The sequence below is a fragment of the Furipterus horrens genome, unplaced genomic scaffold (assembly GCF_987537825.1).
Source record: "Furipterus horrens unplaced genomic scaffold, mFurHor1.1.pri manual_scaffold_3, whole genome shotgun sequence".
Taxonomy (NCBI): Eukaryota; Metazoa; Chordata; class Mammalia; order Chiroptera; family Furipteridae; genus Furipterus; species Furipterus horrens.
In genome coordinates, this window is record NW_028327173.1 from 156,500,343 (window position 1) to 156,788,700 (window position 288,358).

The following is a 288,358-nucleotide window of genomic DNA, read 5'->3' on the forward strand; positions in this document are numbered from 1 at the left end:
CTTATGACTCAAACCTTGTAATGTTCAAAACAGGGCAGAGTAACCCTTGGACTAAGCCTAAAGCAATATTGTTTCCCAAAACACTGTTTGCAAAGATAACAAGAAGTAGTTATGACTACTGGGTGTATGACTGCTGGACTAAAAATTTAAAACAATGTTCAGAACTAACATCACTATGCTATAGTATCTGCACCAATAGAAATGCTTGCTTCCTCCTACTGATGTAATTGTTCCCCTTCCTTTTCTCATAAATACCATTGCCTTTGTCTCCTAATCAGAACATTATTTGGGCTTCTTTTTGAATTATTTGTTTCCCAAATAGTTATTCTTATTGATCTCAATAAATGTAGGTTGTCTCTCTTGAAAGGCTTTTAGTTTTAGGTTAACACTCTTCACTCAAAAAAGACACACCCTTCCAAAGACATTTCAGGACAAATAATAACATTTACATAGCACCGTGTGGCTTGTGGAAAAGTTTCTCCTATACACAACTCTCATTTGATTATCATTTTACAGAAAAGAAAACAGACTTAAATATTATAGAATTCTCTGGTAAGTGCTGAATTCACCACCCCACTGTGTCCTGTTAAGTTCTAGATTTTGGTGGCAACCAGACTCCTCCATAGCCATGTGCTAAGGGGAAAAGGAATTTATTTCTTCTCCAAGCTATCTCAGAAGAATATATGACATTCCATATATATGAAATGTTCAGAAAAGGCAAATCTATAGGTTGGAAAGTAGATTCGTGGCTGCCTAGCCACGAAGGGAACAGGGAGTAAGAGCAATGGGCACCGGGATCTTTTCTGAGTGATGAAACTGTTCTAAAATCGGATCCTGGTGATGGTTGCACAACGCTGTAAATTTACTAAAAGTCCTTGAATTGTACACTTAAGATAGGTGAATTCTGTGCTATGTAAATTAGTCCTCAATAAAGCTATATTTTTAAAAGAATACATGAGAATCTAATAAAATGCCAAAGTACTGAAGGCGATTTTACCCTACCTCTCACTACAAGTGGCACTATTTATTTATGGTTCTCGTCCCTTTGATCAGCAAGGGCCAACAATTTCCGACAGCCCCAGGAGCTCAAGTTATAAACATGAAAGATTTACATACACTTACATTTCTAACTCCCAGCACTTGATTCCCATAAAGTGACCATCATTTCACCTTTTCTCAGCAAAGGGACTAATGTTAGGGGAAGTGTTAAGAAATGCCTGGGCTTAGCAACTCATTGGAAGAGAAAGAGAAGACCCTGGTAATAAAACGAAACAGGAAGTGACTATGGGCACCGGAGGAAATGTGGCCTCCAGGGAGGGGAGAGGACAGGCAAGTTGCCAGATGAAAAAAAAGAATTATGCAAATAATAGGTCCCTTCCCTGCCTCCTACCCACTTTCAGTTTCTATACTCTTCTCTAAACATTTTTCCAGGGTTTCCAAACAAAGAGTTCACAGTGGCTGCCTGAAGCTGGTTACTTCCCTCCAGAGGCTTCTATCCAACGAAGAAGAGCAGGATCACTGCAAAAGCCATAGCTAAATCTAGTGTACTAGGTTAGGCAAGGAGCCTTAATGTCTCCGTGGAGATAAGCGCAGCCAGGGAAATTCCAGCGCAAGCAAGTTCATGTCTGAGATTTGAACTTTACTTAGCAGTTTCTCAACTCAGCCCAAAGAGTTTCCGTTTCCCAGACACATTTTCGCAAATGCCTCTCCCTCTGGTAAAGCTGTTCAAATCTAAATCTATATTTAATTCAATATAAAGACCCAATGCTGGGGGCAGGGGAGGAAAGATGCACCAAGTACCAGCTGCAGCACTAGTCTTTGTCCTGCAGATTAGAGAGCTAGCCTCAAAGCAAACTTTGCAATTCAAGTCAAGCAGAATGCACCCTGCCCCCATTCAGCCTGTGCCCTGGGCCCCACCTTTAAGGGCCTGCTCAACTCCAGGGCCTAGTGACTTCATACCAATCAGGCTTGCCTGTGAATTAAATCCACACACATGTGGAAGGCCCACCATATGCCAGACTCACGCTAGACACAGAATATACAGAGATAAATCACACAAGCAACCTGGCTTCTCAAGCAGCTATAGGCTGGTATAAAGCAGTAGCTGATAAACTCACTATAAATAAAAGGAGGACAGCATGTATTATCTTGTAGCCCCAGCATCTAGCACAGGGCCTCACACAAACCAGTCTCAACAAAAGTAAGTTAAAAAATAACGGGTATCAGTTATTAATAACTATAAATGACTTTAGAAGGGATGGTGGAAAGAGTCATTAAGATATTTTCTAAGTCACTGGCAGAAGAACTGGGGTCCCTCAGCTGTCAGACCTGGCCAGGTCCACAATTTCTTTCCGATGGAGAAGTTTCCTGGATCCCTTGGCCCATCTCTAGGGCAGAGATACTCACACCAAACAGTAAGCAAATAAGCAGAAAATGTATAGCATAGCAACAAATGACCCATCCAACCCTTTTCACCACTTCCTTCTCTACTGCTTTGGTTCAACCTACTATCCTCTCACCCACATTACTGCAAAGCCTCCATCCCATCTGCCTTGGCACCCATCCCCACCTCCACTACTCTCACCCCACCCCCCACACCACACCAGCCTATTCTCAAAGCAGCAGCCAGAGTGATGCTTTCATTTTTTTAATTGAGTTTAGAGAAACACTGATTTGTAGTTCCACTTATTTATGCATTCACTGGATGATTCTTGTTTGAGGATCAAACCCGCATCCTTAGTGTATTGGGACAATGCTCTAACCAACTGAGCTACCTGGCCAGGGCCAGAGTGCTCCTTTTAATGTGTAACTTAGATTACATCACTCTTCTGCTCAAACTCCTCCAATGCTTCCCAACTCATTCAGAGAAAAAGCCAAAGTTCTTACAATGACCTTTAAGGCTCTAAGCTATCTGGTCCAAATACACACTGCTGCATTCTAAGCAGCAGCCATACTATAACTGGAACTTGTCAATCATGTTCCCACCCCAGGGCCTTTGCACCTCTTGCTGTTCCTTCGGCGTGAATATTCTTTACAGATATCTGCATGGCTCCTTCCTTCAACTCCTTCTCAGTGAGGTCTTCCATGGCCACACTATTTTAAATTGCAGCCACCTCCACCAGCCCTCCCTGTCTCCTTTTCCTTCTTAATTTTTTCATTTTGTTTATCATATAACATTATATTGTTTACTTACTGTCTCCACTGACTAAAATATAAGCTCCATGAGGGCATGGATTTTTATTTATTTACTAATGTATCAACAGAAAGATAGAAGCTGGAAAAACAGAAAAGAAAATTTAGATGAATGATAAATACTGTTGGGGAAACAAGGCAGGGAAGGGGAGGAGGGTTGCAATTTGATACAGAGAAGTCAGGAAGGTCTCATGGCGGAGACATTTGAGCAAAGACCCAAAGGCAGTGAGGAAGCCAGCTGCACAGCCAAGATCAGCTACATGATTTGTAGGGTCCAGTGAAAAGAGAAAATGTGGGGTCCTTGTTCACAAACTACTAAAATTTTCCAGGTGGCAACAGCAGAGCATTAAACCAAGTGCAGGGCTCTTGTAAACAGGGCGCTGTGCAACTGCACAGATCACACACCCATGAACGTGGCCTTGCATGCAGCTCTCAGGAAAAGTGTGTCCCAGACAGATGGAAGAGCAAGTGCAAAGCTGCCCGAGAAGGGACAGTGCTTTGGGAATAAGCGAAGAGACTGCATAAAAACATGAAGATTCCTGAGTCCCTTTTCTGAATATTCTGATCCAGTAGGTTCAAGGTCAGCTAGAATCCTTTCTTTTTAGTCTGTCCCAGGGCATTCTCTGATCCAGGGAAGTTTGAGGAACACGTTTATTTCCACATCTTGGGATGCACATTGCTGCTAGCCATTGAGTTCCACTTCAGATAAGCAGTTTCCACGTTGTTCCCCTAGCAACCAGGTCTCCATCTTTCCTTCTTGTCAGAGTCTTTGTTCTGGGAACCTCTTTATACCTAAAATACTACTGGCTCTCATCAGTGTCCCCCACTGAGACTGAGGTCCTATTTGGACTCCCAGCTCAGTGGCTGGGGAGCTGTCATCCACAGACAGGCTTCCCTGAGAGTTCCTGCTCTGCCTAGTGAGATTGTACAGATGAACTCTGCTCTTGCCAGACATGGTGTACTCGAGTTCAATGTTTGCCTGGATTCACTCTTAATTTCCCGGTGCACTACCTAAGGTCTCTAAATCTCCAACATCTCGTCACCTACTCCTTTAAACAACAGTTTAAATATATTGATGATCTTGGCAATTAATATTAGAAACTTATTCAGATTCCTTCTGCTCAGTCAGGGAAAGAGGAAAACCTCTCTGCCTTTTTAGCTTCTACCTAAACTTTCAATTTACAATGAGTAAATCTGCAGATATTAATTAAAGCAAGAACATCACTGTTACAGTATTATAACTTCCATTAGTTCTGCAAAATCAGTGGAAAAGTCTCTAAAAATTTCATCAATTTTATAGTTCAGGGCCCAAAGTAAATGATATATATGTAATAAACCAACAGTTCTCAACCAAGAGTGAGTTTCTTTCCAGGGAACAACTGGCAATGTCTGACTTGGGTGGGGGTACTATTGGCATCTATATGGAGATGTCAGATGTCCTGTCCTACAATGCACAGGACAACAAAGGATCATCCAGTCCCTAACATTAATAGTGCTGCAGTTGAGAAACCCTGTAACAGACTATTTGTGACTATAAATTCTAGTTCGTTATATTTGAGCTTAACATCTTAAAATCAAGTCTTTATAAAAACTAATGAAGAATGTGGTTTACACTTTAACAGAAAGGGGTCATAAGGTTATGAGTAATAGGATCTGTATTAGTGAAAAACAATAGTTAGATCTAAGGAGACCTGCAGTGAGCAGATGTTTAGAAGCTCTAAGCAAATCAGGTGAAACCACAGAGGGCAGTGGGTTGCAGAGAGACTGATATGAGTAGTGACCAGGGAACTACCACTTCTCTGAATATCATGAACTCCCAGGTGCAGTCATGCTGGCCTAGTAGGTAAGACCCATATAGACCAGACAGAAAAGACTTTCTTCAGTAACCAAGATGTTAAGAGAGCTCTTAATAACACTAGGATAAAAATATGGGTGGAAATCAGAAGTAATATCTAGAGAGAAGCAAATGTTTAATCACTGTGTGGATTCAAGCTGGTCTCAGTGAATAAGTATACTTGAAAATATCTTTACTTCTCATCTACCTTCTCATCTGTAAAAAGATTAATTACACCTATCTCAAAGCTTATGAGGAAAATCAAATTGAATTAGAACAAGATGGAACAGGACAAATGTAATGCCTGGCACATAGCAGGCATTCAGCAGAAGATAGCTACTGCTATTTGCCAACTCTTCTTTCCTCTGGCTTTGACCCAAACCAGGCCCTATTAATGCACATAAGAACTGTAGTTCTAAGCTCACACTGAGAAACTCCCAGGAAGGCAGAATGGGATGATCCATGGTACGATAATGTTAGCACATGCCTTCACAGCAAGATCCTTGCTCTCAAAATGTTTAAATGATAGAAGGATCTGTTAGGTAAACATATACCAGCTTGAATATGCAAAATAGCTTCCTAGTCTCTGTCCTTTGGTCAAGGGCCAGAGAGAGTCTCACTTTAAGAGATATAGAAAAGATCACCTTTCTTCCCATCATTATCTACGGTGCATCAGGAAAGAACATTGAAAACTGATACATAACTCAAATGCAAAAAGGCCATCACATAGCTCAGAGTTAATTACAAGTAATTTTAACGAAACAATATGTTCCCTCAGGTTTCCATGTTCTTCCCAGAGGGGTAATGCAATATGCCCAAGACAGACACACTTATAAATTTATAATAAACACAGCTCTCCAGCTCACCCAGACCACAGTTCTTGGCCGCTGCTTGGCGACAGGTGTCACATTCGCAGTTGCCAGTGAGCCGAGGGGTGTAATTTCACTTCTAAATAAAGAAGCATAATCGATAGAACCAGAGCATCCTGCGGGAACAACTACCATTCCTGACTCGTCACTGTGCTTGTTTACACAGAAAACAAAACTCTCTGCTCAAGTGCACACGTTAGTTCGGCTTTGAGTAAATATATACGTGTATGAACGGGTCTGAAAATCGGGTGAGCTCGGCTGCCGATGATGCCAAAGCCCTGGTCCTCTTTGGCTTTCCTCACGCGACAGATCGGTCGGAGTCTGGGCAGAGCACCTGGAACTCGATGCACCTACCTGGGGAGGGAGCCTTGGCGGCCCGCCCCTCTGGCTATAGGACCAGCTTTGGCGACCATAGCTGTCGCTGGCACCGCGCACGGAGCCAGCGCTTAGGGCCCAGCCACCCCGAAACAGATGGCTGCCTCCTCGACCCCCACTCCTTGCGTGCCCCGCCCCGAGAAGTTCTTGCCCCTCCTCCCTCCGACCCCCCCTCCCCAACCCACCACCACCACTGCAGCCAGTACGGGCCGCAGCGGCCAGCCCTGCTCACCGTGACCCCGTACTTGAGCGCGATGCCCTGCAGCGTGTCGCTCGCGCGGACCCGGTGCTCCACATGTCGCTCAAAGACGCCGGCGTTCACACTGGCGGTGCTGCCGTACGAGCGGGTCTTGGTGCGGGCCAGGCTCAGCGACAGCTCGGCCTCCTCCGGCTCGGAGCTCGAGCGCGAGCGTGGCGGCGGCGAGGGGGCTGAGGGCCGGGACGCGCGGAGGCCGCCTTCCCGCAGGCTCAGCGCCGGCGAGGATTCCGCCATGGGTCCTGCGGAGGCCGCCAGGTCGGAAAGCGGGCCAAGAGGGCGGTGCCTCCGCCTCTGCCGCCGCCCCTGCTTCCTCCTCACTGAGGCTGCGGATGGCTCTGCCGCGGGGGCGGCGGGCTGGAGGCGGCGGCGGGAAGCTGCAGGCCTGGCATGGCGGGTACCCCCCTTTCCTGCGTCCCGCCTTCCCCGGGCACACCTGCAAGGGGAAGGGCGAAACCAGCTTCCGCAGCGCCCAGCCGACTGCTGCACTGCACCCTGCCCACCCGGACCGGGAGGTCCTGCTCTGCAAAGAAACGGAGCTAAGAGCTGCCCATCCTTAGGTGTCCTCGGTCCCCGGTAGAACGCTGCGCCAGGCCGACACAGCCTATGTGGAGCCCTGCCCTGACCACAGCAAAACTCCAAAGCTTTGCTCTGGCCCCGTTTTTGATTCCCCAGTGGGCACCAGCCTTCTCAGACCTCAAAGCTCCCTCCATGCTAAGGATACTTCGCCCTCCCCACTTGATTACCTGGGTGCCTCTTAAGTCTACGTCGCAGAAAACATTAACTCTACGAAACACACACAGTCTTTCCAGGCCCATCTCAACAGCCTGGAGGGTCCAGTCCTTTCAACACTATACCAGGAGGGTAGTGCTTCTAAGTCCCGGTGGCCGACCTCAGACTAAGTTCCAGTTGTGGGTTTCACCCTTCATTGCACACCAGTACCAGTTTCAGTCCTGTGCTGCCTTGAAATTCTGACTAGCTATGGTCTAGTCTAAGCCCTGGCTGGTTTGGCTCAGTGGATTGAGCGTCGGCCTGCGAGCTAAGTGTCGCTGGTTCGATCTTCCAGTCAGGGCACATCAGAGAAGGAAAACTCTGACTCCAAAAAACCTCCGCTGCCTTGCGGCATACCTCTTCAGGGGAAAGGCTAAGGGAGTAAACCCCGACAGAAAATCCGGAGCCGGAGTCCCTAAGGCGGTTTGACGTTGTAGTCAACACCGGCAACTCCTGCGGCGCACCTGAAGCCAAGCTGTATTGACTCCGTCTTTCCCTTGGACCCTTCAGCTGCGAAGAGAGGGGGGGTCTGCTGCATGGGCAACAGCAGACCCTCCATATCACCCTGCCCAGGCTCTGTAGCTTCAGCTTCACTGGAGAGGACACTCCAGCGTCATCACAAGATGTCGATTCAACACGGGAGGAGACAGATACCGTGTCACTCCCGAGTTGGACTGCACAGCCATTCTCGGCGGTGCAGATAGACACTTAAGAAGCTACACCATCGTCTCTCGAGACGGACGGCTGCCGACGACGATGGTCTAGTCTCCTAGTTCACTGCTTAGAATTTACTATCTGCATCCATCTTTTTTTCTTATCGGTTTGGTTTCCTCTTTAATACCCTGAAATCATAACTCCCCAAAGTATTATCATTAAATCTACCAATGACCTTTTGTCTGTATTCTTCTTGAACCCCTCTCCCCAATCATTGAGCATGTGATAGTATTCTACACAGAGCAGGTGCACATGTACTAGAATCTAGTGCCCGGATTTCTGTTGTACGCGGGACAGCTCTCCAAGATGAGGTACCTGATAAGCAAGTTAGAAGACCAGAAATTTGATTCATTGGCTGAAGTTTCCGTATGTGTTGTGCTGGAGAGGCAAAGAACTTGGAACTCAGGAGACAAAGCATGGGAGAGGAACAAGTGGTCCCCACATCACCCTCCCACTCAAAAATTCTTTAGTGGCTCCCAGAGGACAACAACATTAACATAACTCTCACTGGTGTTCAAGCTATTCTTTCCATTTTTATTATCCACTCTATTGTCATTGCCAATCTGCAGCTCATCCTGTACACTCCATATACTCTTGCCACACAGCCATGTGAATGTGCCCTTTCTACCTTCATGCCTTGCACATGCTATACTCTCCACCTGTAATGCTACTCTTCCAATATCTCTATGTTTTTGTTTTTGTTTTTAATTTAAGGCTTATCTCGGTTGATACATCCTCCACGAGATAGTTCCTGATTCTTCTCATCTACCCCCTCCCCTCAACTGCCCAATTGTTACTTGTTTGTCCATTGAACCCCAAGGTGCTTTGTAACTATTGTTTAGCATTTAACTTGTGATTTGTGTCATGTACTTGTCTTATTGCCTCTATGCGTGCTTCTGAGAGGTGAAACTACATCTTACTCATCTTTTTAGCTCAGCAGTGCTAGCTCAGAAGCTTGAATAAAGCATCAAAAGTGGTTGAATTGAGGTGTAGTAAAAAGATCATAAAAACTAAATTAGCTTAATTAGCAAGAATCTTCCATGCATGAACTCTTGGGTGGTACCCAGAGTGCCCATCCCAGGACCTAAGAGAACCCCAGAGTTTCAATACATAGATGAGATCAGGTAATACTTCAAGAAAATAGAAGAAATTGCCTTCAAAGAGTTTATAATCTAGTGGTAAGAAGGCATATAATGTGTCTTCCAGTATAGAAAAGTTTACTGAAGAACCTGGGAGGTTTTATTTAAAGATTAAATAACTTGTTTAATGGTGTGTTATTAGGTGTTCTTTGGAAAGGGTTCCATGATCAATTAATTGGATAATGTCCAACATTGGGGCAAAGGTGTAATGGCCACTGTAGGGAGAAGGTATTTTAAGACTGAAGAACAAGGCATACAACTCCATAAAATATAACACATTTTGTTATAGGGTAATTTACTTACCAGAATGTAGGGTCAGAGCAGGCAGATGACCCAGCAGTTCTGCACAAATTATTCTCCTCTACCAGACCCCTATTACGGTATATTTTTAATAATATAATTCAAGTACTGATGATTGACAAGACAAAGGGACAAAGAACGCAGTATGCATGAGGGGCCATATCTCCTGGTGGTCTTATGATAGATGATGGTTTATAATCTACTCGATCACCAGTTTGATATTGATCTCGGTTGTTATTCCATTCTGGACCATATTAACAAAAATATTTATGACTACACTGTATGGAACACAGATACTATTAACTAGAGGATTTGGTATGCTTACATAGGACAGTAAGGGTATTTAAAGATCACAGCATGACCCAGGACACAAAGATAGAGCTGGTTTTTGTTCACAACATATATACAGGGAAATATTGCAAGCTTTATTTCCCTTTTGGAGATTCACAATGCATATGAGAATACTGAAAGCTTTAGAAGTCCTGCAGTAAAGTAATTACTAAATTTTGCTTGACACCATAATCCCCAAACTCATTTAACCATGGAATCCCTTTTTTCAACAGAATTTTGTTGGGGGTTTAGGGGCACAGGCCTAAATAAGGGACCAGGAAGATGACTTTGAAAAGTCAGAGATTACCAAAAGATAGAACAGTAGGTACCTAAATAAAGTAAGGGGTAGAAAAAGAGCCAAGTAGAAAAAAGTCTAGGTGATCATCACTTAATTCTTTTCTGACCAAAGCCTCTGTAAAAGTGAAGGAAAATTTCGCACCAAAAATGTATAGAGATTCAAAGACCATCTCATTTCTCTCTTATTAGGGCTAATATCTAAGCTGTCCTGGTTATTCTCAATTTCTTCAACCACATTAAATCCTGGGCAATAAAACACATCCAAAAGAGTTATATAAAATGCTGTGGAGACTTCTGGCCAATATGGAGGCATAGTTAGACATGCTTCACCTCCTTCCACAACCATAAGAAAAACTACATCTGCCTCAAAACAAAAAACACCAGAACTACCAGAAAGTCAAACTGAATGTAAGTCCAACAGACAAAGATATAAAGAAGTAATACTCATCCAGGCAGGTAGGAGGGGAAGACACAGAGAGCCAGGGTGGAGAGGACATGGTGGGGCTGGTGGAAAGTGCAGTCACACACAATATAAAAGCCTGGAGGGACACCTGGGGAGTAACCCCAGTCCCAGGCCAAACCACACAGCTTACTGTTTCAGGGCCAGGAAAATAAAGCCTCATTGCTTCTGACTGTGCAAGCGAGTGGGGTTGGGATGGTGGAAAAAACTGCCCATCTCTTAGGAGAGTCTGTTTAGAGGGCCCCACAGTCCTAGAATGTATGCAAACCCACCCACTCTGGGAACCATCACCAGGGCAACAGCTAGAGGGGCGCCAGTCACAAACAGAAAGCAGGTAAAGTGGCTGGAAATAGGGCGAGTGGCAAGCAAGCAGCATTGTTACCTCTCTGACCCCTCCTCCATATACAGCACCACAAAGCGATGAAACTGGTTGCTCTGCACTGACAAATACCTAAGGCTCCACACCTTACAATGTAGCAAATGCAGCAGCTCCACCTAATACACATAGGCAAATACAGGAGGCTGTTAAGTTGAGGAGACAGGGAAGTATGGCCCCAAAGAGGGAGCAGATCAAGCCTCCAGAGGGAAAACTGAGCAATGAGGAGATAGCCAACCTAACAGATGAAGAGTTCAAAACACTGGTGATAACAAAGCTCACAGAAATAATTGAGTATGGCAAATGCATAAGGGAAGAAGTGAAAGCTATACTATAAGTGAAATGAAGAAAAATCTACAAGAACCCAACCATGAAGGGAAGGAAGCCAGGGTTCAAATCAACAATTTGGAACACAAGGAAGAAATAAACAGTCACCCAATACATAATGAAGAAACAAGAATTGGAAAAAAACAAGGAGAAGCTTAGGAACCTCTGGGACAATTTTAAACGTGCCAACATCCGAATCATAGGGGTGCCAGAAGGAGAAGAGGAAGGGAAAGAAATTGAAAACTTAGTTGAAAAAATAATGAAGGAAAACTTCCCTAATTTGGCATAAATAGACATACAAGTCCAGGAAGCACAGAGAATCCCAAACAAACTAGGCTCAAAGAGGACCTCACAAAGACACATTATAATTAAAATGCTAAAGGTTAAAGATAAAGAGAAACTCAAAAGCAGCAAGAGAAAAGAAGGGAGTTAGTTACAAAGGAGTTCCCATAAGACTGTCAATCTCAGCTGATTTTTCAAAAGAAACTTTGCAGGCAAGAAGGAACTGGCAAGAAGTATTCAAAGTGAGGAAAACAAAGGAACTACAACCAAGATAACTCTATCCAGCAAAGCTATCATTTAGAATGGAAGGACAGATAAAGTGCTTTCCAGACAAGGTAAAGCTAAAGGAGTTCATCATCACCAAGTCATTATTATGTGAAATGTTAAAGGAACTTATTTAAGAAAAATAAGAATATAAAAACTATGAATAGTAAAATGACAAACTCACAACTATCAACAAATGAATCTAAAAAAAAAAACAAAAACAAACTAAGCAAATAATCAGAACAGGAACAGAACCATAGATATGGAGATCACATGGATGATTATCAGTGGGGAGGGGGAACAGGGAGAATGGGGAAAAGGTGCAGGGATCAAGAAACATACTGGTAGGTACAAAATAGACAGGGGAACATTAAGAATACAATGTATGAGGACTTTATATATGACAAAGGTGGCCCTCCAGATCTCTGGGGAACAGTCTTTGAAATACATGATGTCAGGACAATTCCTTATCCATTTGGTAGGATCTCTATACCCTACCATGCACGAACTTTAATTTCAGATAGATAACAGACTTAACTGTGAAAAATAAAATTTTAAATAAAGCTTTTAAAAGAATATATAGAAAAGTATTTTTATAATCTAAAGATAAGAAAGGACTTTTTTAGTAAGACAAAAAAAAAAAAAAAAAGGCTTTACTCATAAAAGAAAAGATTGATAAGCATAACATTGAAATTAAGAACTGCTGCTGCCCTGACCATGTGGCTCAGTCAGTTGGAGTGCTTTCCCATACACCAAAGCATTGCAGGTTTGATTCTCAGTCAGGGCACACACCTAGGCTGTGGGTTCAATCCCAGGTCAGGGCACATATGGAAGGTGATTGATCAATGTTTTTCACATATCTCACCTCTCTCCTCTGTCTGTCTCTCTCTCTTTAGTGAGCATATCCTTGGGTGGAGATTACAAAGAATTAAATTAAATTAGAGTAAGAAAAGATACGGGTGCCCCGGGGACCAAAAATATTTGAATAAAATGATTTGTCCCTCATTATCCAAACTCCAGTTAATTTTTATATGAAAATCAGGAACCAATAGATCCTGAAAACTAGGTATTCTTCAACATTTAAACTCTGGCTATCTGAACTGAGAAACTACATAGATTCTGGTAGCAAAGAATGTTTTATTTGCAACATATACAACTAACAAAGATTAATATCTAGAGTATTTAAGGGATTAATTTCTACATAACAGTAAGAAAAGACAAATAATCTAATGGCGTAAATAGAATGTTACAGAAGAAAATATCCTAGCGTAAACAAACACATGAAAAGATGCTTACCTTATTAATTATCAGAAAACTTCACAGTAAGACAACAAAGGGTAACCATGTTACACTTAAAAGCTTGGCAAAAGTTAAGTTTGGCAAGACCAGTTATCAGTGAAGATATGAATTGTATGCACTGTTGAGAGAGGTACAATTTGGTACAACCACTTTGAAAAATACTGCTATTATCTTGCAAAACTGTAGCTGTGCATTTCCTACAAGTCAGAAATTCTAATACCAGAAACTGTACATGCCCTGTTGAAAATCTCCTACCTATATATCAGGAAATGTGTGTGAGAATGTTCATTGCTGCCTTGTTCAGAAGAACAAAAACCTGGAAACAGAATAACAAAAAGCTGGAAATAACTATTCATTGACAGCAGAAGAGATAAGTAAATTATACTATACTTATATGATTATATATTTTAACAGCTTTATTGAGAAACAATTCACATACCATACAATTATCCATTTAAAGTGCATAATTCAATGTTTTTTGCATATTCATGTTACATTATTAGTCTTTTAATCATGATAAATTACATATAATATAAAATAAGTCACTTTAAACCATATTTAAGTATACAGTTTAGTGGTATTAATTATATTCACAAAGTTGTGCAGCCATCACCACTGTCTATTTCCAAAACATTTTCATCACTCCAAACAGAAACTGTGTAAACAGAAAGCAGCCACTATCCATTCCTGCCTCCCCCAGACCATGGTAGTTTCTAACCTACTCTCTGCCTCTATGAATCTGCCCATTCTAGATATTTCATAGAGTTAGAAACTTATAATATTTGTCCTTTTGTGGGTGGTTTATTCCACTTAGCTTAATTTCCTCGAGGTTCATCCATGTTGTAGCATGTATCAAAACATCATTTCTTTTATGGTTGAATAAAATTCCATTGTAGAGCTATATCACATTCTGTTTGTTCATTCATCTGGTGGTGGACACTTCGGCTGTTTCCATCTTTTGGCTATTGTAAACAATGCTGCAATAAACATTTATATGTAAGTATTTGTTCATGTTCTTGCTTTTAATTTCTTTGGGTATATAATTAAGAATGGAATTGCTGGGTCATAGGTAATTCTATGTTTAACTTCTTGAGGAACCACCAAACTGTTTTCTATAGCAACCACACCATTTTACATTCCCACTGGCAATGTACAGTGACTCCAACATCTTCACATCTGTGTAAATAGATATTTTTTCCCAGTCTATGACTTGCCTTTTCATTCTTTTAACAACATCTTTCTCTGAGCAAAAGTTTTCAACTTTAATAAAGTCCAACATCAATTTTTTTCTTTCATGGATCTGCTTTTGGTGATGTGTCTGAAAAGTCATCACCAAATGCAAAGTCACCTAGATTTTCTCCTGTTATCTTCAAGAAGTTTTATAGTTTTGTGTCTTGCAGTTATGTCTACAATTCATATATTTTTTTGTGAATGGTGAAAAGTTTGTGTTTAGATTTATTATTTTGCATATTCATGTTCAGTTGTTGCAATATAATTTGTTGAAAAGACCAGCTTTTCTCCATTAAATTGGCATGGCTTTGTTGTCAAAGATATATGAACTATATTTGTGTAAATCTATTTCTGGGCTCTCTATACTGTTTCACTGATTTATTATTTCACCAGTATCACATTGTCTTGATTACTGTAGCTTCATAGTAAGTCTTGAAGGTGGCTAGTGTAAGTCTTCTGACTTTGTTCTTCTCCTTCAGTATGGTAGTGGCTATTCTGGGTCTTTTGCTGATACATACAAACATTAAAATAATTTTGTTGATGTCTACAAAATAACTTCTTAGAATTTTGATTGGGATTGCATTGAATCTATAGGTCAAGTTGGGAAGAGTTTACGTCCTAACAATATTGAATTTCCTTACCCATGAACATGAAATATCTCTCCATTTATTTAGATCTTCTTTGATTTCCTTCATCAGAGTTTTGTTGTTTCCTTCATATAGATATTATACATATAATGAAGTATTTTTCTCTTTTTTTGTGCTAATGTAAATGGTGTTAGATTTTTTCAAATTCCAATCATAGAAAAGTAATCAACTTTTATATATTGACCTTGTGTCCTACAGCCTTGCTATGATCACCTATAGAAGCCTCACTCCAGGAGGTTTATTTAAATGATTCTTTGGAATTTTCTATATAGACAGTTATGCCATCTATGGATAGTTTCATACCTTCCTTCTCAATTTGTATATACCATCCCAACGCCAAGCCCCAGTTCTTATCTTATTGCATTAACTAGGACTTCTAGTACAATATTGAATACGAATGGCAGGAGGAGACATCCTTGCCTTGTTTCTGATCTTAGGAGGAAAGCATCTAGTTTCTCACCATTAGTATAATGTCAACTGTAGAGTTTTTACACATGTTCTTTATCATATGTAAAGTACTCTTCTATTTCTAGTTTGCTGGGAGGTTTTTACATTAATTAATGCTGTACTTTGTCAAATGCCTTTTCTGTACCTACTGATACGATCATATGATTTTTTCTTTAGCCTATTGATATGATAGATTACATTAGTGGATTTTTTGAATGTTGAACCAGCATTTTATATCTAGAACAAATACCACTTGTTTGCAATGTATAATTCTTTTTATACATCGTTGGGTTTGAATAATTTTGAGGACGTTTGCATCTATTTTTTTTTAATTTTTTTTAATGTTTTTTATTGATTATATTGTTACAACCGTTCCAATTTTCTTGCATCTATTTTTATGAGAGCTATTGGCTTGTAATTTTCCTTTATTGGTAATGCCTTTGTCTGGTTTTGGTATTAGGATAATGCTAGCCTCATAGAAGGAGGTAGGAAGTAGTCCTTCTGCTTCTGTTTTCTGGAAGAAATTACAACAAATTGGTACCACTTCTTAAATACTTGGTAAAATTCACCAGTGAAACTACCTGGGCCATAATAAAGCTCATAAAGATTAGGGCAGAAATAAAGTAAATGGAGTCTAGAAAACAATAGAGTAAATCAACAAAATGAAAAATTGGTTCTTTGGAAAGATCAACAAAATTGGCAAACCTTTAGCTAGACTGACCAAGAAAAAAAGAAAGAAGACTCAAATATCAAAATTGGGAATGAAAGAGGGGACAGTTCTACTGACCTTACAGAAATAAAAAGTATAATAAATTAATATCATGCACAAGTGTATGTCAACAAACTAGATAACTCAGATGAAATGGGTAAATTCTTAGAAAGGCATTAAAAAAATGAAACTGACTCAAGAGGAAATATAATCTAAATAGATGGAGAACAAGCAAAGAGATTGAATTAGTAATCTTTAAATTTCCAATAAAGAAAAGCCAAGGTCCAGAAGGCTTCCTTGGTAAGTTCTATATACTAAACATTTAAAGAATTAATACCAATTCTTCATAAATACTTCCAAGAAAAAAAAAAAAAAAGAAGAGGAGGGGAACACTTCCTAACTCATTCTGTTGATATAAGGCCAGTGTTACTCTGACATCAAAACCAGTCAAAGGCATTAAAAGAAAAGAGTAGACCACTATTTCTTATGAATATGGATACAAAATTTTTCAACAAAATACTGGCAAACCAAATCCAACAATATATATCAATAAAAAAAGGATTATATACCATGACCAACTGGGATATATCCCAGAAATGAATAGTTAATCTAACATCTGCAAATCAATGTAATATACCATATCAATAGAAAAAAGGGGAAAAAAAACCCACATGTTCATCTTAACAGACACAGGATAAGTCTTTGATGAAATCTAACACCCTTTCATGATAAAAGCACCAAGCAAAGTAGACAAGAACTTCCACAAACGAAACAGAAAGAAACTTCTACAAATTGATATAGGGTGTAACGTGAAAAAGAGAACAATTCACAGAATGGGAGAATATACATGCAAATCATGTGTCTGATAAAACATTTACAACCAGAACTATAAAAAATTTATAAATCAGTAATAAAAGACAAATAACCCAATTAAAACTTCGGTAAGGGATTTGAAAAGACATTTCTCTGTAGAAGATATAAAAATGGCCAAAAGGCACATGAAAAAATGATCAACATCGTAAGTTATTAGAGAAATGCATATCAAAATCACAATGAAATACCATTCCACATTCTCTGGGTGGCTATAATCTTTTTTTAAGACAGACACTAGCAAGTGCTGGCAAAGATATGGAGGAACTGGAACCCTCACACATTACTAGTAAAAATGTAAATCAGTACAGCTACTTTGGAAAACAGTTTGGCAATTCTTCAAAAGGCTAAACATAAAGTTATCATATCACCCAGCAACTCCACTCTTAGGTATATACCCAGGAGAAATGAAAATGTGTATCTATACAAAAACTTGTGCACAAATGTGCATAGCAGCATTGTACATAACAGCCAAAATGTCCATTAACTGACAAATAAGGAAAATGCAGTATATCCATACAGTAGAATGTTATATGGTAATAAAAAGAAAGAGGAATAAAGTACTGACATATGTTACAATATGGATGAACCTTGAAGACATTATGCTAAGTGAAAGAAAGCAGTCTTAAAGACCACATGTTTTATGATTCTGTCCCTATGAAAGGTCCAGAATAAGCAAATCCAGAGAAGAGAGAAAATAGATTAGTAGTTTCCAGGGGATGGGAGTGCACTGGGAAGGGGAAGTGACTGCTAATGTGTATGAGGTTTCTTTTTGGGATTTTGAAAATGTTCTAAAATTACATTGAGTGACAGTTACATAATAGTTGAAAAGGGTGAATTTGTGGTCTATAAAATATATCTCAATGAAGCTGCACTTAAAAATGTAAGTGCTCAGCTCCAACCATCACCAATTCATGACCAAGCTTGTTTCATGTACACCCATTTTCACACCGGATCATTCTAAAAGCAAATCCCAAACATTATTTCTTCCATAAAGGGTTGGTAGGTTTTTTTTTTGTTGTTGTTGTTACATTCAGTAGTATCCCTCCACAAGATAAGAACTTTTTAAAGTTAAAATAATACTTTAATAAAATCATATATCCTGTGTTCGCATTTTCCCCAATTGTCTCATAAATGTGGTATTTTAAACAGCTGCTTTGGACCCAGCCCATATGACTCGGTTGGGTGTTTTCCAGCAAACTGCAAGGTCAAGGGTTTTATTCCCATTCAGGGCTCATGCCTGGGCTGTGGGTTCAGTCTCCCTATCAGAGCACATGTAGAAGGCAACTGATCAACCAATCAACTAACTGATGTTACTCACAGCGATGTCTTTCTCCTTCTCTTCCCCTCTCTCTAGAATCAATAAAATAATTAAAAAAAAATAACCAGCTACTTTGTTTAGGACAAAATCTATATGCTATATTTGGTTATTTCTCTTAGGTTTCTATGTATCTGTAAGCTCTCCCTCTTTTATTTTTCCTGCAATTTATTTATTGTTTGTCTTACAGAGTTTCCCACATTCTGGATTTTGCTGATTGCATTACTGTGATGTCATTTAACATGATCACTATTATATGGTGGTTTGCTTTTAGATGCTTACTGCCAATTACACTATAAATATGACTTAATTCACAGTTCATCAACACCGCCACCAATGCTGTAGTGCATACTGTATTCTTTGTAGCATATTTGACACAAATTATCTAATGTAATCTGTGTAACAACCCTATATGGTAAGTATTACAATATTATACCCAGTCTAGAGATAAAAAAATTGGGCTTAGAGAGGTTAAATAAACTTGGTAACAGTCAAGTAGGCAGTAAATACCTGGGTTCAAACGCAGGTCTTTCTGATGTTAATACCCTTACCTCTATCTATTACATGATAATATTCCCATGTTTTGCCTGTGGGTTGTGGTTCTTGTGTGTTTTTATCAACTCTGGGAAATTGCCCTTCAATTCATCCAAAGAACTTACTTTCACATTTCATCTGTAACACTTGGGATGCTTTCAGCTTCAAGTAACAGAAAACTCCATCTCAGATTGACTCAACAATAAGGATATTTATTATCTCACATAACAAGAAATCCAGAAGTAGGGCAGACCAGGGCTAATTGACTTACTGACTCAAGAACAACATCACAGACCCGGGCTAATTCTATCGCTTTACTCTGCCATCATCAATGCGTTGGCTTTGTCCTGAGGCTAGATCCCCTAGTGGTTCTAAGATGGCCATTTCAGTTTCAGGTAACACAGCCACATGTAAAAACATCCAGTGGAGTCCATGGCATATTTCCCTGTATGTCTCCTTTTAAAAGCAAGAAAACATTTCCCAGAAGGCCTTCAGCAGATCTCTCCTAAGGTCTCCCTGGCCAGAATTGGGTCACATTCCCACCTCTAGCCTCTCACTGGCCAGTCAAAAAGGATCCTATTCTCCTTGCCCATGATGGGTTTAGGAGTATACTTCTGATATGGTAATAAGGTCACCTTCCTGATTGGGTGAACACCCATGAAGGCTTCCGTGAAGAAGAAAGAAGGTGGAATGAATGATGAGTATGAAGCAACAGTATCTACTACATGTTTCTAGTGAGATATGCTACATTTTCCATTGTGAAAAATAAAAATACTTCATTATAATAGTCACACAGAATTTTTTACTTTCTACCAAGTGATTTTTACTGTTGATGTATCAGCTTCCTTCTCTGTATGAAGAAGAGACTAGAGAAGATGATCTGTAAGGTCCGTTCCAGCTCTAGGAGTTCTGTTTCAAATTTACATTTTCATTTTTCAAAAAGCAAATTAAAAACTTAAACCTACAAGATACGGTCCAGAAATGATGATGGGTTTCAACTGATCATAGGCATGGCTGACATCCTTTTCTTGCTGAGAAATTTTTAGACATAGATTTAAAGAACTAAACAGACTGAAACTTGATATCTGTCCATTAAGTTTTAACATTAAAAATAGAAAGGTTAAGTGTTCTGCCTTCCTCAGTCACCCATTAACACTTACTAGCTTCTAGCCTTCCTGGTATAGACAGAGATTGATTAGAAGTTCTTTTCATAACCTTTTCTTTAGTTTGGTGTCAACCTCCTCCTGAAGCTTATACATGGCCCTAAAACTGTCAGATAGCTCTTATATCTCTGCTCTGGCTGACAACTATGACTTTGAAATAATTTTTGTGCCTGCTGGCTTTCACAGTCTTTATCTGAATAATGCTCTATTCATTTCATCACACACAGACATTTTACACTACTGAGTATATTTGCTATATCAAATCTTTACTACTCTTTCTTCTTATCTGAATAAAATCGCTGCCCTGGCTGGCATGGCTCAGTTGGTTGAGCATTGTCCCACAAAGCCAAAGGTTGGCAGTTCAATTCCCGGTCAGGGCACATGCCTGGGTTGCTGGCCAGGTTCCCGGCTGGGGTGAATGTAAGAAGCAACAGATCAATGTTCTCTCACACATCGATGTTTCTCTCTCTCTCTCTTTCTCCTTACCTTCCTCTCTAAAATAAGTAGATTAAAAAATTTTTTAAATGCTTTATTATTTTCAGTGTATGCCTACCTTCTATTTTCTCTGGGAAAACTGCCAACTTGATCTATAAGCAGTCCCATTATTTAACAGAAGGCTATGATTTGTGACAAATGCACAATATAAAGTCAAAGATATCATGTCTGTTACACAGGACATTTGGAATAACAACAGGAAAACATGGGAATGTGATGTAAGCTGGTTTGGTCACACCTCCATTTCATTTAACTCTTTCCAAGCTCAGATTTGTTGTTCTGGTGAGGAAGCCCAGGGTGCAGTCCATAACCACAGTTGAGAGTGGAAACCACACTGGTCTCTCCGTAAGCAGTGCCTGTGTGCCATTGTTCATCATGCTAGTTCCAAAAACCTTAGAGAATTCACTTTATTTTCTGATGCTGCCCACCTGCTGGGGAAGGCATGACCCTGTTTTGAAATGCAAAAATGAAGGACAGTGCTGTGGAGAAGGCCAGAGCACCTAGGGAGGAAGGAGAAAAGATAGGCTTAACGACCAGCTGGGTGACCTTGAATAAGTCATATCACCTCTCTGTGCCTTTTAGTACTCTGACTGGAGAAAACTCTTCACTCTGTACCTCACAGGTTATTGCAAAAAAATGAAACTGGCTATTTCCACAGGATGTTTTTTGCATGTGGCTGTGTTACCTGAAACTTGGAATAGGAAAGTATTTCACAAATGCAAAGTGTTGTTATTATTTTCAAATAGGGAATTTCCTCTGCAGCACTTTACTCTTTCCCACATGATTACTGCACAGGTTATGCAGATTATGATGCTGTTTCACCTCAGTGCACCCTTTGCCTATTTCAGGCAGAGATTCCACCAGCAATTTTGCTGGTATCCACCGTTTTTCTTCCACCACGTCCCTGAAATGAAAATCTCACCATAGTGTGAAATACTGCATAGTAGCTACTTACAAAACTCAACATACCTTAAACTGTCCAGATAAATGCTATAAGCAAGAGTTACATTAGAAGTATGCAGCAAGGGTTCAAAAAGGAGATCAGGTCTAATTAGAAAAAGTTTCTGGAAGGTTACCCTATTATGCCCTGTAGTTTAGTAATCAGTAATATCCATCTTTGCCCTTTGTCTCTGCATCCCACTTCCATACTTCAAAGACAAACCTTTGTAGCTCCCAAGAGCCTGGGCCTGGCAGAGAGGACATCCAGTGCATTGTCAGGGATGAAGTGAACCAGCTACACAGCTGACATAGCTGACAGTAGATTCGGTGGGTTTGTAACATTTATTTGGTGCATGGGTATTGATTTATTGATTTTTAGAGAGAGGGAAAGGGAGGGAGAGAGGGCAAGAAACATCAATGTGATTGAGAATATAGAGTGGTTGATCTCTGGCACACACCCGGACCGGGTCGGAACTGCAACCTAGTAGGTATGTGCCCTAACTGGAAATAGAACCATCTGCCCCTGGTTTACCGGAGACGCTCTAGCCAACTGAGCCATGCTGTCCAGGGATAGGCCCAGTTATCTTTAGCTCAGCATTATATGTAGGGCTTTCCAGGGAAAAAGTTTGCCTGGGGAAGGTCCTTGCAACTCCCAAGGAAGGAACCTTTATTGAGCATGTGCTAAGTGCCAGACACAGGCGCTTTCTCTTTCCTATTCACCTAGTGTTTGGTCCGCACGGTTCATGCTTTAAGCCTACTTTACAGATGAGGATACTGAGACTGTCAGAGGCTAAGTTGTTCAGCCTCACATCTAATGAAGCCACTACATGTGTGTGGGCTCTGAAACACCCTCGCGTACCAAACTTCAGATCTTCTCTGCTCACTTACCTCCCTAACCCTAAGCACGTACCCAGCGACTCCTCCTCCCTACGCTTGCGCCGCAGACCCTCGTAAATCCAGTAAAACCTAGGGCAAGCCTAGACTGCATGTGAGCCTGATTTCTAGCTGAACTGGGTCTTGACAGGCCTCCCACGTTAAGCTGTTTCACTCATCCAACAGCTCCCCACAAGAATGAAGAGTCCTTGCCACTCACTCAATCTGTAGCCCCTAGCTTCTGAAAAGAGCCTGCACAGCTTTTTCCCAAGGCTGAGGATCGCCTAGCCTGCAGAGGGCTGACAGGGTCAGGACGCAGATTCTGGGAGAAGACCCTTGCAGGGCTGGACCCGAGTAGGGGGCCCCGGGCGCCGGGGGACCGGGTATGGGGTCCCGCTTGCGCGCGGCCGCGGCGCGCCGCCGGAACTACGCTTCCCAGCCTGCTCCGCTGCCGCCGCGCGCCTGGGTGCCGCGCCCGCCCGCCGTCCGGGAGCCGCCTGTTGATTGCCGCGCTCGCCAGGCTACGGCGCCGCCCCTGCTCGTGGCCCCGCTACCTTGGGGCTGACGGACTGACGGCTCGCACCGCCGGCTACGGGATGGGCGCACGGACGGGTGAGCGCGCCGAGAGCTGGGTGGAGGATGGCCGGGGCCAGGCGCTGTCTGCAGCCCCGGTTCGCAGCGCGGGGGCAGCCGCTCCCTCTCTGTGGCTGGAGGATGCTCCGCGGCGTCGGCGCTCGGCTGGCAGGGCGCGGAAAGCGGGGCCACCTCGTGCCTCCTCCGCCCGGCGGGCTGCACGGGGCTGCGCAGAGCAGAGCGCTGCGTGGGGATGCGCGGGCGGGAGGCGCCTGCGGGGTGAGGGTTCCACGCCCTGCACTGCGGCTCCGCTGCTTCTGCAGCCCTCCGGGCCGCTGCGGGGAGGGCGCGGTCTCCTGTCCTCGCCGGGCTGCGGGGTTGGGTTTTTCCACACTGGGCTTTGTTCCCCACTTTCTCCTCTCCCGTGAACATTTGACAAGCTCCTGGAACGTAACTAATGACTCTCACTGCATCGTCAAAGCGGGCGACGGGGAAGGATGGGGAAGGGTGGACTCCGGCTGGCGTCTTTTTCTAAGATCCCGGGAGCTGTCAGCCGCAGGGCGTTTCAGCCTCCGAAGCAAGCAGCATCCAGAGAGCGGCCTGATGGAGGTCCTCAAGACCCTTATATTTTTCCTGGTTCAAGAAACGGTAGCGAGTGTTCCCTTGAATCTTCCTAAATTTATTTACCCTGTTGACTTGCAGAAATGAAGCTTGATTTTTGTAATGCCATCATAATAATATTAACAAGTCTTCTAATGGGAATTTTTACTTAAAGTATTCAGGGTGGGATTCAGGGTGAAACAGGCCAAATGCAAGTTAGCAGTGAAATGCTACGGTTTCATTTTGCCCGTTAAACATCCGAATCACAAGACACTTGGAAAAAGGATGAAAAGAACATCGGAGCAGGTGTTTTTAAGACGGGTTCCTGTCCTAGCTCTACGATTAAGAAGCTGAGGGACTTTGAGCAAGTCCCTTCACCTCTCTGAGCCTCTTCCATGTAAAAGGGAACGTTTGGGTAAATGATTTCTAAACCTCTGCTCTCCCCAAATTCTCGAATCAGGGAACTGAAGGCATGAGAGTGCTCTGTTCAACGCCATCATGACGAACCCGATGGTGACAGAGCAAGTGGCTTTACCCTGGTGAGGAGGAAAGATTTTTCCGGGCTTAGTAAATCTAATTTAAAAAACAATAAACGTGATTTCCTTTATCTACTCTCTTTAGTCTAACCAAATAAATATGCACTGCCACTTTTAATTTTTGTAGATTACTGTAAATTTGTAGGCAATGCGTTGTGTTTGATTTGCTGAGGGTGGAGTGATGAGATCAGCAGGTAAAGGGAGAAGCAAATGGCCCCCCAGGGCTGGGGGCAGTGGCCAGATGTGGGCAATATGGCTCTGGGGAGGAAGCCCCAGCAAGAGGTAACCAGAGAGCGTATACACTGAGGGAAGAGATGACTGGGTACTAATGGGTTTATTTGAATAATAAATACTAAACAGTAGAAGGAATGAGAGAACCAGAAAACCAGTGCAATGCAAACCCTAACATAACAGATTCAGACAGGGACTCAGCCACAGTAACAACACTTTGAGTGAGCCCTGACCAGTGTGGCTTAGTTGGATGGGCATTGTCCAGGTTCCCAGTTCAATTCCCAGTCAGGGCACCATGCTTGGGTTGCAGGTTCCCGCTCCAGCACACAGGAGAAGCAACCGGTTGATGTTTCCTTTCTCATATCAGTGTCTCTCTCGTTTTTTCTCCCTCTTTCCTTCACTCTAAAAATAAATAAATAAAATATTTTTTAAAATTTGAGTGTAAGGGTGGTGTAGAACAGGGTTTTCACATTATTTCAAAGTATCTCACCATAGATTATCTAGGAAATGTGTCCTTACAGTGAAGAGATGAGCAAGTTGTGTATTGCTTTAGCCTAGTGGTCAGGCTTACCAGTACCTAGAATGAGTGTCCTGCTGGGATGCAAGAAGAAAGTCAGAACTTCACCTATGGTGTGTTCCTGCCAGGAAGACTGGAGGAGGGGGAAGTATTGTAGATTAAAATACTCAAGTGATGTAACAACCAATTGGGGTGTGTGAACTTTTAACCTAGGTCAGAAAAAAATAGCTATAAAAGGTGATGTGGACACCATTGGGGAAAGTTGAATATGAATTGAATGTTAGACTAATATTATGGAATTACTTTTAATTTTCTTAGGTGCAGTAGTGGTACTGTGGTTATGTAGGGCGCTGTCCTTATTCTTTTGCGATGTGGGTATTGGAGGCAAAGTGTCATGACATCTGCAACTTTCAGCTGGTTCAGGAAATAAGTATAGGAGTAGGGGAGCAAGTGCAGAAATATAGCAAAGTGATGACATTTGGTGAATCAAAGACTGGTATACGGGTGCTTATTGTATTCTTTTACTTTTTTGTAGATTGAAATTTTTTAAGTTAAAAAATTGGGAGATAGCAATAAAATAAATAAGTAAACAAAGAGAAAGCAATGTAGAGGACTGGGTGGTTGGTGACAAACAACTGCAGTGAATCTGTGGGGAACTCACAGCTGGGTCAGGGAAAGTTCCCTTTTTTGGTTCATTTTGGCAACTATGAATCACTTTCTTAGGACACCCATCTCCTCATGCTAACCTCGAAGTACTAATAATTCCTAAACCTTGGAAATTCTAGCCCCACCCAAGAACCATCTTGAAAGCACTGTCCCTTTCCTCTCTGTATTCAAGGTCTGTGTAAATGCAGAAGGAAGTTCCAGGTGGTGGTTCTTTTTATTTTGAGTTAGGGAAGTGTTGGAAAAAGAACAGGGTCCAGCTTTTTGACAGAACAGAAGATATAGGGTTTCCTCTCATTTCCTTCATTTGTAAATCACATACAACCAAATGTTTCCTTATAGAGTATAAGTGGTTCAAAACGGCGGATTGCAGCCATGTGTAAAAGAGACTTCCTATTTCCAGACCAAGAAAACAGAAATAACTCTTAATAATGTTATATAGAACCTTTTGCCATAAGGATATTTTTGCTATATCTGAAATATATATGTATTTATATATATATATATATATATATATATATATATATATATATATATATATAATACTGCTTTTATGTGTTGTTCTCCTATTTTGACATCAAGACTACCCCATCTAGCCCCTGGCTGCTGTTGCTCAGTGGATTGAGTGTCGGCCTGCGAACCAAGGGTCGCTGGTTGGATTCCCAGTCAGGGCACATGACTAGGTTGCACGTCAGGTCCCCAGTTGGGGGCGCAAGTGAGAGGCAACCACACAGTGATGTTTCTCTCCCTCTCTTTCTCAAACTTCCTCCTCTCTCTAAAACTAAATAAATAAACAAAACAACAAATAAATAAATAATTAAAAAAAAAAAAGACTACCCCATCTCTTTTATGTATGTTGCCAGTATTCTGGATTCCTCTAGTGACAGCTGAATAGAGAGGGAATGAGAAGGTAAGCTCTAGGACTGTGGATAACACGGGTCCATGGAGCAGAGTACAAGGCTAGCCGTGCCAAACCTGAACATAAGGAGTAAGAAGCAAATCTGAGGCACCAGCCCTAAGGCAAAAAACAGGAGGCCGCTCATCAGAGTGGTTGGAGAGGTCTAGGGTCTAGTGAGCTGGGCTGCAGTTCAGCCAGTATATGCAAGGACAACCATCTCTGTTGCGTATTGCTGACAGACATTCTGTCTGGGCAGTGCCCATTCCATACCAGTTACTAAATATTTTATGTATCACCTTGGTAAGCATTTGTGAGTCACAATACCTCTAAGTTATAACAAAGCATTGGTCAAAATCTGGGATACAGATGCCAGAAAAAGAGGCAAGATAGAAGGGTCAAAAACTACATAAGCAGGCAGAAGCCAGGAGGGTACATGAGTCAAAAGATAAAAAGTAGGCAACCCATAGTGCCAGTCAGGAAGTGAAAAGCTCATAACTTCTTAAAGGCAAGGTGAGAAGAGATCACTACCACCAATAGGCAGTTAAAAACTAAAAAGACACATACCCCAGTGGAAGGCGAGGAGGTAGACAGAAACAGAGATTCCTGGGAAAACAGAATACGGCCAAAGGGAAAAGGCAGCAACAGGAAGTAGAACCTGACAAGAGAATTAGAAACCAGGGGTCAGTCTAGGCAGAGAGTAAGACTTCCATTCTAAGGAGCTTCTGCCCCAGCCAGGAAGTTTCTTGGCTACTTCTTGCCCAGCTGGAAACCAGTCTCATACTTTAGACAGCATATGTATGGTGGCTTGCTACACCTGGCAACACTGACTCATGGCTCTTACAGGATGCTGCTTCTCTATATTGAACAGATCATGACAGAGATAACAGGGGGAACAAATACCCCAAATAGGAGATTATCCCCAGACCAAGGACAAACAAGAAATGGCTTTGACTGAGGGTTTGCATGTGCTAGGCACTGAACCCAGTATGCACATTATCACATTTAGCATCACCACCACCTTCTGAGATCAGTGCTGTTTTTTTGCCCGTTTTACAGAGGAAGGAAAGAGGCTTGGAGAGGTGGTCACCCACTCATGGATCTGGAACCATTAGACTCAGGGCTGGTTGACTTCAGGGTTCATACTTTTCATCTTCTGTGTTCTGAACCTGGAGGGTCACTAGTGGGCACATAGTTTTAAAGGACACTCTTTTCAAACGCAGTTTGCGCTATGCCAACTTTTGCGTTGTAAGATTGGCAAGTTAAGAACAAATAGTCTCAGATACAGACTCTTCATTCTGGTAAGATCTGTTCCTCACTCCCTTTGGCTTGTTCCCTCCAATTGCCTTGTCACTTTTTTTTTTTTTTGCCTGAAAGTCCTCCTTATTCTAACCTATTCTCTGTCCTTTATCTTCTGCAAGAATTTTCTATAATATGACAAAAGCCATTTGGTTGTTTAAAAAAAGATTTGACTATACCATCTTCAAATAACCAGATTCCAAAATCCAGGCTATGTGTTGTGAACACATCTTTGTATTTACCCACAGGTAGAAAGGAATTAAATATAGAAGATCAAGTTTTATTGGAGGATATGTTGCTATGCTGATTTTATTCTTTATTTGTTTTAGAAAATGTAGATTTTGCTCTAATACAAGTTGGCTCTTGTAAAAATTATTATGAAATATTGAAGATATGTGATAAAGAATAACAACTTCTCACTCACTGACTACCCCCAGTTGGGACTGAATTATCACCGGTACAGCTGAAGCCGGAGTCCCCCTTTTCCAATCCAACCCCTCTCCTCTCCCCTCCCAGTGTGCTCGCTCCTCTCTGTGGTATCTTTCCTTAATAGGTATATACTCTGAAGCAGTTGGTAGGCTGTTTTGTCCATTTAAAAAACTTCACTAGGTTTTTACAAGTTTTTGTTTACTCTTTTGTAAAACTTACTCTCAGGTTTTGATAGGGCTGCTTGTTTCAGCTTTGGTTTTAAGTCCTTGTGTATAGGCAGGGCCAAAGTCTGGGCGCTTCGTGTTGTATCTGCTTTTCCTTTTTCATACCACAGTTGCACAAAGAAGGTAATGGAAAGAGAAGCAAAGAAAGCCACACTCCTTGATTTCCTTCTCAGGGCTTATAGCTTTGGGTAATATAAAGAGTTCTTTGAGGGCCTAAGTCATCCTTCCTTCAGCTCAGGTCCCTACTCTGGCTTTCCACGTTTCTGACTGGCTGGGTGTGTGTGCCCACCTGGACTCCTGAAGCCTTACTTGGCCTCGCTATATTCCAGTGTGCACATTAGTATCCTGTTGCCTGTTGAGCGCTTGCCATGGGACAGACACTCTTCCGGAGGTGAGGCTGTGCTTTGCAAACTTTCCACTGTGGCATCACTAACAGGAGAAGAGGACAAATGTAAACCCTTCTGGGCCTGGGCGGGGCTAAAGCAGGCCAGCCATGAGCCAGAAATCTGTGACTTGATTTTAAAAGCTACATGAATGCTGCATTCTTCTCCATAGTGTATCTGTATTTGTTACGAACAAAATAATAACTAGCTTCTCCCCAAATCTTCGACTCAAAGTTGTACTCCAGGAGGATGCACCTTTTATTATTTTCTCCTCTGGCTTTGAGATTCCCCTTGTACATTGACACAACACATGCAATTTGTTTAACCAGGTAATTACATAGTATTAACATGTTATTGTAACTACTTAGTTAATGCCTCTCTTACTGCTGAACCATGAGCTCAGTTGAAGCACAGGATATCTTCTGTTTTGTTTATTTTGATTGCCCCAGTAGTGTTTGGAAAACATGGGCTTTCAATAGATACTTGTTGAATGAGTATACAAACCTGAGCTAGAGGAGGAATATAAAGAATTTCCACATTGTCCCTGTCCTCTGAGAGTTTGTGGTGTAGTTGGAGAGAGAACCATATATGTCGTCGTCGGCGGCGGCAGCCATCCGTCTCGAGAGACGATGGTGTAGCTTCTTAAGAGTCTATCTGCACCGCCGAGAATGGTTGTGCAGTCCGACTCGGGAGTGACACGGTATCTGTCTCCTCCCGTGTTGAATCGACATCTTGCGATGACACTGGAGTGTCCTCTCCAGTGAAGCTGAAGCTACAGAGCCTGGGCAGGGTGATATGGAGGGTCTGCTGTTGCCCATGCAGCAGACCCCCCCCTCTCTTCGCAGCTGAAGGGTCCAAGGGAAAGACGGAGTCAATACAGCTTGGCTTCAGGTGCGCCGCAGGAGTTGCCGGTGTTGACTACAACGTCAAACCGCCTTAGGGACTCTGGCTCCAGATTTTCTGTCGGGGTTTACTCCCCTAGCCTTTCCCCTGAAGAGGTATGCTGCAAGGCAGCGGAGGTTTTTTGGAGTCAGAGTTTTCCTTCTCTGATGTGCCCTGACTGGAAGATCGAACCAGCGACACTTAGCTCGCAGGCTGACGCTCAATCCACTGAGCCAAACCAGCCAGGGGTGACCATATATGTAACATACATGAAAAGATAATGGGAGAGCAAGGGATGAACAGCAAATTGTTAACATAGGCCATTCAAATTGAGGGGGCAGAGCAACTTTTATGGGCTTAAGTAGCCTCAGATAATTCCATGACAGAGAGCAGAGGCAGTGGATATAGTAGGATGAGCTCTGGACCAGTGGGTCATTTCACTTCTCTGAGCTCATTTCCTTCATCTGACATTTGTTGCATAATATTTGTTGGATTCCTACTCTAGTTGAAGACCTATGCTGAGAGCCAGGATTATAACAGTGAATAAGATTGCTACAGTCCTCACCTTCACAGAGATTAGCAAGGAAGACAAAGATAAAATACGCAATTGCAATAAAGTCAAGGAAAGCTCTGATCAAGGGGTGTGCCATGGGGAGGGGGAGTGAGTCAGACTTTGTCTGGGATTCCTAAGGAGGCCTCTCTGCGGACTTGGAGCTTACGTTGAGGCTGGAAGATGAGTAGGACAGCAGTGCAACGAAGGAGGAGGGTCAGTAAGAGTGCTATGAGCAGAGGGAACAACATAAGGCATGATCCAGGAATTGGAAGGGGTCCAGGAGGCTGGAGCCAGGAGGAGATGGGGGTGGGGGGAATGCAGCGCAGGATGAGGCTGGTGAGGATGACAGAGGCCAGACAGTGAATATGAACTGTCCTCAAGGCAATGGGAAGCCGCTGGAGAATTTTAAGTAACTAGAACAGAGTTGTTTAAAAAGGTCACTTTGGTCATTTGTGTGGCGAATGGATTGAAGGGGTGAGGGGTGGAGTGGTGCAGCAGAGTGAAGTAGGTGGATTCTTAACAGATTTAGGTAAAGATAGGATTTGGCGACTGATGGCTAAAGAGGAGACAGGAAGAGAAGGTGTCAAGAATTGCTCCCTGAGCCCTGGCCAGGTTGGTTAAAGCGACATCCTGATACACCAAGGTTGCGGGTTCGATCCCCAGTCAGGGCACATATAAGAAGCAACTAATGAATACATAAATAAGTGGAACAACATATTGATGTTTCTCTCCCTGCCCCTCTAAAGTAAATAAATAAAAATTTGACAGAGAGAGATACTGGTCCCCTAGTTTCTGGGCCAGCTTAATTTTAGAGGAGGAGAAGCCGTTTGGAAGGAGAGGTGATGAGAGTACTTCTGACACCCGAGGAGCCTGAGGCAGCCAAGTAGAGATGTTGGTTCAGCAAATGGAAATATATAAATCTAGTCCAGAACAAAGATACAGATTTGGGGATCTTTGGGGTACGGATAAAAATTAAAAGTTTGGAGGAGATGAATTCCCCCAGGGAAAATGTGTAGTGTGAGAAAAGTTCTAAGACAGAACCATGCAGCCTGCCAATATTTAAGGCAGGGGAAGAGGAACTGTCAAAACAGATCAAGACAGAGAGAGAAGTAGGAGAAAAACCATCTTTGTTGCTGAACTGGATGATCTTTAAGGTCTCAGTCAGCTCCCACAGTCTGTGGTCATCACGGAGCTGGAATCTGAGCCAGGTCTCAAAAGCAGAGCACCTGGCTTATCCATTAGAAAAAAGAAGGGAATTCCAAGTAATATTACTATATCAGCCAAGGTCCCAATAAGAAACAGAGGACACACACAAACTGAATAATTGGAAGGAGTTTTAATAAAGAGGCTATTTACAAAGATGTAGGGAGGGTCTAAGGAATGCACTAAGGCAGAAATCTGTCCCTAGCCACAGAGAGACCCTTCAGCACCCCCAAGGACTGAAGTCAACAAGGAAGGTGCAGCTGTGTAGAGAAGGCTGCCTGATAGGAGATGCAGCTGCTGGATCCACCTCCCTCTCCTTTCCCCCTGCTCTCCAGTTTCCTGCTAGGGCCTCCTATTGGCGGAACAGAAGCCGTAGAGCAAGGGAGCCCACTGATGCAGTGTAAACTCATCATCTTCCTGGGGCACAGAGCAGGGTGGGGAGTGGATGTGAAGAGGCAAACAAGATATCCGGAACAATTACGTGGGAAAATGGAAGTATGTGGATAAGAGAATATATTCATTTCCTACTGCCGCTGTCACAGATTTGGTGGCTCAAAACAATACAAATTTATTATCTTACAGTTTTGGGAGTTAGAAGTCCAAAGCAGATTTCACTGGGCTAAAATCAATGCATTCCCTTTAGAAGCCTCTAGGGTAGAATCCACCTTGCCTTTTCCAGCTTCTTGAGCCCACACACATTTCTTGGCTCTCAGCCCATCCCTCCATCTTCAGAGCAATTGCATCACTCTTAACCTCTGCTTCTGTGGTCACATCTTTCTCTGACTCTTCTTTTTCCCTTTTTTCTCTTTTAAGAGCCCCTGTGATTAATTCGACCCACCCAGATAATCCAGGATAACTTCCCTATTTAAAAATCTTTGACTTAATTACACTGGTCCCTTTGCCAGGTGAAGTACATTCCCAGGTTCTGGAGATTGCATGTGGACATCTTTAGGGGGGCATTATTCTGCCTACCACATAGAGCGAATAAACCATTTTGACTAGATTGGAGGGCTGCCTACGAAAGGAACGAAAAAAGAAAATAGGAAGTGCAGATCAAAGCCCACATTACGGTAGCTTTGGTTGCTGGACTCTCTGAATTTTATTCTGTAGACAGTAGGGAGCCATTGGAAGCCCTTCACCAGCGTAGTGGCTTGTTAGCCGTGTTAAGAAAGATGATCTTACCATAGTGATCTGGGTGGCTTAGAGGGAAGAACAGAAACCTTTCAGGATGCAATTAGAGTAGTTCAGGCCCAGAGGAACAAAAGTCTAAAACCAGAGTGACAGGAAGGGATGATGTGGAAAGTACTGTGCAGTAAGATTCTACAAGAGGTGCTAACCAACTGGACCTGGAATGAAAGGGAGGAATCTGAGCTTTGGAAGTGACTGACTGGTGGATTAATGGTATGATCTTAGAAAATCAAGAGAGCAAATCTGTTTCAGGGGAAGGTGAGGAGTCGGATATAGTGGTAGAATCCTGGAAGAGAAATCCAAATAGAATCTTACCAACTCTGAGATACTATTGATTATAAACACATATTTTATGTACTACTAAGAAAAAATTAAAATATGATACATGCTTTCTTACATATATAATTTTTACTTTATTGAAAGAGCTGTTTCAGAATTACACACAGATGTTTGATGTCTTTTAATTGACATATAACAAACTGCACATATTTAAAGTATATACATTTTGATAAGTTTTGACCTATGCATGCACCTGTGAAGCTGTGACCGCAATCAAGGTAATGAACATATATGCACAACCCCCAAGTTTCTTCATGCTCCTTTGTAATCCCTCCCTCTGTCTCTCCCTACCTCTCTTTGATCCCTATACAGCTACTGATTTACTTTCTGTCAAAAGATCAGTTTACATTTTCTAGAATTTTAGATCAGTGGAATTACACCATGTACATTCTTTTTGGTCTGACTTCTTTCATTCAGTATAATTATTTTTAGGTTCATCCATGTCATCGTGTATATCAAGAGCTCATTTGTTTTTATTTCTGAGTAGTTTCCATTATGTGGACATACCACAATTTGTTTACCCATCTACCTACTAATGATTATTCAGGTTGTTTACAGTTTTTGGCTATTACAAATAAAGCTGCTATAAATATACATATATTTTTAAAATAACATTCCTATGCATACATAAAAAGGAAAAATGCAAGTGAAATGAATTGTTTGATATTCTTAAACTTCTTTATGTTTAGATTCCAACTTTTTGAATTACTTTTTGATTCATAGTCATCAGTGTCTGACGTTTTTAAGATTTTATTTATTTATTTTTAGAGAGAGGGAAAGGGAGGGAGAAGGAGACGGAGAGAAACATCAGTGTGTGGTTGCCTCTCACACGCCACCAGCTGGGGACCTGGCCTGCAACTCAGGCATGTGCCCTGACTGGGAATTGAAACAGTGACCCTTTGGTTCACAGGCTAGTGCTCAATCCACTGAACCACATCAGCCAGGACTGGCTTTTTTTGGCACAGTACCTCCTCTATGCCATCAAGAATGGTAATTTTATAAAAGTCATTGATACTGGCTCTTAAACAATTCTGTAATTATAGGGAGCTGGCTTAATCTGGACCTTCCTTTGGAAGTGTTTCTAAGTACACCTGAGTTGTCACCTCTCCCACTCCCTAGATTTTAAAATAGTCCCTGAGATTTTTTTCCAAATCCCTGACACCTGTTTTGCTAGTTTTGAAGCTGGTGCTTTTGATATTTATGCATATTTAGGCAGTGACAGGTACATCTTGACTGCTGCTGCATCAGTGGTTATTGTAGGACCATCAGTTATAAGACACATCTCAATTTCAGGTTGTTCACTGTGGGAAACTGCATCTTAAAATCCCTTAGGTAGCGTAGTTCAACCAATTCATTCGTTTGATGGCTAAGAGCCTGAAAGACTGACAGGATCCTTGACCAGAGTTACAGTGAATTGGCGGTAGCTGGACCAGAACAAAGTATATAAGATCCAGTTGGATACCTGAAGAATCTTGAAGCACCAATTCAAAAGAACTTATGCACCCCTGTGTTCATAGCAGCCCTGTTTACAATAGCTAAGTGCTGGAAACAACCTAAGTGCCCATCTGTAGATGAGTGGATCAAAAAACTGTGGTACATTTACACAATGGAATACTATGTAGCAGAAAGAAAGAAGGAACTCCTGCCATTTGCAACAACATGGATGGAACTAGGGAGAATTATGCTTAGTGAAATAAGCCAGGCAAAGAAAGAAAAATACCATATGATATCACCTAATACAGGAAACTAAAGAACAACACAAACAAAGGAACTAAATAGAACAAAGAGCAGAATAGCTGTCAATAGGGGGGAGGGGAGAGAAAGAGAAGGGGGATAAGTAAGGGAAGGATTTAGTCAAAGAACCTGTATAAATGACTCATGGACATGGACAACGGGGAGGGATATGATTGCGGGAGAGGGGGTGGGTTGGGTGGGGGAGAGAAATTGGAGGAAAAGGGGAAAACTGTAATTGAAAAACCAAAAATAAAAAGAAAAAAGAAAAAAAGATCCAGTTGGTTTCTCTGACTTTAGAGGGTTGGGTTTTCTTTTGTTTTTACTGGAATATAGCAATTGAAACTAAAAGAAGGTGGGCTGATGAAAAGGAGAGTTGCGTTGTATAAGGAAATGACACATAAATAGAAAACCACAAACTTGAATATGGTGAGCAGTTGAATTAATGAGGAGAAATGAACAACAGTCTTTTCCTGCCACCCATCTTTCATCCTTTTTGTTTGAATTACCTTATTAAAAAAAGAGCTTTTCAGATCATTTCTCTATTTTAAAAATTTGTAGTGGCTCCTTATCTCCCAACAGAATATAGCCCAGGTTCCCTGACAAGGCATGTAGTGAAGGCCCTTCACAGATGTCTTTCTTGTCTTTGGTTCTTTCCTCTCCCCTCTAGAAACGCCAAGCATTCACCACCACATCATGTACTCTCTTACCTTTGTGCCTCTGTTTATGCTGTTTCTTCTTCCACACAATCACCTTTCCCCACTCATGGCTACCTTATGACCTCTTCCTTTAAATCTCAAACTCAACCTCTTTTTCATAGTGTCGCCTCAAACCCTAGACCCCCTTATCCAATAATCATTTCCTCGTGTGTTTTAAACCTACTTTATACATAATTTATGTTATAACACTTACCAAGTGGTATTATCCAGCTTGTGTGTCTCACTGAGCTGTGATCTCCTTGTCCATCTTTGCATTCTTATTTTCTAGAACTCTGCCTGGGAGTTAGTGGGTATACAGCAAATATCAATTGCCTTGAAAGATCTGACTGATACTAATATCTCCTAAGGAGAAACAGAATCAGTTGAGCACATTGTTATTTCCTGAATGCAGTATTATCTTTCTAGGGAATACCTGTAAAATCCTCTGCAAAAAATGAAGGAATTGGGTGAAAATTTCATTGTGAGTGGAAGTTTAGGGGTGAGTGGTATAGAAAAAGGGTATTGAAAGGAGAATGGACTACGGATGTAAAGAATTAAGCAGGATGGCCCAGGAAACAAAAAGGAAATGAGACTAAAAAGAGAATGGGAGAGGAGGAAAGAAGAAAAGAGGAGAGGACGACCCCGCAGCCAGGATTTTAGAATCTTAGCTTAGTTGAATGGCAGAGGAGTTACTGGACAATGCTTTCTCACATGGACGTTCCAAACCCTCTTTCCTGAATGAACCCCATTTTGTATTCTTCACATCACTGTCTCTGAAAAGACACAAGTGTGCTTCTCACAGCTGCCTTACAATTAGTGCATTGTTCCTCCCTGTTTTCTGTGGAAAGCTGGAAGAGGCAGAGTAGTATGGTGGAAAAGCACTCACTACCCGGGAATCAGAAGGCCTGGCACATCCCAGTTCTGAAGCCTCAAGCAAGGTACTTAGCTACCCTTCATCTCAGAATCTTTATCTGGAAAATGGGTTATTGATGTCTGTCCAGGATTTCTTTCCAGATTGCTGTAAAGATCTAGTAAGTAAAATAACATATACGAGAACACTTTGTAAGTGGTCAGCTTGCAAATGAAGGTAATATTACATTTTTTGTTGAATTAATCATCCAATAGAGAGACTCCCACTGGCCTGTCTACTGTTAATAAGTCCTGTTTTACAGAAAAGAGGTAACGGTGTTTCTTTCTTAGTAGGAGTATTCTGAAGTCTCAGGAAGCTGGCCCGTTTAAATGTTCATGGCGCATGAGAAAGGCATATAAGAAACCATGGCACTCCCTTTTCAAAAAGAGTTGGAGAAATATAAGAACATTGATGAAGATGAGCTTCTTGGCAAACTCTCAGAAGAGGAACTGAAACACTTGGAAAATGTTCTTGATGACCTAGATCCCGAGGTTAGTGACCTGGAACTGAAACAGCGTGGCTAGTGATAGTCTGAAATAAATGACATGGTATGGTCCTTAAACAAAGCGTAGAAATCCCTTTGCTTCACATGCAAATTCTGTGTTCTTCCCTGATTGGTTCTGAGTCACTTATTTTTTACAAATTTATGGAGAACCTCAGTAACCACATCTTTAACAGGACATGGCAAATGTATTTCTCAAAAAACGGTTTAATGTAAATAGGGAAAAACCGATTCCATTGGTCGACAAAAGACTAGTCTGACTTGGGGGGAAATAAAGGAAAGAGAGAAAAGGAGCAGATCTTACCAAATTTCTTCTATGAGTCACACATTCTGCTGGGCACAAGAGCCCCTTAGGTAAATTGTACTATCGCCATTTCATAAACAAGGGGACAAACTAGGAGAAGTAACTTACCTAAGATTCTATACTAGTAAATATGAGGGATTTTATTTAAACCAGATCTTTAACCCCAATGGCAGATCTTTTTTCTATCTCATTTCTTTAAAATGTGTAAATAACTTGAAATCTTTAGTGATCCAACAACAATAGGTAGATTAGAAAAACCATAACCATAATATCAAGTACATTTAGGTGGAGCTTCTAATATTTTTATGAGCTTTTAAAAAGCTAAGTATTGGATTGGCTAAAAAGTTTGTTTAGTTTTTTCCATAAAATGAAAGACACGTTTTTCATTTTCACCAATAACTTTATTGATTTGGATATTTTGAGTATGTCAGCTATCTCCCACTATTGTCTTCTAGTGGGTAGAGGCCAGGGGTGCTGCTAAACATCTTTCAATGCATAAGACAGCCTCACAGCAAAGAATTATTTGGCTAAAATATCAGCACCAAGAAACTTCGCAAACCACTTTTGACATGTTCGATCAGTCAGAGCACCTTCTCCATATACTGCATAATCTTTTTTTCCATTTCAGTTGTGTTTTTATCTTTTTTGAAACAATAAAGCATACTACGCTGAAAATGTTGCATATCTTCTTCCATCTTCAGTATTAAAATGGCTGCACAAAAATTCATCAGTTTTGATAAGGTTTTTTTTAAGTGCATGCTTGTATGACAGCTGTCACAACACAATCTAACAAAATTTTTTCAAATGAAGTTAAAGAAAACTAAGCACTACTAGAGCTATCATATGGAAAAAATGTAATGGACTTTTTGGCCAACCCAATAATTTATTGTAGTGTTTGTTTAGCAAGCACTTTCTTCAGCCCTGCTAGTATTATCTTTAACTTAGAATCAGAGGCACCCAAAGTAATGATTTTACTGTAAATAAAAATGGTACTAAAAATTATTTCTATGGTATTCTCTTATGCCCAGGTATTTACTTTTAACAATATAATTATTCTATTCGTTTTATTTATTTATTTATTTATTTATTTATTTATTTATTTATTTATTTTTAAGTCCTCACCCAAGGACGTGCTTATTGATCTTAGACCGAAGAGAAGGGATGGAGAGCGAGGGAGAGAGACACTTATGTGAGAGAGAAACATCAATTGGTTGCCTCTTGTATGTCCCCTCACCAGGGACCAAGCCTGCAGCTTAGGCATGTGCCCTGGCTAGGGATTGAACCTGTGACCTTATGGTTCACAGGATGATGCTCTAACCAACTGAATCACACTGGCAAGGGCTGTTTGTATGTTTTCCACTTAAGGAAGGGATCTCTAAGCTTAATCAAGCAGTTATCAACATCTACCATCATCACTTAAGTGCTTGGATGTTTCCCTAGGAGAGGGGTTAGAAATAAGAGTGTAGCCATATTGGCTCTTTTGTAGAATCTCCATATGCCTGCCTTGGGTGCAGTTCTGGCCAAACCTAAGTGGTATCTGTGAAGCTGTGAAGAGTGGCTGGCCTTTTGCCATCACATCTTAGAAGGCAGCTGCAGAAGACCCAGAGGCTGCTTCAGTCTTCTGTGTTTTGCCCGCATTTGTGGGGAGCCCTCATCTCAGCACAGGATATGAGAACAAGTGGGGCATCAGATATGCCAGAGAACCCCACCCTCAGCTCACATCCACATTGCCGCACCTCTGTACCGGTATCCTCCATACTTCCCCCATATACAGCAGGGGGGCAGGGTGGTAACAAAGTATCATTTGGGCAGACACCTCCGTTCTTGCTCACACCTCTGTCTTACCAGAGTGCCATGCTACCAGCTGGATTCCGACAGAAAGACCAGACCCAGAAAGCAGCCACTGGCCCGTTTGACCGTGAGCATCTCCTCATGTATCTGGAGAAGGAGGCTTTGGAACAGAAAGACAGGGAAGACTTTGTGCCCTTCACTGGAGAAAAGAAAGGTAAGGATCACAGGCGGCACATCTTGGGGCAAAGGTACTCGTAATGTATTGTCATGAGAGATCAGTGAGGGAACTGACCTGGGAATGGGAAACAAGCCCATAAACTGGATCAGTATTAAAAAGAATGAAGGCTGATGGATACATGTCAATGTAGACATTTGTTCAGACCCATAGAATGTACACTACCAAGAGTACACTCTAATGTAAACTGTAAGCTTGGAATGATAATGATGTCAGGGTAGGTTCATTGATTGCAACAAATGGACCACTCTGCTGTGGGATATTGATGGAAAAGGAGGTTGTCAGTGTGGGGCCAGGGAGTATATGGGAACTCTCAGTACTCTCCTCTCTGAACCTAAAAACTGCTCCCAGCCCTGGCCACGTGGCTTAGTTGGTTGGAGCATCATTTCATACACCAAAAGGTTGCAGGTTCGATCCCCAGTCTGAGTGCATATGGGAGGCAACTGATCCATGTTTCTCTTCCACATCAGTCTCTCTCTTGCTCTCTCTCAAATCAAAAAACATATGTTAGGGTGAGGATTAAAAAATAATAATGATAATATAAAATTTTAAAACTGCTCCCCCAAATAAACTTTATTAACTAAATAAAAAGAATTATGGAGTCTAATTAAATGAATAAGCAATGAGTACCATCACATTCTAAGCAGAATGTGATGGTACTCAAATTAGTTCTGTTAAAAACAAAAACAAAAAAAACTTAACTTTCAAAGAACAAGTTTTGGAAGTCTGAAGTAGCATTGTTCCTGAAAGAGGATCCCATAAGCCTGAGTGGTTTATCTTAGCCCGGTGCTTTACCTGCTGCAGAAGTCAACTCGTGTCTAGGCATTGGCTCTGTTCCTCTAGATGCTGCCATTGGAGTTCAGTGCAGTTCATCATTCATTCATCCTGCACTTACCTCCTCTGTGCAGAGCCGAGTGCCAGGGGCTGTGACCACAGTGAGAAACACCCTGACCTGGGAAGGCTCTGAGGAGAAGTTCGGAGCTCTCTCCGTGCCAGGAGTGAGCTCAGAATCAAGATAGGAGAACCTTCCTCCTTAGCTCTCTACCCTGAGCCCCTTTGAAGGAAGAAGTGAATACCAGTCACCTGTCCAGATTTTTCAACTATAGACTTGGGCCCACAGGTATTAATGAAATCACTGATAACCTCATGGCAACCACAGTGTTTTTAAAACACAAATTGGATCATGTCACTTTCCTGCATAAAGCTCAAAATCCTTACTGTGGGCCTCACAGTCCTGGGAGAGTTCGCCCTGCCCACCTCTTGAGTACCTTCCCTCACATTCCTCAGCCCCAGTATCTTCATTCAGTTCCCCAAACCTGCCAAGTTGTTTTACCATCTTGGGTCCTCTTGTGGACTCTTCCCTCTGACCTACATCCCCATTTTTCACATTCTAAGTCTCATCATAAACATGACCTCTAGCTTTCCCTGATCTGTCTCAAACAGACCCCTTCTTTCTGCCTTGAGACTCATATATTACTTTCATGGCACTGTGACAGTGTTTCCCCTTTTATTCGTTTTGGGTTTTGTGTGTTTTCCACATTAGATTGAGATCCCCGCAGTGAGGCTGTGTCTCTCTCACATCCTGGCACAGAAACTGACGCAGGGGAGGGGGAGGCGCTCGATAAACATGGATTCGAATGAGTGCCATCTCCGAGCCTCTGCATCACGGCCGTGGGGGTGGGAACACAGCTCCCCCGCCAGCATGAGTCACAGCAATGCTGCCTCCTCATACATAGCATCTGGGCTCCCTCTGAACCATGTGTATTTGATGGATCACACACCATTGATAATGTCACTTTATTAAGAAAATAAAGTTGAACAGTGACAAACTGGGCAAATAAGCAAGGATTACTGCAGAAATATGGAGCTCTTCCTGTGGCAGTGTAGTTGCTATGGGGCTAATTTAATTGCAAAAGAAAAAATAAATTATAATGTCAAAATTCCAATAAAATGCCACTTAATATCTAATATTAGGGTAGTGACAGAATAATAAGAGGAAAGTTGTTGTCTTCCATTCTTGGAGTAGAGGTCTGAGGACCAGCTATGGTAAATGCTCTCTCGATCCAGGTTAATCAACAGATGGGTCACAGGAGCAGTCTGAGTAATAAATGGGGATACAAAGGGGTGTACAGCTATACATAGCTTAGGAAAAGCAACACAACTGAGCACAATGAGCAGAGAACAAGTTTTCCAAACAGAGCAGAGGGCTCGGGCTGAGGAGTCTGCAGGGCCCCAGGAGGCACCTGCGGATGCTCTAGAAGCAGTGGGAGGCTATCATGAGGGTCGCGGGAGAGGGGCTTCACAACCTCGGCTCTGAATGCCCTGGGCCCCAGGCCCTCAGTTCCCAGCTATAGTTAATCTCCACTGCAACTTTATTCACTGAGAACTTGTTGTTCGGTCGGACCCCAGAGAACGGATGTGCAGCAGCAGTTGTCCTGAATACTGAGTGAGAGCTGTGGGCTGCCTGTGCAACTTGTGTTTAGAGTAATCTTAAATAGTACCAGGAGTTAGGAACTTAGAAATACTATTTTGACTCTGGACCCAAGATCATCTGAGCCAAGACATAAAATGTTTCAGGCTACAGAGACTATGATTTTTTTTTTTTCCCTTTTCTATCCTCTGGCCATTCCCCTATTTTGTTTCCCAGTGTGTTTTCTTTCCTTCTTGGAAATATGGCAGCTTATATGATGGTCAAAGGTGGAGACCTATGGCCAGGATACCCTAGCCTGACCACAGAAGAGGGGCCTCTTGGGGTGCCCAGTTCCACCTGACCTCTGTTTCCTTATCCAACAATTTGAAGACCTGGTGAAACATCAGGAAATATGCAGCCCCTTTAACCATGCGTGCGTCCTGGAGAGTTTTCATGAGGGAGAGGTACCAGCTTTGAGTTTGATCCTTTCCTCTCCCATGAGGGTAGGGAAGGCCAGACTAGCCAAAGAGACCTGGAAGGAACTTGGGCCCCATTTGGCTGAAGCTGGAGCCAGCTGTCTGTTCTACCCAAGGTGACAAAGAGGAGAAGAATTGGAGGGCTGAGTCTTTAGGGAATTCTAAAGATCAAAATGAAGAAGACCAATTTCAGAGATCATGCCAAGAAGCAAGAGAGAAACCAAGAGTCCAAGCCAGGAGGAACTGGAAAGAGTATGAGCAGGTGGTCCTTGCTATGGTGGTCCTGGAGTGTCTTGGCTTCACCTTTATAAGCCCGTGTGGGATGTGGGTGTGCTGGCCTGGCTGGAAGTTAGGATCAGAAAATGTGCCATCCTCCCAGCAATGTGATTATTAGTTCAGAGGTTTGGGCAAGGTTGGGTGAGGGTGTTGTAGATATCAGCATATTCAGAAGTGAGTAGGGACAAAAGAAATGCAGTCCAACTGGCAGCATGAAGTGGGAGGTGGTAGCAGAGGATGCATTCATGGGGCGCGCAGAGTGCCTCCTGCTCAGACCTCCACATTCTGAATATGACAGCCCTGATATTCTTTTTTTAAATCAGGCTTACTTTGGTATGCTCTGGAGAGGTGGCTGTGTCCCCAGGTCACTGCCTGGTCAAGTGATCCTAGCTATAGCATCCTACTGGTCTACAGTCTCAGTGGGTAAGAGGAAAACTCTGGGTGATCGCCAGTTTGCCCCTCAGGAATCCCCAGGGCCATTTGGATGAATCTGGCCTGAATATTTACAGGGTCCAAGACAAGAACACAAATAGAAGCTCATGTGCCTTTTTTTTTTCACAATTATTTAAAAGTTAACAAACTATTAAAATATGTTCTATCCTCATACAAATATGTCTAGGCCAGTACTCTTGGACTTCCAAGAGTTCCACACAGGGATGTCTGACCTTCCCTGCTAGGACCTCAGGCACGTATGGTTGACACCTCAGCCTGCATATCCAAGCTTCATTCATACTTGCCCATAAACAGCCTCCCTGTGGCCTGAGGGTGTACATCCCAGCAGTGTGACCGGCTTTCAGGAGGGTGGGCTTGGAGAAGGGATTCATGCAGGCCCTGCAAGCTGGCTCAGGGCTCTTTAGGCAAAGAATTCCACTGTCTGGTCCCTTGGGTGTGGTCTAGCAGGCAGATTCTATTCGAGATGGGAATGTCCCTTTGTCCCATGACTCTTCCCTGGGTAGGGCAGAAGCAGTATGTGTGTGTGTGGTGGGGGGAATTGCTGCAGCCAAAGGAGACCAGAGTTGGGTCCTCTAAAGTATGGAGTCCATGGCAGGGCCCCCCTTGCTCAGGTCTAATGGCAGTGCTGCTAATGGATGGGAGGGAGGGAGGGAGGGAGGAGCCATTTCTCTCTGTGTTTAAGGACTGTAGACTCCTTGGCTCTTGGTGTTGCAGAATGCAGGATTCCTCCTCTGACCTTTCTTCCTTCTAATTGTGGGTTACTGATATTGATATTGGCATCATCCCAGCAATTAAGGACTCCCAGTTGGATGTGCAGTGGCTTAATGACTCAGATTTTCATGGCCAGGCTGCGCATTCTCTGGTAGGTCCACTTACCTTAAAATAAGGCAACAGCACACAATGGTTTTTGTTTTTCTTCTGATTTAAAGGGAGAGTCTTTATCCCCAAAGAAAAGCCGGTAGAAACTCGTAAAGAAGAAAAAGTGACCCTTGATCCAGAACTGGAAGAAGCTTTGGCCAGTGCCTCTGACACCGAACTCTACGATCTCGCAGGTTAGTCCTCAGCTCGGGGTCACTTTTCTGTTTGGCTCGGTGACCTTCAGGCTGGCACCCATGGCAGTTACCTTTAAGCTTCTTCATAGCTACTGATTTTATTGTAATACCTGGTTGACTTCAGCCTTTATGTAGTTGTAAGACTTGCTACAGGTGACTTAACCTCTCTGAGCAAACATTCTGCTGTATTTCAGCTGTAAACTGCCCCAATATAATACCCACCCTGCCAAACTCAAGAGTTTCTGTGAGAAATCCAAGAGCACAAAGATGAAGGAGTGCTGAGACCTTACACAATAAAATAACAGCCCTGCCCTGGCTGGTGTTGCCCAGGGGTTTGAGTGCTGGCCTGTGAACTGAAAGGTCACTGGTTCAATTCTCAGTCACGGCACATTCCTGGGTTGCAGACCAGGTCCCCGGATGGAGGTTTGTGAGAGGCAACTGATCGATGTATCTCTCGCATATTGATGTTTCTCTCCCTCTCTTTCCCTTCCTTCACTTCTCTCTAAAAATAAATAAATAAAATATTTAAAATAACAGCCCTTATGTTCTCTAAAGAGCTTTCACACTTGGCACTTTATCATCACAAAATTTCCATGAAGTTCTTGCTCTTCCCCAGTTGCTGTTCCATTTTGATCCCCACTAAGAGGTGTGTTAAACCTAATTATGGAACAGGAGTAATTTACTGTTATGTTCACTCAGTATAGTAAGTCCACTTTGAGCCCAATCTGCTTACTTTTTTCTAGTTTCCTAACAATAGGAACAATATAATAATGATTAGTATTATTATTTGAATTGATTAAACATGCACACAGAAAAAGCCCAAAAAGTACAAAAGAATATGTAATGAACGTCTCTCACCCTAATTACATAAACCCCCTCCCATTTCTTCTATATCCGTCAAGAAAGAGTCCATACATATACTACCAGCATTTTTGTGTATTAATGGGATGCACATTTTTCCAAATGGGATGAAAATGTGGATTGTTAGGGTCATTAGGTCATCACAAGAGAGAAGTACTTTAAAAAGCATTCTGCGGCTTTAGCAAGAATTCTCACATTTTTATTCCATTGGAAAACATATTATTATAATCTCTTTCCTCCCAGTAGAACCAACTATGCCTTATCCTAATAGCATGCAAACCATTCCAGCTACATTTTCATTCCTTCTGTGATATAAGTGGTCTATTAAATTCACACATTTGAACCCCTCTCAGAAGTCCCTGCAGCCATTGAGGCACCTGTGCCACACATTAGGAAGGTACTTAACAGTGACCAGTCTGCTTAGCCCTGTGGTTGTTGTGGAGGGATCACGCTATATGCTTCCTGTTCCTTCTGAGAGTCGCCTCTGGTCTGTACTGGAATTGCCCAAAGGGAGAATGCAGGGCTGGGGTTTCATTCCCAGGAAATGCCTAAGAAGGAAGAAAGATAAACCACCATGGGGGCGGGGGCGGTGGGGGGGCGGGTAATCCCAAAGGAAATGGGTTTTGTTCACTTTACTTGGCCTCCCTTCCTCAGCAAGTGCTTCCTCAGCACGCAGGAGGAAGCCCATGAGGGTGGGGGTAGCATCTTCTCTAGGGGGGCTGTCTCTGGAAGAGGAAGAGCAGGCCTTGAGTGGATGGGCTGCCAGCCTTTGAAGGAGTATCAGCACCTGCTGTGTTACTGCAGCAGACCCAGAGCAGAAAGACAGATGATGGTTCATGGAGGGAGCAGCAGCTGACCTCTAAGACAGCAGCTCCCCAGTGGTGGTATTACAGTGTGGTCACCACCCACACCAGTCTAGTTTTCAGCTCTGCTGGTCTGGAGATCTGATCTTGTCAGTGAACATAGCAGCAGTTAGATGGGGGCCAGGCAGTAAGGATTCATCCACTAGCTGGGTTCACAGGAAACAGATAAAACAAAAATTCAAACTTGGCAGTGGGAGCCAAATCATAATTAGAAGTTATTAGTGAGTATGGGGCCAAAGCAAGATATGTTTTTGGATGGTCTCAGTGGCCTGTGCTTGTGAAATAGGACATCTTCTCCCCCAGACCATGCCAGGAACACAGTGACAAATTCTTATTTACTTACTAGAATTTGTAAAGCACGTAGAACAGTGCCTGACACATAGGAAGTCATTTAATCTTTGTAGTAAAGTATAATTATCGTCCTAATTTATAGGTGGGAAAACTGAGGCTCAGAGGTGTTTAGCAACTTCTCAAGTCACACAGGTAGCACATGACAGGATTCAAACTTCGGCTGATTGCTCCTGGGTGCCCCTCTTTATCCCTAGACTTGCTGGCTCTAAACATTTGCTCTTCCTTGTGGTGTGTTGGCTGCCTCCCTCCTTCTAATGTGTAGATTACATGGTGCCACCTGTTAACAAATGATCTATTTAGGGATCTTTCGCCAGGTGGCAACCTGTAATTTTATTAGCAAAGGGAAAGCTGGGTGCACAGTTGCAGCTTCAGCCCTGGTGTGCATTCTCGAGACCCAGTGCTGTTTCTCGCATACTGTGCTGCCTCCTGGTGCAAGTTCCGTGCAATACAGGAGACTCAGAATCTCAGCATGCTTATCAAACCTTCTGTTGCTGGCATCTTTTATTTCCCACCTTAGGGTGCTCTAGATGGAGAAAGGACAACTTCTTTTGTTGAGGCTTACATTGAAAGAGATTTATGATCCTTCTGCTCTTTGCCTCTGAAAAAATACATGCCATCATCTATATGATGTTAGATCTCAAAATATTCTTAGACTAAGTCCTGCCCTCACATTTTATAGGTGAGAAAGCAAATTTTCAGTAATTTGGGGCTGTAATTGGACCACTGTCCCGCAGATCTTAAATGGTGTCACAGGTATAGATGTAGAAAGACCTGTGAAGATTTCCAGTGATCTTGGAAAGAAAGGTTTCATATATACATACATACATATGTGTGTGTGTGTGTGTATATATATTCATATATATACACACACTTAATATATATTCTTCATACACACACACACACATATATGTATGTGTATGTGTATATATATGAGGTCTGTCCACAAAAAGTCCAGCCATTGATAATGTAACAAGAACGGTTTGCACGATATTGACGTAACCTGGCAGCCACGGATAGTAGACTGGAATGCACATGTGAACAATGACTGACTTCACTGTACTAGTCAGTAGGGGCAGTAGATGCCATTGAGTGAGCATGTGTACTCTGTGGCCTTCGCATTCAAAATGACTGAGCAAGTAGAGTAATGAATCTGCATCAGATTCTGCGTTAAGCACGAACGCTCGTCCATGGAAACTATTCGTATGGTTCAGAAGGCCGCAGCTATGGGCAACTGGTGATTGGCAGCTTCATCACAGCAATGCAGCCGCTCATGCATCACCCAGGTGACTCAGCCCCACTACAGCCCAGATTTGGCGCCCTGCTACTCTCTGGCTTTTCCCAAAACTAAAATGACCTTTAAAAAGGGAGGAGATGTCAGACTGTCAATGAAATTCAGGAAAATACAACCGGGCAGCTGATGGTGATTGGGAGAACCATGTGAGGTTCCAAGGTGCCTACTTTGAAGGGGACTGAGGCCGTCATTGTACAATGTTTCTTGTATCTTCAATAAATGTCTCTATTTTTCATAGTATATGGCTGGATACTTTCTGGACAGACCTCTTATATACAAAGAATAATTATTTGTGTCATAAAGATAAGTCTCTGGATCTCCATTACCTTGCATAGTGTGCATATATATTGTCAGATCATGTACACCTGGACTTTGGTAATCAACCTGGCCCTGGACTTAGCCATTCCCAAAAGATATGTTGATGGACTGAAACTTTCCCAGAGGAAATGCTAATGAACTTAGCCCGATATGTTAACTAGACTGGTGTGGGAGGGAGAAAGCAATGAATATAAATAACCTACTGAATATGTCAGTAAGCAAACTCCTCCTTATCGAAAGGTGTATAAAAAAGGTTCCTGCAGAAGTGTTGGTGGCAATTCCTATGGGCCCATGAGGAGGACCAGGAATCACCCTCCCCTATTCCCTTGCTTCTACGGGCCCACGAGGAGGACCAGGAGGACCGGGAGCTACCCCCCACCCCCTCCGGCCGCCGTTTCCCTTGCTCCTACGGGCCGGGCTGTTGAGTCAGTCCGGGGAATTGCCTTTCCCCTTAACCCCCTACCACCTTCCTTTGTTCCTTCAATAAACCAGTTATCTGTTCCCACAGCAGTCTCTGGGCGATTTCTCAGAGCAGGGCTACCCTGACATATATAAGCTTATTTAACACTATACACGTACCACGTACAAGGGAATGGGGTCTGGAGAGTTATCTTTTACGATACCAAGAATTATTCTTCAGGGAGCAAATTAATAATATGGTATCCTAACATGCTTTCCCAAACTTAATGTTTATTCACTGATTTTCTTTGCTTTCAGCTGTTCTTGGAGTACACAATTTGCTTAATAATCCAAAGTTTGATGAAGAAACAGCCAACTCTAAAGGTGGCAAAGGACCTGTGAGAAGTAAGTTAATGTGGAATCTGTGGCTCTGTGACACTTGGGAGCCTCTAAGGCCTGCTGGGAGGAGAGAGGCCTGTTGACTGGGCCTCCTATTGAATCCACACGTCTGTTTTACAGGCTTTGAAGGTGGCTTTTGTCAGTTCACCAAGGATCACTGGGCTTGGGGCAGTCAGACCAGAAGAGAGTAGTTGATAATGGGAGCTCTGTCTGGCAGTGTAACTAGTAACAATTAGTTGTTTTATTCAAAACAAACTCTCGGTCCCTTCAGTCAAAAGATAAAATTGCTGATAGAAAGGTTGCATAGTCAGCACAGACTGCAAACTGAGTTTCATGTTCCTAAAGATGTTTTAATCAACTGTAGTATCTTAGATAAGTTCCCTTCTTTATTTGCTGTCTTTTTGTCTCCATAATGGATGCTTGTCATTAGAATTTGAATACCCACTTCCCTCAGGGAACATGAAAGACACATTGGCATGGATACACTGGCAGCAGAAAGTGCCAGACCACTGTCTTATAGTCAGTTTCCTGAAGAAGTATTGGTTCATTAGATGCTCCCACCTACTCAGCAGTCATTTCAAATGCAACTGTGTGTCAGGGGTCTTCTAGGCTTAAGTACAAAGATAAAAGGTGGTCACAGCCCAAGGGAACTTACCTACCTGTAGTAGGGATAGACCAACAATCAGTTAATTTTGATATCATGTGATCCAGTTGCTGTGAAAATTCACTGAAGATCACAGCTTATCTGAGATTAATAATGTTTTATTCTCTTTGATGGAAACTTGGGAGATGCTTTCTAGTCTGAGCAGCATATTTATAAATCATCATTTATACTGGGTACTTTACCCAGACAATGACCAATATTTCTTTTATTTATTTCTGGTTTCTTATGCATACAAGTGGACAATGTTCATCTTGTTAATTTCAACATCAGAGGGTAACATTCTGACAACATGTTTTCTATTAAAAGTCTGGTGCATAACCTTGGCTTTTACACATACACATATATATCATTAACTTTTTTAAAGATTTTGTTTATTTTTTAGAGACGTGGGGAGGGAGGGAGAAATAAAAAAGATGGAAACATGGATGTGCAAGAGATACATCAATTGGTTGCCTCTTGCACACTCCCAACTGAAGACCTGGCTTGCAACCCAGGCATGTGCCCTGACTGGGAATCTAACTGGTGACCTTTTGATTTGCGGGTTGATGTCCACCCCACTGAACCATACCAATCGAGGCAATATCATTAACTTTAAAAAAAAAAGTTTATTTTTACCCTGGTTGGGTGGCTCAGGTGGTTAGAGCATCATTCCATACACCAAAAGGTTTCAGGTTTGATCCCCAGTCAGGGTGAGTACAAGAGGCAACCAATCAATGTTTCTCTCTTTCTCCCTCTCCCCCCCACCCCCCGCTTTCTTTCCCTTTAAAATTAATAAACACATGCTCAGGTGAGGATTTTTTTTTTAAACGTCATTTTTTAGGGCAGTTTTAGGTTTACAACAAAATTGAGAGGAAATCATAGGAATATTTTATATATACCCCTGCCCCACTCTTGCACATGGATAGCTTCCCCCATTATCAACATCCTGCAACAGAGTCGTACATTTGTTACAATTGATGAACCTACATTGACACATCATTATCACCCAAAGTCTATAGTTTACGTTAGGGTTCATTCTTGATAGTGTACATTGTGTGGTTTGGGACAAATGTATAATGATACGTGTCCTCCATTATAGTATCATAGTTGTACTGCCCTAAAATTCCTCTGTGCTCTTCCTCTTCATCTCCCTCCCCTCTGACCCTTGGCAACCACTCATCTTTTTCTGTCTCCATAGTTTTGCCTTTCCCATAGGTCGTGTAGTTAGAGTAATGCAGTATGTAGCCTGTTCATACTGGCTTCTTTCACTTACTACTATGTGTTTACCCAGGCTGTGTATACCCTCCTCTTGTAGTTGAGCCTTGATTGCTGTTGGCATGTCCAAGATCAGCCACTGCCTGTGTTCCATCCAGGGTCACACAGCATAAGCTACAAAGTGATCTGCAGGCAGCTGCTACTTGAGCTGGGCTAGGAGGTGCCCAGGAGAGGGCAAGCTGTGAACCAAGCCTGGCTGCTGCTAGTGATAGGCTGGGAGTAACTTACCCAGAAGTACAGGGCTGAGTGAAGCCAGACGCTGTTTGAGAGAATTTAGGAAGATCTGAAGTATGAGCCAAGACGAGCCATTCATAAGGAAAAGCCACTGGAAACTGTGGATTAGTCTGCAAATTGGATAGGGCAGGGCCTCAGAAAATCAGCAGGGTGGGGCAAATAGTGTAAGTCACATTATTGGAGTCTCAGATATGGTGACCATGTGCCAGCTCTGTGGTTCTGTTTGGGGAGGGCTCAGAAAAGGAACAATGGCCTCTGCCAGCACTTTGGCCTGGGACAAGCCACCCCTCCAGCTCTCGCCCTGATGCCACACAGTTCCGTTTTTTCCCATGTTTCTTTTTTTTATTTTAAACTTTTTTAAAAGTGTATTTTATTGATTATGTTGTTATAGTAGTTCCAATTATTTTCCCCTTTGCTCCCCTCTACCCAGTACCCCCTTCCCTCCAGCAGTCCCATCCCCCTTAGTTCATGTCCCTGGGTCATGCATATAAGTTCTTTGGCTTCACCCTTTCCTATATTATTCTTAACTTCCCCCTGTCTATTTTGTACCAATTATGCTTCTTAATCCTGCACCATTTCCCCATCTCTTCCCCTTCCCCCTCCCAGCTGATAATCCTCCAAATGATCCCCATACCTATGATTCTGTTCCTATTCTGGTTTGCTTAGTTGAATTTTGTTTCTCTTTTTTAGATTCAGTTGTTGATAGTTGTGAGTTTGTTGTCATTTTAGTGTTTATAGTTTTGATATTCTTTTTCTTAAGTAAATCCCTTTGACATTTCATATAGTAACAGCTTGGTGATGATGAACTCCTTTAGCTTCACCTTGAATGGGAAGCACTTCATCTGTCCTTCCATTCCAAATGATAGCTTCGCTGGATAGAGTAATCTTGGTTGCAGGTTGCTTTTCATCACATTGAATACTGCCTGCCAGTCCCTTCCTGCCTGCAAAGTGTCCTCTGAGAAATCAGCTGATAGTCCTATAGGCACTGCTTTGTAGGCAACTCTCCGTCTCTCTCTTGCTGCCCGCAGGACTCTGTCTTTATCTTTCTTTCACCTTTGGCATCTCAATCATGATGCATCCTGGTGTGGTCCCCTCTGGGTCCAGTTCACCTGGGACCCTCTGTGCTTCCCGGACCTATATGCCCATCTCCTCCACAAAATTTGGGAAGTTTTCCTCATTTTTTTCAATTCTTGCTTCATCATTCTGCACTGGTTGACTGTTTTTTTCTTTCTTATGTTCCAAATCATTGATTTGAACCCCGGTTTCCTTCCCTTCACCATTGGTTTTGTGTGGATTTTCCTTCGTTTCACTTAGCATAGCCTTCACTTCTTCTCTTATGTGTTTGCCGTGCTCAAGCATATCTGTCAAGTCTGTGAGCGTCTTTCTCACCCGTGTTTTGAATTCTGCGTCTGTTAGGTTGTCTGTCTCCTCATCTGTTAGGTTGGCTATTTCCTCGTTGCTTAGTTCTCCCACTGGAACATTGATCCGTTTCCCCTTTTGGGCCATACTTGTCTGTCTCCTTATTCTGACAGGCTCCTGTGTTTGTTTGCCTCTGTGTCCCAGGTAGAGCTGTCACTCCTGTTATGTCATAAGGGGCGGAGCCTTAGGGCGACCTGTTTCACTACGTTGTAGTGCTGTATGTGGGGGAGGGATCCGAGAAGGAACAATGCCACCTTCCCATCACTCGCCCATTTTCCAGGCGCCTCTCCCACTTCCACACCAGACTGGTGCCCCTCTAGCTGCTGCCCTGGTCGTTGTTCCCCGAGTGGGTGGGTCTGCGGATGTTCTAGGACCATGGAGGCCCTTTAAACAAGCGAACTCTGCTGAGAGACCAGTAGTTTCTGCCTCTACCCCAACCCTCATTGGTTTGCACAGTCAGAAACAATGAGGCTTGATTTTCCCCAGTGCTGGTGAGGAGCTGGGAACGCTCCCCAGGTGTCTCTCCTGACTTTAAAACGTGTGACTGCACTTTCTGCCGGCCTGCCACTGCCACCAATGCTGCTGCCACCACACCATGTCCTCTCCGCCCTGGTTCCGCCTCTCCTACCTGTCTGGATGAGTATTTCTTCTTTATATCTTTGTTTGCTGGACTTCTATGAAGTTTGATTTTCTGGAAATCTGGTTGCTTCTAGTTTTGAGGCAGTTGTATTCCTTCTTAGTTGCGGAGAGAGACGCGGCGTGTCTGTCTACACCTCCATTTTGGCCGGAAGTCCCCATATGTTTCTGATACCTTTCAATCTGCTATCCTGGCACTGGAGCTCAGAGGGAGTTGGTCCAAGTAAGTCTGTATGTGGACCCTTTAAGAGGAAATGCCTGGGATTCCAGAAGTGTCTGTCTCCCACAGCCTCAGTCCCTGCTGGTTTTTATAGCCAGTAGTTATGGAGACTTATCTTCCTGGGACTGGCACCCTGGACTGGGGAGCCTGATGTGGGACTGGAATCCCTTGCTCCTGAGCTATTCCTCCTGATTTTTATCCATCACACGTGGGTGTGGGACCAGACCATTCTGTGTCTCTGCCCCACCTACCAGTCCCGATGTGGTTTCTTCAATTGTAGGACTTCCATGCAGCTCAATTTCTGATGGTTCTGAATGATGGTTGTTCTATAGTTTAGTTGTAATTTTTATGTGGTTGTGTGAGGAGGCAAGCCATGTTTATCTACACTGCCATCTTGAATAGAACTCAAAACTTTTAATTAATTTTAATGAAGTCCAGCCTGTCAGTTATTTCTTTCATGGGTCATTCTTTGATGTTATATTTAAAAATTCATCACCAAACCCCAAATCATCTAGGTTTTTGCTTGTGTTACCTTCTAGGAGTTTTATACTTTGGAATTTTACATTTAGGCCTGTGATCCATTTTGAGTGAATTTTTGTAAAAGTGTAAGGTCTTTGTTAGATGACTTTTTTTTGCACATGGATGGCCTGTTGTTCGATATTTTTCCCATTGTATTGCCTTTGTTCCTTTGTCAAAGATCAATTGACTAAATTTATGTGGATCTGTTTTGAGGTCCCGTTCTGTCTTGATTATTGTAGCTTTATCGTAAGTCTTGAGGTTGGGTAGTGTCAGTCCTCCACCTTTGTTCTTCTTTTGCAATATTGTATTGGCTAGTCTGGGTATTTTGCCTCTCCATATAAACTTCAGAATTAGTTTGTGGCTATCTACAAAGTAACTTGCTGGGACTTTAATTGGGGTTACATTGCTCTTCCCATACCGTCCTCAAAACTAACACTTCACAATCAGAAATCAGAGGAGAGTGGGGTATGACCAAAAAGCCAGGTTTATTAAGTGGGAAATGCAGAAATTCATTATTTCTTTTCTTGCATTGCAGATCCTGGGGTTAAGTTATTATAGCCTGAGCAGCAATAACTGCCCAGGGATTTTTTTTTTTTTTTTTAAGATTTGAATTTGCTGTAGGATCTCCTGCACTTTTAGCTCCATGCAATGTCAGCTACTGAGACTTCTTCTCAGAGCAATTGAGGAGAAACATCAATCTTTGAAACTGTAACTTGGTGCCATACCATTCCCATGCTTGCTTATTTGAGAATAATCTCACTGTCATTGAGAATAGAGTATTATTAGAATCAGTGTATATGAAAGAAAAGTCATTTTGGGGGAAACCATTGCTGATTTTGAGAGGAGAGCCTTTACATTTTCTTTTCAAAATTAAAACTTGTGTCTCAGATGTGGTCAAAGGTGAAAAGGTCAAGCCTATATTTGAGGAACCACCCAACCCCACAAATGTGGAAGTAAGTCTGCAGCAGATGAAAGCCAACGATCCTGGCCTCCAAGAAGTCAATCTCAACAACATTAAGGTATTTTATTATGACTGTTGTTGGTCATTTGATTTATCATGAGTTTAGAAAACTTAATGGAGATGACTGATTACCTGTTTGAAATCTTTTGAGTCACTAATTTTGAGGCAAGATATTAAAAAGAAGAAGCTGATTTATAAAAAGTGATTTTTACAATTCTTTGAAAACAACAACAGTAGTGTGTTAAACATAGTGTACTGGTTACCTATTGCTGAATAGCAAATTACTCCAAAACTTACAGACTTAAGAGAATAAACATTTATTATTTCACATAGCTTCTGATTTTCAGGAATCAGGGAGTGACTTAGCTGAGTAGTTGTGGCTCAGTGTTTCAAATGAAGCTGTAGTGAAGCTTTCAGCCAGGGCTGCAGTCATCTGAAAGGTTTGTCTGGGGCAGGAGGATCTACTTCCAAGATGGTGCACTTGTGCGACTGTTTATAGGAATCCTCAATTTCTTAGCACGTGGCCCAACCATAGGGCTGCCCAAGTGTCCTCACATTGTGACAGCTGGCTTCCCCCAAAGTGAGTGATCCAAGAAAAGGAGAATGGGCAGAAAGCCACAATGCATTTTATGACTTATTCTCTGAAGTCACACATTGTTGCTTCCACTTTATTCTGTTTGTCAGTAGGTCGTGTCACTCTCAAATGGAGGAGAGTGTGTGTGTGTGTCAGAGAGAGGGGCAGGGGGAGAACATTGTCTGACATTCATTTTGTTTATTATTCTTGGGCCAATTTCTAGCATTTAATACTAATAACTGGCTTTTATTAACCATTGACTATGTTCCAGGTTTTTTGCTAAATACTTAAAGTTCATTATCTCGTTTAACCCTTAGAGGGGCTTAAAGAGTTTAGGTTGCTCACAGTCACAGAACTAGTCTGCAGCACATGTCAACCTCTAGCTGTGCCACATATTGTCTCCCTCCCCAGGGGTCAGTACTGTGTTAAATGCTTTAGAAGAGGGAATAGGATTCATTTTGTCTATTCTGAAGCACTTATTATTAGGAGAAAAGAACTAAACAAGTAATTAAAACACGATGTGATAGGCTCCCAAACGTTATGGAATTGCAAATAAGAAAAACTGATCCTGCCTATGTGAGCCAATAAACAAAGAAGGTGATATTTTAGCTGGGTCTTAAAAGAAGAAAGGACAAAGAAATTTCCAGGCAAAGGCAAAAGCATATATAATGTTATGGAGGAGAGAAAGACCATGATATATTTTTTAAAATAACAAACAGTTCATTCTGGTTAGACTATAGAGAATGAGAGAGAAGAGGAGAATATTGTGTGTGCATAATTTCTTGGTTAGTAAACAGAAAGGCTATGCCAGAATGTCATGTTGGGTTACATTCCTTTACTGGACACTGTGTTGCTATTGGCTAGCGATGGCTTCGTTGCTGGAAGATGGGTGATAAATGTCTTTTAGAAAGAATATCTGTCATACAATTAGTCATCTAAATATATAAATTACTTAAAAACTATGGGTCCTTAACTTGGGGTAATGGTGCTGCTGATTGGTTTATAAGCTCTCTGTATCTTCCTCATCTTAGAACATTCCAATTCCAACCCTCAAGGAGTTTGCAAAAGCTCTGGAGACCAACACTCATGTAAAGAAGTTCAGCCTGGCTGCAACCCGCAGCAATGACCCTGTGGCAACTGTGAGTAAAATTCTTAGAAATATAACATGAAAAGACTAAATTCATTAAAAAAACTTTAATTTGTTTTATTAACAATTTTTAGTCTGGTGAATTTATTTTCTACACAGTTAATAAACAAAATTAGTTATAATGAGATAACAAAACAGAACCCAGTTGTTAGGCACTTTGAATTAAGTAGAATTTTGTAGTCATACACTTTTAAGAGAAAGAAACAGGATTAGATTAGGCATTTAGCTAAATAAATATTTGGATTTTGTTCTGGGCTTAGTACAAATTTTCTAAACATTTGCATCTGTAATAATGTTCTGTCACAATCAATAGATAGTATAAGACCCCAAACCCTACAGGAACTTGGCACATAAAAAAATATTAAAGTCACCCTGACCACTGTGGCTCAGTGGGTTGGGCATCGTCTGGCAAAATGAAAGGTACCCAGTTTGACTCCCCATCAGGGCACATGTCTAGGGTGCAGGTCCCTGCTCAGGGCACATAGTACAAGAGGAAACCAATTGGTGTTTCTCTTTCATATTGATATTTCTCTCCCTTTCTTTCTCCCTCCCTTGCCCTCTGTCTACAAAAATAAATAAATGCAATCTTTTAAAATAATAATAATAAAGTAACATGTCTTTTGGAAGACCTAAAAGACCATTAAAAATAGATAGTATGAAGGTTATGGTGCTGGCATATGGTAGATGTTTGAAAAGCACTTGCTAAATTGAAGAATGAGCACGCCCTCCAGCCTCTCAGCAATAAAGAATATTTCCACGATTACATAAGCACTTGTGTAAAAGAGGAACTAGGCTATAAAATTGATGTTTTCACCAGCAATTATTATATATCTAAATTTGTAAGTTGAAAGCAGTTTTGAATTTGAAACCTATCATCAAATTAGAAAAAAAGCACAGCTAGATCATTGGTAAGCTGAAATTAACAATTTAAGGATTCTTAAATATATGATTTTGCATAATCTCTGCCTTTTGGTAGATTTGTTTTCAATGAAACAAAAATATTCACAGTGCATTTTGTGTGTAAGTGACTAAAGGGGTGAATAAAGAAATGATTTGTCACTCCTATTTAATATATTATTTAGAGTAAAATGGCAGGGATGGGAATAGTTTATAATTCATTGTCAATATTACTAGTAAATAAGCCACTTTAGGTTAAAATAAGTTTAAAATAAAAGATTTTATTTATTTATTTTTAGAGAGAGATTTTATTTATTTATTTTTAGAGAGAGGAGAAGGGAGGTAGAAGGAGAGGGACAGAAACATCAATGTGTGGTTGCCTCCTGCATGCCCCCAACTGGGGACCTGGCCTGCAACCCGGGCATGTGCCCTGACTGGGAATCGAACCGGTGACCCTGTGGTTTGCAGGCCAGCACTCAATCCACTGAGCCACACCAACCAGTTTAAAAAAAAAACAAAAAAAACTTTCTAAGTGAACTAACTATATTCCAAATATAATAATCTTTTTGATACTGTTTTTAGTGCAAGACTATGTGTTGACTGCATACTGTGCAACAAGCACACCATACAGTTGTGAGGAAGAACTGCTGTCCTTCAGGGTGTGAAGGGAAAAGCCACTTTGGGCTTTATGCCAATATGGCCCAGCTCTCACCTGGATGCCCCCAGATCATTCCCCTTGCAGCAATGCCATTGCCAGGAAGGAACCTTTCTGTAGGTTGAAAATTGCTTCATTACCCCACAGACAACAGAGATCTTCAGACTGTGTTTAAGAGCTTCAAGACACTTTTCTGTGTAAGATTCAAAAGCTGATTCAACGAGGCACTGGAGGGGTCACTGTGAATATAGACAAACTTAAGTGTATCTGAGATTGCATTATCCCCATTTTACAGATGAGACAACTGAGGCTCAGAGAGGTTGAGTAATAGTTTAGATTACACAGCATGTGGTCAAGTCAGGAAGTGAATTTGAGTGATCTATGATCAAGTTTAGTTCACCATGTGCCAAGTACTTCCATATAACCACATCTATAGAAGTGAATATTAACAGAACTTGCCCTTACTGAATGCCAGTGTAAAGAAAATGCCCAAATATGTAAAAAATGCTCTTATTAACAAGGATGCTGCAGAAAAATCAAGAGTTTAGTATAGTACTGTCCAATAGAAATAAAATGACAGCCACAAATGTAAGCCACATATAATTTTAATTTTCTAGTACCACATTAAAAAAAGAAAAAGCAGTAAGTGAAGTTAATTTTAACTTTAATAATATATTTTATTTAATATATCCAAAATATTATTTCAAAATGTAAGTTGAAAATATGAGGTATTTTACCTTATTATTTTCATATACATCTTTGAAATCCAGTGTGTGTTTTACATTTACAGCATGTCTCAATCCAGACCAACCATTTTTCAAGGGCTGCATAGCCACATGTGTCTGGTGGCTATCATTTGGATGACACAGATTTAGACAGCGCAGGTAGCTCCAGTATTTTATAGTACTGAAAAGTACAGAAAGCAAAACTGTGACAGGACAGGGGACCTGGCCCCGAGTGGGTCTGCCTAGGACCAGCCGGTAGTGTGTGGGTTCTTGACTTTGTGTAGGAAAGGTTTCACAACACAAATCCAGGTGACTGGGACAGTATGTTTATTAAAGCTGGGGACAGTGAAACAAAGAAGGGCCTCGTGTAGGGGAAGCAACAGGAGAGCCTAGGCTGGGCTGCCTTAGCTCACTGGGAAGTCAGAGTAAAGGGGGCTTTGGGGACAGGTTCAGGGGATTAGCCTGGGATGAGCTGCTGCTGCTGCCCCATTTCTCCCCTGGTTGCAAGTCTCTGGGGACCCATAGGGTGTAGGAGATGCCATGCCTGTGGGGGAAGAAGTGAGAGAAGAAGACAGGAAAGGGAATGGCATGGGCTGCTCCCCAGAGGGAGAGAACACACTGGGTCCATTTTCTTGAGGCTTTTATCTCTTGCAGGTGGAAAAGGGGAGGTCTCAGGGGAGGGTCTCAGCAGAATATTCATCAGTTTTCCAGGTGTGCTCTTTCAAGGTCACAGTCTCCATTGATTGGTTAGTCCCAGGGCAGGGGGTCATTAGTCATTGCAATTGGTTCTGGTGTTGCCCACTTGGTGTTGCTGCTTTTCTGGGCCTGGGGCTGATGTTATCTCTAGGAAGATGACTTCTGTATCTGGCTGTAAATTGCTCAGCCAGTTTGTTCAGCTATCTGTCTCAGTTTCCCTGTTCTACTTGCCAAGGAATGTTACTACTTTCTACTCTCCTGCCTCAAAACCTTCTCTTTAAAAATGTATTTTTACTCTAATTATTTCTATAACATTTAAGAAATCTAGTCTTTGTTTTACTAATGTTATCATCCCCAGCATATGGAATAGATGCTCAAATATTTGCTGAACTGAAATGAACTTGGGCCTAAAGCCCAGGGTTATGTTTGGCTGGGTCTCCCCTCTTTTGTTCAGTATGAGAAAAGTGTTTTCTCAAGTTTAAAAGAAATTGGCAAGGTCTAGTTGCTTGCCAGGAAGCCCTGAAGCTTTTTATATATAAAGGCCTAATTGCTCTGACATCTTGTTATTCTAATATTGAAAGAAAATCCCAGAGCTTGAAGTGTCCATAAGGAAAGGCCTGATGCATTCCCTTCTGGTGCTCTAATTAAAATGTGTACATTTAATTCTAATTAAAACCTAGTGCTGAATAAGTGCACTTTAATTTACATGGTATATACAATAATGACAGTCCAAATCTTTGAACTTTCTTTTTAGTTCAAGCAAGTGCTTGGCTAATACACAGGATTATTTTTCTAGTCCAGTGGTTCTCAACTCAGGGCAGGTTGCCCTCCAGGAGACATTTGGCAGTGTCTGGAGAATTTTTGGTTGTCATTCTGGGAGGGGTACTGTTGACATTTAGTGGGTCTCAGAGACTGCTAAACCTTCTACACCCTACAACAAAAAATTCCCTGCCTCAAATGTCAATAGTACAGAACCTGAGAAACCCAAGTTGGATTCCTTCTCCTCTTTCTTCTTGTTTTTTTTTCCTCCAAAAAAAAAAAAAAAAGTAAATAGTTTAGAAGTTCCTCGTTCTGTTCTCCAGAGCAATTGCTGTCAGTTTGTTTTTCATTCTTCCAGTTGTTGTCTCTATGACCTTAATTAAAGTGTCTGTCAGTCCTGGCTGAATATTAGTCATCTGGAGAGCTTTTCAAAAATGCAGCTATTCAGGCCACCAGATTCTGATTTCATTCATCTGGGGTGGGGCCCAAGCATTGGCATATGTTTTAGGCTTCCAGGTCATTCTAATAAGCAGTCAGGGTAAAAAACACTGATGTACGTATGTTTTTATTTTTATTTACCATCTTAGATAATTTTTGATCCTCCATTAGAAAAGAGGAGGGCATTTCTGAACTCAATTTACCTTCCATCCCTCCTTTCTCTTCTATTACCGAATTGTAGTTATTCTATTATTTTCACACATTTGAGCATTATACATTTTATGTCATTATATTTTGCGTTTTATATATATAGATTGACTCCAGAATTTAGAACATCACTAGCATTTACAATTATCAGGCCGTATTAAAGATACACATATACAGTAGTACCTCGGTACTCATCAATTCATTCCAGAACTCGTGACAAGTGCCAAAACCTATGAGTGGTGAGCAAGCGACGAGTGATGAAGCATTTTCTCTTGCGGGGCATCATAGTGACTCGTACGAGTTCTAGCAAGTGTGACGAGTCCCGAGCAAATACCATGTGCTGAAACATTTTTTCTTGCCCCATGCAATGAGCCTTGGGTTTGACAAGGTCTAAGGCTGACGAGTACGGAGTTATGACTGTATTCAGTTTCCAAGGGCCTTGAAATCAAGTAACTAATGTTTATCTGATTCTTCTTTCCATGTAACTTACTTTTTCTTGCTAGAAACTTTTAGGACTCTTTTCCCTTGGAGTTCTGAAATGCCACTTATACTCTTTTTATTCATTCTTCTGAGCCTTAGTGGGTTCTTTCAGATAAAGACTTGTAGCTTTCTTCAACTCTGGGAAATTGTTTGCTATTACTTTATAGTTTCTTCCGTTCTCTTACCTTTTTTGTTGTTGTCCCTGTGAAACTCCTATTGGATGAATGCTGTCCTTCTCTTAACACTTCCTAACGTTAATCTCTAATAACACTGCTTTCATTCATGATGTTGGTTTTCCTAACATGTCTGGCCATCACAGGTTGCCCAGACATAGTTCTGAGTGGAGAACAAGTTTGATTTGTATAAACCAGGATCATTTCCTCTCAAGTTGTATAGATCTCATTCACCACATGACAGGCTGTGTATTTTATTAATTTTGATTCTGCCCTCCTCAAATATCAGCTCCCTAGGATAGAAATTTTTGTTTTCTCTATTGCTGGAACATAGTAGAACACCGATAAATAGTCTTTTTCTGAATGGGTGGATAGATGGACAGATGAATGAGTGCTTTTGTAAGCAGGCAGGTGAATTGACCAGCAACCTCCTCTGTAGTGAGTATATGAGGAGCTGGCAGGCAGCCAGGGGTCCCCCACAACTGCTGCAGTTAGGAGGGCTTCAGTCAGAGAGAAGAGATTTCAGTATATTTCATTCCTGGGCAACAGCTGCCTCTCCCCTCCTGTCATCCACGCTGTATCTGGTGATGGTCTGGAGGTGCCTCAGTTTCTGCACTGCGTCTCTCTCAGGTCCTAGCGCCCCCACTAGAGGCTCTTTCTAGGAGATTTTTCACTGATAGATGTGCCAGCAGGCACTCTTTTCCCAGGGAAGCCACAGAGAGGGATGGTGTGCTCCCCACCTGCCCTAGTTGTTCCATCTGTTCCTAAGACAGTGCTTGAATGAAACGGAACTTACTCTGGCAGCTTTGTGCTAATTTCTTCAGCAGTCTATTTTCTGTATTTTAGCAATTGCTCAAGATAATGGCCCTCTTTTTTGTTTTCTTGCACTGTGAGAGTTTCAGTTGCTTAAAAATTATATATTTTCCTCATGAAGTGGAAACTGGGAGTGAGGGGAACAAGCAGATGCATGTGTGCAGTCTGCGGGCTTGAACTAGGAGTCTCTGGGGGGTTGCCACTCTGAGTGATGACTTTGTTCCAAAGTTATCTTTGAGGGGTTCTGACTTCTGGATGACCTGAAATAATATGACTAAATTAGTAGTGTCTAAATGCTGGCCAGTGGTAAAGTTTTTTTTTTAGCCTAGTCATACTGTAAGACCAAAATAAAATAATTCTGAAATTACGTCCTTTGCACGTATTTCTTAACGTAAAAATGCCATTTCTCAAAAAAAAAAAAAAAAAAAAGCCAATAATGGTAACAGATGGCAGTGATTTTTTAAAGAATGTCCTTACTTAACAAAGCAAAGTTGGTAATTCTGTATCAGTATCTTTCTTTTTCTTTCTTTTTTTTTTTTTTTAAGTTTTACAGACATGTAAAATTCATATATTTGGGCTGCTAGGCTAAACAATTTTTGAGTTGTAAATTATTATCTTTGTTACTTGGAGGTGAAAGTATGATTTAACTAAATTTTCAGTACTATAAGAGATACTTATTTAATTTGGGGGTGGATAGTTCAGGAAATAACTCTTTAGAAATCCTGATGATTATTATTATTGTTATTTTGCATAATAAGGCTTTTGCAGATATGCTGAAAGTAAACAAGACCTTGAAAAGTCTAAACATAGAGTCCAATTTTATAACTGGAACTGGGATCCTGGCCCTGGTAGAGGCACTAAGAGAAAATGACACCTTGACAGAAATCAAGATTGACAACCAGGTAAGCTGACTCACAGTGTGCATGTGCAAGGAATGCCGTAATGGAGCGAGCTAAAAGACAAAGCTACATCACATTTGATGTTCTGGCTTTCCTATGAATTGTAACAGCTGGTGGCCGGTGGGGTAAGTGGGGAAAGCATGTTAATAATTAAGCAATGCACAGTGGGACAGCCTGAGACATAAAGAGCCAGCGAGCCTGCAGCCCTGGGCTAGTCAGGCACTTGAGGAGGAGGTGAGGTGGGGGTAGAGGTGTGACAGCTGCTTTGTCCAGCCATCATCATTGTTGCCTCTTAGGAATCAACTCATTCCTGTCCCAGCCTTACTGTTGCCTGTCACTGGGACTATGGCCACTCCCAGAGACAGACTTCTTGTCCCTGGATGGAGGTTGCCAGAGCTGAAAGAAAGAGCACACCAGGTTTTTGCAGTCTAGTGCCGGCCACTGAGCCCATTTAAAAGCATTCGGGCTCTGGAAGAGGGTCTGGGGTAGGTAGCATCAGGCCTCATGCACAGTGCAGTCACAATCTCAGCTCTGTTGCTACATTTCTTGGGTTCCCATCACCAGCCTAAGCAAGCTGCTTTTCCCTGGAGCAACCACTTCCTGTCCCCTAAATACCTCTTTCCCAGCATCCGCCTGCAGTGCCTCCAGACTTGTTCTGCTGGCTTCAGCTGACATCAAGTCTCAGTTCTCAGCATGACACTGTGCCCTGCCCCTTTGGCTACAGGGAAGTGTCTGCAGTGGAAATCGGTGAATCTGAGGGATCTAGACACTGTATAGTAGGAGGAAAGGGCCCTGGAATGTAACTAAAAGAGGAGAGAGCAAAGAAACTTTCACTGTGAGCAGTCCTCTGTGGGTTAGTGGGAGGGACAGTGGGGAAAGCACCAGCTGAGAGTGTCCCCTGATGTCTGGAAAATTGCCTGGTCTAGACCCTGAAAGATCTGAGAAAGCCTGAGGGTTCTACCCTGGCCTTTTACCTAAGCCTGGAGACCCAAAACAAGTCCCGTGGGCAGCTCTACTTTCGCTTTTTGCTAACCAGGACACAGGGACTGTTCGGTCTCTCCTCCTGAGGCTTGTCACCAGGGGAGCAGGGGAGCAGGGGAACCCAACCAGGAGACAGGCAGCCTTCCTCACTCTCCCCAGAAGGGATGAATCACCAGAACAGCTTTCCAGATGCAGAGGTGTGGAGGGGAGCACAGGGGGTTGACTATACACATTCAGGGGAAGCTAGATGCTGTGTATCTTGGTTTGTGTCCAGCTGCTAGTAAATTTATAAAAAGCTATCAGGGAGTGGGAGAGCAGGAAAACAAGTTAGAGAAAAATATGAAAAGGAAAAGAAATGTTGGCTCAGGGCTATTTATCGAATAGATTCGGGTTAGGAAGAAGTTGAGGGCTCTTAGTAAATATTCCCAGGAGATGTAAGACAGAAGTGGACACTTTATTCCACAGAATATTTAACTTTTAGTGTTGATTTAGGCCATAGTGAAACCTTATGTCTGAAATAATATAACAGATACTCTGTTTCTAGTTCCTTGTAAAATACTATCTAGTTAGGGTTGCCAGATAAAATATAGTTAAACTTGAATTCCAGATAAGCAATAATTAATTTTTAGTATACGTATGTCCCATAAAATATTTGGAACATACGTCTATATACTAAAACATTATTTGGTATTTATTGAGATTCAGATTTAACTGGGTATCCTGTAATTTTTTTTTTTTTTTTTTTGGTATCCTGTAATTTTATTTGCTAAATCTGACAACCTTATACATAGTTAATGAGCTGAAATCCTGAAAATGCAGAATAGAGCAGCTTTTTATAATGCATGTGAAGAAGATCCTGAAGTACAAAGTCTCAAATCCCCTCCCAGGCAGCCACCTCTTCACCCTTCTTTAGTCATCTAGGAATGGCTTTGTGTAATTGTTCAACTTCAGCCCCCCAATATGCCTCTGAAATGGTATCTCATTACTCATAAGGAGGAAGAGGATTAAGTCCTAGAACTGGAAAATTCTTTGCTTCTAAGAATGAGGTAATTCAGAGTCGAAACTTGATTTCCACCCAGAGTTTCGTTCATTGTCTCATAGATTGTCACAAGTCCTCCTCGGTTTCCTCATGTGTCTAACGAAGGGTTTGAAATAAACAAGTCTCTAAGACAGTTTCCTTAGACAGGGGCAGCAGCTGAGACCCATTCAGTATCATTGCAGCAGGCACCTGCACCAGAATGAAGGCCTGCTGAGAGCCTACCCTGTGTGCCCTGTGAGAAGAGCAAGTGGTGATGCATATTCATGACTAAATAAATTTGAGTAGGGAAAAGAGGTTATTTAAAGAAAAACAGAAGGTGGTCTTAAGAAACGTATGCTTAAACTTCTGTTTCTTTTTTCTTTGTATTTAGTGACTTAAAAAAAAGAAACATACTATCCCAATTATAAGAAATTTTGGTGCCCATTTGGTGCCCTGGGTTTATGTATCACAAAAGACCTCAAATCAAAAAAAGAAAAAAGATTCACACTGAGAAAGAAAGGTGCCCTAAGTTATATTACTTTCTCCCCTTCTGTTATATGCCCCCCAATATACTTTCCTTCAGCTCCTTTATATCACTATCAGCACGCCATCCTCCAATTTACCCAAGTGCAGGACTCCAGAAGCTTGAGGTTTGCGAGGGGAAGTAAAGAGACTGTTCTGTCCTCCCTCTCAGTCAGTGCACCATGAGCTCCTGCTGCCGTAGGATAGCACCACTTTGGTCCAGTCCAGGGTCATAAGCCAGAACTCTGGCAGCCCCGACCTTAGCTTGGGTCTTAATCCTTTATGCAGTTCCATTGTGTGAAAGTGTGTCATGACTTACTCGTGAAACTATGAGGTCAGTATCTCTTGCTTTTTGCTGCCTCTCCCTCCCATAGACCTGCATTGCTTAGGACGCTAATCTCTACCCTGTGCATTCCCAAACCTGTTGTTTTACTAGAAGTACCACATTCTGTTAATATCTTGGTTAGAGACTCATTTGACAGGTTGTTGGATGAAAAGAAATGTGAAGAGCAAAGAGTTAAGCCCTAGAACTTTCCTAGACACAAAACTTTCTCCATCAACTTTTCTCCTTTGTCTACTCCATACTTAAATCTTCTGAATTTCAAAGGTGTATTATTTTAAAATATAAAGCAATCCAATTGCATGATACTGGTACAGAAATAGACTGGCAGAGTAATTGAACCCAGAAACATTCAAGTATACCTGAGAATTTTGCAGCGAAACGTTATTTCAAATCACAGAGGGAAAAAATTAAGTAAAAGGTGGTGGGAAAATTTGCTAGCATTTTGGAACAAAATAAAGTTTGTACTCTATTTTAATTCTTATACTAAAACTCATTTCAGATGAAATAAAGATTTAACTATTACAATATGCAAAATCATAAAACAAGTGGAAAAATATCAGGAATAGAGACTTTCTAAACATGACATAAAATCTAGATTGATAAATTTGACCATATGAAAGGGAAATAAAGGTCTTTATAGTAGAAAGAAAGACAAACTGAGCAAAGTATTTTCAGCAAACCTGACAAAGGGCTAATTTCCTAATATATAAGAAATTTACGAATCAATTTTAAAAAAACCCAGGAACTGTAACCTGGGAGAGAGAAAAAAATAGGCAAATGACAGATTAGTAGTTTCAAAGAAGAGAAACACAAATGCATGAGAAAAGTAATTGTTCTTATTCATAATTTGAAAAAAGCAAATTAAAGCTATTAAATATATACAAGTGAAATATTAGTTTCACCTGTTGTATTGACAAAGATGAAAAGATTAGTAATACACTGTGCTGGTTAGGGTAGGGGAAACAGCAACTCTTAAATCCTATTAGCAGTTGTAAAAGTTGTCATAACCTTGAGGGTAAATTAGTAATATATCAAAAATTAAAACATGCTTACTTTTGGACCCAGCTAAAATTTGCCTTCCAGGCACACTTGCAGAAACGTGCCAGGGTATACAGTGTGCGCAAGAGAAGATCCCTGCAGCATGGTTTGGAATAGTAGAACTGGAAGGCAATGTAACACTCAGTCATTAGGACCTGGCTACATAAATTGTGATTCATTACTATAATGGAATGCTGTGCTGCTGTTGGATGAGGTAAACATACCTTTGCCTACATGAGAAGGTGTCATTAATGTTAAGTGAAAAATAAAAACATGTTTTCAGAACAATATGCTAGTAGAATCCATTTCTGTGAAAAGTGCAGACGTACATGAGATTACATAGACATGTGAATGAGTAGAAAAATGTTTAAAAGACTACATACTACATACTAAACTGGCTTTCTCTGTGGGGAATGGGAATATTAGGGGAAGGGAGCTTTTACATTTTATACACTGCTTTTGTTTTTTCTAAATAAGCCTTTACTTTTTACTCAAAAATATTTAATGTATATATTATGAAAAAATCTACTGTGTCCCTTAAATTTAAATTCTTATTTTTACATGTCACCATTTAAAAAAATCTACTTTTAATGTTTGTATTATTCTGTGTCTCAACTTAAAAGACAAATAAAATACTGCTTTTCAGAAATATAAAAACTTGGGGATTTTTCTGTAGCCCAATAATCCCTTTGGTGTTTGAGAATTCACCTGGCTAGGGTTCAGGGATCTCCTAGTGAGACTCTACTGAGAGAGAATGATCCATTGGTTGATAATCTTTAATTACTTTTGGAGATGGATACCAGAATAGAAAATTCATTAATTGTATTGATTGCTATAAGACAGTTTCACTATTTAAAAACAGCTATTTAAACCACAGATACTGGGGGTAAATTGCACACACTAAATATTAGTTTTGCTTTAATTTTACATCTGGAATCATCTTTTCTTTCATAAATAATTGGCTTAAACTTCTCAGGTTAGCATGCCAGGAGATTTATCTGTCTGTTGGGTTTTGCTCCTAGGCAAGGAGCAGAGGAGTATATGGAAGAAAATATCTCAAGCGACTTGCCCCATTCAGTTGGAGATATTTGCTTTTTTAGTCCAACAAGTAGCCGTGCATCTTCCTCTCACAAGTAACTGTTTCCTCTTTCTTCTTGTCATCCTATGTATGCATCTGCACCTGCAACCAGAGACAGCAGTTGGGGACAGCTGTAGAGATGGAAATTGCCCAGATGCTCGAGGAGAATTCAAGAATCCTCAAATTTGGATATCAGTTTACCAAGCAAGGGCCACGAACAAGGGTGGCAGCTGCCATCACAAAGAATAATGACCTGGGTAATGCAGCCAGAATACGTGCTGTTAGCAGTTAGAAACGCGTGATGATCATTCATTTCTCCACATCAGATAGAACATCTCTCCGTTCCACTGCCATTTAGTGCCAGCCCTTCATCAGAGGCACACTATTTCCTGGTCATGGGAATCCTCCTCATCTTCAGTGTTTAAGTTTTATTGTAGCATTGTCTCAAGAGCTGTTTGTTCTGTTTTCCAGACAGCCTGTGATTTTTGCTTCGTTTCCTTTATGTATTTGCTTCTCCTTTACTTATTTATTACATGTAATCACCCTCTGTTGTTATTACACCAGAAGATGGGTGGACATAATGACATGGAAATTCCCAGTTCACTTATGTTTGAGTCCTGACTGTACCTTGTACATGAGTTTAAATATGGTTACGTCTGACACTTTGGTAATTTATATGTGGGATGAATTAATGGAACTATGATATGAAGGTAAACTCAGTAGCTTTTCCAGTTAGTCTCTCCTTAATCTTTCCTGCTGTCTACTCTTTGCTGAGAATCTGTGGCTTTTCTTCTGTTAGAATGAGGTGGGGCATGTCCTAGTCAACCACAGTACAGAAGAATGGGGCAGATTGGGAAGGCTTGATCTGGGGACATCCCAGCCACCTGAAGCAGCATGGCAAAGGGACATCCAGGTGCAGATAGTCTATTTGGCAAGCAGTCAGCCAATAGCAAGCTTCAGTTACCAGTTTGAGGTTTAGGGCCAGAGTGCCAGACCTTGGACAGGGGAACTGGGCTCACTGTTCCACCAAGTGTAGTGCTGGCCATGGGGAGGATTCTGATAGTGGACAAGAAAGAAGCTTAAGATAGACGGGGACAGATAAAGGTTAGTGTCCAGTTCCCTGCCCACACATGCTTAGCCAAGACCCTGAGGCCTAACCAAGGTGCAGTGTGTGACATCTAGAGGCTGGCTAGGCATATGGCAGTTCTTGCCTTCAGGGTGCAGAGAGTGAGGCTGAGGAAGCATCCTAGCAAACAGGTCTTTGGGGAACGGTGGAAGCAGCAGTCAGAAAGCATCTAGGAAAAGCAGAGGGGGTCCATAGCCGAACAACTTGGAGACCAAAGTCAACAGACACAAGAGATTTGAAGTAAATGGAGAGACAATCCTGTGGGCTACACCTTTGGCTGAATTTTCTGCAGCCTAGGCAGGACTAGGCTGGACCATTTGAAGATGAGAGTTGGGGCAAGACCACAGCCAGGACACCATTTTGGCCAAATTTGGGAAGCCTTCCTCCTGCCTACCAGCAGAGCCTGCAGGTGGGGAAGTGAGATAGGGGAGAAGAGGGTTGCAGAAACTGGGAATGGGCAGCCAGGCAACTTCCAATCTCAGTTTGCTTGCCATCTGAATCACACCTTCCTTGGAGGCTTTCTTACGATATTTTATTTAAAACAAGTTTAGAAACTTTGAACTTCTGACAGCAGATCTTCTTGGTCTTCAAGCTATAATCAGAATTAATAGATTGTGAATGTGTTATCTTGGGGCATTAGTTAAAGCCAATTGGTTGCACAGAAGCTGAGAAGAGGGGCTGTGGGTAAATGACCAAGAAATTATTTAGAAGGTCATTGCATTGTGGATCAGTTCTGGACCTTCTCCATAGAAATGGGAAAGTTCTAACATTCAAATTCTGAACTTTCAGACATAGCTTTATGTAAATGCAAATCTCACAAGACACTTATTATTCTATCATTGAGAATGGTAATTCTGTGGGTAATTGAATATTGAAATTTAAGATAACTATATCTTCAAGTGTATGGCATTGTTTTTCTGTGTGATTAATGTTGTTTATCTGAAGTTTAAGTATTCCTTCACTTTGCCTTTTTAACCTTTATTTCTTTTTTACCTAGTTCGTAAAAAGCGAGTTGAAGGAGACCGAAGGTAAAGTTCTACAAGAGGTGAAGCTTCACCATGGCAGCCATTTAAAAGCGAACAAAAGCTCTTCTCCTTCCCCTTCGGGACTATTTTATCAAAGGTTGTTCATTTTCGTTAACCACACCACTAATAATTTAATGTGATTCTTTTTTAGCACTCCTTATTTATCTTGGATTTTTTAATATATACAGTTGTTTTATTTGCTCATGGCCACCTCTGGCACCTTGCACCTGTGGATATTTGCAGATCTTTAGTGGATGACAACAGTCGAAAATGATTTAACCACTTTCATATTGGGTTGTCTTACTTTGTTAACTTTTTTTAACCACTGAAAGGAATTTAGTATGTAAGTGTGTTTGTGACTGTGATTGTGATAGAGGCCTATCTCTGTTTACATGCATGGCTTTGAGTTAGGCTAAATACATCAGAAGTATTCTGCTGACCACATAAGAAGTTAGTATTGCCAATCTTCCACTGGATGAGAAAATGTGACCCAATTTAGCACAAAGTCTCTCTTAGTTCCAGAAATATCACTAAGTGCACATGCCCCCATTGATCAGAGATCAGTGGTGTCGTCTTCATAAAAACAAGACAGCATTATGATACTTCAACACAGCCTTACTAAATAAGTAAAATGATTATTAACCCACAAATATAGCTTCCAGCCAGACGCACAGATAGCAGAATGAACTGGCACACCTACCTTTACTGATTACTCAACATAAATTCAATTTTTAACATGACTCTCTGATGGGTAACTTTTCACAAAGCTGTTTTAAAGTTTTCCAGACATGATGGTATATTTTTAAATTTTAGTAAGAGGGAGGCTTTTAAAACAGTACACACCCAAATAAAACAATAGTAATTACACCTTAATCAAGGTTGTCTGATACACATGACTGCATTATGTTGGCAAATTTTAGAAGCATTTATTGCTTTCTCTTTAGTGTAGCAAGATTGCAAGATGAAATATGAACATTCAAGTTAATTATACAGATTTTTGTCTACGTGGCATGATCCATTCTGACATTTGCAAATGTCAGGGAAAAAGGTGAATTATCACTTACCCAGATGTTTGTCATCTCAAGAAGGAAAGCTTTGAAAGCACAGCTGAGATGATTGCATGACAGTAAGCACTAATCTTCTAACCCAGCACTGCAACTTGCCTTGCTGAACTAAGGAAACAAGCCTTTGATAACTCAGTGCCCCCGGCTGTAGTTGCTGGCACTCTGACTGGTAGTTTACTTCCTTCTCACCTGCCTCCCAGCTTATTCTCTTTTTCTTCTCTGTAATTCTGAGCCTTGTTAAGTGGCATCCGTTGTGCTGGTAACACCTGGAGCTAAAGTGGTTGCTGATTCTGGGAGAAGGTGGGTCCAATCCAGGATTTGTTTAATTGAGTGTTCCTGAGTTGCTTGAGAGCAGTAAAACCAGTTAATATAAAATAATTCATATATTATTCTAGTTAGTCTATAAAGCACATGGAAACCGTTTAGGACAGATAGCCTTTATAAAATTAGACATTTACCTGTATTTTAAGTACTCACATTGGTAGCTCTAAAATCCTTTAAAACATCCTATTTTCTTAAGAATATTTTACATTTTTTAAGGGAGTAATGAGCAGAACATGTTGAATTTTTAGAACCCCAGGAAGTCTTTAGTTTTTCACTACATCTCCCTATCTATATATAAAAAAAAAAAGTACAGTAACTATTATTTAATGGTTTTCAGTCTGATTTTTTCCTTCCCTTTTACTCACATAGGTGTGGAACGTTGGAGCCAACTTATACAGGCTTTCTGATTATTAGATTTTCAAGAATTTTGCAAACTGATTGTTAGACACAGCCATTATTAAAAAGTAAACAACATGCACTCACAATTAAATATGTTATATTAAAAACAAAAGTAGTACTCAAAAATACATTTTACTATTTTCTATGCTCTTAAAACTATTTGCATCTGCTGTATCTGTATGGCAGACATACTATGTAATGGCATGCTATTTACATCTCTTCTGAACTCAGAAGTTCAGTACTTCTTGTTGGTAGTTCGGAACTGGCCATGGTGGGAGTATTTATACCAAGGAAATTAGCAAATATTATAAATTAGGTCTTTCCCTTCCTCAGTTGCTGGTTTGTAAACATTTATCAGCGATGTGTACAACTTTTTTTTTTTTTTGGTATACATATGTTTTTGGTTACCATGTTGCCAAAGGGAAAAATATTTCTGTGTCTTTCTCCTATCATTTTAGATTTGTTGCAGATATGTTTTAAGTGCTGGGTCCCTGGCATGCCCCTTCAAGTATGGCTTTTTCCTTTCTTTTCTCATTCACTCTCTTTCTTATCTTTACCCCCAAAGAAATCTTGGATTCTACAGAGTGTCTTCTGCAGCCCCAAGGTACTGTAGACTGGGAGCTAAAGCAGTTTCTGACAATCTGTGGCAGAAAGCAAGAAAAAAAAAAATCAGAATTTGATAGTAACTGTGCTGCAGTTGTTGATAGTATTAAAGCAAGGTAATGGGGTATTATCAAGATTGAGCACTATTTTAGCTTTTAAAATAGTTGGATCACATAATAGAGTCTATGAAATGAAATATTTATTACTAATCATTTTATCTTAGTCGTCGTCGTCGGCAGCCGTCCGTCTCGAGAGACGATGGTGTAGCTTCTTAAGAGTTTATTTGCACCGCCGAGAATGGCTGTGCAGTCCGACTCGGGAGTGACACGGTATCTGTCTCCTCCCGTGTTGAATTGACATCTTGCGATGACGCTGGAGTGTCCTCTCCAGTGAAGCTGAAGCTACAGAGCCTGGGCAGGGTAATATGGAGGGTCTGCTGTTGCCCATGCAGCAGTCCCCCCCTCTCTTCGCAGCTGAAGGGTCCAAGGGAAAGACGGAGTCAATACAGCTTGGTTTCAGGTGCGCCGCAGGAGTTGCCGGTGTTGACTACAACGTCAAACCGCCTTAGGGACTCCGGCTCCGGATTTTCTGTCGGGGTTTACTCCCTTAGCCTTTCCCCTGAAGAGGTATGCCGCAAGGCAGCGGAGGTTTTTTGGAGTCAGAGTTTTCCTTCTCTGATATTTTATCTTAGTATTACATGCATTTTAAAAGTAGCCTGAAAGGTGACATTTTCATGAGTATTCACACATTAAAGATAACTCTTAGAAGATAAAGTTACATTTTTGGGAGCCTCTAAATCATTTCATTAACCTCTCTCCATCTGCCCAAAGTGTGCAAGTAGAAGCTCTTTCACGATCATGAGCGTAACTTATCCCTTGCCCTCCATCATGGTGGTGCATAATGTATATAAAATACTTTTATATGTACGCATTTTGCCAAATACTATGTTGAGATTTTGGCAACATCTGGGCAACTGATTGAAGGGAGATAATCTCTCCTCAGACCACCTCCTTCCCTCTTTTAGACTTGTTAGCCCACGTTAAGTGCATAATCACTCTCCTGGACCTGCAGGTTCATATCACAGCATGACTCCTAAAAGATGGCTTTTAGGAGACAAATTCTAGAAGTATGGAGATCAGATTACTAGCCCAGCACTGCGTCTCCCCATCTTATGGACGTGTGTAATGGAAGGTGTTTCAGCATCATCAGCATGATTATATCCATTCCTTTCATCTTGGTAGGGCCTAATGTAAATAAATGTAGTGTGTGTGTATGTGTGTATATCGCCAAATATTGAACTAATATCAAAGCAGTTATTTGGCTACATCTGGACAACTGATTGAAGGGGGATGCTCTCTCCCAAGCTCCATGTCCCTTGTCCTTTTTAGAGTTGCTGCAGACCCAGGTTAATGTGAAGGCCCTCCCTGGACTTTTAGGTCACCAACCACCAAATTTTACAGCATGTGTGGACAATAGCCTTAGGGAATAAATATTAGAAACCTTGAAATCATTCCATTGTTTCAGCACCAAATCTCTCCATCTGCCTGAAGTGTATAAGTAGAAGCTCTTTCGTCTTCATCAGCATGGTTCTGCCCCCTCCATCTGTGTAGGGTCTAGTATACGAGCATATATAAGTATTTTGTACATAAAGATCACCAGATACTGGAAGAAGCTCTTGGACTAAAACTGGACAACTGATTGAAGGGAGATGCTGTCTCCCAGTCCCTCTTACCTTACCCCTCTCAGTCTTGCCACAGGCCTGGGTTAGACGGAGAATCACTAATCTGGAGGGGCAAGTGCAGCTCACTCATCTGAGAGCTCACAGTTCATACACTAAACGCCCATCTCCATTTCAAAATTCAGAAATCCCAAATGCCTGTGTACCTCAAAACAATTTCCCTAAGGGAAGCCTGACACACCCGTTCAGAGCAACAGCAGCTTCTCTTCCAGACAGAAACATGGTCCCTGGCAAGGCACCAGCACTGGTGAAACCAGTGTGCTCTGAATGACTGCCATGAGAACGTTTCAGACACTCAAACTTGAAACCTGGTGTTAAGCATCAGTAGGCTTTATGTGGAAGATGGCCCTTTAAATTTACTAAAGAGTTTGCAGGTATTTCCTCTTCTTATGAATATGATGTCCTTAGCCCTCTCCCAGGCACTGTGAAGGAGACAGAGGAAGTAGAACAATTCTGGATTGATATAATTTGATATGTGTTGCTTGGGCTTTAAGGGTAGAGTGCCTTTTGCAAAGTGATACCATCTTTACTGCAAGTATTTATAGCATCAGCAGAAATGGGCAGGGGCAGTAAATTGTGAATACTGGGCTCTGGGGTATGTTACCTGTACTCTGTGGAACTGTTTCTGGAGTCAGGTTTTAAGTCATGATCCTGAAGCTTCCTTCTTCTCATATGCTAATCATTCAGTAATAGCTACTTTCATTTTAATGAGCAGAGCACTAACGTGAGATGTTTTAACTCTGCTTTCCCGTAGCAGTTTTTTTTCTTATTGCTCCTCATTTCAAATCTCCCCACAAAATACTGTACCATCTTCAAAACTAAAGGACGGAGACACATGCAGAGAGAAGGTGTGAGAAGGACGGAAGCCTATGGCTGAGGCCGCTGGATGGAAATCGCATGACCAGCCCCTCTCCCCCACAGGAAGCTAGAGAGAGGAAAGGACCCAGAACCCAGGATGGATTCATTGTTTCTTGCTGCCAGCTCTGGACTAGACTGGATTTTGGTTTGTGGTTCAAGAATTTGGTGAATTGAAGAGACTGAGTGAGTAGGAGAAGGAAGATGGAAATTAAAGGTTTTAATTTGCATAATGGCAGAAGTAAGCTCTGCTCAGCTTACCTCTTTCCCATCTGCCAGTAGCATCAATGATTGAACACTCAGTAGGTGGATGGAGGCAGAGTTCCAGGGTTTAAATTTGGAAACAGCCTCTGGGTACAGTTCTAGAAAGACTGTACATGTACCAGAGGTTATCCCAGTTTTGTGATGCATCATTGACTTGGGGGAGGGTGAAGGAGACTAGACATCTCTCTGGTATGGTCCATGGTATTCATTCTGAACACATTGGCTTTGCTAGTTGGTACTAACAGACTAGAGGCTGACTCCTAATCCCATCCCCAACACTTAGCAGGTGTATGATCATGGGCAACTCATTTAATTGCCTGCCAATTACAGACTATACAGGGGAAAGAGCACTGGATTTGGAGTCAAGAAACCTGGACACTTGGCTCCACACTTTCTTAGCTGAGTGACTTTGAGGCAAGCCACTTAGTCTCTCAAGTCTAAGGTTCTTCAGCTATATTATAGTGGGAATAATGTCTTCACTAACTACCTCAGAGTTGTGGTGAGAATATAATAAGATAGTGGGATGAAAATACTATACTGAAAAGGACTATACAAAAGTGGGAGATCATTTTTATTACCTATTCACTAATTTTTCCACTGCCTCTTGAATCTGTTTTATTTGCTTCTGACCAACAATTACATCTTCCACATTTTTCTGAGTACAGCGAATAGAAGCAGGAGTGTGATATAGGGACTGGTATTACTTTCACATAGACACGGGGAGGTATTTATGGGGGCAATGAGGGTTCTATACCAGTGATGTGGGTGGTAGGGCATTTCCTGAGTCACTTTGACAGTTCCTTGGGACATGGTCAGGACCCTTGGAGGGGGCCTAAGGCTGGACACAGGGGGCAGGAAACAGTGATTTGAGGGGAGGGTCTGGGCACTGCTGCCCTCATGTCCACTCTGTCTCCGCGCAGGGTAAGACAGGCTATGACCGGAGGTGTGACCTGAGGGCTAGGAGAAAAGACTGTCCTTAGGGCTCCAGCAGCTGTGAAACAGGCTGAGCTCTGAAAGGGAAGACTCACTTATGATATCAGCTCTTCTGGACAGCAGCAGCTGCCTTGTGATCACCAGCAACCTTAGCCCTGATCAGTATTCTTTTCTGCCAAGAAAGATCTTGAAACATGGCCTCACAGGACTTTTCATGAGTGCTTGGAGGCAACAGCTATCTCATCAACCTTTGTACCTTCAGTAGAATCTAGTAAGGTGCCTTGTACACGATGGGTGCTTAATAAACGTTGCTTAAATTGCATTGTCCTCCAGCTCCAAAAATAAAATAAAATTTGAAGCTCCATTTGCCACCATGTGGTATTTTTGGAAAACAATACCGATTTGGATATTAGCTATGTGTGAGTGTGGGCAAGACTTTCCACCTTATCTTGTCTTCATTTCATCTGGAGAATGAAGTGAGTGGATTACACGCTCAATAAGGTCCCTTGCAGCTCCTGAACACACCAATCCCGTGGTTCTAAACTATCCTTTGCAGTTCAGCTCTCTTCAGAAGGCTTTGTTCAGAGGAACAGGTCTCAGCTTCCCACAGTTAGTGGTCTGTTCATCTGCAGCCCTTTTTACTGCCTTCAGCATAGTTGTCGAGGAACAGCCTTTTCTGAAAGGATATTTTAAAATATATAGTGTTTTCTCCTCAGAGTTGGTGGTGGGAAAGGGGGAACACAAAGAAGGAAACCAAGCACAGTTAACAACATGTTTCTCATAGGTTTTTATTTAAAGTGTGTGTGTGTGTGTGTTTCTGAGGACATATTGATTGGATATCAGAGAAGCCAATCAGAAGTACACGTGCAATTGTTAGAAACTGGCCCAGGATTAAAAATTGCCCATGGATAATCTAAATGTGGATGGTTAGAAATTGGCCATATGATTAAATGAAATGGAAGAAAATGTCCATTTTAAGGAATTTTATTTTAATAGTAAATGTTGCCAGTGACAATCTTTTTAGTTAAGAAATTGTTCTTACCTAAAATTTTTATCTCTGCCACTTTTTTTTCAAAAAAATATACAACTCCACATAGAATATTTATATTTCAATTAAGCCTTTACCTTAATCCTGCTTCATCAGTTCAAGGGAAACAAATAAGCACTTTTCATTGCATTTAAAAATGTGAAATACTTGCATGCCACCAACTTGTAATATTTTACCATTTTAGATGCTATAATGTGTGACTTATGTGTACCTGTATTACTTTATAAACTGTTTTAACCTATATTGGCAACATTTATTTGGCTAAGCAGTTGTTGAAAAAAATCTACAGTTTAATTTTTTTATTTTGAAACTTATCAAAGGTAAACATTTATTGTATTTGTTAAGGAATTAATGACTAATTTACTTTTTAAATGTGAAATTGAAATTGTGAGGGAATTAAATGTGTGCTAAAGCAAAATGTATGAAGTGTGAAATACTTTTACCCTGATCCCTGTTGGCAGAAGTTGGTGCAATGTTTAACCCTTTGGAATTAGTCAGCCAGTCTTAATGCTAAAGTAAACATATACTGTCTTAATTAATCAAGAACTTTTTTCTTTGAAAGATATTATCTATTCATTTATGTCTGAAATGAAATTTTCAAGTGAAAATGTGTACAGAGCATTAGGAATGAATAAACTTTCCTTTTAAAATGAAAGTAAAGACTGATTTAATCTGGTTAATTTTTAGATACATTATCTCTTTAAAAGTAAATCATTGGCACCATGTTAGATGACTCCATTTGCAGAAAGAACTATAAATTGCCTCTATTATGAAGATAAGGAGTAGACAGATAACCAGAAGTAGCCAGAGGGAGAAATGAGAACTCATTATTAAAACAAAAATACACACATTTAGATAAACAATTAAAGTTTATCAGAATAAATGGGAGCAAGAATACAGATAACCCAAATGGGTTGTGTTTCACCTTGAATTTTTTATATGAACATTGGATTTACTTTTTTAAAAGCTCTTCTGTGATAATAATCATAAAGGTACATTGTAAAGGTTTGCCCTGGAAAAATAAGAAAACCTATGTTTCCTGTCCCCCTGCTGAACTCTGCTTAACTCTTTGTCACTTAAACTGATGACAAGGTCCAAGAAGGAGCATATAAGGCCTATTCTCATTTTTATTTTCTGTTTCACACCTTACCATGGATAAGGAAGTATAGTAATTATTGTATTTAAAGGATTCTCTTTCAGTCTATGGGGCCATAATGAATAGGAGTTACAAGTATCAACTTTGGGGTCATACTTGCCTTATTTGAATCTCATCTGTTAGTTATGTGAATTTCTGCAAATTACATAGCCTCAGTTTCTTCATCTGTAAAATAGGAATAATAGTCATACTTCACAAGAGTAATATTTTTAGGATTAATATGAACAGTGCTTGTCATATATTTTTGTGGAGATATCATTTTTATTTTATTTATGTTTTAAATTTTTATTTTATTTTATTTTTGTTCAATTGCAGTTGTCCCAATTTTTCTCCCATTGCTCTCCCCTGTCTCCTCACCCCTGCTCCCACAGCCAATCCCTATTCTAAATTCTAACCTAAATAAATATCTATGGATCTTAATGCCAACAAAATTCTCCAGTTTATGCTGACAATGTCAGAAATTTAAGCAGGACTGACTCTTACTAAATGTTGTGTTTCCTTCTGGCAGACAGGCTCTCTCCTCTGTCACTCCAGGAATTGACTATAAGCAAGATAGAGCTGACTCAGGAGTTACTCCTGACCCACCCTCTCATTCAGCTCTGGTCCTCATTGCTTCCCTAATGTTTCCACTTGTTTCTACTTGCTTTGCTTTCTGGGTGCCCTCCTTAAGACATGGAAGTCTGGCTTGGGCCTGCTGTAGGTTAGACTTGACTCTGCTATGGACCACCCTCTCTAAGTTTGATCATTTAGCCTTTTTTCTGTGCTATATGAAATGATGCCCCTCACCCTCTCTGTCCCAGCTACCGACCCACTTCCTTCCTGGGGAACTTGAGCTGATGCTCACAACCTCTAGCAAGTGTCCCACAAGTCTACAGGACCTCAGCAAAACTATAGATGTATATGTGCTTGAATGAGGTTGGGCTATGCTTAGGACCCAGCCAATCTAAGAAGGGAGGTGATGTAGGAAAATCAGGCAGGTGCGTGGCCCAAAAAGTGTGTGTGTTAGAGACTGTCTTTAAATCCTAGACCATTCTATTTATCGATCCTGAGCAAAATTTTAGAAAAGCATATTACCCACTTTAGTGGTTTATAAGCACACAGATTCACTTAAAATAAATGAAAGGAAACCATGAGAGTTTGGTCAAAAGAACAAATATATTTAGATTTTAGCATGACATTTAACAAAGTCTCAAAACATCCTTAAGAAATATGGGCTGCAACAGTGCAGTTAAATGGTCAAATGACTGGTTTAAGCAGTCTTTTTCGACTCTTGATCATAAGTAAATGCTGATGAATGGAAGAATTTCAACCGGAAGGGCTTAGTAGCCACTGGAGGGCTCTTTCTGTGAGGATTTTGGTCAGCAGTTTACCAGTCATTTAGATGTGATACTGATAAAATACCAGATGGGTCTCTAGCTGATTGGAAAGGACAAGGAATACTTTGACGGGCTTAAAATATCTGGACAGGCCAAAGTATAAGCCTGTATCTCAGATAAAAAATTAAATTCAGGTAACAATACAGTTGTTGACTTCTAATTTAAAAAAACTACAAAAGATAGAATGGGAAAAAATATGACAACTACCATCTATGTGGATAAAGGCTTTGGTGTTGACTGAAAGGTAACTGAATAAGCAATAGAACGTGCTTGCCTAAAAGCTAACTCTATCTGAGGCAATGTTAGAGAAAGTCTTTCTTGGCTATTTGGCCTGGGCTTTGGGCCTCAGCTTTTGGAATGCCTACTTCAATATTATTTCCATCATCCTTAAACTTTGGCATGTTTTAAGTATAAAGATTATTCTTATATGTTATGATTACACAAATATTCATATTCAGATCCAGGCAGGCATTCTAGATGCAATGTGAGTGAAAAATCTGATTTGTAAAAATTCTATAAAGTATAAATGTATAGTAATTTTTGAATAAATGAAATGCTATAATAATTACTGATTGTTAAAGGTTTATGTTCAAAATCAATTGAAAATAATTAAAAATTAAGAAGATAAACAGGGAAATAGGTTGACAGTTACTACAAATAGAATATATTAGCTAGATAACTTAGAAAAAATGTTATATTTTTTTAGTCAATAAATTTTACAAAAATTACCAATACAAAGAAGAATAAGCAGAGAAAACATCATAACTATTCGTTGTAGAAATGTTTGGTGTACCCTAGCATTTACAATTTAAAACCAGAATTTAGTTCTTATTTGATTCCATTTAGGACATGGATCTTGTTCATCTACTCACCTCAGCTGAAATTTGACTCTGTAGTGACTGTAGGAGAGTCTAACAGCTGACAGTGTTGGGAAATTATTGTTTCTGTACTTGTATATATTGTATATATTGTTAATATACAATATTAAACTTTATAATTTTAGCACTAACATTTTAAATAAGGATATTGAAATAATTTAAATTTTGACATAATACTTTAGGTTTATTTGTGTATCCTAGAAGTTAATTATTTGATAGTGATATTTGTTAGTAACTTGGCTTCAGCTGAAAATTTAAATTCTCAGCCCTTTGGAATTTGGCTGAAATGTATACTTAGTGCACTGCCAGTGGAGGCATAATAGGGTATGAAAATATGAGGCATGTCAAAATTAATTCTAACTGATGGCATTAGGGAAGTTTGAGTGAGAAACAGGCATTTTAGATAAACAATGAAATATATGATATGAGGCTTCTAATAGGCACCGGAGTGGTGGGAGGCGGTGATGGGGAAGGATATTTAAAGCCAGAGTTTGCTCAAATTCTTTTGTATATAACTGTATGTCCCAACCATGGTATTTGTCTTCTGATTCCTACCTCCCACTGCTTTAACTAACTCCAAACTCCCAGAATGAAATCCTTACCTCTTAGTTTCAAGTTTATGACTTCAGCTGAAGTTTTTCTCAGCTCTCCCATAAAATACATTTCTAAAAAATATATAAGTGTATCAAGGAAACTATTTCCTAAAGGAAACTTTTGATAACAAGAAAGTTGCTGCGGGTATTAATTTGCATATGATGATTCAGTGTGACATTGCTTTATGAGTTCCTCTAGCTGCAAGTTTAAAGATAACACTAATTAGGGCTTGTAACACATTAAGTAGAATTGCAGTGTTGTTTTATCAATCATTTTCATTTTAACCCAACCCTGAAAACTAACAGAACTGTATTCTGCCCCTTACTCAGATATCTTACCTAACAGTCTTAGATTTGTTCTCTTTAGTATGTTGAATTTACACTGTCTTCCATTACTTGAAGTGGAATTAAATGCATGGGGAAGTGGGGCCATACCTCTTCTATTTCAGAGGATTGCCTTTCACTGAATAGGCAATGCAGTATTCAGCTTTTGCTAGGTCAGTCTTTATAGTCAAAACAATACTAAATCTCAGTTTATTTCTTGCTCCCATTATACATCAGCTCCCATCTTTGGCTGAGGCCCTGATCCATGTGGCATCTCATTCTGGGACACAGGAAGAAGGATCATTCTCTGTTTGGGACATGCGGTTACCTTGGTGGAGGGAGAGAGTAAGCATATAAATGAGAGACACAATGACTCTTAAAAGCTTCTACTCAGACCTGTCATATTGTCACTTCCATTCACATTTCATTTGCCTAAGCAAAATCCATGTTGGTTTGAAGAAAGAAGGAAAACCCCATTACCAGATCAGAGGCAGGTCACATGCAATGGGAAGCGCTGCCTTTTCCTGAGTACAGTAAATATGAAACAATATTTCAATCTACCACAGGCATTTAGTGAACTTACCTTTTCACTTATTTATGTAAATATAATGTTCGGGTTTTTCCTTTTATTTCCTTCTTTAAGAATTGTGTTTTTCTAACTATAAACTAATAATGGCAACCAATAAAGTATAGTCCTTTTAAAAGAGAACCCTGTCTGCATTTCAGGATGAGTTTCTCTGGGTCTGGTCCTTTGGAGCCAACTCTCTCAGTGCTGGTGTTTATGTCTGCATTAGGTCACTGGCAGGCATTTACTGGTGAACTCGGGTTCTGTGTCCCAAAATGAGACCAGGAGGAAAGGGGGAAGGATTCACTATTCATTTAATTACAAACATTTATTGAATACCTACTGTATGCCAGGCACTGTTGCAGAAGCTAGGACTAGAGGGGTAAACAACACAATCCTTTTTTAGCTTATGATGCTAGATAGTGACAAGTGCTATGAAGCCCCAAAAGGGGTGAAAGACTGGGTAAAGTGATCATAGAAGGTCTTTCAAGAATGACATATGAGCAGAATCTTCATTAAAACGAGGGCATGAACCATGAGTATTTGGGAGGAAAGGCACTTTCCTGTGTAGTGCAAAAACCTTGAGGCGGAATACATTTGGCAGGATTGAGTAGCCTAAGGGAGGCCAGTGCAGCTGGAGCAGAGTGAGAGAGTAGGGAGGGAATAAAATAGTCACGTAAGGACTTGTAGGGGCGGTAACTTGGGATTTTACTTGAAATATGATGGGAAGTCATGAGTGGTTTTGAGCAGGTTGACATGATCTGATTTGTTTTTAAAAGATCGTTCTGGCTGCTGGTATAGGGAATAGATTATAGCAAGGATGAAAGCACTGAAAAAGGTTTTGTTTTTTCACAGTTTTATCAGATACTAGGATATTATTCTTAACACCTCTGGTCCCATATGTGGTATTGAATATGCATGGGTTTAGGAGATTCATGTTTATAAGGCTTGTGATTACAGTATGATAACATTTGTCTGAAGATAGGGGAAAAAATCAAGCACCAAATAACATTATTTTACAAAAGGAAATAAGATAAAATTCAGATATTTGTTAGGAAAAACAGTATAAGTAACAAAAGGGGACTATATATTTAATGTATGCTTAAACCCCATATAGGAAGGTCAGGAACAAAACTTGTAGATTAATTTAATCAGACACTAAATTCAAAGCCATATCTGCCTAAAAAGCAAAGCAAAAGGAGCCATATTGCAGAGGAAAGTCCTTCTTAGAACAAAACATATCTGAACACCACGGTCCTTTGCTTTGCTTGTTCAGAAACGCCATTTTGTCAATTTCCCCTGGAGTGATGGCCCAGAGGTGTAGCAGGAATTCACAGGAGACTTTCCAGTCAGAATACATCCTCCTATACTGTGTTAGAGAATTTTTTCATGTACTTTAGACATGGGCACAGATTATTTTACTTTAAAGTATTTGATGGGGTTTAGGAGACACATTGATCTATTTAACAGTGGAAAAACACATATAATTTTAGTCTGGATACCTGTGCTTTATTTCTGAATCTCCAATTACTGGTTGTGTGACCTTGTACAAATTATTGTACTTAACTTGCCTGGTCTTAGTTTTCTCATCTGTGGAAATGAAAGATACTAATGCATTCTTTTTAGGGTTATTTTGAGGATTGGATAATTATAAGTGTTGACACACGGCCTGATGTGGATTAAGTACTCAATAAATGTTAGTTGAACCCGAATTCTGTAGGAAGTTGCTCTCAGAAAGCTATCTCCAAATATATTTGGGAAAGTGATTCGCACTAAAATGCAATAGAAAATAAGATGCAATAGCCACACAATTTAATGCTAATGGTCTTCTAAGAGTATTTGCGACTGAGGAGGGTTTTTTCCCTAAGAACTCCAAATTATCAGTTATCTTTATTGCTGGGATTAGTGGTACCAGTTGCATGAAATTCTAGGGTGTTTACTTTACCTAGGATACACCTTGTTGTGAATGAAGAAATAGATGCCTGGGGAGGTTTAGCCGTGAGTCGGCTCCCACTCTGGGTGTAGCTGGAATGTACTTCAAGGAGGCATTTTAGTCCTCTTCCTGGCTACATTTTTGAAAGAGGTGTATCAAAGATGAGCATTACTCCTCGAAATGGTTTACTCCTGAAGAGCAGGCCAGAAAAATTCCCAATGAATGAGTAAATGAATGAATGGAAAGACATCGCTGTTGCCTCTCGGAGGCATGCACAAAAGGCAGTCACCCACAGTCCTCTGAAATATCCCTCCTCTCCCCCTCTCCCCCTTTCCTTCCAGACCACCCGTGAGTCCCAGTTTCCTCCTTTGAGCAGCGCCCTCCCCTGTTAGCTCAGCTCCACCTCCAGGTGTAGAGCTTGACGCTGGAATGCGAGGAATGGATGGGCCGAAACCGCAGGGGAATATAGGTGCTAGTGCTGGACATCATCCCGGGTTGCAGGCCTAGTTAAATCATTAAGAGTCACTACGCCTTCGAGATGACATACACCTAATTTATGCCCCTCTTGTGCCTTCCTATCAGTTTTTTATAACAAGTGTAAAGGATTCGATGCCATGTTCTTTTATTAGCTACTCCAAGGGTACATACAATACAAGCCCTGCTTGTGTGCCTCTTTAGTAAAACTCAAAGTAAAGAGGAAATCTATACCACAGAGCCTCTGGCTGCTGCTCATAGCTCCCAGCGGGTCGAGGTTAAATATTTCTACGAGTAGAGAGCGTTGTTCCCAGGCTGGAGTTCGGCCTGGTAACCTCAGCTGCTTCCGATGTCTTAACAGATCTTCTGTAAAGACCGGGGCTCTGCGCTGAGTTTTTAACTCAAACTACAACTCCCAGGGTGCCCTGCGACCTGAGACTGCGCAGGCGCTTGTGTGACGCAGGTGGGGAACCAGCCTCACCGACAGCGCGGTCGTGTAGGGCGTGCTGCTGGCGGGTTGGATCCGGCAACTCCCTAGGAGGCAGACGTAGGCAGACCGGCAGGTTCTGGGAACCGAGCTGCAGGCAGTCCCCGCGCGTCTGTGAAGGAGTCGGTGGCTCCAGCGGGCGCCAGTCAGGTAGGTGAGTCCAGCCCGGTGCTTTCCAGGAAGTCCGTCTGCGGGCGCGGGCAGGAGTCGCACCGGCCAAGGTGGCTCAAGAGGGAGAGGTTGCTGCCTTTCAGCCGCCGGCCCGGGTCTGCTTCCCTACAGGTCCCTCTCGGGGAGCAGGGGGACGCTGAAAACTGTTTCGGGGCGACCGGGCCCGGGTGGGAGCTGTGGGGCGCGTTGGGCGTTGCCTGCGGTAGAGGCGCGCGAACCCTGAGTTGATGAATCAGCTGGGGGCTCGGCCTCCCCAGAGTAGGAACTGGCCCCTTCCCCTCCGGGCGCACCCCGCACCGATCGTGGTGTGCAAGCTCTGGGTGTCTATCCGTCCCTTTCACCCCACCCAGGGTTAGCTCGGGGGACGATCATCTTAAAAGGGCATTCTCACCAATGCTCCTTCAAAGGCTTCTGCTTGTTGAAAGGTGGAAAGGGGGAAAAAAAACACCTTAGGGCACCCAGCCCCCACCCCCCTTTTTAATTAAAATCTGGCTTGTTTGGCATTTGCCGTTTTGACCTGTCTGCTCTGCCTTAGAATAAATCTCTGGCTCCCGTGCAGCACAGCTGGATACGGCTGTGAAGTTTGTATATTGATTTCTTTTGAGGACGTGACTCGGTCGTTACATTTTTCCTACGGAGGTTGGTATGTTTCCTCTGCAAGCCTGCATTCTGATTATAAACAAACGAGAAACAGCCGCAGGATTTTTGTTTTTTGTTTTATGTTTAGTTAAGAATCGCGTTTCCAACTTGCCCTTGGCTTATCTTAAAACCAAAAGTCATCTGGTAATGAACACTGAAGTAAAACTTATCCCACGAGGTCATACTTGAACAGGAAATAAGCCTGTAGAGATTTAAATTAGTTATGTGCTGTCTCCCTTGGTTTGCAACATTTTCAGGCAGCTCGTGTTTCTGTTTCTGAGAATCTTTTAGATTATTTTATCTAAATTAAAATTGATTAATTGGCCTGTCAAAAAAATCTGCTTAGAAAAATAGTTTTGTTCAGCCTCATGTACTTGTAGTAGTCTCTTTTTCCTAGTCCTGGGCACCTTTTTTTACCCTTCCACTTCTTTAAGAGCCCTCAGTCATTTTATTATAATACTAGAATCACTTTCTAATATGTTCCTATGAAAGGAACAAAAAGGGAATTAAAATGTCAGATCCAATATATTCTAACTCTTTTAGGTTGCTTGCCAGGATTTCTAGCTTGCTCATCTTTAAAATGGAGTTGCTGGACCAGACGACCCCAAGAATATTCTGGCCCTAAACATCTCTGATTTTTAAAAATTCATTTATTTTATTCATTCAAGAAACATTGGCCATATGTGTCATTCCAAACCCTGTGCTAGATATGAAGGAACAAAAATGAGTTCTGGAAGATGTTACCGACCTCAGTTTTCTTTAATCTTATTTTTATGACTAATTCTAATATTTTGTTATAAACCCTTCAGGCCAAATTAATCTGTAATTCACTTCACCTAAAGTTAAATATGTGCAGGTCAAATCCCATTACAATAACCAGTTTCACTCTATTCAGAGATTTTTCAAGGCTCAGCTACTGGCCCATTTAAATAAAACACAGGTTCTAGACAACAGAAAGGACTTGAATGGTGTAGGGTGGTGCTTCTCAAATATTAACCTGCACAAATCACCCAGCATCTTGTAGGTTTGAAGTAGGGTCCTAGAACCTGCTTGCCAGATAGGGAATGCTATATACAGTAACTGTCAGGGACCACACTGAATATCTAGGGTCGGGAGATACTTTAGGTGTTCGTGATGACAGTTTAAAGATAGGTGCTTATACCTGTGATATGACAGGCAGAGTAATGGCTTTTTCCAGTTCTAAGTTCTAAAAAAATCCTATTCACTCTAACAAAAATAGTTACTTTCACAAGTTTTTTCTGTTATTTCTACTCTCTCCTTCACTGAATCCTCTCAGTGTTTTTTCCTCTCATTCGCTCCTACTCTCAACTGTTTTCATTCACATGAATTCAATAATTCATTGATTCAGTATGTGTTTTACCCCATCCTGTACAAGTCACTGTCTTAGGCTCATGGGGCATACAGACATTAAGATGGCTTTTGTCTGGGAACTTACTTTCTTTGAGATTAGGCATGTGTACTTGTTTATAGTGCAGCGTGCTGTAAGAGCCATCTGTAGGGAATAAAAACATGTGGTAGGAGTTCAGAGGGAGAGATCTTTTACAGTCGTGGGGATGGGAAACAAATGAAGTCATCTTTTTTCCACTCACTGATGATCATCTGTGTCTTCCCAGGCTATAGTCTGTATATTGTTTCAGTGTGTGTTATATCTGCAATAGAATACTGTACAATTTTGTCAATTTATTTATCTGGAGCCTGGGGTCAACTGGGTATATGAAAATCAATTTAGATCTGACCAATATTATAGGGGGGGTAAGTGGTGGTGGGACTAAAAATATACCTGGATAGCGACCAACAGAGGGAGAGGAAAGAGGAAGAGGAAGGAAGACAGACGAGGACCCAGTGAAACAGCAAGAGGACAGGGCTCGGGTAGGCTTTCAGGAGCTGGTCTGACGTACACTGCTCTTGGTATTTAGGCTGCATTATCAACTTTTAAGATCAAAATAGCTGGCAGACTTTCTTCATACTTTTCATTTCTCCTTAAATTTAAATATTATAGGCTCTTTCAATTAAAATGATTGAGGAGGGCATTATTTTCTAGGCTGTTATAGTGGCTAAAGCACTATTGTCTTTCTGCCATTGATCTTTGTTGCTGACATTTGATGTATATACCTTATTCTCACTCAGTTTTAGCTCAAGCCTCTAAAATTACAACTATAGAATCATACTGAGAGGAAAGTGGTATAAATAAAAATCTAACAATCCTGAAGACTCAAACTTGATTTTCTGTTTATGAAAAATTAAACATGATCACATATACTCATATCTACCCACATGTGTCTAATTGGTTATTTATAATAAGGAATGGAGATGTGAATAATCCAAAGTGGCAAAAGGTTGAAAATGTATGTATAGTAATGTAGATTTCATTTGAAACAAAATCTTGAAGCAGAGTCCTACTGTGTATTCTTTATGAGGTGTAATTAACATTCAGTATAATGCATATATCCTAAGTGTCCAGTTCAAGGAGTTCTGATGATCTTATCCAATGTAACTTCTACCAAAACAAGCTAGAAAACCTTTTTATCACCATAGAAAGTTCCCTCAAGTCCCTTTCCAGCCATTTTCCTCACCCACCCTCTTCCAAAGGTAACCACTTTGGCTCCATATTTCTGAAACCATAGATATATGTTTTGCCTAGTAATGGACTTCATATAAATGGAATCACCTTAGTATGTGCTTTTTGTGTTTGGCTTCTCTCATGTAACAATGTTTTTGAGATTCATCTGTTTTATGTATCAGTGATTTTGAAAGATTATTTATTTGTTTATTTACTGGGGGGGGGATAAATAGGGAGAGGAAACATTGATCAGTTGCCTTTCACACGCACCCCAACTTGGGACCGAAATGACAGCCAAGACATATGCTCCAACCAGGAATTGAACCAGTGATCCTTCACTTTGGGGGACAACGCTCCAGCCACTGAGCCATACCAGTCAGAGCTGGTTTTCTCTCTCTCTTTTCATTTTTATTGCTGAATAATATTCTGTTGTATGAATATATCCAAATTTGTTTATCTGCTTTTCTCTTGATGGATATTTGGTTTATTTCCTAGTTGGGCTATTATGAATAAGGTTGTTATGAACATTTTTTTATAATTCTCTTTTGCATATATGTTTTCATTTCTCTTAATAGATACCTAGTAGTGGAATTACTGAGTCATAGGGTAGATGTGTGTTTAGCTTTACTAAAAAACTGCCGAAGTGTTGCTTCACATTTTTAATGTCACCAATATTTAGTGTTGTCAGCCTTTTTTATTTTAGCCACATTAGCCTCACTGGTTTTAATTTGTCTAGTCTGGACATTTTATATAAATGGAATCATGCAATATGTAGTCTTTTATTACTGTCTCCCTTCATCTTTATACACTTTAACAGTTCATTTTGAGAATCACTGAAATACAGGCAAAGTTCCTTCACAGATTGTGCATCCTTTTCCTGTAAAGATATACACTCCCTCCAGTATATGTACTCAAACACCTACACACACTCACTAAAAAGGGAACACAAACATACCAAGACAAACTTACAGACTAAGGTAACTGATGCACGGAGATAACCCTTTGCAATTAAACAGTTTCATATCTGGGCATATCTAAGCACCATCACTACAAGTACCTCAAGTGAACACAATTCCTGAAGTGTGTGGGAGAAAGGAAGGGCTAGATGGACAAGAGTGAATAACAGCCTGATGGCAAGTTAAATTTATTTTAAGTGTATTGCGGTGTTTAAGGCAATTCCTTGTTATTGTCTAATAGGTATGTATTTAATATGTATATAGACTTGTAGGCCGTTCCCTAGCCTATTGCATAAAGCAAGCCCTTTGAGCAGGATATTATTAACCATAATTATAAAGTAAGAGATTTGCATATGGAAAATTATAACCAACAAAATATTTTGTTTGCCTGAGTGTAGGATTATCGTTTTAATGAGGAATTGTTAAAGAATATGTACTTGATAGGCACACCCGTGAAAAGAGGGTAGGGCCCTCACATGTATACACTAGAAGTCTGGCATCTATTCACGCAGCTCTTACCCTGGGGCAAATATGGCAAGATTTATTTTTGTTCATGGTTAGTGTTCTTAAATAACTGCTCTTTTTTCTTTTTCTCTTTAATACGGTGACTGGGGTGTTATGGCAGGAGGGTGGGAGTGTGTTGGGAGGTGGGGTGGGGATGGTGAGGTAGGTAAGAAAGCTTGATTCAATTGGGAAATATCAGTAAGTATGTGATTATTTGAAAGTTGAGGCTCCCTAACCACTCCTTCCATTTTTCTGCTGTTTGTCCCTAAGATTTACTATTTCTTGGAGAAAATTACAGAACTGTACACAGAAAGAACTACAGCAGATTTGCACCTTTTCACCTCTGCAAGGCCTTTGGTGCAGCTCAGCGCTCCTATTAGTCATCACCACACCCTCTACACCTGCCTCTTGTTTCCTGAGCCCTCATCATCGCTCCTCCTTGTCAAACCACTTCATGTCCTCCCCTCCTAAGACAGAGGGCCACATCCCAAGTGAGCTCCTGGGTATATTTGCTTTCCACCAGAGAACAGCGCTTGTCACTGCATTCAGCCCCTTACCCTTTCCCCCTGCCATAGCCTCTTTTCCTTTCTTTTTCCACTGCCACAACCTTAGTTCTGGCCTGTACCTTTTGAGTAGGACATTCTTCAAAGAAATGTTGGTTTAACTGGTCACTGAAAAATGTGAAAGGATTTGAACGTGAGAAAAAGGGGAAGGGGTACTGTCTGCCAGGTGTAACGAACATGAGATCTGTGACTGGAGGCAGAAAAGCGCGGAGCTGTGTTTGCCTCCTTGGCTGTAACGCTGGTGTGTGAGGAACACTGCTTCCCCTTCGCTTTTCTTCCTGTCCTTTCCCTGGCTCCCTTCCCATGCACTGTGATCTGTTTGCTTAGTGTATACTTCCCTGCACCTCTGTCTAGCTAAATCAGTCCTTCCCTGACCACCCACAGTGGTCTCTGAACTTCTGTAGCACTAATTCCAGTACCATTTTTTGTCAGTTAATTACGTATTGCCTTGATTTTTTGTGAAGCCTGCCTCATTTTCCTAAATCGAGTGTACTGATCAAGGCTCTTAGTCTCAGGGAACACAAATCCACTTACACTAGCCTGCGAGGAGGGATGGTAGCAGGGCTGGCGTTTGTGGTTGTTGCTTTGAGGCGACAGCTCCCTGAGATGAACCACAGCTGGAACACAGAGCAGGCACTGGGGAGGTCCCTGTCCTCCTTCCTCTGTCTTTGTCTTGCATGAACTCTCTTCAGCTTTTTTCTGTACTTCCCTGCTCCCTTCCAGAATGTTAATTTGTTTGTTTGTTTTTTTAAGTGTGCTTTACAGGATGACCTTGATTACTGAGTTTTTGTTGCCTTCTCCAGCCTTGCACCTGAGGCAAGTGCCTCCCTCCCTCCCCCTAGCCCTGCTCCATTCTCTGCTTTATAGACTGGCTTTCTCATAGCTTCTGCTTCCCCTCTTCGCTTCAGCTTGAATGTGACTTTGGCCGCCTGCGATGCTGCCTCCAGGCTGGTTGATATATATCTCTCAACTGAGGTTTTGTTTCCTAGCTTTCTAGATTCCTGGAGTATTAAATTTTATTTTTGCTTAGGTTGGGGGTACCCCTTTTCCAAACATCTATGAGGGAGGGGGCGTTGTCATGTGGTTACTTAGGCTGTGTACTTCAAGGGTGGTCCCAGACAAGGGGATTTAGGGTTGGCCATCCCCAAATATGCTTACTTTGGTACCAGAGGTCAGGTATCTTTTTTTGTATCTGCACTTCATCTAGCAGATTAACAACTAAAAAGTAGGTCTGTTTCTTATTTAGTATCTGTTTATTGCTGTGACTCTTGACCATTTAACCATTAGGATTAACTTTGGGGCATAACAGTCTAATCAGCAATATTTTTAATATTTAAAATATTGGGTTGGCCAAAAAGTCCATTATGTTATTTCCATACAATAAAGGACACAGTTTTCTTTTCTTTTTTTAAGATTTTATTTACTTATTTTTAGAGAGAGGGGGAAGGAGGGAGAAAGTGAGGGGGAGAAACATCAATGTACAAGGGATACATTGATTGGTTGCCTCTCCCATGCCCAGAACTGGGGACCTGGCCCACAAACCAGGCATGTACCCTGACCAGGAATCAAACTGGCAACCCTTTGGTTCACAGGCCAGCACTCAACCTACTGAGCCACACCAGCCAGGCACATATTTCATTTTCACCAATAACTTTATTGATTTGGCTATTCTGAGTATGTCGGTATCTCCCACTATTGGCTTCTAGTGGGTAGAGGCCAAGGGTGCTGCCTGACATCTTCCAATGCATGAGATGGCCCCACAGCAAAGAATTGTTTGACCAAACTGTTAGTAGTATCGAGAAACTTCACAAACCACTTTTGATACATTCAGTCAGTCACAGCACCTTCTCCATATGTTGCACAAATCTTTTTTTGCGTTTCCATTGCATTTTTACCTTTCTTGAAATAATAAAGCATAAAACACTGTAAATGTTGCGTATCTTCTTCCATCTTCAGTGTTAAAATGGCTGCACAAAAATTCACCAAATTTGATAATTTTTTAAAAATGCATGCTGATATGACAGCTGTCATGATATAGTCTAACAAAATTGTTTCAAATGACGTTAAAGAAAACTAAGCACTACTAGAGCCTAAACGAATTTTTTGGCCAACTAAATAAGTTCAGGTTCAAATTTACATCCACTGTTGAGAATTTATATATCCTTGGTCATACTTTTTGGCTTCTCTGAGCCTCAGTTTCTTTATATATAAAATGGGGATAGTTATATTTTGCAGAGTTATTATGAGGAGATATATGTAATAAAGTACTTGGCATATAACAGGTATGCAAATTAAAATGGATTCCTTTCTCTTCATTATATTAAAATATAGCATATGGCCTCTATTGTTAATCGTAGAAACTCAGGTAAGTGAAAGAAGTATGTTTCTAAGATGTAAGTAAGATATAGACAGTTTTATTCTGTCACTTAAAAATAACAGTTTACAGTTAGTATCATAACTGTTAATTTTAGAACTATTATCCTGCACCTCTGTTTTGGGTTTGTATACTACTCTGTCAGCAGCCTCCTCTCCTTCTCTGCATTAAATTAAGTTGCCTTTTACTTTTGTGTGGCTCTCCTGATTTCCCTTTTATACTGTCAAAGGAAAAATGTCCTGTAGCCTTTTTTAAAAGAACCTGTGCTGAAGCAGACCTTCTGACCCCAGGAACAGTAAACCCAGTTTCTTGGCCAATAGCAATGATTTCTCAGACTTCCCTTCTTTCATTAGTTCTGCTTTTTCAGCTGTCACATCTTAAATACTATTTTTCTTTCCACATCCAACTCTTCCATTTCTTTTATTTCCCAGAAACTCTCTCCACTACCTGTATGGTTCTCATTATTTCCGTAGTTTTATATAGTTTGGATTTCATTGTATGGATGTATGTATTTTTAAAACCTATATTTTGGTAGTTTTCATTATCACTTATAGTGAACTCTCCTAAATAATATGAAAAATTATTATGACTTTTGTCTTGAAACTCCAGTAAAAACCTGTGAATACCCTCTCCTTAATGGATTGTTGTTTGATGCTTCACCGTATGCAAAACTCCAGCTCAAATTGACAGTTTCTTTTTTAAAACAATTTTATCATGGTATTATTTATATATCATAAAATTCATCCTTTTTAAGTATACAATTCAATAATACCGAATGACTTTTCCTATCAAAAACTCTGTGGGGTTCTCTTTGGTCTATAAGGGGATAGTCATCTTGCCCTTTTCCTTTTTGTTCCCAAGATCACTTATGGTGGGTTATGTGGATGTTGTTCCTGGCTGCCACGTGGTTACTTACAGGTTCGCCATCTGGTGGTTATTGCTTCTGTTATTCATTCTGGATATGATAGTACCTCAGTGAGAAGGAGGTTCTCTGCAGTTGGGACACAGGGTCAAGGTGGTGGGGCAGTGCCATTTTCTTGAAGAATGCCTCCCTTCTGCCTGATTGACTGAGGGAACTCATTCTCTCTCCTTTGGTGTTCTCTACCTGGTAAGAATTACATCTAACTCCAGGGAATACCAAATTTCTTCTGTTGATTCTGTATTTCCCACCTCCCATGTGAGGCATCAAGAAACATTATACAAATTGTAGGCAGGTACCTCTTCAAACATAACTGTTTCTCCATGTTAGTCTTAAAATTAATTTAGTTGCCATCTGTGTCCCCAGGTCCCTGAGATTTTTTATAATGAAACCAGTGTTATACCTAAAAGTCACAAGTGTGCTGCTTCTCTAAAGGTGTGTACTAAATGCCTTCACTATGTAGGAGCAAGACATGGTCCACTGAGGAGCATGCGGTCATACCAGTTAGGGCACCAGACACCTGGATCCAGTATTGGGACAAAATGGTATGGTGCTCCCTGAGCACTGTAACCTTCAGAGTAGAAGGGAGGAATTAGGGTTGGAGGAGCTACGAAAAGCTTTGGAGAAAAATGTATGTGAACTAGTCTTTGAAGGGTGTGTGGAGTTTGGATAAGATGGAGAGGTGAAATTTGGGGATGGGGTAGGGAGGATTGTTAAAGAGAAGTGCACACCTTTGTGGGAAACAAACTAGGTGAAGGCATGAAGGTGAACTTAGGATATATGTGAGACCTGGAGGAAGCCTGGCTGTTCAAAGCAGAGGATTCCTAATACTAATTGTTACTGAAAGTAAGAAGATGGAGTTTTATCAGGACCACCTGAGAAACTGTCAAAATACAAATACCTAACAAACAAGAAAAATTTCTCAACAAAGTAATGAAATGTAAAAGCACTGTTTCAGGAAGCAGAGTCAGGTGGCTATCATCAAGATCTTTAGAGCAGGAAAACAAGAGCTTGAGTCAGACCGGAGTTTGTCCCTGGTAAAGCATTGTTTTTACTTCCTCTCTTTATGAGTACCTAATTTTACTAGGTACTGGAACTGTTCCTGGGAAAGGGCAGGTTCCAGAGACACAAGGCTTTGAAGGCCTGCTCAGAATATCAGAAAAATTAAAGTTACTTCTCTTGATGTTTTCTTAGGGAAAAGGAAAAAACACCCCAAAACTGGCCCCAGTCCCAGTTTCAGAGTTTCTTTGTTTTGGGGGAAGGGTTGATAATCTTTTTTTATTTCTCTCTTCCCACAACTAGTTAAAAAAAAAAAATACAATCAACTCAGGTACAAGGATCCAATATTTTAAAAATCACAGTGCAAAGAGGACCAGTTTCAATTACATAGGGACTTTTGTCCCAGGCTGTGGAACTTGGGAGATTATATAATTGTATATCACTTTAAGTGAGTTTTGCTATTTGTCTCATAGATTGTTAGTCTTTTTCTTAATTAATGTTCTGAAATTCTTTTTTTTTTTTTATTGAGTTTATTGGGGTGACACTGGTTAACAAAATTATACAGGTTTCAGGTGCACAATTCTGCAGCACATCATCTGTGCACTGTATTGTGGTTCACCACCCTGAAATTCTTTTTCACAGGGCTCTTTGATTGCTAATGCTTTTTGTTTTGTTTTTCCCCCAAAGCTCTTTTTGCTATTATTTACATGTGGCATGCATAATTCAAAAGTCAAGAGACAATATTTGTTACTGTTTTTTCATACACAATATCAAAATGCAACAAGCAATTGAGTTCTTTACATTAAAAAATAAAATAAATGCACATGATACAGAACTCCAAAAGGATCACTAGATATATAGTGACTACTCCCTGTATCTTCAGCTCTCCAGCTTGTCTTTGGTTCTTCTGGATCCTTTCAGAGCTATTCCTAAGGCACATTTTAAAAGTTGAGTGAGCTTAGACTGTAAGATTTAGAAGGATCTTAGGAGTCATTTCTTTGCTGTTACATTTCTTGTGGTAATAGAGAAAAGTGGGTCAGATTTGAGGAATGGATGTGGATGAATAATGGGGTTGGGTGGTCTCTCTAAAATTCCTTGGATTATCACTGTTTGAAGCTAAAGCCTTTATGAGCCGGTTTCCCAAAGATCTCTTTCTAAATTCCACATCTATTTTTCTTATTTTAAGGTGTTGTTCTAATTTCTTCCAGTATTATCCTATTCATGAGTGTCTTGGTTTTCAAATTTAATTAAAATAAAAACTATTTAGATGCTTTTAAGTTTATTTTTAAAAAGAGAACATGGCAGAAATAAATTAGTATTCTAGTATTTTTACTGTATTAATAAAGCTTATATTTAATTTGTGATTAATTTTGTTGCATTCATTTCTGTGATTTATGATGTAGTCAGAATTCGTGTTATAAAAACATTTCCAATTTTATTATGGAAATGATCTGTAGAAATTTCCTTTTTTTAGTTACTTTTCAAGAAAGCATTTATGAATATGATCATTCCTCTTTAATCTTTTTTTTTTTTTAGTACTTAGCAACATTGGCCTATGTTTGACTTCATTGTTAAATTTTTTTGTTGTTTAATCTGTCTGTTTTTGGTTTTTCAAGTCACTTTCCTAAAGTATTTCATGTTACTGTTTTTGTGCTTTTCTAGCATGATTCAGCTTTCATATTTTTTCTTTCTACTTAAGCATTGTTCATTTTAGCAGTGATGAGGGTAAGTTAGCACTTTCCCCCCCAAAATATTGGGTTAAATAGTGTTTTCTTAAGCTCATAGATTTAGAGATAGAGACCTGAGTCCATTGAGCCATTAATATTTATTCTCTGACATTTTCCACATCTTGTGGGCTTATTTTGGTGGTTTAGATTAGTTCTTATAATCCCTTCGAGCACTTTCTTCCATGTTTTACCAAATCCTTACTTTTTAAAAGTCTCTAGAATGCTAGGGCAGCTTTCATACAAAATATTTGTTGCTTTATTAACTGTCAATAATCAGACTCGCAAATATTGCTAACTTCTATCTTGTACATCTTCATCTACACACGTGTTCAAAATAGTTGATTTCTCCCAGGACAGTTTCCTCATTTACAGGCTTATTTTTCTAAATACATTTTCAATTGAATAATGATGCAGTTCTTAATCTTTTTAGTGGTAGAAATGTTGACATATACAATTGTTAGAGGGTAGGGTTCTGCATACTCAGGGATGTGAAAAGGGAGTGGAGAGGGAGGAGGCATGCCAGTGATGGATTCTGTTCAGCAGGCCACCCAGGCGGTTACCTAATGATGGGAGGTAGCAGGAGGTCTGAGAGAGAATTGGCTTTACTTTCATTATGTGCCCAACTTTTCTGGTCACCACTTTTGTAAATTGAGAGAGAGAAAGTGTTTCAAAAGAAAATTGATAAGCATTAAGTTTGTTCGTACATCTAACATTAAATCTGGAATTCAATATTACAGCCTCTGTTCCTTGTTTGTGTCATATCTTTGATTCTTGTCATCTATTAAATTCCAATTTGAGAAAGAGGGGACCTAGAACAAGAATCTGAATCTGTTCTATGCAATTTTCTCAAATTCTTTTCTCTTCATTCCCTTGGTCCCTTTCCTCTCCCCATGCCCTATCCCTCCAGTCCAGTGCCTCCCCTCCCCCCAGAACAGTGCATTAAATGAAAGAGGCACTAAATAAATGTGTACAAATATACATACATATATTGATTTGAAGATGGGGTAATTGGTAAATTTGAAAAAGGGGAGTTTTTCAAAATTTAGGGGAAAATCTGGTCTGAAGCTCAGGAAATTCACAAGAGATGAAATTGAGAAAAGATGTTACCAGTTACCTGTGGTTCACTGCATGAAATTCAGCTTGTTTTTAACATGGTTTCTTTTGGACCAAGCCTAGTTTATTTTAGGATTTTGTATTTAGTCCAGTGCTTACTAATTTAGTGGATTAAGAAAATTCTGCAAGAGGAAGAATGAGTCATAGCGATACTTCCCTTTGGGAGAGAAAGAGAAAGAAAACCCTCAGATTAGTCTCCATTATATACTTGGAATGGATTCAGCATTTTGATTGATGGCTGACCAGTGATAAGTTCTCCTTGCAAGTCACCTCATATTATATTTGGTTTTGCCCACAGTATGACTGGTAGAAGTCTCTTTTAGGTTAACCAGCAGAGATAGAGTTCTGTAATCTTGGTTACCCTGGGAGACTCATTCATATCATGTCATTTCTATTTTAAGATTTTTTTGTTTGTAACAACTTTTAGAAAAGCTTCAGCATTTCCTAATGTACCCAATCTATTCAACAAATAAACAGAAAAAGAAAGAAAAAGAAAAAAGGAGAAGCAGACCGAAAAACATTTGGTACTGAGAAACTGGGTAAATTAAGGGTGTGGCTCTTGCATTCGTCTTTGGTGTGTGCAGCCTGGGCTCCTCTCTGGCCTTACCTGTATCTCTGATGTTGCAGCTCCACCAAGAGTAAAAAGAGGAGTCAGCTAGGACTAGGAGCTGCTTTGGCTGCTTTGAGCCAGAAAAGGAAGTGGTGTACTCACGTGGGAGCCACAAAGTCTTTCAGTACATTCTTATTGGAAGAGTGTTTTTGAAGTGGTGTGAGTCAAGTGTTAACTATTTTCTTGTAATAGTCACAGATATGACCTGGCTGCTTTCTACCTGAAGTTTGCCCTCAGTGCCCTGGCCAGATGGCTCAGTTGGTTGGAACATCATCCCTACACCAAAAGGTTGCAGGTTACATCCCCAATAGGGGCACATATGGGAAGCAACTGATTGATGTTCCCCTCTCTCTCTCTCCCCTTCCCTCCCTCCTTTCCTCCCTCTTTCCCTCTCTCCCTCTTCCTCTGTCTTTCAAATCAATAAACATATCCTTGCGTGAGGATTAATTTAAAAAAAATTTTTTTAAGTTTGCCCTCAGTAACTTCCTATTAAAATCTCTTCGTTGTTTGAGCCCTAACAAGTGTTTCTGAGACTTCAGATTCTATATGCTTACCTTTTGCTTTGGGAATCTGTAGATCTCTCTCCCTCTTTTTTTTTTAAATTCAAGATGATGTCAGTAGCAATGGCAGGAAAGACAGGGCTACTTAGTTAATCTCATACTTGGGTTGGTTAGTTTCCATGAAACTTTTACACAACATAATCAACCACCATTTTCTCAAATTCTATATGCAAAGCAACCACCTCACTCAGATTACCCACATTTAAGTCAACCACAGCATCCCAAGAACTCCACAAAGATTATTATTTAATGTACTGTCTTGTAGGCTTCATTATAAGAAAGAGTCAGTGAACCTAACAGGATAGATTTAGCATCCAATTTATTTTCGTTAAAAGATGTCTTTCCTATAAAAGTAAATACATATTAGTTACAATTAAAATAAAATGGTTTCATTTTTTAGAAGTTAAATACAGTGTACATAGTACTTCGGATGCAGCGGACACAAAGTACATTTTTTGGTTATAATTAGTGTTATCTAGAATCATAAACTTATAAAAAGGAAATGACTTTATGAGACTTAAAACTCCCTTGCACTTGAGAAATCTGCTGTATACTAACACTGACATATTCGTACTCAATAGTGCCAGGAATAGACAGATGACTTTCTTTACTCCAGCCTCTGCATCAAAGAATGTTTCTCAAATCAGCAGAGATGAAACTCAAGCCTAACATTAAAGAAGAGAGTATTTAGATGTTTTAAATGTCAAAATCTTCAGGCAGAGATCACTTATTTTAAAATTGTTTCCAGATTAATTCTGAAATCATATCCAAACAAAAAAGAAAAAGGAATGTTGATTTGAATTTTTTAACTAAAACAAATTGAAGCAGATACTTATGAAGTTATTGGTTGGTGAACCATAACCAGGTCAAAAGATTGTATGGAAAACTCACAACTATCAACAATTGAATCTAAAAAAAAACAAAAACAAAAACAAACTAAGCAAACAGCTAGAACAGTAACAGAATCATTGGTATGGGGGTCTTCTGGAGGGTTATCAGCTGGGAGGGGGAAGGGGAAGAATGGGGAAAAGGTACAGGGATTAAGAAGCATAATTGGTGGGTACAAAATAGATGGGGGTATGTTAAGAACATATAGGAAATGGAGAAGCCAAAGAATTTATATGCATGACCATGGACTTGAACTAAGGTTGGGGGGATTGCTAGAGGGAAGGTGGGTACCAGGCAGTGGGGGGTAAAGGTGGTAAAATTGGGACAACTGTAACAGCATAATCAATAAAATATACTTAAAAATTTTTAAATGTATAAGTAAATAAAAAATTACATAGATATTTATCTAGAGGGAATATTTTGATTCTAACTACTATTATCTAACATATATCAACATTGAAATACTCTTATTTAAAGATAAACTTATATAATCACTAAAAGTTTTCTTTGCTATGAAACGATAATGAGACTACCAGTTCACAGTCGATATCTGAAACAGAAAGACAAAGGGAGAACTATGCTGGTTTGGCACAGTCTCTCTGAGCAAAGGTAACCAATTTCTTAGACAGGATTTTTTGGGAAGTATGGAATTCCCCAACTGGCAAACTTTTCAAGGCCATAGTGACTCCACCTGTAGAAGCATGATAAATTTGAGTTGAGTCTGATGATTGGTTGGCTGACACTTAGAGCAGTGTTTACTGAAGTGAATCTGTTCCTAATTGGCTGACCTTTGGAAGTAAGAGGCTGAAAGTGATTGATTGGCTTGCAAAGGCAAATTGTTGAATTTTTTTTTTATTACTTCTTGTTAAAATAGCTGGAGAAAAATCATCCCTTTCTATGTTTGTGGGAACTTTAATTTTCAACATTAAACACATAATTAATTGCACAGTGCAAGCATATACAGCAGGTCCTTGAATAACATTGTTTTGTTCAACATTATTTTCCATATAACATTGAGAAGGTAATGCAAGAACTTAACTCTTGTTTATATCAATTATCCTATTGGTAAGATTGGTTTCATTATATTAGTTTTGCTTAAAGCCACAGAACTTATTAATGACATTAGGTGAGGACTTAGTGTATTTAAATCTTTTTTGAGGTATAATTCAGAGGAAAGGGAGAAAATCTCAAGCAGGCAGTTTAATACATTTTTTACTTATGTATATATTTGTGTAACTACAACCCAGTTTAAGATACAGCATATTTTCATCACTCCAGAATGTTCTCTTGACATCCCTGCCTTATCAATACCTCCTAATAGCTATTTCCCCTAGGTTAGTTTTGCCTGTTCTTGAAGTTTATGTACATGAAAGCATGTAGTATGCATTCTTTTATGTCTAGCTTTTTATATTCCTTTCAACATAATGCACACGAGAGTCATTCAGGTTTTTGCACTTACCAGCAGTTGATCTTTATTACTATATAATCTGTTTATGACTATTCCACAATTCATTTGTGTATTATCCTGGTAATGGACATGTTAGTCATTTTCAGTTTGGGGATATTATGAATAAAGCCCGAGCGAACACTTTGTACATATTATTTTATTAAAATAAGTAAGTATTTCTCTATATAGCTAGGAGTGAAATTGCTGTGCCATTGTGGTACAAGTTGTTAGTTTTAGTACATATTGCCAAATAGTTTTCCAAAGTGTTTGTATTAATTTGCACTTCACCAGCAAATTTTGAGAGTTTCAGTTGCTCCACATCCTTGTCAACACTTCAGCTAGGCCTTGAAGAATGTGTAGGGCGTTGATTGAGGGCAGAGGTAGGTGAGAAAGAATGCTTTTGTTCTAGAAACAGGGCACAAAAATAAAGGTGTAGAGACCTAAAAATTTTATATTTGGAGTATAGGCTGTGTGATTGGGGAGCAGCTGGAGATAATATTGGAAAGCTAGCTAGGACCAGGTTGTGAACTTTTTATTTTATGCTGAGGACCTTGGACTTTATCTTCTAGGTTAAGGGTTTGCACATTTCTTCTATAAAGGGTAATTTAGGGAACATTTTAGGTTTTGTAGACCATCTGGTCTCTGTTGCATTTATTTAACTTTGCCATTGTAGCAAAACGGGCAGCCATGGACAATACATAAATGAATGAATGTGATTGTGTCCCAGTAAAACATTATTTACAAAAACAGGTAGCAGGCAAAATTTTGCCCACTGACACTCTCGTTTGCCTAATCCTGTTGTAGATAATATGACTCTGTATAAGGTTTTTGAACAGAGAACAACGTTGCACGCGTTCATTAAAGAGAGAACAGAGAAGGTCTGAAGACCCTGAGCCTGCCCTATTGAAGTATTGATGAAATGGAAGTAACACTTAATGTCTCAGTGAAATGAGATTGCTGAGAATCAATCTGAAAATTGAGAGAGTCCTGAAAGTCTAGTGTGAAAAATAAGGAGGACTCTAGAGATAAGTAATACATGAAAAGGAGGTTGGTTAATGGGGTGAAAGGTTTTGGCCCAGAATATTCCAGGAGTTTCCCGATGTTTCTGAGTATGGCCCCACTAACTAAGTCAAGTGAAGCAGTGGCAGAGTGAAAAGGAAAGCATACCGTGGCAATAGCCCCTAGAGACTTTGGGGACTAATTTAACCAGGTTTTTTGGCCCGTGGGTAGGACAAAGTATGCTGTCACAAGAGCATGGACCTAGTTATCAGGGTGGACATGATGTAAGCTTTCTAGAGCAGACAGAGGATCTCATGGTACACTTCCAGACCTAGGCCCCTCGGGAGTGTGTTAGAAATGCAGATCCTCAGCCCTGTCGCAGACCCGCCAGTCAGGAGAATGAGGGAGAGGCCTGGTCTCTGGGCCTCAGCAAGCCCCTGTAGGATTTCTAAAACTTGAAAACTTCTACTTCAAAAAGTGAGTAAGGATAAAGAATTAAAAAGTCTGAACATAATAGAATTTCAAATTTTTCTACTTCCTAACATCTGGCAAAACTAGCTTTTGCTTATATACAAACTTCTTGCATACATATATATATAATGACTGTGAGAATATGATACTTAAAAATATATATTCCTGTGCTGTGTAAATTATCTTTGTTACTTTTTAATTGTATTTTTTACATTAGCTTGGGGATTTTAAAAAGTTGCTGTAGACACAGGATAGATTTAAAATACTTCTAGCACATTGGATTTACTTCTTCATCATTCAGAATTTGTTCCCTTTCCAGTAGACAGATGTCAGAGCACAAGCAAACAAGGACAGGTTCTCCTCTCCCTAGGACAGAAAGCAAAGCAAAGCACTGTTTCCAGAGCTTCCCTTCCTGAGAAGTTTCTGAGTTTTTCCTGCTACACTTGGAACATTTTCAGTACATAGACATTCCTCAGTAGAGGCGGAGAGCTGAGAGAATCTGAGAACGTGAACACCTGTTGAAAGAACGCTACTGTTAAGTTTTGAGTGACATTAGATAGGATGAGCATCGGTTGTTTGCTTTTGATTGAAGCTTCTGGGGAACTTTAGTGTATTACCTGGAATTTCTTGCCCTTGACAAAATTTCAGTATATGAATCTGAAATGGCATTCTGTTGCTTTCTAAAGGATAAAGCAAGCCAGTTCCTTAAAGAACACTTAAAAACATTTTCATAGGAAGCTAAGAGTTGAAAGAAAATGGAAAAGGTTATTTTTATATATATAACTGATAAAGATTAGTATCCAGAATATAAAATAGCATCTATTTAAAAGAGGGGGTAAACAGCACAGTAAAAAAATGGGCAACAGATTCTTCACAGAATAAGGAACACCATTAGCCAGTGAATAAACATATGAAAAGATGCTCAACCTTATCATAATTCAGCAAAATGCAAATTAAAACCACAGTGAAATATAATTTCACATTCACCAGAATGCCCAAACCTGTTAATGCCATCAATTACAAAAGATGAACAACATGAATTGTTATGTACGGAATCTTCTAGGAGTATAAGTTGAAAACAGTTTGACATTACCTAGTAAAATAAAGTATAAGCATACCCTTTCCCAGTAATCCCATGCCTACGTTTGAATAATTTTGAGAAACTATTGCACGTGTATACCAGGAAATAAATAACAAGATTGTTTATGTCAGAAAAACAGAGGAGAGGAAGGCTACAAAACACTCAAATATTCATTTATACAATTGAATACTATATAGAAAAGAAAATGAAAAGACATCAACTCAAAACAATCCTAAGTGAAAAAAGCAAGTCACAGAAGGATACATACTACATGAGCCCATTTATATAAAGTACAAAAAAAATAAAAAGATAAAATTAAAACTAAGGATATGTAAATTTATGGCAGAACCGTAGAGGAAAGCCAGAGAATAAGTAGTTCAAAATTCAGTACAATGGCTGCTACTTTGGGGAGGGGAGATGCCACTGGCAAGGGGAACCTGAGGGTATTAGTAATGTTCTCTTTCTGAAGATGGGCAGTACATTCTTAGGCATTCATTTTATTATTTTTTTTAAGGAATAATATATAAAGATGCTTTGTATGACAGATTTTACTTTGGATTAAAGAATGATTATTGGAGTAAACTATTTTAGTCACTCCAAGGAATATCATGTTTCTCACCTATAAAACCTGGGTGGCATGCGTGTGTGTGTGTATACACATTTCAAAATACATATTTATATACTTAAATATATATGTAATATTGCCTTTGTTCCTAATATCTGATTCCTGTCATGTTGTCTATTACAGTGCCTTTGAATTTATGGCACAGGCTGGGATACTTTTGAGAGTAAAGGGAAGAGAGTAAAGTATTTTTTGAAATATTGAGAAAGAAATTGGCTTTATCATATACAGTCATGTCCTGCTTAACAATGGGGATAAGTTCTGAGAAATGCATCTTGGACAATTTCATCATTATGTGTACATCACAGAGTATACTTACATAAACCTGGGTGGTACAGCCTCGGCTATATGATTTAACCTAGCTCCTAGGCCACAAGCCTGTATAGCATGTCACTGTACAAAACAACACTTGATTAAATAAAGCACAAGAAAACTGATGCAATCAGGAGATGTAATAAATAAAAGATGGGTGAGGCACAGCACCGCATACTGTTTCACAGCAAACCTTTTTTAAGTAGAAAGAATATACTCTTAGAATAATATAGTATAGTAAACACATAAACCAGGAACATAGTTGTTCATTATCATAATCAGGTATTTATGAACTAGATATAATTGTATGTGCTATACTTTTATGCATCTGGCAGTATAATAGGTGTAGATTTGTTTACACCCGTATTACCAGAAACACAGAGTCATGTGTTGGACTACGCAGTACAGGGCTACAATGTCACTAGGTGATAGGAATTTTTAGCTCCATTATAATCTTATGGGACCATCCTTATATGTTCAGTTTGTTGTTTATGGCACTTGAGTGTACTATAAACTTCCAGAAATAATATTAAACCACATTGAAAACATTTTTATATTGATTATCCAAACATTAAAAATAGCATAAAGTAAATAAATAATAACTCTTTGTACATATTCTTACACTTTTATCAGTTCCTTGCCTATGTCTGTCTTAACTATGTCATTGGTATTTTTATGAAAGGAGTGTTTCTTTACAGTGTGGTCTAATCTTTTATATTTTCCCCTGAAATTGCATGCCACCTTTTTAAAAATTGCATTTTATGGTTAATATATTTTGAAAATGCTGCTACCTTCCATTGACTCTTCTCTGCAGATTGTATTATATTTTATTGATTATACTGTTCCAGTTGTCCCAATTTCCCCTCCTTTGCCCACTTCCACCCTGCACCTCTCAGTCCCTCAGTCAATCCCAACATCATTGTTCATGTCCAGGGGTCATGTATATAAATTCGTTGGCTACTGCATTTCCTATACTGTACTTTACATCCCCATGGCTATACTGTAACACCTATTTGTACTTCTTAATCCTTGCACCTTTTCCCCCATTTCCCTCCTTCCACCTCCCATCTGGCAACCATCAAACCGCTCTCCATATTCATGATTCTGTTTTTGTTCTTCTTGTTTGCTTAGTTTGTTTTTTAGATTCAATTGTTGATAGATATGTATTTTTGCCATTTTATTGTTCATAGTTTTGATATTATTTTTCTTAAATAAATCCCTTTAACATTTCATATAATACTGGCCTGGTGATGATGAACTCCTTTAGTTATTTGTTGTCTGCGAGGTCTTTATCTGCCCTTCCATTCTAAATGATAGCTTTGTTGGGTAGAGCAATCTTGACTGTAGGTCCCTGTTTTTTATGACTTTGAATATTTCTCATCAATACCTTCTAGCCTGCAAAGTTTCTTTTGAAAAGTTAGCTGACAATCTTATGGGAGCTCCACTGTAGGTAACTAACTGCTTTTCTCTTGCTACTTTTAAGATTCTCCCTTTATCTTTAACCTTTGGCATTTTAATTATGGTGTGTCTTAGTGTGGTCCTCTTTGCAGTCATCGTGTTTGGGACTCTGTGCTTCTTGAACTTTTATGTCTATTTTCTTCACCAAATTAGGTAAGTTTTCTTCAATTATTTTTTCAAAAAATTTCCAATTTCTTGCTCTTTCTCCCTCTTTCTGGCACTCTTATGATGTGAATGTTGGACTGTTTGAAGTTGTCCAGATACTCCTTATACTAACCTCTTTTTTTTTTTTTTTTTTAATTCTTTTTCTTCTTGTTCTGATTAGTTGTTTTTTGCTTCCTTCTGTTCTATATCACTGATTTGGTCCTCAGTTCCATGCACTCTACTGTTGTTTACCTGTAAATTGTTCTTTATTTCTGCTAGTGTAGCTGTTGTTTCTAACTGGATCTTTTTTATCTATTGAGGTCCTCACTAAGTTCCTTGAGCATCCTTGTAACCAGTGTTTTGAACTCTGCATCTGATAGATTGCTTATCTCCCTTTTGTTTAGCTCTTTTTCTCGGATTGTGATCTGTTCTTTCATTTGGGCCTTGTTTCTTTGCCTCCTCATGTTACAGCCTCCCTGTGTTTTTTTCTATGTATTAGATAGACCTGCTATTACTCCTTGTCTTGGTAGTGGGGCCTAATGTAGTAGGTGTTCTGTAGGGTCCAGTGGCACAGCCTCCGCTATCACCCACACTGGGTTCTTGAGGTGCACCCTTCTTGTGGGATGAGTACATCCTCTTCTTGTAGTTGAGCCTTGATTACTCTTAGCAGGTCAATGGGAGGGATTTACCCAGGCCAGTCAGCTGCAAAGACTGGGTGTGACCACTAATCAACCTTTGCCCTCCGTGGAGGATCAGCTGTGCAGGCTCAGGGTGGTGGTGCTCCAACGTGGTCTGTAGCTGTCCACTGGTGTCCAGTCTCTGGGATATCTGGATGGTGTAGGCCAAGGTCAGCCCCCACCTCTGTTCTACCTGGAGCCACCCTGCATGACGGATAAAGCAATCTGAGATGGCTGGTCCTTGTGCTGGGCTTGGAGATTCTCAGGGAAAGCCCTCCCATGAATATAGGCTGGCTGCTGCTAGTGCCAGGGCTGGTGCCATGTAACAAGAGGTGTGGGGACTGGGGGTTCACTGAGGCTGGCTGTTGCTTGTTAGAAAAAATTTAGGAAGTTGTGAAGCATGAGCCAAGACCAGCCATTCATATGTAGAAGTCACGGTTAACAGTTTGGGTGGTCTCTTAAGTTCGATGGGTTGGAGTCTCGGGATCTCCACGGTGGGGCCACCTTTGTTAGCCATGTTGATGCAGTCTCAGGTATGATACCTGCCTGCTGGATCTGTGGGAAGAGGGCTCAGAAGAGGGTCAATGGCATCACCGACCCATCTGTCCGGGAGAAAGCTGTCCCCCCAGCTCCTGCCTTGATGCCAGACACTTCACTTCCTCCCTACATGCCACTGGTGCCTTTTAAGCTGCTACCCTGGTGCTGGAGCTCAAATGGAGTGAGTCTGAATAATTCCATGTGTGGGTTCTTTAAGGGGAACTGCTTGAGACTCCAGAAGTTTCTTCCACTGACTCAGTCCCTACTGGTTTTTGCAGCCAGAAGTTGTGGGGATTTTTCTTCCTGTCACTGGAACCCTGGGCTGGGGGGCCTGCTGTGGGGCTAGGTCTCCTCATTCCTGAGATATCCCTCCCAAATTTTTATCCACCACTTGTGGATGTGGGACCAGCCCATTCTACATCTCTGCCCCTCCTACCAATCTGGATGGATGTGGTTTCTTTAATTCTGTAGTTGTCAGATTTCCATTCAAGGTAAGTTCTGACAGTTCTGAGTGATGGTTGTTCTATATTTTAGTTGTAATTTTGATGTGGTTGTGCGAGGTGGTGAGCCATGTTTACCTAAGCTGCTATCTTGACCGGAAGTCCTCTCCCAGACTGTATTATTTGTAATTGAGAAAATACACTCTTAGGATAGTTAGTAAGCTTGCTTTCTTAAAGTTGGAAGTACAAAGTGGAGGTTTAGCAAACTTAGTAGTGACAACAACAATAATAATTTTTTTAACGGAAGAATCCAGGGTAACAACTAGACCTATGAGGTTCCAGTAGAACAGGTGTAAACCAGATCTGTCTTGAGCAATTACCAAAATGCCTGCTTTTTAATATCTCCATAAGCACAATTCTGTTAATATGCTTTTTACTGGACTCAGGTGGTTGCTAGTCAAGTCATTAGCTGACAGACCCCTGTGGTGAACGTTCTTTCTTAGGAGTTGAAAATATATTAATTAAAATATTAAGTTGGGAAAACATGGGAGAAGGAAATAGTAAAGAAAATATATCTAAACCTTGAACTACTGGGCGTTTTGCAGCCAAGAAGAATTTTGCCAAATCACTGACTGTAGGGATTATTTATTTATAATAGGAACATTTTATGAGACAAATGATCCACATATATTGCTAGAATTTATAGAAGTTCTTTAATTTTCCTTCATACTTTTTGTGGAACTTACGTTAAGTATCCTTTCCTATAGAACAGTCCTGTGGTAACTGGAAAGATGCTGGTTATTGAGTCACCTCATAGCTCTTTGGGAGTGATCCACATAGTAAGGAAATGGTGATGGTCTTTTCCAAAATCAGGTTCTCCTGACCAACCTTGCCAGTTAGTGGATGACATAGCTCAGAATGGTTTTGTGTATTTTACTGAAATAGTTTCAGAATGCTGTATTTTTTCCTTTAAAAGTTTCTTTAAATTTTTTTTTGATGCACGTTCAAAAAAATTTTTTTTTGCAATGGCACGAGGCCACACCTCCCATGGGGAGTGCATTAGTATCCCCCCCTGTATTACTATTGAGTCAGAAAATAATGTTCTTCTAGTAAAACAACTGTACCTTAAACACATTATTCTTAAGCAAAGCACCCTAGGAGCAATCATTTGAAAGTCATTGATGGAAAAAATTGTATTTTAGTACAATTTATAACTTCTTTCCCCTTAAAAGTCACTTATCAGAAAATCTAAATCTATCAAGTAGACATTTTAATGGGTTTGAATTTTATTCTCTCCTCCCCCTCTTTTTTCCATTTATTTTTGTTGTTGTTAACAAAAGACAAAAGGTAAAGGCATTGAATGAACTATAGAAAAGGGTGGTGTGTGATATATGGTCAAAAAATATGTGAGCTGTGGAAATTACATTTCATTTAAACTAATAATAAATCTAAGTAGGTAGAGATGATATTTTAAATGTTTTTGTTTCTTCTCTCCATAGATTTAAGAAAAAGAAAAAGTCACTTCTGACTCTATTTAATAGTAATAACTCAGTGACACAAGAAACGATGGCACTGCCATTCCGGAAGGACTTAGAAAAGTACAAGGACCTGGATGAAGATGAGCTCCTTGGGAATCTATCAGAGATAGAACTGAAACAGCTGGAAACTGTTCTAGATGATCTGGACCCTGAGGTAGGTGCTAGCTAATGAAGAAAAACAAAATAATTTTTCAAACCCTTTGAAACTCAGTAGCTGCCTTTGAGCAGTTAGCTTTTGCAGGACTTTTCATTGGGACCCTTTTATTCAAATGAACTTTTTGCCTCCTCTCCACTTCCTTATTTCTACTTCCATGTCTTTACTGACATGACTGTTCCAACCCGCTTTCTTCAATATCCTTATTTTCAAACAGCTCAAATTTTCTCTACTGAAAGAAATAGTTTCTCTCTGGGCAAGGAGCAAGGTTTTTGGCAAAATGCAGCAGATGATTAGCTCTTTGATGTATGCCAACGTCTGTGCCTCTTCAGAGTTTATCTGTACCAGATGGCTACAATGCAGAGTGTATCTGGAAGGTTCTTGTGACTTTGAATCTAATTGGTACCTTTCTGAAAGATGCCGACCAAATTGAATACGTTTCTAGTCATTGGTGTACTAGATCTAAGTAGGCTCTCAGCAATCCTACAATCCATGTGAGCACACCTGAATATATGTATATATGTTCTAGTTTGCAAAATAGAAGTCATTTGTCTTATAAATTACACATGCTAAAGTAGAGACCCTTGACCCTTGAATTAACATTCCCGGGTCTGTATTGGTGGAGGAGAAAGGCAGTGAGGGGAGAACTCGAAAGTTATGGCTATTTAACCTGAAGGTGATGGTTTCTAGGCTTCTTTTCTATACCAAGTTTCTTTATGCCAAGACATGATTTTTAGTGCCTTTTAGGATTAAAATAGTTTGTTTTATAAAATTGTCCTTGTTGCTACTACATATTTGTTTCTTGCTGGGATGTTTTTGATTATTCATTGAGAGTACAGTTTTATTCTCAGCATTACTTTAGCACTTGGATAAGGTATCGGTACCGTCGATCAAATTCCTTAACCATAATTGTTATTATAAAAAAAGTTTCCAGTACACGTAAATCTGGGGGAAGACTTAGAATAACAGTGCTGTTTTGATCATGTCTCAGCATTACCATCTATGTGCAGTTCAACATGTTAGACCTATTTGAAATCAAATGGTAATCCAAGCTTTCTCAGCCTTAGCACTATTGACATTTGGAACTGGATAATTCTTATTGTGGGGCTGTCCAGTACATTGTAGGATGTTTAGCAACACCCCTGGCCTCTACTTAACTACAGGCCAATACCATACCCGCCTGTTTTAAAACGCACCTGGGATTTTGTTATAATTAGGTGTATGGTAAGATGACAGACAGGGAGGCAACTGTTTTGAAAAAAAGAGTTTATTACTTACAATAGAATAACAATTAAAAAGTTTTAAAATAAATGCGTTATAAAATTAAAAATTAAAAAAAATAAAATACTTTAAATCCTTTTTTTTTTAAAGAGTTGATTACAGTTCCCAACAGCAAGAGCTACACCAGGCCATGCAGGGCCATATGGGGGAGGCACCCAGGTTGGTCAGGAGGCAGAGGGAGCAAGGAACAAGCAAGGCTCTGAACCTTTGTTGTGGTTTATAAGGGAAGTTAATTGTGAGTGGGGTAGGCAGAGTAGGCAAAGTATGAGCAAGTTTAGGATTGGGTGGTTTGAATAAATTTAGTGGGCTCTGGAGTATAGGAGTAGTTTCTCATTGTTCAGTACCTGGCCCTGGGTGATTTAGGGCAGGGAAATACTAGTTTGGTGCTTGAGAGATAAAGGAGGTGGTTGGGGTATGGACTCTGGATTGGTTGGTTTTTATATGAAAGGCACATTACCCTGAGGAATTAGCTAGCTAATTCAGGAGGAGGCAGTCTCTTCAGGATTAGCAAGGCCCCAAGATGTCAAGGCATCATAAAATAAAAAACATAATTATGTTTTGACAACCAAAAATGTTTCCGGACATTACCAGTTGCCCCCTGGGGGATGGAACCACCACTGGTTGAGAAACATTGATGTTTACGGGTGGAAAACAAAAGTTAAGTGAGTAGCCTCAGTTACTACAATTAGCAAAATAACTTAGATTCCTCACTACCTGATTGATCCCTAGCAGAGTCTAGTGGTCTTTCTTTAAACTCCAGTGAGTCCCCTGTAACTCATGCTCTGTGCTATAAGTCTAAAAGCTGATGGTTTACATTTTCTTATTTGCAAATACATGCCTGCTTTTTGTATGGGAATTCTTGAGTTTTAATCTCTAGGTATGTTTTGCAAATTCTCCAACTAGTTGAAACTCCCCCAACCTCAAATACTGTACTGTTAGTTGAAACTGGAAGAATAGATGTTTATTGACAACATGCCACTTGTTGGGTGAGGTGTTTGGAGAGAGTGCCATTAGGGACCAGGTAAGAAAAGAAGAGGGCAAAGGCTGTAGCAGTCAGCCAGAGAAACACCACTGTAACCTATAAAGTCTCAGAAGGTAGATAAGAGCAGAAGATCAGGTATCATGCCTTGTTATATTTTGGAAGGCTATGTAATGTTTAGTGGCAGTCATTTTAATGATATTTTTATCTTCTTAAGTAATTATGATCCATTAACTTAAAATATACTTGTGATAAAGCTTTTCTTGGGTTTGTAACCTTGAAAGCTAATTAGCTGTCATTTTATTTTGTGATCTAAGAGATTATTTAAGGAGCTAGGATTCCAGCTAACATATCACTTAAAAGTCATATGTTTCACATGGGCTTGAGCGGGTGGGTGGAATAAAGCCACTCTATCACTGCCACCATGAAATAGCAGTGTGTACATGAATGCCTTTTTGATGGCTAAGGGAAATAACTTTTATCAATTTGTCTTAATGAGCATTTTTCTTTAAAAGTATTCTCAAATCTTTATTCGGTAAATATTTGGGTGAGGGATGCAGCCTGTAGATCTTCAGTACTGCTTGAGGCTTAGGGATGTGAGTGAGTACAACAGTTGTGGTCTTGAGTGGGGGGAGTTAGACGTTAATCAGATAATCGTGCCATGTTGATATGAGCATAGAATGGGGAAGTCAGGAAAATCTTTCTTTGCGGGGAATGGAGCTGCGGTCTGAAAAATGAGTAGCAAATAAGGATGGACAGGGCATTCTAGGGAAGACCTTGTGGTAGGGGGAGGTATATGGCAAGGGTTAAGGGAGGAACCAAAGTTTGGTGTGGCAAGATCGAGAGGGTGTGAGGTAAGGCGAGGGGTAATCTTGTGGGGTGGGAGGGAGGGGTAAAGAATATCAGGAACTGATTCTGGAAGACCAGTGGGAGGCTAATGTGATGTTCCTTCCCAACTTGGATTATAGTTTAGACCAAAGTAGTGGTGTTGGAAATGGAGAAAATTAAACAGACTTATGAGTTTTTTAAGGGAATAAAAATGGATAGCACTTGATGGTTGATTGGAAATTGGTTCTTCATGTGTCACTCTTGTCTTGCTTTCAGAGTTTGAGGGTAGAAATCTCGTGTTTCTTTTGTATGTTCCCATGGATAATTTTGTGTTACAAAACATACCTGGTGCGGGCTTAGGGATAGACTTCCTTTGTGTTTCCTCTTTATAGGTGAGCTTTCTGTGTAACGCATATCATTATATGAGGAGAACACAAAGGTGAATTTTATGAAAATTATGATGGATCTCAGCAAATGGCCAAAGTTGAAGTACTATATTTTCTAGGTATAAAGTGAATATTTGTTATTATCATTATCCATATAAGATCACCCTTTATAACAGCCATAAGATACAGCGTCACTGCCAATATTGGGAGGTGTTGCGAAAGAGGGTTGGCTCTTTGGTGTGACTTCTGGCTGCCTCCCATTTTCAAAGCAAAGGAATAGTGAGACAGAGCAAGGTCACCTCTTTGGCTTTTGAAAAGAAGAAGGATGGAGCTCACGTTGTCTAGTCACCACTTGCTATTCATGGGCTTAGTGAAAATTCAGAGTAGGGACTACAGGAGACAAGTTTAATTCATCATCTCTCGCCCCTCCTCCATGCTCAGTCACTCCCTATACTCAAGAGGACTGTAGTCATGTGGAAGCCCAGGGACATAACTCTTGTCCTGAGTGTCTCAGGGTGCCTTGGTGCATGAGTAGCAGTGATACTGGTGGCTGCAAACACATCCTAGTGGTGATATATATGCACATACATACACATGGAAGTTAAACCTCTCACATTGTGTTTAAACACAAATAAACATTCACCTCTTGTACCCTACTGTGTGGTATACATGTTTTTATGATGAGGATATCTTCACAATGGAGTACAAGTCATTATGAAGAACTATGATATATATAGTCATTTAACATTCTTTTGTAATGGAATTATTTTCTGTGCATACATATATACTGAGCTGCTTATTAAGCATTAAAAAACTATTTTTTATTACTGTCCCAGGACATTTTAAAAGTAAAAGGGTGTTCTTGCTAATAGAAGAATACTATCTAAAGAAAATGTGTTTGTGCCTATTTCAATAGTAATGTAATGAATACTTCCTAATTTAAAAAAGAGGACTTTGGAGCCTTGGCTGATATGGCTCAGTGAGCACCAACCTGCGAACCAAAAGGCCGTGGGTTTGATTCCCAGTCAGGGCACATGCCTGGGTTTACGTCCAGGTCCCCAGTTGGGGGCATTTGAGAGATAGCCAGTTGGTGTTTTTCTCCCTCTCTTTCTCCCTCCTTTCTGCTCTCTCTCAAAATAAATAAATAAAATATTTTTAAAAACAAAGTACAAAAACTTTGGAACACTTACACATTGAAGCCCTAAAATCCTTTAATGAAATGTTTAATGCCTACATCACATGTAATTCTTTATTTGAGTAATCTATGCAAGCATATAGCATTAGCATTCTTGGTGGTCATAATGGTTGATTCATTCTCTCTGGCAGAATGCCCTTCTGCCTGCAGGGTTCCGACAGAAGAACCAGACCTCAAAGCCTGCCACTGGGCCATTCAATAGAGAACACCTTCTGTCATATCTGGAGAAGGAAGCTTTGGAGTATAAGGACCGGGAAGACTATGTGCCATACACTGGAGAAAAAAAAGGTAAACACAGAATTTTGAAATCATTTTTTAATAGCACTTGATTTTTCTTTTTATAGGCAGGTTTGGAGACAATCATATTTTTAGAGGTATATCATTGATAATCGTAAAGAATGATAGTGTTGACTTCAATTGTTAGGTAATTTGGGCATTTTATTTATATTTTTCATCAACTTCGCCAATAAGTTCCTTCTTGATTATTTGTTAGGTTTTATTACACAGTGATTCAATCAACACTCTTTAGTCTCTACTATGACAAATATTGAAAGTGTACTGAACTAAAATTTTTAAATCAATAATATATTATAGAACAGAAATGATGTCAAAGTGCTGCTCTCTTCTAACTCCTGTCTTTACGGTGGAATGCCATAAAATAATTCAGACACTATTTCAAAGACCCTTTGTAAAGGATATTCTGTAACCTTCCTTAGTAATTCATAGTGATAATTGTCAATATTTTGTAATCATTATTTTCAGAAAATTTTCCTAGTCTAAGTCCTTCCCATTGCAGATTTTGACTTTAGGTAGTTTCAGTAGAGCCCAGGTATTAACTATGTTTTTTAAAAATAACACTTAACATGGCATGGATTAAGTTTTTCAGCTTTCAGTACAGGTTGGACTAAGCAGCCAGATTCTTCTTACGCTCTTATTTAGGATACCATGCATGGGCACTGGGGAGGGGTGGGAGCAGTAACAGAGCTGAAGATGAGCTCTTTCAGACACTGTTTTTACGTCTGACTCCTTTAGTGGTATGGGCAGGAAGAATGGTTAGAGCACAGTGCTTTCTCCTAGTGAGGTGTTAGCTTTATATCTGCAAAGGAGGCCCTTCTCACAGTTCTGTCATATGGCTACCCCTTAGCTGTAAGGGAAGCTGAAAATTTTATTTTAGCATTCCCACCTTTGTAGTAGAGTAAGACTAGTAAATGACTTTTGAGTATATTCATAAGGTCTACATCAGGCCTTTTAAAATGATCTATAATTCCCAGCCCCTCTACTCTTTCTGTAGACCCCCCTCTCCATTTGTAGTTGAGAATCACTGTCTTCGCTACTTGCATTAGTCATGGTTCTCCAGAGAAACAAAACCAGAAGCGTAAGTGTGTAAATGTAAGTGTAAAGCAAGAGAGAGTTATTTTAAGAAATTGGTTTATGTGATTGTGGAGGCTTAGTAAGTCTAAAATCTGTAGGATAGACCAATAGGCTGGAGACCCAGGGAAGAGTAGCAGTTTGAGTCCAAAGACTGCTGACAGAATCCCTTCTGCTCAGAGGAGATGAGTCTTTGTTCTGTTAAGACCTTTAGCAGATTGGATGTGGCCCACCACATTATAGCTTTACTCAGAGTTCAGTGATTTAAATGTTAATCTGATCATAAAAAACCTTCATAGAAACAAACAGTATTTGACCATATATCTGGGCACTATGCTCAATGATATTAGCACATAAAATTAACCATCTGCTATGGGTGGTAAATATCTGCACCTCAGGTGTGTGGGGCCAGAAGAAGATTTGAAAATAAGTGCATAGTTTTGAAGTGTGGAGAAACTATGCAAAAGCATCAATTTCTTTGTATTGTCATAGAAAAGACTGCTGACTATATTTTCATCTGTACAGCCATACATATAATACTATGCATAGTTTCAATTCTCTTTATATAAAACATAATTTTATGAGAATAAATATTAGTTGATTACCTTTTACTATTACATGTGTTTCAGATGGACTCTGGGGTTATATGATTAGGAAGAGAAATGGAGGTCGAAACAGAGGGAGAGATATGAGAAAAGGAGATTGCAGGAAAAAAACATGGAATTTGAGGACAAAAGAGAAAATAAGAGATGTGAAAGAGCTGCATTTGTCCTATGCTGACCCAGGAAGCTTCCCAGTGCTCTTGTTTTATAATCTTGTTACCTAGGAGAAGATCTTGGAGGATTAGAGGAGGTAGGAAAGAAGGGAGAGAAAAATTGTAGAAAGTAAGACAATATCAGAGTTAAGAAATTATAGAGGTGAGGAATGTGGGTGACAGTAAGGGTATCCTTAATTATAGAGTGATAGTTTTTGTTTCCTTTTATGTATTTTAAATTTTTTTCTTCTTTCTAACTTTAGGTTTTAGATGGATATGAAATAAATGGAAGTAGTTGAAATAACAAACAAGTAATTTTGCATTCACAATCAGTAGTTTTCTCTTCATAATACATTCAGTGTTTTTACTGACACAACTATGCATGTCTGTTAAACACTGTTTATGGGCGACTGTGATGTGGTGATTTAAGACCAGGGCATTTTTAAAATAATGAACTTTTTACTGAAGTATAGCATTGTTACAGAATATGCACGGAAGGATACAGATTCATGAGTTAGGTAGTAAACACACCCACATAATCACAAGGCATTATCAGCATCTCTAAAAGATCCCTTTAGATGCTTACTCCAGTCTCTTTTCTTTCTTCTTCTCAAAGGTAACCACCATTACAGCTTCTAATACAACAGATTAATTATTGCCTAGTTTAAAATTCATCTAAATTAAATCATACATTCTAGGTTTCTGCCTAACCTACTTCATAAATTTTTTGTGAGAATCAAATTTTTTAAAAGGTACGTGAAATAACTATAAAAATCCTTTACAGTGTAATCATTGTAAAAGATCATATGGTGAAGTTAAAACCAAACAAGAGATTTCCATTCTCTCTTGGAGTTGTCCAGAAGCAGAGAGGAGTTTTTGAGTTTCAGCAACCCATCTGATCGAAGCAAATACTACCACCCTAGACTAGGTGGGGTCAAGATTTAAAAGCCATGTTACAGTGCCGTAGACCTGAAGAAGGACAAATTCATCTTCATCAATTGGAAACCTGGGTTGTAGAACTCTCCTTTGAAATATAGCTAAAAGCCAGCTCTAATTTTCTCAGATTCACCCTAGGCACTCATCCTTAAATTAGCCTTGGTTATCATTAGTCACTAATAGGCCTTCTTTTCCTTGGGTCTTATTCCCAAGATCTTGATCACATTCTAGAAGATCCTCAGAGTAATTTATCTATATGTTATTAGCATACTCCACAATCGAGCTAAATGTGAATACCCTCCTTAGCTCTGAAAACCCAGAAGGCTTTTTTTTTTTTAAAGATGCCTCTCCATAACCCTTTACCCTGAACACCTAGGTTGAGTCCCAAGATTTTTACTTAATAGCTTATTTCACAGGAGATAGACGTTCTGATTGAGAATGCCTTCCCATATAGTAAAGGTTCTTCATTCATTGTAGAACAGCTGGTGAACCTACCTCTCAAAACAGAAGCTTTTTTTTTTTTTTTTTTTGCTGTATTTGACTACTTATTTTTCATACTAAGATGACTGCTTTCAGAGTTTCAGTATTTGATGGCAGTATTAGCTTACTGCGCCAGGGAATGTTATAGTGGTATCACTCAGTTCCTTGAGCTGCTTCCAGGTTAAATGCCAAAATTATGCAGTGATCCTGTAAATTACCATTGCAGATCAATCAGATGACTACTCAATTTTTTTTTAAGAAAAAAATGAAATCACTAAAAGGAATAGTTATGAAATTATTAAAGTCAACTACTTTCTCATATTCTGAGACCAATTAAATGAAAATTGAATATATTTGTTATTCTTTCATTTTAAGGTACACCCTCTTTCTGGAGCTAAAATTAGAATAGAACAGGCATAACAGAATCCCCATAAAACTGAAAATTGGGTATTTCAGTATTTTTCCTGTTGACCACAAACAAAATCTATATACTTGTGCCAAATTTTATCTTTCTAGGTCACCTTAAAATGTTTTAGAAAGACCTGATATACAACAAGGATACTTGTCATATATAGATAAATTAGTAATTATGTTTACAGAATTGAAAGTAGAATGTCAGCATCTAAGAAGGAGAAATTAATTAAGTGAAGTTCATGGCATTGTGTCTTCAATGCATTTTGGAGAATGTTTTGTCCTATACCAGTTAAATGTTCTGCTTTTAATAGTGTAATTTTATTAACAGGGGAAAAAAGGTATTAGGCAGCTAGTACAAAAGCTGTTTTAAGGATTGTTTTTAAGTGTATTATTTACAATAGAATCCATAATATACATCTGTCATCTATATCTAACAAGCTCATGGTAGGAATGGTATCATGGTATCAAGTAATCTTGACAAAGATTAAAGGAAATGTCTTTTCTATGAGTCTACTATGTTCAAAGAAACCAAAGGGTTGACAAAATTAAAACAGTAGCATAATTCCATTATACGTTCCTTTTACTTGAAGATGTAATATTAAAATGTTGGGAAGCTTTTCACCTCGTTCTCCTTGAAATTTTACAAAATATGTAACTCAGGCATTGAGCAAGACAAGGGTGAAGGAGTATACATCCAACTCTTCTCTCATTCCCAAGAATGGTGGAAATGCACAGAGTTTGACTATATAGTTAATTAATATTTCTCATCATATTTTTACGTATCTTGAGTATTCTAGCTCCAAGATGGATAAGGCATAAGAACCTTGCCATGATTTTGACACTTGGAGAAATAATTTGCCCTAGTCTTCATAGTTTCCTTTTTCTTTTTCTTTTTCTTTTTTTTTTTTTTTTTAAGAGAGGGAGAGGAACATGGATGTGCAAGAGCTACATTGGTCATTTGCCTGTCAGATGTCCCTGACTAGGGACCGCCTGCAGTCCAGGCATGTGCCCTGACTGGGACTCGAACCAGCAACGTATTTGTTCACAGACTGGCACTCAGTCCACTGAGCCACACCAATCAGGGCAATGCTACAGTTTCTTACTGACTCATTTTGCTTTGCTTTGCCAGTAGTCTTCTTGCCCATTTCTAATACCACACTTTACCCTTACTTAGACTAAGACTTTTTTCCTGGGTGTCCCTAAGTTCATGGATGGGTTGTGCTACATCTTGTACACTATAATCAGGTGCACCAGTAAATTCCATTTGAGCTTCTTTGACTCACCCAGGTGGAGCTGCTACTCCCTTCCTTGCACAGCACAAGTGCCCTCTCCCTGTTGGTTGGCCTGTGGGGTGGAGCCGTCTATGCTTTTTGTTGTTTTCCCTTTCCCTCCCTAAGAAAGGAATGCCCTTGAGTTTCTTGCTCACCAATCTCCTGCCCCACCCTGCTTACTAAAGGTGAATTGAACCAGGTTGCCTTCAATGAAGAATTTCTCATATACTTTTCAAGTTATTTATTTCTAATTACTGTAGCTTTCCAGAAAACTTCCTGTAGTCACTCTTTTCTAAAAGAGGCTTTCCTCACCTTGCTGAGTACATGATTTTTTGGGCGGAAAGTCAGACCTGATCCCTTAGTAAACCAAAAGTGTGGTTATTACCTTTCCAAATCAACAGGATTATGTAACTGCCTGTGGGCAATTATTTTCCACTAGGTTCAAGATAAAAGACTGGCTCTTATTTTGTACTCAGATCTTATGCGTTCTAAATGTCTCTTAAATACCTCTGAAAAGTGGTCTTCCCAGGCATTGAAGTTGTTATTTGAAATGAGTCATGCAGATGCTGGCATTTCCTTTTCAGACTGGTCTTTGATGATTCACTCATTAATCTTTTGGGATAAGAAGTTAGCCAGATGGGTTTTTCATCGCTCATGTTAAGACCTTGTTTTATGGGAAACTTTCCCTAGATAACCATGCCCACTCTTGATAGTCTTAACTGCCAGCATGTCTGTATGTAATTCATGTACCATAGAATATGGCCTTTAATTGTTCCAGAATCACATCCTGTGGGGCTCTCTTATTAGGTTTTTTGTTTTTATTTTAGGGTGCTTATGTCCTCTTGATGAATTGCCCATTTTGTTATTATGATATGACCTCTATCTCTGGTACTCTTTACTCTGAAATCTTCGTTGTCTGGTATTAGTGTATTAACCAACCCTGCTTTCTTTTGATTAGTGTTAGCATAGTATTTTATACCTTCTCTATTTGTCCCATCAGTTCTTTGTTTCTTTTCCTCTTTTTTTATATCTTCCATGTCTACTTAACTTTCTGAATATATGAAATATAATTTTTAACAACTTTACCTGCTAATTTTATCATCTGTTATTGCTAGGTCAGTTTTTATAGATTGATTTTTTTTTCTCATGGATCAAATTTTCCTGCTTTGTATGCTGATAAATTATATTGGATATTAGACTTTATGAATTTTAACTTGTTGCGTGCTGGACATTTCGTTTTTTCTGTGAATGTTCTTGAGCTTCATTGTGGGAAACAGTTTGATTCTTTAGGGTCTTGCTTTTAAGATTCAGTATGTGGGATTGGAGCAATATTCAATCTAGAGCTAATAGTTTCTCTGCTACTGAGGCAAGACCCTTCTGAGTTTTCAGTGCAGTGTCCTGTGAATTACGAGGTTTTCCAGTTTGGCTGGTGGGAACGGTTCCCAGCCCTGCGTAAGCCCAGGCACTGTTATCTAATGTTTCAGATGTTTTTTTCCTTGGCCCCAGGTAGTTTCATCACATACAGGTGTGAACAGTACTCTGTTCAGTACTAGGAAGTGGCCCTCTGCAGATCTCCAGAGCTCACTCTCTGTGTAACTCTCCCCATCTGGCAGTCTGTCCTGCAAATGCTGGTTGCCTTGATCTTTCTGGACCCCAGCTCTGTCTCCTCAGTTCAGAGAGTTCACCGGCCTCTGCTTGGATTCCTGTTCCCTGTGCTGCAGTAAGCTGGGTGATTATAGGGCTCACTTTATTTCTCATCTCTCAGGGATCACTGTTCTTTGTTGCCTGATGATCAGTGTCTTGATAACATTCACATATTTTGTCCATTTTCAGGTTGTTTAGATTGTTTTAGTCATGTTCGTAAATCCTGTCCCTAATACTCCATCTTGGCTGGAAGAAGAACTCTCCAGAATCATATACTATACATAGTCTAAATCCCCGACTAGATTATAAGATCCCCAAAGGAAAGGGTCTCTTATTTTATTCCTTACAGTGTTTTTCTAGCTCATCATCTAATATACGCATACTCTGTAAACATTTGTCAAATATTTATTGATGATCATATTACAGTATTGAGCAGGTGTCATATGGGTTGTTGGGTCAACAAATGCCTTTCCAGGATCTGCCCTCGCATCCTTTAGTTTGGTTAATTTGAGGTTTGTGTGCTTCCTCTCAAAAGGGATATCCCAAAGCCCCCTGTGGCAATTATGGTGGCCTAGTTGCCTTAAATCTTTTCTGAAACAAGGTAACTTATAAACATACAAACCATAAAATTGGGGCCTTTCACCTCTGTAAGGATGAAATAACTAAGAGCCATCTCTGTTTCTAGTTTTTATACTTTTTATATACTCAGAAGGGATGGGGGCTATGACTAAGATATTCTTAACATTGTGATAGGTATAACTTGATATCAGAGCAAAAGAGATAAGAACTAGTGAAGAAAAGTCCTGACAATAAATTAACACAGTTCATAATATCGCTTAACGATTTTGGAAAAATGATTAGGATCTTGGCAAGATATTCCCCCCCCCCCTTGGCACAAACATGGGTTTGGATAAATGCCATGCATTTAAGTTACTATTATGTGAATTCTTATCTTGGTTTCTTCTTTTTCCTTAGCTGCCATTTTATAGTTGCAGTAACATTACTGAACTATTTTAACATTTTTAGCAACCAAGAGCCATAGCCCTGTTTTTGTTTGTTTTGTTTCATTGGTGGGGCAGAACATGTCATTTATACTTGTCAGAGATTTTTTCTCATCTAGTCATTGTTTATTTTCAGATTTTGCTGCAATGTAAAGAACCATAATTTCAGTTAAAAAAAAAAATCCAGTGTTAGACTTCGCTATCTTAAATAAGGATATTAAAACCATTTAGGTAGTATGCTGTCTGCTGAAGAATAAAAGTGAATAATTCCTCAGATATTGTTTTATTTTCAAATAAATACAAATATAATAGTTATAAGTTAGGGCTTTTGACTGTATTACAAGAAGAGAAAAAGTAAAATTAGATCAATATAAGATAACTCATTCTAATCTCTTTCAGAACTATTATACAGATAAGTGCTTATCACTTAAGTAGGTAAGAATCAGAACCATATAAAGAGCTTTTTCAAGAATATCTATGTCTAGTCAACCCTCACTCCCTGCGTTTAAGAACTACTTGGTAGTGTCTGGTTTTCAGTCCTCCTGGGTTGCTAGTTTGTTTGGAATTTCTCTCTCTCTCTCTCTCTCTCTCTCTCTCTCTCTCTCTCTCTCTCTCTCTGTCTCTCTCTGTCTCTCTGTCTCTCTCTCTCTCTCTCTCTCTCTCTCACACACACACACACACACACACACACACACACACACACACACACTTGCATGCAAGACATTCCAGGGGAAATAAGAATAAAGAATTAATGTGTCTATTATGTTTACTAGATATCAATTCCTTTATATATGTTAAATCATTTTATCAGAATGAGATTGAAATTTCTGTAAAAAATAATCCATAATTGGAAAAAACATCAGAAGCAACATGATCATAATAAAATGGAATACTAATAAGTGTGTTAATAGATGGTTTGGGGTAAAAACAGTATTAGATTTGCCCATTTTCCCACCCTCTGCAAAACCACAGACACATCCTACATACTACCTCTATGTCTAATGAAAGCCTAACATGTCGCACATCCTGCAAGACCTTGAGGGCATAAATCAAATTAACCGTTAGAAAGTAGATCTATTTATCAGCATTTCATAGTAATTAAGATTTTTAACTTAAATACGATTAATATAAGACTAATTTAACACATGTTTAGAAAAGTGTTTTCTGTTAATATGGAATCAATCAACAGTTTGCTAATTATGTGTTTTTCAGAAAACAGCTCATTTTGACTGAGAAATACAAACACACTGGCTGAACGTGTCTCACAAAGTTATCTTATTTTCTCTTTGCATTTTATGGGTCCAAACATAAATTTACTTAGGATGACCAAAAATACCGTGTGTAATACATTGGCTCCTTGGTGGTGTTTTCTTTTTTTTCTTAAACATCTTTATTAAAATGCAATCCACATCATAATGTTTATCCATTTAAAGTGTACAGTTCAGTGGTGTTTAGTACATTCTTAAGAGCTGTGCAGCTATCATCATAGTCTTAAATTTAGAATATTTTTATCATCCTGAAAAGAAACCCTGTACCCATTAGCAGTTAATCTCCATTCCTCACTCAAACCTCTAGCTCTAGGAAATAACTAATCTACTTTTTGTCTCTATAAATTTGCCTACTCTTGACATTTCATCGTAAATGGTATCATATAATGTGTCTTTATGATTGGCTTCTTTCACTTAGCATATTGGGAGTTTCATCCATCTTAAAGCATGTATCAATGCTTCATACCTTTTTATGGATGAATAATATTTTATTGTATGGATATACCACTTTTTTATCTTTCATCAGTGATGGGCATTTAGATTGTATATACCTTTTAACTATTATGAATAATGCTGCTATGAACATTTGTGTACAAGTTGTTGTGTAGACACATTTTTATTTCTCTTGGGTATATATATCTACAAGTGGCATTGCTGGAGGAACTGCCCATCTGTTTTCAACAGTGGCTGCACCATTTTGTATTTCCACCAGCAGTGTATTAGGGTTCCAGTTTTTCCACATCCACACCAACACTTGTCTTTCTTTTTGATTATAGCTATTTTAGTAGGTGTGAAGTAATGGTGCATTGTGGTTTTGATTTTCGTTTCCCTAAGAACTAATGATATTGAGCATTTTTTTTTATGTGCTGTTAGCTGAATCTTTAGATAAATGTTTTTTCTATTCCTTTGCCCATTTAAAAATTGATTTGTCTTTTTATTGATTTTCATCAGTAAATCAATATTTAATCGATAAACATTTTTATATATTCTAGATGTTATTTATTAGGTATATGATTTGAAAAAAATTTATCCCATTGTGTAGGTTGTTTCTTCACTTTCTTGATGGTACTATTTGTTCCACAAAAGTTTTAATTTCGATATAGCCCAATTGATCTACTTTTTCTTTTGTTGCTTGTGCTTTTGTTATATCAACAAAACCGTTGCCTAACTCAAGGTTATGGAGATTTACTCTTATGTTTTTTCCTAAGAGTGCTACAGTTTAAACTTTGACATTTAGGTCTGTAATCAATATTGAATTAAAACATAAGAGCTACAGGGATCCAACTTCGTTCTTTTGCATGTAGCTATCCAGTTGTCCCAGCACCATTTGTTGCAAAGATAATTCTTTCTCAATTCAATTGTCATGGTACCCTTGTAGAAATTCAGTTGACCGTAAATATAAGTTTATTTCTGGACTCTTAATTCTATTTCATTGATCTAAATGTCTTTCCTTATGTACCATACACTGTCTTGATTACAGTGGCTTTATAAAGTTTTGGAATTGGGAAGTACAATTTCTTCAACTTTGTTCTTTTTCAAGATTATTTGGCTATTCTGAGTACCTTGGATTTCCACATGAATTTTAGTATCACCTTTTCACTTTATGCAAATAGTTAAGATTTGTTAAGGATTTGTTTGAGTCTATTAGTCCATTTGAGGAGAGCCCCTTAAATTTTGTGTTCTTAGTACTAAACTTAAATTCTATTTTATCCTTTCTTACAAAAGTAACTTTCTTTAATTTTTTATAACTAGATTTTATATGTACACATTAAAAGATAATTCTTATACTGTATTAGTGTTAAACTAACCATGAAGAAATATGAAGTAATTACTTTTTTGTATTGTTAAAAATACATATTGGCCCTGGCTGGTGTGACACAGTGTATTCAGCGCCTGCCTGCGAACCAAAAGGTCGCCGGTTCGATTCCCAATCAGGACACATACCTGGGTTGCAGGCTGGGTCCCCAGTTGGGGGCATGCGAGAGGCAGCCAATCAATCTTTCCTTCCCTCTCTTTCTCCCTCTCTTTCCCTCTCTCTAAAAATAAAAATAAATAAATAAAATATTTTTTAAAAAAGAGTTAAGTTTGAAAGCCACCAGTTTATTGGAAGAAGCCCTGGGTTAAGCGTTTGGGAATCTGAGTTCTAGTGTTAGCTCTGCTGTGTAACTTTGAACGAGGGTATTTAAATTATACCTATAAAAGTAGTAGTGGAGCTGGAAGTGATCACTGAATTATTTATTCAACAAGTTGGATTGCCTGCTGTGTGCTAGGGTGGTAGTTGCACAGCTCTTAAGAACAAGACAGACACAATACAGAAGGTATAAGTGTATCTGTAGTGAGATGTTCAGGGAATTAAGGAGGCACAGAACTGTACTTCATTGGGTTCAATATTGAGACAAATGTATTCGTTCACAGATCCGTTCTTCCCTACTAGCAGAGCTCATCTCTGAAATACACCAAAAATGCCAGATGCTTACATTCCTAGCCATTCTTACAGCTGGGGCATGGTCATGTTACCCAGAGCTGGTTAGTAAGACTAGGGGAGAAACCTACTGGACAGTTTGCTTTATAAAGTTGACAGTTAAGAAAGGGACCTTCCTTCCTTCCTTGTCCTGACCTGATACTTAGTGTTAGGAAGGTTATCTTGAGACTGATAAGCTAAGAACAAAGGCCTCAATACTGGTTATAGCCAAAGAGAAAAGTAAACAGAGCCTGGATCTTTGATGTTAACATTGAGCTGCTGAACAGCCACATACCTGTGGACTTACTAAGGGAGATAAAAATACTTATGGTTTGAACCTTTGCTTCTTTAATAGTGGTCTGTGGATTAGCAGTATAAGCATCGCATGGGAAGTTGATTAGAAATGCAGAATCTCAGCACACAGCAGACCTCCCTTAATAAGATCACTAAATGGATAAGATGCACATTAAAGCTTGAGAATCATCAGCTTAAATCACTTTTAACTGGGTATTCTGTCTTTGTAGTTAAAAAAATCCTAGATGAAAGAAGGTACAGGGATTAATCAAAAAAACATACATGTATCACCCATAGACACAGACAACAGTGTGGTGATGGCCAGAGGGAATGGAGGTGGGCAAAGACGGGGGTTGGGGGAGATTGGGGACATCTATAATAGGGTCAACAATAAAAATGAAGTTTTAAAAAAGTTGTTATTGATATAAATACATTGTGGATTGACCAAATGCTGTTTTTTAAATAAGAAAATATGTGACCAGAAAGATTTCTGGTTCAGATGTAGAAAGTTGCAAAAGATGTGTTATTCTCACTTTAACAACCAAAACAAGGAGCTTTCGCTATGTAATCATAGTTTGTTTTTGTTTTTTTTTTTTAACCTATCAGAGAACTTGACACAAATCTTAATGATTCCAGAAAGTGAGAAGCCCCTCATAGGAGGGATGAAGAAATGAGGGATTGGCAGAGACGTGAAAATTTTCTTTTTTTTTAAAAACCAAATGAAAATGCTAAAAATAAAAAATGTAATGTCAGAAATTAAGATCTTTTAGATGGGCTTAACAGAAAATACCTGACCAGCCTTAGCCGATTTCCTGGGAGCAGTTTACATTGTTTGAATTGTGGAAGGATTCCTTACTTACACTAATTGGTATTTACCTTGAACAAGACGTACACAACTCACTGCTAATTATAAGCCCACAAACATTCCTTTCCATGGAGCACTGCATAGATTCATCAGGCCACATATTCTCACCTGTTTCCCTGGTAGTTTCCTTATAGAAAATAAAATAATTGCCACTTCTGTGAATCCGTACATAGGACTTTTCCAGATCGTTTAGTTAGCATTGTCACCTGTCTTGGGAGAGAAACTAGAGGCAGCCTTGGTAACGGAGTCCCTTCCATGTGTGATGAGTATGTCTCATTTGTTTAGCTTGTGCTACAGCTATATCATTATTATTACTATTTCCTTCATATTTTTAATCTTGCATTGAACATATGGTAATCAAATACCGATTTTTACATAAATACTCTAGGTTTCTAGAATAATTAGTTTCTTAGTGGGTAAACTTGTTAGTGTCCATCACGCCTTAGAGGAACAGTGATACGATAAAAAGTTTCAGGCTACCATTCATGACATGCAGGAATTTCCTTGCAATTAGAACTTGAATTCCTGGAAAATTGATTCTGCCATCCCCCAAGGGACTGGAACAGTTTGTTGCTTAAGAATAAGAAAGTGAGCCCTGGCTGGTGTGGCTCAGTGGATTGAGTGCCGGCCTGCGAACCAAAGGGTTGTTGGTTCAATTCCCAATCAGAGCACATGGTGGCATTGTAGACAAGGTCCCCATCCAGTTGGGGGCGTGCAAGAGGCAACCACACATTCATGTTTTTCTCCCTCTCTTTCCTCTCTCCCTCCCCCTCTCTAAAAATAAATTAAAAGCTTCCTCTCTAAAAAAAAGAAAGAATAGGTGAAACTTCTTTTAATTTTTTTAAAGTTTTATAGATTTTTATGTTTATTTCTTTATTCATTTATCTTTTGATTCAGTAATTGTAGAATAGCTCATAATTACTCCAAAAAGAACCTACTTATATTTTCACAAATGGGAAAATTTCTTAGTTTTTTCCCCCAACTCTTATGGTATTACCCTGTAAACTTATAAATACATATTAGAGATGAAACTAAATTATTGTAGATGTTAATCTGAATTTTGTTTTTGATTCAATTGCACATACTTTTAATAACTTTTGTTAGAAGAGTAAAATGGTAGTGAGTTTATAAGCAGTACTAAATTAACAAACCACTTTATTTTACAGGGAAAATATTTATCCCTAAACAGAAACCTGTACAGACTTTTACAGAAGAAAAAGTATCTCTTGATCCAGAACTAGAAGAAGCTTTGACAAGTGCTTCTGATACAGAATTGTGTGACCTCGCAGGTATCTCTTAAAACACATTAATTTGTGAATGAATGTGGATGGGAGGGGAGTACCAGCACACACCTGTGTACCTTATGCAAATGCTTCCTTTCCAGCAAAGTGCTATTGAATCAGTGACCACATATTTGGCTTTGTTTCTTATACTCTAAATCTGAAATAAAGAATTTCATTTCTTTCTGTTTTCTCAGTGGTGAAATTTTTATGTTAACGGAATTTATTGTATTATTTTACATTTTTTCCCATGTTGCCCATTTTGAAAGTCTTCATAAAAGCCTTTTATCAGCAGGTGCTCAGCTAGAAGCTGTCCCATTTTATCAGAAAGAACCAACGAGAGTGAACTGGAAAGCAGATGAGAGAGTCAGCCCTGAGCTGTACTCATTACTTTCCCAACTTCTCTGAAGTACATATGCAACACTCCAAACCTCCCCGTTATTTTCATCATTGCCAGTTTCTTATAAGGACCAGTATCTCCCCTACCTGTTCCCACACACACCCGTTTTCCTAGATAGGACGATAGGACACATGGGAGATCTTGGTCCCAAGTAACCCCAAGAAATAACACGATTGAAAGGATCAGTGGTGATTCTTTGGGAAGGACCCAGGAAAAGGACAATCATGGTGTTTTCCCACAGCCAGAGCCGGTGTCTTATATCTGGGGGCAGGGAGGATTGATGGATTTGTAAATTTGTCAGAGTGGACTGGGCCAGGGGCTGCAAAAAGGCATCAAAAACAAAAACCAAATTTATTTCTCCTGTCATTTTGGGGGTATGCTACTTTAATCTTAAATATGAAAATTCAGCTATACTTTCAGTATTCTACTCTTAGCTAAAGTATGAATGTAAATTAATATGAGAGTTAACGAATGTAAAAATAGCGAAGATTAAGTTGAAAATCTACCTTTTTCGGATTATGTTGCTAGACACCTTGTGTGAGCATGAACAGCAAAAATAGATCATTTTAATTTTTTTTCTTAGCAGATGGAGCTAAGTGTAGATTTGCATTTAGGGTTAGGCTGGCTCCAGCTCTCTGTCTGAATTCAGAAATGTGAGGAAATCTAAATTCAGAACTGTGGCGAAAAAAATAAGGGCATTAATCATGTTGTGTCCCCTTTTTTGGATGCAAAGTCTATATTTAATTGAATTTGGAAAATGTCCAGAGAATGTTAAAATCATTGATAGAAATTTTTTATTATAAAATAAATTATTTTATGTTTAAAACTGATGGAAATAAAAATAACTCCTTTTCTATCTCTATAGCTATTCTTGGGATGCACAATTTGATAACAAATACACAGTTCTGTAATATAGTGGGAAGTAGTAATGGTGTCGACCAAGAACCTTTTTCAAGTAAGTAACAATGCTTTGTAAATTCTAATCCTTTGTTAAATATATTTTGTTTTCTCCATGTATCAGCTTCAGTGTATACATACCAAATATCATGTATATGTATTGGAAATCTAAAATTCCAGTTAGATGATATTGATATAGAAAACCATTAAAAATAGAATATTAAATATTTTATGCTTATGTGTCAGCAAGTGTAATATGAAACCACTTTCACTTCACTAGTAATACTAATGCTAAACAGTGTAAGTACTAATCAGACTCGACTTTTGTTGACATTCTTTTTTCAGTGTCACTGATTTTCAAGAAATCTGTAACAATGCTGACACACTACATTATAAAATCAGATTAAGGAGAAACCAAAACTATTCAACCCCTAAACCTTTTAGTTTGATGCAAAATATTAAATAGCCCAAAGCAAATGTTTTTTAAAAATTTATGTATAAGATATTTTAAAATTACCAAAGTAATATATACTTTGTGTAGCACATTTAAATAATACCCAAGTGTATAAGATAAGAAGTAAAAGTGCCTCTTCATAGCCATCCTGCTTTCTATTCCCCGCACCCCCAGCCCTTTTAACAATTGGGTATATATCCTTTTAGACCTTGTACAATGTTTGTATAAACTTATATCTGTATGTGTGGTCTTTTATGTGTTTGTTTACACGATGGAATCATACTTAAACATTTCTTGTAACTTAATTATTCAAAAATAGTACTATTGGCTGATTTTCTGAATGCTGACTCTGGGCCATGTTGTGGGCACAGCTCTTGAATGAATTGTTCTTATTTAATCGTTATAACAGTTATGAAATAGGTATTATTATCCTTTATTTTGCATATGAGGGAGCTGAGAGATTTTAGAATGATTCTAAATACTTAACTTGAATGTCACACACAGTCAGTGGTGAGGATTTTAACCCATGCACTATAGCAGCGATATTCAACCGGTGTGCCACAAGAATTTTTAAAATATGCGATACCTGACTCTTTAGTCAGTGGCACTAACCTCTTTCCCTTAGAGTGTCAAATTAAAAAATGGCAAGAGCCAATACAACAATAGCTGTCCAGTGTGAATGAATCAAAATTATACCTATATTTTTTGTAAGATTAGCAAAAACTATTTTTTTAGTGTGCTGCAGAATTTCAGTAATTAGTTTGCGCCATGAGATGAAAAATGTTGAAAATTCCTGCTATATACTATATCACTTAGCAATATATCATGTTTACCTGGTTCGTGCATGTAGAGCTACCTCACCCAAACTTCTGTATAATGCTCCATTTTGTGAATGTTCTATGATTTGGCAATTCCCCCTGTTTTTTAACTTTCTGTTTTAGAAATGTTCAAGCATATGTAATAGAAGAAAGAATAATATATTCATCATCCAGTTTCAGCTGTTTTTAACATTATCTTGTATCACCTATTGCCTGCCTCTCTCCTCACCCCTTCTAGAACTTTTTCTTCCTATAATATTTTAAAGCAAATCCTGTTCATTTAAATATTTCCATATGTGTCTCTCCCAAATAAAGGCTTTTCTTTTAACATGCCATTATCAGACTTGAAAATCAGTAATGCCTTCTTATCATCTGATACTCAGTCCATGTTCAGATTTCCCCTTTTCTCCCCAAAACATCATTTCACAATTGGTTCGTTCAAATCAGGATCCAAGTAAGGGCCACCGATTGCATTTGATTGTCACTTGGTTTCAGTTTTTCTTAATTTTTTAATACTTTCCATCCTCAGTCTCTTTCCCCCTTTCTTCATGCCATTTTTAAGAAACTGTTTAATAGTTATATAGACTTTTCCACATTCTAGATTTGGCTGATTGCAACCTTGTGATAACATTTTTCATGTTTCTGTTTTTCCTTTGTTTCTGAAAACTGTTGTTTTCTAGAGGCTTGATGAGATTCAGGTGCAGTTGTTTGGTTTTTATTTTTTGATAAGAATGCTTACTAGATGTAATTAAATCACATTAGGAAGCATATCAAGTCTGGTCATACCTCTTTGGGCAATGTGTTAAGGGTGATCCGTGGGTTCAAATTTTGGCATCCTGACCCATCCATTTAAAATTCCTTTCAGAATAGTTTCAGCACCCCATTGATTGGATCCATTATTTCATTAGGGAGCAAGGCTCTTTAAATACACGCATTCTGTGGAGTGGGGAAAGAAATCACTTGGCTTTTAGAAAACTTAGAATTGAGGAAGAATTTGTTCAACTTCCCATTCAGTGAGAAAGCTCCCTGATCTCCAGCCCCCTGATCTACCATCTTGAAGAAGACCGCCCTGCTGAGCTTCAGGGAGAGGGAGCTTGCTCTGCCCTTTTCGCAGAGCTCTGGCAGGAAGTTCTGCTTTGTGCTGAGTCAGATCTGCCTCCTGGCAATCAGCACCTTTTCCAAGAGAGCCTTTCGGGACTACCTGAAATTTCCCTCTCCTACAAGATGAATCTCAAGACAGTGAGCATACTTTCCTTTGATACATACTTTCAGCTAAATATATTTAGATCTTTCTACTGTTCTCAGAAAAAGACCTTGGTCTAAGTTGATCTCCTCAGGGTACTGCGTGTGTGCGCGCGCGCGTGTGTGTGTGTGTAGAGAACATGGTGCTCTAAGAGGGAATTTATTTGATGTGTAAGCAATATACCTTGTCTTAAGATTAGTTTTTCTCCTAAATGCTAGAAGCTAGAGGAGGGCAGATGGGAATAACTGAGCCAGACAGTGACCCTGTCAGTCTTTCCATGTCACTTGTTCTTAACTCTGAAAATCTGAATGTGAAGGTGTGCTCCCCAGAAAATTTATCCATAAAAATTTGCCTGTTATATGTGTTCACAGACCTCCATACACATGTCAGAGCATATATATCTCATTAGAGTGTTCAGGACTTCCAGGCGCTATTTCAGCTTTGCATGGTTGTACCCTGGTCATGTGTGTGGGTATAGTACATATAGTAAAGGATTGGGGGTAGGAGTGAAAAAAGGAAGGAATTTCTGGAATTTCTGCCTCAGTCACTCTTCTGTGTATTATTACCTCTCTCTCCCCATTCCTTATTCTGACACTTCTTTCTAATAGAGAGTCCACCCCCTTTCCCCCTGTGTAGTACTCTCCATGGGAAGAATAGGTGCTTTGTATTTCTGTCACCTTATCCTTCTCATCCAGGCTATGTTTCTTCAGGCCTGTGATTCTTACTGCCTTTAGTAGTCAGATCTCAGAGAAAATGATACAAAATGTTAGATAAAAATAAATGAGATTATTGGCCTGTATTATCAAATATATTTTAGTGGCAAAGATATCTTTTAATATACCAAAAGGCACTGAAAATATTCATTTGTGAAGATTGATATATTACAAATAAAATGTTGAATTATTTTTGGTGTATATTCACTAAAATTTTATTTGTGCACTTTGTCAGCACATAAAGGATATTTTAGACGTTGTGGGGAGCGAACTTAAATTAGTCCTACTGAGTATGTGTGGCTGTAGTGTTTATGTATTACCAGCTTAACATATGCATCCACTGTAATAGTGTAAACCAGCGAGACTCTTGCTCTTCTCATTTGTTACTACAGATGTGGTAAAAGGCGAAAAGATTCTTCCAGTATTTGATGAGCCACCAAATCCAACCAATGTTGAAGAGAGTTTAAAGAGAATTAAAGAAAACGATGTTCATCTTGTTGAAGTTAATTTGAATAATATAAAGGTAGGTGTGCTAAACAAACAACGTTTTGAATTGCTGAGTCAGGTGGATCTAAGATGAGAGCTGGGCAGTGTTGAGATAGTGTAATTCTTCCTATTAATATTTAAAGGTAAAGTTTTTGCTCCTAACACTGGTAGCACAGATTCTGCCATATTGTAAAAATTAAAGTAATATAGTATTTTCCTGACTTGCCTTTTAAAAGATTATCATATAAAAATGTAAGCTGTACCATACTGTCAGTGTAACTCTAGCTTTCAAAGTATTGCCTACTTTTAAGAGCATTTAGTCTTTGGGGTTTTCTTTCTTTTATCAGGTTTCTTGAGATATAACTTGTATATAGTAAAATTCTCCCTTTTTAGTATACAGTTCTGAGAGTTTTGACAAACACATACATTTGCACAACCACTAGCACAGTCAGATGTAGAACATGTCACACTCCTTTGTTGTCATTCTCTGCCCCCAGCTTAGCCCCTGACAGTCAGTCTGTTTTTTCCTCTGTTGCTTTCTCCAGATGTCATATAAATGAAATCATACAGTATGTAGCCTTTTGAGTCTGGCATCTTTCAGTTAGCATAATGCATTTGAGATTCATTCATGTTGTCACATGTATCAGTCATTTGTTCCTTTGTATTGTTGAGTAGTGTTCTGTTGTTTGGGTATAGTGCAATTTGTTTATCCATTCATCAGTTGACATATGGGTTCCTTCCAGTTTGGGATGATTATGAATAAAGCCACTTTACATATTCACATGCAGTCTTGCATGAACATGGTTTCATTTCTCTTGAGTATTAAATCTTGATCTATCTGAACTGGTAAGGAGGGAACATCTGGAAATGATAAGAACCTAGGGAATAAGTCCTCTCTACTCCTCCAGTGGGTGTTCCTTCCTGTGAGTAGAGGAAAGAAAAAAAGCCTTGGACAAAACTAATACGTGTCATTAATTTTTTTCATTCTTTAAAAATTCAGTCATCATATATCTCTTTAAATCAACAGTAATGATCTGAAAATAACCAGGCTACAGAAAATTTTGAAGTCTTGGGACTAAAGGGAAGAATTAGTGCCTTCTAGAATTATATCTTCCATGTTAATCTCTTAGTACCTTGTAGATGAAACTAAGGGACTAAAAACTGTGTCCTCTGCCTCAGGAATCATAATCATTAGAGGTGAGCTCCCTCATCTTTCTTTTGTAGAAAATGGATCCATTTTGAATATTCAGGTGTTTCTAATGATATGAATAATTAAATGTATAATAGCAAGAGCTTTTTTAACCTAAATGATAGAGAAATGGTGGTAATATACTCAGCTCTAGGTCAACAGTTTGTGCAGATGTACAAGGACAGAGAAGTCAAATAGATATGGAGGAAGCCGAGTTACTTGTTTTCATTTGTAGACTATTGTGTGTGTTTATATAATTGCTGAGAACATTTTAATGAGAAAAGGTAAATAACAAATATGTACTTGATTAATGGACTTAATGCCCTGAAAACTGAAATGTAATGTTTCACATTATTGTCTTTCAAGAATATTCCAATTCCAACCCTAAAAGATTTTGCGAAGGCTTTGGAAACCAACACATGTGTGAAATATTTCAGTCTTGCAGCCACGCGGAGCAATGACCCCATTGCTATTGTAAGTAAGCTACTTTTTTTTGTACTTTTTAAATTATAGTTGGCATTCAGTATTATATTAGTTTCAGGTGTACAGCAAGCATTGTGGTTAGACATTTATAGAACTTACAGAGTGATCGCCCCATGAGACTAGTGCCCACCTGGCACCATACGTAAGTGTTACAATATTATTGACTGCATCCCCTTGACTGTTGTGTAACTACTGATTTGTACTTCTTCTTCCCTTCACCTTTTCACTCAAACCCTGAAGCTCTCTCCCCTCTAACAACCATCAGTTTGCTCTTCGTAAGTTAACTATTGATAATACTGAAATTACAGTTACATACCAGGGTGTTATAGAGATGGCTAAACTGTGTTTTCATAAGCAAAATACTCCCTTTTTTCCATTGATATTTAGCTGTCTATTAAGCAGTACATGATTTACTGCTCTTATGTTTCTTTTCCTATATTTCCTTTCTATAACTTTTAAAAACATAAGTGGAGTCATGCAATATATGCTATTCTGCAGTTTAATTTTTCACTCAATAGTATGTCTTAGAGATATTTTCACAACAGTACATAAAGTTCCACACCAATTTTTTAACATCTACAGGAAATTCCATTTTATAGATCTGTAATGAAGTTGGATTTTGTCAAATGTTTTTTCTGTTTCTATTGAGATGATCATGTTGTTTTGTCCTTTATTCTATTAATATAGTATAGTACATTGATTAATTTTTGTATATTAAATCAACCTTGCATTCCTGGGGTAAATCCCTCTTGATCATGGTGTGAACCTTTTTTCTCTCTTGGCCTTGAGGACATCACTCATTTTGATTCTCCTCCTGCCTCATCTGGATATCCCTTCTCTTGTTCCTATGCTGGTTCCTCCTCTTCTCCCCAACCTCTAAGTATTGGAGCAGCTCAGGGCTTGGCTGTAGTTCGTCTTCTTTTCTCTGTCTGTTTTCATTTTCTGGGTGATTTCATTCTGTTTCATTGCTATATACTATCTATATATGCTGATGACCGCCAGTGTTATCTCCAGTTCATAGCTCTCTCCTGAACTCCATACTCTTATCCAGTACCTACTTAACAGCTTTATTTAGTTGTCTAATAGACATCTCAGATTTAAGTCCCAAACCAAACTCTTGATTTCCATCCCATTCCTGCTTCTCACACTCTTTCTTACCAAATGGCAGCTTCATTCTTTCATTTGCTCAAGACGAAAAAGAAATGGAGTCCACCTTGATTTTCCTTTCTCACAACCTTAAATATAGATCCAGCCCTGTCTTCAAAATATTTCTCGAATCCAACGACTTCTCACCATTTTCACAACTACCGTCCTGGTGTAAGCCACTGCCTCTTCTCGTCTGGATTATGCAGTAGCCTCCTAATTGAGCTGCCTGCTTCCATCTTACCCACCCCAAAGCCAACTCTGCACAACATCAAAAGCGATTCTTTTTAAACTTAAATTTCATTATCTCATTCCTATATTCAGAACCTTCCAGAAGCTCCCTATCTCACTGTAAGTAAAAATCAAAAATCTTTGAATGGCCTTGTAAGGCCTTACATGAGCAGACCTCATCTCCCTCACTTGTTCTTTTTTTCATTCAACTATAGTCATGCAGCCTTCCTCTCTTCCTCAGATGGGCCTCGCAGGCTGCCAGCTCAGGGCCTTTACTCTCGGCCCTCTTGCCTAGAACTCCCTCCCTACAGATATTCCAGTTTCACTTCATCACTCTGAGTCTTTGCTTAAACATCACCTTTTAGATGAAGCCTTTCCTGACCACCCTATGTAAAAGAGCAACCCCATCCCTCCCCCTCACACTCCCTATCCTACCCTACTTTGCCTTTTTTTATTACTCTGAGGCCCTGTGTACCATCTGACATTACATTTTGCTTACTTATTACCTAGGCCCCCACTAGCATGTAAGGTCCATCAGGTATGCTTGATTTCTGAATCTACAGAATAATATTTATCAAATAATAAGCCATAAGTGGTATTTGAATAAATGGATATACAAAAGGGTGAATAAGGGATTTGTTTCAGATCACATAGCTAGTTGTTGCTAACGGAAAGTACAAGTGTGTAGACAACCTGTTCCAAGTTCTTTCTAGTGTCCCTGCCTCCTCCCGTTGCCTTTTCTTTAAGGTGACTTTAAGCTGAATCTTACCCATGTTTTCTGGAGTTTGACCTTGTGTTCGACCCCTCTAAGGGGCTTTTTCTTTCTTTTTTTTTTAAGATTTTCTTTTTTTTTTATTATTTACTTTTAGAGAGAGGGGAAAGGAGGGAGAAAGAGGGGGAGAGAAACATTGATCAGTTGCTTTTCACATGCCCCCAACCAGGGACCTGGCCCACAACCCAGGCATGTGCCGTGACTGGGAATCAAACCAGCGACCTTTTGGTTCGCAGACTGGTGTTCAATCCACTAAGCCACACCAGCTAGGGCTCTTAAGGGGCTATTTTATATAAACTCACTTATATTCTAATTTCTCCCTTCCTTTCTCCCTCCCTCTCCTTTTCCTCCTCACAGGTTTCTGTTACTGAATTAATTAACATGATATTTATTAGGCATTGGGTTGAATGCCTAACACTACGTACTGTATTTTGTGAGAAAGGAATGGAAGCAGGTTGAAGACATAGCATTCCTTGAGGAATTGATGTGTAGTCAGCCCCGTCTTCTCCATAGTCTTTGTACTTTTGCAGTTCTAGTTATCTGTGATTTTTTTTTGCCTAATGCCTGAAGCATTCCTTTTGGTCTCTGCCTTAGAAATTAGTCCATAATTTACCCTCGTTTTGACTTCATAGTAATCCAGCTGCACTAGGACTCAGATAAGAAAAGACATACCAAAGAGACATTAATGAAGTTAGTCCTACACAGAAACCCACAGGAAGAATGATAGGAGAAAGAAACATAACAAAGGGTGTGAATGAACATAAGAATGTAAATAGCAGAGGAAAATGTAACCAACAGCGAATTAATTACATGTGACAAAAAAAGTCTAAAGATTGTGACAGAGTACATGTCCAAAGGGATATATGTGAGACCTATGAGGTAGGTGTCAAGCTAAAACAAGCTAATGAGAAATATTAAGGCAGTTATGTTAATTAGCATATTTGTTTATGGCATGTACAGTGTGTAATAGGTGCTGTCAAATTATAATCTTCAAATATCTTTAATTTCTAGGCTTTTGCAGATATGCTGAGAGTGAACAAAAGTTTGAAGAGCTTAAATATGGAGTCCAACTTTATCACAGGAGCTGGGGTTCTGGCACTCATCGATGCTTTAAGGGATAATGAGACCCTGACAGAGCTCAAGATTGACAATCAGGTCAGTGTCGTGCAGCAGTAAGTGAGGAAGCTGCAGCCCACACTTCTGTACCAGGCCTGGGGACTCAGGAGGCATGTGGGAGGAGGGCTTTCAGGGAGCTGTTTGGCAAGGTGGTGGCATGAAAGGGGATGAGAGGATTTTGGAGGCCTCTGGAATATTAATTTATGTTTTTACTATATCCATGAAGTTGTGCAGCCATCACCATTGTCTAATTCCAGAACATTTTCTTCATTTCAAAAAGAAACTCCAGGGAGGAGCATTGGGGGAAGAAGTTGGACAACTATAATAGAAAAACAGTCAGTCAGTCAATGAATGAATGAATGAATGAGTGAGTGAATGAGTGAACGAAAGAAAGAAACCCCATACCCATTGGCAGTCACTCCCTACTCCCCGCTCCCACCAGACCCTGGCAACCACTAATCTACTTTCTGTCCCTCTGCATTTGCCCATTTTGACAGTTGGTATATATGAAATTGTATAATATGTGGTCTTTTGTGTCGGCCTTCTTTCACTTAGCAAAGTGTTCGGGAGGGTCATCCATGTTGTAGCATGTATGAATACTTATTCTTTTTTATGGCTTATCAATATTCTGTTACATTTGGGTTGTTTCTACTTTTTGAGTTTTAGGAGTAAAGCTGCTGTGAACCTTCATATACAGGTTCTTACTATATGGACATGTGTTTTCATTTTTTGTGGTCATGTACCTAGGAGTGGCATTGCTAGGCCTTATCGTAACTCTGTGTTTAACTTTGAGGAATGACAAATTGTTCTCCACAGCAGCTGCACCATTTTATATTCCTACCAGCATGTCTGAGCGTCCCAGTTTTTTCACATTCTTGCCAACCCTTACTGTTTTCTGTCTTTTTTATTATAGTCATCCTGTGGGTATGAAGGGTATCTCGTGGTAATTCACAATTTTTGATACCTGTATGGTTTATACTGAACTTGAAAATTTTGTTTCTGTTATGTACAATAAGTTTTAAGAATTGGGAAATTTTTTAAAAACCAACAGAATCAGCATGTACCGCAATGTCTTAGTCTTGACTTACCTTGAAAAGTATTTTGATACAGTTTATTAACACTTCTTTATTTCTGATTATTCCAGAGGCAGCAGTTGGGGACAGCGGTAGAATTGGAAATGGCCAAGATGCTTGAGGAAAATACAAATATCCTTAAATTTGGGTATCAGTTTACACAGCAGGGACCCCGAACCAGGGCAGCTAATGCTATAACGAAAAACAATGACTTAGGTAAGACACATGCAATATCAAATCAAATTTCTGAATTATGCCATTAAGCTAATGTATTGGAGAAGCTTGTTTTACTTTTAAAATATATTTTAGCAAAGAGATTACCTGACTTTTATTTCTGAAATTTGCATGGCCCTTTTTTACCGATTGAATCAGAGTTCAGTTTAAGTGAGGTTATAGAGATTATTGGGTTGGTTAGTGGGTAAAATCTACTTCCTGTGACAGTCATATTTCACAGCTCTAAACAAATAGTTTTCTACAACAAACATCTGTACTTCCTATAACAAATATTTTATTCTCAGCTACAAGTCACTCCTTGGAGCTATTAAAACCAGTATTTCAACATTATAGGAAAAATTTTGACTTTTTTATCAAGCAGAAATGCAATTTTATATGATAGAGAATAATTACAGTTTTAACCGAAGTTTGTTTTTTTAAAGATTTTATTTATTTTTAGAGCGAGGGGAAGGGAGGGAGAAAATGAGGGAGAGAAACATGGATGTGAGAGAGAAACATCAGTAGGTTGCCTCTCATATGCACCTCATCTGGGGGCCGAATACACAACCCAGGCTTGTGGCCAGAGTGGGATTCAAACCGGCAACCTTTCACTTTGTGAGGATGATGACACCGAACCAACTGAGCCACACTGGTCAGGACTTAACTCAAGTTTTATTCCCCAGTAGCACGTTAATGTTTGCTGTGCTACCAGTCTCCCTAACTCAGCTGTTTCTGGGCAGCTGCTCTTCTCACTGTGCACATCCAGGTCAGTGGTCTCCCGTTCTTTCATGGTTCCTGTTGACCTGCTGAGGCCGTGGCTTCTGCGTGAAATAAATTTTCCAGCCAAGGCTGAATTTAAAAGTATGATGCTTATAATTTTCTTTCTACATGTTTCCAAAAATCGACTCTTTGAAGTTTGGTGTTTGTCATTGAAATATTTTAAAAATTGTGTTTAGACAAGAATTAAAACTTCCTAAAGGGAGTAACATTTCAAAGTGAGGCAGTTCTTTTAAGCTTCTGTCTTATTTGAATTTGTATTCTTTAAAGGTTATAGAGTAGAAAAAATACAGCTTCATTCCTTTAATCCAGATCACTATGGAAAGTACTAGTTCAAAACCTTTCTGTTCTTTGATGACTGTAATTTCCCATAGAATATTTTCACCTTTTGCTTTTAAAGAGAAAATTAACATGTTTTGGTATATTTTTTATTGTAGATGTAGTTTGCAAAGTCATGCTAATTGTTTTAGTATTGGTTCACTAGTTGGTTGCTATATTTTCCTTCAGGTATTTAATTTTGCTTTTTAGAATAGTGTTTCTCAAGTCTGAACTTCACAAATATTTGGAGGGCTTCAAGAACATATAGATTATTGGCTCTAAAATGTTTTTACTTAGTAATTTAGTTATAATTTATTGTAATTGTCTATTTTCAAAGAGTCTAAGCTTTTTGAGGGCAAAGAGAGTGTCTGTCAATTGAATCCATAACTCTCTTAAAACCATGCCTGACAATAATAGGTACTTAATAAAGATTTATTAAGTGAATAAAGAAAGTGATAGAATTTGAACCCTGCTCAAAGTTACAGTTGTCTGGCAACTAGCCATAAACAAGCCAAGAGCATCCCCTGAAACTACCTTAGCTATCCCAGCTTCCCACCAACAAATTGGTAGCTGCAGCCACCTCTGCGATCTGTCTCTCCCAGCAGGCGGGTGACCCAGCTGCCGCCGTGTCAGAGACCAGGGCGCCAGCCTCTGCAGGCCCTCAGCAGCCGTGCTCTTCCGATGAGCCAGAGGGCTGCACTGTGCCCACGTTTCTGTAAGAAAAGAGGTGCATGAGGGAGGATGTTGGCAGATGGAAGACGAGGACACAGAGAGAAGCCATTTCCTAGGCTGCTTTATGTTGCTGCTGAGCCGTGAAGTTGCTGTCTTTGGCCGTGTGTGATAGAGGCCACAGTAGAGGAGTTATGGTCTGACACGAAGCCTAACTGAGAGAAAGCCTTGTGCTGGTGGCTCTCTAGACCCCACCACCCAGTCTGTTTCATTCTTTCCTAAACTAGATTTTCAGGCATGAAGTGAGAATAAGGACATTCCTGGAGTGGGGAACAGCATGGAGAAAAGCTCAGATTTGGGAGCAGGCGAGCTGTTTGTGTGCTGAAGACAGCCTGCAAATTTTGAGAACTGTCATAGCAGGATGCTGCCTCCAGAATAGCTTCCCATAAGTACTTGCTGCCTGAAGCTAACAATAAAGAAAGTGATGTCAGCAGGTTAAGAGGGGCTGCTGGTTGAAGGCACTCAGATCACATGGTAAAGAACTTAGATTTCTTTGGGTTTTATGTGGGAGGCATTTGTGAGCCATCATAGACAACTGAATGCATAAGTTAAATGAGAGTTCCCGAAGCTGGCCCTGCCTGCCCACCCCCACGCCATCCACACATTACCTTTGGCCTCTGTAACTTGTTTCCTGAGCCCATTTCTTCTACCACTTACTTGTTCTACCTCTGTGACTTTCTGAATAAACTTTCTCTTATTTGAAGAAAAAAGTGATAGTTCCAAAAAAGTTCTATTACTCTTTAGTGATAGGATATGAGGTTAATTAGGACTTAAAATTGACCACAAAATATTGAGAACTTTTATTAGTGGAGTAGGTTTTGGAAAGAAATTGCCAAAGAATCGATAATGGGGCCAGATTTCTAAGCCTCTCACCTGGAGGCTGACCGGCAGAATCACTGGAAGCTGGCAGGTGGCACCACGTGAGAAAGAGGAGCCGGAAATGGCTCTTTACCCGTCTTCTACTGTGGTGTGCTCCCAGCCTCAGCTTGATTTTTTTTTCATCCCTACACTCTGCCTAAAGATCATGGTGGGAAGCCTGAAGACCATGTTTTCTTCCTTGCAGTCTAATATGTAATCCCTGGAGAGAGATCACAGAGCAAAACTGGAAACTTGTACAGAAGCTCTTGGTCATATAATTTTTCTTCACCTTGCAAATGGGGCTGCATCACATCTTCCCTGTCCTGGTTTGCATAATGTCTTTCCCTGTCTCATTGTTTTCTTGGTCTCAACTGTTCATTGAAATAAACCCACCTATTCAGCATCTCTCCAGCTAAGAAGTGTTACAGCTATAACAGCAAGAAGGTGATGGTATACACACAATATTTGATTGAACTGAGTCTCATATTCCTCTTTTTACACCAGCTGACTACATAATTTTCTACAGTGTTTGTTTGCTCCACTCTGTCCTTTCACTGTTGTTTATAGCATATTATTTTAATAACATGCATTTGAACATTTGAAATGGTCTGCCAATAACATCCAAACCCTGCTGCAATTCTTCTTGGAATTGTTCTACCTTAAAGAATTATCTGGTTTGCCTCTCAGATACTTCTATATTTTCCAGATGTCTACATACAGGCAGTAGGTTGGTTTCTGTGCACCAAAATCTCCCTTTGGTTTTTTTTCCCTTAATAGTTCAGTAAACCCCTGAAACTTGTGCTTCATTAACATGAACTAAAATTAGAGTCAGGGGAGTACTGAGATAAGTATAAAATGTTCATGGGAACTTCACACTTTAGTCCTTCTGGGTTTTGTTTTCTAGCCAGCAAAAAGCTGGACAAGCTTTTGTGTATGGCACTGAATGTCTGGTCTCATCTATTGAACAGACAAGCCAGCAGTACGAAGAGCTTGGGAGCAGAGCATGTGCAGCCTGGCCAGGAGGCCGGGGGCATTGTTGGCTTTTCGTTCCTCTGTTAAATAGTTCAAACCAAACCGAGGCGGTTGCCTTTCTCCTTGCTTCCATAGACAGAAGACAGTATAACATTAATAGACCAAAAATTAACTTAAACAAGGGACCTTACTGGTAAGAGTATCAAAACCAGTAATGCATAAATGTAAATCCTCTATAAAAGCTAAATTGGCTTTCCTCACCCCAAAATGACCTGCCAGGACCTCAGGATCATCCCATACCCTGCAGGTGATGACACTGAGTACTCTTTATTGAGGACTTACTGTGTCCTCAGTACACTAAGTAGCATGTCATGCCTTTAGCTGCACAGCCATGAGGTACAGATATTATTCTCCTATCACAGAGGATGCGTTGAGGCTCAGAGAGGTTAGTATCCTTTCCAAAGAGCACACTACAAAAAACTGGCAGAGCCATGATGGTGCTATTTGTTGCTGACTCCAAATCTGTGCTTTTTGTCTTCTCTAAATGGGGTGTGGCCACAGTGCAGAGGAGCCCTGGCCTCATGGCTCTTGGTAAATGCTCTCTGGTGGCTGGTAGGTAAAAGTGAAGGTAGCCAGATCCCAGCATTGAAGACCTTACCCTGCTACTAGTGAGCACAGCCTGATGGTGTAGGGTCCCCGGTCTGTGAAGAGACTAGGGGTCCTCAAATGTATGTACCTTTCTTGTCTCCATCAGCTGAACTAGTTGGCAGACCTCTCAGGCAGCCAGGGTTTATGGTAGCCAGCCGCGGCCTGACCACGGTACCAGGGGCCAAGGTTTTTGTTACTTGGCATGTGCTGTTTGTCAGAGCCCCGAGCCGGTTCATTTTATGAGACAAGAGAAGGAAAATTTGGAGAGCAGTAGCAAGTCACTGTTTAAAATGAATGACAAAACTGTTTTTGCTGTGTTCTTTCACAGACTAAGGAAATAAATGGTAGGACCTAATCAGAAGAGCATGCAAATGCGTTTAATACTTTCTAGCCCCAGCTGCCTGAGTGTCATTTCAGAATTTCACACAGTCATTCAGTGGAGGTGTAAACTTACTTAGTAAGCAGTTGAGATGGGCACCATGTGTAACAGGAGAGTGCTAACCATTCTGTTTCAGATTTTTAATGCTGCGGCTGTGTGCGCAGAGGCGAGCCCAGCACCCGTGGTTCTCGTTTTGAAGCCCCTCACTCAGCACGTAAATGACAAGGAAGAGAATGTGAATTTTTTACTTTAATGACTATGTGAACTGGAAACGGACATTTCATTTTTGTGCCGCTATAGCTGGATTATACAGAAATTTGTAACAAGCAAGTTAAGTTTGTATAAACGAACAGAGATTTCTAACATACCTTCTTTTATTTTTCTCATAGTTCGCAAGAGACGAGTTGAAGGAGACCACCAGTAAGTCTGCCAAGGAATAACCTTTGGAAGACTTGGGGGGCTGTCAAGGACTCGTGTTGGAGAAAGCAGATTAAAAGTTTCTGGGTAGGAGGGAAAAGACTGGAACTCTTTCTTTGTTTTTGTTTGTTTTTTAAAATTTTTTAAAATTTTTAACTCTGTATATTTTTTCTAGTTTAAGTTACCAGTTTCAAACTGTAAAACCAGTAGTAGGTGATATTTTAAAGCATTATTTCTATCTGCTAAAATCAATTTAAACTTAGTTTAATTGAGAGGTTTATGATGGATCTTGGTAAAAAAAAATACAAGAAAGTTTAGGAAGTCACTTATGTAGAATAATAACACTTTAAGGACCAATCTTTTTTTTTTTAATCAAAAAGGGATGTTGGCTGATATCAGAATTGCTGTTGTACCTCTTAAGTACGAGGTACTTCAAAGCTTTCCTTATTTCAGGACGAGGGGAGTTTTTCATGTTTTAGAATACATGAACTTGGCAAGAGTGTGCTTTTTCCTTCTATCAAGAAAGCACAATGCCAGAATTTTAAAACAGATGACTCAAAATCTAGTCATCCTTTAGAAGTGAGAGCAGAGCTCTAGGAGAAAATGCATTCCAGGTTACTGCCATTGGCTGTGTCTTGCAACGCCTCAAGTTTTAAGAGTATAGTGATGTCTAAACTCATTACAGTTTTTTGCTTTAATAATGTGGACATTACTAAATTTTTGTGAAAGGCTATAGTAAGAAGCATCTGAGTAGGAAAGCTATTTTCTTTCCTGTCAAAAACATATGGCCAACTCTCAGTTATTTAGGGTAAAAGAAAAAAGGAAACTTGTTGAACACATGAAATCAAAGATGATAGTAAGCAAGATGGTAATGAAGTCTGAGCATACAAAGTGGTCGTTTGGACTGATGGTTACGGTAAGGTAAATTAGAAACTGGCATGCATATAAATCAAGTGCTACGCACATAGAAGCTCCCGTGTGCAATGCAGGATTCCATGAACGGTATTCAGTCACCACTCACTACAGATTTTCCAACCAGTAATGAATAGTGTTCATCATAAATCCAATTTTTATTATCTGTTTCCTTTCATCTTGTGCTTTTTTGTCCATGTTGTATAAAAGTGATTTCTCCTAACAAAAGTAGTCTTCCTATTAATCAGTGTCAAAGGGAACAATTGAACCATGTACTGTGATGGGAAGGCTGACTCCAGAACCGTGACAGAGGGTTGGGACCTGTGTCCTGCCCTGTTTCAGGGCAGCCTCTGCAGCAGGAGAGGGCAGAGGCGTCACAGCTGTCACGGGCAGGGTCCAAGGAATCTAGTGACCTTGGTCTCAGAAACTCAGGCCTGGCTGTGTCATTTACAGAGAGATTTTTCTAAAGGGAAGAGTCTCATTTCAGAGTAGCAGAGAAGTTTGTTGTCAGTTTTTTAAAAAACACTGTTTTAAATTGAATCATAAAATGTCTGCTCCTTCAGTTTAGGGCGGATGGCTTATCCAGTGAGCGAGGCAGCTTCTTGTGTAGAACTGTGGTAATAATATGCCTTCTGAACAGGGTGTGTTTTTTTTCTCTGAAATCAGTAACCAGTGTTTTCAAGGGGCCAAAGACTGAGTTTGCACTATTTCCTTTCAGTTATAGGCTTTTTTTTTTTTTTTAAGTGAGCAAGTTTCTCTCTCTCTCCCTCTCTCCCTTTTCATATACAATTTTGGAAATGGACTTGATTTTAGAGACTGCACTGTTCCCACAGGGTGGGAGGCCAGCATGGAGCAGGTGTATAAGGCTCCCATTCCACTTAGAGCAAGGATGCCTGCTCGCACTGTCCTCTAAGTAAATGCATGGATAAAAAATGATTTCCCTTCCTCCCATAAGTTTTTCCTTTTTTTTAACATAGCTAGGTGAGACCTTACATAGAATTGTATATCATAGTTATGGGTAATATCTTTATCACTTATTATTTATCAAAGTATGAAGAAGTTGAGTATTTTGCTTATACCATTCCAATTCTGAGCTATAATAGTTCATTATATAATTGAAGAAGAGATTTCTTCATAAATAACATTAAAGGTGAACATTCCTCCAATTGAATACAGAAAAATCTATTCGAGAATTGTAATTACAGAGGAGAAAACTGATGTTTACTTTGCTCTTTAAAAATCTGGCACCTCTTAACCTTTTCTTAACTTGGAATTTCTACATTGCTCTAAAATTTTTTAATAGATTAGGGTTGTGAAGTAGTCTTGATTTTTAAACCAAAGATGTTATAAGACCTTAAGTTTTGTAGTTTAACCAATTTAAACTTATCAGGTTATCTAGTCAAAGAACATTCTTTGCATTTTTAAATTGCTATTTTTTTTAAAGCTTTTAACTTCCCATTTTATAAAATTTTATATTCATGCTTGTCCAAATTTCTAATTTTTCTAGTATGTCTACATGAAATTGTATTTGTTTTTAAAATACTAATTACTAATGTTAATATTATTAAAATCAAATTTGGTGCTATATACTTGTAACTAGTATATAGTCTTAAAGTAAAGGAGAAATACACTTTCTAAGGGTGCCTGTCATTTAAAAGACCAAATAAACATTTTATGTTTTAAAAAATTAAAGGTTGTTAGAAATTTCAAGGAGAATTGTCTTGATTGTTAAAATTGTAAATTCTTGTTATTGGAATGAAATAACCCACATATTTGCTTTATGCAATAAGTGTACTCTGGAAAAGTTACATGTAAATAGAACTTTGTACATTGTTTTTCCATTGATAGTATCTGATGTGTTTTCATTTAAAAGTAGAATTTCATGACATTTTTAAAATGTTTTGATAAAATGTTAGTCATGTTCTATCATACACTATATTTAACCATTGCTGCCATTAAAATAAGATGAAAAGATTCATGAGGTCTCATAAAATCTTTTATTTTGGCTCTGTGTTCCCAGGGCTGCCTCACTTACTCCTTCTAAAATCAGGAACCACCATCACCTCCCAGCAGGTCCGAGGAGCATGCTTTTTCTGGAATCCATAGCAACTAACATTCTCTGCAAGTTCAGTACACTGTCCAGCTTTGCTCCTTACAGTGCCACTTCACTTCTTTAAAAATTTTTTTTTCCAGTTTTATTGAGATGTAATTGACATATACTGCTGTTAGTTTAAGATATAAAACATAGTGATTTAGTTTATATATATATTAAGACATGATCACCACAGTAAGTTTAGTTAACATCCATTACCTCACATGGTTTAAAAACTTTTTTTCCTTGTGATGAGAATTTTTAAGTTATTTTTTCTGAGGAACTTTCAAATATATACTACAGCATTGTTAACCATAGCCACCATGCTGTTCACACATCCCCAAACTTCCTTGTCTTACAACTGGGAGTCTGACCACTTTCACCTGTTTCCTCCATCCCCACCCCTGCCTCTGAGGGCCACCAGTCTGGTCTCTGTTTTCCAGGAGTTCAGTTTTCTTAGATTCCACCTGTGAAATCATACGTTATTTACCTTGCTCTGTTTAACTTATTTTACTTAGCATAGAGCCCTCAAGGCCGCTCCACTTCCAGGAAAACTAGACGGCAGTGCAGCTCCTGCTGCTGCCAGGAGATAAGAGCCCTTTGCAGATTTGTCTGCTTAAGAGGTGTTAAAAAAAAGTTGGCACATGTATCTATGCTTGCATGTACACATTGCAGAAAAATCTTTGTAATTTCAAATAAAGGACCACTTTATAATTTTTACTCCTTTGGATGAAGTATATTTGGTATTAGTTATGTTTAAAAGCTTGTAAATTACTTAAATGCATCATTCTTTATCACATCAAATAGGTATTTAAATACATTTTTAATGCTGAAATATACAAAATGTTGTAGATGCTTTATTTTTTCAATTTTATAAATATGTTAAATTTTATAATACTGATGTCTAAATATTACAGAATACTATCAACCTGGTTCATTATAACACAATGAAATTTCTTTTGAAGATATGTGCTGTAGACACTTCGAACTTACCACTTCGTACTAGAATAAATTTTAATAAATTTTATCAAATATCTTATAGACTTTGGCTTTTTAAAAATTCCTTTATTTGGGATGTTCTGAAGTTCATTTCTTACACAGAGCAGGCTTGTTAATTTCCCTGAGTTATTACCCTATTAAGTTAAACATAGAATTGACAATACCTGAACATTTTTACCCATAAAAATAGAATTTCATATGGTTCCATTTAATAACATTTCTTCACAATTTTGAAACTTAGGGGAATTAATTCCCTTTGAGTCTTTCGTGTAGGCTGGCCTTCTGAGGAGGACTGTTGGGTTGTGTTTGCTTCTGGGAAACCTTGATGCCTGTCCCCTTTGGTAAGTTGGAGGCTCAGGCGCTTGAGCTGTCCGGTCACTTCAGGTCCTGCAAGTCTGAGTGGATGTAGTGTAAGGAACTGTGGGCATGGGCAGACGGTGCCCTTCATGTTCTTTTAGGTACCAAATAGCAGAAGTGGCCGACAACACGTGGGCCTGAAATCACCAAACAAACATCTTTCATCCTTCCAATGTTCAGCTTCCCTGCATGTTGCAAAGGTTGAGGGATCACAGCCATCCCCAGAAAGAATAGCTGATCTGAGTGACTTCAGTATTCTGGCAAGAGTGAGAAGACTTCATTGTTTCTCCTCTTCGGTTTACAAGTTGGACAATTAACAAAGGATTCCCTGCTTGATATATGCATTAGGACATGTGAAGGAAGACATGTTAGCATGAGTAGGGGAGGTGGGACGGGGAAAGACAGGGATGGTGGCGGCAGATGCTGTCAGTGTCCCACCAGGCTGCAGTGAGCACGGTGGCAGTGGAGAAGGGGAGCTACAGCTCTTGACACTAGCCTGGACGGAGGAGGGGCAAAAGCAGTCTCCCTCCCAGAAAAGGAACCACTCCTCCTCCCAGCTGCTGCAGAGCCCAGTAGAGGTGGCTGGGGAGCTTTGAAGAAAACGGTACAGGAGGGGGAGCCAGAGATCACAAACTTGCCTGGTTAAGTAAGTGGGTAAAGTTTTAACAGCAGTGCCAGCAGCCTTTGCTGGCAGGGGGATGGAGCTGGGAGATAAATAGGGAACTTGCCCTCTCTGCCTGAGATACCCCAAGCAACATTATCAGAAAGAAAGTACCCTACCTATCAAACTGCTGAATTGTTGAGAGCAAAACAGTAAACAAGGAAAAGCTTTATTACCTAAAATGTGCAGGAAGAGAAATAATTTACCAAATACCATAAACCCAGGTAACTTGGGAACAAAGTCTCCAGAAACCGAACTCCAAGTCACAGAAGATGGTGATTTAAATGACAGAGAATTCAAGACTGCAGTTATGAAGAAACAACAATATGCAAGAAAACCCAGAAAGGTAGTTCAGGGAAGCTGAGAAACAAAATTAATGAACAAAATACCAGACTGAAACCACGAAAAAGGATGAAATTCTGGAGCATAAATACATTATGTACCCCTATGCCCATTGCAGCGTTATTAACAACAGCTGATACATGGAAACAACCCAAGTGGTGTTGGGATAAAGAAGTTCATGTATACAATGGAATACTACTCAGTCACGACAAAGGTGAAATACTGCCATTTGTGACAACCCGGATGGGTCTTGAGAGTATTACGCTAAGTGAAATAAATCAGATGGAAAAGGACAGGAACCATGATTTCGCTCATATGTGGGCCATAAAACAAAGGAATAACAGAACAAAAAAATAAGCTCATAGATACAGCAGAATGGTGATTACCAGAGAGAAAAGGGTGATGGGGGGAGGATGAAGAGGTTAAAGGGGGCTCAAACATGGTAACAGAAGGAGACTAGACTTTGAGTGGTGAGCACACAATATACTATACAGATGTTGTATAAGAAAGATGTATACCTGAAACAACTATCAGCCAATGTCAACCCAATAAATTTAATTTTTTAAATTTGGGGAATAAAAAAGAATAGCTGACCTTGAAATTGTGCTAGTACCTCTCAGTGTTCTTGATGAGTTTCTAACTTGCCTTTTGGGAGCTAGTGCTAAGTGTTTACTACACATCCATGAAATTATTCTTTAAAAGTATAAAAAGGAGGGAAATATAAATCCAGGTTTTCTGCTATTTAACAATAAAACATTTTGAAACATCTAATTAGTATTCAATTCTCAAAGGTAGAGAAATATAAATATTAAATCATGAAGTATTACATGGTCAAGTCCAAACACCACTGATTTGAGGAAACTGATGTCACAGAAGTAACCTGCCTGAGATATTACTGATGGTTTATTTCTTCAGTAAATACTTACTAGGTACCTATTACGTTTCAGTTACTGCACCAGTCACAAAGTTAGAAGTTAAATCTAGTGTTTTGTCTCCCACTGCTCTCTACTTGAGCTGTTTATCTCAAGTAGGTATTTTGGGTGTCTTTTCCCTGAGGTCACTAATGCGCCTGCTCAGCATTGTGGTTGTGCAGAGAAGTTCCCAACTCTTGTCTCAAAAATGCCAATTTTTCTTAACTTGGGAAGGAAAGAGCTTTGGACAGCAGTGTTAAGTTCTTTACACCTCAGCTTCCGCATCTGTAAAATGGGAATAACAGCCCCTGCCCTTCACGTTGTTTTGAGGATTAGAATGGGTGAGGTCCGGACAGCACCTGGCAAAGCACCCAGTGTCCAGAGAGCCCGCCCGTGCTGCACCTGCTCTTCGAAGGTCACAGGGCCATGTGATCAATGGAAAGTCAGCACCATGCCAACACAGACCACAGAGTACTGAAGGACCTGAACCCAGCTAGAAAGAACGGGGGACATCCCCAAGGAGGTGATGCCAGAGCTAAAGCTCACCTCTGGGTCCCACCAGGGAATGGGGTGAGGCCGAATGGCAGGAAAAACTAAGACCCAGAGCAAACAGTTACAAAATAGATGTTCTCAAGTCACAGCCTTGCTTCTGAACAACTTTATTCACAACTGGGATTATGTAAAAGCAACTCAATTTATCACTTCAAACAAAACAAGTCATTTCATCGTTATTGTAAAACAAACTGTTGAAAACAATACAGATGAGTGTACGTTTAAGCTTCTGTCATCCTCTTTCTCTTCACCCCTCGCTTTCCTATTTCTGGAAGTTCACCTCCTGGAAAAATACAAGAGATAAGAGGTAAAATTCAATATCAAGCATTTCTGGAAATGTTATCAAAAGTAATCCAGAACTGACGGAGGCAAGCCAGCCTTCATAGAACTCAGCCCCCCATGGCGACCCGTGTGTGCAGACACTGCCTCTAGCAGGTCAGGCTGTGGAAATGCGGCCGGGGCTGGAGGGACACTTCCTTCTCGCTGCACCTACTGGGACTTCTGTCAGTGTACTTGAAATATATTCCTCTGCTTCCTTAGTACTTTACTCTGTCTAAAATTCAGTATTTTAAAGCTTATTGATTTTTTTAAAGGACAGCTGGTATGTTATGTGCTTTCAAAGTTTTAAATATATATTTTTATAAATGCCTCCTTAGTCAAGTGAACAATGTTTAATTGACCATTTCTGCTACTGCAGTGTTTACTCTTATCTGGAGAACTTACAGTGGAGCATGTTAAGGATTCAGAAAACACTGAAAGAATTAATATGGCTTATGGGCACCAACACAGTGATTCACTTGTATAGTTGAGACTTAAAATGTCTTTGTACTAGCGATCTTATAAGTGGAAAAGGAAATAATTAATGGAAAAATATTTTCATAACATAGAAATGCAGACTGGTGCAACTGCTATGGAAAGCAATATGGAGATACCTCAAAAAATTAAAAATGGATCTTCCTTTTGACCCAGTGATCCCACTTTTGGGAATGTATCTGAAGGAACCCAAAACACTAATAAGCACCCCTTTGTTCATTGCAGCATTGTTTACAATCACCAAGATATGGAAGCGGTGAGAGAATAAAACAGCTATGGGACATTTACACAACGGACTACTACTTGGCTGTAAAAAAGAAAATTTTACCCTTTGCAACAGCATTGGATGGGCCTGGAGAACATTATGCTAAGTGAAATAAGCCAGTCAGAGGAAGACAAATATCATGTAATTTCACTCATATGTGGAATCTACTGAATTGAACTAACAAGCAAAATATAGAGACAGACTCATAGATAGAGAGCAGGATGACAGCCATTGGAGGGGGGTGGGTTAGGGGGTGGAGGGACTGACCAAAAAGGAAAAAGAACTCATGGACATGACAACAGTATGGTGATTACAGGGGGGATGGGTTATAAAAGGGTTAAATAGTAATAGAAAAAAATACAATTAAAATATATTTTTTAAAAACATGGAAATGAAATAACCCTCCACTACCATTATACTCAAACAATAAAGATGCCCAGTCACCACAATGAATATGGTAGACCGCTTGGTCTCCTCACTGAACTCTTCCTAGCTCTCTAGGCAAGACCTGTGTCTAAGGGCCCTGAGCTTTTCTCGCAGGCCTTTCCGTCCCCCTGGCATGCCCACCCGGCCGGCGTGCCCTGCAAGCCAGTACTCGCCCACACCACTGCGCACGGGACTAGGGCCACTGCATTCATCTCCCTGAGGCTCAGTGATGTGCTCATGGGCTGTAAGCCGCCTCTTTAGAAGTTGGCTCCTGGGTACAAGGCAAACCCTCTGGAATTACATAAATTTGCTTTTACCTCATCATTGCTGAGTCACTTTGCTCTCCGTAATCCTTGAGCTCTTTCTTCTTCTGATCCTGTGTCACTGTCCAATAAATGGACTCTGGCTTGTTCCTCTGAAAGCAAAAGAACTACAGACATGACACTGACCTTGAGAATGAAGACCCTTTTATTACTAAATTTTTCTACTGCTGAATATTGTTACCTCCCACTGTACATTTTTCCTTGGAGAACCAACACTTTTTTTTAAGTTTTGATGAGGTCTATACAGGGGTGGGCAAAAGTAGGAAAGAACTCTGCCCAAGTGCACTTGCATATACAAGCCAACTACCGGATATGTAAATAACGAAGGCCGGCAATTTGAGCACGTGCACTGCGCCACTGTGACGTTCTCTGAGTTAGTAACGCTACAGTAATAATTACAACCTGCACGCCTTCTTCCACACAAACAACTGTAGACTCACTTCTGCCCACCCCTGTACAACTTTCATACATAACTCAGACTTGAGAGTTTTTGTTCTCAGATTGATCACTTAAATACCAAAGGGCTGTAAACACACATTTTTTTTTTTAAACTACTGAATTTAAATATTAGGCTCTTAATTTTACAAGAAGGCAACTACCTTTGTTGCATATTTTCCTCCATAAGGACAGAATTATTGAATTGATTTTCTTTATTTTGCCTTATTTTCCCAGCTTGGCTTGTCTGGGGCACAGTGGCCCTAACAATAGCAAACAAATGGAAAGGCCTTTGTCCTTTGTCCTGAGTAAGTAACACCGGGTCAGGCAGAACAGGAGCAGGCCCCGGGGCTCTGAGGTGGAATGGCGCCTCCTGTGCTGCTCACTGTGCTGACTCACCTGCGAGCTCCCAGTGGTGCTGGTTTTTAACGGCTTCCTCACTTCCCTCCTCCTGGTCGTCCTCCTCCTCATTGCCGACGACGTCCTCCTCATCGTCACTGCTGGACTCCTGGTAGGAGGCCTTTGGCCTCTGCTGCTGCTGCTTCTCCCGAAGATGGATTGTCCCCTGGTGAGCTGAAGCCCTCAGACGTTCTTGTTCTTTCTGTAAAGAAGCAAATAAAACTATTAAACTTCAAAATGAACAACTTTGGTGCCCACTTGAACCTAATTTTACCATACTCCCCGACTTCAGAGGACAGTTCACTCCATTCCCCACCTGCTGCCACACAGTGGTCACCTGGTGTCACTCTGGGGCATGAAGGCCACACACGGGTGAAGAGGCAGAAGGCTCCCTCACACTCACCGTCTCATCAGAGCGGGCACAGGCACAGCCTTGGGAGCCACGACGGCCCCCGCACTGCCAGGCAAGGCCCAGAGAGCAGCGCCCAGCCTGAGCCGCGTCACCCATGCCCAGCGGACACCTGAGGGAGGCTGCTTCTGTTCACCCCGACACAGACACCTGGCCTGCCCAGCCCCAGCAAACCACCCCAGCGCCCAGATATTCCGGTCGGGACCCTCAACCCAGAGAGCTCTCCACAGCCCCTGGCAGCAGGAGGCGCAGGTTGGGGGAGGGTCCATGAGCCCCAAAGTAGAGCCTTCATCCCCTTTCAGTTGCCTGATGTTCCACATGTTGGGGTGCACAAGGCAGGGCCAGTTTCAAAGGAGTCAAGAATGTCCTTTTGCCCTTCCTATATCACTTCTTATCTGGCTAACACAATTTTGTGATACCTGTCAAGGGCTATACTTTGTTTTTAATTACCAGTTTTCCTCTGAACTCAGAGTGGAGAGAGAGCACCTGAGGGTCTGATTTGCTGTATCTCACCTGTGGCTGTTGGCATAACTGTGGCTAACCAGTCATTTAGAAGGTTAAGCTGGCTCCCTGATAACTACAGGAGATAAACTGGCTGTAGCAATAAGAAATGGTGAATTGAAAGGCACAGCTCTTAATACCCCAAAATCCCAGCATAAGGCTTAGCCAACACACCTTAATCTTCTCTGTGCGCTGGCATTCAGGATCACGACCAGCTATTGGTAAGATTCTAATCTTCTGTGTCCTTGAGTATCGATTAGCAAGTGGCAGGGTCATCTTTTTATGTGTGGCGTAGTCTGTAGAGTGAGGTCTGCAGGAAATGAACAAAAGCGTCTGGTTGCAACTGTGCCGCTCAAACAGCTGCAGAAAATGACCGCCTCTCCTTGAGCAGAGCTGGGAGGCCCGGCGAGGGCCTGGCGCTGTTGAACCTCCCTCCTCTGCCTCCCCCTGGAGAACGTGATGGGGTGAAGTGGAAGGGGCACGGGAGGAGGGCCCTGCGGCAGGATTAGGACTTTTACAAAGAAAACCCCCAACTACAATTGTAGAGGAGAAGGGCTATGAAATAGTTCCGTGAGGGAGGCACAGAGGCCGGAAAAGGCACAATTTAAAAACTAAAGAAGAGTCCCTCCATCTGAATAAAAGTGGAAGGAAGGTCAAAGTAAGAAGGCTGGTCACAGTGGCGTGGGGGCCTCGGGACAGCTCAGGGGGACCCCAATGGAACAAGAGGCCCCGGTGCAGGAAGCCATGGCCTCCTGACTAAAGGAAGGTGGATCTGAAGGACATCAGAGAGAAGAAAGGATGATCCTTGGGAGAGCCTCTGAAGGAGAGCGTGGCTGTGAAGTGGGACCTAAGGAATGAAACTGTGCTGGACAGTGAAATACTGTCCCAGTGGGGAGTGCAGGACGCTGTAAAAAACAGCACATCCAGAATCCTTTGTCCATTAGGATGCCATTCTAGAACAGATCATTAGGAGGTGGAATTTAAGCAACATTTATGGTGCCAGGTCTCTGCACTATTTGATGGTTTTTTTTTTTAATCCTTACCCAAGGATATGTTTTTATTAATTTTAGGGAGAGAGGAAGGGGAAAAGAGAGAGAGACAGAGGGAGGAAGAGAGAGAGAAACATTGATCGGTTGCCTTCTATATGCACCTCACCTGGGAATCAAACATGCAACTTAGGCATGTGCCCTAACTGGGAATCGAACCCTCAGTCTTTTGGTGTAAGAGACAATGCTCCAACCAACTGAGCCACCTGGCCAGGGCTTAAGGGATACAATATCCCTGTGAGGTGGATGTTATATTTCCATCTTATATATGAGGAAACTAAACACTGGTAAGATTGAGATTCCTCTGTAAGCTTCCATGGACAGACGTGAAGCAGGACCTCCAAGCGATCCATTAGTCTTTAAAACAGAGCAAAAGATTTATCAAGTATAATTTATACAGCATAAAATTCACCCATTTTTAATATATAATTAAACGATTTTTTAACTTACACAGTCGTGCGACCATTACCACAATCTCATTTTAGCACCTTTCCATGAATCCTAAGAAAAGCCTTGTGCACACTGTTCCAGCCTTAAAGGGCTCCGGTTCCCAAGGACAGCACACGATGTGTCCTTCAGAGGGAAGGCGTGAGAAGGAGCGGGCTGCAGTGCCCAGGGAGGGAGCGGAAGCACGGCGGTGCACAGCACTGAGCACACGCCTGCTGGGGTCAGGCAGCAGCCTGTCACACCATCTAGCCCTTCGCCTTCCGCACCCGCACGCACACACCACCATTTTCAGGATCTGTTAGCTTCCCAAGTAAATTTCAATAAAGGGAAAGGACACGCTGAGCAGCAGAGCAGCACAGATAAGCCTTCCAGGCCTCTTCCGAGGGGCATCGATCAAGGCAAACTAATACAGTGGGCTCCTGGCGTAGACAGCTGTCTCATGCTGCTGAGTCAGCATGAACTGCTCCCTGAGAAACTGCAGCCTGTGGCCAAGGTGAGAAATAGTCCGGGAACCAGCCCATGGTCCTGGTGACCTGCACCTCGAAATTAGGTCATTAGGGCTGAGTTGGGCTTTTGCACAACCTCTCCCCCTTCCTGCTCTTTAACTACAAAAAGCAATGCATTGGTACAAGTAGTTACCTAAAGGTGAGTTTGTGTTTAAAGATGGCTTGTCCCTGTAGACCGGTGCCTTCTCGAACGAACAGGTGGGTGTGGCTGCCCTGCAGTGGGGCTTTATAGACATCGAACACTTCATTGCCCAAGTGCAGGGAAAGGCTGGAAATGAGAAACAGGTCAGTTATGAGGGTGGCTGGTTATCCAGTCCTGCAGTTTCCATTCTACCCTGTTGGCTTCACTTAAAATGCTGTGGAAATGCAGGGGTCTGTCTTCATCCAAACTCCTAAGAAAAGATAGTATAAATAACTTTGCCTCCTTTCAAAGCAAAAGGTGAGAAAAAACCATCCTCCTTTCCACTTGAACTATAGTTGTTTTGTCATTTTCCCAGTCTCTACCACTTTATTAGTAAAACAAATAAATTTTCAAAGCACACCAATGTATAAAGTCTGATAGCTCACGTGTGGGAACTAACAGGTGGCCTCACCCCAACAGGCAGACACCGTGAATTTAATTGCATCTGGCTCCCGTTCCAAAGTCTCCCACAAGTGCAGCCCTGGGACCGCAACCCTATTTCTTTTCTCTCAGCTTCCCCAGGTAATGCCAGAGGCATAGAGCTTGTTCACGATTTAATGAAAGATGACCCCACAACAGGGTCCTACACAGAAAATATCACACTCATCCCAGGCCTCCCGTGCTCACCTCCCGTCTGACCACTTCACTAGCCGAGAATTGCTTTCTTTAATTTCATTTCCTTCTTCATCCTGGCGTACTCGCCAGCGGATGGTATTTTCCACCTGGCCCAAAACATAAAGGCATTAGAAACGCAGCGTGATGAGTTTGCATGTTCTTTTTGCCCTCAAGCGACTTCTAATCACGTGCCGAGAATTCACAGGTAATGATAGGACAAGCTTACAAACCATAGCTGATTGGGCCACACTGAAACCTTCCTGCTACAAATACCTAGAGATACTGGTTCAACTAAGCAGACAGCATGTTTAAATTTTTTCTGAGCCCCAGTTCATAGCAGTGGAAGCAGAAGCTAAATACAAGGCAGAACGGAGCTGTCAGCAAGCACATCAAGAGTTCCGAGGGGGAGGATGAGGCTCTGGGTCCACCTGAGGTGGGCAGTTAAAACTGAGACCTCTGCCTATGGCAGGGCCACTTCAAGGGCTTTGAACCCAATGAAGGAAGGACTGAAAAAGTGCCCATTAGCCTAATAAGACAACAAAGCTCTGGGCATTACATTAAAAACATAGTTTTAAAGAAAAAACAAGGAATTAACAACAAACGAAAACCTGAGACTTCTGCTTTGCCCTATTTTTTAGGTCAAGTTTACCCTACCCATATGGTAGGGAACTCCAAGTCACAAATAGCCGAGCGTGAGTCCTGCTCACAGCGGCCACGGGAGCCCCGGCAGAAGCATTCGTGAAGCACTGATAGCGGTGCAGTGCTTGGCCATCCCCGGCCTCCTCAAGAGGAACTGCCCTGTGATGAGGCCTCTTTCTGTGCACACTCTGAATTTCCATAAAGGACCTGAGACAGTCCTATTGTGGGAAGTCTCTAGGATTCATCCACTATAACATGTGCAGGCAATTCCATGTCCCTAGCTACATTATCATTTATCTCAAAAGAAGTAGCTAACAATTTTCAAGATTTTTTGTCTTTACTTCTATCAAAAAAACTACAACTGCAAATAAAAGGTTAGAAAAGAGACAATTCTACAGAGATTAGAAAAAGATGATGGCCCTGGTTGGGTAGCTCATTTGGTTAGAGCATCATCCCCATACACCAAGGTGAGTGCAACAATAAGTGGAACAACAAATCAGTGTTTCTGTTTCTCTCTCTCCCCCTATTTCCTTTCCTCTATAAAATTAATAAATAAAAAAATTTAAAGATGATGTACCTTCTACCCTAAAAATATTCTGAAAAGACATTCAATTCCTTACATAAAAGAACATATCATAAGCTCGTCTCAAGTTATTATCCTTGCATTGTACTTCATAAGAGGAAAAACTTATAAAAAAAGAATTAAACTGGTACCTTTAATTTTAACCTGGTTCTTTCTTCCTCATCAAGCACTTTCTCATCTGCAAATTCATCTTCATAATACTGAGGATCAAAAGGCCTAAAAATTGTTTTTTAATGTTATATTAGACACATTTAGTAATGAATATGATTAATACTATAAATTATAATCTTTATAACCAGTAGGTTTTAAAAATCACAGAAAAATCACTTTATGTAAAAACTTCAGGGAAATATGAAAACTATAATACATTCTTAAATTTTGACTTTAAAACATATTATATGAAATGAAATCCAAATGTGACTTATAATTCAAAGTCTTCTTTGTTTGATAAAAATGTCTTCTAAAATACAGGTAACACATGATCTTTCTGTATTTTTAAAGAAAACTGTCATGTTTAATTGCACAAGGGCTTATACTCATGCACCTTTGTAAATCATGCCAATCAACACTATCTTGTTGTCCAAAATCATTGTCTTTTCTAGATTCATCATGGCCTTTGTACTGAACATTTGTGATTAGCAAACGTCTCATTTTCTGATTTTTAAGCTTTACACTAACAAAAAATACCTTCACCATCTGTGATAGCTGTTTATTTATAAGAAAGTGCCAAAATGTTAGAATTACTAGCATTTAAACTCTCACACCAGTAATCCATCATTTTTCTATCACAGAGGATTCTAAACTTACTTTTTCAGTTATATGAGAAATCTCCCATCTTTGCAATTAGCCAGCTCATGATAAATAAGAAAAACCATTTACATCCTACACAGTTATATTAGGTATATTGAATAAAAAGAAAACTTCCTCTTACTTGGGCTCTATGTTGAGAAATTTGGGTAGCTTAACAAAGTACAATTCATTTCCTAAATCAGAGTTGAAACAGGGAATTTTGATTTCCATCTTGGTTTCAGAAATGGTCTCTTTCTCCTGCTGGTTCTGGGGCAATCCGTGTACATCCTAAGAGAAAAATCAGAACGTGAGCGCTTACAGTGACAGCAGGCAGATGCAGGTTTGACTGGAAGTATAGCTAGACACCAGTCTAGGGATAAAGCAGTCAGCAACCTCCCCGGGCCTTCCCTAAAATTTCATCCTCCCCACTCCCAAATCCCACTGGAGTCAGTAGCCTGCATTACCACAAAAAAAAAAAAATTGTTATTTTGCTGACATATCTACTTTCCATAAGTGTGGAATTATGCAACACCTCAAGGCTCTGTAACTATTAAAATCAGAGAATATCAAATAGCACACACTTCTTGACAGAGGTTATAATAACTTTTCAATCAAAGGTTTTTAAATTCTGATTCCTCACAGTCTAGCCCCTTACATTTGACATCAGCCTCATTCTAAGCAGTTCCCTCTTTGCCCATTAATACCCAGAAATTCTCAGCATAGCCCAGAAAGTCACCCATTCATTAAATGTCTCAGACTGCCACTCAGCCATCCATGTGCCCTTCCCACGTGAGGGAATCAGACCCATCCGCCTCTGCAAATGTTATCTTAGCTTTGACCAGTGGGACCAGTTGAGATTAGTGACTGTACTTACAACAGGCTGTCCTGAAATAGGTGGCTGATTGTCACCATCGCTCCCTGAGGAAATGTCATCTATGTCTCCAAAGACGTCCATGGCTCCACTGTAATCTTCAGTGTTGGGTGTAAGTGCACAGCATTAATTTCTCTGAAAATTTTTCTTAAAAAAAAAAAAGCCCTGGCTGGTGTGGCTCAGTGGATTGAGCACCAGCCTGAGGACCAAAAGGTCGCCAGTTAAATTCCCAGTCAGGGTACATGGCTGGGTTGCCAGCCAGGTCCCCAGTTGGGGGTGTGCGAGAGGCAACCACACATTGATGTTTTTCTCCCTCTATTTTCCCCTTTCTTCTCCTCTTTAAAAATAAATAAATAAAATCTTTTAAAAAATTCTTCACATAGTTCTTAGACTAATCACTTCAACACATTCCCAAGATTCATAAACCAAACCTTTATAAACCTAACCCCAAACTCAGAAGCCTGATGAGACTGTATGGAGAAAGAAGGTAACAAATGTGGCTTGAGGAAGGCAATGTCACTGTCACAGTCAGCTTTCCAGAAGGTTCCCAATTCCTGCCTCTGGTGTCCTCGCCCTCGTGCGGTTCCCTCCAATACTGTATCCCAGTGGGCCTATGTGATCAACATAATGCAACCTCACTTCTGAGGCGAGGCCAGGGATGACGGCTTTTCTGCCTCACTCTCTCTGGGGTCACTTGCTCTAGAGAAAGCCAGCTCCCATGGTGTAAAGGCACGCAAACTGCTGTGGAAAGGCTGTGGTAAGAAACTGAGCCTCCTGCCAAGAGCCAGGTGAGCCATCTTGCAGACAGGTCCTCCAGCCCCAGGCAAGCCGTCAGGTAACACATTCTCAGCACAATCTCTTACATGCAGGAGCCTCTTTTAGGGCTCTCATGAAAGCTCACTGGTTCTATGACCCTGACTTGAGCTGAACATTTAAGAGACCTCAGCTTGTGGTTTTCTTTCAGTAAGTGCTCTAGAAGTATCCATCCCACACAGCAGCCAGTCATCCCTGCCAAGCAAGGGGGCAGCCCTGAGCCCCAGGGGACAGTGGGGCCCATGGAGATGCCACCGCACACCCTGGGGTACCAGCATGCCAGTTCCCGTGGGCCAGGGGCCCAGACCCGCATCCAAACCCAACCCAATCTTGGAGTATTTGTTTCCTGGACTACCCCATCAGGCCCTAGCTCGGCAACAGAAAACACACCCGTTGTCTACCCAGATCGGATTTAACATAAAATGTTACAATTAGGTTTAAAGTTGTTAGTTAAGTTCCAAAAAGTGTAAGAGGTCACAAAACTAGCAAGCTCAGAGTAGAGCTTCCTCCCACGAAGCGAGGGAACAAAGAGGTGGAATTGTTAAACGAACCGCTACCTGAGGACGAGGCCAGCTGGTCTGCTGTCTCTCGGGGGGCAGTCAGGCCGCCGCCTCGGCCGGATGAGGAACGGCCTCCTCTGGGGTGAAGGAGTGTTCGCCCCTTCAGAACAACGGAAGGCGACAGGAAGCCCCCACAAAGTACCACAAACAAACAGGAAGCAGCAATCTGGCCCTGGCTCCGCAGGCTTCCAGTCTTTCTGCAGCGCCCCCTAACAGGGGGCCACTGGCGAAGCTGAGCCATGGGATTGGCCCCGGCCTCGCTAAGCTTGTGTATGAGGGTGGGCTTGGAGTTAAGAGACAGGAGCTTAATGACTGACACCGAAGTGTCTACTAGCTAGAAAAAAAGGAAGACAGAAAGAAAAAGAAAACTATGCTTCTTGGGAAGGTAGTCTAGGAAAAAAGTCAGTGCCTCCGTTCACCAAACAATCAGAAATATGAGACACTCATATTAAAAAATTGTCTCCTAACAGTGGGATGTCAAGAACAGGAGAGATGGGAGAGGTCTACCTTGGAAGTGTTTGATAAAGTTAGCCAGCAATTCTAAATAATGCCAATGGCAAAATGTTCTTTCCCAAAACAAAACTTTTTTAAATTTTTTTATTTAATTAATAATTTTTTTTAACAAGGTTACTTTATTTTATTTATCTGTTTTTAGAGGGGGGGAAAGGAGAAAGAGAGGGAGAGAAACATCACTGTGCGGTTGCCTCTCACATGCCCCCAACTGTGCAACCTAGTCATGTGCCCTGACTGGGAATCGAACCAGTGACACTTGGTTCACAGGCCGACGCCCAAAACAAAACTTCTGTTGCTCTACTTTTACATTTGCTGCAATTACAGTTGAATATTGTCTTAATAATATGTATAGTATTCAAATTAGCACATATTATTTATCCTTAAATAAAAATTGTGTATACATCCAAGTTACTTTGGGGAACTTTCGTTATATGACCCATCTCCCAACATCTGTATTTATTTAAAGAGTTTACAACAGTTCAGAATAATTCAAGCTTATTTTGGGTGCAGTTAGTATTTTCACCTCATAAAGGACTACGCAGTTCTGTGTTTAAATAATAAATAGCACAATGATAAAGATGAAGAAATAGACCTTAACTTCAATTCTGCCACTCTATGTAATTAGTTCTCAATTGTATTTAAATTTTTTTACACTGCAGAGACATGAAAACTGCTAGAATTAATCCAAGGGAAGGAGAGAGCTGAAATTGCTATAATTTATTGTGAAATGAGATTTTAGAAATCACTATCAATGCATCCTTATGTAGTAAGACTTTTCCTAATAAGTATCTGATGCTTTATCGGAGTTTCTTGAAATTAAAATTAATAAAGTGTTCTTTGATAAACTATAAGTAAAAATTATTAACAAATCTACTTATAGTCAAAATGAATATACATTTAAACATATAACTGTCATAAATTTGTAAAAGTCTTGAAACAGAAACTGTAATTTTATTATTCACTACTGTAACAGGCTATTATGTAGGTACAGTTTTTCTCTATTAACAAAATCATTATTGGCCCTGGCCAGGCATCTCAGTTGGTTAGAGCATCATCCCCACACCAAGGCTGCAGGTTCAATCCCCAGGCAGGGCACATACAAGAATCAACCAATGAGTGCATACATAGTGGGAACAACAAATCGATGTTTCTCATTCTCTCTCTTCCCCATTCTCTCTAAAATCAATAAATAAACTTAAAATTTTTTAAAAATCATTATGTAATTAAACAATATTAAAACATTTATTTTTCTTAAAAAAATAAAACTATGTTGCCTTGGAAAGGAGAGTGAGAATAAAGGCTCCTGAAAGCCATGCAGAGGAGTTTCAACTGGAGAAGCCAAATAAACAACAAAGGGACAGAAGGTTCTGAGTTAGGAAAGTGATTCAGAACCTTCTTCTTGATGTCACTTTTCTTTCTCTATAACCAGAGAGGCTTCCCACAGTTACCACACCCCGATTGTACTAAGAGCACTAGGAAGGAAGTGAGGTAGAATCCACTCGAAGGGAAGGACAGTGTTACATAGAAGCACACACCACAGAAAAGACATGTGTGAGGGGGTGGATTTAAGACATACCTGCAAATTCTTTGCCATTCCTACCATCAAAAAGTGTCAAGCTTCCCACCCTTTGAATATGGACTCAACTTATTGACTGACTTCTAATGAACAGAATGTAGCGGATTTCGATTTGACTTTTGATGATAAGTCATAAAAAGGAAATACCAAGAAAAGGCAACATAGCTTTCACTTGGCTGGCTCACTCCTTTGTGGTACTCACCTTTGGAACTCAGCCACCATGTTGTGAGAAAGCAGGGCCAGAACCAGGATGCAGCAAGTGATACCTTGGGTGAAAAACAGAAGGGGTGCCAAAATCTCAATAATCAAGATAAATAATACTGCAGATTTTTTAAAAATCTCCATGCAAAACAAAACAAAAAAATCACACAGAATCCAACCAGCTCCGTTCTTGTGCAGTTCTCACTTGCCTTACTCTAATCCCAGCCCCGTCACCTCCCATCTTCTTTAAAGGTCTCCCGTATTTATTACTGAGCCAACCCAGTAGTGCAGAAACATATTAACAAAGAGACAAATCATTCTTCCAATAACTTCCCAATAAAACACTCCCAGCTGTCCCCATAGCAGTGATCTTTTCAGTGACGTGCTAAGATGCAAGCAACTCGATACTGCATAAGTGTGTGAGCCTCGCATGTGTGATTCCTTACAGAACCAGCTTGGTTTTTCTCCAGCATCTCCTCTTGGAGTTGTACCTGATCTTATTACCAGTTTTCATCCAAATCCATTTGGAATAGGTCAATTCTGCTTCTGTTTCTTGGAGGAACCAGTCTATCCTGAAACTCTTGAGAGAAGATATGGCAAGCGTCAACCACACACACCACGACGACAAAGAGCAAGGAGATCCCAGCTTTATGTAAAATGTTGACATTTGGTTCATCATGGGTGTTTTTTTACATTAAATGCTTTAAATATTGCATTACATTATTATTAATCTTGGTGACTGCAGTAGGGGTCCCCCAAAATTTATATCCACCCAAAACCTTAGAATGTGATTTTATTTGGCAATAGGGTCTTACGAGATGTTAATTGGTTAAGGTGAGGCCACACTGGATTAGGGCTGGCCCTGAACCCACTGACTGGAATCTGTCCAGGAGAGGAAGATCTGGAGATACAGAGGAACACAGAGCAGACACACAGGGAAGTAAGTCATGTGAACACAGAGGCAGAGATTGGAGTTATGTTGCCACAGAGCAAAGATAGCTGAGAGTCTCCACAAGCTAGGACAAGGCAGGGAAGGATCCTTCCCTAGAGCCTTCAGAGAAAGTATGGCCCTGCTGACAACTTGATTTGGGACTTCTAAGCTCCAGAACTGTGAGAGCACACATTTCAGTGGTTTTAAACCACCCACTCTGTGGTACTTTGGACAGCCCTAGCAAACTAATGCAATTACGGACTTTTTTGTGCCCTTTAAACTCCGTACCATAGAAGAATGCCTCACTAGCTTCATCCGGCCCTGCCCAGGAAGCTTCTTTGTGGGGGACAGCAGAGCAGCAGAAATTCACTAAAACCTAAGACTCACCATTAACAAAATCAACTCGCCTTGGGAAAAGTCGATTTCTTGAACAGACTTGTTTTTAAAAAAATTTTTTTATTATAATTAAAATTACAGAAAAGCAAATCAGTTCATTTCAATCAAAATAACTCATGTTTACATCATGTTTACATCATAGTTATAAAACAAACTGTACAATAAAATATATAAAATGTTTTCATATTTTGTACTTCAATCATCATCTTCTTCCTCTTCATCACTGATCACATACTTCTTATGCTTTTTATTTGCTTTATCATCATCTTCTGCTTTTCTCTTTCCAGAAGATTCACCTTCCTAAACAGATAAAAAATTTTAATCTAAACATCAAAAGAATATTTCTAGAAAGGTTTATCAAAAGTAGCTCCGAAAAAATGACTCTATAAAAACTCAAAATAAAATAACTATTTTAAAAAGAACATTCGCCGAATGAATAAAACAGTGGTCAAGGTCATGGCCAGTTTCCAAATCTACAAGGGCTTGAAGGCATTCAAAAAGGAAAGCTACACAAGACTTTCAGCCAAGATGGAGGTGTAGATAGACACACTGCACCTCCCTCCACAACTAAGAAGGAATACAACTACCTCAAAACTAGAAACAACCAGAAGTTCCAGAAAACCAAACTACATGGAAGACCAGCAAACAAAGATATAAAGAAGAAATACTCATCCGTACAGGTAGGAGAGGCGGAGCTGGGGCAGAGAGGATGTGGTGTGATGGCGGCAGCAGCAGCGGCAGGCCAGCAGAAAGTGAAGTCACACGTTCTAAAAAGTCAGGAGGGACACCTGGGAAGTGTTCCCAGCTCCTCACCGGACCACGCAGCTCACTGTCCCAGCACTGGCGAAAATCAAGACTCATTGCTTTTGACTATGCAGACCAGTGGGGGTTGGGCCGGAGGCAGAAACTGCCTGTCTCTCAGCAGAGTCTGCTTGTTTAAAGGCCCCCCACCCCAACCCCACCCCCGGTCCCAGAACATCCGCAGACCCACCCACTCCGGGAACGGTCAGGGCAGCAGCTGGAGAGGCGCCAGTTCAGTGCAGAAGTGGGAGATGTTCTTGGAAAAGGGGCAAGTGCTGGGCAGGCAGCATTGTTCCCTCTCGGACCCCTCCCCCATATACAGCACCATAATGTGGTGAAAGAGGTTGCCTTGTACTGATGAATCCCTAAGGCTCCACCCCTTACAACATAACAGGAGTGACAGCTCTACCTGGGACACGTAGGCAAACAAACACAGGAGCCTGTCAGAATGAGGAGACAGAGAACTATGGCCCAAAAGGGGAAACAAATCAAGGTTCCAGTGGGAGAACTAAGTGATGAGGAGGTAGCCAACTTAACAGACGCAGAATTCAAAACACTGGTGATAAAGATGCTCACAGGCTTGACAGATATGCTTAAGTACGGCAAATGCATAACAGAAGAAGTGAAGGCTATGCTAAGTGAAACGAAGGAAAATCCACACAAAATCAATGGTGAAGGGAAGGAAATCAATGATTTGGAACATAAGGAAGAAAAAAACAATCAACCAGTGCAGAATGAGGAAGCAAGAATTGAAAAAAATGAGGAAAACTTCCCAAATTTTGAGAAGGAGATGGACATACAGGTCTGGGAAGCAGAGAGGGTGCTGGGAGAGCTGGACCCAGAGGTGACCACACCAGGACGCATCATTATTGAGATGCCAAAGGTGAAAGATACAGTCAGAGTCCCAGGGGCAGCAAGAGAGAGGCGGAGAGTTGCCTACAGGGGTGTGCCTATAGAACTATCAGCTGATTTCTCAGAGGACACTTTGCAGGCATGAAGGGACTCGCAAGCAGTATTCATTGTGATGAAAGGCAACCTGCAACCAGGATTACTCTATCCAGCAAGGCTATCATTTAGAATGGAAGGGCAGATGAAGTGCTTCCCAGACAAGGTAAAGCTGAAGGAGTTCTTCATCGCCAAGCCATTATTATATGAAATGTCAAAGGGACTTAAGAAAAAGAAGATCAAAACTATGAACACTAAAATGACAACAAACTCACAACTATCAACAACTGAATCTAAAAAAAGGTTGTCAGCTGGGAGCGGGGAGCGGGAGAAATGGGGAAATGGTGCAGGGATTAAGAAGCATAATCGGTTGGTACAAAACAGACAGGGGGAAGTTAAGAATAATATAGGAAAGGGTAAAGCCAAAGAACTTATATGCATGATCCATGGACATGAACTAAGGGGGGGTGGGACTGCTGGAGGGAAGGAGTTTACTCGGCAGAAAAGAGAGAAAAAAATTAGAACTACTATAACAACGTAATCAATAAAATATACTTAAAAAAAAAAAAAGACAGCTACACAGGGTAACTACAACTATAAAGATGCGGAGAGCTGAGAACTAGCCATGGTACCTTCTCTTTCCATTGTTTTCCTGTTGCTCCACACATCTTTTCCTTTCTCACTGTTACTCATTCTACCCATTTTTCTACCTTTGAAGCAATTTAGGTTTTCTAAAGTATTCACTGCTTTCAAAAATAAGGGAGGATAAGAAGCTCTATTCTTCTCCTCTTTTGTAACTTAAATCCTTTTGGGGAAGGGAAACTAGCATTTCCTGTTCAGCTACTACATGTCACTGTGCTACCCACTTTCATATCTGATATTTACTGTAATATACAACTTTACAAATCCCACTGAACAGAGGAAAAAACAGACTTAGAGGGCTCTAAGCCATGTAAGTGGTAAAGGGTAACCCGAGGATTCAATAATTCAGTTTATTCCCATCTAGACTCACGCCCTTCCCCCCACATAACAAGAAATGCTCTAACAGGTAATGATGGTGGTTCTCTGGTATGGGAAATTAGGGTCTGAAAACTCCCTTGTATCTCAGAAGTATACCCAGGCTCAGGGCATGTAGGTGGGGCTTTCGCGTTCAAATATACGAGAGGGACCTAGAGCAGGTATGACCCTTTCATAACTCTCTCCCACGGTAACCTATGGCCAGGACTTGAACTGGAGTAATAGGAGGAGATGGTGGCAGGAGTTGGGAGGCCCGGGCAGAAGTAAAACCTTGTCGTCAGGAAAGAGGAAGGGAAGAGTTTGGAAGACTTGAGAGTATTTGGGTGAGGAAGGCAGAGGGTAGGGCCTAAAACAGACATCTGGGAGGCTTCCACAGAGGCATTTGTACATCAGGCAGTAATAATTTGTAATTGCCCAACCTCAAAGGCTATTTGATGGATCACATTTTTAAATCTCCTTTCTGAGAATACTAGGAATAAAGAGAAATCCCATGGCACTTCTCAACTTCCATTCAGTCTCCGCTTGCCAAGAAATAAAACAGCATCTGTTCAGATAAGGATTCCCATTTGCCAACAGTTCAACATACTGTAAATGCATCATTAAGACGTTTCCTACAAAATTTAAAACAAATATGCTGCAGAATAATTTAACAATTTCTATCTAGTTATCTTCCATAACACGCCATTTTCAAGAATGATTGAGAAATATTAAATGTGATTAACAAACAATAATGCAATAACAAAATTCTGCTTCATGTGAGAAAACAGCTTACAGAAGCTCAGGTCACAGAAGGCCAACATGATCAAAATACATGAAAACCACAGATAACAAGAACATTCATCTATTTCCTGGATGACAGGACAATCTTTTGAATAACGCTCCCACTGAAAATAACCAACAATGATAGGAAAATATAAACAAACCAATGGGATGCCAAGAAAACAAAGTATGATGAGAGGCCAAAACCCGGGAACCCACAGAGGTAAGTAGAGCACGGAAGCAGGCTTCCTCCTTGAAGACATTTACCTAACTGTGAACTTGAGTTTTGGTTTTTATGCCTGACAGGGTGACGGACAGGAGACAAAGGCCAAGAGAGCAGATTAACAGAAGGTCCCAAATACTGCCTCTTTAGTGTAATGCTGAACCAGAAACAAGCCCATGCCCATTTGTCTGAGGCAGGGGCCAAATAATAAATGTCCTACTTAGCCTTTGCAACTACTCAGCTCTGCCACTGTCGCAGGAAAACATCAACAGAAAATACATAAATAAGCACGGGTGGGTTCCAATCAAATAAGCCAGATTAGTAAGTGTGCTGTATAATCTTTCAGCCCCTGTTCTAAATGATGGAAAAAATAATTTCTAATTTCAAACATGCCTATGTAATAGGCAGTAAAATTACACATGTAAAGATTTCAGTGATTGTAAATAGCAGACATAAAAGATCATATATATACGTTTAAAATATCCCTGGCTGGTATGGCTCAGAGGAGCGAGTGCCAGCCTGCAAACCAGAAGGTCACAGGTTTGACTACCAGTCAGGGCACACGCCTGGGTCGTGGGCCCGGTCCCCAGCTGGGGGCGTGCAAGAGGCAGCTAATCAATGTATGTCTCGTAAGTCGATGTTTCTCTTCCTCTCTCTCTCCCTCCCTCCCTCCCCCTCTCTCTAAAAATAAAGAAAGAAAAATTTTAAAAAATTTGAAGTCCTAAAAAGGAGAAACTAAAAATATGAGTTGGGGACCAGAGTTTTAAAAAAGACAAATTTGGGGGGGTGGGGGGGGGCCTAAATCTCTAGCAACGAAAATGAAAACAAAGTTAAAACTCAATGAAAGGTATTAACAACACATAAGACACAGCTGAAGAAAGAAGTGAAGTGAAAGCAAGATTTGAAGAAATAGTCCACAATGCAGAGACAAAGACATGAAAGATGTAAAAGACGGTTTGGGAGTTATGGAGGGTAGAGAAGGAATAACATGTATCTAATCAGTTTCACAAGAGAGAGAAAATGGTAGAGGTATTATCTGAAGAATTAATGACTGACAAATTTTCAGAACTGATAAAAAGACACCAATCTACAGATTCAGAAGTCTTAATGAATTCCTATCACAAAATAGATATCACAGTATAATTCAAGAACACCAGATTTTAAAAAATCTAAAATGGCTTAAATAATGTAAGTCCTAGAGATGTAATATACAGCATGGAGACTAGAGTTAATAATACTATATTGTATATTTAAGTCACTAAGGAAGGTATTAAAAATTCTCATTGCAAGAAAAAAATTTACAACTATGTGTGGTGATGAATGTTAACTAGTCTGATTACAGTGATCATTTCACAATATATATAACATCAGTCTGGGAAAAGTCCAGCCATTGTTAATATAAGAAGAACAGTTTCCACAACATCGATGTAACCTGACAGCCAACGGGAGCAGACTGGAATGCACATGAGTGAACAATGATGACTTCACTGTACTAGTCAGTAGGGGTGGCAGATGCTTTTGAGTGAGCATGTGCACTGTGTGGTTCTCTCATTCAAAATGACTGAGCAAGTAGAGCAACAAATATGCAACAAATTTTGCATTTAGCTTGAACATTCCTCCACAGAAACTATTCAGATGGTTCAGAGGGTCACAGCTATGGGCAACTGGTGATTGGCAGCTTCATCGCAACAACACGCCCGCTCATGCATCACGTCTAACATAGTTTTTTGGCGAAACGTCAAATTATCAGGTGACTCAGCCCCTCTAGACACCAGATTTGGTGCCCTGTGACTTCTGGCTTTTCCCCAAACTAAAATCACCTTTGAAAGGGAAGAGATTTCTACTGTCAATATGACCGAGGAAAATATGAGGGGGCAGCTGATGGTGATTGGGAGAACTGTGAAGTTCCCAAGGTGCCTACTTTGACGGGAACTGAGATGTCACTGTCCTAGATACAATGTTTCTTGTATCATGTACCTTCTTCATTAAATATCTCTATTTTTCATAATACATGGCTGGACACTGTCTGAACAGACCTCATAGATATATCAATCAAATAATTATGTCATACATCTGAAACTGATGTTATATATGTAAATTATCAATTACACCTCAAAAAGATTTTTAAATTTAGCGCCTATATTCTTATTGGAAAAGGATACTATTAAGAATATAAGTTAAAAATTACTTTGAAATAATTTGTTTCAATAACAAATTGTGAATTTATGTTAATTTCTTGAATTGTTCAATATTATTTCAAATACTATTTCATCTAAATAAAAAGAAATCACTTTTTCCTACCATCAGAATTATTCCCATAACTTAAAAAAATATATTGGGGAAAAAAAAGGGAGAAAACAAAAAAAGGACATATACCCTCTGATCTAACCACACGGAATGATTTCTAGTTCTCCAGTCCAGAGTTGGTATCTCGGGATTACATGCTTTTCCTCACAGGCCCTTCCATCTACCTCGCGTGTCCACCCTGGCCAGTCCGCCATACGAGCCAGCACTCTTTCCTTGACAGCCAGGGAAAGGTCTCCCTCTCTGAGCCTTCCAACACCCACCCACAGAGATATCAGGTGCTCTTCTGATACTACAATGACCTCACTGAGGTCCAGTGGAGTGTGTAGAGAGCTGCTGTGTGCCTGGGCTGTCTTTGAGCACCTCTGCATTCCAGGAGCTGACTTGTGGGTACAGAGTAAAGCCCTAGAATTGAATACATTTGGTTTTACCTCATCACTGGTGAGTTTCTTTGCTTTGAGTAATCTTTGGGCCTTATCTTCTTCTGATCCTTCATCGCTGTCTGATGAATAGATTCTGGCTCGTTCCTCTGAAAGCAAAGGAATAAGATCTGTGAGTGACTTTCAAAGATAGTTATCTATACATTTCTGGATTTCTCTCCTGATGAATATCTTTAATTCCTGCTGTACATTTTCCCAGAGGAAGCAAATTTAAAGTGTTTTCATTCAAAGATAAATATAAGTTTAGAAATGTTGCATTAAAGCACCTACCCTCTCAAAACACAAGAATGTTTCAAAACCACTTTAAATATTAAAAAGTCTGTGTGCAAGAGGACCAGAGAAAGAGACACCGCTACTCTTCCAAAATAAGCTATTAATGCCCAAGTCCTTCTTTCATGGGGGTGGAGGGGAGTTAATTCCAAAATAAGCTTAAGATATAAGCAAGAGGTGGCTTCCTGGTCCTGTGAAGACCTTTCGTCGCCAGGTAGATGTTTCAAAAGGAGATGTAGGTGAGTAGTCATCTTCTCTGATGCGCCAGCCGAGGTGAACGTTGGGGTGCAATAGCAGCAACCTGTTCAGACCAATCCTCTTGCTTCAGAACCCAAAGCCTTCCCGTTATAACCCCTCTCTGCCTATCTGATGACTGGATAAAACTAAATGTTAATGAATTTGTCTGTTAGGTTTTAAATCTCTGGTGAACAGAATATTAGAGACCTCTCTCCCCAAAAGCATCTTCAATTTGTTTTTATTTTATTTTTTTTGTGGTTATTTCCATAATTAATGCTTTCTGTGGGAAATTAGCACTAATAAACAAACTAAAAGGTCTCTGTACTATAGTTCAGAAGTAAATAATTGGTGGGAAGGAAGCACACCAGAACAAATGCAATCACAGCCAGAAAAGGAGAAAGGAGTTTATAGCAATCACAGAAGGGGAGATGTAAGTGTTCTTACAACTTATCACTCACAAGGTCAAAACCAGAATGCATGGTCATCCATGGTAATATCATACATTGTCCAGTATTCCCAAAGCTCTAACAAAGCTAATTCAGGGAGGATTGAAGCCTCATCTTATAGACATAGAACACAGCATTCAGAGATGTGAAGTCACTTGCCCAAAGCTGGGGACTGGTAAGAACAACAACAACAGTTGTTTTCAAACCAGAAAAGCAGAAGCTTAGTGACAGTCCGAATGTGGGAGCAGCAGCAGTTTGTACTTTCAGGCTCACTTGCAACCATGAGTCATTACACCTTGAAGTATATAGCACCCCTTAAAAATAAAGTGTGCAGTGAGTGGGCGTTGAGAGCAAGCCCAATGCAAAGATGAAGTCCTGAACCTCAAGGTGAAATTTCTGCACAAACTCACCTCGAATGCCCCCTTTGTATCGGTTTTTAATGGCAGCCAAGCTGATGGACTCCTCGCCTTCCTCTTCCTCATCGTATCGATCAGGTTCTAGGTAACTAGCACTCAGCCCCCGCTGGTGCTGCTTCTCTCTCATTCGGCGCTGCTGAGATTCCCTACGAATAGAAGCCCTCAAACGTTCTTCTTCTTTCTGTGAAGAAGCAAAGAAACCACTGAACTTAAAAAAGGAACTAGTTTAGTGCCCACTTCAAACTACTTTTACTGTAAAGACCATGTAATTGCCTAGCCCAGGGTAACACCTATTTCCTCTGTCTTCAGAGGACTATTCACTCCATGCCCCACCTGCTGCCACACAGTGGTCGCCTGGTGTCACTCTGGGGCATGAAGGCCACACACGGGTGAAGAGGCAGAAGGCTCCCTCACACTCACCGTCTCATCAGAGCGGGCACAGGCACAGCCTTGGGAGCCACGACGGCCCCCGCACTGCCGGGCAGGGCCCAGAGAGCAGCGCCCAGCCTGAGCCGCGTCACCCATGCCCAGCGGACACCTGAGGGAGGCTGCTTCTGTTCACCCCGACACAGACACCTGGCCTGCCCAGCCCCAGCAAACCACCCCAGCGCCCAGATATTCCAGTCGGGACCCTCAACCCAGAGAGCTCTCCACAGCCCCTGGCAGCAGGAGGCACAGGTTGGGGGAGGGTCCATGAGCCCCAAAGTAGAGCCTTCATCCCCTTCCACCTACCTGGCGTTCCATATGCTGGGGTGCACAAGGCAGGGCCAGGATATGAGAGGTCAGGGATATCCTGGCATTTCTCTGAATTCCTCATACAATTGCTCTGCATTACTACATACAACTCTAATTCTGTTGCTAGGCATTCTATGCTGCAAATTATTTCATTAAGTAGAATGTGGTCATGCTGAATATAGAGTAAAAATCACTGTCAGTAGGGCAGGCCTTAAGAATAAGCTAGCTGATTCCTTGTGCATTTCTATGGAGGTTGGGGGACATGGAGGAGGGCTTGGGGGATTTCTCAAGGTGGTCTAAAAGGATCTTCCAATAACACTGAGTGAGACTGGAGTCTGCAGTTGCCTTCAGCTCCGTGAGGCAAAAAGGTGGGGAACTGGAGCAAGAAGTCAGCCTTCAAAGCCAATGTCTCTTCATACCACTGAGTTAGGCACTGCTACTGAATCTGGTTTTATTAACCTGCCTCCATGAACAAAACACGAGTAAAAAGGGCCAAATCTCCCACAGAGCCTGACAAGGAGATTACTACGAAGAAAGACCCTAAAGCAATCAGGGCGTCTTGGCCTCAGGTGCCCTGTTGCACTAAGGAATGAAGCCTCCTCAGGCAGGCAGGGCGGTGGCCGAGATCCAGCAAGGATCGGAGAAGAGGAGAGGAGAGAGGCTGTGCCGTCGCCTGAGGCTTCTCAAAGCAGGTGCTGCGCAGCAGGCCAGCGGTGTCGATACAAGAACACACTCCCCCACCCAGGAGCAATGCCCCACAGCTGAATCTGTGCCTAACTGACAGCTGTGTCAGGTTTGAAAACCTACCAGGTAAATGTTACAAACTGCCCTTAAAAACCACATCTCCTCTCTGCCCGATTCTCCTCTAGGCACTGTCCCGTTCAATCTTCTGTTCTACTTTTTATTCTATTTTAGACAAAATCTCTAGCGTTTCCACTGGTTTTGACATGGATTCTAAACCAGGCAGATGATTTAATCATATTTTAAAGTATCTACAGAAGCTCAGATTCTTTCAGCCACCAGCTCTGTTTTATGACCATCACCATTCACCCACTGTTTCGGAATGTTTAGGACATGAATCCAGCTCCCTGTTCATGCCAGCTAGAAGGAACAAAGGTGGGTCAATAAGAGATGGTTAATAAACGTTTATAGGAACTTTTTTTTTTTTTTTTAATATGCTTTATTGATTAGGCTGTGGAAATGCTATTCTTAATATACAAAAAATCCCAGTATAAGCTTAGCAAACATACCTTAATCATCTCTGTGCGCTGGCATTCAGGATCACGACCGGCCATTGGTAAGATTCTAATCTTCTGTGTCTTTGAACATCTATCTGCAAGTGACAGGGTCATCTTTCTATGTGTGGCACTGTCTGTAGAGTGAGGTCTGCAGGAAATGAGCAAAATGTCTCACTATTTACATATATATTTGTGAGCCACTCATATCAACATCACAAAAACAGAATGCCAGTGACCATGTCTTAAGTCTCTAGAAAAAATAGGCAGGGACACTATAGTAGGTGGGAGATCTTGAACTTTCTTCATTCTATGGCTCACTGAAACATTATCTCACAAGTGAAGTAAAAAATGGGAAGCTGGAATAAAAAAAGGCTTTACAAAGAACAATCACCCTCTAAAAACAGTATATGGATAGGCTCAAGCAGCATTTGCTGAATACTAAGTGCCAGGCACTGTGCTTTGTGTTTTAGATGTTACAGGGATTCATATCGTAGCTACTCTATGAGATAATTCTTACATTTTATATATTAAGAAACTGAGGCAAAGAGAGGTTGAGAAAGCTGCAAAAGGTCACACAAGTAGAAACAGGACTCAAATATAGGTTTATCTGATTCCAAAGCCTATACTTTTGACCATCACAATTCTCAAAAAGCTAAGTCATGACCAAGATTATCGTGCCCTTTTAAACATAAGCATTACCCCAGGAGGATGATCTGCTCAGTATCATGGGAAGAAAAACACGAACATTTCAGTGTATTGTCTACACAGTCCGGAGAGGGGAAAGCTCTCACCAGACGACCTGAGTGTCCGGGGCTGCTCAGGGGAAACACCCCTGGGGTGGTATTGGATGCAGCAGTCTGAGGAACAGGATGGCCCCCGGCTCCACCCCCGCCAGCACCTTTCCTCTGGCTGCATGCACACTAACAACCTCTAGCTAGCAGTCCTCCAGATCCACTTTACTAAAAGGAAAAGACACACTGACTAGCAAGTGATCTAGGCCTCTTGGAAGTTAACAGTAACCACTTGAAATTAATAAGTTGACATTCTGGTTTACATAACAGTCCTTTGTAATTCTGGTTAGCATCGACCAGGTTGCTTGAGAAACAGCAGCTTCTACTGGACGAGACAAAACAGCCTTTGAACCTAGAGCTGGGAACCAGGTCTTGGTCTTTGACAAACTACACTCTGAGATTATGTCACTCAGAAGTCAAGCATCTTGGACGTCCATATTTCGCTGCTTTACTGTAACAAAGAATACATCAATAAGAATCGTTACCTGAATGTGAGTTTGGTTTTAAAGACAGCTTGTCCCTGTAGACCGGTACCTTGTCTTATAAAAAGATGATTGTGATCTCCTTGCAGTGGAGCTTTGTAAACATCAAACACTTCATTGCCCAGATGCAGAGACATGCTGAAAACAAGTAACACTTCACATATTAAAAGACATAAAACTTTCATTCTACCACTTTACTTCACTTAAAATGGGATTCACCCCTGGCTGGTGTGGCTCAGTGGATTGAGCACCAACCTGCAAACCAAAGGGTCGCTGGTTTGATTCCCAGTCAGGGCACATGCCTAGGATGCAGGCTAGGTTCCCGGTTGGGGTGTGCGAGAGGCAAGCACACATTGATGTTTTCCTCCCTCTCTTTCTCCTTCCCTTCCCCTGTCTCTAAAAATATTTTTTAAAAATGGGATTCAACAGCTGCATTCTCTTACACAGAATGCAGAAGAAAATAATGAAGGCATGATGTAGAAAACCTACCTAGAAGTAAAACATGCTATGACATTTACTCAGCCTCTACTACCTTCCCAATGAAAGGCAGTTTTTCTAAAATGTCAACTCACAGTGAGCAGGGCATAATGAGGAGGGGAGCTGGAGTAACTTTTCCAAACTACTGTGGTGTAGCCAAAGAGGATGATCCCATTTTTAGCCCACTTCAATGTCTCCCCAGCCTGAATGACCCTCAACCACGCACTCATTTCTCTCAGGTTTTCGATTCTATGCCAGGGCCTAAGTCCTGGGAATTCTTTGTAAGAGGTGGCACACAAATAAGGTCTTATTCCAAAACTTGATCCCTCCCAGCCACATTCTGGGTATTTCAATACTCTGCAGGCATTTTGTGCTCACCTTCCATCTGACCACTTCACTATACGAGCGTTGCTTTCTTTAATTTCATTTCCTTCTTCATCCCGTCGTATCCTCCATCGTATAGTATTTTCTACCTGTTTTAAAACACAAGTGCCTTAAAACACTAGTTTATGCTTCTTTTTTTCTCAAGAAACACATAATCATAAAATAAGCATGCACAGGTAGTGACAGAAAAACATAAAACATCAAAGCCCTCTAATTTTAATCACCTAGAGATGTTGAATAATTTAACAACAACAAAAATATGCCTGAGTGAATTTCTGAGCTTCTAGTGCTGGAATCACAGAAGGAACTGAGCGCCAGAGCATCTGAGCAGACACTAAATCTATAGTAGCCCTGGGACACTTTAAGTCACAGCAAGAGCTACCAAGACAGAAGATAAGGCTTGAAGCCATGTGAGGCAGCAATTTAGAATTGCAACTCCCTATGTGAAGCAGGTTCTCTTAGAAGACTAACAACCCTATAAATGTGGGACCAAAACACTATGCCTACTGGTCTAGGGTGCTAGGGAGGCTCCCTGCATATGGGCAGGGAAAAAGAGACACCTATGAAAATTAAAGCCCCAAGTAAGAGCAGATTTAGAGTCTAACTTGATCTTAACTACATGGAGGAGAAATACCAGGCAGATCTGAAAAACATTCAAGAGCTTCCGAAAATGAAAACCACTGTTACTGCAATTAAATACTCAATGAGACTTCTGGGAAAATGCAGTACACTAAATGCATGTAGTTTATCACTGCTGCATCCTCGAAACCCACTAATGTGACAGTAAAGAATTTAAAAAGGATACACTCACAAGGATAAAAAGAATGTGAATTAAGACAGCAGCAGAGAGAAGCAAACATTCTGAAAACTGACAGATCTAAGGCCGTGCTTCTCTGGGCCTAGTCCCCTACCCTCACCCCTAAAATCAGCTGCTCCCATTTCCACAAGAATTTCTGGATTTCCATTCTGTTAAATGACACTGTCTTTGTAACTGGCTTCTAATGGTTCCATTCCAGTCTTTCTCCTTCCCTGCTATATTCCTCACTCAATAAGCAAGTATGAGGCCAGCTGATTAAAGAACTCAATAATATGCATGAATTAAATATGATGTCATTCTGAAATCCGTTTCAAAAAAGTGAAGGTACAGTGGGGAGGGGAAAATAGATTGCCCAACTTGACAAACATTTAAGTGAGTGATGGATACATGAGAATTTCTTATACTGTTCTCACTAGATTTGTATATGTTTAAATTTTTCTTAAAAATGTAAACAAAATAAAATAATCTGTCACACCCTGACTGGTGTGGCTCAGTGGGTTGGGCGTCAACCCTCAAACCAAAAGGTCACTGGTTTGATTCCCAGTCAGGGCACATGCCTGGGTTGCAGGCTAGGTCCCCTGCTGGGGGGATGTGAGAGGCAACGAATTCATGTTTTTCTCATACAGTGATGATTCTCTCCCTTTTTTTTCTTCCTCTCTTCTTCCTCCTCTAAAAATAAATAAATCTTTTTTTTTTTAAGTCTGTCACTGTCTCTTCCTTCCCTTTCATACAAAATAGGTTAGCCACATGTAAATATGGAAATACATATGGACCATTATTGAGAGGCAATTTTTGAAAAATGCTTTCTATTATATAAGGTAATTCAAATAATGATGATGATGATGCTAGCTCTTTCCCTGTTGGAATGAAAGACACATTAAGGTATTTCTAAAGACAGAGGACCTCACAGAGGTATGTATGTAAATTGTACCCAGTTCCTTGTGCATTAAGGAATTAATTCCCCTACCAACTAACTCTAAAAATGGTCAGCCTAGTCTCAAGAATATCACTCAAGAAACCAAGGGTCCGATGTTATTTTCCATCATATACCAGGGTTTTAAGAGTAGTCTGTTAAACACCAACATTTTGTACTCTAAACACCAAAGTTTTAGAGAAAATATTTATTTCTAAACTTTATTACTTATGCTAGAGTCTGGTGTTATATGATCTGAAAATAAAGAAGATATACTGATGCACTCACTGATGCATCACGACAGAACATAAGGGTTTAGGCAAAAAGCAATAAAAAAGTAAACAAATAAGGAACTCCCACATTAATTTATATAAATGATGAGAAATAATGAAAAGCAGTAGAAAAATGCCAGAAGTACTAAAACAGGCATGAAAAACAGATACACACATTTCAAGGAAAAATATTAACAGATGGGCTAATGCGAGCCAGGGAGAATCAAGGTAAAGGACAATAAAGAACAAAAAACCTCTAAGCACTATACCTATTGATTCTGTGACCTAGAGCAAGTTATTGGTACCTTTTTATCTCCATTTTTGCATTTGATTTGCATTTTCATTAAGAAGGAGGAGTGGTGAACTTTTACTGAAACCCTTTGGAAGCCCAGGCATTTTGGATAGAAACTATCTTATATCAAGGCTCTTTATGTACTTGTGGATCTATCACACTTGAAGGGATGAAATTGTTCTAAATATTCAGCCCCTGAATTCTAAGAATGCCAGACACTTCTTAACATTCTAACACAATGTACAATATTCACTGAAAAGTATTTACAGGAGATCCTTCAAATTTAAAAATGTAAAATGCATAGCTCCATGTAGGGAACCGCTCCTTGTGGTTTAGGCCTGAGCATGACCTGCCACCGGCACTCCGGCTGTGCTTGTCTTTAAGTCTCAACATAAGTCTGTGTGTGGAACATAACCGAAGACCACTCAGAGGGTTTCCGTGGGAACTGGATTTAAAGAATGCTTATTATGCTTTAGAACTTTCTCTGCTTATTTTTTAAAATAACATAAACAATCTCTGGCAAGAAATGTATGAAACCTTGCACCTAATGCCAGTGTGGCGTCAAGATGTTTGATAGACCCTGACACAGACTGGTCACTGTGCCCTCTGTACTGGTACATGTAATCTGTCATTGTCAACTGTTATCCAAACGCCTAAAAGCTATTGATGATTCATGAATTTTGACCTTGTATCTCCGATGTGTATCGTCCTCAATAAAAGGCATGAGGGAAGAAGGTCTAATTGGTGTTCTCCACTAGAGAGGCAGACACCTTCCTTCCCCCAGACATAATAAAGTGTCTTGGGTAAAATTTGTTCCGCCGTGGTCACGAAGACTCTGCTGGACAGAGTAGCTTCCAACCGAGCCTAGGGTGTGTGAGGCAACTCTGCCTCAGCTCCAGTTTTAGAATAATGAGTGAAACTACTTCTTGTTCTTTGGTACAACTCAGCAAAAGCATCTGCTTAATCTATATCCACCTTAATTAAAGAAAGATCAGAGGCCCTCCTTGGACATATGTAACAAGACAGCACAGGGTATCAAAGACAAGCATTAATAGGAATTTAGTACAATAAATAGTTAGTAGGAGCAATCAGAAGAATATAAAGAGAGTGATAAGGGTGTTACGTATGAGTAACAAATCCTCCTTTTGTATATGATTTTTCTATAGATCAAAGATCCTGAAGAATTTACAGTACTCTTGCAGGAAGTTGCTACAACTTAACCCACAGTACAGGGAGATGGTTGTTCAAAACACCAAACAGTACTATTTATTTTGAAGGAAGTAGCTAATAATTTTTTAAAAGCACCAAAAAAATATAACAGCAGAAAAAGTAATAGAAAGTGACATATTTACAGAGCAAAAGCTATATATTTTCTTCCTAAAAAATAATTTGAAAAGGAAGAAAATTCATTTGTTGATAAAATATTTTTCTTTTTTACTGAATTTATTGAGGTGACATTGGTTAATAATATTATATAAAATTCAGGTGTACAATTCTACAATACGTCATCTGTGTATTGTATTGTGTTTACTACCTCCAAAAAAATCATTTTCAAAGGCTCAAGTCTCAAGTTAGGGTTGCCACATTTTACCTTATTAAAGAAAAAAAGAATGGAGTAAAACATGGAATGGTACCTTTAATTTTAACCTGGTTCGACCTTCTTCATCCAGCATTTCCTCATCTTCAAATTCATCTTCATAATATTGAGGATCAAAAGGTCTAGAAATTTTTAAAATAAACTATCATATTTTGAAATGAATATTATCACTGCTATATTATAACATCTATTACTATGCACTACTATACTAAAAATCAATATATTATGATTAAAATTCATAATGGCCAAACATCTTCATGTTCAACTTCAAGAAAATATTCAAATTATCGCATTTTCTTGAAATTTGGTGTTAATACACACTACTTAAAATACAGAGTGCAAGCAAGGCTAACTATTCAAACTATTCTTTATTCTTATATAAGTCTTCAAGGAATAGGCCACACATGCTCTTGCTTTCCATATCATTTTGCTTTGGGAAAAAAGTTTAAATCACACAATTATTTACATGTTATTAGTGAATAATACCCACAAATACTATTTAACTGTCCAAATCTATTAGCTTTTCTAGATCCACAATAGACAGTTGCCATTTCTCTAGCAAATTTCATACTCTCAATTTCAGTGTTTTCAGGGCTGTACTAGTCAAAAACACCCAAAGGCTTATGATGCCTGTTAATTACTAAGTATCAAACTGCTAAAAACAATTACAAGCATTAAAAATCTCCTTTATTTAGCCAAGGGGATGTAAAGTACAATATCGGTAATGGAGAAGCCCAAGAACGTATAGGCATGACCCCTGGACATGCACAATGGTGAGGGGATTGCCTGAGGGAGTGACGGTGCTGGGTGGAGGATGATAAAGGGGGAAAAGTCAGGACAACTGTAATAGCATAATGATAAAATAAAATTTTTAAAAATCTCCTTTATCAATATAATAGTTTCTACTTTTTCTATCACAGAATATGCTTAATTTATTTCTTCAGAGATACATTGCCAGTTTTCCATTTTGTGATTAGTCCATTCATGTAAAGTAAGAAAAATATCAACATTCCACATACTGTATTTCTATCCAACATTTAGAAACACTTTTAACTGATTCCTTTACCTGGGCTCTACACTCAGAAAGTTGGGCAGTTTAACAAAATACAAGTCATTTCCTAAGTCAGTGTTTACTTTAGGTATTTCTACTTCTATTCTGGTCTCAGGAATTGGCTCCTCCTCCTGTTGATCCTGAGGCAATCCATTTTCATCCTAGCAAAAAACAAAACAAACAAAAAAAACAACTTTCAGAGCTTCATGGGGTCTTAGATATGGTCTAGCTCAGCTTCCACACTTTAATTACTTAGGTAGCAAGAGCATATTGAGACATCATCATTACAGGGCTAAAGCAATCCCCATTCCTACCCATCCAGCACCCAAAAAACATCATGGGAAACAAGATCAGTTCAGAAGCACCAACATTAAGGAAGTCTCTTGTGATAAATCTGTCTTCCACATACACACCAACGGAAGTGAGAAATTAGTCAACACTTCAATATGAAGTCACTCTACCAATCAAGATCAAAGATTTTCAACACAGCATACAATACACTTCTTGGCATGAACAAGAAAAACATTTAAATCAATGGTTCTCAAACTACAGATCCTCTCCTTTGCTCGCTCTCGTGCTCTCTCTCTCTCTCTCTCTCTCTCTCTCTCTCTCTCTCTCTCTCTCTCTCTCTCTCTCTCTCTCTCTCTCTCTCTCTCTCTCTCTCTCTCGTCTCTTCTTCTCTCTTTCTTTTTTAACCCAGTTTCCCGCAATGGTAACATCTTGCAAAACTGTAGTATAATATCACAACAGGAAGCTAACCCTAACAGAGTCAGATACAGAACATTTTCATACCACAGAGATTCACTTGCCCTTTTATAGTCACATCCACTAGGTTCTTGCCCTCAACCCTCCTTAACCTCGAACAATCATTAATTTCTTCTCTGTTTCTATAATTTTTGTCATTTCAAGAATGTCGCATAAATGGAATCATAAGAGTATGTAATCTTTTGGGATTGGCTTTTTTTTTTTTCACTCAGCATATTTCCCTGGAGCTTCATCGAAGCTGATGTATGTATCAATAGTACAATCCTTTTTATTACGACAGTATAGATGTGCCAGGTCAGTTTTTCCACTCCCCCTTAAAACGTGGAGTTTCCTACATAACTAAGAAAGTCATCTGTTCATTCTGTTGTCACACTGTATTTCAGCTTTCAACTTCCTCTTCTTGGCCTAAGAGACTCTTATTCTCAGAAACTTTTAAATTAACCTTGAACCCAGTTCACATGGATAATTTTACTTACAACAGGCTGTCCTGGAGTAGGTGGTTTATCTTCTCCATCACTACCTGAAGATATATCATCTGCACCTCCAAAGAGATCCATGGCTCCACTATTATCTTCAATATAGGAGAAAGATGCACAAGTATTATTAATATCTATAATAAAGGTTCTTCAAAGCTATCACTTCAACATATTCCCAAGGTTTCTGGACCGTAACAGGAAACTACCCAAACACAACTCTGAACCTGACTCTCAGAGATCTGACTACAGTGTCTGTGGAGAGGGGGTGGGGCAAATCCAGTGAAAGGCAAAGCTGCAGAGGAGACCCTAATTTCTCCATTTACTGCATCCTTATTCTACTTTCCTTCAACCCCAGGAGTCTAAATGTCCTCTTACAGTCCATATACTCAAATTTGTGGCTTAAACAGTCCATACCAGCCTATTCTCTACATAGTCAAATTTTAAAATGGCTGGTGTTGCTCAGTGGATTGAGCGCTGGCCTGCAAACCAAAAGGTCACCGGTTCAATTCCCAGGCAGGGCATATGACTGGGTTGGAGGCCCTCTTTTTAAAAATAAATAAAATCTTTTTTTTAAGCCTTTAAAAAAATAAAAATAATAAAATTACAGGTCTGTCTACCCAGGCCCCTCTCCTCATAAGCAGAACTTCACCTAGGTATGGGCAAACAACAATAATCTGTAATAAATCAATAACCCAAGGTGGGTAGAATAGGGGGTGAACAGCAAGATAGGAGGGTGGTCAGAAGTGTTAAAATTATTGATGATATAGTCTAGGGTAAAACTGTGAGCTACTGAGACAAAGTGGAGGGCAGACCACTGAAAAAGGAGAGGCAACCTATTAGGATGGCCAAAATCCAGCACCATGACAACAACAAGTGCTGACAAAAATAGGAAGCAACAGGAACCCTCATTCCTTGCTGGTGGGAATGCAAAATGGTACAGCCACTTTGAAAGAGTCTAGTGGTTTCTCACAGAACTAAACATACTCTTACCAAACATTCAGCAATTCCACTCCTTGATATTTTACCCAAAGAAGCTGCAAACTTATGTCCACACAAACACCTACACACACATATTTATAGCAGCTTTATTCATAATTGCCAAAACTTGAAAGCAACCAAGATGTCCTTCAGTAGGTGAACGGATAAACTGTTACTTCCAGACTTTTCAGTGCTGAAAAGAAATAAGCTGTCAAGCCATAAAATGGTGTGTAGGAAACTTAAATGCATATTATTAAGTGAAAGAAACCCATCTGAAAATGCTGCATACTGTATTACTGCAACTATGTGTTCTGGAAAAGGCAAAACTATGGAGACGGTAAAAAATCAGTGACAGCTAGGGATGAGCAGAGCAAAAAAGGATTTGTAGAGCAGTAAATTACTTGATATGATGTTTTAATGATGGATACATGTCATTATACATTTATCCAAACCCACAGAACAGACAACACCATGAGTGAGCTCTAATGTAAACTGGTATTTTGGGGTGATTACAATGTGTCAATGTAGGTTCATCAATTGTAACAAATGTACCCTCTTGTAAGGAATGTTCATAAGGGGGAAGGATATGCATGTATAGGTGTATGGGTAATTTCTATACTTTCCCCTCAGTTTTGCCATGAAACTTAAATTGGTCTAAAACTTAAATCTTAATAATAATAAAAAGGAGACAAGGAAGGTCAGCGTACTAAAAAGTTCATCTATACGATAAAAAAAAAAAAAATCACAAAACTACAACCCACCCACCAACACTCTCATGTCTTCTGGATTTTGTTCTTAGTTCGTACTGCCATCCAACATGCTATATGTTTAATTTACTTACTGTGTTATTATCAGTCTCCCTACCCTACCCTGACCCGACCAGATGGTGAGTACTCCAAGAGAGAAGACTTCCTCTGTTTTGATCATTTCTATATTCCCAGCGTCCAGAACACTACTAATACACAGGAGATTCTCAAGAAGGAACTGCAAACAAAATGAAAGAACGAACAAATCTAATTCTCCCAACAACCTGTAAGATGGTTAGTATCATCTCCCTTTTACAGATCAGAAAATTGAAGTGTAATAATTAATTTGACCAAAATCATATAGTTAGAAAGTGGAGCTACAAAGATTCTAACCTGGACCATCTAATTTCAAAGTCTATGCACATAACTACTAGTTATAGATTCAAAAAGCATGCTGTTCTGTCCAGCTGTCCTTTCCTCTCTAGTTGCCCGTATAAATGTTTGCTTTAGTTTTATGTTACCTATGATAATTTATATAAGCTATTTTACTTAATGCTTGTTTACCATTCAGCAGAATGACTGTGCATACTCAAACTATCAGAATGGTTTGCTGTAACTTCTATACTAATATCTTTATTGCACAGTAATTTGCCATTTGAAATAGTCATCCATAGAGATGAAGAGGTAGATCTTTTATCCTTAAAACAAATCTATCTTCTCTAACACTGGTTTTTATGAACCCTTCGTCTAACCCACAGCTCAAAGAACCAGGTACTTTATCTGATGTTAACCTGTTAAGAACTTAAGAACACACTGTTCTGGAACTGTCATTCAAACTGAAGCATGAACACTGCCGCCTCCACCTGAACCAGAGCCTCAGCCCCTAACGACAGATTAATTCTAACTGTAAAGGAAGAAACAGGTTTGTCAAGTGAAACAGTATAGCAGTTTCTCGTATTTGTACAACTTCCTTATGCACACTAAATGTATCCACACTGGGCATGTACTATAGTTAAATGCAGAAAGAAGAGTAGAAATAAATACATAAAAAAGAAAATTGAAGTACCTTTTGGTACCTCAGTGTCACTATCCGCTTCTGAATCAGATGCAATTGCATTCTTGCGTTTCATTCGCAAAACTTCATCTTCACTGTCACTGCCTCTTGCAGATTCTGTACGAGTAAAATTAGAGGTTCTGCATAATAACAGTCATATCACAACTTTGAATTTTTTGTTTTAAAAATAACATTGGGGATAAACAAACTGTGATGCGCCCATACAATGGAAAACTACTCAGTAACAACTAAGAAGGAATTATTGATACATGAAACAATTATGATGCATCTCAAAAGCATTGTGCTAATCGAAAGAAGCCTAAATGAATGAAAAAAGGCTACATACCATCTGATTCCATTTATACAATGACAGTCCCAAAAAGACCAAAACTTTAGTGACAGAACAGACCAGTAGCTGTCAGGGGTCATAGGTGGGGGAAGGCTGTGACTACAAAAGGGATACTATGAGGGAATTTTTTAGGGTGACAAAACTGTTCTGTATCCTGACTGGGGTGGTGGTGGTTACACAAATCTATACACGTGTTAACATTAAAAGAACTAGACATACATACACAAAAATCAACTTACTGTAGTTAATTTTAAAAATAAAAATAAAAAGAACATTGGTTTCTGTAAGCAGAAAAACTTGGTAGAATGAGAAAAGCAGTACTGAAACTTACAATTAAACTTATCTATAACTCATCACAAAAAAGAAAGGTAAAAATATTGCAATGGAAGATACAAAACACATGTTTTAGATGGTACAACTGTTTACCTAATTGTAAACTTTAAGATAATCAACTGAAATACTCTAGATCTAGTTAAGAATTAAGCAGAATGACCATCTTACAAGATTCCCTTCCCTACTATGACCCTAGTCTTAGGCTAGTCTGCTAGTGTTTGAGAAGTAGTACATAACCCTTAATGATTCTGATAATAGTACTAGTAACTCTACCCAGAACTAGTTACTGAACACTTACTGTAGTCCTATAGTCTATATAGAGGTATATACATTTCGGGAAATTTTCTGACCACCTCTCCCAAGGAATGACAAAATGCAGTCTTTAATACTATGTGTGTATTACAGGAGAAAAAAACCCTCCCCCTGATATTTAAGCTAAGAAAACAGGATTACTATATAATTATAATCAATCACCTACAGAAATGAAGCAATCCAGATATTACTTCTGAAAGACTTCCAACCCAATCAAGGTAACTTTTATATAATAATGATAATAATAATAATAATAAAACAAGATCTCTACATCTTAAAAAATATTCTACATGAAGAATGTGTTAACTTGAGCAGAACAGTATAAATGACTATTATAAAAGGGGGTCCAGAGCCAAAGGTCATCTGTATGTTTCCAGTATGCTTTTGCAAATGAGTATGTGACCCAAGCACATCTTCCTAGGGTAAAATGCAGGCTTCAAGCTATCATAGCTCACTAAGATCATCCAGCTCTTTTTCATTTTCTGGATGTTATGTTCTCCAAGCAACCTTCTGACTATTATAAATTGGCACTCAATGTAGACTTTCCCCAAGGGAAGAATACAATGAGAAGAGAAATAGTCGATTCTCTTGAAACGATTTTGAAATTCAATTTTTATAAATTAGTTTCTTATAAATTTATTTTGAGTAAACTTGGAGACTAATTATCTCTGAATAATCATATTTTGTAACTAAAAAACCTAAGCTGAAACATGATGTTCACACCTCAGTATAGGTACAGGTACCCTATGGTATTTTTTTTTCACCAAGCAAATCTATTCTCACCTGAGGCATGCTCTTCAGTCACCCACAGAAGTGGAAGCACCTCTATTCATTATATAACTCCTCTCGCACCATACATCCTTCTCTAAGAGTGTCGTCTTTAAAATATTTTATTCCTGATCTATCATCAACTAACAAATGGAAGGGGAACAGAAATAATACACAGATTAGGAAAATTTTTCAAAACCAAAATGTATAGTTAGAAAAGGCTGAAATGGAGGGGCAGGAGAGAAAAAATAGGGTACTAAGATGAGACTGCAAAAAGAATAAATGGGATATATCTTTTCTAGATGCTTCTACTAACCCATTTTGACTCTCAGAAATGAATTACCTGATTTATGGTCCTGTTCCTCTTCATCATCTGAATGCCTGCGTTCTTCATCTGAGGCCTGTGGCCTTTCATCATCAGAATTTCGCATTTTCTCCTCATCAGACATCTGTGGCTGTTCATCATCAGAATTCTGTTTCTCATCATCATTGTCAGAAGCTGCTGGCCGTTCATCATCAGAATTAACCTTCTCCTCCTCAGACAGTTGTTGTCTCTCATCATCCGAAAGCTGAGGCCTGTCCTCATCATCTGTGTTCTGCATTTTCTCATCATCATCAGAATTCTGCAACTTATCTTCTTCATCAGATCCTTGGGCCCTCTCCTCATCATCAGAATTTTGTAACTTTTCATCCTCTGACTGGTCGCTTTTATCTTCTCTGCCCCATTTTTCATCATCTGAATGTGCTTTTTCAGAGCCTTCTGCTTCTGAGTGGTGGCTGCCTCCATCTGATCCATGACCTTCATCTTCATCATCATTATGGCCTTCTGATCCACTATGCTGATCTATATCTGAAGGGTCATTGTCTTCATGGTCAGAATGCTCAGAAGGTTCTGATCTATTGTCTGATCTCTCAGAGCGATTATCACTCCCACTTCGATGAGAAGCTCCCTCATCCTCACTGTCATCTCCAAACAGTTCCTTATTACTTGGTTTTCCTGAATCACCTCTTTCATCCTGATCGCTTTCACTTCCAGAAGCATTACTGCCAGAAGCCGCATTCTCTTGATCAGAATCCGAGTCTGATCCAGAATCAGAATCTATGGAATCATATAAACACTGGGTGATGTCAGCATAAGACAGAGTAAAGAACACCAAAAGTCCATTCCAACATAAAAGCAATGAAAACACATGTCAAAAACTTAGCATCAATTTTCTTGGTACTCTTGAAACTAACCACAAGTTGTAACAACCAGGAGAATGCTTAACAGGAAAAACTAGCTAAACTTCTAGAAAAACAAAAAACAAAAGACCCAGAACTTTGTGGTGTTTTCTAATACCCTACACACACCTGCCACCCCCCAACCACGGCCTGCCACCCAGTCACCAGCTCAATGGTGCCTTGAAGATAACGGCCTGAATTTCTGGTACACACACCAATACTGAGAGAGCAGAAAGGACCTCATTCAAAAAAAATCATGGGCCCTGACTGGGCAGCTCAGTTGGTTAGAGCATTGTCCAGATGAGATGTTGCTGTGTTTCTTGTTTGTTTTTTTAATTTTTTACTTTTTTTTCATTACCATTTATCCCCTTTTTATCTTTTTCCACCTCCACCCACCCCTCTCCCCTACGTTGTTGGTTTGATCTCCAATCAGGGCACATACAAGAAGCAATCAATAAATGCATCAATAAGGGAAAAACAAATCGACAGTTTGTTCTCTCTCTCTCTCAAATCAATCAATCAATCAATCAAAAGAATCATGGTTGTTAGTTTTTAACTGTCTGGCAGATTACTGAAGGGCTGGCTTAAAGGGCTTGACTTTATCTCACCTAACATGGAACTCTCTCAGTGTTGAGGCAGCTACTTGAGAGTGTCACTTCATCTTCTGAGTCTTGGTTTACTTATTTGTAAATTAAGGGGTGAATCCTAAAAAGACGATTCATGGTTTCTGCATATGGAAAGAAATTATCTTCTGCTGTCCTTGATAAACCTGTGTTGATGGTAGGTCTCTGTGTCTGTGCTTAGCTCTTGGCACACTTCCTGACTCACAGGAGATGCAAGGTTATACAATATCCACAAATCAATAGATGTGATACACCACATAAACAAAATGAAGAATAAAAACCACATAATCATATCAATACATGTAGAAAAAGCATTTGGTAAAAATCTAGCACCCATTTATGATAAAAACTCTCAGCAAAGTGAGAACAGAAGGAACAAACAGACCTCAACATAATAAAGGCCATATATGATAAATCCACTGCAAGCATCATACCCAATGGGCAAAAACTAAAAGGATTTCCCTTAGGATCAGGAATAAGACAGGAATGTCTGCTTTCACCACTCTTATTCAACATAGTACTAGAAGTCCTAGCCACATCAATCAGACAAGAAAAATAAAAGGGATACAAATTGGAAAGGAAGAAATAAAATTGTCATTGTTTGCAGATGACATGATATTATATATACAGAACCCTTAAGATTCCACCAGAAAACTACTAGAACCAATCAATGATTTCAGTAAAGCAGCAGTACACAAAATAAATATCCAAAAATCATTTGCACATTTATACACCAATAATAAAACTATCAGAAAGGGAAACTAAGAAAATAATCCCATTTACAATTGCATCAAAGAAAATAAAATACCAAGAAAAAATTTAACCAAGAATGTGAAAGACCTGTACTTGGAAAATAAGACACTGAAAAAAAGAAACTGAAGAAGATACAAATAAGTGGAAGCATATACCATGTTCATAGATAAGAAGAATTAACATAATTAAAATGTCCATACCACCCAAAGCAATCTACAGATCCAACGGAATGGAATTCCTATCAAGATACCAATGGCATATTTCACAGAACTAGAACAAATATTCGAAACATTTATATGGAACCAAAAAGACTCAGAATAGCCACAGCAATCTTGAGAAAGAAGAACAAAGTTGGAGGAATCACACTACTGATGAACTACATTACAAGGCCATAGTAATCAAAAAAGCATGGTCTTAGCATAAAAATGTATAGATCTATGGAACAGAACCCAGAACCCAGAGATAAACCCACACCTTTATGGTTAACTGATATTTGACAAAGGAGGCAAGAACATACAATGGGGAAAAGGCAGTCTATTCAACAAATGGTGCTGGGCAAATTGGACAGAAACATGCAAAAAAAAGAAACTAGATCACCTTCTTACACCATATACAAGAGTAAACTCAAAATGAATTAAAGGCTTAAATGTTAGACACAAAACCATAAAATTCCTAGAAGAAAAACATAGGCAGCAAAATCTCAAACATTTCTCGTAGCAGTATTTTTCTGATATAGCTCCTTGGGCAAGGGAAAGAAAAAATAAATTAATTAAAAATAAATAAATAGATAGGTAAATAGATAGATAGATAGATAGATAGATAGATAGATAGATAGAAAGGCAGGCAGGCAGGCAGGCAGGCCCTGGCTGGTGTGGCTCAGTGAAATGAGTACTGGCCTGTGAAGCAAACGGTCATCAGTTTGATTCCCAGTCAGGACACATGCCTGGGTGCAGGCCAGGTCCCCAGCTGGGGGCACACAAGAGGCAACATATCTATATATCTCTCACACATTACTTTTTCTTTCTCTCAAATTCTCTCTCTTCCCCTCTCTCTAAAAATAAATAATCTTTAAAAAATAAAAATAAATAGAGACTTCTGGCCAAGATGGAGACTGCATCTCCCTTCACGGCTAAGGAGGAATACATCTACCTCAAAACTATAAAAAACAACCAGAAGCTCCAAAAAAATGAACTGAAGGGAAGTCCAACAAAGAAATAAAGAAGAAATACTCATCCAGACAGAAGTACAAGGGGCAGAGGACCTGAACAGACACTTCTCCAAAGAAGACATATAAATGGCGAATACACACAGGAAAAGATGCTCAAAGTCACTAATCATCAGAGAAATGCAAATTGAAACCACAATAAGATATCACCTTACACCTGTCAGAATGGCTATCATCAAGAAATCCACAAATGACAAGTGTTGACAAGAATATGAAGAAAAGGGAACCCTCACTCATTGCTGGTGGGAATGCAGAGTGGTGCAGTCACTGTAAACAGTATGGTGCTAACTCAAAAAATTAAAAATGAAACTGCCTTATGACCCACTGATTCCATTCCTGGGAATATATGTGAAGAAATCTGAAACAGTAATTCAAAAGAACATATATACCCCTTTGTTCCTTGCAGCCCAAGTGTCTATCAGTAGATGAATAGATATAAAAGCTATGCTACATTGTCACAATGGAATACTACTCAGCCATAAAAAAAGAAGGAAATCTTACCTTTTGTGACAACATGGATGGACCTGGAGAGTATTATGGTAAGTGAAATAAACCAGTCAGGAAAAGACAAATACCTTATGATTTCACTTATATGTGGAATCTAATGAACAAAATAAACTAACAAAATAGAAACAGGCTAATAGATACTGAGAACAGACTGACAGCTGTTGGTAGGCTGGGTGAAAAAGTTGAAGGTATTAAGAAAAACAACAACAAAAAAAACCCTCATAGACACAGACAACAGTATAGTGATTACCAAAAAAGAGGGTTGGGGAAGTAGAAGAGGGTCAAGTGACGATAAATGGTGATACAAAGATACTTTACTTGACTTGTCCCCAAGATCAGGAACAAAGCAAGGATGTCCACTCACCACTTCTATTCAACACTGTACAGAAAGTTCTGGCCAGGACAATTAGGCAAGAAAAACATAAAATAAATAAAAGACATCCAAACTGGAGGGGAAGAGTAAAACTATATGCACAGATGACATGATCATATGTGTTGAAAATCCTAAAGAATTCATACCCACACACACTATTAGAGCTAATACATTCAGCAAGGTTACAAGATACAAGGTTAACATACAAAAACCATTTGTCTACACTAGCAATAAACAATCGAAAAATTACATTAAGAAAACAATTCCATTTCCAAGAGTATCCAAAAGACTAAAATACTTAGTAATAAATTTAACCCAGGAGGTGCAGGATTTATACAATAAAAAGTAAAAAACATTGTTGGAAGAAATTAAAGACTATCTGGCACATCTGTGCATGAAAGAAACAGTCTGGGCCTAGATAGGGATTCTACCCATTATTGTGGCAACAAATTTGTCAGGCATAGTTATTTTCCACAACTCTTTCAGCACAGGGAGATAATAAAACATGCTAGGCATAACAGGAATTACCTTGTAACATCCACACTACCTTAAGGACCAACGGCAACCTTCAAGGGCAGATTTGGAGGTAAATCCTACAGTCCTATTATCTAATAGTAAGATGAAAAAAAGACTTAAAGTAAAACATGGAGCCCAGAGAAGCAGCTAACTCCATAAATGGGAAAATACTGCAAGATGCATGTTACTATTGTTTCTACCCATCCAAAGACATCTCAAACTCTCCATTATACCATGGCTGCGTGGTTTCATTCAAAAGGGCATTCGCAGCGCTTCTGTAAACTTGTCCACCTATTCCTCATATTCCTCAACACCCAATTCCCATTCACTAACAAACAGCCCTTACTCTGCGCTAGCTATGCAAGACAAGTCAAAGCAGGACCCCAAGGTTGTGCGCGTCCACCCCCTGCACCGTATCCCTTTCGCTCCACACGCTCCCAAGGCACCGCATGCTCCATGAACACCAAAAATTTGGAGGCGCACACTCGACGCTTGTACCTCCAGTTCCTCCTCCTGGGGAAGGCTGGATAGAAGGAACCTGGGCACCGCCTGGAGTGCAGGGGGCGCTGACGCAGGAGTGGAAGCAACGCGTAGCGCCGTAGCGTTCGCAGACCTGGAACAGGACCCCAGTCGGGTTCTGGCCGCAGAAGTCCCGCCACGCGCCCCTCCCGCGAAGCCCAGTCGACCCCACCTTTACGCTCAGCATCGCTATCGGCGTCGCTCCCGAAGAGGTCCTCCATGTCCGCCATTGCCGCGCAAGTTCTCCTTTCCCTGGCTGGGGGCTGCTCTGTGACTGTCTTTACGGCACTGAACCAGCGAAGCACGACAGTGTCGCAAAGACTCGCTAAAAAGCTCTTTTCTCTCTGTGACCTAGTATTTGCGTGCAGGGTGAACTTGTGTTTGTTGATTCTTATACGTTCACACGGTGGACAAACCCCGCCCTTTCATCAATATCTGTTCTTATTGGCAAGGATTCACACGGTCCGGGTGTCGGTGGAGTGGGTGGTGCTTGGCACGGTCCCTAGAAAAGCCTTTAAGCGAGTTAGACCTGCCAGGAGTCAGACCTGAATTCCTTTGTTTCATATTGACAAGTGGTTCTCAAATTGTTGAGAACTCGAAAGCGCTTTATTGTATGTGGGTTATATCAATTGATGTTTACCGAATTAGTAACCAAAGCAAAATTTTTAAAAGTCTTTTAAAAATAATAAACAGGTTAACATAAATAACATTTAAAATTTTTAATTGACTGATTTTTCTAAGAAAAAAATTAGAAGAGAAATTGTTTCACAGTTTTGAAAAAAAATCTTCACTGCGTGGCTTAAAAGAAGACAGTTGAATTTCATACCTGCTTTTACACTCAATCTTGAAAGAAGACAGCTGTATTCTCGTACCTGCTTTTTCATTCAATTTGTTAAAAGAAAGCAGCTGAATTCTCATACTTGCTTTTATACATTCAAACTGTTTTAGTTGATGGCATATGAAGAAAATCTGGCTTCATGCAAGGATGTATGTAATTGGGAAAAGGAGGGCCTTTCAGAGCAGTGTTCTCTCTCAAACATTAAACATTTCCATCCTATCCCTGGCGGGGTGGCTCAGTTGCCTGACGTGTTGTCTGTACACCAAAAGGTCACAGGCTTCAATTCCCTGTCAGGGCACATACCTAGGCTGTGGCCTCAAAACCGCCTGGACGAATGTGGGGGTGGGGGTGGGGCAACCATCAATGTTTCTCTCTCTCTCTCCCCTCCCCCATCCTTCCTCTCCTTCTAGAATCAATAAACATATCCTCAAGTGAGGATTAGAAAAAAAGAATCCATCCTAATCCAGTACACACATTATGTAAAAAATGAAATAAATATTTCATGAAGTAATACTTCCCTTTCTACTAAGATGCAGTCTAAGATTTCCTTCTCTATTTTATTCCACTTCAGCTTTTTTTGTTTATTTTTAATGCTGGCAGGAGGTGCACCACTAAATTGATTTCATGATTTACTAATGGATTACAAAATGCAGCTAGAACACTATTCAGAGGATTCCATTGGTTTATTTTGGAGAGGAAACGTTTTATTTTGCTAGAAAATGTGACCACAATTGTACATTGGAAAATCAGACAATAGGTAAATCCTTTTGCCTTACACAAGCTCTCTTTTAGAAAGCTTAATTTTTAAAAAAATGTACCTAATTAGGCCAATATGAGGGTTTTGACCCTGGACAAGCAGCATGGGTTTTTAGTTTGGAAATAATGAGATATATTTTTGTTGCAAATAACAGTACCCCACGGGGTTCGAATGGGAAAGAAGTGGGACTGGGTATGTTATCATCAATCCTAGAGCTCCTGTGTATAAAGTGGATGAGGTAAGAGTAGGTAGATGGGATCACTTTCAAACTGTGGAATACTGGGAAAACAAGCATTCTATTTGATTGAGATTCAATTTCATTTTCATTTAAAGTACTATCCGATACAAGGAACAGACTGACAGCTGTCATGAGGGAGGCAGAGGGGTAACTGGATGAAAGAAGGTGAAGCGATTAGACTACAGTGTAATGATGGCCAAAGGGAACTGGGCTTGGGGGCTGGGTGGAGGGAGGCAAAAAGGGAGGAAATGGGGGCATTTCTAATAGTGTCAACAATAAAAATAAAGGTTAAAAAAAAAGTAAAGTACTATCCTTGAAAAGTGCATTGATTAAATCTTTTTTTTATAAAGAACATGTTTTCAAATCTATTAATTAATTTTTAATAATTTATTTGTTTGTTTCTTTATTTTTAGAGAGAGGGGAAAGGAGAAAGAGAGGGAGAGAAACATCACTGTGTGGTTGCCTCTCATTTGCGCCCCAAACTGGGGACCTGATGTGCAACCTAGTCATGTACCCTGACTGGGAATTGAACCAGCGACACTTGGCTCACAGGCAGACGTTCAATCCACTGAGCCACAGCAGCCAGGGCTTGATTAAATCTTAAATTGAATTTCAGTGAGGCATGCTGAATCACTGTGCCATATCATGGGTAGCAGATTTGATGTGTTTTTCCCATATGGATGATTCAAAGCAAATAACTTCTGGTTCTTTGATATTTTTTGTTTTTGCCATACTTTATGCTGATCATTGCTCTTCTACTCATTGTCTTTCTTCAGATGGGATATAATACAATCAATTAGATTTCAGCTAAATCAATCACAATTATTTTCCAGTGTTGCTTGCCTGAGGTTACACCCAGATCACTTTGATTGATGCTTAGAGTGCTGAAATAACCTTTTCATCTACTAGCAGAGATGGAAAAATTCATCCTGTCGGGTTTGTATTTGACTAACCCAGGTGTTAAGATAATTTTTTAAAAGTTATTTATTTATTTCTAGAGAGAGGGGAAGGGAGGGAGAAAAAGAGAAGGCGAGAAACATCAATGTGAGGGGGGAAAAAATCGGTGGTATGCGTACTCCTTCCTGGGACTGAACCTGCAACCCAGCCATGTGACCTAACTAGGAATTCAACCGTTAACCTTTGCTTTGCAGGACAATGCCCAACCAACTGAGCCACACTGGTCAAGGCAAGGTAGCTTCTTAATTTCCTTCCAGGGGTGAAGAATTTCATCTATTAAGTTTGTAAGATTGAGTAAAACAACTCCAGAGTAACTTTATCTTGTTTCCTGGTTTTTGAGAGGTTGTCTCTTTTCCCCATGTTCTGCCTTCATAGTGTGAAGATAGTTCCTCAGAATAGTGACCTTTGAGATACTACAATAACGCAGCCCAAGAACAGTGATTCAACTAGGTTGATTGATTACATTACAACACAATGTATACATTACGCTTTTACAGGGTAGCAAAAATACTTTTAAAACTCATAAAATGTATGCTCACATCAAGTAGCAAAACAGGAATATGTGTTTTTAAATGTGTATAATATCTTAAAGACTTAAAGAAAAACCAACAGCTTGATTAAACAATACATTAACTGAAAATTCACTCCATTATGATAAACTACCACTCCATAGGAAAACCATGTGACTTATTTCTGAGTACGGTAGGAGCTAGTATTTAGAAGGGGCAGGTTGATCTTAATTACAGAAAGGAAGAGAGAAGTCCTGCAGTAAACGGTGGGGCGGCTTATTTCTTAGAAGACATCAAACATTTGTTTACTCATATTCTGCTTTTATTAGATTCTTCCCTGAATTAGGCCCCTGCAATGGGTGCTATAGGGATATAAAAAATAGGAATATGAAAATAATAGCAAACTTTGTTCTTTTTGAGATTTTTTTAGAAAAGATTTTGTTTATTTTTAGAGAGAGGGGAAGGGAGGGAGAAAGAAAGAGAAACATCAATGTGTGGTTGCCTTTCACACATCCCCAACAAGGGACCTGGCCCTCACTGGGAATTGAACTGGAGACTCTTTGATTTGCAGGCCGGCACTCAATTCACTGAGCCACACTAGCCAGGGTTCATACTTGATTTCTTTATATATGTAAAAGAGTTTGCGGGGAAATGAAACAATCTAAAGTATCTAAAGAATTTTAGTTTCAGAAGTAAATTATAAACTATGTATAGGTGTTGAAGAATGGAAAGTCGGAAAATGATAATTATGAATGCAAGTTAGAAAACAATGAAGAATTGTTAGAACACAAAATCATCAAGGAAAATGATCCACTCTAGAATTCTATACCCATCAAATTATCATTAAGTACAAAGGAAGGATAATGATATTGGGCAGAAACCTGCCTCTATAAGGCTGCGATACTTGAAAGCAGACTAAGTAGACGACACTGAGAGAGCAAATGGAGAGGCCCTGAAACTACATAGAGAAGCTGACAGCCCAGCTGCTGTAGACCTCTTGCCTTTCTAGCTCTGAACTGAATGCAACCTCAGTGACTCCAAGCCACAAATGCCCTACTGAGCCTTTCCTCTATTCCTTTGTCACAGGAACCAGAAACCAGGAGACAAGAGTGGGTGTTGTGGCATAATGCCTCTGAGTTTTGAGTAGGTTTGTTACACAGCAATACCTATTGGAAGAATGACTCAGAAATTGTACAATCCACCAAAATGAGGGACTAAACCAAGAAAAAGAAAAGCTTTAGAGACAGGAAACCCAAGATTGGAAAGAGGCAAAAGAAATTAACAACCCTGATAGTTGGACCTGCGGGCCTAGAGGGGCTGCTAGTCCAGATTGGAGCAAGAGGACAGAAGTTCCAAGAGAAGGCAGGCTAAGAAAGAAACAAACTAATAGAATACCTGCTGTATTTGCTCATTGAATAAGATTTCCGTGCTTTCTGTGTCAAACACCAATCTAGGCACTGGATACAACAGAAAATAAAACAGACCAAGTGTCTGTTCTTAGAAACTTGCATTTTGGTGGAAGATGAGACAATAATGGAATGCACTTTACTAATAAAGATATATATTTATACACACACACTTTTAGTTTTATATGTTTATATCTGATATGTTTGAATGTTTTGAATGGGTATTTTTTTTTATAATTAGTACATAAAAAATCTGTGGCTGACACATTAAAACTAAGCAAACAGAGAGCCAAAGCAATTATTAACTCCAAGAAAAACAAGATGAAAGAGCAAACAGCAGACTATGTGGCTAAGCTGATATTAATGACGGATAATACCTTGTGCCAGGCACTGTTTTAAGTGCTTTTTTTATATAGGTCCACAGTCTTTGATCCAAAAACCTTGGAGCCATATGTGTTGCAAAAGTCAGATATATTCCCAGATTTTAGAAAGGTCGTCGGCAGCCGTCCGTCTCGAGAGACGATGGTGTAGCTTCTTAAGAGTCTATCTGCACCGCCGAGAATGGCTGTGCAGTCCGACTCGGGAGTGACACAGTATCTGTCTCCTCCCGTGATGAATCGACATCTTGCGATGACGCTGGAGTGTCCTCTCCAGTAAAGCTGAAGCTACAGAGCCTGGGCAGGGTGATATGAAGGGTCTGCTGTTGCCCATGCAGCAGACCCCCCCTCTCTTCGCAGCTGAAGGGTCCAAGGGAAAGACGGAGTCAATACAGCTTGGCTTCAGGTGCGCCGCAGGAGTTGCCGGTGTTGACTACAACGTCAAACCACCTTAGGGACTCTGGCTCCGGATTTTCTGTCGGGGTTTACTCCCTTAGCCTTTCCCCTGAAGAGGTATGCCGCAAGGCAGCGGAGGTTTTTTGGAGTCAGAGTTTTCCTTCTCTGATGTGCCCTGACTGGAAGATCGAACCAGCGACACTTAGCTCGCAGGCCGACGCTCAATCCACTGAGCCAAACCAGCCAGGGTCTTTAGAAAGGTAATATAGTACATATATGTAGTCTTTATTGTTTAACATATCCAGTTGGGTCTGAGCAATATCCTATAGTCGAAATAAAATTTCTATGGTAAAATGTATGAAAATACAAGCAAAAAAGAATAAACAAAACTTAAAAAAAAACTTTAGGTCATTCCACACAGCATTTGCCACCAAATGAGTTATGAAAGCATTTTCCATTTCAGAGCTATATAGATTTCAGAATTGTGGATAAGGCCTTGTGGACCAGAACAAACTTAATCCAGACAACAACCCTCTAAGATAGATCCTATTGCATTCCTATTTTATACCTGAAGAACCAGAGGAACCACAGAGAAGCTAAACTGCTTTGCCATAGGGCCACATAGCTAATAAGATTTGCTTAGTCATAAGATTGTAAACACTGAATATTTTAAGTGTAGTAGTACTACTTGACTTTTATAATGTCACACACACTCATAATATTAGTGAGGAATATTTTTATGTTTTGATATGGAAGGATTCAAGATGTGTTTAAAGCTGCCATTAAAATTTCAGTGTGTGTGTGTGTGTGTGTGTGTGTGTGTGTGTGTGTGTGTGTGTGTGGTGGGGGCAGGAACCTGTAAATAGATAGACTACCTCTGCGAGACTGCAGCAGAAGCTGGAAACAGTGACAGCCCCAAGGAGAAGAGCAGGGGACTGGATGGCAGTAGGAGAGAAATGTCACTTTGTATTGTGTACCTTTTTGTACTATTTGAATTTTGTCCCAAGTAACTGAACTCAAAATTAAATTTAAAAGTAGTAAAAAAATAGATACCAAAATGTCAGTACTGCTTAGTTAACTCTGGATGCTGCGATTTTCTTTTATTTTGTTCTTTTCTCTGTTTTCTACATTTTCTACAATGAACATGGATCAGTTTTAGAATAGGAGAGGAACAAACCTTCTTTAGGGAGTATGTATATTCTTTATTCAATTATATTTTTCTTACTAATTTGGTATCCAGGATTCTATGACTATAGACGTGTTCAGATTTGAAGAATGAGTAAATATGGGGTTCTTTGGGCTAATAAGTGAAAGTTGTTCTTGTCATAATCCACGGTGGGCCTCAAATGATTATTTTTTATACAGGTGCTCTGTTTATTCAGTTGGAATTATACAAACTATTTCAATGTAAAGCTGGTTACCTTGTGGAAGAGTTTTCAGGCTATCAAACAAACATGTCATAATAAAATTTAAACTGTTTTCCCAAATGATAGCAAGTCTTTTCCAAAAATTTCTTTTCTCTCATTATTATTAATCTAACTCACTTTCATAAGATTCAAGTGTCAACTGCAAAGCGCTGGTACATAAATGTTCTCTATGCAAATGCGGGTTTGAACAAGCAATTACAGGCTTGGAAATATCCCAGTCCACTTCTTAGTTAAATCTACACTTGTGTTAAGAAAAAAAGGAAGAAAAGGTAATGAGTCAGAAACTGTTTCTTAGGACTGAAGCATAGGTTGTCCCTTTGAGCCCTTTCCTCTTAAATCTAGGGTTAGATACAGGGACTGGCTTCCTGAATAGGTAGTATTTAAGTTCTTCCCGGAAACTTAAGGGTTAACCAGGGAGCTCTGTCCTTAAAAGACCCGAGCAGCCGACCGGATGAGGTCAGTGCACTCAACACTACTGAGCCGAAACGTCAACTTAGGGGGGAAGGACTAGGGAGGAACAAAGAAAGGACACAGAAGGGGAGGGCGGGCCGCCGTGGGTGTGGGAGTTAGTAGGGGAAGCTGAGTAAGTAAAGCGATATGCATCAAGGATACCACAGAGACAGAAAATGAGAAGTATGAAGAAGGAAAAATAAATGAAGAAGACAAAGGGAAAGGAGGAACCATCCACAAGAGAAGAGGATGGAAAAGAAATTGATTTGGAAAGAACATCATAAAATCGTACTCAGATGGGGGATTATTGAAACAAAAATGGGAAAACCAATAGTATTAACCAATGAGACAGGAAAAAAAATTAGATTTTATAGACTCCCCTGCCAACCAATATTCTTACAAATCAGAAAGCACCACTAAAACAGATTCGGCTCAAACAAAACGGAAGAATTTTAAGCTTTCAGAGGGGAGGGGGTTGTGGGGCTGGGTGGAAGAGGTGAAGGGATTAAGCAAAAAACAAACAAAAACAACCGAAACTCAGACACAACAGTATGGTGATAATCAGAGGAAAAGGGCGATGGGGGAGGTAGAAGAGGGAAAAAGGGGAGATAAATGGTGAGGGGAGGAGACTTGACTTGGTGTGGTGAACACAGAGATGATGTGTTATAGAATTGTACACTTATAATTACTAATTTTATTGACCAAAGTCACCCCAGTAAAATCAAACTTTTTAAAAAACTGAAAATTTCACTTTCTAACAAAACCACTTGGATTAAATTTCTTCACTAGATATCCTTATTCAACTGGTTATTATTTTATTTTTGATGAATAAATTGTTATTTTATTTTTTAAATATTCTTTTAGCTTTCAACGACAGTTGATACACAATATTATATTAGTTTCAGGTGTATAACCCAGTGATTGAACATTATATAACTTGGTGATCACCTCCAATAAATCTGGTACCCATCTGACACTTTAGAATCATGTGAGAACAAAGCATAAATGCAGAAATAACATTTCACTGTAGGGTGGGAACCCTTAGCATGCAGGCTATATCTGACCCTGAGCATATTTCATCACAGAGGGATTTCTAAAAGGAGATACACTGTATTTCATGCTTGCAAATTGCAAAGAAAAAAATAAAAGGCATTGTGGTATTCAAACCCTTACTAGTAATATGGCTAAAGGCCACAAGATGGTGATAGTACACCCAAAATTAAACACACACACACACACACACACACACACAAACCACCCCTCCTTGCCAATTTTCCTTAGCAAAAAATTGGCTCAGGGGAGAGGCGGTGGTGTGAAGGAGAGAAGAGATTTGAAAATCTAACTAACTTTAGATAGTAATCAAAACACTTCTTGCAACAAAACTTGGAAGTATTTTGGTTTCTCTTTTTTTCCCAATTAAAAAAAAAAAAAAGCAGTACTTTTAAAACTGGCAAACACTGAGGAAATCATTTGTCAGCTACAGGCACTCTTGATTTTTTTGTTATCTACCGATAAAGCAATACGCTTAACGTAACTGTTACGTTTTGGGGAAATGTTAATTTTTTTCCTCCAGCTCCATATAATGAACTTTCCTTAGAGTCAAAAGATTTTATTTTCTTGATTGCAATTTAGTTCCTTATTCATTGAGGGTTAATCCCTTGCCTTATATTGGTGTGACATTTTAGGTTAACAATGATTCATATTGATGTATGGATACATTTATTTAACTTTCCAACATGCAAAGACACATACATGCACATATTTTTTTCTGCTACTTAATACAGAAACAAAATTCAGATGGTGGAATAGGCTAGAATCCTGGGCCTAAAATGCCAAAGAAGTAACGAAAGGAAAAACAGTCTAAAGTTTATTTGAAAACCTTAAGACTTTATTTCCAAAAACAATATTAGTCGTTAGAAATATTTTTTCTATTCAGCATCAAATAAATTCTCAAAACAACCTTAAGTTCTAAATATTGATCTGAAGCTAATATGTATCAGAAAGTCATAAAAACATTCTTATCTTTCACTCTGTAATTCAACATTAAAGAATTTGTTTTAGGAAAATAAGAAATTTACGTGAAGATGTACAAGGGTATTTATTATAGCATTATTTATAGAAGTCAGAAATATTGGAAACACCATAGTAGGGAATTGAGCAAATAAATTATCAGACATCTATAAACTGAAATGATATGTAATCATTTAAATTATATTTTTTTCAGGGCATTGTCATATATTAGTGAAAGGAGTATAAAAATGAGACAACCTTTTGAAAGGGCAATTTGGCCCTGGCCAGTGTGGCTCAGTGGATTGAGTGCAAGGTTGTGAACCAAAAGGTCAGCTGTTTGATTCCCGGTCAGTCAGGGCACGTGCCTGGGTTGCGGGCCGGGTTCCCAGTTCATTGTGTCTCTTGCACATTGATGTTTCTCTCCCTCTCTCTCTCCCTCCCTTTCCCTCTCTCTAAAAAGTAAATAAATAAAAAAATTTTTTAAGGGCAATTTGGTATTATCTGTCTAAATTTTAAATGGGTATATTCTTTGATTCAACATATCCATGTCTAGAAATTTATCTGGAGAAAATAATTTGACAGATATGCAAGTATATATGGACAAAATGTTCACTGATTCAGCCTACCACAGCTATCTGTCAGAAAGAGTTCTATTAGTATACAGGAAAAGCTCTTCGTGGTCCGCAGTCCTTCTTTCTCCGCTCACTTCTTCCAATTTCAAGGAAAGAGAAGCTAGCAAGAGGAGTGACTTATATTCCATATTAGTGGGTGGTCACTCTATATTTATAGCATCTTTAAAACAAGTACATTTTGAATGAATTAAAGTGAATAAAGGCACAATTAAAAACTGTCAAAAAAACAGGGAGGAGAACCTTAAAATTCTTTAGGAGGATCAAGCATGAGGAGAAGAGCACAAAAAGTTCATATTTTTTGGCTAGTGAACACATCAATATTAGTGGTGACAGCCTAGGCAGTGAAGCACACTTAAGACTAACTTGGTGAAATAATTCATTGCACATCTGTAGTGTGCTGTTATTATACATAACAGAAGGCTACAAAATCTTTAGAAGATATCTCTGAGCCAAAGAATTTACAGTCTAATGATTGCCCTTACAATAGGCAGTTAAAATGGAGAAAAAATATACCAAAGCTGCCTAGATTTTGTATAATGCCCTACTTCGGAACAGATTATGAGAATCCGGGCTAAGACCAACACAAAGGAAGCAGATCGGTCTCCTACTGTAAGTTACATAATTTCCATGGGGAGTGAGGAATTGGGGCCATCTCTATGCAGGTGAAAACATGATTTTATTCACTGTGTAAAGTAATGCATATGTTCTGGAGACAATGTCAATATGTAATGACTTCCAAACAGTGTACCATTTGGCCAGGATAATGATATAAGCTTCCATAGACACATAAAAGTTTGCTTTGAGAATATATGTTTTATCTCTTGGTATACTAACACAACCTGTTGCATCATAATGGAAAAAGATAAACACCTTAACTTCCTTGGCCTTTAGATGATAAAAGTAAACATCTTCTCTTTTATGAGGTAGAAAATTTAGGTTTCAGGCCAGAAAGGATTACTAGGAAGTTGGGTTTTGAAGAGTGTACTATGTAAGGAAAAATTAATATATAATATATAAACCTTCATTACATTTTATTTAAAAAAATCTTTATTGTATTTTTTCCATTGCCACTTAGTCCCCTTATACCCCCCTCCCCCAGCAATCACCACACTGTTTTGTGTGTCCATGAGCCCTTTTTCCTTTTTGCTCAATTCCTCCACCCCCTAACCTCTGCCTCCATTACTAGCTGTCATCTGCTCTCCATCTATGAATCTGTCTCTGTTTTGCTAGTTAGTTCAGTTTGTTCATTAGATTCCACATATGAGTGAGATCACATGGTATTTGTCTTTCTCCGACTGGCTTATTTCACTTAGCATAATGTTCTCCAGGTCCATCCATACTGTCACAAAGGGCAAAATTTTCTTCTTTTCTATGACCTAGTAATCGTCGTCGTCGTCGGCAGCCGTCCGTCTCGAGAGACGATGGTGTAGCTTCTTAAGAGTCTATCTGCACCGCCGAGAATGGCTGTGCAGTCCGACTCGGGAGTGACACGGTATCTGTCTCCTCCCGTGTTGAATAGACATCTTGCGATGACGCTGAAGCTACAGAGCCTGGGCAGGGTAATATGGAGGGTCTGCTGTTGCCCATGCAGTAGACCCCCCCTCTCTTCGCAGCTGAAGGGTCCAAGGGAAAGACGGAGTCAATACAGCTTGGCTTCAGGTGTGCCGCAGGAGTTGCCGGTGTTGACTACAACGTCAAACCGCCTTAGGGACTCCGGCTCCGGATTTTCTGTCGGGGTTTACTCCCTTAGCCTTTCCCCTGAAGAGGTATGCCGCAAGGCAGCGGAGGTTTTTTGGAGTCAGAGTTTTCCTTCTCTGATGTACCCTGACTGGAAGATCGAACCAGCGACACTTAGCTCGCAGGCCGACACTCAATCCACTGAGCTAAACCAGCCAGGGCATGACCTAGTAATATTCTACTGTATAAAAAAACATAAACTTTTATTATGTTTTAATTCAACAACATGTGTAGAGTCTCTACTATGTGCAAGGCCTCCAGGGATTAAAGAGATGAAAAGAAATAGTACCTATACCAAGGAACAGTTTCCTAGGAACCATAATGAGAACATGTCAAGAACAGTTATATGTCATGGATGCATACAAAATTCTATGGGGGTCCAGAGTTGGGAATACTGGCAAAGGTTTTGGTGGGAGGTAGCGATGTGAAGTGTACCTTGCAGCATGTAGGACTTTGACTTTTGGAGAAGTGATGAGAGGATGGATCCTGCAGGAGCACCTGGATGAATAAAGGCACACAGGAAGAACAGCTTGGAAGCATTTTAAGATAAGTGATTAAATCCATTTTTAGTAGGATCTGGGGTCCATACAACTTTAGGACATTTGAAGTAAATTTTTATGGGAAAAATTCTAACAAAGTTAGAGTCAACTGAGGTTCCATTTAAATTAACCTACATGATTAACAGAGTTCTAATAGAAAGGGAAATAAAGAAAATAAAAAAGAAGTTCAAAGTATTGAAGCAAGATACCCCTTTCCCAAATATGCATGCGCATAGACCCATATATACTCCTGAAAACCCAACTGAAAAGAATGGTGAGAGAAGAGAATTTTCAGTTGAGCAACCTGTTATGTATTGACCTGTGTGAGCCATAACGGTTCTGGTAAATGAGATGGTGGCCATCAGAGACTAAAAAGAGATGGTGGCCATCAGAGACTAAAAAGAAAAAAAAAGGGCTAAGCAGGCAGCTTTGGCTCTCCCAGCACATATAAATTTAACAGACACAATGACAGAAATAGATCAAGGCAAAACCAAAAATGAAAGTGAATCTCAGAAAAAATTATTCTCTTAAAAATGAACTAAAAAATGAATTAATGATCTGCCACTTCTTCCTCCACCTTCCCATTCTTTGCCCTCCCGTTTCTGCACAAATCAACCCAAAAGCCATTACATGAGGCCATGCAAGGAGGGTGTCTATGGTAGGGGTGTGAAGACATGATGGTCAAGAGGGGTAAGAAGGGCATCTGTATGGCACGTGGTCTGATTGGGATGAAGAGGTGTCTCTACAAGGAGGGGGCACCAGTGTAGTATCCTGAGCAGAGTGAAAAAGGCGTCTCTGTAGAGGGGCACCCTGGTGCTAGGTGTTGAAGCCCATCGGGGTAAGACTGCTATCCGCATGGGGCAGGGAAAAGGAGAAGGTAGAGGGGAGGCCTAACATGGGTGCAGAGATAAAATGGGTGAATAGGGCATCCATGAAGGAAGGGCATCTGACACAGGGTGTCAGACCAGGGTGAGGAGGGTGACTATGCAGGGGGGGTGGTCCAGCTCAAGGCATTGGAGCCACAACAAGATACAGAAGGTATCTAGGCAGAGCAGCAGCCCAGTGCAGGGTGAAGAGGGTGTCAACCACAAGAGATTGTGTACAGAAGTCTTGATCATGAGTAAGTAGTCATATTAAAGATAATGGGAATCAGGTTCCTCACTGGTAGTGATAGTAGTCACATACATAAAAAGTGAAAAAACAGCCCTGGTTGGTGTGTCCCTGTGGATCGAGTGCCAGCCAGCGAACCGAAAAGTCCCTGATTTGATTCCCAGTCACGGCACCTGCCTGGGTGGTGGAACAGGTCCCCAGTTGGGGGCGTGTCAGTGGCCACCTATCAATGTTTCTCTCCCTCTCTTTCTCTCCCTCCCTTCCCCTCTCTCTGAGAAGAAATAAATAAAATCTTTTAAAAAAAGAAAAGAAAAAAAAAAGGGAAAAAACAAGAATGAACTAGTTGGTGTTGGATTTATCTGCATAAATAAATCCATGATTTTAAATAGAAGATATAGAAGTAAACGTGTGCTTGTGCAAATATATGTGGAATATACATATATATTATATTAATGCACAAACATACATATATTTCATATCATCCCTAGCTCTGTTCACTATAAGGACCTGAGAACAGTGACACCTCAATAGTAATGAGAACACCTAAGACCAAGATCTTAGTTTTTAAATGCCGTTTTCCACGAGAAAGAACAAGAGCATTTTGGAGAAATGGCTGGTTCCAGGGTTGGGGCACGGAAAGTACAAAATAACTTTGGAATCTTGTGGAGCAAACCAGAACACACAAAAAGAATGGTGGAGACGTGTCAAAAGGATAAAGAAGCCAGTTTGAAGAGGATTCCACTGACCAAATGTGAAACAGTTAAGGGTGTCTAAGTAATGCCAGTAATCCATTGAGTAAAATAAGAATTCCTTAGCTGATACAGATACAAATAAATAAAACAAGAAGTTTAGTGAAGAATGGGATATTCACCTAGACACAAAGTATTTCCCCAACAAAATACTTAATTGCCAAGGGGGGAAAAGAGTAACTTTGTGGTGGAAAAGCCTGGTGGACACCACCTTAACCAAGTAACACCATCAGTAGTGGGACAAATTAAAGTCATGTGCATCACTTCCCTAATAGTTCTGCCGAAGGTGCATCACCTGAATCTGAGCATGAAAAATCCTCAGACAAACCCAAATTGAGGGACATTGTACAAAAATAAGTGGCCTGTAGCCTTAAAGAGTGTCAAGGTCATAAAAGTAAAGATTAGGGAACTGTTTAAGACTGAAGAATACTGAAGACACATCTAAACGCAATGCATAACTTCTGGGCAGGATCCTTCTACTGTAAGAAGAACATTATTGAGACCATCGACAAAATTTGAAGGGGTCTGAGCATTAGACAGGACCATAGCAATGTTAAATTCCTGATTTTGATAGTTGTACTGGGTTATGTAGATGAATGCTATCAGTAGTAAGAGACACTAAAAGTATTTGGGATGGTGGGGCATTTTCACAGTTCAGGCTCTTCAGGAAGAAGACTGAGTCAGAGTTTGGAATCCAGGATGTTCATTAGGGTGTGCCTTTGAGATTAACACCTGTGGGAGGGAAGAGAAGGAAGCAGGCTTGGGGGAAGGAAAAGCAAACTGTGCGTGTAAGGAAGGCCCAGCAGCCTCAACTGACCCCACGAAACGGAGCTGAAGTGGCCCTTCAGCATTGTCCCAAACCAGGATGAAATGTCTGGACTTTAAAACCATGCTTTGATTAGTCATTGGATGTGGGCTGTCCCCAAAAGAGTGTGTGAGCTCTGATGAGGCATCTCTCTGCAGCTGTAGGAGCTGATAACTGAAGGCTGTGTGCCAGAAGTATACTAAGCAGCTGGGACAAGAAGTCCTTTTGCAAAGGGAAATTGCAGTGGCTCATCTCCCTCTATGTTCATTCCCTGTGCTCTCAGATCCACTTTTTCATATATGCTGAGAAAGAGCTGCTCCAGGTTTCTGATGTGCCTTTCCTCCTGGGAAAACTTAGAAGAAAAGCCCTCATTACTGCAGCTGGTCTTAGATCTGCAGTGAAAACTTACCAGCTTCCCTCTTCAATCATCCTTTCTAAATTTCTCTCATTCTCAGCCTTGTTTCTCTTGGCTTTGGTGACTTACCTGGGGGCATAATCTAGATTCTTGTTCCAAAGAGGTATGAGCTCCTAGTGGCCATGTCCTTGCTCCATTATCCATTCACCATTGCAGTGGGGCAAGGGAATAACAAGAAGCATCTGAGTGGATTGTCTGGGTGCTACAGCATTCTTCCCTACCCTTATTGTATAACAGCAGACCCAACTCCTCCTGATTAGGGTTAGCACTCCTGCCAAGATTGTTCCTCTACTTTCAGCCCACTCGTCCCTCGTGGAAATATTCCCCTTTTAGAAATCAGATCCTCTAACCCTACAGAGTCCTGAATAGCAGGAACAGGAAGCATAAATTCCCTAAGGGGTCATTGGGAGTGATGATAAACAGGACCACTCCTATTTCCATATTTTGCTTCTCAGACTCATGTACAGGGCTGGGCAAAAGTAGGTATACAGTCATAAGTAGGTGAAACACAGAGTTTATTCTTGTGTTACTTATTAATTGCATTATTTTTCCACACACACAATTGTAAACCAACCTACTGTTGCCCACCCCTGTATTCCTTTTTTTTTTTTTTTTTTTAAGATTTTATTTATTTTTAGAGAGAGGGAAAATGAGGGAGAAAGAGAGGGAGAGAAACATCAATGGGTGGTTGCCTTTTGCATGCCCACGAACTGGAGACCTGGCCTGCAGCCGAGGCATGTGCACTGATTGGGAATTGAACTGGCGACCCTTTGGTTTGCAATCGGTGTTCAATCCACTGAGCCACACCATCCAGGGCCACCCCTGTATTCTTCACAGTACCATATAAAGATCTTTGATTAGATGTGTTTAATGCATCCTCACTCAACAGAGCATTGCATCTGAGCTAACACTTCAGCTGTGCCTTCAGCAAGACATTTCAATGCTCCATTAGGTCAGGAGCTTTAGGAGGTTGCAGTAGGTGATGCTACCAGTAGATACCAGGATCATGGGTCCATTGTTACACCTTCTTTGCTTTAAATTGGGTCCTCTAGTCTGATGCAATATTATGTGAGGTTCCTTGCTGGTGAATCAAACATTGTATAAGCCCAGGGTGAGGCCTAAAGGCAAGACTCTTACCTAGAATGCTTCTAGTTCTGTCAGAATAAATCACAGGCCCTTTAAGGGTAGAAAAGTCCCAAAGTTAACTTGTCACCAAATGATGGGTTGGTCTTCTTGAGGAATGGTGTCATATCAGGAACTCAGCATTGGTTTCTTACTGTCAAGTTGGGCATTTGCTAGTGGCAATAACTAGATCAACCATGGTAAGTGGGAACCCATGCTGTTGGGCCAAGAATAGCCTCAATCTCTTCTACTATGGCTATTTTATTTACTTATCCATTGTGCTAGCAATGGTGTGGTCGGTGACAGAGGCAGAATCAACTGGCTGAGTCATTTTATGTATGAGGAGTTCACATCTGTCATTTTGATTTTTTTTCTGTGTGCCATATCCTTTTGTTCTTCTATTTTTATATCGTTGCCTTCTTTTGCATTAAAAAGATATTTTAAAAAATTTTTTAATCCTCACCTGAGGACATTTTTTAATCGCTTTTAAAGAGGAAGGAAGAGAAAGAGAAACATTGATGCAAGAAAGAAGCATTGATTGGTTGCCTCCCATAAGCACCTGGACCAGGGATTGAACATGCAACCTATGTATGTGCCTCAGCCTGGAATTGAACCTACAACCTTTTGCTTATGGGATGATGCTTCAACTAACTGAGCCACACTGGCCAAGGCAAAGATATTTTCCAATGTACCATTTTAATTCCCATGTTAGTTCTTTATATATCTGAATTAACTCTTAATTCATAACAATCTAGTTCAGAATAACATCAACTTAATTTCAAAAGTATACAAAAATTTTGCTCCCAAATAGTTCCATTTTCTTCACCTTCTGTTTTCTTTTGCTTGTACTCTTATTGGCTGTCCATCTATTTTCACCAAGTGACACCAAGTTTTTTTTAATCCTCAACCAAGGATATTTTTTGTTATTGATTTTAGAAAGAAGAAGAGAGAGAGAGAAACATTGATTGGCCGCCCCCAGCACATGCCCCAACTGGGGATTGAACCCACAACCCATGCACATGCCCCAACCGGGAAACAAGTGCGCGACATTTTGTTTTATGGGACAGCGTTCCAACCACCCAGCCAGGGCTAAGTTATACCATGTTTTATTAACTATCTCCATAACGCTCTGCATGTCAGGTGCCTCTGGTTGTCACTTTGATCTTGCCACTCATTATCATAATTATGTCCAGATGGTGTCTGATAGGTGTGTGATGTCATCTGGCTCAATTATTTCTGGATTCTATTATCTCCACTGATAGGAATTCAGTTTTACAACAGTTATCTCCCAGCACAAGTCCAGCCTGCAAAAGTGGGCCACCACTGACTTCATAGGAAATCAGGTGTCCTTTCACCAATTCTTTTTTTTTTTTTTTTTTTTTTTTAAGAGAAAGGGGAAAGAATGGAGAAAGAAACATTGATTGGTTGCCTGTTGCACACCCCCACCTGGGGACCTAGCCTGCAACCCAGGCATGTGTCCTGACTAGGAATCAAACAGCAACCTTTTAGTTTGCATGGTGGCACTCAACCCACTGAGCCACATTAGCCAGGGCCCACCAACACATTTATTGCTTTAGTAGATTGTGTACCCGCCAGTTCCTCCTGTGGAACAGCCATCTGGTGGATTTTCTAGCTTTACATAGTATAGCCACACCAGCATGCCCACTTCTGAAAGTCCTTTTTAAAAATTGAGATAGCATTCACATACATAAAATTCACCATTTTGAAGTGTACAACTCAATGGTTTTTAGTATGTTCACAAAGTTGTGCAACTATCAACACAATCTATTTCAGAATTTTTTTTTTTTTTTAAGGCCAGTCAAATTTAGTAGTGGGGGGGTTGTTTTACCAACTTTAGTGACACTAACTTTAGTTTAGTTTTTCTGGTAACCCACTTCCATTGGACCAGCCTATTTCAGAATATTTTTATCAACCAAAAATGTAACCCTGTGCCAATTAGCAGTCACTCCTCATCCTTCCCTACCAACAGCCCTGGAAATGTCTAATTTACTCTACGTCTCTATAGATTTGCCTATGCTGAACATGTTGTATAAATGGAATCATACTTTATGTGGCCTCTTATGACTGCCTTCTTTCACTTAGCATAATATTTTCAAGGTTCATCCATGTTGTAGCATGTATCAGAGTCTCATTCCTTTTTATAACCAAATAGTATTCCACTGTATGGTGTTAGCATATTTCATTTATCCATTATCAGTTGATGGATATTTGGGTTTTTCCACTTAAGAAAATTTTTTTCTTAAAGATTTTATTTATTTATTTTTAGAGAGAGGGGAAGGGAAAGAGAAAGATAGGGAGAGAAACATCAATGCATGGTTGCCTCTCATGCACCCTCAACTGGGAACCTGGCCCGCAATCCAGGCAGGTACCCTGACTGGGAGTTGAACTGCTGACCCTTCGGTTCTCAGGCCAGCGCTCAACCCACTGAGCCACACCAGTCAGGGCCCCTTTTTGGCTCTTATGAATCGTCGGCAGCCGTCCGTCTCGAGAGACGATGGTGTAGCTTCTTAAGAGTCTATCTGCACCGCCGAGAATGGTTGTGCAGTCTGACTCAGGAGTGACACGGTATCTGTCTCCTCCCGTGTTGAATCGACATCTTGCGATGACGCTGGAGTGTCCTCTCCAGTGGAGCTGAAGCTACAGAGCCTGAGCAGGGTGATATGGAGGGTCTGCTGTTGCCCATGCAGCAGACCCCCCCTCTCTTCGCAGCTGAAGGGTCCAAGGGAAAGACGGAGTCAATACAGCTTGGCTTCAGGTGCGCCGCAGGAGTTGCCGGTGTTGACTACAACGTCAAACCGCCTTAGGGACTCCGGCTCCGGATTTTCTGTCGGGGTTTACTCCCTTAGCCTTTCCCCTGAAGAGGTATGCCGCAAGGCAGCGGAGGATTTTTGGAATCAGAGTTTTCCTTCTCTTATGAATAATGCTGCTATAAATATCCGTGTACAAATTTTTGTGTGCACATATGTTTTCATTTCTCTTGGATATATACCTTAGGAGTGGAATTGCTGTGTCAAAAGTAACTAACTTTTTCAGCAATTTGTACATTAAACATTTAGTTTGGTTTTCTCTGCCCTCCCTCTCACTGCAGGCTATGAAAACCTCTCATATGCTACCAAAGAGACCCTTTATCTTTCACACTTGGTTTTCAGTTGCCTGCTAGTCGCTCTCTTAGCTTTTTGTTTTCTTTTCCTAGAGCTTCAAGAGAGCTAAGCAATAATCATCCAACCCCACTGTTATAGTTACTATTTCCTCCATATATTGTTCAGCTAATACATTGTTTTACTAGTGAACAACCCCAATTCACCGCTGGTGAAAGTTTTCATAACTGACTGCCAGCTGTGAAAGGGGCCATCTGTGCCCCATCTACCGCCAGTAGTGAAGTCCTCCTACCAGCCGGGAGTTAAGTGATCGAGCTGGAAAAACCCATCTTGTTGACTGTTCTCTCAGGCCTCTCCTGGCTCCGACTGAGGCAGTTTGGGTTTTCCAGGATGCGGACTCTGAGGTCGATTTCGTGTTCAGGGTAATTATTTGGTAGAGCTCTTGGGATCAATATCTGTGGATGGGTGGGGAAAGAAAGCGGATTGGGCAGAGGAAGAAGCTGATCTGCAATGCAGGCTGATAGCCTCAGCTAACTCCAGTGAGAGCTCTTGAGTGGAAATGGCCCACGGAAGTTGTCCTGCACCTGGCTGAAACATCCAGGCCTTTCTATCCTTGCCTTGATCAGTCACTGGATTTAGGTCATCCTGGAAAAGGGGCCTCTCGTTGGGCAAGGTGGCTCTCTGCTGATGACGCACAGAGGGAAACTATGAGGGAAATGAGAGCTGACAGCTGTGCACTGAACCACAGTCCCCACATCTGGGCAGCTGGTCAATGCATTTCAATGTCCACCACAGGTATCATGCTATCAGCTTACTCTCGAATTGCTCAGGTAAAAACCAAAACATTCTTTATGCTATGTGTACAACTTTTCTGTAAACTTGAAATACTTTCAAAATAAGCAACTTTTGTTTTAAATGAACATACTTAAATTGTGGCTAAGGAAACACTTTAAAAAGAGCCTTCTGTTGCTAATCCAAAGAAAGGCATATGATGTTGATAGAATTCATTTGAATGAGTAAAATATAAATCACCAGGGGAGTTAGTAGGAGATAAGACTGAAAGGCAAGTTTAGGCTTTATCCTTGCTTATGCAACATACTTCAGAATAGGACAAGAACAGAAAATACCTATTTCATCACAGGTTGACTGGCCTTCAATTTCACCTCACCATTTCCGAGTAGACAGTCTTTTCCAGATTATCTCTTTAAAAAAGTTTTTGTTTATTTAAGAGAGGGGGAGGGAGGGAAAGAAACATCCATGTGAGAGAGAAACATCCATGTGAGAGACATCTGATCAGTTGCCTCTTGCACGCCCCCAGGGGACCAAACCTGCAACCCAGGCATGTGCCCTGACAGGGGAATCCAACTGGCAACCTTTTGCTTTGCAGAACTACACCCAACCAACTAAACCACACTGGTCAGGGCCAAAATTATCTTTAATAGCTATTTGGTGTCTCCCTCTGCCTTTTATTCTTTTCTCCTCCAAGGCCATCATGAAAATCGCAATGTGGAGATGTCAGTCTTTGTTCAGCTTCCCCATACTGGAATGAAGATTATTTTTAGGCTTAATTTCTGAGTCATAGAGGGAGGAGGAAAAGAACCATTTTAATCTCTTCTTTCTACCTCCTTCATAATCTGCTGTACAGCTAAACCATGTTTTGAAATTGTCTTTTTCCTTTTTCCCAAAGAATTGTTTGTCATTTACTTTTCCTTTAGAAATCTATAAACCTTCATCAGAGGCTTCTAAAAATGGAAAAAAATTTTCTTTGATGAATGAACCACAGGCTAAATTAATGGAGATTGCCTTAAACTGCTGTCATGTAAGTAAATCTGTTTATTATAATCCTGATTGCTGGGATCTGAGAGGTTATATAGTTACTCCTCATCCCCTTCTTTCTGTCCCCTCAGCTGTGCCCGCCTCTGGACTTGCCCTTTCTCTCTCTTTGGCTGTGTGTAGAAGGCACCCTTGCTCTGTGGAGAGACGCAGGCCTTATACCTTTACACGAATGTGCCTGAGCGTGTCTCAAGCTTCACTATTTGACCACGTTTCTTTGAGGGATAAATAAGCATGGAATCAGAGAATGCTACACTTTTTAAAAAGTTTCTACCAATATACACATTAAACATTAAAAAAAAAAAAAAAAGCCCTACCCAACTAAGTTACCAAAAAAAGTGGGAAGAGTTCTATGTTGGATAAAGGCACTTAAAGAATATCTGTGGAATGAATTGAATGAAAGAAGAGAGAGCAGACTTAACTTCAGGAAACCGTGGTTTAAACAGGCAAGTTTCTGGATGCAAGTATTAATAACACCCCTTATTAATACAGTATAGTTGGTTAGCATTTTCAGAGTGCTTTTACATACATTATCTCATGTAATCCCTAGAACAATTTTGCTAGGGAGGTGAGGCAAGTGTTATTTATACCATTTAAAAGATAAGATTAAATTACTTGCCTGGAGTCTAACAACTAACTAGTAAATGGCAGAACTGGGGCCAGTGTGGCCCAGGTCTGCTGACTACGGTTGGTGCCAGAATATCACATGGATTCTTTTACTTTCACAGTGGAGCCCTCAAGGGTTACTGCTGGAGGATTTGTCTTATTTAAAAATTTCACAGATTGATAGTGGGCTTATAGAAGAAAAGTAACTGGACTGAGATGTCCTTAAACTGTCCAGAGCAGTAAACACAAAGCAGATGGATCTGAATTGAAGAAAAGATAATTGCACAAAGCTATGTGAATGGACAAAATATGGCAAATGAGTTTCATTCTGTACTGATTTTGGATAATGCATTTAGGACTGTTAGTCTGAAGAACACTTAAAACAAGATGAGCTTGGGGTTATGTTTTGTTCCAAGAAAGAGAACCACAAACTATTGTTGTTTCCTAAAGGCACATAAGAATAAAATGTTGGGCACCATTGTTGCTAAGAACATGGAAAACAAAACTGAAAGATTTTGCCTTGACTGGGGTGGCTCAGTGTGTTGGGTGTCATCCCACAAAGCGAGAGGTCACCAGTTCGATTCCTGGCCAGGTCCCCAGGTTGGGGACCTGAGCTTCTCTCACACATCGATGTTCTTCTTCCTTCCTTTCTTCTTCCCCTCCGCCTCTCTGAAAATAAATTGAAAACAAATACTGAAAGCTTTTGACACAATTGTTTTTTCCTATATTTGACAAAAGTGGTAATAAAGCTGTTGCTGGAATCATTCAGATAATGCTGCCCCGAAACTTAAAAAAAAGTGTAGTAGATACGCTAGATCATAGAAAAGGGGCAACTAAAATAATGTAAGGAGATTATTATAAATTTCAGAAAGGTGAATATTTGAAGGGAATCTTTATTCACCTTTCTGAAGTTTATGTCATAGAGGGCAGTTGCAATATTCAGAAACACTTCCTTTTCAACATTTATTGAGAGAACAATATCTTCAGGCACTGTGCTCAACACTAGATTTTACAGTGAGTAAATATAGACGTTCACAATCATTGTCAGAGATTACCAGACTGTATGAATCTTTAGCTCAAGTCAGCACTGCTTTTCTTGTGTTCTAAATGGATTAGCATCTGGTTTACAGCGCCCAATTTCTGAGGTTTGGTTGGTGGGCTGTTGGCTGCCAGAGACCATTCAACCCTGGTAAACCTGCAATCAAATTCTTCAAACTGTAAATCTGAAGGACAGGACTTCTCATTCCACCCAGAGGATAAAGTGAAATTATGACTTTTAATAAGCTTCTCATTAATGTTTAGTTGTTTAGCTGGGTCTTACAGATACCATTCTGCTCTATGGTCTCAGCATTTCGGAGCTAGGAAGGTACAGAGAGAACCTGTAGGACTGAGTTATGCTCCAAAACGTTGATTTCTAAGTTGGCTGTTTGGAACTGAAAACAGGTTTTCCCCAGAGAAACAATATGACAAATGCTGGTTATTTCTCGGGCCAACTCGTAGAAGCCCATGTAGCCCACATGCAGCTGGACCACGAGAGGATGAGAACTGTCACCCACAGCATTGTTTCTATGGGAAATGTGCCCCAGCAGCAGAGCAAGGTCTTCCTTCCTCCCCCACTTCCTACCTCCATGAGTAATAATCCAGTGTATTTACTACAGGAAATGCAGCTTCTTCGTGTGGGCAGCTCCGTGCTGTGGCCTTGGCCGCCTTACTCACAGGGCAGATAAGTATTCCTTCTCTCACTTCTCCTACCCTAGCCCTGTTGGCAAAGGGGAGGAGGACAGGTGGGACGTCTTCCCTGACCACCTTCTTCAGAGTAGGGCTCTTAGAAGACTCTTTCGGGTGATGGCAGTTCAAAGTCAGCAACATAATTTCTGGGGTCACTTGTTAGAAAAGTAGGAAAAAAATACAGCTAAAGAATTAAAATAGAAAGCGTTTTCCTTTCCTCTGGTCTCTTTCTCTTGATGTGTCATGGTGTTATAAATTTAGATAGATAGTTAACTATGATAACTAATCTCATTCTAAGTAAGGAGAAATAAAAAATTTAGTTTATTAGCATGAATTTTAAAATTAATTTTTATATTGTACAATGCCAGTTTAAAACACAAATATAAGAGCATTTAACTGCCATGTGAAATCACCCAAATGACATAACTTCTATTTTGTAGCTCAAAAGTAGTCCTGCAGGGGATACGTTCCAAGACCCCTCATGGATGCCTGAAATCATAGATAATACTGAACCCTACATATATTGTTTTCTCTTTTCTTTTTTTTAACTATGTTTTTTCTCATACAAACATACCTATGATAATTTAGTTCATAAATTAGATACAATAAGAGATTAACAGTAATAAAAATAGAACAAGTATAACAATATACTGTAATAAAAGTTATGTGAATGACTTTTGGGCCATTATTATGTAAAATAGGGTTGCTTGAACACAAGCATTGTGATACCTCAACAGTCCACCTGGTAAGCTAGACAGCTAAAGTGTGGGTAGCTGGTAGCATATACAGCACTGATACAGTGGACAAAGTGATGATTCACATCCCAGGTGGGATGGAACAGGATGGTTCGAAATTTCACCATGCTACTCAGAACAGCGCACAATTTAAAACTTATGTTTCTTTCTGGAATTTTCCATTTAATATTTTTGAACCATGGTTGACCACAGGTAACTGAACCATGGAAAGTGAAACCATGAATAAGGAGGGGCTACTGTAAAAAGGAAAGGGTGGTTCCTTAAAAGATGTAACAGTATTGTTACCAGAGTAAAGTAGACTGGATGCAGGGTAAAAAAAAAACCAATGAATTCTTACCCTCTCCTGTCTTCAACCTCTTGCTCATCTAATGTATCCTTCCTATTTATGCCAGAATTATTGTTCTAAAAAACTAGTTGTATCTTCTAAATTCCTCTGCTACTACCTTTAGCATAAACCCAAAAGTTCTGGCATCCAATCAAGGCCTTCTCAATCTGGTGCTAACTTGTCTTCATTCTCCCAGGCCTGTCAGACTTGCCCTATTTTCGAAAATGTGCCCTCCACATTCATGCCTTTGTATGCTCTGCTCTCTCGTGAAGAAATGTATTTTTCCTGATATTTTCTAATGGAATAAAGCCCAGATCAAATATTTTCCCTTCCAATCGAACCTTTCCTAATGTCTCCAGTTGTTATTAATTGTTCCTTCCAATAAATAATTTGGATTTCTGCTCAGGAAGCACTCATCTCAAGCTATCTTATGGTGTACTTACCTGTTCCTCTCCCGCATTCTTCCACGAAAACAGGACTTTTAAACTCTTTTAACAATAGCATAGCCCACAGCAATAATGAGCAAGGCATAGAAATATGTTTTGATCCAATTTGCACACATACATACCTTATATTTCATTAATTTTAAGAAGTACTTTCTCCATTTTAATATCACTGAAATCAGGATGTAGCAATAGGTTATCCTATCATATTTCGATAGAGTATTCACTTTCTCAATAGTACATAAAATAATGGCATATCATAACTGATGACATTGTAGAGTTGTTGAATATGGTACATGACTGAAACAAAAGTTCTGCAACACAATGTTTACCCTTTTATATGGGTGATGCTCTGTAGTTTTTTGCTTTATTTTATTAAGAAGAAAATGCAGGTCATAACCCACCAAAATAAATTCATTACTCAATAATGAAGTTGTGGAAAATTACTGAGAACTGAAACTATTTACAGCCACACAATAGGATTAAAAACTAAGACTAACTGCATACTTTACAATGCAACTGTCTGCATAAACAAAAATTTAATTTCAAGGAATTCTTGCCCAAGAGAAGTTGCAAATAACTTAATTGCCGTTTCGGGAACGTCCTCAAAGTCCATTTTTCTGAACACTAGAATACTGACTGACCTCATCTTTATCAGGGTAAATAGTCTCCTCCTCAACAAGATCACTCTATTGGGTTTATCAAACAACTGTTTACTCTTCTAGGCTTTCTACAAGACTGTTCCCTCTCTGTGTCCACTCATCCTAAATGATTATATCAAATTTAGTCACGCTCTTTCACTGAAAGACCCACCTGAAACCAGATCCTTCAAATCTAACTATCCTACTCTTGATCTCCCTCTTTGAGACACTGCTCAGACTATCAACATAGTGGTCTCTCTTAATGCTGTAAGCAATAAACTTGGCTTTGCATGTTCAACAGGTTATTTTGGTGGTCTTTGATGGAAGTCAGGAGCTGACATTACATTTTAAGCTCCTTGAGGAAAGTCACAGTGCTTGTTATTTTTTCTCCTCTGCACTTCCTCCCTCCACGTTGATGGGTGAGGGAGGAAGGTGTCATAAGGATCTGAGGGGAGCCTAGAGCAGGGGCAATGGGAATGCATAGTGGTAGCAGGTAAGGAGCTCTTGTGGCAGAGAGGTTGCATCCACAAATTAGAAGTCTTGGAGTTGGAACAAGCCTCCCTTTTCTCCTGGTTTCATCTACTTACCATCTTGTCACACCTGGTATTCAGATAGTACTGTTTTAAATATTTAAAAAAGTAAAACATTTAAGCTCCATCCCAACAACTTAACTTCAGGACACTATGTGATCTTGGAAGCAGTCTTTGCCTCATGCTTGAGACTTGAAGATGGGCATAATAATGGATAAGGGCTGCCAAACTTTTGGTTCTCATTCAGGGATGGTGATTAAGCCATTGAAAAACTATATTGACCTGCGTCTCTAATTTCATAAATATCTACGTAAATTTCACATAAACACTGGAAAGACTCCTTGGACTCAATAAGCCATGATAAGGTTTGCTTCTCAGCCAGGCGGACCTAAGAAGTCACCAATCCATATTTCCCAGTACACTGCTTGCCAAATTCTACACTTCTGTCAAATTGTCCTTGCCCTAGTTTCTGCAACAAGCCAGGTGCTCCCCTTCTCCCTGTCTTTGTTCACACAGTTCCATGCCAGGAACACTCTCCCTCCTACCTCCTCAGGTTACTGTAACATCGGTTCCTTTTGATCCAGCTTGAAGGTCACCAGTGGCGACCTTACTTAGAAGCCTTCCTCCATACCCTCAGGCAGAATTAATGGCCTTCTTGGCCTCTAACGTGTTTGCATTGTAAATCAGCTGTTGTCTTCTAGTCAATCCATCCTCAGGTCCAGCCTTCTTGTTCTTGGCCCATCCTGGGGACAGGGAACGAATGCCTAGTCCTCTTGGATGCCTTGAGCCTTGCATGTAGTAGATGCACAGTAAACGGTCATAAGGAGTTTGGCACTTTGTGTTCTAGTGCTGGCGAAAAGAGAAGAGCAGAAAGGACCAATCTGTCCTCCTCCCCGCCCCGGTCCAGCTCAGCCCAGCCCAGCCCAAGGCGACTGATGAGTCCACGTGCCTCTTCGGCCACCCCCGCGGCGCGCCGGGACCAGTCACGGGCGTTGGAAATTCCGGCGCATGCAGACTCCCTGGGTCGGGCGGGGGCGGGGGAACTCGTGGAGTGAGCCTGTGACGTTGGGGGCGTGGCGCCTGGAGGCCCCGCCTCTCTCCCTCGCCCTCTCTCGCGGGTCGGGGTTACATGGCGGCGACTGCGGCAAAGCGAGAGCTTCGGAGACTCCGCTCCCGCCAGCACAGCCGGAGACCTGAGCCCACACTGGGGGCTGTTCGCGGGCCCCGCACTCCCTCGATGAGTCGGAGAAGTCCCGTGAGTGTGTGTGTGTACGTGTTCGGGGCGCGTCGGCGGGGCAGCTCAGGAGGGCGCCGCGGCGGGCCCGGCGGCGGCGGAGGAGCCGGCTCCCTCCTCCATTGTATGTGACCCTCCAGCGGCCGCCGCTCAACAAAGGCGCTTTTGTTCCATCTCCTTCCCGCCCCCTGCCCGCCCGTCGGCCCGCCAGCTTGGGCCTGGCTGGCGCGTACCCGCGCGGGCCGGCGGGCCGGGGTCCCCGCGTGGGGCAAGGAAAGCGACCGGCGCGCCCCTCCCACCCGGCACGCCCCTCGCCGGCAGCGGGTCCCTGCCGTGCCCGCCCTTCCCGGAGCCCCGCTTGCAAGCTGCGGCACCTCCGCCCGCCCTCGGCTTCCCAGGTTCGAAGCCCGGCCGGGCCCTGCCGGCGGGCTAGGGGCGGCGGCCGGGAGGGGCGGCCCGGAGAGCGTGAGGTGGCGCGGAGTCTCGCCTTTCTGGCACGCTGCCTGTCGAAATGCGCCCGCGTCTCCTCCCCCATCCCATTCCAGTGACTCGGCCTCAGCTGACTCCGGCCGGGCAAAGTCTCCAGTGGACTCGGCAAATTGCGTAGCGCGCACCACTGAACCGGCTCGTCTCAGAGCCCTGAGGTCCTCTGCCCAAGTTTTGAGTCTAGCCTTAAATGAGATACAGAAAACTCGTGAGTCGGAATTCCTAATTTCCCCCCTGCCCTCTGCTGCAGCCTTTCCTTCGCGGCGTTCGGGACGGTGAGCGGTGGTCTGTGAAAGTACCCAAGTGAAAACTTGTTTTGCCAGTTCACTAAAAAGAGCCTTCGCTGTGCATTTTTATCTGACTTGGTGAGGTCCATAGAAAAGTAAAGATGTTTTGGCCGCCTTTTGTTCCTTGTTTTAATAATAAGACGCAGCTGGTTCAGGTGTTAGGTGGGAGCTCTATGTAGCAGGATCTTTTTGATGTATCTCCTGTTTTTTTTTCCTTTTGCTTGCTCATTGGAAAAAGTTCAGTGAAGGGAACTGGTGATGTGGAATTGAAAGCCTACTACATTTGCAGCAAAATTCGTGTTCTTCAATGCTAAAAATGCCGCTAAAAGTCAGTCTCAGTATTAGCTTTTTTTTTTTTTAACGGATACAAGATGATTTGTTGAGGAAAAAAATTAACGGGACAAAATGAAGCGCCAGCAGCTTCAGAGTAACTTTCTGATTGCTTGATTCTGCTTTATTTTTTAAAGTTCTGATTGGACATAGCCTCTCTTTCAACGCTGGGAAACTGAGATGGAAAGAGTAATCTAACTAGATGAATGCAGGGTCCAAAGAGGGAATTGCCTCTAGAGTTTCTCTTAGAAACGTCAGATTTTAAATGTTTGAAAAATAATTTTGAATTGGGTGGAAGAAACTTTACATATTTTTAGCACATAGTTGTTCAAACATGTTTATGAAGGACTTGCTGTGTGCCAAGATGTGTGAAGTCCTTTCACACACATATATATTACATCACTTAATAACTATTGCCTTATGAAACTTGTAAAATTGCTTATTGGTGTTCGAAATTCAGTAATTGCTGACATTTAGGAAACGTCAGATTTAAGCAGGACATGTTTTATCATCTAGATAGTTACTATTCAGGGGAAAAAACCTCTGGGAAATGATTGTTTATAACAATTTTTATATATCATAATTTGGAGTTCACTTCTTTGGAAAAGAGGATTAAAACTAGTGTTTGACTACTTTCTATAATTAAGAATCCAGAGTAGATGAATTTTGCAATAGAAAAAGCACACGTTCTCATGACAAGTGCCAGTGCTAAATGTGTTGCAGTGTTTTGCATAAGTTCATTTAAGCATCGTGAGAATTCATAACTGACAAAATGGTAAGGGTGCTGACTCAGGGTACGTTGCTGAAGGGGATGGGGTCGGGTAGGAGGAAGCCTGAAGTGCTGCAAGTTTTGAGTTGGTGATGACTCATCCTGCCCACGGACTGCTACGTGGCCCTTTTTTTTTCTTTTTTTACACTGTATTTTTTTAAATGATAGGCTAAAATGTTTCTGTCCACATTACAATTCTTTCTCGGGAGGAACCACAATTTCTCTAAAAAAGAAATGGCTTCTTAAATTGCATTTTTAAAAGGTTATATATATCCTTCAGGTGGAATTTTATAACATTTATTGAGAGGAAAGGTAAAATTGCTGGTCAGTTCCTACAATTAAATATTCCTAATTGAGAGAGATTTGTTAGATTATTTACAAAGGACAGATAGTACTTTTACAGTGTGGGTAGAAATTAACTTTATGTTTTCATTGGTAATGTAAAAGTTATCTGTAATATGTAGAAAGTAGTTTAAGTGGTAAAGGTACTGAAGTTCATCTGAACATGAGCTTTTCATTTAATGGAATTATACATAGTGCTCTCTGCTGAGCTATGAGTTTTCAGTTTTAATGAAGACCACTTGAAATAGGTGTTGTTACAGGCACTGTTTTTCGTCAGTCTTTTTTAAAGATAAGCTGACTCTACAGTTCCAAATTTAGAACATACACCGAAATTTGCTAATTAAGATATTTTGACTGATTCTAAAAAGCAACTGTTTAGCAGGTTGGCTTAAAATAACATTGAGAAAAAAACAAGATTGAGAATAGCAGTTTGTTTTAAAAATGAGAATAGAAGAAATAAAACTCCTCATTCCCTCACTCTTCTTTGTATACTATTTTCTCAAAGTGAGTTTCTTGAAGAGTTTTGTGGACAATAAAGTGTATTGTTAATGTGAATTAAATCTTTGGAGAGATTTTGGAAGATCATTGCATGTTTTATATAGAGGAACTTTAACAAAGTTTAACTTAAACTTTAAAATATATTTTCTACAAAAGGAAATATAAAAATACAAATATAAAAGTATTATAGATTTTCAAAGTACTTCCTATGTGTGTGTTTTTAAGAATACAGGTAATTAGCTGTCGTGCATAATTCAGAATTTATAAGCAAACTGGATATCTTAGCTTCTTTTCTGTGAGGTATATTGCCTTATGAAATGTTTAGCCTTACCACTGCTATCTGGTTCTTTGTATTGCCCACTTGAACGAAGTGTTTTTCTAGGGCCCCTGTTAAAATAGAAAGAAGATGCCTCAAAAGTATATTCTTTGTGGCATTGTTGGTTGCCTCCTGTCAGCTCCTTCAGCCTGTTTTGTGAGCAGTTACATTACTCTACAGCCTGCTAGTGGTATGGGGATTTTGGTCAGTTTTATTGCTCAAACTCATGACTGAGACTTCACAAAAACAACAAAAATGTTATTGTAGTTAATGGTTTTTTTTCCAGGGGGTTGCTTTTCATGTGAAACTGATGCTTTTAAGGTCACAGTATAGACTGCATCCAGCATTGTTTTTTTCCTCCATGAACTGCATTTTGGAAAATAGAGGGTGTCACTCTGATAGTTTTTAAAAGTTTGTCTTTCATACATGCTAGCCTTTTAAATCCATTTCAGAAAAGTTGTACAGAGATCAAATGTTTATATAGGAAATAACATTTTTCCATTGATTTTCATTTAAATTTGATATATCTTTTCGTGGGGAAAAAATGGTATCACAAAAAAATGTTTGTTAGAATCCTAGCATTTACTTTAGGAAAGAGACTCTGCAGAGGGTGTGAAATCTCTGTGCATTTAATTCTGAACAACCATGAAGCTATGACATGTTAAGTGTATACAGAGAGGGATCATGGATGTTATCTCGCCCCTGGTACATACATCATTTGACAACTAAAGAAACAGGTGCAGGGAGACCTAAGACTTGCGTACTCAAAGTGTGATTTCTGGAACAGCAATATTAGCATCACATGGCAATTTGTTAGAAGTGCAGAATCTTGACCCTATCTTATGACCTACTGAATTAGAATCTACATTTTAACAGGATTTGCAGGTGATTCAAATGTACATTTTTAGAAGCGCTGTTACATGATGTGTATATACATAGTTGCTCAGCTGATTAGTGACTGATTTGGAAAACTCAGGCCTTGAATTGCCTTTTCCATTGGCCCTCCTGAAAAAAAGGCAAAAGGAAAATTGAGGATCTAATCACTGTCCAATAAAATTTTCTAGGATGACTCAGGTAGTCTGTGTTGTCTAATGAGGTAGTCCCTAGCCACAGGTGATTATTGAGCACTTCATGGGTGGTATACCTGAGGAATTGAAATTTTAATTTTACTTAATTTCAATTAATTTATATTTATATAGCGGTAGTGGCTACCATACCGGGGCAGCACAGATATGGAGGAAATTACGCACATTAAGTGTAAAATTTTCTAAGCTGTAATTTAATAACTGATTGGGCTGAGTTTAATAATTTTCCTCTTCATTTACAAATTGGAAAGATGGTAGGTTTCTACTTTTCTAGTATGCTCAGCTGTTATTTTAGTAGTTATTATAAAGCAACGCCAGTTTTCTGATTGATATTCCTGTGCGCAGTAAAATAATCTAAGTTACGAGAATGTACATTTTTCCCTTTTGTCTCAAAGGTATTTTTACTTGGATTAAAAAAATTAAAAATAGCTGTTAAACAAGTGATTCTAAATTATCTTGTGGATAGCATTGAGAGGACAGTTTTTGCTGTTGGCCTAGTGCCCCCAGGCTTGTTGGCACTTGTTGATAGCTACCAGATTGATATGTCATTGGCTTTTTATTTCCAGGTGCAGCAGCACTGAGTGGTTCTTAACTAGCACCTTAATGCAGTGGGAAGATTCTAATTCTAGAGTAAGTCAGACTGGCCTGTGTCCAAATCTTGACATTCACTGAAGGTGTGATTTCAGCGAAGTTGCTTTACCCCTCAGGTCATCAGTGTTCTTGCTTATAAAATAAGACTTACTAGGTAGTGGTTGGGAGTAACAAATAATTTGTTACTTTGAAAATACCTGGCACTTAATCGTCGGCAGCCGTCCGTCTCGAGAGACGATGGCGTAACTTCTTAAGAGTCTATCTGCACCGCCGAGAATGGCTGTGCAGTCCGACTCGGGAGTGACACGGTATCTGTCTCCTCCCGTGTTGAATCGACATCTTGCGATGACACTGGAGTGTCCTCTCCAGTGAAGCTGAAGCTACAGAGCCTGGGCAGGGTGATATGGAGGGTCTGCTGTTGCCCATGCAGCAGACCCCCCCTCTCTTCGCAGCTGAAGGGTCCAAGGGAAAGACGGAGTCAATACAGCTTGGCTTCAGGTGCGCCGCAGGAGTTGCCGGTGTTGACTACAACGTCAAACCGCCTTAGGGACTCCGGCTCCGGATTTTCTGTCGGGGTTTACTCCCTTAGCCTTTCCCCTGAAGAGGTATGCCGCAAGGCAGCGGAGGTTTTTTGGAGTCAGAGTTTTCCTTCTCTTATGTGCCCTGACTGGAAGATCGAACCAGCGACACTTAGCTCGCAGGCCGACGCTCAATCCACTGAGCCAAACCAGCCAGGACAGTAGGTTTGATAAGCCTCAGTTTATAGGCACTTAATAGGCACTCAATAAGTATGAATTACTTTCCCTTCTCCTACTACTTAGCTTTTATAGCTTTCTGTAATTTACTCTAATGCTTAAGATTCCAACCAGATTCAAGATATATTCTGATTTTAGGTTTTGTTGTTTCCCAGGGTTACTATAATTTCATGCCTCGCTTCGTTTATGTTACATCGTTTGTAGATTTCCTCCACTTGTGCTCTGGATTTCTTCTCGTAACTTCCCAGGCACCCATCTCTTGCTCTCATCATGAAATTTTCCTTCTCTGTTGGGTCATTTTTATTAGTATGCAAATGTGCCACAAAGTTATACCGTCCAGTATGGTAGTCACATTTCAGTTGTTCAGTAGCCATATGTGACTTTTGGCTACTGTGTTGGACAATGCTGATATAGAAATCTCTTAAAAACTGTCTCATGGTTCCACATTCTTCTCCTCTAGCTGTTGCCTCATTTCTCTCATCTTTTAAGCAAATTTTCATGAGTTGTCTTTGTATGCCCTTTCTGCTTTCCTTTGCTCTTCAACCTTCTCCAGCACCATCTCACCCTTGAAATTGTTCTAGTTAAGGTTACTGGTGAATTACATTTACGAAATCCGCATCACAGGATCTTGTTGTAGCATTCAGTATTGTTGACCTCAGTATTGTTTTCTGCCCATTTACTTGCTTCTCTTTCTCTTTTTTAAGATTTTATTTATCTGTTTTTAGAGTGAGGGGAAAGGAGGGAGAGAGGGAGAGAAACAGCAATGTGTAGTTGCTTTTTGCACGCCCCTGAACTGGGGACCTGGCCTGCAACCCAGGCATGTGCCCTGACTGGGGATTGAATTGGCCACCTTTTGCCCTATGGGATGACACCCAACCAACTGAGCCACACTGGTCAGGGCTTCAATAAGTTTTTTTGAATAAAATATAATGGATGGATAGAAGAATTAAAGCTGTTTTACTCAAAGTTGTTCAAAACATGTTGATTCTCTCTGTGTTTGGATTGCATTTCCCCTCTCCCTTGAAGAAGGTATTATACTGTGTGACCAAAAGTGAATAAAATGTGAGTAGAAGTGAAGTGTTATCATTTTGGATGTAAGCTTTTGGCACCAGTGAGATATTCCCACTTCCTCTTTCTGGTACGTGTAGTGGCAATGCTAGAGACGGTAACTACTTTGATAGGATGGTAGCTTTGTGGGACTTGTTGCATGAGCAAGACTTAATAAGCCACTGAGATTTGGGGGTTATTACTAATCTACCTTGACTACTACAGAAATTTTTATTAATTTTCATTTGTTGGAATTTTCAGATATCCAAAGGTACTTGAAGAAGGAGGCTGTCTGCATGTCTTCCACTTGTGTATTTGCTCCAGTGTTTCCTTAATGTTAGAAGAGGAGTCAGAAATGAAGGCCTGGGCAAGAAGATAGGAGAGGGGATGAAGGATTATTATAATTATTTTTAAATTTCTAGCCATAAGTTTATAGAAGGGATTGTTTGTTTAATGTTCACATAGAATGGTTTCAGTCACATTTACCCTGTTCCTAGATATATCACTATAATTGCTCGGGAACAAAAATCTGTGAAATAAAGGACTTGTACTGTGCTTTCATAGGTCATTGACTTTTAGAATCGGAAGGTTCTTTAAAGATTGTTTGACTATCTTGTTTATCTGGTCTGTGAAGTTCTGATACTCCAATATGGATATCATAGAGTAAATAGAAACTAGGTATGAACATCAAAATAAACATAGTGACATTTGTTTTGTAATGGCTTTTAAAAGTCAAAGGCAAATTAAAATGGATTTAGGGACTCAGACAATTTAAGAACGGAGGTTGGAAATGGAAGAGAATTTTTGAAAAATTGGATACTTTGCAGCCTTGTAATCATCTGTTTTTGATTTTGAAAGTTTCTAACTAGCAGGCGTTCCTGGTAGCAGACAAAGCCTGTTGGACTTTTGTGTTTTAATTTTAAGATCCTCCCTCCCTAGGTTCCTAAGATCATTCATTAACACTAATTTGTACTCTAGGCCTCTTTGAGGTTGGAATCCTGGGAAGGGCTCCTGATAACTTCTAGGACTAGTGTACCTTAGCAGCAAGGGCATTGTCAAGAATGCATGTGAGAAAGCAGATAAGCTGTAGCCTTTGGCCTTCTCTGCCCTAGAAACTTAGTAGCTTTAATGAGAGCCTAAGACATGATTTTAGGGAAGGGTGAATTTCCTATAACAACACCTCTCTATGCCAGAGTTGGGAGACAGTCCTGGGTGAATATAAGTAGATCTCAACCTTTCCCTTCTCTCCGATAGCAACTGGGTTTTGGCTGAGAAGATTGTGAGGCTGGCTGGATTCCATTTAACTCAAATTACTCACTTGACCCCGGAGAAGAGCAAAATAGGCAAGAGCTGTTGAGGAGAGAGGAGGGGGAGAGCTGTCAGTGAGTGTGATCAGGTCAGATGATCCTCATCAGCGTTTAACCTGAGAAACAGCAGAGTGGAAGATGGAAGAGAGAACCAGAAGAGTAACCTTTATGTTACAGCCCTCATCTCAAACTTACTTTGAGCATCAAGGCTTCCTTACTGACACAGGCCAAGTTGTAACTGAGTAAGAAGGGAAAGAAAACCCATTTTCTATAGGATGGGGGTCATGGGGCAGAGTGAAGTTATTCTACTGTTTTATGTTTCTTTCATTTGCATTTTATAACTATTTCATAGACTTAGGGCCTGACTCAGAATACCTGTATTCCTCTTGGTCTGGGGGCCAGGCTAAATGATGAGAAAGCAGGAATTAATTTAGGGAAGAAAGCAATGCTTGATGAGACAGTTGTGTTAATGCAGTTTCAGAGAACTGTCTTATAAACGTAGGAAGCTGGTACCCAGCCTGGGCTACATAGAGCTTTTACTTCCATGTTATGGTGGATCACTAAAAGAAGACCACTGGTAAAGCATAAAGCCAACTTCATTCTTATAAATCATTCTTTGTGCTTCATTTTATTCATCAAATTGTTAAAAACAGAACATTGACCCAGCTAATTAAAACTTAACTAATGATCTCTCTCAAGCAACACAATATCAGCACTGAGGTTAGTAGGAATGGATAACATTTGGCGGTAGGGAAATTGGAAGGATGCTAGGAAGGGTCATTTTAAGTTACTTTGCCATCTTAATTTTCCTTTTCTTCCCTTGAAGTGTGTGGAAAGTGCAAAAGGAATATGGGACCTCAGATCTTTCTTGAGCTTGAATTTTGCTTTTATGAAGTTCAGAATGAAAGATGGTGGAGAAAATGGTGTAAATGGGACATTTCTAGAGGTCATTGATGTGTGGCTGGTGGGTGCTCTGACCAGTAATTTGCTGGTAGAGTTGTACCTGCATGCTTTAGTGATGCCAAGGAGCTCCATGATTGATGTGAAGGATGGAGGTAGTTGGAGAGATCGGGATTTGGAATATAACTGCTGTGAGGATCAAGGTGATAAAGATAAGGAGAAAGCTGTTTTGATGGTCACTAAGAGTGGGCATGGGAGGCTTCTGCCTTTTTCTGGCTCCTAGAGGCACACACACCCCCCCGCTCTCCCTAATTAGGTCAGATCCCCCAGTGTGTAGGCTCTTACGGCAGCCTGTACCATTCCTGCTACCACCTGTCCCCTTCACATTCTGATTTTCCCTGCGTTACTTTATTGTTGGTCTCCAGCCATACTGTAAACTCCATGAGGACAGGGCTCGAGTCCATTTTTACTTACCATTTTGTCCCATTTTAATATATAATTAGCAAATATTTGCTGAGTAGAGTGTGACTAAATTCAAAACATTTACTGGATCCACTTTATCATGCAGAAGTATAACATTACCTCCACCTTACTGATTAAGGTGGGCTTACTTTCCAAGCTCCTGGATGAAAAGGTGCTCCAGTAGCTTTTGGTCTAATGGATATGGAAGGACTTTGAAGAAGACTACTCACATAACAATGGGGGGGCAGATCACTGTGGAAGCACTGTTACTGTAAATAATGCGCCCCCCCCCCCCCCCGCCCCGCAACTTTTTTAATTGGTACAATCCTCACTGTCTAGTGAAATTACAGCTTTGTCGACAGATATTTCCTTCTCTCTTTAGAATGGTCTCATATTTCTGAAGTCTGTTCAAGGCTTCAGTATAGTCATCATCTGAATCTGTTGATGTACATAAAGAGGACTATGCAATTCTCAGCTAGACACAGCTCCTACCTTCCCCAAGATGAATTTTTACCCACTCTGCCCCTGTAAAATGCCAGTTAGTCACTGAGATTTCTGAAAAGGTATTTTCACCCTTTTACTTGTTTCTGGTCTGTGATGTTTCTTGATCTCAAAAATTTAAAGGGGGCAGACGTGGACGGGAGGGGTTCTTGAGAAAGATCTCTCATTCTCATGGCTCTCTCTAATCTGGCTGCAGTTCTTAACTATAGTGCTGTTCTGTCAGATGATGTTGGTGTCATTTTTGACAAAGCGTTATTTGTACTTGACTATGATTGCTCTATTAATGAACTAGAAGCTTAAGAGAGTGCGTAGAGATGTTACTGTTCCTACATCAGGTATATAGAATTGACTTAAAAATGTATACAGTATTTATAAAAAATATCTTAAAACTTGACTGAGCATTTAAGAAATTGTCTACATTAGGGCAGGAAGGTAGATTTAAACAATCATTCTATTTCTGGTGGAAACTAGAAATAAAACATTTCAGAAATAACTGGTGCCTCTGAAAAATACTGTTTTTCTAGGATATTTGGTAGAGAATAAGAACTATCAACATATATACAAACAGAAAAAATTGACAGGGGATGTACAGTATTAATTAAAGCCCCTTACAAGTCTTATGTATTTTTTTTAATTCAAACATTTATTTGAAAACCTTAACTTTTAACTGTTTTACTACAAGTAGACTGATGAGCTACAAGCTATAGAATTTTTAGTCTACTTTTTAAACACCAGATTTCTGAGAAGCAGACAAAAACTTGCAGACAGAAGAAACCGTCTCTCTTATAGTAAAACAAATAAAGCTATTATACTGTTGCTGTTCTTCACAATATTAAGCAGATACAAGAAGTGCTCATATTTAAAAGAAGTCAGGAACAGTAAATATCAATTTTTGTTAAATAAAGCTGTTGCCATAAGGATCATTTATCTACTTAGTCTCTGAGTTATTAATTTCATCAGTTTCTTTCACAGTTATTTTTCATGTTTGTCTAATTCTCAGAATTGAGGATTTGTTCAATTTGAGGCTAGTGCTCTTATTATATATTTTTAGAATATTGTATTTCCACATGTGAAGTATGAAGGACTATGAAGCAGGCGGGAAATTAAGCCAGATTCCTTATTGTATTATACAAAAACTTTACTACTGTGAAACAGCTGTTGTGTTTGAGAGTCCTAGTGGTTCTCTTAAGCGACAGCTGAAGGTAATTGTCATTGCCTTTAAATAAATGGCCCTTTGAATAAAGGAGTATTGCATCTGTATCACCTTTTAGATAAAAATGTCAGCAACAGGAAGCTTTTCCACTTGGGGGTTAGGTTCGATTACTTGCATATACATTTAAATAAGCTACTGCCTTGGCCTCCTAGTTGTTTCTGGGACATGAGATGCACATTCACCTTCAGTGCTAGTCCCTCTGTCTGGGACAAGTTACTCCCGCATAGCATCCCTGAGGCCCATTCACTCCAGTACTTCCTCCTTTAGAGCTTTGTGCCAGTACCACCAGAGAGGCGTTACCTAACCAACCCCCTGTCCCCTTTGTTTTAGTTTTCCCACACCGCTTACTGCCTCTGACATCTTTGTGGTTTTGCTTGTCATCCTATCTTCCCCAACTGTAATAAGGGCTCTTCATACACATACCACTGAGCTCTGTAAGACTCTAATAATTTGTCATACTTAAGTTTTTCAAAAAGAAATAACACATAAAGAGATATATTTCAAGTATGCTGTGTAATCCCACCCTGATCCTAATTCTTCCCTCATTCCTCCAGGAAGTTATTATGAATTTGTTACCCATTTCATGTATGTTTTTTATAATTTTGGTACATAGCGTATGCATCCATAAAATAGCATTATTTTGCATGTTCATGAACCTGATATAACTGGTTTCAGCTTGAACATTTTCTTTTTAAAGATTTTATTTATTTTTAGAGAGAGGGGAAGGGAGAGAGAAAAAGAGGGAGAGAAACATCAGTGTGTGGTTGCCTCTCGTGTACCCTCGGCTGAGGACCTGGCCACAACCCAGGCATGTGCCCTGACTGGGAATCAAACTAGTGACCCTTTGATTCACAGGCTGATATTCAATTCACTGAGCCCACACCAGCCAGGGTTCAGCATGCACATTTCTATCTGCAGTTTGCTTTTTAAATTTAGTGTATATTTAGTGATTTCAACCATCTCCATTCATTTTTATTTTTTGTCATTATATAGTAGTCCACTAAATGAATATAGCTCATTTTTTTATGTATTTTGTTGTTGAAAGTTTAGCTGTCTTTAATATTTTGCTATTCCAAAAACAAATAAGCATTTTGTGTGTTAATTTTTAAGCATTTCTGTAGAAAGTGTTTCTTGAAGGGAAATTGGCAAGTCAGGTGGGCTGTTTATTCTTTTGTGTTACTAATGTTTTAACCCTCAAAATATACTGAAGAGTTCTGTAAAAATATTCTGGAACTTCCCTTCCTTTACTCATTGACATTTAAGAAATGATACAACCTAATGAGCCTAAATATTACAAAGAACCTAGTGTGGTGATATCTGGAGTCTGAGCCAACACATAGGAATTACTTACAAGGATAGCTATTTTTGATTGAAGGTAATCTTAACATTTAGTGACTATAAAATAAGTGTAATGTACCGGTAGTAGTTTATAGTTAAGTGCCCAATTTGTGTCATTTTATAGAGTTGAAGAAAAGAGCATTTCCTTCAGTAGTAACTATTCTCCTTTTTTCTCATCCCCTAGGTTGTATCAGAGTAAGATGGACGGTAGCTTTGATTGTGATTGTGGTGAGCTGGAGCCACCTGATCACTAACAAAAGACATCCTCTGTTAACCAACAGCTGCCAGGGCTTCCTGTTGAAATACACAGCAACAAAGGAAGAAAAGAATCAAAACGGAAATAGTGCTTACTGGCACCTTAGAACGATGCTGCTCAGGACCAGTCCAACACTGAATGTATCTGCACTGTGAGGAGAATGTTCATAGAAGCCTGTTGTGTGCATATTTATTCACATTTTTGTTAAATGTTAAATCGTTTAGCACAGTAAATCTGAGTGCATAGTATGTCATTTCATTCCGTTTGAGTTTCTCGAGTGTTTTCTTTAAATGTCTGCAGAGTTGCTGCCCCTTTCTTGAACTATGAGTACTGCAATCTTTTTAATTCTCAATATGAGGAGAGCTTTTTGAGCTTTAAATCTAAGGGGAACTCAACAGGCCTGGTTGGCATATGCAATGAACATCAAGAAACCATCTTGCTGTAGAAGCAAAATTATTTTTCTTCTCCCTTTTTGAAAGATCTTTCCTTTTGATGCCAGTTTTCTTCCTTGTTTACACAAGTTCAACATTTCGAAAGGAAAAGGCAATAGTAAGAATTTCAAAATGGCAGAGAAATTTGAAAGTCTCATGAACATTCATGGTTTTGATCTGGGCTCTAGGTATATGGACTTAAAACCATTGGGTTGTGGAGGCAACGGCTTGGTTTTTTCTGCTGTAGACAATGACTGTGACAAAAGAGTAGCCATCAAGAAAATTGTCCTTACTGACCCCCAGAGTGTCAAACATGCTTTACGTGAAATCAAAATTATTAGAAGACTTGACCATGATAACATTGTGAAAGTGTTTGAAATTCTTGGTCCTAGTGGAAGCCAGTTAACAGATGATGTGGGTTCTCTTACCGAACAGAACAGTGTTTACATTGTTCAGGAGTACATGGAGACAGACTTGGCTAATGTGCTGGAGCAGGGCCCTTTACTGGAAGAGCACGCCCGGCTTTTCATGTATCAGCTGCTACGTGGGCTCAAATATATTCACTCTGCAAACGTACTGCACAGAGATCTCAAACCAGCTAATCTTTTCATTAATACTGAAGACTTGGTGCTGAAGATAGGTGACTTTGGTCTTGCGCGGATCATGGATCCCCATTATTCCCATAAGGTACTTACAGACTTTTACTGATGTACATCATTAGAGATTGGTACTTCTGTATTTCCTTTATATGTTGTGACGGAATTTGTAGTTAGTTGTACTAAACTTTACATAGTACCTTTTCTTCTGATAGAGATCTTTCATTTGCAATCTCCTGTGTTTGAAATGAAGGTCGATTGGGATCCTAATTAAATATCAATTCCTAAAAATGTATGGTTATTTATTATAATTGAAATTCTCCCTTATTTAAAAATAAAAAATATTATTCTATGTTTAGGGCAGTGGTGTGGTCCTACCTGAAGGTAAGAGAAGATGCTATTTCAAATTTTAGGTCTTTGAGTCTATCACATAGACACTAAGACTAGCCAAAGGATTCATAGTAGCTTTGCCTTAGGTAACTTGCTTTTGTACAAGAACTTAATATTTTCCAAATCAAATCCTGGTCTTTTAGTTTTCAAATGAAATGATGTGCAGAACTCTGATGTTTAATATGGAGCTGCTTTGGTTATAAAGTACCCCTAGGAGTCCTGCTTGCTTGGCTCCCATAGCACGTTGTCTAAAGTAAATCTTTTCATTCACACATGTCCTCTCTCATTAAGTATAACTTAATTAAAAAACACCAACAACATAGAAATTGAGTATTATGGCTAACAGTGAAGTATTGTGGAGAGAACACTGAACAACTGCACAACGAGTTACACTCTGAAACTGAATTCCATTTCTGCATGATCTAAACTATATGACCTTAGGCAGATTCCTTAATCTCTCTTGTCATTGCCCCTGCAGATGGAGTTACTATCTACCATCACAATTTCTCAGGGTTTTGAGGATGAAATAAGGCAGTATATGTATAACCGTTTTTGCAAAATGCTTTAGAAATGTAAAGTAGTAAAGTTGATTAAGAATGGGATGTGTAGTAGAGCCTGGTCCCCTGGATTGTCAGTAAGGAGGTTGGCATTGGTTTATAAGTAGCACCGCTGGTGCTCTTTCCTACCTTTCATTGATTTGAAGCATACCTGCTCCTTAGTTAACAAGACTTGCAGTGAAAACTAACTCCTCTTCTGAAACGTGTTTCGAATGTGTGGCTTAGAATTATAATATATTTTGGTAAGCATCATAAGATGATCTGAATATCATCTTATAGATGGTATATCCCAGGGGAGTTTAACCACAGAATTACAAGAACCTTGAAAGTAGGTGCAGAAATCAACAGTATTGTTTTAAGATTTAACAATTATGAGTTTTTGTGGGTGGGTTTTTTATTTTGTTTGTTTTTTGTTTTTGGTAGAGCAAGGATTCCTCAACAAATCAAGTTTTGTGTGCTGTTCTTTGGGTAAAGTAAAAAATTTGTTTGTTTTTTTCAGGGTCATCTTTCTGAAGGATTGGTTACTAAATGGTACAGATCTCCACGTCTTTTACTTTCTCCTAATAATTATACTAAAGCCATTGACATGTGGGCTGCAGGCTGCATCTTTGCTGAAATGCTGACTGGTAAAACCCTCTTTGCAGGTTAGAAATTTAAAATATATGTGGGAGAATTCCCAAGAGGAATAATTTTGCATATGTCTATGAAGAAAGATTTATTTAAAACAATTTATTATAGTCTGGAATATTAAAATATAAAGTAGTGTTTTTAATATTAAAAAATTGAGAAAACTTTACATATTCACTGAAGTGTTGACTCAGTAAATTTAGTCAGAATTCTTTTTTTGTATATCTTATTTCTTATATACGATTTTATATTTCATAACTCCATAATACTTGTTGGTAATTTGTATTCAATGGTATGTGAGTTGCCTCACGCTGTCCGTTTTTGTCATGTCCTGGTGAAATTTTTAGCTTTTATTAAAAATCTAGTAATTCTTTGGCTGCCTTGCCTAATCATTCCTGTGGCTTGAGCTACCATATCCTGTTGCCTGACTACTGTGACCTTTTAGAAACAACCAAACAAGTCATTTTTTGCTGAGTTAGTGCTATGAGGGAGTCTAAAGTGTAAGAGAGGGAATTAAGTCAAGAGGGGAAGAAGTGAATAATCCATGAAAACACCAAGTTTCATACAGCAAAGTGTGAGTTTATATAAAATTACTTAGTACAACCTGTAAGAGCTGCAAACTTAGAGAAGCTACATCAGTGATGGCTGGAACAGAAAACATAAAGAAGTCAAAGGATTTTTTACTATGTAGGAAGGGTGTAGAATTTTGATAGGTGAAAAGAGATAAAAAGTCGTATCTATAAGAGCATGAGCCTGGTATGCTCATGAATTAGAAAAGTTTGATGAACGCAAGGTGTCAGTTAATAATGAAGCTATTTATGACTGGTTAAAATGGGGCCAGAACACTCAGAAAGTAGGCAGAGGAATTTCCATTTGAAAAACTAGGAAATAGTAAGGTACTGAAGATTGCTTTAGCTAGAGAAGTGAGGTAATGGTGATTTAGGTCTTTTCCTCTCTTTTGACATCACTTCTTTCTTTCTCTGTAACCGATCTTAGAGTGGCCTTCCCACCACTCCCAGTTTGTGCCAAGAGCAGAAGGAGGGGAATGAAACAGGGTCAGCTTACAGAAGAACGATTAATGAAATAAACATTAGGGTGCATAAGAGAGCATTATTGAAGAAAGGATGGTATTCATAAAGGCTCTTAAATTTTTTAAAATACTGATACTTGTTGTAGCCCTCAGCTTACATAACATTAACCAATCCTTTGTAGTTTTTCCCTAAATTTATTTAAAATTTCTTTCATGATGTGTGGTAGTGATTGAATTTCATTGTAGGAAACTATGAGAAAATGCCAGTGATTATTGGGAATTAAATTGTTAAGTGGATTGAATTCTTTCCAAGGAGTAATACTGTAATTAGAGATTATAGTCCTGATACTCAAGTACCTCTGGCATACATAAAATAATTATTGTATTATTTGTTGTTGTGTGACAAATTACCTCAAAACTTAGTAGCTTAAACAACATTTATTATCTCACAGTTTCTATTGGTCAGGAATTTGTGAGTGGCTTAGCCAGCTGATTCTAGCTCAGATTTGCATAGTGAAGATGTTGGTTGGGGCTACCATCATCCGAAGGCTTGCCTGGATAGGAGGCTCCACTTCTAGGTAGTTTACTCAAATGACATTAGCAGGAGTCCTCAGTTCTCACCATGTAGGCTTCTCCATAGGATTGCTTGAGTGTCTTCACAATATGACAGCTGGTTTCCCCCAGAAGAACTAATGATCTCAAAGAGAGAGCAAAGAGAGTTAACATCTTTTCTCAAAAAATTCTATTAAGATACAATTCACAGACTTCCAGTTAAGATGGAGGCATAGGTAGGCATGCTTTGCCTCCTCATGCACCCACAAAAAAACAAACAAACAAACAAAAAAAAATTGCAATTAACCCTCAAGACAGATACATCCAGAACAGTCAGAAAATTGAACTGTATGGAAGTCTGACAACCAAGGATATGAAGCCGATGCATTCATCCAGACGGGTCGGAGGGCGGAGATGTGGTGTGGTGTAGAGAGGCAGGGGAAGAACAGGCACAGGCAGTCCCACATTTATGGATGGTATATAAAAATCAGAAGGGATACCTTGGGAGTGAGTAATCCCAGCCCCAGGCCAGACTGCACAGTCTAGGGTTCTTGCTCCTGGAAGATAAATTCCCGTAACTTCTGGCTGTAAAAACCAGTGGGGGTTAGGGCGGCAGAAGAAATGGCTGGATTTTCAGAAAGCTGCTTAAAGGGCCTGTATGGTCTTAATACATATGCATGTTCACCCACTCTGGGGGTCGACACTAGGGCAATAGCTGGAAGGGTGCCAGTCTCATATGGGGAGTGGGTGAAGTGACTGGAAAAAGGGTGAGTGCCAGTGGCACAGTTACCTCTCTGAGCCCTGCCCCCACACAGAGTCACAAAGCTATAAAGTAGGTGGCCCCACCCTGACAATTACCTAAGGCTCTGCCCCACACAATTTACAGGTGCCTTTTATAGGGAGTCAGAGCAGTTCTAGCTAATACACAGAAACAGACACAGGGAGGCTGCCAAATTGAGGAGACGAATATAGCCCAAATGAAAGAACAGAATAAAACTTCAGAAAAAGAACTAAATGAAATGGAGCTAGCCAACCTATCAGATGCAGAGTTCAAAACACTGGTGATCAGGATGCTCAAAGAACTCAGTACAGCAACAACATGAAGAAATGAAGGCTACACTAAGTGAAATAAATAAAAATATATAGGAAACCAACAGTGAAGGGAAGGAAGCTGGGATTCAAATCAATGATTTGGAATATGAGGAAGAAATAAACATTCAGCCAGAACAGAAAGAAGAAACAAGAATTCAAAAAAAACCAGCATAGTATAAGAAGACTCTTGAGACATCTCCAAATGTGCCAACATCCAAATCAAATGGATTCCAGAAGAAGAGAAAGAGCAAGAAATTGAAAACTTACTTGAAAAAATAATGGAAGAAAATTTCCTAATTTGGCGAAGGAAATAGATGTACAAGTCAAGGAAGCACAGAGAATCCCAAACAAGTTGGACCCGAATAGGACCACACCAAGACACATCATAATTAAAATGTGAGACGTTAAAGATAATGAGAAACTCTTAAAAGCAGCAAGAGAAAAGCAGAATTACCTACAGAGGAGTTCCTGTAAGACTGTCAGCTGATTTCTCAAAACAAATTTGCAGGCAAGAAGTATTCAAAATGAGGAAAAGCAAGGACCTACAACCAAGATCACTCTATCCAGCAAAGCTATCAAATGGAAGGGCAGATAAAGTGCTTCTCAGACAAGGTAAAGCTAAAGGAGTTCATCGCCAAGACATATTTTGATATGTTAAGGGGATTTAAGAAAATGAAGATCAAAACTATGAACACCAAAAAGGGCAACAAATTCACAACTATTGACAACTGAATATAAAAAACAAACAAAGCAAACAACCAGAACAGGAGCAGAATCATGGGTATAGAGATCATTTGGAGGATTATCAGCTGGGAGGGGGAAGGGGAAGAATGGGGAAAAGGTACAGGGATTAAGAAGCATAATTGGTGGGTACAAAATAGACAGAGGGATGGTAAGAATAGTATAGGAAATGGAGAAGCCAAAGAACTTAACATGCACGACCCATAGACAGGAACTAAGGGGGGGATTGCTGTAGGGAATAGGGGTGCCAGAAGGAGGGGAGAAAAGGGGAATAATTGGGAGAAAAGGGGAATAATTGGGAGAACTGTAACAACATAATAAAATATACTTAAAGATATATAGATCATGTACCATACAGTTCACCCACTTAAAATATATAGTTCAATATTTTTTTAGTATAGTCACAGGGTTTTATAACCATTTAATTTTAGAACATTTTTTTCCCTTCTAAAAGATACCTTGTAACCATTAGCAGTGTCATATGGTAACTATGTTTAACTTTTTGAAGAAATGCCAGACCATTTTCCAAAGCAGTTGTACCATTTTACATTCCCGTTAGCAATGTATGAGTTCCAGTTTCTCCACATTACACCAATACTTATATAAAGTATAGTCTGTCCTATTTTCCGTCTTTTTGGATGTGAAATAGTGATAGGAAGTAGTATTTCATTGTGGTTTTGATTTGCACTTCCCTAATGACTAATGAGGTTGAGCATATGTTTATTGGCCATATCTACTTTGGAGAAATATCTATCCAGACACATTGACTATGTTTCATTTGGGTTGTGTTTTTATAAATTGAAGTATATCAGTTCTTTATGTATTCTAGATCTAGATCACTTACCAAATACATGATTTGCACGTATTTTCTCCCATTCTACAGGTTATGTTCATTTTCTTTATGGTGCCTTATGAAACAGAAGATTTGAATTCTGATTAAGTCCATTTTATCTGTGTTTTTGTTTGTTTTGGTCACTTCCGCTTTTGGTGTCATATCTATGAAACTATTGCCTAATCCCTAAGTGTTTTATTGTTTATTTATTTATTTAAATTGATTTTGGAGAGGAAGGGAAATGGGGAAAGAAAGAGAGGAAGAGAGAAAGAAACATTTGTTGAACTTATTTATACATTCATTGGTTGCTTCTTGTGTATTCCCTGACCAGAGATCAAACCCACAACCTTGGCATATTGGGACTGCGCTCTAACCAACTGAGTTACCCAGCCAGGGTTATAGTTTTAGCTTTTAAATTTAGGTCTGATCTATTGTAAGTTAATTTTTATGCATGGTGTGAGATAAGGTTTCAGCCTCATTCTTTTATATGTGAATTGTCTAGTTATTCCAGCACCATTTATGCAAAATATTATTCTTTCTTAATTGAATTGCTCTGACCCTCTTGTCAAAATTAGTTGGCCGTGAATGCAAAATATCTTTGTGTGACCTAGACTCAAAAACGACACACAGTCACTTCAGCTTTATGTATTAGAAGCAAGTCACTAAGCGCACCTTACCCTTTGAAGGGAAGAGTATCAAAACATTTGTGGACCTATTTTAAAGCTACCACAACAATTTTACATCAAGAAAACAAAAATTTAATTTGTTTAATTTAAAATCATTAGATACTGCTCCAAGTTGTATAAAACGGGGTCAGAATTTACTGCTCTATTGATCATAGAAAGGTGGTGTATTTTTAAATATTCATTTGGTATATTCAGACACATTGCTTATGTGTAGCAATAAAAAGAATTAGATTTAAAAACCTATCTCTAAGTAACATAATTTTGATTGTAAACCTGTGTAAACTTGAAACATTTAATGGAATTGTTTGTGAAATTATTTGAAAGATCCAGTTGTAGTTTCCTTCTAATGCTTTATTGGTGGATTTGTGAACATTCAATAAAAACAGCATGAGGGACATCTAAGTGTTTTACATTTAGGCCTCAAATGAACAGAGCAATAAATGGCAAGTACTAAGCATTCATTGGAAATCTGTATATTTTTAACCTGTAGGGAGTGTCCTAGTATTATTTTTTTGGGTACAACTTAATATATCCATTGGATGTCTTAGTAGCTTCTCAAACTTCACCTTTTCAAAACGGAACTTCTGATATTTCTCCCTCATACTTTCTCTTTCTGCTGTCTTCCTCATCAGCAAACCAAAACCACTTTTTTAGTTGCTCAGGCCAGAATCTTGGCGTTGTCCTTCACCTTTGTCAGTACAGATCCTATGAGCTTTTCCTTCCAAATTATATCCAGAATCGAACTGCTTTTATCTTTATCGTTACCCTCCTTCAGCCATTACTGTCTCTCCTTGTTTAATTCAGGACCTTCTAACTAGCTTTTCTGCTTCAGTATTTGGTATCTGTAGTCTAGTTACCACATAGCAACTGTCGTAGTTCCCCGAAAGCAGAAATCAATCATGTAATTTCCCTGCTCAGACTCTGTAATGGCTTCCCCTCAAATTCAGGATAAAGCAGACCCTTTGTGTTCCGATACCATAGCGACCTCAGCTCCTGTTACCCCCCCCACACACACACACATACACAGCCCCACCCAGCTGTCTATTTCAGCTACACTTGCCTGATTGTTTCTTAGACATGCCAAGCCTACTATCTCCTCAGGGCCTTTGAGTCTTTTCCCATCTTTCTGGAATTCCCTTCCTCCATGTGAATGTGTGGTGTGCTCCCTAATTTACTCAACTTTCAGCTGCTCAGTGAGGTATTCCTTGGTCATCTTCTATTAACAATCCTATCCCCAACACTTCTTCCCCCTTAGCTTACTCTATATTTTTCTTCATAACATTTGTCACCATTTGACATAAATGTTTGCGGTTACTATCTCTTTTCCTCCATTTGCCATATCTATAAGCTCCTTGAAGGTAGGGATTTGGTCTGTTTTGTTTCACAGCTATATTCTAAACGGCTTACAGTAGGCACTCAAGAAAAATTTGAATTTTGAATGAATTTCTAGAAATTAGTGGAAAAGGAAACTGAATGGATTTTCTTTCTCTTCCTTCCTTGCTTTTTTTTTCCTTTTCCCTTCTTTCGTGCCTTCCTTTCTCTCCCCTCCCTCCCTTCCTTCCTTCTCATTTAGCATAAAGGCTCCTCTTTTATTTCTTTAATAGTGGTCTTGAAATGCTAACTGATCCTAACACATAGCTATAAAACTTTTTGTTTTGCAAATCCCATTTTATTGATGATGAAATAAAATTATCATCATGTTAAGTAGTCCCAAAGTTTTAGCCATTTAGATAGTGGTATAGCTAGGACTAGAGTATAAGTCTCTTAAATCACAATTCATTGATTTTTTTCACTGCTTTGTGATGCCTTAATATGAGACCATACTTAAAAGTAAATTTCTTATGGAAACAAAGAGCTAAAACTGAATATATTAATAAGTAGGAATTTAAATAGATAGGCTTTTTGAGAAGGTTGATGATATTCAAAAACACTGAAATCTGCTGATTAATGATTCCGTTAAAACTATTTTCCACCAGTGGTCATGACAATATCTAAGTTAATTTCTTAAAGCTTTAGAATGTGTTTATTGTGTTTGTTTATATTCTCTTTGTTTTTTTTTTTGTTTTTGTTTTTTTAAATATCAGGTGCACATGAACTTGAACAGATGCAGCTAATTTTAGAATCTATTCCTGTTGTACATGAGGAAGATCGTCAGGAGCTTCTCAGCGTAATTCCAGTTTACATTAGACATGACATGACTGAGCCACACAAACCTTTAACTCAGCTGCTTCCAGGAATTAGTCGAGAAGGTATTGTGACTCAAGGATAACCATCATGAAATGTGTGTATGTGTGTGTGTAACTAAGCAGGATCTGTGTAGGAAGCTTTAGCTTTTTGTCCTTAGATGTATGGCTTTCTTTCTTTTCTTTTCTTTTTTAAATATTTTTATTTTTTAATTTAATATAATTTATTTGTTTTTAGAGCGGGGAAAGGAGAAAGAGAGGGAGAGAAACATCAATGTGTGGTTGCCCCTCATGCACCCCCAACTGGGGACCTGGCATGCAACCTAGGCATGTGCCCTGAATGGGAATTGCACCAGCAACACTTGTCAAATGGTCTTTAGATAACTTTAGATATACGTAACACTTCAACTCTCATGTTTCCTTTATTTGGCCTGGCATTTAGGCTGGGATATGTTTCTTTTGTCCTTTAAGTAATTTTCCAGATATTGCAGAAGTTTATTCCTTTTTCCTGGTTCTAACTCCTTTTAGTTTTCCAGCTTATACCTCTTGATTATCTACCATAGGTGAGCATATTGATTTAACTGGCACTCACTAAGCTGGAATGGTGTTCTGTGAGGGTCATGAGTAAGTGTGGATATGAGTAAGAATGTGATTTAGATACGAAGGAGTGAGTGTAGTTGGGTGGTGGGGCGGGGGAGCAAAGGCTTTAGGCCAAGGAGAAGGTGGAGGAATAAGCAAAACTCCATAATGAGCAAACACATTACGTAAGAGTTTGCAGATTGGTATTAGGGGCTAAAGTGAGAGTTTCAGAAAGCATGAAAGTGGTAGGAACTTGGAGAGAATCAAAACTTTGTTGACCACTAAAACAATTAATTTCATGTCTCAAAATAGAGTGACATATCTTTAGATTTGTTTTTATAAATAAGATACGAAAGTCTTTTAACTCTTGTACTAATCTGTAATAGGTTTTTTTCAGGAAGAGCATTAGACATGAAAAATACCTTTTTAAAAAGTTGATTGTCTTACATCTTTAAGAATTATATTGTATTAAGATCCATCACTGTCAGTATTGTATAATTCTGTCAAGAGGATATATAGTTTCTTAAACATCTTAAGCTTTCTCTTAATTACACACCCATTATTCATATCGCCAACTCTGATTATTCTGTGTGGTTCAGGTGAGTGTATGTCAAAGTATTTTAAAGTAGCAAATGTTTTGAGAAGTAGGCACTAGATGGCAAAATCATGTTGACTTGGTCACCCTCACCCCCTCAAATATGCTTGGAACTTATAAAGTAAATGCTTAAATAAAAAGGAATCAGCTGTATTTAATTTCAGCAGGTTTCATGGGCTTCCTCTTAAGTAGTTTTACATTGCTAACCAGTCTTCCAGTCTGTCTTCATTGCTGGCTCTCCTGCTCCCAGCCCTATAGCCACTGTCCTGCCGTCCCTATTCAAAACTGAACAGTAGCCACATAGCACTTGACTCTGTCTCAGAGTTTCCTGTGAGAGCTCTTTAAAAAATTCAGACTGCTAAGTTAGAATCCAGAGGTGGGGTGCGGAGCAGGATGGCTATCTGTGTTTTTAAAACCCTCTGCAGGTATGGCTGTGCGCAGCCAGGTTGAAGGACACTGACTGCTTAGGGATAAGGTGTCTAGGCTCTGGAGTAAGTCATGGGTCCTGTCGCTCTGTCTAATAAGAAGAGACAAGGTGGAAATATGGGACATCGCCATTGACGCATTTGTAATCCAGCTAAATTTGCATCTCTTTTCCTGCCCCCATTAGGGTGGGGACTATGTCTCAGTCAGCTATAAAGCAAACTGAATATTTGGCTCCTGGCTAGGATTTATTCATGATGTGTTGAATGACTCTTTGATAATGGATTCATTAAGTTAACCGCTGGGCAAAGATCCTTCGTATTCACAAGCGGCAGAGCTGTGCTCACATACAAGTGTAATGCATAGTGTTTAAAGTTTCTGAGATTAAAAGTTTACTGCATAGATATGCTTCAAATGAATTGACACATTAAGATGACTAGGAACCCTTCTCTGGTTAATGTCTTTACATGAATACCCTTTTTCATTTTTTCTCCATACTTACCTCTCATCCTCCTTTGTCTGTAGTTTTGCATATATTTCTGTATCTTGGCACATTTCAACACCATTGTTGCAGATAGACCCATTTCCTCGAAAGCAGTGCTATTCCATAGAACTATCTACAGTGATGGAAATGTGCTATATATGCATACATTTGGGAGCTCAGCCTGACTAGTTTCTTTCTGATTTCTTTTTACTTGCTGCCTACAGTTCCCAAATGCCAGGGATTTTACAATATATTCCTCTTGTGTAGTTGACGGTATCTCTTCCTTTCTTCTGAGAATGGTAACTCTGTGTTTTAGAGTCTCTTGTCTTGTGACATGGGGCCCTGGACTAAGTAAGACTGCCCCTCCCCCCCAGGAGAACCAAGAACAGCTGGATATATTGTGAAATGACCCTTAGGTTAGGGTAATATAACAGAGGGTACAAGGGTCAGAGGGCGGAGCACAGGAAGGAATCTCAGCCCTGGGTCACTGAGAAGCATGAGTACCAATGAGCCTTAGGTTTTTCCTCTTAAGTCTTTTTTTTTTTAAATTGATTTTTAGAGAGAGAAAGAGATAGAGAGGGAGACATTGGTTTGTTGTTCCACTTACATATGCATTCATTGGTTGATTCTTGTACGTGCCCTGACTGGGGATCAAACCTGCAACTGTGGAGTATTGGGATGATGCTCTACCCAGCTGAGCTACCCAGCCAGGGCCTCTTTAGTCTTTATTTGACTGATTTAGGGTTGAATGAGATAATGTGAATAGGGTCCTTTCCAGACTACAGCTTAGTTTTTAAAGAGAAGGGCTATCTTTTCCTTTGAGACAGAAGGTAAGGATAAGAGGATGTGTTACAGACCACAGTGAAGACATAGGAATTGAGATAAATGTGAAATGGGCTTACCTGTTGAGAATGATAGAGAAGATTGAGAACATAAAGGGATGGTTTGGAACATTGCTGAGCACAATAGCAAAGGCCAAATTGAAATTGTACAGTACAAATTTGTAGTGAGCCAGGTATATGTGATTTTCTGTCTAGCTTTCATCAGTACTATATAGGGAGCAGACAAAGTAGATGGTGGAAAGGATTCAAAGTTGAAGATTGGTGTAAGTCGTATGGCTTATGAATGTGTGGTGGTGGTGGTGTAACGGCAGCCTGTAGGCTGGTGATGGATGGTGTGGTTCAGGCTGGGTGGTTCAGGCTGGGTAAGGAGCTTAAGAAGATATCAGCCTGGGTTCTTGGGAAGCATTGTGTGTATGGTAGTTCTACCAGGGCCCTAAATTGATCAGGTGTGTTGTGTGATATGTTGGCGTGAGATTGGTGTGAGCAGAGATCAACAAATAAGTATAACAGATAGTAAGGTTAGGGAAGGACAAGGGAAAGTCTTATTAAGCACTAGACACTATGTTTAAAAATATTTGTACCTCATAAGATGTCTATATCCATCTTATGAAGAAACTGAAGTTTAGCAAATTTAAGTAACCTAGTAATTCAGTGAAATTAGTGAGTTGCAGAGCTGAGATTAGAACCTTTGTATTAGGGTTAGCCACATGAAATTGCTGTTATTTGGCCAATTTCTTCATCCTTACCTCACAACAAAACTGATTTATGGTTCAAATTAATATATTCCTTTTCTTTAATAACTGGCCGTAAAAATGAGATTGGGGTACATTTCAAATTTTTGTTATGTTTATTGAATAAATGCCTGTTCTTTTTAATTTGTAAATCAGGTGAACTAGTTTTATTCCTCTGATAAAACTTACATTAACTTACCTTTTAATTGTGCAGAGCTTTTGTTTCCTTTATAGTTTGGTGGACCTTCAGTATCGTTAAGGATCTTATCCCTTTCTTTTGCAGCACTGGATTTCCTGGAACAAATTTTGACATTTAGCCCCATGGATCGATTGACGGCAGAAGAAGCGCTTTCCCATCCTTACATGAGCATATATTCTTATCCAATGGATGAGCCAATTTCTAGTCATCCTTTTCATATTGAAGATGAAGTTGATGATATATTGCTTATGGATGAAACTCATAGCCACATTTATAACTGGGAAAGGTAACTTGATCCTAAATTAGAAAAATATTTATTGCATTTTTTAATAAACCACAATACAGTGAGTTTTATTTTAAAATTATATATAACACATGTAGAATTCTGTAAAAAATTAGTAAACATCTCTGGGTTTCTGCTAAACTTATCTTTGAATAGCCATTATGGAATTTAAATATTTAATAGTTACTAGTTAGGATATGCATAATAGGATAAGCTAAATGCTACTTTGAAAACATTTTCAAAACCATTAAGGCATGTTTAGTTAATAAAATTATATGGTTCTTTAAATGTGGGGGTTGAAGGTTGAAAGTCTAAACCTTTTTCAACTATTGCTTTTGTGAATGTTACAATTTTTTTTAAGGTGTTAGTTGAGAAGATTCAACCTTATGCAATAAAGTATCTCCATAATTGTCTCAAATTTTTACATACAGATTATTATGTCAAATATAAATTATCATGATATATTTATATTTAAATTTTTTCTAATGACAAACAATTTTGGGATGTTTAACAGTATAAGGAACTTTTTTAGTCTGAACAACATAAAACATCAACATGGATAATATTAAACATTTTAGTTAAGGAATTCCTCATTTTCTTAGGATATCAAACTTTCTAGGGAAGTTTGGATATAATTCTTCAAAGTGGGGTGGTAGCATATAATAATGAATCAACATTATTTAAATCTTCGGGTGATTTTGATATTCAGCCAGGTTTGGAAATCACTAATGACAATCTTAAGAACTTCAGGATTTTATATATTTCTGTATTTAAAAGATAAATGATTGCCAATTAACAATTAAAGTAGTTAATGTTGAAGTTAGTTTGTTTACCCATTGCATTTTTTTCCTCCTAAAATGTGGAGGTATTTGTGAATATGTTGACACACATCTGCCAACCACCTTCTTTTTCCTTCCACATGAACATTTCACTCTGTACATACAGTTCTTTCCATACATACCCAAACGTTTTCCAATCTCCACTTTTTAAAAAAAATTATTGATTTTGAGAGAAAGGAAGAGAGACAAACATCAGTTTTTGTTGTTCCACTTAATTTATGCATTCATTGGTTCATTCTTGAATGTGCCCTGACTAGGGAATCAAATCTGCAACCTTGGTGTATGGGGGACAGCACTCTAACCAACTGAGCTGCCTGATCAGGGCTCTCCATTTTCTATCATACTTAGTTAAGTCATCTTATACTTTCTTTTGTTTCCTCCTTCCCGTCCCCCAGCCATTTTCGTGTCTGTGTCTCCATCTGTCTACTTGGGCATGGTGTGGTTACCTTACTGTGATGTATCAGGAGAGGATACTGCATGCAGTAACATATACATGGAGAGGTTTTTGGCTTTTTTTTTTTCCAGTTTGTTAAGTGATGAGTTCCAGGAAGTCTTCCTCTTTCTAGTCTGCCTATAACCAGTAGAGTGAAAATCTGTAAGAGACCTGATTGAGATTGCAGATCTGCATTTTGTGGCTATAAAGTGTTTTGTCTCTGTGAAATTGTGTTGAAATTAAGCTGTAGACATGCGAGCCATTCAGTTGTTTATCTGCAGTTGTGTTTGAGGTGGATGAAAAAATAGAACAGAGAAAAGAGGAAATAAGTTTGAAATGATACTTGGTCTTATTTAAGAACGGAGGATTCAGAGTTTTATTATTGCACACTTCATTGGTAATTACAAAATATTGCCTCATGTTGTTCTGTATGGTTACAAGTCTTACCTATTTATTAAGATTTTAAGTTCCTGGAAGGAGGGATGGCTTAATGACTTAAGACTCCTATTATCCCCTCATAGACCTGTCACAATGCTTTCACATAAAAGACAGTGAATTTGGAAATGAAATTAGACACTTGGACTAACATTAATACACTGTTTTTTTGTTTTTGTTTTCGTTTTTTTCAGGTATCATGATTGTCAGTTTTCAGAACATGATTGGCCTATACATAACAACTTTGATATTGAGGAAGTTCAGCGTGACCCAAGAGCTTTGTCTGATGTCACTGATGAAGAAGAAGTACAGGTTGATCCTCGAAAATATTTGGATGGAGATCGTGAAAAGTATTTGGAGGATCCTGCTTTTGATACCAGTTACTCTACTGAGCCTTGTTGGCAGTACCCAGATCATCACGAAAACAAATATTGTGATCTGGAGTGTAGCCATACTTGTAACTACAAAATGAGGTCATCATCATATTTAGAGAACTTAGTTTGGAGAGAGAGTGAAGTTAACCATTACTATGAACCCAAGCTTATTATAGATCTTTCCAATTGGAAAGAACAAAGCAAAGAAAAATCTGATAAGAAAGGCAAGTCAAAATGTGAAAGGAATGGATTGGTTAAAGCCCAGATAGCTCTAGAGGAGGCATCACAGCAACTGGCTGAAAAAGAAAGGGAAAAGAACCAGGGATTTGACTTTGATTCTTTTATTGCAGGAACTATTCAGCTTAGTTCACAACATGAGCCTACTGATGTTGTTGATAAATTAAATGACTTGAATAGCTCAGTGTCCCAACTAGAATTGAAAAGTTTGATATCAAAGTCAGTAAGCCAAGAAAAACAGGAAAAGGGAATGGCAAATTTGGCTCAGTTAGAAGCTTTGTACCAGTCTTCTTGGGATAGCCAGTTTGTGGGTAGTGCGGATGACTGTTTTCTCATAAATCAGTTTTGTTGTGAGGTAAGGAAGGATGAGCAAATTGAGAAGGAAAACACTTACACCAGTTACTTGGACAAGTTCTTTAGTAGGAAAGAAGATACTGAAATGCTAGAAACTGAGCCTGTAGAAGATGGGAGGCATGGGGAGAGAGGAAATGAGGAAGGATTTCTGAATAACAGCGGTGAGTTCCTCTTTAACAAGCAGCTTGAATCCATAGGCATCCCACAGTTTCACAGTCCAGTTGGGTCACCACTTAAGTCAATACAGGCCACGTTAACACCTTCTGCTATGAAATCTTCCCCTCAGATTGCTCATAAAACATACAGCAGCATTCTGAAACATCTGAACTAAAACACTCAGCAGACATTTCTCTTTGTATTCTTCATGAAATGTGTTTGTCTTTTATATTACTAGTGTTTAAGTCATTTTTTTTTTTTACTTGAATCAGATGGTGTCATTTAGAAAGGATTTTATTAGTTCTTGGTTTTTAAAATCCAGACTTTTTTTCTACATGTGAGATGGTTTTCATTTTAACTGGCATGTCGTTTGCACACAAAAAATAAAGAATAGAGCAAAATAATGCAATGCAGGAGACAAAAGAAATGCACTAAGACAAGTAAAAAACATTCTCTCATAGAACAGTGATCTGTTTTACAGGAAACAAAAATCTTGCCTTGAAATTTACACAGTGAGTCTGTACATAATTGCATGAAAATATCTATTTTTTTTCTAAAACATTTTTCATTCATGAGTATTTTCAAGTTTTTCATACTGTACACATTTCTTAAAACACATGATACCAGCAGCAACTGAAAATGAATGCCGAATTTGGTACACATGTGTTATCTACCTCAAGGTAACAAAAGTATGTGGCAAAACATATACCACCCCTAGTGCTTCACAATATGAACTTCTATTTAGCCAGCGTCTATTGTAGTAAACTGTTCTTAAGATTCACTCACCATTTATAAATGTTCTGGTATGCATTTATAGTGAAGTGTTACTACATCACATCTTATTTATTTTAGCAAATCAGTATATTTTCTGTATTAAATTATAAAAAGTTAACTTAGTTTTTGAAATTTATTTGCAAATACACTTTTTCCATTTGGCACTATGGTTTGTTGCCTACTTAGCTGAATATATAATGTCAGCTTATTCTGAGGCTGTCCACGTACTTAATTTACTTAAGTATTCATTTTAAGTAAAGTGCTCACTGTGTATAGGAATTTGTATTTTGGAGGTGCTTGATCTATCTACAAAGAAAAATTAGGAATTACTTTATTATAAAATGCTCCTAGAAGTCTTAATTGTGTTTATTTTAAAAAAAAACTGTAATGTTAGACTTGTGTGCATGGAAGTAATTAAGGTACATCATTATTGTAGTTTAAAAGTTGTACATGATAAGACATATTTTGTTTTTACTGTATGTTTTTACTGAATGATCTATTCCCATCCCAAGGCAAGCATGAATAAAATTAGGTTAAATGTAGCATGTGGCATTGCAGTCTCTTGGAATTTGTTTCATCCATTTTATTTTATTGAATACTGTCTGTATCTTTGGTTATCCTGTTTGAAGAACAAGGACAAATAAAACATGGCCAGCAAATATGGCTCCTGTATAACTCTTTAGGTAATTAAAATTACCTGCTAGAATGAAAATTTCTAGCAGATTCTTTTCCTAGTTCTACTTCAGAGTATCTTTGAATGTGGCTATAGTTTAAATTATATTAGGCTAAAAGGCTTAAAAGAAAAAGGTGGTTTTGTTTCCATGCAATTCTTTTCTTGACTAAACCTTCATATAATGAAATGGAATTAAGGCTTTCTATGGTTGTGTGCAGCTTGAACACACAGGGATACATTCTGAGGAATGCATCATTAGGTGATTTTGTTGTGCAAACATAGAGTTCCATCACATACACCTAGGTGGTGTAGCGTACCACACCAAGGCTGTGTGGTGTACCATTGTCTCATGTGTTTTGTCGTTGACTGAAATGTTAGTGGCACGTAATTGTATATTTCATAACTTAAGATATGTGTGGAAGCTTTGAACTACAGTCAGATTTAAATGTGTTTGTTTTACATCTGTGCTCAAGAACTTACCCTTTTACCTATCTAAATATAAAAACATTCTCCCTTTTACCTCACTTTTCTGTTTGTCTCCCATCTTTGTTTTGTACAGAGCCAGTTTTATAATAGTAACACCTGGACTTCTTCCTACCCCAGACCTATTCATTGATTTCATCTGGATTCACAAGCTTTAAAAAAGCAAATATTGTCTGGGCGAATATCATTGTCACATGTTGTGAGTTTAAACATATACCCAAGTTACCTTAAACAGGCAAGCTGAGAGGGGAAGCTTTCAGTTTTTCACCATTAGGTAATGATGTTAGCTGTGGATTTTTATATATGACCTTTATTGTGTTGAAGTAATTTTCTTCTATTCCTATTTTGTTGAGTGCTTTTTTAATCATGAAAAAGTGTTGAATTTTGTCAAATGCTTTTTCTGTATTAATCAAGACAATCGTGGGTTTTGTCTTTTTGATAATGTGTCAAATTAATTTTTATATGCTGAATCATCCTTGTATTCCAAGAATCCCACTTGGTTCTGATGTACAATTCTTTTAATGTGTTTTGGAGATCAGTTTGTTAGTTTTTGTTGTTTTTTTTTTAATTCTCACCTGAGGACATGCTTATTGATTTTAGAGAGAGGGGAAGGAAGGGGGAGAGAGAGGGAGAGACACATGGGTGTGAGAAACATTGATTGTCTGCCTCTTGCACATGCCCCAGCCAGGGATCGAACCTGCAACCCTACGGATGTGCTCTCAACAGGAATTGAACCGGTGTAATTTTGGCCAGTTTGTGGAGATTTTTTCAAATCCTCACTGAGGATGTTTTATTGATTTGAGAGGGAGAGATATTGATGTGAGAGAGAAACGTTGATCAGCTGCCTCCCGTATGCACCCCAACTGGGGATCCAACCTGCCACCTAGGTATGTGCCCTGACTGGGAATCAAACCCACAGCCTTTTGGTGTACAGGGTGACGCTCCAACCAACTGACCCACCCAGCCACAGCTGGCGATTGACTTTGTTTCTTTGATTGAGCTTTGATTTCCCTGTTTCTTCCTGTGTCTTATTTTTGTTGCGATTTTTGCATTTGAGAAAACAGCCACCTCTGCCTGTTTATAGTTTGGCTTTGTACTGGGGAAGGTCTTCACCAGTCATCCCAGTGAGGTGCTTGGGGCACCTCAAACCTTTTATGGGGATGTGTCATCTCTGTATTAGTGTGTGTAATCCCCCTGCCCCCAACAGATTTGAGTTTCTTTTAACCGAAGGTTGTAGTTTCTTATTCCTTCTGGTGTCTGTCTGAAAACTACAGGTTCTCTGGCACTACAACAACTCACTGAATGCACTTTTCTCAGTGGCCCCCAGGCATCCATATTAGTGCTTTGAGTCAGGTCCTGCTGAAATTAGTGTCTTGGGAGGCCCTCCCAAATCCTGGAACATCGGACGATTGTTCTTCTCTTTCCCCCAGAGGAAGAAGCGGGGAAGTGAACTTTTTCTCCTATTTATGATCTATGCTGGCCTGGGGGAGGGGCTGACATAGTTGAAGTGAAACAGTTTTTCTTCTTTTTAATATACCTATACTTGGCGTTGAGGTTGTCTGGGCTACTATGACTTCTTGACTGGTGTCTAGAGTTCTAAAGGCTTTATGGACTGTATTGTTAGATTAATATTTCTGTGGGGTACTTCTTATTCTGACATCTGTGTCCAAACATAATTCTTTTAAAAAAAATTTATTTGTTTATTTATTTTTAGAGAGAGGGGAAAGGAGAAAGGGAGAGAAACATCACTGTGTGGTTGCCTCTCACTTGCGCCCCCAACTGGGGACCTGACATGCAACCCAGTTATGTGCCCTGACTGGGAATCGAACCAGTGACACTTGGTTCGCAGGCCGACGCTCAATCCACTGAGCCACACCAGCCATGGCATAATTCACTTTTTAAATGACTAATTCTGACTTAGAGGAATGCCCGACTGTCATGCAGCTTTCGGACTTCTGGTATGGTCTTTTGTCAATAAATTTGACACATCTGTGAACTGAGGGCTTAGAATCACAATTTTTAGAGCTAGTTCTGAAGCTTGGATATTAGGCTTAATTTGCAGCCTGTATTGTCCCCCCACCCCACCTTTCAGGTTTTTGTTTATTTTTAAATATTTTATTTATTTTTTAGAAAGAGGGGAAGAGAGGGAGAGAAACATTAATCGGTTACCCTGACCAGGAATCAAACCAGTGACCTTTTGCTTTGCGGGACAACACCCAGCCAACACAGCTACACTAGTCAGGGTGGTGGTTATTTTTTTTAAATGAGATTTTAAGCGTATAGAAAAAGAATACAGTTTTTAAAAATGTATATACCACTTGCTTTGTCAGTTCATCTAATTTTGATTTGCATCAGATAAACAGAATACAACTGCAGCGCTCTATTTAAACCTCCCATGTCTCATTTCCCTGCCTCAGAATAGGTACTTTTCTGATTTTTGCTTGTTATTCTCATGCATAGTTTTATACTTTATAATTTTGTAAACATGTAATATTTTGCATGTTTTAAAATCTCATGGCATGTTTTTCTCATCTTTTTTGCAATTTGCATTTTTTACTCAGCATGTCTGAAAGTTAATTATGGTGATACATGTAGCTCTAATTCCTTTTAATTGCTGTGTTGCAGTGTATCCATTTTTAAAATGATGTTTTCAGATTTCTCTCCTACACACGTTTGCAGTGAGAATTCTTGTGAACATGTATGAGTGTCTTTAGGGTATGTATCCAGAAGTAGAATTGCTGGGTCACAGAGAATGCGTATCTTAGAGTTTATGTCACATTGCTGGACATTTTAGGTCAAAAAGGGATTTTACAGATTTACACTCCTGCCAGTGGCATGAGAGTTCCTATTCATACACATCCTCCCAAACAAGAAACCAAGTCTTTCTCATTCAATTAATCCTACCAGGCTTGCTGTGTTTAGTTTACTTTAACTACAATAGGAATTGGACTTCCTAATTCCAAATAACTGACAGAGTCATGACTACACCTCAGGGATCCTTATGCAGCCACATCAGTAATGATGAGATAGTCTTGTTTTTTATTTCCTTTTGCAGTCAATGTGGCTTGGGAGCCAGTGCTTTATATCTTAAAGGCTGAGCCAATTATGTAAGTTACACTGAGGCCTACATCTAAGGAGTAAGAGTATCATGAATCGGAAGTGTTTTAAAAATACAATGCAACATGGGATCGCTTTTGCTTCTAGGTTAGATAATGTAGATTCTGCATAGTACTGCTCCTTATAAAATTATTGTTTTATTTAATAGTACTGTTTTCTGTCAGCTGCTTTCCTGTGTATTTATAGCATGTTTAATTAGTGGGCTGGTCCCAGTGGTCTTTGAATGACTGAATTGCTCACCTCCTAATCTTAGCCTTTTCAGTTCCCATTTGCTGTTGAATCAAAACCAGTAGTCTCTACCCTCAATGGGTCTATCATGTAATACTAGTCAATTGTACTTTTACTCTTCGCTTGTTCATACTAGGATTGCTTACCATTCAGATCTATCATCAAAATCTGGATAGAAAAGCAAAAGGACAAACTGGGAGTTGGGAGATTGAATTCTGGATCCAATTTCACTGACAGACTCACTCGGGTGTCACATCTCTGTGGGTCTCAGTTCCTTATTAACTAGCAGGTGCAATTTACTTGAGCCTAACAATAATAGTCTACTGGGGACAACTGAACAGGACACTGCCATGTTGAATTCTAACCCATTGTAACAGTCACAATGATTAGGCCTCCCTGTATAATAGATACATTGGACTGGGTGCATCCATGTGTTTTTTAAGCAGATTGAGAATGAAATTATGTGTTCGGTGCACCCTTATCACTTGACTGGTAGAGACAAAAGTATTGGAACCCCAGGATTGTTAAAGACCTTTGAAAAGAGCAGTGGAAACTCACCAGGCTCTTCCCTCCTAGTGCCAGAGGCAGTTTCCTTAAATAATAAGCCAGGTGAAGGGGAGAATGTGAGCTCTTCCAGCTGTTGGTATGTAACAAGTATCCTCCAGAAGAGGGGTGTTTGATCACCCATGTTGGAGCGCTGGCTCCATTCCACTGCAAAGGTCTAGCAGTCACATTCTAATGGTTTGCATGCTTATTTTCAATGCCTTGGTGGTAGTGGTAGTGTTACAAACCTAGCTAAGGATACTTATCTCCCATTACAACTGCCCCTCCCGGCAGTGCCTTGCCCTGCTCTTGGTGCTCCGCCAGATCCTGGGTCAGACTCTGGACCAAGCCTGCTTCTTCCTGTCCATCTTAAACCACAAACTAGGATCCATATTTGTCTGTACACTTGGACCTTGCTTCCAGCTGTGCTTACCACTCCCATACCCACCTAACTTGAACCTTACAGATGACTTCAGCTGCCAACTGAGACATTGAACTTTGCAGTATTGCATAGTCTTCAAGCAAACATGCCTCAGAATCAGATCCAAACTAAATTGAAAACTGCATGCTACTGCTTACCAGCCTTGTATAGGTTATTCAGCCTCTTCATTTTTCTCACTTGTGAAACAGGGCTAACGACAATTTCTGGGGTCGTGGTTAGGATTTAAAAAGGCTGTATGTACACAAAGCTTTTTAGTATAATGCCTGGTATTTGATAAATTATCAGTGCACTTGTTCTGTTTGAATTATTGCCCTTGCCCCTCAAAATATACTAAAACTCTTGACATTGATTTTTGCTTTTACAATTGCAACCCCATATCTAAGTTTCTTCTGTTCCAGCCATACTGCTTGTCAGCTCTGCTCAACTCCTGGCTCCAGATTTTGGTCTTTCTTAACCATCCAGACCCGTAGTTGAACAAGCATCTTAATTTGGAAGCCAGAGCCTGGGAGTTGTCTTAATACTCCTTCTGAAAACCCACATCTAAGCCCCAGGGAATCCTATGGCAATGTCAGAATCTGACTGTTTCTCACCATCTGCTCCACTGCTGTGATCTAATCCACCATCATATGTCTTGGGACTTTGTCCAAACAGCCTCCTCACTCGTCTCCCCGGTCCCCCTATAAATTTATTCTCAATATAGCAGCCAGAGTGATCTTTTAAATCATGTCATGTTGCTTCTGTATTTAAACCTGATTGACCCCTTCTCAAAGGAAATGTGGAAATCTCTCCTTTATTTTAATAATTCATTTTTTATGAAAGTCTTTACCGAACCCCACAAGGCGCCCTTCACTGCTCTGTCCCAAGCTCATGTGGCTTCAGGCATGCTGGCTCCCGCCACAGGGTGTTGACTAGCTCTTCCTCTGCATGGAAAGCTCCTGGCCCAGAGAGTACCACTGTCAACCTCCCTTCTCAGAAGTCTGTTCAATTGTCACTGTATCTCAGGGGCTGTGCCTGACTAGTGTATGAAGAATAACATCCATCCATCACTATTATACACCTGCCCTGGTTGATTTTTCTTTTCAGCACATAACAGTAACATGTCATATCGTCTCTCCCTCCACTTAAAATGTAAGCTCCTTGAGGCAGGAACTTTATTGGTTTTGTTCACTGCTGTGTCTTCAGCCCCCAACAAGTGCTTATCACATAGTAAGTACTCAGTATTTGCTGGATGAATGCAGGCATGAAGGAAACAAATGAGTGCTTTGTTCTAAATTCCTTCTGCATTGGTGGGGTTCAGGAGCAGTGAGACTGATAGGTCCAGGGTTTGTTTGCTTATTAGTTTAGAGGTTATGGTATCATCCGTGGTTCTCTACATATAATTTGCAGAGGACTCCTAAACTAGGTGTTGCTTACGTGTGACTCTCCAGAACCAGCAAACTCTTAAGTTGGAGTCCCAAAAGCAGTTAGAAATTCTCAGAAAATGTGGTCTGGTCCGACAGGTTTATCATCTTGAATTTCATTTTCCAATGTGGGTGCAGTTTAGGTTAATGATTGTATTGCTCCTGACTCAGTTGCTTGCCTGTTTTCCTGTTTGGTGGAATGACTGCCTGTAAGGGTTGCACAATGTGTTGATGACCCAGTTAAGATGGTGCCAGACAATTTGTTTTTTAACTGCCTCTTTAATATTCCTGTTAATCATAAAGCTGCCAAATCAGCCAAGCCTAGATTATATGTTTAGTTAAGGATCTTTGGCAATAGAACCCATCTAATGCTAGCCTTTAAAAAGGGGGGAAGTTTACTAGGATTCAAGGGTGACTCATGGAGCCCAAAAATTGGGCCTCAGAAAGAACCAGAATCAGGCTGGAGGGCACAGGCAGCCCAAGGATTAGTCTGTTTTCTCATTTCTGCCACATTTTTTCTTGACCAACCAGGCTTCCTGGTCCAAAGATGGCTGCTCATTGCTCTAACTTCAAATGTAACTTCCAGCTATATAGAATTCTTCTGTCTGGCTCTCCATCCCTCTTCCTGTTTCTCCCAATTCAAAGTTTCTGCAGAAGGAAATCATATTAGCCCACCCCTTGTCCAGTTTACTATGGCCAGGTGGCAGGGTTATGTTGAGGAAACACTGCTTCTAGGAGTTAACCCTTGATGGAGAGTAGAAGGCAGGTAGCAGAGTTGTTTTTAGTTGGCTGCCCCCAAATGCACCTGCAGCACATGGTAAGAAGCATCTCTTTCCTCTTAATTTTTCGTCACCTGTAGAACATTCTGAGGACACTGCTTCTCCAACTGGATCCATTGGGGGTCCTCCAGGCATTGATTCCACTGACTTGTCTCTTGTTGGGTTCATCAGGTTAATCTATAGCTTTATTAATCACAGTTTTTGACATGTATAATGTTTGATGGTTTTTAAAGCCTAATTTTATACTTCAGACGAGTTTCTCAATAACCCAAGAGGTCAAGTGGGCCAGATGTTATCTGTACATGCATGTTAAGGATACATACATAGAAAAATGAAGTAACTTGCCCAAGTTTGGGCAGTGGTGGAACCAGGATTAGAATCCAGGCCATTTAATTCTTAGGTACTTTTTCTGTTTGTTTGGGTTTTTTTAGTAGAATAAAAACTTACCTATATGTCTGCAAAGTGTCACACCATTCAGTATATTTCCTTTTTTGTTATGGTGGTAAATTCTAAATTATTGATTTAGCAGTTTTTAATTTTAAAACCTGTTTTAATTTGTTTTATGCACTTACTACTTTATAATTCTGAAAATTACATTTATTCATTGTGAAATAATAGAAAAATAAATATAACTAAAACCCTTAATTTCCTAAATGAAACTAGGGGCATCTTTTTTTCTAATATTTGGTCTTTTGATTCCACTTCCTGGGCTTCTGCGGGGGTCTGGCCACCAGATAGACCAAGCCATGATTAGAAGCTTGTATTTTCAGTTCCACATTCATTCTCTAGAAGGGAATAGGGCTGGAAACGGAGATAGTGATCAATCATGCCTATGTGGTGAAGCCTTCATAAAAATCCCAGAGAGCTTTCAGTTTGGTGGACATATCCATGTACCAGCAGGGTGGTGCATCCCAACTCCACAGGGTGCCTCCCAGACCTCGTCCTATATACAATACCTCTATCTGGCTGTTCATCTGTATAATAGCTGGTAAGTGTAAATAAGTGTTTCCCTGAGTTCTGTCAGCTATTCTAACAAATAATCAAATCCAAAGGGGAGGAGGTCATGGGTACCTCCAATTTATAGCCAAGTTGGTCAGAATTTGTGGGTAAATCTGGTACCTACTACTTGTGGTTGCCCTCTGAAGTGGAGGGTAGTTTCATGGGACTGAGCTCTTAACCTGTGGCATCTGATGCTATCTCCAGATAGAAAGCATCAGCATCAGAATTGTGTTAGCCCTGGCTGGGTAGCTCAGTTGGTTAGAGCATCGTCCCAATATGCCAAGGTTGTGGGTTCGATCCCTGGTCAGGGCACATAAAAAAAGCAACCAATGAATGCATAGGTAAGTGGAACAAGTCAGTATTTCTCTCTCTCTAAAAAAATATATTTTTAGGACACCCAGCTGGTGTGGCAGAATTACTTGGTGAGGGAACCCCTGGACACACCTGGTGTCAGTGTTGTGAGTGTGGCAGTGGTGTAAGAGTAAAGGAGAGACACAAGCAAAGTGCAGGTTTTTGACTCATTATATTTTTGAAAATTTATTTACATTTATTTTTAGAGAGAGGGAAGGAGAAAGGGAGAGAAACATCAATGTGGTTGCCTCTCACACGCCCCAGCTGGGGACCTGGCCTGCAAACCAGGCATGTGCCCTTGACCAGGAGTTGAACTGGTGACCCTTTGGTTTGCAGGCCAGCATTCAGTCCACTGAGCCACGCCACCCAGGGCTAATATTTTTATTTACCTAATTTCCTTACACAGCATCACAGTTGTGTAATTCATGACTTACTATGTGGTTTATTATCTTCTGGAACGTAAGCTCTGTGAGGGTAGGGGTCTCTCTGAGGACTGTTCCCTGATGTACCTCAACACTAAGTCCAGGACCTGCATGTGGTGAACCCTCTAATATTTGTTGACTCTACCTTTGATTTAACAGAAATATGTAAATTAATTTCACACATTTTTAGTGCAGTTTATTTTCTTTGCTTGGTTCTTCCCAGTTCTCCAGTCCCTCTCCCTCTCAGAAAGCCCCACTATACCAAACAGGTAATCATATGTATCCTTACATAGTATTCCTATTTTGTATATACTTATGTATACACATAATATACATGCACACACACTTTTCGGAGTTTAAACAAATGACTGTTCTTCAGAAATGCCAGGTTGTTGGAATAAACTTCTTTTACCTATTGCTTTAAGCCAGGGAACCTATCTGACTCATTGATTTAGCTACCTTCATGCTCAGCTGGAGAAAAGACAAAGGAGTTCTAAGACTTACAACATTAAAATGTTAATTTATATATGATACTATCTGGACTCAGATGTCAGTTCTGTTGTCCATAATGATCAGTTAGCATAGTATAACTTTAGAAGTTAAGTCCATGTTTCACAAAATAAACATTAAATATGTAAAGTCCTGATGTCTCAAGGAGACACATTCATGGTTGCTATTGTACATAGGGAACTTAGGATTTCATTCTTACCAATGTTTCCAGAAGGGACACTCTCAGCATAATCTTCTAAATGGCTTCATTGTTTAGAATCTGTGCCCTTTTGCAATCACATCACCAGGGCTTATCTGTCCGCCCCGTGAACAGAAAGGCATGCAGAGAAGCAAATGGGAAAAATATCCGTCCGTAACCCCATCTCCTAAGCACTGTTCATCACTACTCATGTATTGTAACTTTCCTCTCTCCTTGTTTTCTCTCAAGCTAATTGCTTATTTTCCATATTTAAAAATTATAAAAATAATTCAAAAGTGCATAAGATAATACCCTCTTTTTCCCTCCTCTGTACTCTTTCCTCCAAATATCCAATCCGCACAGGTCACTGCCACTAACAGTTTGTTGCTCATTTATCCAGAATATTTTCTATGCATATATAAACATACACAATTATTTTTTTCAAAATTGAGATCATGTTATACATACCGCTTTGCAGCTTACTTTTCTTCTCTAACAATACATTTTAAGAATCTATGTCAGGCGTATTTGAGTTCTGTTTGTCTTTTTAATGGCTTTTTAATGGATGTGTCATTTATATAACCAGTTTTCTGTGAATGCACACTCATTGTTTACTATTACAAATGTTGCTGTAGCAAACATTCTTCGTGTGCCTTTGAAGCATTTCTGAAGATAAAATTCTAGAACAAGAAAGCCTAGGACACAAATCTGCTTGCCCTGGGCATGCCAGTAGATCTCCGCAAGGCTGACTCAGCCTGTCTGCTGGGTGTAGCAGCCTCGTTATTCTCAGCTGGTGCTTCTGTTCAGACTGTTTCATGCCCCATTGGAAATGTTTTGCAGGTCATACCTGGATACCAAATTGCCTTCCAAATGGCCGCACCGATTTACCCTCACTGTTTCTCCACACGAGGGCCCCTTGCCCCTCATTCTGGCCAGCACTGGGGACTATTGGGAAGTTCGTCCTTTTCATAATGATTTTGAAGACCATTCTCTAAATATATTTGTTACACACGTTGCAAAAGTCCTTTGTGATTTTTGTATATGTTTATATGTTTACATATATTTAAATGCTATAGTGTCTTCACATTGAAGATGATTTCAGTGCACTCAATCTGTCAATATTGTCCTTTGTGTGCATTTTGTATAATTAGAATGGCCTGCTCCACAGCAAAATTATTGAACCAGTCTTCTATATTTTCTTTTATTTTTAAGGTTTATTTTACATTTATATCTTCAATCCACCTCTGATTTACATTCTTCGCAGCTTAATTGTGATATACTTTATATAACTATACAATTCACCCTTTTTAGAGTATACAATGAAATGCTTTTTACTGTATTCACAAGGTTGTGCAACCATCACCACACCCTAATGTCAGAATTTTCACCTTCTCTACAGAAATCCTGTCCTCATTAGCAGTTATGCTCTCCGCCCCCCCCCCCCCCCCCCCCCCGGCTCCATTCCCCTGTGGCCACTAAACTACGCTGTCTCTCTACCTTTGCCTGTTCTGGGTGCCTCATATAATGGAGTTACACAATATGTGGTCTCTGTGAATGATTTTTTCACTTAGCGAAATGTTTTCAAGGTTCATACATGTTGTAACTTCTGTCAGTACTTCATTTCTTTTTTGCTGAATAATTAATATTTCTTGGGCGACATATCTATCCAGATCCTTTGCCCATTTTTAAATTGGGCTGGGTTTTTGTTTTTGTTTTGAGTTGTAACTATTCTTAACAGATTCTAGAAACAAATTTCTTATCATAAGATACATGATTTGAAATTATTTTCTCCCATTCTGTGGGTTGTATTTTTATAGAAGTAGGGAATATTCATTTCCTATCTTTTTGTGAAGGGTCAGTATTCTTTTTTGAATGTTTGCTAGCATTCATCAATCAAATCATCTGAGCCTGGGCTTTTCTTAGAAGTTTTTAATTAATTACTAATTATCGGGTATGTTTTTGAGTGTGATAGGACTCTAATACAATTTTTAAGAAACAGCAGATTGTTTTAACATAATTTACTGAATAGTGTACTCAGTCCTACTAATTGTAAACACCACTTTTTAAGACCATTTCAAATCTTTATTGCAACCTTACTCCTGACAAGACACAAAAGAATTTGCTTTATTGGTAGTTATAATGTTGGCACCTTGAGAAATTCTATGTCCTGTTGGCCTGAGAGGTTGGAGAACAGAAGGGGCCAGGACTGGTGTCTGACTCCCTGCCTCACCATGGATGTGTCGGTGTGGTCTGGACAGCACACAGAGCCCAGCACTCTTACGCCATTGCTCCCCAGGGTGGGAGCACGTCCTTGGGTGCCTGCCCGCCTAAACTGCAGCACAGGTCCCAGCCAGGCCAGAGGCCGCCCCAGTCTGTTGGCCTTGCTCTTGTGGCTTGGACCCCTGCCTTGAGTGACATCCTGGACTTTGGAATCAGCTTGCCCTGTTGGACCTACCCATCTTTCTTGCACCTCCTGGTATTCTTTCTTCTCAGACTTTGGATTTCTTCTTCTTTTTTTTTTTTTTAAACACACATGAGTGTACCTACCACTCCCTCCACACTTGGGAACAGTGAGCCCTGGCTCAGCTTTCTTTCAGATCCAGGACACTGACTGTAATAATTAGCAACTCTTTCTACTCCAGTACATGCCTCTGCTTATCCCTCAACTACTCGTTCTGACCGTCTCCGCCCTGACTCATCCCACAGTGGCTCATGATTCAGCATGAACATGCTCACTCAGCATGGACACCCAGGACATATGACCTGTTCTTGATTCTGGACCCTCCGCTCTCCCTGATACTGTAATATATAACAGATGCACGTGAAGCCATGGGGATAAGTGAGGGTGTTGAGAGCGAGAGTGAATGGTGAGAGGGGACCAAGATGGGGCCCTGTGGAACACCAGCACTCCTAGGCCGGAAGGCAGAGGAGCAGCCAGTGTGGGGGCTGAGGGAAAATGACCAGAGGTGGACAGAGAGCCAGGAGGAGCACATGGTCACTGAGAGCCCAGACCTGAGACTGCTCCATGCTCCGGGATGGAGGGAAGGGTGGCAGTACCACATGCGACTGCGAGAATTTGCTTAAGATGTAGACTGAAAAGTGTGTGTGCATTTGGCAACACAAAGGTCATTGGTGACTTTAAAAACTTCCATGTCAGTGCTCTGATAACTTAAGACTTCCCAGTGTCTCCAGATAAAGTGGCCTCCGCTCCAGCATCACCTCTTCCCACTTGCACACACTGATCCCAGACTCCAGTCATGCTGAGCTACTTGCTTGAACAGATGTCACATCCTCTCTTGCCCCTGGGCTGTTCCCTCTGCCTGGAACCCTTTCCTTACTCTCAGACTCCCATATGTCCTTTTTGACTAGCTCAAGTACCATCTCCTCCAGGAAGAATTACCTGACCCCCAGGTTGGGTTAGGTGATCCTCTTCTCTCTTTCCTCTACCTTGTGTGTTGGGATGAGCAAGGTACTTCGTCCGCTGCCCCCCCACCCCCACCCCCCCGGAGCCTGTCTTATCCACCTTTGTCCCCCAGTCCTCTTCCTCTGGTCACTGTTCCCAAGCATGCAGAGAAGCAAGTCTTGGTAATGAAAGTGAGTGTGCATCCAGCTTCCCTCTAACCAGATAAGTAAACACTTGCAAGCCAAATTGGCTGGCAATGACGGAGTGGCTGCGTCAGCACCATGAGCCACAGACGTCTCTTCGCTCTTGGGTTTCAGATAAGTTGGGTTTGCTGAGACAGTCCAGGAGCGCAATTCCTAGTAACCCAGTCCTTGGGGTCATTAGGTTGCAAAATTCCCAGCACTATCCAGGTCAGAGGCTTTTCACAGCATTACCAGTGCCTTCCAGTACACCCTGGCCTCTGCCTCTCTCTCCCTTCCCCTCTCCTTGCAGCCCTTCCCTCCTTTATGCACCCGTCTTTCAATCATCTGATAACATCCAGCTGACTCACATGTGCTTCCGCGTTGATTAATCTAATCTCTGCGGGATCTTCCCCACCCCCAGGTCTCCTCCTCTCCCAACGCTGTGTCACTGTGAAAAGGTAACTGAGTTGGGCCTTTCTGGTTGGGTTAACTCCCCAAGGGAAAGGAACATTCTCTTCTTTTTTCCTCCCCCTTAACTCATGCCTTACTAAACTATTTGCTAATCGATTTCAGGGAAAATGGATTATATTATTACTGACCAAGGAGGCAAGCCTTAGAGTACCAGAAGCTGTCCTGAGCCTCTCCGAGCATGGTTCTTAGGCGTGGGAGTGGAATTATGCAACATTTACCCTTTGCACACCGCTCCCTTAAAATCCACTCTGAACTTGGGGCTCAGGCAGCTTCTTACGGGAAGGCAAGGTGCTCCCTTGTGGAGGAAACTTGTCTTGGCAAGGTTAGACACCTCGTCACCTTTAAACATTTTTTAGAAAGCCCTTCCTGGGGTTAAAGATAGATTAACTCTGCTTTTTAAAATATGTAATAGCATGTACTGTTTTATTCCTGATAATAAAACTGACTACTCATGTTATAAAATTTAGCAAATACAGCAAACTGTTAAAAAGAGAAAAAATCACCCCAATCCCACCTTCCACAGGTAGCCATTGTCGTCATTCTGATGTAATTTTTTCTGTGGATATACATGAGATGTGTAAAGAATCTATCTGTAATGTAGAAGTTAAAATATCAGTCTAACAGGTGAGGTCATAGATATACTTCTGCACACAGATGTCTCCTCCTCTTGATAGCAGTGTGGCTGTGCCCCATGCCTGCAAGTCTTGGAGCCCCTGGTCAGCCCTGCCACCTGCCCTCCTCCTGCTCCTCAGCGCGTCCAGCTCCCCTACCTGCTCTCGTCTGTTTTCTTCAACACATCGCCTTTAATCTATTATAGTTATTTTATTTCTTATGTTTGTTCGTTGTGTGTGTGTCTCTCACACCCTCCATGTGAGCTCCAGGAAGGCAGGATCTTGTCAGTTTTGTTAAATGATGTATGTATCCCAAATGCCTAGAGCGGTACCAAGCACATACTCTTTGTGGAAGGATGACTTAAGATGATAGGTTTTCTATTTTCATTATTGAAAGTTATTTGTAAACATACATAGTAAACAAAAATTACAATATTCCCTTTTATGATTATGTCATAATTTATTCAACCATCCTCCTATTGTATGTCATTTAGGCTGATTATAATTTTTCATCATGATAAATAATATTTTGATAGACCTCTTTGTACTAAACCTCTGTTCTTCTCATTATTTTCATAGAGTATATTCCCAGAAGGTTAATCTCTGGGTTGTATGGTAGCAACATTTAAAGTTGTCCTGATGGCCCTGGCCAGTGTGGCTCAGCTGGTTGGAGCATCATCCTGTAAACCAAAAGGTTGCGTGTTTGATCTTCAGTTGGGGTACGTATGGAGGCAACCAATTGATGTTTCTCTCGCATGTTGATGTTTCTCTCTCCCTCTTCCTTCCTCTCTCTCTAAAAGCAATGAAAAAAATGTCCTTGGGTGAGGATAAAAAATAAAAAAATAATAAAAATAAAGTTGTCCTGATGGCCAGTATTAAGTTGATTTCCACAATGCTTGTACTAGATAATAGACACCCAGTCTCACCCAAGTTTTGCTGACACTGGATCCTTTTTTTAAATTTTGGTTAATTTCCAAGCAAAAATTTTATTTTTATTTTAATTTTCATGTCTCTGACTTTTAAAGAAGTTATAAAAATTGGCCATTTGGTCCCCCCCCCCCCCCCCCGTGATATGTCAGTTTATATATTTGTTCAATTTTTCAGGGATTTGTTTTTTTATTGAACCATATGAGCTCTTTGTATTTAATATTTATATCTTTAGGCATTACCCTTTGCTAGTTTGTCAATTATATTTTGCCTGATGTTTAACTTTTTTTAAATCCTCACCTGAGGACATGCTTATTGATTTTTTAAAAAGGGCAGGAGAGGGACAGAGAGAGAGAGGGAGAGAAACATCAGTGTTACAGAGAAACATTAATCAGTTGCCTCTCATATGTGCCCTAGCCAGGGACTGAACCTGCAAGCTAGGTATGTGCCCTGACTGGGAATCGAACTTATGACCTTTCTGTTTACAGGGTGATGCTCCAACCCACTGAGCCACACCAGCCAGGACTGATATTTAACTTTCAATTTAATTACAGCTTTAAAAAATCTAGGTGTTAGAAAGTTCTTTTTATACTTAAATTTATTAGCTTTTTTTTCTATGTGTTTCACTGCTTTTATGCTTAGAAAGTTGTTCTAAATGCAGAGAAAGGTTTTTCTGTGGTTCTAGAGCCTAGTCTTTATATTTAGCTCTTAAATTAATCTTGGTATATAGTGTAAGGTGTTTATCTCAGGTGATTTTCTTCCCCAAATGATCAAATTTCCAATGATATTTATTAAAGTAATGCCTTTCTGATTTATTTCTGATTATTTTATTATCATTTTAAAACTGTTTAAGTATATTTAGATTTATTCTTGGGATAGTGATTGATTTGCCAGTTTGTTTAGGTTATTGTAGCATTATAATATCTTTAGTATTTGTATTTTCAACTTTCTCCTCATCTCTCAAAAAAAAAAATTTTTTTTTAGCTACCCTCCATTTTCCAAAATTTTAATGAGATTCCAAGAAGTTGATTAAATTCAATTAATTTAACACACACTTTCGAACAGGTTCAGGCTTAACGACAGTTCCCATTTGCAATATATTTTACAGAATAACGCTCATAGCGAGGGTCAGGGAAGCAAAGGTGAATAATGTCAGGCTCTATTCTACCTCTAGGAATGTCCCCTGAGCTACTGGAGACTGTTGGGTGGTGGGAGAACCTGGCTTCTGAGGCCACCAGTGTGGCTCTGGCTGCAGGGGAGTCGGGAGCCAGGGCACACCTTCATGGATTTCTGGAGTCAGATCCTCAACTGGGTCAGTTCCCCGAATTTTCTGTTTTTACAGAAATATTTGAATACAACTTCCAAACATGTTTGCCAAACTTGGAAGAAAATCAGAAAATTTTACATAGAAATCCAGACTTTCAACTTTGCTTGGAAAAAAGCAGAGAATGTAGGCCTTCTTACCTGGCAAAATCAGTGAGAACTGCCACTTTTAGATGAGCCATGAGTGGCCTGGCCCACATCACTTGCTTGTTTTCTTCAGTGGCCTTCCAGGCATCTGAGGGGACCATCCCACAGGCTTGGGAACCAGGAGCAGAGCTATAGTTGAGTCCCCACTTCATCGACTCCATCAGTTTGAATGAGGGAGCACGTATCTAGCAGAGAAGGTCCTTGTGAGGCTGTCACAGCCCCTGCCTCCTTCTCCCTGGGTGATGTTCCTTGTGCCCTTCTAGTGTGTCCCACCCCAGCCTTTGCTTTGCTCTGTGCTAGACAACAGCGAGCTTGCCTTTTCTGGGCTCAGGAAACACCCATGTTTGAAGTCCAGGCTTTCGCTAAAGGAAGGCAGTGGGAATTGTTGCCGATGTCTTATAGGCCTTGGAGTATCTCCGTAAAAGCAAGCATCTATTCCTCATCAGGTGAAGGCGTTTGGACATGACAGCTGCCCCTGCCCCTTAAACTCATGGGATTTCCTAGTATACAAGTGCTCCTATTAATTCTCCAGAAATAAATGAAGACTAACCAAATGAGAACACACAAAGGCTAAGAACTCAGAGTTGGCCATCATGGGGAGTCAGCCACCACATGGCCCCCAGGAACCCTGAGAATGCTGATGTCACTTTCTTTAGGTCAGTCTGAGATCTTTGAAGCTAGAAGGCACCTAAGCAGTTACTGAGGCCAATCCACTCAAGCAAGGCATAAGTCTGCTCCCCATTGCCCCCCAAAGATGTGAGCATAAGGCTTTTTCTTGCACTTCTATTTGTAATACAAACACTAGAAATAACCCACATATCCATCAATTGGGGAATGTTTGACTAGACTGTGACAAATCTACACTAGTGTGTGCTAATATAAATAACATGATAAATTACCATAACGTGATCTCCAAAATATATTATTAAATGGAAAAAGCAAGGTAAAGTGGATAAATAACATGTGGTATATCCACACAATGGGTTATTATTTGGCAATAAAAGGAATGAAGTACTGATGCATGGATAAACCTTGAAAACATTATGCTAAATGAAAGAGGCCAGACGCAAAAGGTCACATATTGTATGATTTTATTTCTGTGAATTCTCCACAACAGGCATTACCATAGAAAGAGAAAATAGATTAGCCATCACCGGGGGCTTGGGTTGGGGAGGTGGGGCAAGGGGCAAGTGGGGAGTGACTGCTAATGGGTACACAGTTTCCTCCTGGGGAACTGGAAGTGTTCTTAAACGGTGACTGCACAGCTCTGAGCACAATAAGAAATCGTTGAGTTATACACTTTAAATGAGCGAATTGTAAATTATACCTCAATAAAGCTTTTATATTAAAATTGGATTTGAAAAATAAACAAGGTTAGAGAAGTGTATAATACGCTAGTGTTTTCCTAAGATGGGGTCTAAAACTATAGTAAAAAATTACAATGAAATGGGGAAACCATAAAATAAAAGTGAAAATTTATCTATGGGGATAAAGAGAGACTAGGGTCAAAGGGTCAGAGAGAGAAGCTAGAATTCTCTGAACAGACTTTGTAGAGTTGGCTTTGGAACCATGAAAATATTTGTATAATTATAAAACAAATTAAAAAAATAAATCCCTAAGCAATTAAAGCATCATGAATGTTATATCAAGTTATAGGCCTTTATAACAATACATAAAGAAGAACTTTATTTGATTGTACATCCCTAAGGACAAAAACAACTACAAAAATATCCTACACTGTTCTCTGGAATTATTTCGTTAGTGATAGCATTGGTATTCTTACCGTAAGACTGTTGGGTATATAGTGTGTGAAAAGTAAATGAGGGTTTGTTGAAGACCAGGGTTTTTAGCATGGGAGAAAGAAAGTGGAGGTGAAGATCAATAAAGTTAAATAAAAACCTTATAATCCTGTTTTGGAACAGGAAGTATCAATATGAACTCACCATGTGTTTTATTTATCCATGTCTGTCAACCTGTATATCTATGAATCATCTGTATCTATCTAATCTACCTGTCTGTGATAGACTGTGATTTATAATAGGCAATAATATATATTTGCTCTTCATCCCGCTTCTTGCACAGATGAGAGTGATAAAGGTGTCTTTTGCTGATGAGGTGACTTTTGGACCCCACCCTAGGATAGGGACTAGTTGCCAGAAGAGCCAACCATGTGATCAGTGAATTGGAACTTTCAGAGCCACCCCTTGACCTTCGGGGAGGCAGGAATGGCTGGCAATTGAATCAATTGTCAATGGCCAATGATATGATCAATTGTGTCTATGTAATGAAACTTCCATAAAAACTCAAAAGGATGGGGTTCATAGAGCTTCTGTGTTGTTGAACACATGGAGATTTGGGGAGAATGGGGCTCCATGCTCCTTCTCATATAACATTGCCCTATGTGTCTCTTCCAACGTAATGTGCCTGAGTTATAACCTTTTATGATAAACCAGTGATCTAGCAAGTGAAATGGTTTTCTGCATTCTATGAGTGGCTCTAGCAAATTAATCAAACCCAAGGCAGGGGTCATTGGAACTTCCTATGTATGGCTGGTTGGTCAGAAGCAAAGGTGACAACCTGGACTTGCCACTGGCATCTTAAGTGTGTGTGTGGGAGGGGATGGGAGGGGGTGGGAAAGTGCTGTGGGACTGCCGGCGTAGGTAGTGTCAGAATTGATTTGAATTGTAGGACACACAACTGGTGTCACAGAGAATTGCTTGGTGGGGGAAAACCCCTATGCATTTGGTGACCAGAAAAGTCAGAAGTGAAGTGTTTTGTGTGAGAGGTAAAGACGACACACAGGAAAGAAAGCCACAGTAGGGAAGAACTGGGTTTCCCCCCACATAGGTGAAAACCTGAGTTTTTCTTTTATTCTATCATTTGTCATCTATTTATCCTTATATATTGTACTAACTCTGGCCACCAAAAAGGCCTATATATGGAAAGGGCTTTAAAAAATCATTTTTTAGCCCTGATTGGCATGGCTCAGTGGGTTGGATATCATCCCATGAAGCGAAATGTCGCTGGTTTGATTCCCAGGCAGGGCACATGCCTGGGTTGCAGGCCAGGTTCCCAGTTGGGGGCGTGTGAGAGGCAACCAGTTGATGTAGCTCTCACACATTGATGTTTCTCTCGATCCCTTCCTCCCTCCCTTCCCATCTCTCTGAAAATAAATTAAAAAAAAATTTTTTTTAAATCATTTTTCATTTTTTGTGGAGTTTACTTTCTAGCTCTGTTCTCCTGGAAATCTGATAAAGGTGAAATGTCACCTGTGTTACTAGGCAGTATTGCTTGTGGTAAAAATCACCTACTGCATCGGGACGGTGAGAACAGTGAGTGAATCAGAAAGACCTGGTGGGAAGTTGTGGTTTTGGAGTTTTCTGAGAAGTTATGACTCTTGGAACTGGACATGTCCCTTGAGGGGGAATGGAAGCCAGCTAGTTCAATAAAATTGTTACTAGTGATATTGGTTCCTAATTTGGAAACGAGGCTTTATTCATTGTTTATCTGAAATTCAAGTTTAATCTGCTGTCCTGGGTTTTATCTGGCAACCCAAGGGGATAGGGGTGCCTAGAGAACTGGTGTGCCGTGTTTCCTGTCCTTGTATCCTCATTCTAAGTGAAGACAATGCTAAGTGTGGCCTATGGTAGTTGTAAGTCCAAATGTCTGTTAGAAACTGAAAGGAACGCCAAAATGGACACTGGAACCTAGAAACAATGACCAAATTGTGGTCTCTAAATACAATTTCTTATTTAAAGGAGCTGGCTGATTCCATTGGGACTGCAAAAGTGCAGGATGAACCTAGAACACCTTGCCACACCAGAATGCAGGACTCCGTGTTCATGCCAAAGAACTTGTGAGCTTGCATGGAGAGGCTGGGAGTTACTTATAAGAAGAATTAGGGTGTGAGTTGATAATTGTTTTAGTTGAGTGTTATTGAGGATTCAGTATATCATTTCCTTTAAATTTGTATTTTTAATATTGTCCATAATAAAAATCTAAAAATAATATAACAAAAAGTGGCTGCGGTGCCAATTTCTATTTCCTCCAGTAGGAGTTGTAAAATCATAATTAAAAATTAAAATGCCTACATAGATTTGAAGTAATATAATATATTTATACATCCTTCTCTTATTTAAAATACATTTTAAAAGACAAATTGTTATTTAGATTGGGAGTTTGGAAACTTTGATTATAAAAAGAACAAAGTTGTGCCCTGGCTGGTGTGGCTCACTGGATTGAGCACTGGCCTGTGAATCAAAGGGTCACTGGTTTGATTCCTAGTCAGGGCACATGCCTAGGCTGTGGGCCAGGTCCCCAGTTGGGGGTGTGTGAGAGGCAACTGGTCAATCTATCTCTCACACATCAATGTTTCTCTCCCTCTCTTTCTCCCTACCTGCCCATCTCTCTAAACATAAATAAATAAAATCTTAAAAAAGAAAGAACAAAGTTGTAAAAAATTCCAGGGACCTAATTGTACGTAGTGTTTAGGGAATAAATAATTGAAAATCTAGCCTCAGTGGGTAAAGAACTAAGGATAAGAGTGAAAATCAATTCTGTTCAAAAAAAGATAAGATAGAGAAACTACACTGACAATCATGGGCCTCTGTGCTCTCTTGTCTCCTCTTGGAACAGAGGAGGCAAACCAAGCACGCTGGGTCCCCAGAAGATCAATTCCATGAGTCTAGAAGCAACCGCCCATTATCTAGGGCTCCTGGGGGCAAGTCATGGCTCCACTTAACCACAAGGGGGCACCCTGAAGCAACAGCCTAGGCTGAGCTAGCTGACACCTCAGGAAGAGAGGAGCCAGGATTGCTAAGAATTCTTTAGAACCTCTCTTCTCTTCAGTGCCCACGAGGTGCCCACGAGGAGATCGTGTTGGGAGACTGGTGGGAAGCAGAGCCATATCTGAGTGCCCTCCTCAGGGCAGCGTAGAGGCCTGGCCCCCCCTCGCCCTGTGGCTCAGCCTGCACCAGGTCGCCCGGCTGTCCTAAGCCCAAGATGCTGCCTCTCCCTCCCTTACTACAATGTCACTTGCTATCTTCCGACCACCTCTTTGGCCCAGTCCACCTTCCACCTTCCACCGTCTCCTGGTGGGGCAGATCCTGGGCCTCAGCAGAAGGGTCTCGCTGGTCTCAGTCTTCCTAGGACAATTGCCAACCCTGGGGGCTGCTCAGAGTTACTGGAAAGCAGTTCTAAAGGTATAAATAGCTGTGGTCAAACTGTGGTCAGAGCTGTCAAACCACAGTAAATCCAACTTCTCTCTCCTGAAAACTGACTTCTGAGAAATGGTCTTCTCCAGTTCCCTAAAGGTACAGAAGATCCTGTGGGGGCAATGGCCTCCTTTAATCAGATCCTGCTGACTTTCTAGCAGGAAACCAATTTCATAGCCAAACGGGGCATTTTCTGGCTGTGCAATTGGCGCTTAATATATTTCTTTTTAAACTTTAATTAATTAATTTTTGGAGAGAGGGAACGGGAGGGAGAAAGAGAGGGAGAGAAACATTGATGTGAGAGAAAAACATCCATTGGCTGCCTCCTGCACGGGCCTGGACCAGGGACGGAATCCGCAACCCAGGCATGTGCCTAGTGACTGAGAATCTTAATGGCAACCTGTTGCTTAACAGGACGATGCCCAACCAACTGAGCCACACCAGTTAGGGCTAATATATGTCTTTTAAATCAAATTTACGCTTGCCTTAGCTGCGTGGTTTTTTGGGGGATGGAAACATACAATTACAATCATGCTGAAATCCATTTGTTTCTGTAAGCTTCAATGAAATGAGCTTTATTTTTTATGCCATTCTTTTGCTCCCTGTTAAAACACCAATTCCAGGACGGTTTACCTCGGGAGCACAGATTACAGAGTAATTATTATTTTGGTTCAAAATACACAACAGGCAAAAAAGCACAAGTGGATTTCCCTGTATTTTAGATAAAACCAGTGCTTTCACTAGTGCCGTGCTTTATTGTCAAATACTATAATTCTCTAAGCTTGTAAAGAGAATATAGTTTTGTGTGTGGTGGGGTTTTACATGCTCTTTTATTTCAGCAAAATGATGGAGTAAACCAAGAAAGAGCAAGGCAGAAATCCAAAACAGGAGACCCAACAGGGGAGAAAAGTAAAGGGAGAGCCAAGGTGACACTGAAGGGCTATTGCAGGGTGATTGTGATGTAGCAGCCCGGAGAACAGCCACCCCAGATCTGAGCAGGTCAGGGGGTTCTGGGAGACAGTTCTTTTGGAAGACGAAATTTATAAAATACCTGATGTGAATAAATGTCTTGAGGAGAGATGTAAACAACTGGTGGATATTTCAAGGGTGGAGTACTGAAATGTAAATATAAAGCTAATAAAAAACTAATCAGGTGAAAAATTAAGACAAATATTAAGGAAATGAATGTACAAGAAAGGAGAAGTAAGCTTAGTTTGTTACACAGCTAAGCTCTGAATGGTATACAAAATCATAATAATGTAAAAATGATTATTGATTGAAGCAAAATTATGACATAACTATATTGGGTGAGGGAGGGGGACAAATCTTAGTATGGCAGGAGAGGAGAGATGAAAGAGATAATCACTTATCATTGTGCCAGGATGAAAGACAATATCTCAAACTGAGAATCAGGAAATAGTAATCAAAGCATGATACTTAAGGATATAGAGGCAAATGCCAAAAGAATCAGTTAAAAGAGCTAAATAAAAGAACTCAACTCAGGCCTGGCTGGGTAGCACAGTTGGTTGGGGCAGCATCCTGATAGGTTGGGGTTGTGAGTTCAATCCCTGGTCGGGGCAAATGGAAGAACCAACCAATGAATGCATAAATAAGTGGAACAATAAATTGATGTTTCTCTCTAAAAAAAAGAAAAAAAAGAAAAAAGAAAATAAAGTAGTCTCTGGGGCTGGGAAATGAAAGGAGAGGACTAGGAACTGTTGTTTTGTTGTTTTTCCTCCCAGATCTTATTGAACTATTGGACTCTTTAAATTTTGACTATGTAGACCTTAAGAAAAAGAGTTGACATTTACCTAATTCAAGTGGACATCTGATTTTAAGTATCCTAAGATTTAACTGAAATCTTAACCAGGTCAATTAACTTGATTGAGCTCAAATGGAACTGCATTATCATGAAAGGCTAACTATCAGGTACTGTACTCATTTAATGCAGTGATTTTTAACCTTGGCTGCACAGCTCTGGTTGCACCTTAGAATCACCTGTGGAACTTAGAGCATCTGCTCAGGGCATGTCCCACCTAAGCCAATCAAATCGAATCTCCAGAGCCTGCAGGGGCAGCCCCCTAGTTTTAAAAGCACTGCAGGTGATTCTAATGTGTATCAAGCTGGAGAATCATGATCTAATGATAACCTGAGAAACATATTTTAAAATGTACCCTATTTTCTTTAAATGCAGCTTATAGGATACTTAATCTGTGGCACAGTATCTAATGACGAGTTTGGCCCCACTTCCAGGAGGAGGAGGAAATGTGGAAGAAATAAGTGGAGGCTGACATGCGGACCCAGCATAGAGGCGGGAGTGACAAGGGTACCTAGGTTGTGTGGAGATGTCCAAGTCAGTGTTGCTACAATCCTAAGTGCCGGATTTTGTTCAGTGGTCTCAACACAGCATAAGGGTTACAGGGTGCAGATCACAGATTTATTTACTTTATCCTTTCCTTTTGCATTTTCAACTCCTCCTGAACACCAAATGCTGGAAGATTTCCTCTTCAGCAGGTTATCAGGGTAGAAGTTTACCAGTGACTCTTGAAAATACAAACACATAAAAGCAACTCTTCAAAACAGTTATTTTTAGCAGAGGTTAATTACACACAGATGACCACGTTACAAATCTGTACTCTCTTTGGGTTGACAGAACATCTTTTATTCTTCTTGCAGGCAGGATGACTTCATGATTCATCAGGTTTGCATCCTTTTTTTTTTTTAATCCTCACCCTAAGATATGTTTATTGATTTTAGAGAGAGAGAGAAATAGCAATTGGCTGCCTCCAGGAGGCGCCCCGACCAGGAATGGAACCCACAACCTTTTGGTATGCAGGACGATGCTCCAACCAGGGAGCAACCCCACCAGGGCTGCATCCTATTTTTAAAAACTTTCTGTGGACAAGCATAAGGTTAGCAGAAACATCCTCCCCGCTTGGCATTCCTTATAAATTGAATGTAGAAAACAGTTGGAGACAAGATCACACCAAGATACCGGGGGCTTTATCAGGAAATCGAGGCCACCATCGTTACAATCCAAGTCAAGAACAATGGCCTCATTGGGTCCCAACTCTTCAGACGTAGTTTCAGCAATTATGAGATGCCTCTACGTGAACTATAGAATGGAAACTGGCTTGTAAGCAAAAGAGTCCCATCTCCCTGCAACATAAACTCCCTCACTTCCCTCTAGGCAGTGCTATTTCTGTGCTGGCCCTGGGATCAGGAAGGCCATACAATAGCAATGTTCTAAGTGCAGTGTGCACAGCATCATTGTTGAGGTGTTTGCAGGAAGGACTTTAGGTAGTTACAATAAGAGTCAGATTCCAATGAAGAGGGCTTGTGATGGGACAGGACTGGGTTAGACACACAGGCAAAAGGGACTCCGGAAAAATGCCAGGAGGGCTGGTGGAGGTCATGGTGGTGCTAAGTTGCTCCCCTTCTTGGCTTCTCTTTCCTCCTTCATTCAACCCTCCTTCCCGGCCCATCTCTGCTGCCTGTCTTCTTGGGGAAAATCATGGAGGCCTGGTGATGCCTGGAGCGCTCCAGAATTAACGCACAGCTCTGGCCTCATGTGCATGGCTATCTCAACGTGTAGTGGGAAGCAAGTGGCTTCCCACCTGGCGCTGGGGCCCACGGGCCAGCACACTCCGAAGAGGTTTGCCTTGTGTAGGAGCGCACCTGTGTGAGGGGCGGAGCGCAGCCAGGTGATGAGCCGAGCTGAGCTGAGCGGCTGGTTTGCAAAGCCTTGGGCCTCGGGGGGAACTGGGGAAGGACGGGGGATGCAGCTCTGTGGCGTCAGTAGTGCAGAGGAAGGCACAGTCGGGGTCTGGGTGTTCAGACAGGCAACCCTTCATTAAACTGGCCACAGAACTTGGAGACCTGCAGCCGGTGAGTCAGAAGCATATCCCCAAAAGCATGTCTAACCAAATAAGGACCGTACGTAGTGCCTCCTCTCAGGTTTTTATCAATGGCGGTCACCCACATCGTCAATTCCTGTGGATTTCAAGTGATATTAGAAGAGGTATGGCTGAAAAATGTAAACTGACACACATCATTAGCACCTCGTGTGGCCCCTTAACAGCTGCTGAATGGCAGACAGGTCAGGACGAGGCCTTGGGGAGAAGTGGCCTCATGTTGTGGATTAACAGAGGCACCTTTGCTCTGTGGGTGGCAGAGGGAGGACCACAGTAGCTGACCTCTGACCTCATCTAGGAGAGATGCCCTGCCCTCCAACTGTGATTGGCAAGTCAGGTTGGGTGGCTGTGTGGCATTGGGGAAGTCAAGGGGCAGGTCGCCAGTCCTTTCTGTACTGTAAAAGGACCGCGGTGTATTTTCTCAGGCCATCTCCAGGCAGTTCTCTCCCTTTCCCTTTTTAAACCCTGGAGTTGAAAAGCAGAAGTTAGAACCCTCATATATTGCTGGTGGGACTGTTAAGTAGTACAACTGCTTTGGAAAATAGAATGAAGTTGTCAAAATGTTAAACATAGAACTACCATCTGACTTAGTAATTTCACTCCTAGGAATATACCCAAGAGAATTGAAACTATACATTCACCCAAATGCCTTGTAAAAGAATGTATATGGCAGCATTATAACATCCAAAAGTACACACAGCCTAAATGTCCATCAACACAGGAATGGCTAAATCAAGTGTGGTCTATCCATACAGTGGAGTATTACTCAGCCATAAAAAAGGAATGAAGTACTGGCGCATGCTACAACATGGATAAACCTTGAAACATTATGCTAAGTGAAAGCAGTCAGACACAAAAAGCCCACTTATTATATGACTCCATTTATGTGAAATGTCCATAAATAGTAAATTCATAGAGACAGAAAGCAGATTAGTGGTTGCCAGGGGATAGGGATGGGGAATTGGGAATGGCTGCCTCATGGTGATGGAAATATCTAGAATTAGAAAATGGTGATGGTGGCACAATATTTTGAATATACTAAAACAAACAAACAAACAAACAAAAAACCATTGAATTGTACACGTTAAAAAGCTTAAAATGGTTAGGGGAAAAGGGGACAACTGTAACTGAAAAACCAAAAAAAAAAAAAAAAAAAAAAGTGAAAAAAAAAGCTTAAAATGGTGAATTTCATCTAAAAATTGCAATTTTTTTAAAAAACTGGAAGAAAAAACTACCTTAAAAGATAACTTGTTTTTTACAAAGTTGTTATAAAAGTAATACAATACCAAACAAATTTATTTCAGTAATATTTTTAATTTCCAAGAACTTTTACCACAGGAAGATTTTTAATGACTAGAGACCCTTCCAAACCTGAGGTATTAATGTTTAAAGTTTTATTCTAGTTTCTTCTTTGCTGCTTCCTTGGGGATATTCTTTTTGCTGATTTTGTTACTTCTCCTATGCAGTTAGTTTTCTTTCAATGTTTGGTGACCCATGGAGGCTAGTTAGTAGTTACTGATGAGGGTCTCCATCAGTTGTTTCCTAGTTCTGGCTGCTGATTAGGATTGCCTGGGAATGCTGTAACTGGCATGCAGACCAACTATGTTGGAATGCGGGGAGGTGACAGAGGCCCTGGTGCACCGCTCCCCCAAGAGGAGCTATGTGTGAATGGAGTTGACTGCTAGTAATCTCCATGAACTGATGTGCTGGCTCCAGCCTAGTCTGAGCCTGTTTCCTAGTAGGAACTCATCTTAGGTGGTTGTAGGGGCCCAGGAATTGTGACCTGAGGAGACTGGGAGGGCCCTGTAAATTCTGCCTTAGGTCATTGTGGTCACCTTGGGTACTCAATTTTAGGTGATTGTGGGGGCCCAGGAATCTCTACTTTAGTTGATTGTGAGGCCAAGGAAACCACGTGTTATATTGTGGGGACCCAGGAATCCTATGTTCATTCATTGTTAGGGGCCTGGAGACTATAGGTAACTAAGGGGGCCTAGAGAACTGAACTTAGGCGATTTTTTTTTTTTTTTTTTTTTTGGCTAGGATAGTATACTTTAGGTACTAGTGGGGAGACCAGGGACTTCTAAATTAGAGTCTAAGCCCAGGAAATGCTATTTAAGGTAATTGTGGGCCCAGGAAACTACACCTTAGATGACTGTTAGGGCCCAGGACACTCTACCATAAGGATGTTTTTTAACTGAATTTATTGGGATGATATTGGTTAATAAAACCATACAGTTTCAAGTGTACAACCCAATAAATAAAGGATCATCTGCATCCTGCATCATGTGCTTACCACCCGAAGTAAAGTCTCTTTTCATCCCCACTTATCCCCCCTTTGCCAACTTCCACCTTCCCCCACCCCACTCTCTCTCTGGCTGTCCCCACACTGTTGTCCATGTCAGTGATTATATATATATATTTGCTTAATCCCTTCACCTTTTTTCACCCACCCCCCAACACCCCTCTCCTCTGACAGCTGTCAGTCTGTTCTATGTATCTGTTCTATGTATCATGCCTTTGGTTTTATTTTGTTTGTTATTTTGTTCATTAGATTCCACATATAAGTGATATCATATGGTATTTGTCTTTCTCTGACTGGCTTATTTCACTTAGCATATGCTCTCCAGGTCCATCCATGCTGTGGCAAAAGGTAAGATTTTCTCCTTTTTTGCATCTGAGTGGTACTGGACCCAGAACTCTTGACCATTAGGAGGTTGTGAGGGTCCATGAACCTTGACTTAGGTGATTGTGGGTCCAGGAAACTATGTGATGTGACTTTTGGGACCAGGAAGCTTTAGCTTAGCTAATTTGGAGACCCAGGAAAGTCTACCTTGTGTACTTGTGGGGTCCCAGGGACTCTCGCTTAGGTGATTTTAGGGGCTCAGCATACTCTACGTGAGGTGTGTGTGGGGAGCCAGGGCACTGTACGTAAGGTGATTGTGACCCCAGGAACCCAACCTTAGATGATTTGTGCCCAGGAAACTCGACTTTAGGTGATTGTGGGCCCAGGAATTCTACCTTAGGTTATTGTGGGGCCTTGGAAACTCCACCTGAGATGATTGTGGACCTGTGAAAATCCATCTTAGGTCATTGAGCCCAGAAAGCTCCACTTCAGCTGATTCAGGGGTCTGGGGTTGATTACCTTAGGTGATTATGAGGAGTGAGAAATACCTATCTTATGTGATTGCTGGGGGCCAGAGTATTTGACCTTAGGCGATTATGTGCTGAGGAAACATGATCTCAGGTGAATGTGGGGGGCCAGGATAGTCTTCTGAGGTGATTATGGTGGGCCAGGAACTCTACCTTAGGTATGCTTTGGGGCCCAGGAAACTCTGCCTTATGTGAATGTCTGGGCCCATGAACTCGACCTTAGGTGATCATGGTTGCTGCTGAAACTACCGTAGGTGACTGTGGGGTCCCAAGGAGTTCCTTCCAAATGATTGTGGGGTCCAAGAAACTCCACCTTAGATGATTGTTGAGAACCATGAATCTCAACCTTAGGAGATTGTGGGCCTCCAGAAACTACTTTTGGTGATTAGGCAGGAGTAATATCTACCTTAGGTGCTAGTGGGGGTCAGGAGACTTGACCTTAGAATACTATGGGGACTCAGGAATGTGGACTTCTTGTGATGGTAGAGGCCAGGAAATTCTACCTTAGGTCCTGTGGGGGGTGTACAGCCATCGCCCACTTGTTGAAAGTTTGTGTTATGTCGCTTCACTTTTATGAAAGGCCCACATTAGTACCTTTCTTTGCTAACTGAAAGAAATCCAAAGAGGATTTTGCTTTTACAAAAAAGAGGCAAAGAGTGGTGTTTGTTTTGCAGCGAGCTGTTACCGAGGCAGTACACACCCTGAGCAGAGTGGCACCGCCAGGCTCCTCCTCCAGGACTGCACTCAGCACCAAGCAGCCGGAGGTTTGAACTGTGTGAGCATCTGTGTTTTATTTTGATATACTCTGTATCTGTTAGCAAGCTGGGTGTGTCCCAAGGTCACTGCTCCTTCACTTTATGCCATTTTGGCTTAAGAAAGGTTTCCTAATGCTCTACTTTAGAAGAGCAGGGGAAGCCTGCATTGGAAAAACCTTATTCTTTCCTACTGTGTTTTTCTTCCTCTGTGTCTTCTTTACTTCTCACACAGCACATTTCACTTCTGACTCTTCTGGTCTCCAGATGAGTGGGGGTTTCCCCCACACTAAGCAATTCTGTGCCACAGCAACTGGGTATCCCACGATTAACTCAGTTCTGATATTATCCATCCCACAGGTTAAGGGCTTAGTCCCAGACTCTCACCCCACACCCCCACTTCAGATGCCAGTTGCAAGCCCAGATTATCACCAGCACTACTGACAACCAGTTATATAGAGAGCAGGTTCCAGTGACCCCCCTCCTTGGGTTTGATTAATTTGTTAGAACAGCTCACAAACTCAGGGAAACGTTTACTCAGGTTTGCCAGTTTATTAAAGGATCTGATAAAGGATACAGACGAGCATCCAGATGGAGGAGATGTGTGTGTACCACCCTCCCAGCACCAAAGCCCATGCTTTTGGAATCTTATGGAGGCTTCATTACATAGGCAGGATCAGCCATTAATTTCATTTTCAGCCCTTCTCAAGAGACTCGGGGGGTGGGACTGAACATTCTAAGCTTCTAATTATGGCTTGGTCTTTTCCAGTGACCAGCTCTTATCCAGCAGCCAACCCAGAGTCAGCTCATTAGAACCAAAAATATCCTATAACTCAGGAAATTACAAGGGTTTCAAGAGCCCCCTGTCAGAAACTGGGGTCAGAGACTGAAAAGGGGTTTCTGGACCCAGTTCTTGTGTGTGTGTGTGTAGGTGTAGGCTTCCCCATACCATAAAGCAATTCTCAGACATTTGTAGAGTATCTGAGAATTCAACTCAATTCTGACATCATCTACCCAGAAATAGACTAGAATTCCACAGGTAGTGGGCTCAGTCTTACAAGACATCCAGTCTCAACTTAAGATTCCAATTGCAGGACCCTGTGCTTCTGACCTACCAGCTACAAATCAGAGATTCCCACAACTCCTTCCTTGTGATGCAGATGTTTTGGGTATCTTAGAGTCCGCAACCCATTGTAGTTTCTTGGCTTCATGCAGGAAGGAATTCAAATATGAGCCAGAATACAGTTTAAAGTGAAAGAGGGTTTATTAGGGAAGCAGGGAGACAGAGTGGCTATTCCACAACCAGAGTAGCCCTTCCCTAGTGGCATTTTCTACTTTTATTGAGGCTCATTTACTGGAGGGGCAGGGCATTCAGTAAGAGGGAAGAATATTCAGGATTTTTCTGGGACAGGGGTGGAGACTTCTCTGAAGAGCCTGTTGGCCATTTGGTGTTTTTATATAGGCTTCCTGTTCAGATCATGGCAGCTCAGGGTGTGTCATTTAGTAAACTAATGTATTACAGTAAGTGCATAATGAGGTTAGGGGTTACCGCAAAGTGAAACTAGTCGCCATGTTGGATGGAGCTGGTCTCTGTGGTTCTAAGTCAGTAACTCCATTCGGGGTTTGTCTTACTAGTTTCTTGACAGTCCCTGTAACCTGTATTAGTTACAACTGTTTTGCCACATACCCTATCTTACTTGAGTTTGATTCATTTCCTAGAACAGATCACATAACTCAGGAGAACCTGTTTACTTACTAGATGAATGATTTATTAAAGAATATTTAAGGATACGAATCAACAGCTTGGTGAAGGGACACATAGGGTGAGGTCTCTGATGAAGGAACTTCTGTCCTCCCAGTGTGTGGGCCCAGGATGGTGGTACATGAAGCCTTCTGGCTCTCCAGCATGGAAGCTCTCTGAAAAAAATGCCAAGAAGCTGTCCTTTTGGGTTTATGGAGGCCTTATTACTTAGTCATGACTGACTGAATCATTGGCCGTTGTTGGATGATTCACCCTCAAGTCACTGTTACCTCCCTGGAAATCAAGGGATAGGACTGAATGTTATAAGCCTGTAACCACATGGTTGGCTCCTACTGGCACTCCTTCCCCTTAGGTGCTTCCCAAAAGTCACTTCATTAATAGCAAAAGGCACTAGATCACTCTCCACGCTTAGGAAATTCTAAGGGTCTGGGGAGCTCTGTGCCAGAAAAGGGGATGAATACGAAAAATTATCTATTATAAATTGAACTACCACAAAGACCAAAATTAGAACAAAAGGTGTTCCTAGTGCTCTTATCACTTAGAAAATTACAAGGGTTTCAAAGTTCTTTGCCAGGAACTGGGGGTGGGGGTGGGGTGGGGCAGAAACCAATATGTACAGGGTGGGGCAGAAGTAGGTTGTGTGTACTTACAGTTGTAAGTATGCAAAATGGTTAATTCTTGTATTATTTATTAACGTGTTGTTTTCCATATGAAAACCTATAAACCTATTTTTGCCCCACCAGGCTTTTTTTTTTTATCCCACAGCCCATCCTCTGGTCTCTGGCAATGGACCCCTTACTGCAAAACGATACAAAAGATATTGGCACCTTACTAGAATCCCATGCAGTCATGAACAGTCATTCTGTACCAGCTGAAGGTCTCCCAGGAAGACACCACTCAGATCTGTAGGCCTCTGTTCAATCTTATCAGATTCCAAGTGCAGGAGTGGTCTCAGCAAACTTGGCTTTACCCTTTCAGGCACCAGGTGTTAATGTAATATTGGATTTCCCTTAGTACACAACCCATTTTTCATACCTTTACCCATAACTACATTTTTTTCTTCTCTCCATTTATACCCAGACTTTTCCACCTTTGGAAGGTGGAAAACGCTTTGGCTGCTGTGCTGGTCTAGACTGGATGCAGCAGCACTCGTCTGGCAAGTACCTTCCCCTCAGTCCACTCCCTTCGGATAGGTTGATTCCACAGGTGCAGAACTAGGGGCTGTCTTTACCACCACAATATAGTTGCATTCATTGTTGGCCCCAATTTTTCCAGATGGGTAAATGCACACCCTACTCCATCAGGCCCTTAAAAATTCTGACATAATGTTTAAAACATAGTGCAATTTCTTGTTTAGGAATCATTACTATTTCTAGCCCTTGCACTGTAGCCCTGGTCATGTGGCCACTGCATCAGAGAGGGGAAACCAGAATTTGAGGGGATGTGGGGAAGAAAGAGAAAAGTAAGTATAGTCATTATACCAACATCCTTCTCTCTTGGCAAGAAGATAGTCATATCAGCATCCTTCTCCAGCCCCTCTTTCCCAGATGCACCCCCCAAGTAGAGAAATTTATCCAGGGGGACACTCCTTTAGTTCTACCCATGTTGCGTGTGAGCACACACTCAAGAAGGGGTGTCAGCCAGCCCTTTGTGCCTTTATTTGTCCCCATTTTAGACAACCAATATTTCAATTGCCTGTTCCAATTTTCTATCAAACTAGTACTCTTAGGAGACTCTCTCTCTGCCCTTTGTTAGATATTTTGGGCTGTGAAGCATGTTCCTTGGTCTGAAGAATGGATGGCTGGCTGTCCAAATTGGTGTACTGTCTCTGGTCCAGCTCCTATATAGTATTTTGAGCATTTGCATCTACTACCAGTTAAGCAAAGTCTGGCCCAGAGTCAGTGTCTATTCTAGTTAGGACCCATTTGGAGCCCCTCAGAGCCACCAGTGTTAGCCTCACTTACCAGCTATGATCAGGGCCTCCCACCAGTGAACCTGCCACAGAGCCATCTGTATGTAGTCTGCCCCCTCTGCTGGCAGACAGAGCAGTTCTTATTGGCATTTTGTGCCCCTCTTTGCATGGCTACAGCACCCCCACATCCACTCACTGTGTGGATCCAGGTGGTCACCTTAAACACACAGGATAGCACCTTCTGAACCTGGAAGGGTGTTCTGATGGGCAGCCACATGTTCCATTTTAATGCACCCCGCAAATTTACATAGTGATGCCCTGACTAGTGTGGATCAGGGGGTTGGCCATCGTCCCATAAACCAAAAGGTCGCTGGTTCGATTGCCAGTCAGGGTAAATCCCCAGGTCGTGGGCCAGGTCCCCAGTTGGGAGCAAGCAAGAGGCAACCGATTGATATTTCCCTTGCACATAGATGTTTCTCTCCCACTCTTCTCCCTCCCTAACCGCCCTCTAAAAATAAATAAAATCTTTAAAAATTTACATAGTGATTTCCATAGGGCTGTGCCCCATATGGGCATCTCTGTAGTAGGCCAGGTTTCCATTGCCCTTCTCCCCCACCCTATGGCCAGGCCATTGGCCACTGCCAGACACAGTGGCTTTTTCCAGTTATAATTCTTGCATCACTGCTAGGAAAATGGCACGCAAATCAGCTCACTGAGCAGATCTGTTTTTACCTTCTTCAATAAGTGTCTTTCTATCTGCTGGTCTTAAATGCAGCAGCTTTCCAAACAGGATGTTGTCCATTTACTGTTGCCACAAACCAGACAGCTCTTTGTTGCTCAGTTGAGAGCTGTGTAGAGGGCACTGCTCAAGTGATAGTAGAATCCAGCAGCTCCACACACAGTTCCAGAATCCACTCAAAGGGGAAAGAGGCTCCCTGTGAGTCTCCTTCTTGCATTCCCAGGCACCATGATTCTATAAAAACCAGTTCATCGTACAATATTATGGAACTCTTTAAAGCATTTCTCTGACATCACCCAAGACATTATGGGTATTTCAGGTTTTAAGATCATTTTATATCCTTCAGTCATCAGGTAGCTTTAATTAATGTCTGACAGCAAGGTAGTAAATGCCCCTTAAATGGAAATTCTGTAGTCGAAGATTTCGGTAGTCATCTCTGGGAGGTACACACAGGTTTTTACCAAAAGCCCTGGTCAATGCCACACAAAGGGTTATCAGAGAGACGTTTTTCCTTACCAGCATTCCAGCTTCTGTTTAACACTGAGTGGGCCTAGATCTTACTGGTTCCTGCTTAGCATGTCCAATTGATATTGCTTGAGGGGTGATTTACATGCCTTCTGTTTTACAATGTCAGGTAGGGGAAACGTTCCCCAGTGAGTTAGCGTCCATCTCTATAGTACATTCTGATGAAAGAGGCGCAACCACTTCACGTAAAGCCTGTTTAAATGTACCAGATCTTTTACACACTTTTATCATAATTCCATTGACTTTTATATGTTTATAACTGTAGCTTCTATTAGGACTTCATCAATAGATTTTGGTTTTACAATACTAGGTAGGAGAAATGTTCCCCAGCCAGATATAATATGCATTCCTGTAAAATGTTCAGGTACAGACCCCATCCAGGAGCCCACCAAGAGCACTTCATCAGAACAGAAGACACTGCTATTACCCAAGAAATTACAAGGGTTTTAGGGGCCCTGGGTTAAGAATTGGTGTTAGCAATTAGGTGATTTGGGGCCTGGGAAACTCAACCTCAGGTGATTGTGGAGGGCTGGGATAGTCTACCTTAGGGTGCCAGGAAACTCTACCATATGTGATTACAGGGGGCCAGAATCTCTACCTGAAGTAATTATGGGGATCCAGGAAACTCACCTTTGGTAATAGTGGGGGTCCAGGAACCTAGACCTTAGGTGAATATGGAGCAGCAGGATAGTCTACCTTAGTTGATTGTTGGGGACAAGGACTATCTACCATAAGTGATTGTGTGGGCCAGGAAATTCTAGCTTAGGTAAGTGTGGAGAGGTAGGATGGCCTGCCTTGGTTGTTTAGGGGGGTGGGGCAGGAAATTCTACCTTAGGGGCTTGTGGAGATGTAGACAATTCTACTTTAGGAGCTTATGAGCCTAGGAAACTTTATGTTAGATGGTTGGGGGTCAAGGAAACTTGACTTTAGGTAATTGTGGGTCGAAAATAATACCTATACTGTCTAGGTGATTTTGAGGGCCCAGGAAATTCTATCTTAGATGATTGAATGGGAACTAAGGAACTCTACCACAGGAGATTGCAGGCCCAGGAAACTAGCTTAGATGACTGTGGGTTCCTAAGAATCTCAATCTTAGGAGAGTGAGGAAACCCAGGAAACTGTATCTTAAGAGAGAGTGGGCCTGGGAAACTCTACATTGGACGATTGGACGCCCATACAACTCTACATTATTTGGTCGGGGCTTGGGACTATACCTTATGCGATCGTGGAGGGGCAGAAATCTTTACCTTGGGCTATTTTGGAGGACAAGGAAACTACACCTGGTGATTTTGGAGGGCCCAGAAACTCTTCATTAGGTGGTTGTGGGGCCAGGAAACTATCTGGGTGATTGGGATAGCCTAAGAAGCTCTTCCTGAGATAATTGTTGGGCATGGAAATTCTACCTTACATGATTGTTGGGGTTAAGAAACTTGACCTCAGGTGATTGTAAGGTCCTGGGGAACTAGACCTTAGATTATTGTCACAGGCCTGGAATCTCTACTTTAGGTGATTGTTAAGGCCTGGAAAGTTCACCTTAGCTGATTGTGGGAACCAAGAAATGGGACTTTATGAGATTGGAGGCGAGGGATACTTAACCTTAGGTGATTATTCGGGACCATGAATCTAGCTCTTACGTGATTATCAGGGCCTGGGAACCTTAATCTTAGGGGATAGTGGGGGCCCAGTAAATTGAAACTAAGGTGTACATTGGGGTCTAGGAAAATCTGCCTTAGGTGATGTGTGTATTGGGGGTGGGGGTGGGTCCATGTATCTCCACCTTAGGTGATTGTGAAGGCCCCAGAAATTCTTCCTTAGGTGATGGTTGAGGGCCAGGAAACTTGATTTTATTGAATTGTGGGTCAAAATAATCTCAACTTTAAGAGTTTGAGGGGTCCAAGGTAATGACTTT

General features: G+C 40.1%; 6 protein-coding genes across 12 annotated transcripts in view; 3 read left to right on the plus strand and 3 right to left on the minus strand.

The window, feature by feature from the left end:
* LYSMD2 (LysM domain containing 2) overlaps positions 1–7,134 on the minus strand; it is a 19,118-nt gene extending 11,984 nt beyond the window's left edge. The window contains exon 1 of one of the 2 annotated variants that reach the window (XM_090271997.1): positions 6,503–7,134. In XM_090271997.1, coding sequence (XP_090128123.1) covers positions 6,503–6,763 — 261 coding nt within the window. In that variant the 5' untranslated portion in view covers positions 6,764–7,134. Of the gene's footprint in view, positions 1–1,122; positions 1,263–6,502 lie in introns of those variants that run through there. The other variant, XM_090271998.1, reaches the window with a different exon arrangement.
* A 15,692-nt stretch (positions 7,135–22,826) lies between these two features.
* Positions 22,827–71,332, plus strand: TMOD2 (tropomodulin 2). 2 transcript variants are annotated; one of them, XM_090271999.1, is made up of 10 exons: positions 22,827–22,922; positions 36,455–36,655; positions 38,819–38,975; positions 43,541–43,663; positions 48,065–48,151; positions 53,980–54,110; positions 55,658–55,765; positions 62,375–62,518; positions 67,608–67,752; positions 69,619–71,332. In XM_090271999.1, exons 2-10 carry the CDS (start codon positions 36,530–36,532, stop codon positions 69,651–69,653), a joined length of 1,056 nt encoding a protein of 351 aa, XP_090128125.1. In that variant the 5' UTR covers positions 22,827–22,922; positions 36,455–36,529; the 3' UTR covers positions 69,654–71,332. The 2 variants fall into 2 exon arrangements, with proteins under 2 accessions (XP_090128125.1, XP_090128126.1); XM_090272000.1 differs by having other exon boundaries at positions 36,458–36,655.
* Positions 71,333–84,649: 13,317 nt separating this feature from the next.
* Positions 84,650–144,278, plus strand: TMOD3 (tropomodulin 3). 2 transcript variants are annotated; one of them, XM_090270604.1, is made up of 10 exons: positions 84,650–84,814; positions 108,952–109,144; positions 113,945–114,101; positions 127,736–127,858; positions 129,115–129,204; positions 132,767–132,897; positions 134,416–134,523; positions 137,690–137,833; positions 138,939–139,083; positions 144,151–144,278. In XM_090270604.1, exons 2-10 carry the CDS (start codon positions 109,019–109,021, stop codon positions 144,183–144,185), a joined length of 1,059 nt encoding a protein of 352 aa, XP_090126730.1. In that variant the 5' UTR covers positions 84,650–84,814; positions 108,952–109,018; the 3' UTR covers positions 144,186–144,278. The 2 variants fall into 2 exon arrangements, with proteins under 2 accessions (XP_090126730.1, XP_090126729.1); XM_090270603.1 differs by having other exon boundaries at positions 84,650–84,810.
* Positions 144,279–151,090: 6,812 nt separating this feature from the next.
* Positions 151,091–163,976, minus strand: LOC150016490 (RNA polymerase-associated protein LEO1-like). Its single transcript, XM_090270607.1, has 10 exons — positions 163,917–163,976; positions 160,256–160,350; positions 159,524–159,669; positions 158,724–158,808; positions 157,383–157,477; positions 156,708–156,842; positions 154,750–154,885; positions 153,666–153,867; positions 152,826–152,923; positions 151,091–151,287 (listed from the first exon to the last, which is right to left on the minus strand). The coding sequence occupies exons 2-9, from the start codon at positions 160,334–160,336 to the stop codon at positions 152,841–152,843; spliced, it is 963 nt and encodes a 320-aa protein (XP_090126733.1). The 5' UTR covers positions 160,337–160,350; positions 163,917–163,976; the 3' UTR covers positions 151,091–151,287; positions 152,826–152,840.
* A 1,306-nt stretch (positions 163,977–165,282) lies between these two features.
* LOC150016491 (RNA polymerase-associated protein LEO1) lies at positions 165,283–193,957 on the minus strand. Of its 2 annotated transcripts, none has more exons than XM_090270606.1 (12): positions 193,840–193,957; positions 188,274–189,029; positions 186,181–186,285; positions 183,391–183,485; positions 182,165–182,310; positions 181,136–181,220; positions 177,202–177,296; positions 176,350–176,484; positions 175,086–175,221; positions 173,095–173,281; positions 171,723–171,820; positions 165,283–165,538 (listed from the first exon to the last, which is right to left on the minus strand). In XM_090270606.1, the coding sequence occupies exons 1-12, from the start codon at positions 193,895–193,897 to the stop codon at positions 165,470–165,472; spliced, it is 1,965 nt and encodes a 654-aa protein (XP_090126732.1). In that variant the 5' UTR covers positions 193,898–193,957; the 3' UTR covers positions 165,283–165,469. The 2 variants fall into 2 exon arrangements, with proteins under 2 accessions (XP_090126732.1, XP_090126731.1); XM_090270605.1 differs by having other exon boundaries at positions 165,283–165,542; positions 193,840–193,956.
* Positions 193,958–221,213: 27,256 nt separating this feature from the next.
* On the plus strand, positions 221,214–251,952 carry MAPK6 (mitogen-activated protein kinase 6). 3 transcript variants are annotated; one of them, XM_090270610.1, is made up of 6 exons: positions 221,214–221,390; positions 233,767–234,956; positions 236,312–236,456; positions 243,457–243,621; positions 247,493–247,694; positions 249,593–251,952. In XM_090270610.1, the coding sequence occupies exons 2-6, from the start codon at positions 234,402–234,404 to the stop codon at positions 250,692–250,694; spliced, it is 2,169 nt and encodes a 722-aa protein (XP_090126736.1). In that variant the 5' UTR covers positions 221,214–221,390; positions 233,767–234,401; the 3' UTR covers positions 250,695–251,952. The 3 variants fall into 3 exon arrangements, with proteins under 3 accessions (XP_090126736.1, XP_090126734.1, XP_090126735.1); XM_090270608.1 differs by having other exon boundaries at positions 221,214–221,376; XM_090270609.1 differs by lacking the exon at positions 221,214–221,390 and adding an exon at positions 221,940–222,049.
* The last annotated feature ends 36,406 nt before the right edge of the window (positions 251,953–288,358 follow it).

What these genes read in the sequence shown, in the direction of transcription:
- LOC150016490 (XM_090270607.1), bottom strand. Translation starts at nt 160,336, where the DNA reads ATGGACGTCTTTGGAGACATAGATGACATTTCCTCAGGGAGCGATGGT. An exon ending in GAACCAGGTTAAAATTAAAG is followed by an intron (nt 157,478 to 158,723) that starts GTACCAGTTTAA and finishes GTTTTGGGCCAG; the next exon opens with GTGGAAAATACCATCCGCTG. An exon ending in AAACACAAACTCACCTTTAG is followed by an intron (nt 154,886 to 156,707) that starts GTAACTACTTGT and finishes CATTTCCTGCAG; the next exon opens with ACCTCACTCTACAGACTACG.
- LOC150016491 (XM_090270605.1), bottom strand. Translation starts at nt 193,897, where the DNA reads ATGGCGGACATGGAGGACCTCTTCGGGAGCGACGCCGATAGCGATGCT. An exon ending in GGAACAGGACCATAAATCAG is followed by an intron (nt 186,286 to 188,273) that starts GTAATTCATTTC and finishes TTACTCGTACAG; the next exon opens with AATCTGCAAGAGGCAGTGAC. An exon ending in ATACAAAGGGGGCATTCGAG is followed by an intron (nt 171,821 to 173,094) that starts GTGAGTTTGTGC and finishes CTTTGCTTTCAG; the next exon opens with AGGAACGAGCCAGAATCTAT.
- TMOD3 (XM_090270604.1), top strand. Translation starts at nt 109,019, where the DNA reads ATGGCACTGCCATTCCGGAAGGACTTAGAAAAGTACAAGGACCTGGAT. An exon ending in ATACACTGGAGAAAAAAAAG is followed by an intron (nt 114,102 to 127,735) that starts GTAAACACAGAA and finishes TTTATTTTACAG; the next exon opens with GGAAAATATTTATCCCTAAA. An exon ending in CGACCAAGAACCTTTTTCAA is followed by an intron (nt 129,205 to 132,766) that starts GTAAGTAACAAT and finishes TTGTTACTACAG; the next exon opens with ATGTGGTAAAAGGCGAAAAG.
- MAPK6 (XM_090270610.1), top strand. Translation starts at nt 234,402, where the DNA reads ATGGCAGAGAAATTTGAAAGTCTCATGAACATTCATGGTTTTGATCTG. An exon ending in TGGTAAAACCCTCTTTGCAG is followed by an intron (nt 236,457 to 243,456) that starts GTTAGAAATTTA and finishes TTTAAATATCAG; the next exon opens with GTGCACATGAACTTGAACAG. An exon ending in CACATTTATAACTGGGAAAG is followed by an intron (nt 247,695 to 249,592) that starts GTAACTTGATCC and finishes CGTTTTTTTCAG; the next exon opens with GTATCATGATTGTCAGTTTT.
- TMOD2 (XM_090271999.1), top strand. Translation starts at nt 36,530, where the DNA reads ATGGCACTCCCTTTTCAAAAAGAGTTGGAGAAATATAAGAACATTGAT. An exon ending in TGGCAAAGGACCTGTGAGAA is followed by an intron (nt 48,152 to 53,979) that starts GTAAGTTAATGT and finishes CTTGTGTCTCAG; the next exon opens with ATGTGGTCAAAGGTGAAAAG. An exon ending in TCAATCTCAACAACATTAAG is followed by an intron (nt 54,111 to 55,657) that starts GTATTTTATTAT and finishes TCCTCATCTTAG; the next exon opens with AACATTCCAATTCCAACCCT.